The sequence below is a fragment of the Lepidochelys kempii genome, chromosome 1 (assembly GCF_965140265.1).
Source record: "Lepidochelys kempii isolate rLepKem1 chromosome 1, rLepKem1.hap2, whole genome shotgun sequence".
Classification (NCBI taxonomy): domain Eukaryota; kingdom Metazoa; phylum Chordata; order Testudines; family Cheloniidae; genus Lepidochelys; species Lepidochelys kempii.
Genome location: NC_133256.1, coordinates 288,988,725 through 289,225,678, shown reverse-complemented (window position 1 = coordinate 289,225,678; position 236,954 = coordinate 288,988,725). Strand labels below are relative to the sequence as shown.

The 236,954-nt window shown below is 42.9% G+C and overlaps 2 protein-coding genes across 6 annotated transcripts; one reads left to right on the top strand and one right to left on the bottom strand.

Moving 5' to 3' along the window:
• The first annotated feature begins 7,784 nt into the window (after window positions 1-7,784).
• On the top strand, window positions 7,785-180,716 carry RASSF3 (Ras association domain family member 3). 3 transcript variants are annotated; one of them, XM_073327884.1, is made up of 6 exons: window positions 7,785-8,830; window positions 71,335-71,456; window positions 169,058-169,165; window positions 173,134-173,401; window positions 175,653-175,768; window positions 177,862-180,716. In XM_073327884.1, exons 1-6 carry the CDS (start codon window positions 8,476-8,478, stop codon window positions 178,009-178,011), a joined length of 1,119 nt encoding a protein of 372 aa, XP_073183985.1. In that variant the 5' UTR covers window positions 7,785-8,475; the 3' UTR covers window positions 178,012-180,716. The 3 variants fall into 3 exon arrangements, with proteins under 3 accessions (XP_073183985.1, XP_073183986.1, XP_073183987.1); XM_073327885.1 differs by lacking the exon at window positions 7,785-8,830 and adding an exon at window positions 55,923-55,941; XM_073327886.1 differs by lacking the exons at window positions 7,785-8,830; window positions 71,335-71,456 and adding an exon at window positions 106,475-106,674 and having other exon boundaries at window positions 177,862-180,715.
• A 21,269-nt stretch (window positions 180,717-201,985) lies between these two features.
• On the bottom strand, window positions 201,986-232,760 carry GNS (glucosamine (N-acetyl)-6-sulfatase). 3 transcript variants are annotated; one of them, XM_073327880.1, is made up of 14 exons: window positions 232,496-232,759; window positions 230,409-230,468; window positions 229,514-229,720; window positions 228,941-229,006; window positions 228,393-228,491; window positions 222,387-222,554; window positions 216,918-217,000; window positions 214,670-214,788; window positions 213,973-214,076; window positions 213,651-213,752; window positions 211,013-211,120; window positions 209,777-209,887; window positions 207,290-207,474; window positions 201,986-206,031 (listed from the first exon to the last, which is right to left on the bottom strand). In XM_073327880.1, exons 1-14 carry the CDS (start codon window positions 232,646-232,648, stop codon window positions 205,959-205,961), a joined length of 1,638 nt encoding a protein of 545 aa, XP_073183981.1. In that variant the 5' UTR covers window positions 232,649-232,759; the 3' UTR covers window positions 201,986-205,958. The 3 variants fall into 3 exon arrangements, with proteins under 3 accessions (XP_073183981.1, XP_073183983.1, XP_073183984.1); XM_073327882.1 differs by having other exon boundaries at window positions 207,290-207,450; window positions 232,496-232,758; XM_073327883.1 differs by lacking the exon at window positions 228,941-229,006 and having other exon boundaries at window positions 232,496-232,760.
• Between the last annotated feature and the right edge of the window lie 4,194 nt (window positions 232,761-236,954).

Genomic DNA, 236,954 nt, shown 5'->3' with positions numbered 1-236,954 from the left:
TGAATCTTGCTAATTCCGTAGCAGAAGTTTTAAGAAAAAGGTCACTGTAGACACAGTATGTGGGACTTCATAAAATACCTACAGGGTATAATGCTACAGCATGGATTACAAAAGGCGGCAGGAGACACTTCACTCATAAACATTTTAAAAAGTTGAACAAGCCTTGAAAGGGAGTAAAAGTGAAACAAGGAACAAACAAGCTAGACAAACTGGTTTGGGTAAAATTAGAACCAGTCTCTAGCCAATTCTGAAACAGCTCGCTCTTTCATTTAAGTTTGACTGCTAAGTATTCCAATACATAATTTTCATGCATGTTTCCTACCTCTCACTTTCTGATTTTGATTATTTTTGATGGATGTATTAACTGTAATAGTTCCAAAAAAGACTAATCTCCAACCAACCAACCTGAGACTAATCGTTTAATTGAAGCAGAGAGGAAAGGTATCAACCCTTAGCCCTAGTGCTTTCCAAAAAGCATTATTGTATACAGAGGAGACTAGGGTAACAGAGGAGACTAGGGTCTGGTCTATGCAAAAAGGTTTACCACCACAGCTGTGCTGGTTAGGAGTGTGAAAAAATCACAACCTAACGAACATTGCTATGTGGGCAAAAGCCCTAGTGTAGATGCAGTTCTACCAGCAAAAAAATCCCTTTACCTATATAGCTTATTTCATGCATGGAACTCTTGCCCGTATAAGCTATATTTCCACTTCAAGAATTTGCCAGAGTAGCTATACTAGCAAAAAATCTAGTTTCAACAAGATCTAAGCATGCATGGAAGAACCTCTGCAGTACTGTAGCAAGGTCATGTAGCAACTGCTTTAGTTAAGGTTACAAAAGTTACTGTAAACCTCCTTTTTCAGTCATTCAAACTTTCTAAAAGCTTTGCGTCTTGAACTGAAGTTTTTCATGTTTAGTGCCAACACAAAGTTTATTTTGATTAACTGAAGCACACTTCAATCAAATCTGAGTTCTGTAGAGCTTAAAAAGCAAGTTTTCCTATTTAATAATAGTGCGACTTACTTGTATCACAAAAACAGATGAACTGTTACATGTGAAACTTTGTATGGCTATAGACCTTGCTCTGCAATGTACATGATTCACTACAGTTTAGAAATATGGGGTGAAAAAATTAGAGTTGTTGCTGTTTAAAATTTGCCCAGCTACTCATATTAAACACAGCTAAATTCTGAGTTATAATTTAGCTTACCAATAAAATCCCTAGTCCCTTACTTGCTAAAAACCAGTGTGGGCATTTTTTCAAAAGTTTAAAGGAATCCCAGAACTTGGAAAAGGGATCTCCCTCCTGGACTACTCCAGTATTCTCCACCAAACTACTTTTGCCCATGGCTTGGGGCACATTGGGACATTTTGCTATAAGGTAAAGCTTCACTGTGCAGGACACAGCTTTCTGAGCTATGAGTCCAAGACTGTGGCACAAACTTTCAAAAGAACTTATCAGAAACCTTAGCACCTTCCCCTCTAAGTGCCACTTCTTCCACCTTGTCTTCTCTAATAAACATGTACATTAAACAAACAAACTCTATCAAAATGAATTACTGCACTGCACAAAATTCTCTGGGGGAAGAGGTTGAGAGCGAGAGAACAAACTACATAAGACAGACCTTAGTCATGTTCAATGTACTACTGGATCGCGCTCACGTACTATGGGGATGAGGGCGGGTGGTATAAGGGTCTATTATGGTATAGTGGTAACTGGGCCATAGTTAAGATCACATTATAGTTTTAAGAGGAATTTTAAACTTGTATTTGTAAAAATCTCAAAAATGGCAAAAAATACAAACTTTGAGCATTTTGAAATTTTCATGGTGGTTTGATAAAAAGATGAATTGATACAGAAAGATTAAAAAATCATCCTTTCTGGTGATTTTATACACAAGATTGTCCCACTTTTCTTTGTACCCCTTTTGCAAGAAACCTAAAATACTATGCAATCTGTCTTTTGGGTACATTTTTGTTCCTTGTGTATTGATTCTCACGAAAGCTTATGCTCAAATAAATTTGTTAGTCTCTAAGATGCCACAAGTACTCCTTTTCTTTTTGCGAATACAGACTAACATGGCTGCTACTCTGAAACCTGACAGTAGTGTGTGTCTATAGAATATTTTATTTCTATTTAGTCATAACACAAGATATGTCAAATTTTAATTTGGTGACATTCGCTCTGGGAAGGAGAACTTTCCTGAGCTGGGAAAGAGGAGAGTAGGAGTTTGTATTGTCAATTTTAAGTGCTCTTGCAATTCACTACCCTTATGATTGACTACACCCACAAACCCCAACCTAGAAGACAGGGAAGAGGTGTTGAAACTCTTCCCCCTCGCCCTCTGCAAGCAGAGAATCTAGGTCTCTACTATGACAAACCCCAATCTTGTCCACTACATCACACAGTTTCCTTTCAGAGTGAGTAAACCAGATTTCCTTTTCCTCTCTGTAACTACTGTAAACCACACTCCTCTCCCAGAGCCAAGTATAGAATCCAGGATTCCTGATTGCCAATATTCTACTACTGACTGGTAAACAGTTGTGTAATCCATTGTTAGTGTGTGTCAATTCCTCTTCCAGTGGCTGTTCTATAACAGGACTAGTAATTACTGTATTTCTGTAGCTCAAAAAGTAAAGGCCTAAGCTAGGGATCTGAAGGTCAAAGAATTCAAATCCTGCTGCTGGACTATGTGAAGGCTGGCATGGTCACATGTGATTCATACAGTAAAAAGATGCCTTTAAAACAGGTTTGTACCTAAAAACTATGACAAACTGTAAATTATGGTATGGATCGCCAAAATGCATGTTTTGCATTTCACCTCTATCTCTCTCACTTTGCTTGTAGCCCATTGGTCAAAGTACGTGTTGTGTCCCCTCAGTGCCCAACCCAGGGAGGATGAGAGTCTGTAACAATTCTCATCATGAGAATGTGGCTTATCAGCACAAGCCATAAAGACTCATGCTTTTAGCTCTGAAAGTTGTTTCAATCACTGGTGTTGGCCACATGGCAGCCATCATACTTTCAGGTGTCCATAGTAGTATGTTTGAAGGTTGAGAGGAATGCTTCATACTGGCGGAGAAGGGGGAGAGCAACCGGCAGACCTCAGGGTATAATGCAGATGTGTGCATGCTGGAGCTGCTGCTGGCTGTATCCAGGTTCTGGAAGTCCACAACAGGCTGTGAAGTGTTTCAGTAAGTGAATGATTACACAGACTCCTTCTCAGAAGTTCCCTCCAGATGACAGGTTATATCAGGGGTGAGCAAACTACGGCCTGCGGGCCACAACCGGCCTGCCAGCCGTTTTAATCCGGCCCTCTAACTCCCACTGGTGACCAGGATGTGGGGCTTGCCCCACTCCAGCCGGGGAGCAGAGTTGGGGGCCGCTCCACGTGGCTCCCAGAAGCAGCCGCATGGCCCCCCCTCTGGGACTCCAGCCGGGGAGCAGGGTTGGGAGCCGAGCCATGCGGCTCCCGGAAGCAGTAGCATGGCCCCCCCTCCAGCTCCTATGTCATAGGGGCAGTTAGAGGCCTTCATCCTGCATGCTGCTCCCGCCTCAAGAGCCGCCCCTGCATCTCCCATTGGCTGGGAACCGCAGCCAATGGGAGCTGCAGGGGTGCTGTCTGTGGACGTGCAGAGGTACCAGACAGCACCACGCATAGAAGCCTCCTCCTGGGGCTCAGAGCTAAGAGTGCAGGGTCTGGGAGAGAGTTATGGTGCGGGAGGGGGCTCAGGGTTGGGATGCAGGGTCTGGGTGGGAGTTAGGGTGCGGGAGTGGGCTGGGGGTGCAGTCTCTCGGAGGGAGTTAGGGTGCAGGAGCAGGCTGGGGATGGGGGGGTCTGGCCAGGAGTTAGGGTGCGGGAGGGGGTTCAGGGCTGGGGCAGGGGTGCGGAGCACTTACCTGGAGTAGCTCCCATTTGGTGTGGGGTGTGCAGGTGCAGGGAGTTCAGGTGGCTCATATTTAGCTTGTGACCCCCAGATCCCTTTCTGCAGTACTCCTACCTAGGCAGTCATTTCCCATTTTTTGTGCGTGCAGCTGATTGTTCCTTCCTAAGTGGCGTACTTTGCATTTGTCCTTATTGTATTTCATCCTATTTACTTCAGACCGTTTCTCTAGTTTTTCCAGATCATTTTGAATTTTAAATTTTGAATTTGTAATGAAAGAGTGTCATGAAGCAGAGGCACAAGGAGGTAGAGTTAAAGTTGCAACATTCATTTTAACTGGCTTCTTGACTTTGAAGGGCTTAACTCTAATGCTGCTTCAAGTGCCTACGTAGGAGACGCTCAAAAATAAGGTGTTTCAGTCTCCACTGCTTCCTGCTCCGCTAGCTTGCAAAAGATTAAGCACAGACCTCATAAAAAAATACATATATTAAAAAATCTCAAACTTTGTGTAATGCTCTGTGATTGATGAACCCAGCCACCGTTGACCAAAGCTGCCAGAATGTAATTGTCCTTGACCAATATACTTAAATTGCATTTTTGTCCTGTAGTTTTCAAAGCATTTTAAAAAAAAAAGTAAAGAAGTGTTATTAGCATATTGCAGAGCACAATAAAAAAGAAGAGACATATGAAGCAATTTGCTGGAGATGCAAGCTGATCTAGGAGATAACTCATGGGTTTAGCACAACAGAAAGATGGGCTTTGTTTCCAGCTCTGCTACAAAATTCCTCTGTGACGGTGAGAAGTCCCTTAGGCTCCCTGAGGTACAAAGAGGTTATCTGTAAATAAGAGTAATATTTGACTCCCACCACACTCCCCAGCAGTTTCTGGGAAGCACAGAAAATTAAGAGTAGGAGTGTAAGTAATAAGACTAGAATTCAGAAATTCTTGGTGTCCAGCCCTGGGGAGGATATCCATTCTATTCAATATTAACAAACAGAATTGTTTAGTGACAGGGTTGCATCATAACACAGCTTTGTCAAACTTGGACATTAATGCAAAACTTTAACAGTGACTTCATATGCTTTTATATACATTGTATGACAGATTAGCATACTGTCTGTCTGACTGTCACACATTCCAAACATTTGGGAAGTTATTCTGAGTTAGCACTACTGAAGTTACTGTCAAGGTTTTGGATTAGACTGCAACTTTGACAGAGTTAAGATGTGAATTGTTTTTGGGTATCTGTTGGAGATTGAAGTGAAAGCTTTAAGGAGCATTAGAAGATGTTATCAACAGTGATCAGGCACTGTGAAGGTGGAAAGGAATGCATGAGTTTTCCCCCTTAACTTATCTCTTTGTATTTAATATTTTGGGTTGCTGGGGTGTGTCCCCTCCTGACACAACCTTACCGGTCACTAAATGTAGTTTTTGTTTGTTAATTGTCTAGTTTTTTTTTTTTTATAATGTGTTGGTGTATCTCAATGGATAGCTCCTCAGATTCAGGGAAATGAGGATCTGTACGTGCTGGGGAATCGCAGGGAGAAACAGTGATTATGAAGTTGCTTCTATGTCAACCTGACAGAAGAATATGAGAGGCTTATGCCTTAGTAATATCCTTGTGTGTGTAAGATTTTACCTTCATTTAAGTTACTGTAAGTAAACATGCAAAGAGCAATCCTCCAAGTTTAGCAGTGACAATATGACCCAGGGAATAGAAATTGTATGGCAGGCCATGAATGCTCACAAAATTGAGGCTGGGGGTGAGGGCTCCGGCGTGCAGCCAGAAATGAGGAGTTCAGGGTGCGGGTGGGGGCTCCGAGCTGGGGAGTGGGGTGTATCAGAGGGTAAGGGCTCCGGCTGGGGGTGTGGGCTCTGGGGTGGGTCTGGGGATAAGGAGTTTGTGGTGTAGGAGGGTGCGCAAGGCTGGGTCCGAGGGGTTTGGAGGGCAGGAGGGGGATCAGGGTTGGGGCAGGGGGCTGGGGTGTGGGAAGGGGCACAGGCTTCGGCTGGGGGGTGTGGGCTCTGGGGTGGGGCTGGGGTGCAGGAGGGTGCTCTGGGCTGGGATCGAGGGGTTCAGAAGGCAGGAGGGGGATCAAGACTGGGGCAGGGGGTTGGGGCAGGGGGAGAGGCTCAGGGGTGCAGGCTCTGGTTTGTGCTTACCTCAAGCGGCTCCCAGAAGCAGCGGCATGTCCAGGGGCAGATTTACCATGAAACACACAGTGCCCTGGCACAGGGCCAGGCACTCGGGCAGCTCAGCACAGGCGTACCCCCTCTGCGGGGGCTGCTCCATGGGATGGGGGCTATGGGAAACAGGAGAGGAGGGAGGGAGGCTCCCCTGCAGCTTCAGGGAACCAGGCGGGAGGTGCGGGTAGTGGGAGCGCTGCGAATGCAGGCCGGAGGATTCAGGAGAAGCACAGGGCAGCCGCTTCTCTCTGGCTGCGTGGCTGCCCCTGCTCCTCCTGAGTCCTCCAGCCCATGCTTGCAGGGCCGGATTCAGAAAGGGGGTGGGGCTTTAGGGGCTGCAGCCCTCGACTCTGGGGCCCACTAAGCCCTGGGCTGCAGCCCGTAAAGCCCTTGCGTTCCAGTCCTGCCTGGTGGAGGGTCGGGGTGGAGGCGGCTCTGAGAATCATGGCCAATGGGAGCTGCGGGAGGTGGTGCATGCGGGGCAAGCACAGGACCACACGGAGCCACCTGAACTTCCTCCACCTGCACCACCGCACCAAACGGGAGATGCCACAGGTAGGTGCTCCGCACCCCATCCCCCTGGCCAGATGCCCCATCCCCAGCCTGTTCCTGCACCTTAACTCCCTCCTAGACCCTGCACTCCCAATCCTGAGCCCCCTCCCGCACCCTACCTCCCACCCAGACCCTGCAGCCCCAGCCCGCTCCCACACCTTAACTCCCTCCTAGACCCTGCACTCCCAATCCTGAGCCCCCTCCCACACCCTACCTCCCACCCAGACCCTGCAGCCCCAGTCCGCTCCCACACCCTAACTCCCTCCTAGACCCTGCACTCCCAATCCTGAGCCCCCTCCCGCACCCTACCTCCCACCCAGACCCTGCAGCCCCAGTCCGCTCCCACACCTTAACTCCCTCCTAGACCCTGCACTCCCAATCCTGAGCCCCCTCCCGCACCCTACCTCCCATCCAGACCCTGCAGCCCCAGCCCGCTCCCACACCTTAACTCCCTCCTAGACCCTGCACTCCCAATCCTGAGCCCCCTCCCGCACCCTACCTCCCACCCAGACCCTGCAGCCCCAGTCCGCTCCCACACCCTAACTCCCTCCTAGACCCTGCACTCCCAATCCTGAGCCCCCTCCCGCACCCTACCTCCCACCCAGACCCTGCAGCCCCAGTCCGCTCCCACACCTTAACTCCCTCCTAGACCCTGCACTCCCAATCCTGAGCCCCCTCCCGCACCCTACCTCCCATCCAGACCCTGCAGCCCCAGCCCGCTCCCACACCTTAACTCCCTCCTAGACCCTGCACTCCCAATCCTGAGCCCCCTCCCACCCCCTACCTCCCACCCAGACCCTGCAGCCCCAGTCCGCTCCCACACCTTAACTCCCTCCTAGACCCTGCACCCCCGACCCTGAGCCCCAGAAGGAGAATGCAGGAAAAAAATGAAAAAAGAGGGCAGGGGGAAGGAAGATGAAGCTGAGCACAGGGCCGCACTAACTCTAAATCCACCACTGGGCATTTCCCTTCTCCTGCTTCTCCCTGAGGCACAGCCCGGCGGCACTGCACGCTGCCCCGTCCGCAGGCACCGCCCCGGCAGCTCCCATTGGCTTTGGCTCCCGGCCAATGGGAGCTGCAGGGGCGGTGCTTGGGGCGCGGGCAGCCTGCAGAGCGGAGGCCCCTGACTGCCCCTATGACGTAGGAGCCGGAGTGGGGGGGGGACCATGCAGCTGCTTCCAGGACCCTCCCGTGGCGCGGCCCCGGACCCTGCTCCCTGACTGCGGCGCCGGAGGGGGCAAGCCCCAGACCCCACCCCCCAGTGGGAGCCAGAGGGCCGGATTAAAGCGGCTGGCGGGCCGGATACGTCTCCAGGTCCCTTCCAGTCCTAGGCGTCTAGATGGTCACGTGCCATTTTTCTGGTCGGAGAGTCCTCGGCCCTCTCCTGCCCTCTGCACGGTGCCGTCTGTTCATTCCCCTTCCGAGGCTGAACAGCCCATCGCAGAGACTGACACGAGTAAACCGGGTCCCTGCCCTCCAGCTGCTCCGCTCCCACCAGCAGGGCCGGGCAGAGCAGGGAGGGGGGCTCTGTGACACCGGATCCGGCCGCCGTCTCCGAGCGCTGCCCTGGCTGTGGTGACACCTGATTCCCGGGGAGGAGGCAGCGTGGGACACGACCCCCCCACACACACACTCCCCTGGGCACTGGCAGAGGGGCCCTGTGACCCCAGTCCCGCCTCCCAGCCCAGGCGCTGGCAGAGGATGGACGGGGCTCGGCCCTGGTCTGCTCAGCGCCCGCCCTGGGCAGGTGCCGCCACAGGCTGCGCGGTGCCTCCTGCCTGGGCGGCTGCAGCCGGGCGAGCCCAGGCGGCGCGTCCTGCCTGAGGCGCCTCCCGAAGCTGCGGGCTGCGCATGGCGGCGGCGGCCCCCGAGCCCGGCGGGCTCCCGCGGGCGAAGAGGAGGAGGCTGCCGCGAGTGCCGGTGGTGAGGGCGCCCCGGGCGGCCGGGCCCCCCGCGCTGCCGGCCCTGGAGCTCTTCATGCCGCTGGGGGAGCAGCCGCCGCCGCAGCCCTGCGCGGGCAGAGCCGCAGCCCCGGGCCCGCTCTGCGGCCGCCGGCGACCCGGCCCGCAGCGCCCCCGCCACGTCCGGACCATCTTCGAGCCCGAGCCCGAAGGGCAGCGGCACCGCTTCAGGCTGCAGGAGGCGGTGAGGACCTGGTGCGACCTCTGCTGCCACTTCATCTTCTCCCAGAGCCTGCGGTGCGCGGGTGAGAGCCTCCCCCCCCTCCAGCGCTGGTGGCCTCCCTCGCCCTCTCCCCTGCCCTTGGCGTCTTCTCTCTTCCCCCTTCCCCCGTCTTGTCCTGCCTCCTCTTCTCCTTCTGCTTTTCTCACCCCCTCTTCTCCAGTGGTCTCAGCTTTCCTCCTTCCCCCCTTCTCCTCCTTTCTGTTCCCCTCCTTCCCCCGCCAGGGACAGGGCGATGTTGGGTTAGAGCCATGTTCAAACAAAACTCCATGGTCTAGGTCTGTACCTCGCCTTGCACAGGGCCTTTGAACATGGCTGGGTACCTGACATGAACCAGCTAAAGCTGACTGGGAACCTAGTTTGGTCACAGTTGTGCTTAAGCCAGGTGACAAGTTATGAAATAGGATTGTAAGGCATCTAATGACATGAGAAATATCTACAAGTATTTGCTGGTGTAAACACTTAGGAGGGCAAGAAGCTGCTTAGGGTGGTTACAAGGAAATACAGGGTGACTGAGTAATAGGGTGGAATTTAACAGAAACATTTAGGTTGTACATCAGGAAAAACTGGCTAATGTTGAGATCTGTTCCTGTGGAATAGTTACCCAAAGGGCGTGGTGGGAGCTTCATGACTTGGAACACTTAAAACTAGACTAGACAAAAAACTGAAAACACACAATAGGGAACAATTTTATATTGGCAGAGGAATGGATTATGATTTTCTAGATCTTGCCCAGCTCTGACTTCTGTATTACCCAGAACTGTTGTAGGTAGAATCATTGTAATTATTATAATTTTTCATATTCTAGAAATTAGAGAAGGAAAATGTATTAGGTCATCTAGTTCATCCCTCTGCCATCACAGGGTTGTCCTTGCAGCATGTTTTCCGGTAGCAGGGTTTTATTTTTTTATTATTTCTGATGTGGGGAAGAGGAAAGCCAACTATTGGGTTTTAAGTACAACCATTTTCTTGAGATCTCAACTAGTTTTAGTTACATCTCCATCATTTTCAGTCTCATTTTTATTTTGTCATTGCTCCAATAGCATACTTCATATATTTGTATAGGTGTGTTTTTGAAAGTTTGTACATGTAACAAAACCACTAGAAGGAAAACAATAGTTATGCTCTGTGAACTTGATTTTGTGTGTGAAGACTGGAAGGAGATCTGAGGTGGTTTTTAACTTGGTGCTCTGAAACTAATTTTATCTTGCTTAGTAGAGCCGTTTTGCAACCCAATTTTCAATCTATACTTCCTCCTTTTAGCAGAACACCATAGTACATACCTTAGATACAACAGATTTGTGATATAATTTATGGAAGTGTGTGCTATGGATCAAACTAACCTTCCCTGAAGCAGTCCTGAGATTCAGTCCAGACAAATGTGTTTTCTTCAGATCACTGACACCATGGACAGGTTTGCAAAAAGAAAAGGAGTACTTGTGGCACCTTAGAGACTAACCAATTTATTTGAGCATAAGCTTTCATGAGCTACAGCTCACTTCATCGGATGCAAACTGTGGAAAGTTTAGAAGATCTTATTATATACACACAAAGCATGAAAAAATACCTCCTCCCACCCCACTCTCCTGCTGGTAATAGCTTATCTAAAGTGATCACTCTCCTTACAATGTGTATGATAATCAAGGTGGGCCATTTCCAGCACAAATTCAGGTTTTCTCACACCCCCCCCCCACACACAAACTCACTCTCCTGCTGGTAATAGCTTATCCAAAGTGACCACTCTCCTTACATTGTGTATGATAATCAAGGTGGGCCATTTCCAGCACAAATCCAGGGTTTAACAAGAATGTCTGGGGGGGGGGGTAGGAAAAAACAAGGGGAAATAGGCTACCTTGCATAATGAGTGGCTTAGTCATTATGCAAGGTAGCCTATTTCCCCTTGTTTTTTCCTACCCCCCCCCCCGACATTCTTGTTAAACCCTGGATTTGTGCTGGAAATGGAGAGTAAGGAGAGTGGTCACTTTGGATAAGCTATTACCAGCAGGAGAGTGAGTTTGTGTGGGGCTGTGGGGGTGAGAAAACCTGGATTTGTGCTGGAAATGGCCCAACTTGATTATCATACACAGTGTAAGGAGAGTGATCACTTTAGATAAGCTATTACCAGCAGGAGAGTGGGGTGGGAGGAGGTATTGTTTCATGCTTTGTGTGTATATAATAAGATCTTCTAAACTTTCCACAGTATGCATCCGATGAAGTGAGCTGTAGCTCACAAAAGCTTATGCTCAGATAAATTGGTTAGTCTCTAAGATGCCACAAGTACTCCTTTTCTTTTTGCGAATACAGACTAACACGGCTGTTACTCTGAAACATGGACAGGTTTGTGGTACATCCTCGATCTGGTTTTCTGCAGTAAGTATCTTAAGTTCGTTGAAGAGATACCATCAGTCTGAAGCCTACTCAGTTTTACAAAATGAGTTAAAAGTAGCTTCAGATACTACACTTGCCCTTGCAGCCACCTGCTAATTTTTGTCATTTTAGGATCACATTTGTAATCTGATGTTAACACTGAAAATGCCTTTTTTCTGTTTATGTGTATTAAAATTAGGAATTGAGATGGGATAGGACACTGGTTCAGGTTTCTTCAGAGGGGTACTGATATGTATTTTTGCTGTTTACACAACAAACCTAATGTGAAGGAACCACATGGGCACAGTAGGATCCAAATAACTATACACAATATGTAAGGCCAAGCGCCCTAGCTACATATATACACTGCTGCTGTGGCTGGGTTGTGGTAGCTTCTGAAACACAAAAGACAAATGAGGGCTAGAGGGCCAGCAACCTCTTTGAAGGAGTACTACCCAATTCCTGCACATTATCTGTACAATGAAGAGTAGTCATATACTGTAGTCAACTCCCATACACTTGAGTTTTCATGTGTCCTCTATAGAGACAATATGCCATTAACTAGGTTTCTAATTTGTGCACTTTCACTAGCTAGTCTTCAGCTTCTCATAACTCATTTTAGACTAAGATGTCCTTTTCTTCTACCAGCTGAAATACTAACTAATTTTTCCATTCTTCAGTTCTTTCATTTTAATTACAAAACTGTAATATAAAGTACATACACACACCTCCTTGTTGTTATTTGTTATTTTAGGAAAATGTTCTGTTTAAAATTTTTAATTTAGTGCTTGTGAACAATGCTAGCTTAACATCCTTGCAGTCTGAAGTTTTCTTTTTGTCACATAACAGGAGTAGGATGAGCTGCTGCAGTGCAAGCTCCCCCACACTATCCTACCAATGTCGCTCTACCATGTTTGGTAAGGCCCACCTCTATGCTTGTGACTATACTAGCCTTTGTTTCTAAAATTTCACTTTATTGCTTACAGTACTGTAGTCCTAATGGTGGTAGGAACAGTGGGAGTTTTATTGCACACGGTGAGTTGCTTGCATTTTTACCATCATGCCATCTAATCCTGATCTGAGCAAGTCTAGACAATGTGAGAGCTACCTTGTCTAAACTACATCTCCCACTGTAATAGGGGTGCAATAGGGTTGGCAACATTGGGAAATTTTAGGGAAAAAGCCAGTGAAGACAAGGAAAAGGCTAATGAGAGGGTAGTTGCCTCCATATCCGTTCACTGCTTCTGCTTTAGCTGCTATTGTATCAACACCCCTATGCATCTTATTCAGTTTTAATACTTGTATACAGTATATTGAGGGGCAAAGTTCTCCTTGTATGATGCTTGCTGTGAGATCCATTCTTAGTGAAATAGTTCCAGTTCAAAAAACTGAAAGAGTTGTCATACTGTGCTACTGAGATTAACCTAGTGTAATCCTCAATGGACTGAAGTGTTAGACTGCATGAACCATAATCTCCTTTGCCTTCGATTAGCACCTGATATTTGAAACTCAGGGAAGGACAGAAAGATCAAAGGATAATTTTCTTATATAACATTCCATTCTGGTTGAAGAGATGGTAGTAAACTTGTATTGTTTTCTGTTAAGTGTAAGAGTTGCTTTAATTATTCTCCTTGGCGCTCCAGCTTTATGCAGTACGCTATTGGTTTGAATTAGACTATATATATAACTTGACTGTGTGTGAAAAACAATTTAGGTTTGGTATAATTATGAGAGGACCCATAATGTTTTTATATAAAAATTGACATTTTAAAAAAAATGTGGTATTTATTAGCTTATGTGATGGATCAAATATTCTGTTGCTAGCAGGAAAAAAACCCTTAAGATTTCAGCCTTGATAATATATCCTCCAGCGAAACTTTCCTTGCACAGACACAGCTTTCAGTGATTATATCTTCTCTAAAACTAGCTCCATCTTTATGACTTACAGTACTTCAAGCAGTTCTGTCAAATTGCGGTTTCAGTAGCACAGGAAATGGGCAGATAAATAATTTATAACCTCTACACGAATACATCTTTTTAAAAGCTGTAAACAATAGCTCAGATACACAGATATTTCAAGAAGCTGATACGTCACAGTTTTGTAATATTTTTCTTGTATTGAGGCAGTCCTTGGCTTTATTTTTTTCAGCATGCACTCAAACCAAAGCCCAAAATACTAGAAAATCCTGGAGAAAGGATGGGGGCTGGGAAAAGCAAGCACATGGTGAATGATTTTACGTCAAAACTGGAAAATGGTAATTACATACCATGGCCATCAGCATCATATTTTTTACAGCCTACCCTTCTGCAAATATTTAGAGGACTGAAACTAAACTAGATCCAATAGTAATGGTTTATATTTATCTATCATCCCTTCCATTTGAGGATCTTACAACACTTTCTAAACATTGGGCCAGGTCCTCACCTGCTATCAATTGTCATATATTCACTAACTTAAATACACTGATTTGAACCTGCTGAGGATCTGGACCATTAATGAGTTTGCCCATGCTATTATAATTCCCATTTTATTTATTGGGAAGCTGAGATAGAGAGGTTATTGTCTTCGGGAAAATCATCTCTGATAGAGCCAGAACAAAAATTCAGATCTCCTCACTCTTAAGATATGTCTATATTTACACAATATTTGGATGTGTAAGTCTCCCCTAGTGACATTCTAGAGGCAAGTTATCGCCACTCCTTTCCTCAGCTCCTCCTCATCTTCCTTCTTGTTGCCAGATTGAGTTGCATTTTGTAACTATCGTGGTGAAAATTAAATGAATCAGCAACAAGAAGTAGGGGGCACACAAAGAGACATCAGGGTTCTGATCTTTCACTCTACTCTAGTTCCCAAAAAACTGACTGACTATTTGTAGAGTATATATGTGAGTATTCCCAAGTATGAATTCCCCTCCATCAGCTGTGGTATTTGGAGAGGCAGGATAGTCTTGTGATTAAAGTACAGTAGTGAGACTGGGTCCAATTGTGCCAATGTAGACAGAGATATCTCTATCAGAGGGGTAGCCATGTTAGTCTGTATCCACAAACACAATGAGGAGTCTGGTGGCACCTTAAAGATGAACAGATTTATTTGGGCATAAGCTTTCGTGGGTAAAAACCCCCACTTCTTCAGATGCATGGAGTGAAAATTATTAGATACAGCATAAATATATTGGCACATGAAGAGAAGGGAGTTACCTTACCAGTACAGCTATGCCAGTACAGTAGTAGCAATGGTGGAAGTTGCAAGGTCCAGGCATTTTTACCACTGTATCATTGAATCCTGCAAGGGGAACTCACTTGTGTTATATTGCCACAATTCAACAATGAGATGTTCTGACAGCTGAAGCAGAGGGAGGACTGGCTGACTAGCAGGCTAGGTCTGATATTGCAATTCCAATAACCTATAAATGTTTCCATAGTTATACAGAATTTAGCAGTCAGAGGAATTCCTAAATGCTTTAAAACTCACTTTACCCACCACTAAAATGGTATGTACCCAGTGTGTTAAACAGTAGACCACACCATTACACGACATTTTAGAAAAGGAAGTGAAAAACAACAACATTATATTAAAACTCAGAATTTAGTTAATCACAATGTAGTTTACCTAAACAAAAACTAGACTAAGATGTCAGGACTAACAGCCTTACTTTTGCCAAAAATGTCTTGGGTTCTCTAATGGCCACAAGGGTTGTTGTATGTCTCATTTGAAAGTCAGCACCTCCAACACAGCAGCATCTCCCAGCTGGATCATTGGTATGCTACTGGGAAAGAAGTAACCATGTACCAAATCACCAAGATATTCCAGGATCACCAGAGGTGGTTGGGTTTTTTTTGTTTGGGGTTTTTTGTTTTCTTTTTTAAAGTTTTTTCCATCCATCCAACTTATGACCAGGATCAAATCTGTTTGGCTTGACAGTTCAGACAACATCAGAGTTTGAGGTGCTCTCACTGTAGACAAAGGAACATACAATTAAAGAGAATGTCAAAATAAAATTAACTCAGCAAGTTCTTTATGGCCATATCAAGACAATGCACTAAAATAGTGTGTGTGCACAGCCATGCATGTAGTACCAACTAAGAGAAAATGACCGCAAGATCTTTGTATCAGGGATTGTCTTTGTGTCTGTTGTATTTAGCACAATGGGGCCATGATCTTCATTGAGGCTTTTGGGCCCTACCACAGTACAAATAATAATACAGAATTACTACATTACCTGAAGGACTGTCAAGGACATGACCGGGATGGCAGGTCAGAACTCAGGGCTAATGGTCAGAGCCATGGGGTTAGCCAGGCCTGGAGTTTAGAGCAGAGCCAAGAATCAGGGCCACAGGATACCCCAGGGCATGGTCAAGAGCAGAACTGAGAGGGTCAGAACCATGATCAGAAGCCAAATACCTGAGCCAGAGACTTGGTCAGGAAGCAGAGCCAGGGGGTATCAAGGATGGAGAAGGGTAGGGTCTGACACAGGCATAAGAGCAGGTTGGGCAGGAGGAGGCACAGGAAGCAGGACCAAGCACTACTGTGGCTAGGAAACACATTGAGCAGTCAGCAAGTTGTGGCTGTTGCTGGGTTTAATAGTAGTTAGCTCCACCCCTCCATCAATCAGGAAGTGCAGTCAATTAGTCAGCCCCTGTAAAGATCAGCTGTGTCCAGTGTGTTGCTAGGAGACTGCCCCTGCTGCATCTGGCTCCCTCACAACTAAATACTAAGGAACCTGATGTTTTGTGGGGAATCATACAAAATCAGGGTTGGAAGGGACTTCAGGAGGTCATCTAGTCCAACCCCCTACCCAAAAGTCTTGTAACTTTTTGTTTTCAGACATCTGATACAGACTGAAACATATTTTTGAACAACTTGAATGAATAAGATCAGGATTGAAACCTACAATTCAAAGGAAAAAGTTCTTCAATTTCAGAAGCAAAGGGACAAGGTGCACATTATTCAATCAGCAAAGAAGCAGATTGTATTTCTTAGAATAAACTAAAACAACACTGATTGTATCTTTATCTGGAAGGACATCAGCCCAGAAAGACAAATCAAGTGTTATGAACTACTTCTGTTAACAAGGGACTTTGTGGTTGAGCCCTTGTTGCTGTTTTGGGTTACTTTTCAAGAGAAGTCTTTCATTTTTTAGGAGACCTAAGCTGCACACAGCCCTCCTAACCTTCCCATTCCTAATTTTCCAGATTAAGAAATAGACAGATACTCCAGATATGCATAATGCTGTTGTCTAATTTGACCTGTACGGACAAATTGGTTTGAGACTTGTGTGGTCTGGATTATTCAGATTGAAACTAACTTGATTTAATGAGTTATAATAAAATACAGTTTTTGTCTTTTTTTTTTAAAGATCCAAAATATTGAATGTAAGAATTCAATGAAGTAATAATCACTAATTGCTTGAGTTTTGCTATTGGCATCATAATTTAGTGTTATGTAGAAAATGTGGTGTTCTTGTATCATGTGACCTGTTCTGGCATTTGGGGAAAAAAATAGGTGTTTATATTGTTAGGTGGAAAAGACAGATTCTTAACTTTAGGCTGCCAGGAGTTGGAATATTGTTTGTGGGTTTGGAAGAACAACATTTTTTTTAATCTGGTTCATGGATTGTGTGATGGGTTTGGTCACAGAGACCCCCTTGGGACTGCCACCTGATGTGCTGAGACTACCTCTGAGCCCATTTTCCCTGCCAGCTTCAGTACTTTGTCTTGTTGAGCCAGACAGGCTAGCCTGCTGCAAACACAGACCCAGGTCTCAACCACATCCCCCAAAAGCTGCAGACTTAACTGAAAACAGCTTAAGAAGTTCTCCTGTCTTTAGCACCCAGACACCCAGCTCCCAATCGGATCCAAACCTCAAATAAATCCATTTTACTCTGTATAAAGCTTATACAGGGTAAACTCATAAATTGTCCACCCTCTGTAACACTGATAGAGAGAGATGCACAGCTGTTTACTCCCCCAGGAATTAATTGCTTACTCTGGGTTAATTAATAAACAAAAGTGATTTTATTAAGTATAACAAGTAGGATTTAAGTGGTTCCAAGTAATAACAGACAGAACTAAGTAAATTACCAAGCAAAATAAAACAAAAACATGCAAGTCTAAGCCTAATATAGTACGAAACGAAATGCAGGTAAATCTTACCCTCAGATGTATTCCAATAAGCTTCTTTCACAGACTAGACTCGTTTGTAGTCTGGGCCCAATCCTTTCCCCGGTACAGTCCTTGTTCCAGCTCAGGTGCTAGATAGGGGATTTCTCAAGACTGCAGCCCCTTTTTTTCTTTTCTACCCCCTTATATAGCTTTGGCACAAGGCAGGAATATTTTGTTTCTCTGGGACCCTGCCCCCCCTCCTAAATGGAAAAGCAGGTTTAAGATGGATTCCAGTACCAGGTGACATGGTCACATGTCCTGGGAGACTGCAAGCCTTCATTCTTCCTGGCCTGACTCACAGGAAGGTTTGCAAGTAAACAGAGCCATTTACAACTAGTTGTCCTAGTTGATAGGAGCCATCAAGATTCCAAAACACCATTAATGGCCCACACTTTGCATAATTACAATAGGACCTCAGAGTTTATATTTCATATTTCTAGTTTCAGATACAAGAATGGTACATTTATACAAATTGGATGACCCACACTCAGTAGATTATAAGCTTTGTAATAATACCTTATAAGAGACCTTTTGCATTAAGCATATTCCAGTTACATTATACTCACACTCATCAGCATATTGTCATAAAATCATATGGAGTGCAATGTCACAGAGTGGATGCATGCTTGTTGCAATGGGAGTAAAGTGAGTGATTTTGTATATACTAGCTCTACATTTCCTAGTGCACACATCTCTGGAATAGTTTTTCTTTTTCCCTTTCCTCAGTCTGGAGGTTGGCATTATTATTTATAATACACTGGTTCATTAAATCATAGAAAAATGTCACTGATTATTTTCAGGAAATTTATCCATGGTGATTAAATGTTTTTTGGGTTTTTTTTGGCCTTATTAACAGCATGGGTGTGTATTTCCATATGCTATATTTTGTGATTATTATAAGTATACTTTTAAAATATGCAAATCATTGCGTATCTGAACAAAGACAAGTTAGGGAACCTAACTGTCTATACAGAGGAGAGTCCCAACTTTAGGAAAAGATTAAATCAGATGATATTTAGAGGCGTCATCAGTTAAGAATAAGCCATTCCTTTTAAGCATTAAGTGATGAAGCAGTTCTGGGAACTGCCAGACACTCAGATCCAAGGGTTTGGGTCTGTGGTCACCTATGCAAATTGGTGAGGCTTTTTATCCAACATTTCCCAGAAAAGGGGGTGTGGAAGTGTTGGGAGGATTGTTCATTGTTCTTAAGATCCAAGGGTCTGGGTCTGTAGTCACCTAGGCAAATTGGTGAGGCTTTTTACCAAACCTTGTCCAGGAAGTGGGGAGCAAGGTTTTGGGAAGTATTTTGGGGGGAAGGACGCGTCCAAACAGCTCTTCCCCAGTAACCAGTATTAGTTTGGTGGTGGTAGCGGCCAGTCCAAGGATAACGGGTGTAATATTTTGTATCTTGGGGAAGTTTTGACCTAAGCTGGTAAAGATAAGCTTAGGAGGTTTTTCATGCAGGTCCCCACATCTGTACCCTAGAGTATGAAGTGAGCTGTAGCTCACGAAAGCTCATGCTCAAATAAATTGGTTAGTCTCTAAGGTGCCACAAGTACTCCTTTTCTTTTTGCGAATACAGACTAACACGGCTGTTACTCTGAAACCAGTTTAAAAGCTGGCACTTATGAAATGAAATCTAGTGCTTCTGAAGACCATACTCTGTATATGAAATTAAATATATACAAGACAAGTAATACTGGTAAAATCTTTGCTGGTATAGCTGCATCTACACTAATCCAGCACAGCTATGTTGGGGGGTGTGAAGAGGTCTGTTGCTTGACGAACATAGCTATGTTGGCAGAAGCCCTTAGGGTAGACGCAGCCTAAAAGATATGTCAAACTTGGGCTATATAGACTTTCTTGGGCCCTGATGCTGCAGAGATCTTTGCACAGCCAGACCCCTGCTCCCTTGGAGAACTCAATTGACTTCCATGCTGGCAGATCTGATTGCAGGATTGAGGCTCCATTTTGTAGTTCCTTTTATATTCTTTAGTTCTTTCCTTACTGCTTAGATTTGATTGTTACGTTATGCTGCATAAAGCGTATTGGGTTATAGTAGGGTGCTGGTTTGTCTTTTACAGTTGAAATGCCCCAAACAAGAATCTACTATTTGCATTTCTCTCTCTCTCATTCAGAGGATCTTCCATTTTCCACTTCTCATCACCAAAAGGATCCTTGTTCACTCAGTCTTCATTGGACATTAGAGGTCTGGCATAGTTTCTTTTGGAGCTCATTGGTGACATTGCATTTTTCCACCAGAAGGATGTGGTGGAGAAGGATGTGAAGAGCTCATTAATATCCTCATAGCACTTGCAGACCCTGCTATCCTGGGATAAAGGAGCCAAGTTTAATTTTTAACAGTATTTTATGATGATACTCAGAATATTCAATAGAAAGCTATTACTGAAGCATAACAAGCTCAGTGCAGATTAAAGGGATATAAGATTTAGATATTCTCCTTCAATATGTAGAATATGTATGTAACCAGAAGTCTTTTTGGTGTGTGGGAAAAAGAAAAACACCTAAATCAAACAGACAAACAAATAAAAACCCAGTGTGTATCAGGGTATTCTAAATGCCTCCTAATTAGCAACAAGGTTGAGGTCCTCTCCTGAAGAAGTGAAGGTAGATTGTGGAGAGGGAAAGCTTAAGTGTTTTTAACATGTTCCTCTCAAAAATATTTATTTTTTTCTCTTTGAAACAAATGTGTATAACATACTCTTGAATTTTATACAATAGCAATTTAGGCTCCAGGCGCGCTCTTAAAATGTTATTCTACAGAGTGAGAACTGAAACAGCCTCTGGATCAAACTAGAAAGGGTTGTTTAGTTTTTTCTTAGGTGAATTGTCTTACAAGATCCAGATTCTCCACATTAGAAATATCCCAAAAATGTTTTTTTGAAAATCAAATTGCATTGTGTATGGGTCATACTTGCATTCAGAATATTTTATTTTACTATTGTTACACAGCAATTCATGCTGCTCAATATTTAGTAGAGAAAGTGTTCTGCTACTTGGTCATTTGGCCTAATGGGCTCCAGGCCATTCAGCACTTAATTGTAGTGGATCCATCATTTCCCTTCTCCCCTTGTCAAGTTCTCTCCTCCCTCCTTTTCTCTTGGACAGTTTCTTCCTTCCCCTTGTTAATCTTTCTCCCTCCTAACTTGGCTACAGAAGCCACTTTTGCAGTGGTTCTCTCTCTCTCTGATTGTCCTAGGGCAGTAGTAAGCTTTATGGGAAGTAAGCTTTTCAGGACAGATGTATTTGTACAACATCTAGCACAACAGGGCCTCAATCCTGCTGACTGATAATGAAATTGAGGTGGGAGATCAGTGTGCTATCTCATTGGATGGACTTACCAGGATATTTAAGTGTAGGTTGGCAACGTCTCTCAGGAAGTAAATAATGACACTTTATTTGTCTGGATGGAGTTTTGGGCTGACAGTTTAGTTTTTCCTAGCTGGCTCTGAATATTGACAAACACCTTTTTGGTTTTGCTCATTAGTGTCTCAAAACTCCAAATGCAAGCTTCAAAAAAGGATACTTACAGTATTACACTAAGTAAAGTAGGTTCAAACTAATTTTGTCTTAAACTGACCAAATTAGAATGCAATAATATAAGAATGCTTCATGGTTAACACAGTAATATTTTCTGTTTTCTGTCTTTGACCCCGCTCCCTTTGTAGATAGCTCTGTGCAAGCTCCCAAAGAGAAATCTACTCATTTTGGCACAGAGTAAACCAAAGTCTACAGGCAAGGTGATCTATCATCCACTGAGTCTAATGCTATGTGTCAAATCATATTATAAGACTGCTCAATATCCCCTCTCCAGTCCTAGCCTTTGGCTTTATTTTCCTCTGTATTCTAGAATGGAACTGCTTACAAGAGTGACCTTTCTTGCTGACTGTCAAATCAAATACCAGTCACTTATTATTAATTATTATTACTATGACAACAGCACCTGATAGCTGGCTAAAATTAAGATTAATTTGCTGTTTCCATTATAACGCTCTCTTTTAATCCATTAACAGCTTTTCATGTTTAATTCATATTTAATTCGTACACACACACACACACACACACACACACACACAAGAGTACATGTACAACAAACTACCTTAAAGAATGTTAAAGTTGCAATGTGAAGCACCACATCATTTCCCAAGAATTAGCCCATTACCATCATACTTAACCACATCAACGTATGTATATCCTCTCTAACTTTCGTTTCAGCATTATCACTATTCTGGTTTGACATCTTCACATTCCAAACACCAAATAATACAAAATAAATCACATACTCCAAGTTACTTACCTTATAAAAAATGCAAGCAAACTTCTCCTGTATATTTACATTGTGAGTTATAAAAAAATCAGCTTTTATACTGTACAGTGCACAGTATAAACAAATAAAAACAGCCACAAATATTATTGAAATGTACGCAAAGACACTTGTTTTGCATGTATGTTCATAATATGTTATATAATGAAATAATAAATTAACTGGTTGAAGTTAAAGTTGTACTTTGCAGTGTGATTTTCTATCTTCAGAAAAGTCAGCAAGTAGCTCAGTGGAGTTAGGGGAGGGAGTAGCAGGGAGTAGAAAGGCTCCTGAAGGAATCCTTGGGGTGGGGGGAAAATCTAGAGTATTTATGACTCTCAAGCAGATGGCCTGAAGGTTTAATCCTGGAGGGAGTAGGTTAGGAGGGAAAGGAAGTAGAGAGGCTTGCCTTGAATCCCAGGCTGATATAGTCCCATTTTACAGAAGTGAACATTGGAAAAACAAAAGAGGTTAACTGACTCACGCAAACTCACCAAGGTTCATTAGAATTGGGACTAGAACTTGAGTTTCTGTTTGTCTGCCCTGGACTGAGTCCACCAGATCAGTGTTTCTCAACGACTGGTCCGTGGATTGGCGTCAGTCCCTGAGATCTCCCTGATACAGTTTAGGAAGGCATCAAGCTGGTCCCTGGTATCCAAAAGGTTGAGAAACACTGCACTAGATCACACTGCCAGAGTACTTGAAATCATTTTTGGTTTACTACAGTGGCAGGACTGGACATGGACACAGCTATATAGTATGAGACTCAATTCTTTGTTTAAGTCTTTATTTTAGAAGTGTTTTTCAGGCTATAATAATAAGTAATATATCTCAGGATATCTAAATAATATTTATTCCTTCCTCAACTTGAAAGATTTGTTATTTGACTGGGTTTATAGAGATCCTGTTGTATTAAACACTTTTGGCCGTATCATCCCCTCCCACAGAAGAAGGCGTACCTGAAAAACTCTAGGGTGTTGACCTGATGGCATTCCCAGTGCACAAGAGAGTCAAGGACATGGTACTATGGCTCTACAACTGCTGTGGGCCAGCTGCAGGGAGAACTGGTACATCCATGCTATTCACTGTTCTGCCATCCCCCAGGACAAAATGGCTCCTTTGGTCAGCATTAACATATCACATGCTAGAATTTCTATGGGTTAACAGAGAGGAAATGCACAGAGAAAGTTGCATAGGTTTATAAAAGAGAACAAAGCTGGTTAAGACCATCTTGCCCATTACATGCTTTCTGTATAGTTTTGGACCCAAAAAATGAAGGCAATATTTTGGCACTTTAACAACAGGTTACATCCTAATCCCAAAGCCCCATTCCTTGTGTAACTCCCACTGAAGTCAGTAGGAGCATTGTGTATGGAACAGCTGCAGGGTGTTCAGTGTTCAGTGATTTAAATACACCAAGTAATGCATCTTGGTGCACCAGCATGATTGTCAGGTGCAATGTTAATTTGGTTGGTTTTAGCACATTTTTATGTCTTTCACTTATAACTATAATTCATGTAATATTTTTATAAGGTTTCTGCCATTTTTCTCCTTTCCCTTCTTCGTCTTTGTTTTCTTTGTTTCAATGTGACATTTACATTTCTGGTATATAAATAATGAGAAATCTCAGTATTTCAGTGGTAAACATAGGGGCCAATACGTGTGAAAGACCTTTAATCTCACACCTACATAAAAGTACAAAAATAAAACAAAACAAAACAAAAAATCCCACCACTGGAGCTATGCCAGTTTATTCACAAAGGCATAAATTGTTAAATTGTATGACAACTTGTTTTATGTTACGGAGAGGCAGGGAGATACAGTAGATTTTCATTTGTAAACTCTTTTAAATGGAAGCAAGAGTCTGGAAGAGTCATGGATTACTGATTGCTGGTTAATATTTAATCCCGTCTGTGTGTGTGTGTGTCTGCTGAGAAAACCTTTTTTTTAAAAAAAAGCACAAAGATATAGCTACTTGCTAGGAGAACGTTTCTGTTAGGAGCGGGTGAACAGTGGAGGTGGAAATCTGAACCATCTGTGGTGGAATTTGCTGAACAAATATGCAGGAACTGTAGTTTTTATAGTCTTTATCTCAGTCTTTATTTTATAGCAACTGCATAGGCTTGACAGGCATAGGATTGTTACTGTTAAGAAATTATGCTCTGGCAAGGAATGTGTGTCACAATAGTTTGATGTTGCAACGTAAATATCATCCTGTAGTGCTGCAACATGAGATGACCAGTCAAGAAGAGGGTTTCTTATGTTGCATGGGTGGGAGGAGGGGACTTACAACTTCTCCATGGCTCAGCCAGAAGATCCATTGCTCTGGAACCCCATTCTTGGAACCTGACTTATTTCTATTGTTTCAGCTCAGGTGAATAGATCCAGCAAAGCTATTCAGTAGGTAAGTGGGGAAGCTTGTCGTTGTGGTAGATGGCTACAACACTTGTAGCCAATATTATAATAATAATAATTAATAAACTATCTAAAGATTTATTAACTAGAGAAAGGAAATAAGTTATTTACAAGGCTGAAACAGGTAAACATACACGCACAAATGAGTTACAGTCTTCAAAAGTTTCAAAAGGTAATAGAAGCTTCTGTAATAAGCAAACTCTATGGGTATCTCTGTATAGCAACTAGACACCTGTGGCTGGCCTGTGCCAGCCAACTCGGGCTCATGGGTCTTGGGCTGCGGGGCTATTTCATTGGTGTGTTGTGTTGACTTGGCTCGGACTGGAGCCCGCACTCTGGGACTCTCCCATCTTCCAGGGTCCTAGAGTCTGGGCTCCAGCCCAAGCCTAGATGTCTACACAGCAGTGAAACAGCCCTGCAGTAGGTCTCCTTTTCATGGGGCGGGGGCAGCCAAGTATTTTGTCCTCTGTTCGACAATGGTTCATCTGGTGTTAATGGGCCTTCTTTTGTTGGCCGGCACACTCATTAATGCTTCTCTCCTGTCTGGTGATTTACAGTTACAGAGCAAACACTCAGATATTACCATATAACACGGAATACAGATATTATAAGTGAGATTAATGCATGCAGCAATTTACAAGCATTCCTTAAAGTCTAAACACTAAGTACATTTTTATAACTCTGCCTATTTTAACAATACTGAGATACAGATGGGCCAGGCTGGTTCCAGCTATGTATTTGTCAATGTTCAGTTGAGACTGAGGGGCCTTGGCATGAGCTGGCACCTGGTCTACCAGCATTACAGGTCTCTCTCCGTCTCGTCTGTTGAAGTTGTGCTCTGGATAAATAGTGAAAAGGTAAGGGCCTACTTGAATTGCAGGATGATTGTCAAATAATTGTGGCTGAGCTGTGGACAAGACATGGAAAATCCCGGAAAAGTAATAATGGACCTTTATTAATTGAGGTAATCTGGAAAAGCTAGCTGTGTGTGGGGCTGACAATGGGAGCCCAGGCTGCATCTGGGGCTGACAGCAGGAGCCCCGGCCACACGTGGGGCTGACTGTTAAAATGTAACATACTTGCATCTGAATTCAGCATCAAAATTGCGGTGGAAGCGTAATATTGCGTGATCCGCAATATCACGAATTAAGTAGGGCCTTATGAAAGAGTGATTGGAGAAAGGGGGCTGGACTCAGGATCTTCTGCTCCCCAGATGGATGCCCCAACTAATGGATGACGTTCCATTGTAGCTCTCTCTCTGTCTCTCTGGCCCAATCACTCTTTCTTATTTATCCAGAATAGAATAGTTTCAACAGGAGAGACCGAGGGAGCCCCACATCCGAATATGTCATAGGTCAGTGGTTAGAACTCCAATTCCAATCCTTTCTCCCCCTCTTCCAGGGAAGAGGGAATTGAAGCTGGGACTCCACCATCACTTCCTCCTTCTGGAACAAGGCAAGCACCTAACTCATTCCCATGAGAAACTGTGCAAGTGTTAAACCAGGAGAGGGGTTCCCATTTGTGCATTGGTGACAGAACTAGGCAGCACCCTACAGCTTGGATTTAGGCACCTGTCACTGAGAAAGGGGTGGGGCTTAGCAAACACTGTCTCCCATTGGGTAGCTTAGACAGGGAATCACCTAGCATGCCAGCTTTTGTGGATCACTTTCTTTGGTGCCTGTCTCTGCACATTCATTATATAGGGCGCCTACATGCTAACTTGGCTTCTTGGAACACAATATTGTTCCTGTGATTTCCAAGATACCTAAAAGTTAGGTGCCATGATGCTCTGCGTTGATATGCCTAAATTCCTTTGTGGATTCCACCTTCTGATTCTGAAGCCAGAAGGAATCATTATCTAGTCTGACTTCTGTGTAATACAGGCTCTGGAGTGTTGCCCGCTAGTTCCTTCATAGTGCCCAAAACTTATGGCCAAAATAGAGCATATCTTATAGAAACAGAGATCCAATCTTGATTTAAAGTCTTCAAGTAATGGAGAGTCTACCACATTACTTGTTCCAATGGTTAAATACTGACGGTTAAAAAACTGAACCTTATTTCAGGTTGAATTTTGCAGGTTAACCTGTTTGTTCTTCTTTGAGTGCTAGTCCCTATGTGTATTCCCCACATGGGTACACATGCCTTCCATGTGTCTGAGACCGGAGATATGTAGCAAGTAGTGTCCATTGGTCTGCACCTGTGCAGTTGTCCTGCTCATGCTCTGAAATTAGGGCATAAATGGCTGTGCAGGCCAATGCTTCTCCAGTTCCTTCTTACCTCCACATGGCCTGGGAATCCTCTGTGTCCATTACTATCCTACTCTGCTTCTGAATTTGTAAATATATAGTGTAAGTAGTTTTTAGTAAGATTAGACCTACTATTTATAATTTTAGTACGTTTAGTATTTTTTATAGCTAGTATAGTTGTATAGTTCCTCCCCTTCTTGGGGAGCTTCTCCCCATAGAGGAGGACTATGCCCAGAGTCCCAAGGTTTAAGAACTGTATCTTCTGCCCTTGCTCCTTCTCCATGAGTTACAAACACCAGTGCTGCTGTTACTTCCTTGGGGAGGCTCACATCTCTGTCAAATGCAACATCTGCTGCTCCTTCCCTTCCTGAACCCAGGGACGATGAGAGTGCCATGTGCAGAACCACCTCCCGGAGAAGGCCATGAGACCCTTATCAGATCCAGACCAGGGAGACCCTCCTGTACAATAGCCTCAGATGGTTAGCAGCACCCTTCCAAGCATCAGTTCCAGAGCAGAGGCCAAAACTGTTAAGCCTAATAAACCCTCTCTCGAGAGGAGGGAAAATGAACATAGGCACCAAGACAGATCCCTGTCCAGATCTGCCTCTAAGAAAAAGGATCCCTCCCTGTCTTGCTCCAAGCCGGGTGAGTACTTGCAAATGGGTTCTAAAGATTTAGGTCCACATAAATCTTCCATCCAAGAAGGGAAGTTATTGGTACCAGCTCCAGCTTCACCTCATAGACCGAAAGATCAGCACCTGCTTGTTCAAACTGGGAGCTCCACTGGGAGATTCCCATTCTACACCTCTGGTATATTCCATTTGGGATCCTATAAGTGCCAGAACATTGGAAGCACCGGATCTGCTGCCTCCAACCTCCGAGTCTCCTTGAACTCTGGGAAGGACTGAAACCTTTACCTCCCTGGAGTATATTTTTGCTTTACCCTACTGGCAATCTTCTCTTCTATCAGGACTGGTCTTCCTCAGAGGTATTTCAGCACCAGCAGAAACCATCTTGAGGAGAAGAGGATTCTCCCTTACACATCCACTAGCCAGAGCATTCTCCCTCCAGTACCGCTGGCACCGCTATTAGGCTAGGAACCTACCTTTCCATTGGATGACTCCAATATTCCTGACAAGCTTTTCCCTCTGAGGGAGACAAGCCCAGGCAGAACTATTGGAGGTCTTGGAATGAACCCCTCCTGGTTACGACCAGTCAGTCCTTCATTCTGGCCTTTCCTGGGGTCCTTGGGATCCAAACATTAGATGCCCCAGAGCCATACAAGAATTGCACTGGTTCTCTTCTCCCATGAAATACCATCCAGCTCCGTTAGAGTCCATGGAGGAGGAAGTCGAACTAGACAAAGGCCTGTCCTTTGTCTGGTAAACACATTTGAGCATCACATTTTCTTCATATTTGTGTGGTCTCTTGGGCAGTTCCCGTACACACGCCACGCAAAAATATTAATGACCAATGTGGTGGTAGTTTGCCAATGAAACCATACATGACCCGTGTCACATAAACAGTCTGACATAAATGAATCGGGGTACACTGAACTGCTCAGGTCGGCCAATGGGCTGTTCTTACATAACATTGTGGTGTGGGAGCTTGGGTGAAGCCAACCAACTGACTGTGCTGTGATTTTGGCAATTAATTGGTCTTTAACTATTCATGGTAAATAGGCCCAATGGCCTGTGATGGGATGTTAGATGGGGTGGGATCTGAGTTACTACAGAGAATTCTTTCCTGGGTATCTGGCTGGTGAATCTTGCCCACATGCTCAGGGTTCAGCTGATCGCCATATTTGGGGTCGGGAAGGAATTTTCCTCCAGGGCAGATTGGAAGAGGCCCTGGGGGTTTTTCACCTTCCTCTGTAGCATGGGGCACGGGTCACTTGCTGGAGGATTCTCTGCACCTTGAAGTCTTTAAACCATGATTTGAGGACTTCAATAGCTCAGATATAGGTGAGAGGTTTATCGCAGGAGTGGGTGGGTGAGATTCGGTGGCCTGCATTGTGCAGGAGGTCAGACTAGATGATCATAATGGTCCCTTCTGACCTTAATATCTATGAATCTATGAATCCTCATCACTAGATGAGGCAATTAATCCATAATCCCCTTCTCTGCCTGATTACCAATGGCAATACCAGGAGCTTTTGCAGAGGGTGGCAGCTGAGCTCCTGATCCCTCTCAAGGAGGCCTGTGACACCCAGCATAGTCTCTTGGACATCCTGTGACACTCTGGTCCTTGTAGGGTGTTCCTCACAGCGACGGAGGCCATTTTTAACCTGTTAGGAATGTATGGCATACCCCTGCTTCCTTGTGCCCCTACCTTGATAAAGACTGAAAAATGCTATTTTGTGCCATTTAAAGGGGCATTCCTATTTACCCACCCTATACCCAACTCTTTGGTAGTGCAGGCAGCTTCAGAGAGGTCCAGGTAACAACAACCCAGGATGACTCCAAATGATAAGGGCACTAAATACCTTGATCTTGCGGGGAGAAAAGTATTGTCATCAACCAGCTTCCAATTCAGGCACTGTTAGCAAAATATGCTCTCTCACATTATTCCAATTTCTGGAATTCAGAGACAAAGTTCTCCAGGAAGACAGGGTTCTCATCAACAAGGGCTGGTTGATGCCTAAAACATCACTCCAGGTGGCAGTAGATGCAGCTGATACTGCATCTAAGGCCATAGCCACAGCCATAGTCATGAAGCACAAATCATAGCTTCACTTTTGGGGTTCCCCAGGGAGGTCCAGAATGCCATCAAGGACCTGCCTTTTGATGAGTCTAATCTCTTCAATGAGAGGATTGACAAGTCACTTCATTCTCTCAAGGACTCAGAGACTACCCTCAGCTCCCTGGTCATTTATACCTGAGCCCTGAAGATAAAACACCACACGCAAACTTATAGGCCCAGACCTTAAATGTTCATGTTGAGAGGCTCTCCACACTATCTTCAATCAGAGCAGAAAAGTCTCCACCAGAAAGTGCTATCTAGCTAAATGGAGGCTGTGATGCATGGCTAGAAAGGGTTAAACTTCCTGCAAAATAAATAACCCTCAAAAGACATGTAGGGAGATAATGTTTATGTTTTTGTATTTTTACATACGTATGAGTACGGTCGATAATGTAATCAACAGACCCTGTCTATTCAGTATTCTGATATCATTTAAATGAATTGTAAACATGGCATATCTAGGTATTCATCTCTCTTTGAAATGTTTCAGAGTAGCAGGTGTTAGTCTGTATCTGCAAAAAGAACAAGAGTACTTGTGGCACCTTAGAGACTAACCAATTTATTTGAGCATAAGCTTTCGTGAGCTACAGCTCACTTCATCGGATGCATACTGTGGAAAGTACAGCAGATCTTTGTATACACACAAACCATGAAAAAATGGGTGTTTACCACTACAAAAGGTTTTCTCTCCCCCCACCCCACTCTCCTGCTGGTAATAGCTTATCTAAAGTGATCACTCTCCTTACAATGTGTATGATAATCAAGGTGGGCCATTTCCAGCACAAATCCAGGGTTTAACAAGAACGTTGGGGGGGGGGGGTAGGAAAAAACAAGGGGAAATAGGTTACCTTGCATAATGACTTAGCCACTCCCAGTCTCTATTCAAGCCTAAGTTAATTGTATCCAATTTGCAAATGAATTCCAATTCAACAGTCTCTTGCTGGAGTCTGGATTTGAAGTTTTTCTGTTGTAATATCGCAACTTTCATGTCTGTAATCGCGTGACCAGAGAGATTGAAGTGTTCTCCAACTGATTTATGAATGTTATAATTCTTGACATCTGATTTGTGTCCATTTATTCTTTTACGTAGAGACTGTCCAGTTTGACCAATGCAAATGGCAGAGGGGCATTGCTGGCACATGATGGCATATATATCACATTGGTGGATGTGCAGGTGAACGAGCCTCTGATAGTGTGGCTGATGTTATTAGGCCCTGGTTCCCTCAACCCACCCAGCAATATTGTTAACCTATCCAACTATACTCTTAGCCAGGCAGAAGCAGCTGTCCTATCTCGGGGCCTCTCCTTCTGCCCTTCCACCCCCACGAACATGATACAGTTCTGTGGTGACCTAGAATCCTATTTTCGACATCTCCGACTCAAGGAATATTTCCAACACACCTCTGAACAACATACTAATCCACAGAGACCTCCCTACCAACACTACAAAAAGAAGGATTCTAGGTGGACTCCTCCTGAAGGTCGAGACAGCAGACTGGACTTCTACATAGAGTGCTTCTGCCGACGTGCACAGGCTGAAATTGTGGAAAAGCAGCATCGCTTGCCCCACAACCTCAGCCGTGCAGAACATAATGCCATCCACAGCCTCAGAAACAACTCTGACATCATAATCAAAAAGGCTGACAAAGGAGGTGCTGTTGTCATCATGAATAGGTCGGAATATGAACAAGAGGCTGCTCGGCAGCTCTCCAACACCACTTTCTACAAGCCTATGATCCCACTGAGAGTTACCAAAAGAAACTACAGCATTTGCTCAAGAAACTCCCTGAAAAAGCACAAGATCAAATCTGCACAGACACACCCCTGGAACCCCGACCTGGGATATTCTGTCTACTACCCAAGATCTGTAAACCTGGAAATCCTGGGCGCCTCATCATCTCAGGCATTGGCACGCTGACATCAGGATTGTCTGGCTATGTAGACTCCCTCCTCAGGCCCTACGCTACCAGCACTCCCAGCTATCTTCGAGACACCACTGACTTTCTGAGGAAACTACAATCCATCAGTGATCTTCCTGATAACACCATCCTGGCCACTATGGATGTAGAAGCCCTCCACACCAACATTCCACACAAAGATGGACTACAAGCCATCAAGAACAGTATCCCCGATAATGTCACGGCTAACCTGGTGGCTGAACTTCGTGACTTTGTCCTTACCCATAACTATTTTACATTTGGGGACAATGTATACCTTCAAATCAGCGGCACTGCCATGGATACCCGCATGGCCCCACAGTATGCCAACATTTTTATGGTTGACTTAGAACAATGCTTCCTCAGCTCTTGTCCCTAACGCCCCTACTCTACTTGCGCTATATTGATGACATCTTCATCATCTGGACCCATGGAAAAGAAGCACTTGAGGAATTCCACCGTGATTTCAACAATTTCCATCCCACCATCAACCTCGGCCTGGTCCAGTCCACACAAGAGATCCACTTCCTGGACACTACAGTGCTAACGAACGATGGTCACAAACACCACCCTATACCGGAAACCTACTGACTGCTATTCCTACCTACATGCCTCCAGCTTTCACCCGGACCACACCACACGATCCATTGTCTACAGCCAAGCTCTGCGATTCAACCGCATTTACTCCAACCCCTCAGACAGAGACAAACACCTACAAGAGCTCTATCAAGCCTTCTTACAACTACAGTGCCCACCTGCGGAAACGAAGAAACAGATTGATAGAGCCAGAAGAGTTCCCAGAAGTCACCTACTACAGGACAGGCCTAACAAAGAAAATAACAGAACGCCACTAGCCGTCACCTTCAGCCCCCAACTAAAACCCCTCCAACGCATTATCAAGGATCTACAACCTATCCTGAAGGATGACCCAACACTCTCACAAATCTTGGGAGACGGGCCAGTCCTTGCCTACAGACAGCCCCCCAACCTGAAGCAAATACTCACCAGCAACCACATACCACACAACAGAACCACTAACCCAGGAACCTATCCTTGCAACAAAGCCCGTTGCCAACTGTGCCCACATATCTATTCGGGGACACCATCACAGGGCCTAATAACATCAGCCACGCTATCAGAGGCTCGTTCACCTGCACATCCACCAATGTGATATATATGCCATCATGTGCCAGCAATGCCCCTCTGCCATGTACGTTGGTCAAACTGGACAGTCTCTACGTAAAAGAATAAATGGACACAAATCAGATGTCAAGAATTATAACATTCATAAACCAGAGAGAACACTTCAATCTCTCTGGTCACACGATTACAGACATGAAAGTTGCGATATTACAACAGAAAAACTTCAAATCCAGACTCCAGCGAGAGACTGTTGAATTGGAATTCTTTTGCAAATTGGATACAATTATCTTAGGCTTGAATAGAGACTGGGAGTGGCTAAGTCATTATGCAAGGTAACCTATTTCCCCTTGTTTTTTCCTACCCCCCCCCAGACATTCTTGTTAAACCCTGGATTTGTGCTGGAAATGGCCCACCTTGATTATCATACACATTGTAAGGAGAGTGATCACTTTAGATAAGCTATTACCAGCAGGAGAGTGGGGTGGGGGGAGATAAAACCTTTTGTAGTGGTAAACACCCATTTTTTCATGGTTTGTGTGTATACAAAGATCTGCTGTACTTTCCACAGTATGCATCCGATGAAGTGAGCTGTAGCTCACGAAAGCTTATGCTCAAATAAATTGGTTAGTCTCTAAGGTGCCACAGGTACTCCTTTTTTTTTTGCGAATGCACACTAACAGGGCTGTTATTCTGAAACATAAAGAGAAGGTGGAAGTTGCCATGCAAACTGTAAGAGGCTAATTAATTAAGATGAGCTATTATCAGCAGGAGGAAAAAACTTTTGTAATGATAATCAAGATGGCCCATTTAGACTGTGAATGGGGGAAGAACAAGCAAATGGCCTTATGTAAATTAGTATAGCTAAGTACTGGTGGTGGACCTCCTTCAAAGTAATCCTAATTACCTTTTGTTCCCCAAGGAACTCTCAACTTGTCAAAGAGGACATGAAATTGTATAAAAGATCCTTGGGTCCTAATTCTGTAATCTCAGATCTGCTTAGACCTTGTCAGGGGAAGTTTGAGTCTCAAGACTGAGGTCCCAGTTATGCTGGTTCGCCCTGAATATGAGATTTGGACACTGGACTATGACCTATGAACTGAATTCTAAAGGAACTCTTTGCAACTACAAAGCTCACCATCTATGCTATGAATCTGAACCTCAATTAGTTGTCTATATGTATAATGATCTTTTAACCATACTCTCTCTCTCTTGTTTTTTAATAAATTTTTGTTTAGTTAATAAGAATTGGCTGTGGCGTGTATTTGGGTAAGATCTGAAACATTCATTAACCTGGGAAGTAATATGTCTGATCCTTTGGGGATTGGTAGAATCTTTTCTTTTACATGATGAAATAAGATTTACAGAAAATTTCAGCATATTTGACGTGGGTACCTGGATGGAGGCCTGAGGCTGGATCACTTTAAGGGTTGGATCATTGCAAAACCTAAACCTAATTTCCCCCATACTAATTTTCCCCTACTGTTACTCACACCTTCTTGTCAACTGTTTGAAATGGGCCACTCTCATTACCACTACAAAAGTTATTTTTCCTCCCTTGGTATCCTACTGTTAATTGAATTGTGTCATTAGACTGACCTCACACTTGGTAAGGCAACTCCCATCTTTTCATGTGTTTATATCTGCTCCTGTAATTTCTACTCCATGCATCTGATGAAGTGGGTTCTAGCCCATGAAAGCTTATGTCCAAGTAAATTTTTTAGTCTCTAAGGTGCCACAAGGACTCCTCGTTGTTTTTGCTGATACAGACTAACACGGCTACCACTCTGAAACCTTTAAGGGAACTGTGTTGTTTGGACTTCTGAGTAACCAGTAAGGTAATAAAGAAGTTGTTTTATGCTGGCTTGGTAAATCTAAGTATTGGAATATCCACCAGCTTTATGGGGATTGCCTGCCACATTCTTTGTAGTTCACCCTAATTGAGTGACCACAGCTGGCTCCCCACGAGGACCCCGGTCACAGAGGCATTTATTTACCTGAACACAATAGAAAGAGTTTTCACCAGAATCACCAGGTATTCCTGCTATTTTAGATTATCTCATATTCCTCAAGATGTCAAAACTTCTATTATCTTCTTCTGAGTCCACCTGGCAACAGTCAGTGCCTTCCACCCTCCAATGGAAGGCCATTTTATCTTTACTCATAAAATCACACTTTGTTTCCTGAAAAGTCTTATTAGGACCTTTCCCCCATTGGTGAAACTTATGCTGCAATGGGACCTAAATCTGGTTCTCTCGATTCTTACCAGACCACCGTTCAAACCATTGGCCACATGCTCCATGTTGTACCTGTCCATGAAGGTTGCCTTCATAGTAGCTATCAGACTGGCCAGACAATTGAGTGAACTGGAAGCACCCATGGCTGACCCACTCTACATCATATTTCATAAAGAAAAACTTGTCCTTCACCTCCACCCAAAATTCATCTCTAAGATAATTTCTGAGTTTTATGTGTACCAACCTATCATTTACTGGTATTCTTTCAAAACCTCATGCTTCCGAATCCAGTGAGGAAAAGAGACTGCACTCCCTTGATGTCAGACAGGTCTTGGCCTTTTAACTGCAAAGAACAAAAATGGTTTGGAAAACACAAGCCTCTTTTTCAGAGCTTTTTCACAAGGACAAGCATTATCTGTCCCTAGACTTTCTAAGTGCTTTTCCGGATGCATCATTCTTTATCAGTGTCACTTGTTCTTCGCCCTCCGCTCCGCAATGAGGAGAGGACCCACTCTACAAGAGCACAAACAACCTCATCTGCATCTCTTTGTGAAGTACTGATGTTGGACATTTGTAAGAGCTTCCTGGAGCTCCAGTTACACCTTTCTGAAGCAGGATGCCATAGTCCAAGACTCTGCTGCAGATGCAGTTTTGGGGAGAGCAGTATTATAGACATCCATACCAGCTACAGCCTCACACCCTCCTCCTGTTTGAATATCCATGTGTGGAATACACCTAGGGACCAGCACTCAAAGAAGAATGAGAGGTTACTTACTCATAACTGTAGAGGTTCTCTGTGACGTGTGGTCCCTATCTGTATTCTACTACCCATCCTCCTTCCCCTCTGCTTTGGATCTTATCTGATTTGTGGTAGAAGAAAGAACTGGAGAGATGTCGGCCCATGCTGTTATTTATGCCCTCTGTTCAGAGCACAAGGAGGGCAATTGTACAGGTGAGGACTAACAGACACTACTCGCTACAAATTTCCATTCTCAGGTGTATGGTGTGGAATACAGAAAGAGACCACAAATCTCAAAGATCCTGCAGGTACAGATAAGTAACCTTCATTTATGAATCTAACTACAGAACACTAAGAATTAAAATCATTAAGATTTGTTTAGCAACTATAATTGCTATCTGACAGACTGGACAATATCTGCCATAAGTAATATATGTTTTATTAAGATATTGAAGATATTAAGATATTGAAAATTGTAAAATGTAAAACTTCTCAGTTGTCGTTCTTATCAGCAAAGCCATTTTACCACTTCATTGAGATGATATGTTTTGATTTTTTTATACTGAATTTTTAAAATCACTAGTAAAACACTAGTACTTCCAAAGTAGCTATTGTTATACCAATAAAATAAAAACCAGCAGGATCTTGTTAAAGGGGAAAAGGCAAAATGTCACATTTATTGTGAATACAGAAAGAATCATAGTAAGCAGTTAGTTATAGCTATAACATTCTATTCAATCTCATATTTATTCACACATTCATTCATACACACACACACAGGTTCTGCAAGGTTGTTACCAGCCTGAGAGTTGCTCATGCCAAGCCACTGGGCAGGTGGCCTGGACATGAGGAGGGAGCAGGGCCTTGTCAGATGCCCATCTGATGCTCCTGGAAGTTGGTTTGCAGAATCAGACCCCAAAGTTCTCACTTTCTAGAGTCCATTTTTATAGGAATTTCTTCCTATGCCAGTCTATGGGAATTGCTTCATCATGCTGTTGCTGGATCAATCAGCAGATAGCACATTTGTGATGGCTCCGTGCTGCCAGATGTTATCTTGTTCTTTGGTTCTTCCATTCTTGAGGCTGTTGGGTGGATTCCAGTCTGTCCTCCGGGGGTCCTCTGGTTATTTCCACTTGACACCTTCTTCAGCCAATGGACACTGGATTCTTAGGCTGGCACCTCCCTGATCATTCAGTTATTATCCACACCAAGCATCCATCCACATACATCCTCTATCTCTATTTTAATCACAATTGTTAATACAACAAAAGGGCGGAGAGTCTCTGGGTGCTGTTTCTGTTGTTACAGAGTGTTGCTTTGAGTCTCTCTCTGTGTGAGTTGTTGTTGTTACAAAGAATTGCTTTGAGAACAGACCCTGTCTTTAGAATGTACTAACACAATTAGCAGCTTGCAAGTTTCACACAGAGAGGGAGAGAAACAGTACCAAAAATCAAGAGACCTCTTAATTAGTAATACCCTGGAATTTAAACTGTGGGGAATCAAACTCATTTTTGATTTTAATACAGAACTTCTTTAATATGATCCAACATAATCCCCCTTTTGACACTAAGATTTATAATCGTCAGTGTCACTTTCTATGTAGCCTATTCAAGAGAAGGTACTGTGAGGCAATTTGAGTTTTTGATTCCAGTTCATCCCACATACATGATCCTAGTGATGTATCTTTACTACAAGGTTCTGGGGTAACAGGCAAGGTGAAGCACACCTACTTTTGAGGAGTCCATTTGGTACAACCTCTAGTGTCCAGTAGCTTCCCTCCTTCCCGAGCCCACTGGCTCAAGGTCCAGGGTAGCCAGAAGGATCCCATGTGTAATATGGGGAGTGGGCTAACCTTCAATACCTTTGCCTCCAGGGACTGTTGGTGTGCAATTTTGACAACAATTTCTCCCATTAACAAGTCTGGTTTTACAATACTGGAAACATATTGCCTCCATTCATATTGATAAGTGTCAAACAATGATCTCTTTCTTAACGCTTAATATTTCCCAATATGACCCAGAACATTTCGTGTTCCAAAGTAGCTAGGGCAAGTATCTGCATTTCAGTGCATCCCATAGCTATGGCTGTGTAGTTTCCTATTTCTAAATTTTTTCCTATGCATAAGCCACGCGGTAGTATTAAGCCATTGCCAAAGATTCCATCGGGCTTTTAGGTTACCCAGGCCAATTTGGACCAAGTCTACACTGGCATGTACTTGTTTTTGTATCAGGCTGTCCTGTAGCTGGGACAGAGAGCTTAATTTATTTTTAATTACCTGCAGGTCTGCAGTATTTTTTTTTTAAACACACAACAGTGCTAGCAACAAGACAAGACAAAACATAGAACACAAAACACAATTTCTGTTGCGACAGTAGATTCATGATATTGGGTTGCTCTTCAACTGGCATCAGCTTTTCCTGATTTTCTGAAAGACAAAAGAACATGTTTCTACCCCTTTTGGGGTGGCAGATTATTGCTTAAAATATTTCTTTTACAAATACCCTTGCTGATTGCAGGCAAAACAGAGGAATTACCCCCATATTTTCCTGTTTTTTTCTATAGGCAGGCCAGGTTTCAATGGCTTTTATCTATTAAGGGTTATGGGGAAATTATCCCACTGTTTAGTCATTAAATCCCTGAGGTGGGGTACCTCAGTTTCCTTTCTTATACAGCAGACCAAGTTTATAATGTTTTTCCTGCTGTGTTAAGCTTTAAGTTTATTTACCGGTAATAGCTGAGAAGCATTATTACCGTACGACTTTAAAGGGTTTTTCCAAAAATCATACACACTATACGTAGTTACAGGGGTACTTATCATCATTAAATTTATTAAAATTATCTTGTTATCCCATGCCTTTTATTTAGACAATTTGTTTGCTGATCAGGTGTGTCCTTTATCTGCAGCTCCTTTGTGCTGCTAGTTCTTTCCTTCCTTTATCATTTAGACAGGTTTCAGAGTAGCAGCCGTGTTAGTCTGTATTCGCAAAAAGAAAAGGAGGACTTGTGGCACCTTAGAGACTAACCAATTTATTAGAGCATAAGCTTTCGTGAGCTACAGCTCACTTCCTCAGATGCATATCGTGGAGACTGCAGCAGGCTTTATATATACACAGAGAATATGAAACAATACCTATTCCCACCCCACTGTCCTGCTGGTAATAGCTTATCTAAAGTGATTTCCAGCACAAATCCAGGTTTTCTCACCCTCCACCCCCCCACACAAATTCACTCTCCTGCTGGTGATAGCCCATCCAAAGTGACAACTCTTTACACAATGTGCATGACAATCAAGCTGGGCTATTTCCTGCATAAATCCAGGTTCTCACATCCCCCCACCCCCATACACACACAAACTCACTCTCCTGCTGGTAATAGCTCATCCAAACTGACCACTCTTAACCATGTCAAGGTTCCTCCCCCACTCTGAACTCTAGGGTACAGATGTGGGGACCTGCATGAACAACCTCCTAAGCTTATCTTTACCAGCTTAGGTCAAAACTTCCCCAAGGTACAAAATATTACCCCCGTTATCCTTGGAATGGCCGCTACCACCACCAAACTAATACTGGTTACTGGGGAAGAGCTGTTTGGACGCGTCCTTCCCCCCAAAATACTTCCCAAAACCTTGCACCCTACTTCCTGGACAAGGTTTGGTAAAAAGCCTCACCAATTCGCCTAGGTGACTACAGACCCAGACCCTTGGATCTTAAGAACAATGAACAATCCTCCCAACACTTGCACTCCCCCTTTCCTGGGAAATGTTGGATAAAAAGCCTCACCAATTTGCATAGGTGACCACAGACCCAAACCCTTGGATCTGAGAACAATGAAAAAGCATTCAGTGTTTTACAAGAAGACTTTTAATAAAAAATAGAAGTAAATAGAAATAAAGAAATCCCCCCTGTAAAATCAGGATGGTAGATATCTTACAGGGTAATTAGATTCAAAAACATAGAGAACCCCTCTAGGCAAAACCTTAAGTTACAAAAAAGATACACAGACAGAAATAGTTATTCTATTCAGCACAATTCTTTTCTCAGCCATTTAAAGAAATCATAATCTAACACATACCTAGCTAGATTACTTACTAAAAGTTCTAAGGCTCCATTCCTGTTCTGTCCCTGGCCAAGACGACTACAGACAGACACACAAACCCTTTGTTTCTCTCCCTCCTCCCAGCTTTTGAAAGTATCTTGTCTCCTCATTGGTCATTTTGGTCAGGTGCCAGCGAGGTTACCTTTAGCTTCTTAACCCTTTACAGGTGAGAGGAGCTTTCCCCTGGCCAGGAGGGATTTCAAAGGGGTTTACCCTTCCCTTTATATTTATGACACGCCCCCCAAATCTCAGCTAGGGTGAAACACTGGCTGGGATTTCTTCCTGGAGCTCTAGGAAAACAGAGTTAATAAGACACATGCATCTCTAAATATACTACCAAGTACATAAAGACTAACAATATTTTTCACATCTCAAGGACGATTTTAACCAGTTGATTCTGGGAAACTTTCACGGGAGAGTGCATCAGCCACTTTGTTAGAAGCTCCTGAGATGTGTTGGATGTCGAAATCAAAATCTTGGAGAGCTAAACTCCACCGAAGAAGTTTTCTGTTAGTTTCTTTGACGGTGTGAAGCCACTTTAGTGCAGCATGGTCGGTTTGCAGGTGGAAACGCCGTCCCCAAACATATGGGCGTAGCTTTTCCAGAGCGTAGACAATGGCATAACATTCTTTTTCAGTGACTGACCAGTTGCTTTCCCTCTCAGACAGTTTTTTGCTGAGAAACACTACAGGGTGGAATTCTTGATCAGGTCCTTTCTGCATTAAAACTGCTCCCACACCACGCTCGGATGCATCTGTGGTTACTAGGAACGGTTTGTCAAAGTCTGGGGCCCTTAGTACAGGGTCAGACATGAGTGTCGCTTTAAGCTTGTTAAAGGCCTTCTGACACCTTCCGGTCCACTGAACAGCATTTGGCTGTTTCTTTTTGGTTAGGTCTGTCAGTGGGGCAGCGATTTGGCTGTAGTGCGGTACAAATCGTCTGTAATAACCGGCCAAGCCTAAGAAGGATTGAACCTGTTTCTTTGACTTTGGGACAGGCCACTTTTGGATAGCATCCACTTTGGCCTGTAGGGGGCTGATAGTTCCTTGACCCACCTGGTGTCCAAGGTAAGTCACTCTGTTTAGGCCTATTTGACACTTCTTAGCCTTAACAGTTAGTCCTGCCTCCCTTATGCGCTCAAGGACTTTTTGTAGATGTTCCAGGTGGTCTGCCCAGGAATCCGAAAATATGGCCACATCGTCAAGGTAGGCGACTGCATATTCTCCTAATCCCGCTAGGAGACCATCTACAAGTCTTTGGAAAGTGGCGGGTGCATTTCGCAGCCCGAAAGGGAGTACATTAAATTCATACAGCCCGAGATGTGTGATGAAGGCTGACCTTTCCTTGGCAGATTCATCTAGCGGTACCTGCCAGTACCCCTTGGTTAAGTCCAAGGTAGAGATGAACTGGGCCCTTCCCAGTTTCTCTAATAGTTCATCTGTGCGTGGCATGGGATAGTTGTCTGGGCGAGTTACAGCATTTAGCTTACGGTAGTCCACGCAAAAACGTATTTCCCCATCTGGTTTGGGAACTAGAACCACTGGAGATGCCCATGCACTTTCAGAGGGGCGGATTACACCCATCTGTAACATATCCTGGATCTCCCGTTCTATAGCAGTTTTAGCTTGAGGAGACACCCGGTAAGGGTGGACCCTAATTGGGTGAGCATTACCTGTGTCAATGGAGTGGTATGCCCGTTCAGTCAGTCCTGGGGTGGCTGAGAACGTTGGCGCGTAGCTAGTGCACAGCTCCTGGATCTGCTGTCGCTGCATACGCCCAAGGGTCATGGAGAGGTTCACCTCTTCCACACCACCAGCACATTTCCCTTCGTAGTAAACACCTTCAGGCCACTCAGCGTCGTCTCCTCCCTGGGCTGTAAACTGACAAACCTTTAATTCTCTGGAATAAAAGGGCTTTAGAGAATTAATATGGTACACCTTAGGCTTTCGGTTGGAGGTGGGGAATGCTATGAGATAATTAACAGCTCCCAGGCGCTCCTGGACCACGAATGGCCCTTCCCACGATGCTTCCATTTTATGGGCCTGGAGCGCCTTTAAGACCATGACCTGGTCTCCTACTTTGAAGGAACGCTCTCTGGCATGTTTATCATACCAGGCTTTTTGCTCTTTTTGAGCATCCTGTAAGTTTTCTCTAGCAAGGGCTAAAGAGGTTCGGAGGGTGTTTTGTAGGTTGGTTACAAAGTCCAGAATGTTAGTTCCTGGAGAAGGTGTAAATCCCTCCCATTGCTGCTTCACCAACTGCAATGGCCCCTTAACCTCACGGCCATATACAAGTTCAAATGGGGAAAACCCTAAACTGGGATGTGGTACAGCTCTGTAGGCAAAGAGCAACTGCTGCAATACTAGGTCCCAATCATTGGAGTGCTCATTTACGAATTTACGTATCATGGCCCCCAAAGTTCCATTAAACTTCTCCACCATGCCATTTGTTTGATGATGGTAAGGAGTGGCAACCAAGTGATTTACCCCATGAGCTTCCCAAAGGTTTTTCATAGTTCCTGCCAGGAAATTAGTCCCTGCATCTGTGAGGATGTCGGAGGGCCAACCTACCCTGGCAAAAATGTCTGCTAGTGCCTGGCACACACTTTTAGCCCTGGTGTTGCTTAGAGCTACTGCTTCCGGCCATCGGGTGGCAAAATCCATGAAAGTCAGTATGTACTGCTTTCCTCTGGGTGTCTTTTTCGGAAAAGGACCCAGAATATCCACAGCTACTCGCTGAAATGGAACTTCAATGATGGGGAGTGGCTGGAGAGGAGCTTTGACCTGGTCTTGGGGTTTTCCCACTCTTTGGCACACCTCACAAGACTGGACATAGGTAGAAACATCCTTGCCCATTCCCTCCCAGTGGAATGACCCCCCCAAACGGTCTTTGGTCCTGTTCACCCCAGCATGGCCACTAGGGTGATCATGGGCTAAGCTCAAGAGCTTGGCCCGGTATTTAGTTGGAACTACCAACTGTCTCTGAGGATGCCAGTCTTCCTGGTGTCCACCAGAAAGAGTTTCCTTGTATAAAAGTCCTCTTTCTACAACAAACCTGGATCGATTAGAAGAGCTGAGAGGCGGTGGGTTGCTCCGTGCCGCCGTCCAAGCTCTCTGGAGGCTTTCATCTGCTTCCTGTTCGGTCTGGAACTGTTCCCTTGATGCTGGAGACATCAGTTCCTCATGGGATTGTGGACCTAGGCTTGGTCCCTCTGGAAGCGATATAGGGGATGGAGCTGTTTCTGTTGACTGTGAACCGCTCTCCGCTGGTGCACTATGTTGGGATTCAGGCTCCGGCTGAGCCTCTTGTGTAGGGTTATCGGCTGCTGCCAGTTCAGGTTCGGTGGGGCCCTCTGGTGTTGAGGTTGCAAGTACTGGATTCAGTGCTGACACGGGGTCTGGTGTTGGTTGTTCGGCTGGTTCCGGTTCTGGGACTGGTTCCGTCTGGGTCTCTGGGACTGGATCCACTACTGCTGTTGCAGACATTGGCCTGGGGTCCAGGTCCATCACCTCTGACTGGGTCCTGATAGAAGTTTCCGGAATAGAGCTAGGCCTCACGGCTTGTTTAGCCTGGTTGCGGGTGACCATTCCCACCCTCTTGGCCTGCTTCACATGATTGGCCAAGTCTTCCCCCAACAGCATGGGGATGGGATAATCATCATAGACTGCAAAAGTCCACATTCCTGACCAGCCCTTGTACTGGACAGGCAACTTGGCTGTAGGCAAATTGAAAGAGTTGGACTTGAAGGGTTGAATCGTCACTTGGATCACTGGGTTGATTAAATTGGGGTCCACTAAGGAAGCATGGATAGCTGACACTTGTGCTCCGGTGTCCCTCCACGCGGTGACCTTCTTCCCGCCCACACTCACAGTTTCCCTCCGCTCCAAGGGTATCTGGGAGGTATCTGGGCCTGTGGACCTCTGGTGTGATTCCGGTGCAATGAACTGTAATCTGTTGGGGTTCTTGGGGCAGTTGGCCTTTACATGCCCCAGCTCGTTACACTTAAAACATCGTCCAGCTGACGGGTCACTGGGACGAGGAGGGTTGCTGGAGAACGGGGTGGTGGGACGATAAGGGGTCTGGAGGGTTCTTTGGGAGGTAGGTGGGGCTTTGGGCGGCCCCCGGTAATAGGGTGTGGTCTGGGGTGGTCCCTTCTGGTCTCCGCTCCAACTGCGACCAGTTTTCTTCTTCTCTGCCACCTCCACCCATCTGGCTCCAATCTCTCCTGCCTCGATTACAGTTTTGGGTTTCCCATCTAGGATGTATCTTTCTATTTCCTCAGGAACACCCTCTAAGAAGAGTGGTCAGTTTGGATGAGCTATTACCAGCAGGAGAGTGAGTTTGTGTGTGTATGGGGGTGGGGGGATGTGAGAACCTGGATTTATGCAGGAAATAGCCCAGCTTGATTGTCATGCACATTGTGTAAAGAGTTGTCACTTTGGATGGGCTATCACCAGCAGGAGAGTGAATTTGTGTGGGGGGGTGGAGGGTGAGAAAACCTGGATTTGTGCTGGAAATCACTTTAGATAAGCTATTACCAGCAGGACAGTGGGGTGGGAATAGGTATTGTTTCATATTCTCTGTGTATATATAAAGCCTGCTGCAGTCTCCACGATATGCATCTGAGGAAGTGAGCTGTAGCTCACGAAAGCTTATGCTCTAATAAATTGGTTAGTCTCTAAGGTGCCACAAGTCCTCCTTTTCTTTTATCATTTAGGTAATTTGCATTTTCACAGACACTTCCTGCTTTTCGATTTAAAGCCATCAGCAGCTCAGAGACTCTATCTTAAAAGGGACACATACTAACAAAAATAATATTAATGTTTTAATTTTTTTAGATGAACAAATATTCCTGTCTTCTGAGCCCCCTGCTAGCACTAACAGTAAAGCCCTTACGTTGAAGTATTAGTTTTAAAACACTGATTTCTAAAAAAAACAATGAGGAGTCCTCGTGGCACCTTAGAGGCTAACAAATTTATTTGGGCATAAGCTTTCGTGGGCTAAAACCTACTTCATCAGATGCATGGAGTGGAACATACTGTAGGGAGGAATAAATACACACCCCACTTGGTAAGACAACTCCCATCTTTTCATATGCTCCCATCTTTTCATATGGTTTTTAGATTCAATTTTCAGTGACATAATTATTGATTATTCATTTATCCAGTAATTGGCAAATCCTGTTTATTTAACTCAAAATTATTTCATCTGATGCGAGAAACAAGTTATCTAATGGGTCTTTAACTCTGGTCCTTGCATTTTCTGAACTGGTGACCCATTTGTGCTAAAACTGTCACTTTGTTACTAGATGCCTGATGGCACGCATGTGTGTAACTAGAACAATAGACAGCTCTCTCAGCTGGAGTCCTGGCTCCTCCACTTTAATTGACACTGACTGAAGAATTGTGACAGATCTGGTATAAATGGAAATGTTTGTTTTGTTTTCAGAGTCATATTGACCAAAGGAAATGCAATCTATCTAGCTTGTGTCTGAGAAAGAGCAGTATGTTAAAATGCCTGATGTATAAAATGGGGTTAAATATTTGACATATTTTAGCCTATAGGAGTACAACATGAGCTCTATTTACTGAAGTTTTGTGAACTTAAAACACTTGCTTACTGTATTTTAAAATTTTATCTGAAAGGATCTGTGTTCAATAATTTAGTTAGTGTTGATTTTCAATATGCTGTAACATTCGGGCTTAGCAGAAAAAAATCAAATAGGATATGAGGAGCTGAATTGGAAGATGTAACATAACTGGAGGAAAACATACCAAAATTTGGAAATGTAAATGTTCATACAGTTTAAAAAATACATGCGAGAACACATGCTGTGTGTTTGTATATTAGTGCATGGGTGCATATATTAGTATATTGTATCTCTGGCTATATTTAAATTCATGTCTTGTTTGAAAGCACATAGCAGTGAGATGCCACATAAAAACCTTAGAAAACTAGATAGTAGTAAACAAATAGACTCTTAAATGACTTTGACTCTGCTTTACAATGCCTTTATACTGTTGGGTTTTTTAAAAACTAGTGTTCTTCTATAGAAATCTCTTTTTAAATGCAGAGAAGCTTCATAAAATAATTTTACAAGAAACCATGCATATGACACGGTTTAGAGGAAAATCCTTTTGTCTCAAAAAGAGCTCTTGCAATGATAATTATTATACAGTTGTCTGACATTAGTTTCAGTTTGCAAGCTAGTCAAGGCAGCTAGAGGGCAACAAGGGATTTTAAAAAGCCTTTCCATGGAATACATTTTATTTTTTTGAAATTATTGAAAAGACAGCACTAGGTTAGGATTCTTCATCAGCCCTGAAGCATTATTATTTCTTTAGCCAAAGCATCTATTAATATAGCTGCTGCTTCTTGTTTTAAAGAGGAAGGTCTAAAGGAAATCCAACTGAATGACTGAGAGGGAGGGGATTTAGGACTAACAGGTGGTCTCGAGACATACTGGCTGAGCCTCAGTTCACATCTAACATATTATGTGTGGGTATTCATGGGCTTTCGTTTCTCATCCTGTCTGCATATTTCCGTTGTTCTTGATGTAACTACAGAGTACTTTAGCTATGGCAATAAGAAATGATTTTAGCAAAACCATCAGAAGGATAGCACAGTTTTTTTACTGGTTCCCAAAATCACTGAGCAGCTCAAGAAGAAGGAAATTCAAGCTTCTCTGGAAGTCTGCTGGTAAGTGCTGCTGTGATTAAGACAATTATCTTTTCTTTCTTTTTCTCTGCTAAGAAGAGAAACTAAAGATGAAAGTATGTTTACTTTATTGAGAAAACTTTTCCAAAATAGTATTCTTTGCTCTTTGGCATCCCGTACAAGGTCCATATGGACACAACTGTTGAAATTATTTGGAGGTACATATAGTGTATTGGTCAGGATTGCTCAGATGCAGGATACTACTACAGCTTTATCATTCAATCTTATTAACTTTCTTTTCTATAATATTTGGTTTTCCTTTTTATGGGGTTAGGTTTAATTCTTTGTCTCTCTCACATATGTGTACTTATGCGCTCTGAGTCAGGAACTTCTGTCTCAAAGATCGATCAATCAGTTCTTTTAAATTTTAACATCCATTCATTTAGTGCTAAAATGTCAGAATGCTAGATGAAGAGAGAATTTGCTGAGGACCTTGAACTACTATGTCAAACTAGCTGGTCTTACAAAATGGGAAGCAAGTTAGAAGAGGACTTGGGTTTGGTAATGAGATACAGTCTTTAATTTCTGTTTACCGCTTGTAATCCAGCCCAGCTCAGCAGTGACTGAATGTCATTGCATCTGAAGACTATTTAGTGCTCTATGTCAAATGAGTCAGTGGTTTCAATCCACTTACTAGTGGAAAAGAATCCATGACTCTCAACACCCCATTCAGCAATAAATAGAATCTTTAGCTTTAAAGGCCAAGGACTGCCCTGTCCCATAGAGATGGTCCCTTAAGGTCAGGGTCGAGGCATGTTGCTTGGGCAGTTTGCAGAAGCAGACACTTTTGTTGCTTTAGCTGCTGCACTTGTTCTGTTAATAATAGTGGACTTCATTCTACAAAGCACAAGCACTTTTGACAGGCACTAAGTTGATGTAAAATGGTGAGCCAGTTAGTTTTGAAGGTCTTCTAGTCTGAAAACCAAATTTTAACTTGTATGGGATGGTCTCTTTGATCAACATTATAGCTGAAAAATGCAGTGTTTTAATTCAAGTGATGTATTTGTGAATCTGAACAAGTTGGACCATCTGAAATTTACCACTGAAACACTGTTGTGGAACATGACTAAATGGCAGATTGACATCCTCCTCTGTGAAAGAATCCACACCCCTTAAACATCCAGGGTGAAATCCTGACTATCGAAGTTAATGGCAAAATTCCCACTGACTTCACTGAGGCCAGAATTTCAACCCTAGTCTTCCCTTCCTCTTAAAGTATTCAGTAGTACTAAATAATAATAATGTCACTCCCAGAATAATAATATTACTCCTGGAAGATAAGTTTAAACTTTACCCATGATGCTTTTTTATGTTAAATATTACTCTTGTGTACATCTACAAACCAAGTAAGACGGTAACAATAGACACATTACTGAAAACTTTAATTCAGTCAGGTCATGTATATGTCAAAATGATTATGCAGGTCTTTTTTTCTCAGTGCCACCGAAATGTAACATTGTCTACAGTTTGTGAGGAGGAAGGAGGAGGATTCTGAGGGCCAGGCACCTAAAACAATAAACTCCAGTGTATTTTTTTCTCTCCCTTCCCCCCTACATCCAGTAGTTTTATTGGAATAAGACTTAATTTTCTGCATTAATTTTTATATGTATTTTTATTACTTTGGCATTAAAGGTGCATATGCTGTCAGAAATGCCCTGGGTATCATTCTCCATCAGTTCCTTGTGCTGATGATCACAAGGCCTGTGGTGTTACTGGAAAGATGGCGCATGAAGAAATATTGGAGAAAGTTGTACCCTAACACAAAAGAATAAACAGTAAAATCAACACAATGTTTTTATAAGTGGTATTCCCTGATCCATTTTGTAGGACTCAGGCACATTTTAACACACCAGAGGTTGAAAAAACTTTTAAGGAGAACCTATCAGTTTCTGTTGCAAAGGCACTGATACAATTCATAACCCAATCTGGACATTAGAAATGTAATAAGAGTTGTACTAGAATTCCTGTTTCACAAGAGAAGGGAAATGTGGGCTCCACTGAAGTCTGAGCATTTTGCTGTTGACTTCAGTGGGGCCAGAATTTCATTCAGGGTTCCTTCCTCCACCCATGATCATCAAACTAGCCTTTGATGATCCCCAAACACTTTAAAAAAAAAACAATAACAAAAACCTCTTTATTTAGGAAGTTTTAACAAGTTTACAGATCCTTGCCATGTAAATATCAGAATCAAAACAATCATTACTACAGTTAGTTTTTCTTTAAAGAGACATTATACAATCTCCATATATACATATTTAACAGACCAACCAGTTCCTCCCCCTCCCCCACCCCCAGCCCAATCTAAGCTAGTGGCATTCCCACCCTGCTTCTAATATGGTACACTCACACTTGGGCCTGCTCCAAATCCCATTTATTTCCAGTTCCAATAGTTCCTTTGGGTTTGCCTTTATTGTTAACTTAAGCAAGAAGAAACAAGTTAATTGTGTCACATGATTACGGTCGGCCTTGATATTCAAAAGGCAGAAATTTGATAGTGTCACATGTAAAAAGATATATCAGGGTATAATTAGGTGTCTGCTCCTGATTCAGAGGCCCTGTAGATCAACCTGCCCTCAGCTGCTGACCTTGAAGAGAGAGAGGGAGAGGAGTACTATATGAAGTCATTTTGTTTAAAAAAATCAACTGTAAAAACATTTTGGAGATTTCAAATCTACTACCTATTGATCAGTGAAAATTCTCTATAGCTATCATACTAATTTTTTGCTTGGATGTTGGAGAAATCAAAATCAATGTACCATTTCTTGAGGAGGGCTCAGAAAGAGAGAAGCCTTTTTTAGGAAGAAATTGCCACAATTAGATTGATTGATTTGTTTCAAGAAAATGTTTGGTAAAGTCTGGAATAGAATCAGAGCTGATCTGCTGGTTTTAATTCTTAATCTTTACAGTTTACAGCACAAATCCTCTAGGCACTTGCTGCACAACTAAAACAATAGGTTCTAGGCACTGTTCACATCTATTGATTAACTGCTGCTGCTAATGCTTTAAGTGCACTTAGTTTATTCATCGATATAAAACATTTTAAAAGATGTTAGGCAAGGAGGATGCGCTGTTTAAGGTTATGGTTTCCTTTTTAAAATGCATTCTGTGTTTCTTTGTTTGAAATGTTTGAATTTTTCCTCACAATATCCTCATAGAATCTGTGTTTTGTGATGCAAATCACCTGACTGGAGGTTCTAGATACATATAGTGAGACCTGAAATGCATCAGGTTTCAGAATAGGATAATTGTCCACTGAAAAAGAAGCATTGGGACCTTGGTAGAGCTGGGTGTGGGAGGGGAAACTGGGGGGCTGAGTGCAAAGGGAGCTTGTGGAGAAGTTGGGTGCAGGTGAGATGAAGGAGAGCTCTGGGCCCCTCCTTAGGAAAATTGTGTCTGTGCCCCTGAATGCTGGCCACTGTCAGAGACAGGATAGTGGATTAGGGTCTACATATTTCTGATCTTGTATGGCAGTTCCTCTGGCGCTACGGAAGGGAAACAAAGTTTAGGCCTGTTTATAGGAACAGGGGCCCCAGTGCATGGCTTCATCTGGAAAACATATAAAATTACACCTAGGGGAATTTTGGCCAAAAAATTAAAAATTCTGTGCCAAAATTTTTAAAATTTTGCACGCAATATTTTAAAATTGTGCAAAATTCTGCACATTTTTATTCGTCAAAATAATGCAATATAATCATTTTCAATTCTTTTGATAATTTATTTAAACTACAGTACAATGAATGGAGGTGGGGAGCATTGGAGGAAATTCCCAAATCCCCTTTTTCTGATAATAATGTAGCTAGGTTGACCCTTTATTTATAGTTATTAGTCAACAAATATATGCAGCCATATGCTCAGTATTACATCATAGGCAACCGAAGAGCAAATAAGGGCTGGGGACTCAAACTTACTATTTATACTGGCTACTGACCATCTCCAGGTCCACAGAGCACATTTTGATAGGAACTTTTTTTAGTCCAAAAATTTAGACCAGTTCTAATCACTAAATACTATAAGCATTTATAAGGCCATACTGTCATTTACAGTAAGGCTCCTTTGCACACCTCATGCCTACCTCCAAATACCCTGAAGTCCTGCCTCTCCATACCGGGTGCACCGCAATAGCAAGCCAGAGGGACAGAATCTCTCTCATTCGCTAAACTCGTATGCATGCCCAGCCCTGCTTCCTCCTCCTACAGCAACTGATGTCTCCCCACATACGCATGCACTCTCCCCCACTCCCATGCGGATTTATGTCTCTGCCAGCCGCTCCAAGCTGCTGGGGAGGAGAGACCACTCTTGCATCTTCCCTTTTCTTCCCCATAGAAGTCATTTTTCTGCAGGGAAGCAAAGAAATCTGCAGACAACATGAATTCTGTGCCCACATGGTGGCGCAGAATTCCCCCAGAAGTATAAAAGACAACAGTTTATGTGGTGGGGGTGGGTGGGAATTGAATCCCACTTGTACTGAAACTATTATAAAATGTTCAAACAGGGGCACACATATCAGTGAGATTTATACAGCTCTGTTTCTAACCCAAATTGAGTCTTGTAAGAATTTTATTCTAAGCTTTCAACTAAAGGGAATGCTTAAAGATTAGCAGTTCTGTGTACATCTGAAAAAGTTTTCAGTGAGAAGAAAATGAGAAGTCATTAGCAGATCTCTAAACTAGCCAGATCTTTCTCACAGTCAGCAGCAAAATGTTACACTTTACCTCCAGCAGGAATTTGCGTATGATTTTTTGGCCTATGTGTTGCAATTTTGAGGCCTCCTCTAAAGCACATTGAAATCAGTGAGAGTATTTTCATTGATTTCAATAGATTTTGGGTCAGGTCATTGGAACCCAATCGAATAAATCTGTGTTAAAGGTACAGACATGTAAGAATACATGTTCTGCACAATAAACTGAAACAAGTATAGAAACATTATGACATCCTTTTAAATGAATATACCATAAAAATACATTTATGAAGGTTTAAACTTCTATACAAACTAAAGTTAAAATAATATGAAAACTGACCAGATAAAAGGAAAGCCTGTTTTTAACTACCTATCCAAAATGTTTAATTGACCAACAGAGCCCTGATACCTAATGAGTGCACAGAGCTACTAAAAGAATATAATTTTGGTGTGATAAGAATATGCATTTTTTCTGTGTTTACTTTATAGTTATTTGTGAATTAAAGCTTTTATCCTAATACTGCACCCGTGCTTATATGGAGTAGCACTGCCTCCGCAAATAGTCCTATTGTCTTAAACTGGGCTACTCCATTTGAGTAAAGGTAGCAGAATCTGACCTACTGTTTGTAAGAATACATAGCTGGGAAACAGAGAAATAAACGGTGTCACTAGATTACTCTATTCTTATCAAAACAAAGTGTTGCATTCAAATTATTTTCCCTTGTAGGGAACAAATTTAGAATACCGTAGAACCTCAGAGAAGTACAAACACCTCAGGAATGGAGTTTGTTCATAACTCTGAAATATTCATAATTCTGAACATGGTTCTTCCAAAAGTTTACAGCTGAACACTGACTTAATACAGCTTTGAAACTTTATTAGGTAGAAGAAAAATGCGTCTTTTAACTATCTTAATTTAAATGAAACAAGCACAAAAATGGTTTCCTGAAGCTGTCAAATCTTTTTTTTAACTTTTCCTTTATTGTTTTAGTAGTTTATGTTTAACACAGTACTGTACTGTATATTTTTGTCTCTGCTGCTGCCTGCTGCGTACTTCCAGTTTCAAATGAGGTGTGTGGTTGACCGGTCAGTTCATAACTCTGGTCTTCATAATGCTTAGGTTCTATTGTAATTACTTTCTATAGATAATAATTTTTAAAAAGTGATAGGCTATGGTACACTTATTTAATTTAATTATGGTACACTATTTTAATTTTAATTACCTAGTGTTGAGATGCACATATAATTTCCATTTTGTTGTAGTAGTTATTTATTAATTATTATTAATATTATTATTTATTATTATGCAATGCTATAGATGTAAATGGTACTTCAACAGATTACAGACAAGTAAAAAACAGTGGCCATTCCCTTAGGACTTTACAGTCTAATTGCAAATGTATGAAATATGTCCATGTGCAATCTTTTCAGGTACACTTATTTGTCTGATTTTGAAAATTCAGCCCTACTGATCTGAATGCTCTTAATGTTCATTGAGTAACTTCCACATCTAATGATCAGATAAGTATACATAGACTGTTAGTGAAAACATACCATTTTAAGACTCTGATTACAGTAAGTGTATTCTTTAAGGTTCAGTTTCCTTTAAAAATATATTCTGCATTTGTTTTACATGTTTCTTTTTATTCAGAGCATGTCTGTAATTTGTTATATTGTGGTACAAATCCTTTGAGTGAGACTGCATTATTTGACTCCCAAAGTGCAATATCAAAGGGGAGAGAGAAATACAATCGTCTTTCAGTGTCACTGCTTTCCTTTTATTTCCTCTTCCCTTTGCTATCTCTGTACTGGGTTAGTTTTCTCCTGCTATATTTTCTAGGGAAAAGTTATTTTGTTTTGTGCCCACACTTCTAATCTTTTTAAATTACTTTGCATAATTTCTCTGGACTGATTAGTATTCATAACTTCTCGCAGTTTAATACCATCAGCAAATTTCATTAATGGGGTTTTTTACTCCTGCTTTCAGATAATTTAAATAAGATGTTTAATAAGACTAGACAACACCAGTCCCCATGGTATACTTGTAGATATCTTTTTTCCCTTTCCCCACTAAATAAAAAAACCTCCAATTTTTTGGCAAGATTTATTCCTTATATGTCTTGTAACAATTTGGATGGAATAGGAAGCCAAGAAAGGTGCAGCTGTAGTATTAAACAAAGCACTTCCCTCATCAACGCTCAGTTTGGCCATGTGCTTCAGGGTGCAAAATGAGGAGTGGCCATCACAGGTTATCTGGAGAAGCAGCTGTGGAGCAGTGGTGTATGTAAAGTAGTAGTAATTAGTTTACTAGATAGGCGTGACTTACCAAATAAACTGATGGAGTGTTAGTGTGAGAATGATTATGCCGATAAATATGTTAAGCCTCCAAGCCCAGTGTGAATTCACATTTCTAGTAGTGTGTGCAGACTCAGACTGAGCTACTTGCTTATGCAATTAATACGTAGTGCTGTACCTTCTCTCCTGAGAAACTAGAGGCCTGAGGGCATATAAAACATTACAGTATGGAGCACTATCGCAATGCTGGTCAGGTTGAGGTGGGGTGGGGTGGGGTGTGGGGACCTGGTCTTTCTAGTCTGTCTATTCCCTTCTGTTGCCCCCTCTGTTCCTCAACCACCCACCAACTCTGCTGCCTGCATAGTGGAAGTTCTCAGTGAAACTTTAGGATATGTCTGCACTGCAATTAAAAATCCGTTCCTGGCCCATGCCAGCTAACTTGGGCAAAGGGGCTTGTGCTAATGGGCTGTTTAAATGCGGTGTAGACTTTCAGCCTGGATCCCAGGCTTTAGGACCCTGAGAGGGTGGAGGGTCCCAGAGCTGGGGCTGCAGCCCAAGCCCGAAACGTCTACACCACAATTAAACAGCCCCTTAGCCCAAGCCCTGCAATCATGAGTCAGCAGGCACGGGCCAGCTGTGGGTGTCTAATTGCAATGTAGACATACCCTAATAAGGGGCCTGATCTGATTAGATTCCCGGTGCATTACATGAGGAGTCTAGTGAGTGATCACTAATGGGATCTGTACTTCTAAGCTCCTTCACCATCATATTTTAAATATAACATACATATTTCATCACCTATTTTACGTGCATATTTACCTTCCTATGTGGATCATTTGGCACTTCACCTCCTTTGGCTTGACTCAACTCTTGGCCCCCACCCACATTTGAATCCTAAGAGGAAACAGGATCCAGGATTTATTTAGCAGGGAAGTCCCAGGATTTAGCTTTCATGAAGACTAGTCTTCCAGTTAAGTGGTTTATTCTGCGCCTATTAGAATGTAAGTCCTATTTTAGCATTTAAATCCATCACCTTAAGGGGTATTAATTGTCCCCCAGTAGAAACTATCCTTTCTTATGTTCAAACTGAATTTCCTGGCTGTACAGGATAGCTGTATCATAGTTCTATTCAAAGCTATGTTAAGCACTGTTCTATAAATCATCTAGAAAGGGCATAATCACTTCTATAACTCAGTGAATTGAAAATGTTGCCTCTGCAATGTTATTAATTCAAGTAAGAAACAACAGACTCTACTGGGAATTAACTCAAGTTTCCTTTGAATTACAAATAACTAAAACTCAGCTTCCCCTTTCATGTCATTTCATTTTGGATAATTTTGTTTTAAATTAAAGAACAAATGAAAGAAGAGTACAAATTTGTTAACTTTATGCCTGCCATTTTGGTACTCAGCACTAGAGGGCACTAGAGTAAATAATTTTTGAAACCAGTTTAATTTGCACTGCTGTAATTTTCACACGCAACAATTAACTGCTGGAAGAAATTTGCTTAGAGTGTCAATTTTTTCCACTTTATTATTTTTAAATGTAACAAAGAGAAAATATTAGTGCACAGGTAATTCCAGAAAGACAATTATTAGAGACAGTAGATCTAGGCAAATATTGCAAACCATTTTCTCTGGTTTTATTTTTAATTTTTAAACAAATTTGCATCTGCTATCTTCTACCATATTTTGTGTTTACCTCTGCAGAAATTTATTCAACTATGTTTTATTAACACAGATGTTTGCTGAAAGTGAATGTAAAGCTTGTTGACTCTACTACTCTTAGAAGTATGCATTTAAATGCATTTTCTGAAAGTACCCACACAAAAATACCCTTGTTATCAGTACAAAACTTATCCAATAAGGAAACAGGAAAAATTACTATAGGATTTAAGGAGTCAATCACAACTATGAACATAGAGATTGAATTTCAAAAAGCAAGCAATAGAATAAATTACTTCTATAAAGGATTTTACCAAATAATTTTAAATAATAAAAAAATTTGAGAAAACCATGATCTGTTCACAAAGGTATCACAAACATTACAAGAGGCAAAATTTGTGTAATACATTATTTGTTATTAATTATTCATACATTTTTAATAGATTAAAAATGCAAATATTAATGTTGTCATCTCTCAATTTAATTTCAAATCTTGTGTTTCTCTCAAAGGCCCAGCTCTGGGATTCAAGTGCTGAAATTTAGCTTTCATTTTTTAAAAAAAGTAAGTTGATAGCCTTTGTGGTAGCTTGAAAACTTGACCCAAGTGCACCCTAAAGGGTTAGAAGTCAGAAGAGAAATAAAATGAACCCCATTTTTTTTAATCTTATGATTTTAAAACCAATTTTGTGATATTTTGAGGTCTGACTTATGATTTTTTAATTCTTAGGGTTGGCAATATGGAAGTCTAAGATAAAATATATGTAGTCTTTTGTATCCTTGCCACAAATAACTACTAGTTGAGAAAAAAAAGATTACAGAGATGCTGACTTCATTGTCATTCGGTTTTCACTAAAACAAGTCCATGTATTATAATAATTTGTGTAATGGTCTTACATGGCCATGAGCTTTCCCATTGTCTGTAGATCCCATCTCTTAAATAATATTTATGAAGATCTAAGCTTTTCCTGAATCAAGCAGCAGGAGTATGCAAATTTTAGCAATAATAACCTCTAGGTCAAGCATTTCCTTGCAGTTAATGATCAGTTTGGTTGGAGTTGTGGACCCTTGAGTTTTACCTTAGGATTGTAACTCAGCCACTCATTAGCTGCTAGAAAATGCTCAGCTCTAGCAATACTTCATAAACAGCATGAAAATATAAATACTGGTCACAGGGTGGCTGGCTGCTGTAACTGAAGTAGGTCCCTGTGCCAGAGCAGGTGCTCCCAGTCGGTCTGCACCTGGTCTATAAAGGATCTGAGGGAGTCTAAGAGCTGGAAGGGAACAGAGTTGGATGTGAGAAAGAGAGTGAGGCGGGAAGCTGCAGGAAGCAGAACTGCCAAAATCCCCTGTGAGAGGAGGCAGGGAGAGCCCCAGATGAGTGAGTTGAGGACCTGTTTTGTTATGTTGGACAATGAAACTGCCTAAAAGACTGTGGGAATGGCAGAGAGTCATCTGGAGAGAAGCCCTGTCTTATCACAATGCTTTTTTTAAAAAAAAGTAATTACTTTTTGTGTGTGTTAATTTTTTTTTAAGTTGAGCTGTAGGTTGCCATAGATATTGGGGGTTTGTTTTAAGCTTTAGGAACTGTAATAAACAATGGGTAAAAATTGTTCTTACAATTATGCAAAATAAGTGTGTTCTTGTAAAGGGAAAGCAATTTTTAAACATACAGGGTCAAATCCTTCAGGCCTCAATTCAGCAAGGTTCTTAAATCCACGCACAACTTTTAAGTGCATGAGCAGGTCTACTGAAACACGTGCCTAAAAGGTGTTGTGCATGTACTTAAATACCTTGCTGAACCAGGGCTCAGTTCTTTCTCAGGCGCAATTCCCATTCTGCAACATATTTAAGACTGATCACTAGACTGCATTTGTAGTTCATTTAGTTACAATATAATATCGCAATGTTTAGAGCTGCCTAATAATTCCTAGAATCCTATACAAATAAATGAGCATAAGGAAGAGATATTACTCATATTACGGTAAATCAGACGATAAAAAAAAATCCTAGAAACTGTTATTCAGGTGAGATTGAACTTAATAGTCTAACTTTAGGTCTATTATTTTGGTTCTTTTGTGGTGGATCTCTGCTCCAGTTGTGCCAACCTGTAGCACAGAGAATAAATCTTACAGTTTCCTACTTCAGAAATATAGGCCTTTACCAATTGAAGTAATGAAGAAATATGCTGTCATTAGTAGTAGCAGCTGAAATGTAAAATCTTAGTCTTCCTGCTACAAGATGGTCACAAGCTTGAGCCAGTCTGTCATTCCATCTGAAATAGTAGTGATGTACCAGCCAATATGTAGGCAAAACCAATTATTAGTACAGTGGCTATACAAAATATATTGCGCCACAGATTCTTAAAAATATCACTACATTTCTGTGTGTTCCACCTGTGTATAGTAGGCAAGTGCTCCTGCATTATGAAAGCATCCTCGGAACAAAAACAAAGCATAGATGCTGAGTAGTGATTGGACATCTAACAAAGTGAATACGAGGTAGGATCAGAGGCTAAAATAGGGAAAGAACAAGTTAAAAATTACTTAGATGTGTTCAAGTCACCAGTGCCTAATGAAATACTCCATAGAATATTCAAGGAGCTGACTGAGGAGATAGCTGAGCCATTTGTGATTATTTTCAAAATGTCATGGAAGATGGGAGAAATTCCAGAGGACTGGAACAGGGCAAAGATAGTGCCAATCTATGAAAAGGGGAATAAGGACAACCCGGGGAATTACAGACCAGTCATCTTTATTTTGGTACCTGGAAAGATAATGGAGCAAATAATTAATTAAGCAATCAAGTTGCAAACACCTAGAAGATAATAAGGTGATAAGTAACAGTAAGCAAGGATTTGTCAAGAACAAATCACGTCAAACCAACCTTATAGTTTTCTTTGACAGGGTAACAAGCCTTGGGGATGGGGGGAAATGGTAGATGTGTTATATCTTGATTTAACTAAGCTTTTGATACTGTCTCGCATGACCTCATAAACTAGGAAAATACAACCTAGATGGAGCTACTATAAGGTGGGGGCATAAGTGGTTGGAAAACCATTCCCAGAGAATAGTTATCAGTGGTTCACAGTCAAGCTGGAAGGGCATATCAAGTAGGGTCCCACAGGGACCAGTTCTGGGTCTGGTTCTATTCAATATCTTCATCCGTGATTTAGATAATGGCACAGAGAGTACACTTATAAAGTTTGCAGACGATACCAAGCTGGGAGGGGCGGCTAGTCCTTTGGAGGATAGGATTAAAATTCATAATGATCTGGAAAAGCTGGAGAAATGATCATTGTAAAATTGGCAGAGCTGCAGTTTAGTACCAGATCGACTGTTGGCCTCCCTTGCCTTGTGGCGTGCCTGCTGCAGTTCCTTTGCTTTCATGCAGTATTGCTGCTGATCCCTGTTGTACCCCTTCGCCTGCATCCCCATGCACTCTGCTCATCGATTGTCCACATTTCTACATCTGTGCCATAGCGCTATCTGCACAGCCTCTTTTCCCTGCAGGCCCAAGAAATCAAATACCTCTTGTCTGCTATAGGCAGGAGCATGTCGGAAGCATGTAGCCAGCATGATCGGTTGGGTAGCTGCACGCAAGGGAACGCTTCTGTGTGTGCTTACCAAGCTGGGCAGTCAGGAAAATGCATTTTAAAAACATGCAGGTTTTTAAAGGCGGGGTGGGGTTGGCTAAATGGCTTCCAGTCTCTGACCCCTGGCCAGTGGAGTTGACAATTGTGACTAGAATGGTCATTGTTAGGGATTGTGGCACAGCTGCTGGAGAACTGTTAGGGTTGACATAGGTAACGCAATGCGTATACTCACACTGTCGGTTGACCAAGGCTCAACACAATTCAGGGAGGTTGTGATGTTGCACCTCATAATGCTTTATAGAAATATACTTATGAGTGTAAATATGACATAACTGGAATATGTTTTATGCTAGATATGCCATGTAACATATCTTTGCAAAAGTTATGTTCTTCTGCATGTATTCATCCTATTTGTATGCATGTATCATTTTTACATCTGAAGTTATGAGTGTTGGTTTTATGCCTGTATTTAAAGTGTTTGCTGTAGAAAGCACCTAAGGCAGATTTGGTCAACATAGTGTGAGGGGATTATTCAGGTAATTGGGAGTACTTGGCTAACAATGGACCTTGATAGATGCCAATCCACATCTGAGCTTTCCTGGGAAGTCCTGTAGAGAACTGAGTCATGCATGGACATGTGACTTGCCCATATGACTGCAAGACTTCATCTTGTAGCTGGATTCTGCAAAGGAGAGCAGAAGGGGTTTCCGCCCACAAGAGAGAGTCTATTTAAGCCCCTGGAAACCCCTCCACTGTGTATTCAGCTGGCTCAAGAGTAGCCTCTCAATCCCAAAGAGAAGCCTGAAAGAAGCTGGAACAAAGGACAGTAACTACAGGGGTGTGAGTGATTGCTGGACCCAGACTAGAAAGAGGCTAGTCTGTCAAAGAAGCTTATGGGAACATCTCTGAGGGTGAGATTTACCTGCATTTAGTTTCCTACTGTATTAGGCTTAGACTTGCATGTTTTATTTTATTTTGTTTGGTAATTTACTTTGTTCTGTCTGTCTTTACTTGGAACCACTTAAATCCTACTTTTTATATTTAATAAAATCACTTTTTACTTATTAATTAACCCAGAGTAAGTATTAATACCTGAGGGGTGGGGGGGCAAACAGCTGTGCATATCTCTCCATCAGTGTTATAGAGCAGTGGTCTCCAAACTGGGATACGTGCACCCCATGGGGTGCGCAAGATGATCCTAGGAGGTGCGCGGCAGTAGGAGCGCCACCAGACAGCACTCCGCCGTTGTTTTTTCTTCAGCGGCAGCTCTGCACGTCCACGGCTGGTGTTCCCCTCCGGCACCCCACCTGCGGTAAGTCTTCCGTTCTTCTTCCGTTGGTGGCGCGTCGGCGGAAGGTTTTCCGGTCTTCTTACGTCGCTTGTAGCAGGTCTTCCGGTCTTCTTCCGTTGGCGGCGTGTCTGCGGCAGGTCTTCTGGTCTTCACCCTGGGGGTGTGCGAGCCAAAAAGTTTGGAGACCACTGTTATAGAGGGCAAATAATTTATGAGTTTACCTTGTATAAGCTTTATACAGAGTAAAACAGATTTATTTGGGGTTTGGACCCCATTTGGAGCTGGGTATCTGGGATGTGGAGACAGGAGCACTTCTTAATCTGTTTTCAGTTAAGCCTGCAGCTTGCGGGGAACGTGGTTCAGACCTGGGTCTGTGTTTGCAGCAGGCTAGCGTGTCTGGCTTGAACAAGGCAAGGTACTGAAGTCCCAAGCTGCCAGGGAAAACAGGCTCAGAGTTAGTCCCAGCACATCAGGTGGACGTCCCAAGCGGGTTTCTGTGACCCAGCCCATCACAGAGGTGATGTTACTGTATCGCCATAATGGAGCCTTTACATCAACCAGAGACAAATGTGAGTGTAGATTCACATACAACTAGGGTAATGCTAGGTGACTTATGTTGACCCAGCTTTGTAGCCTAGACCAGGCCTAAGTCATAGATTTATAGAAAAATCTTTATTTTCTAATTTCTATTAAGGAGAAAAATATAAGAAGGAATAAAACATTGTTATATATATATCCCTTTCCCCTCATAAGTACAGATTAAGGCAAAAAATTTTAAACATCACACGTCTGTGTTCAAGTTATTTTCAAATGCAAACACTTCCACCTTGTCCCATCCCCCCACTTCTATCATGAACAATATTGTTAGAATGGATAATTTGGCTCACTGTAGTTTTTCAGTACTACACTTGATTTTAGTAAACTGGACCATATCTGAGAAGCCAATCAGAATTCAACATGAGGTGTAACATATTACATCCTGGCTCCTATGAATGTCAACAAGGTTACAACTCTTTAAGTTGATTATAGTTTGGCTCTTGTTGCGAAACCATTTATCTGCAGTTGTACCCCTTTGATTTTTTAGCTTGAAATTTAGTTTTATACAGCAAATACACGGCTTGTCAGTCTACAGTGTAACCAGTAAAAAGCTTTTGCAGGAGACAGGCATAATGATGGATTAGTGTTTTAGTTTTACATTAATTAAAAATAGTAATGATCAAAATTATATTTGGCAGCTGTATAAAAGAAAAAGATTATTTTATCAAAAATTATTAAAAACTGCACTTTGTCCTTTTATACTATTAATATGTACTATCAAATAGCAATTTTTTCATTTGCAGTTACATCCTTCACTTTTCTGTTTGAAGCTCAGTGGATTTATATATATTTTCTTATTACTTATAAGCCCACAGTGTCCTTTTATGAGACCCTATATCATAACTACATACTTTCTTGATCAACTTTTTTTATCTGCTACAGAGCAAAGATTATATTTTTAAAATACAATAGATCAGCTGTTCCATTTTTTATTCTTATTCTACAATAATGAATAAGCTTATTGCATCTTTTTTGTTTTGGCCACTGGAGCTTATTTATTTGCATGCCAGACAGGAAAGAGACGAAGGTCAGTTGTGTGGCATCCCATGCTCTGATCTGCATTGCAAATGAGGAAAAGCAGATGATATGCCTGGCATGTTGGCCAAAGTTTTCAAACCTAGGCATCTAAATAATCACTTGATTTCTCAGAGGTGCTGAACAGCCTAAACATCACTTGAAGTCAATATGGATTCTGAATGTTCAACACCTCTGAAAACCTGCCCGTTTCTAGGTGTCTAAATACGGATTTTGTTGACTAACTTTATGTATCCAGATAGTAAACTGTTACTTATTTATTGCTTATATATATATTTCCACTAGTATTTTTAAGTGGATTGGAACAGTTATAGAAAGAGAGAAGAGCTGTGTACTTTCCAGCAGAGCATTAGTTGCTTGAAAGATAAGAAACCTAGGGTATGTCTACACTGCAATTAGACACCCACGGCTGGCCCATGCCAGTTGACTTGGGCTCGCAGGACTCAGGCTAAGGGGCTGTTTAATTGCAGTATAGACTATCTGGATCGGGCTGCAGTCCAAGCTCTGGGACCCTCCCACCTCGCAGGGTCCTAGAGCCTGGGCTCCAAGCTGAGCCCTAATGTGTACACCACAATTAAACAGCCCCTTATCCTGAGCCCAGCAAGCCCAAATCAGCTGGCACAGACCAGCTGTGGGTTTTTAACTGCACTGTAAAGATACCCCCACTGCCAGATCCTCTGATCTGGTACATCTCCTTTGTGCCATTCAGTGGCACAAAGGTGCTGTGAAGCTGGCTTAACAGCCTTCCTGGAGATTCTTCCAGTTGTCTTAGCTAGTTTCCTGGCAAATTTCCCTTAGAACCTAGCTAAGCCAACTTCATACTCCCTTTATTCCTCTGGAATGGCTATGTGGGATCTCTCTCCAGATGACAAAGGCCTCATGGCCTTTGAAGTGAGCTTGAAGACAGAAGGGAGTGGCCATATTACTGCAGACAATCCTTGGCTGGCAGAATGACCTTTGAGGGTTATTGTAGATGGGCACAATTTGCAGCAGTTGGGAGAATGTTCTATGTTCTGCTACAGATTGAGCTAACCCTGGGCCAGCTCCAGAGTTGGTAGTGTACGTAGTGGCAGTGCACCTAAAAATTTTCAAGCTTATGGAAATGCGTCTATGAATACTGCAGGGCATCTGGGAGTTTTGGGAGCAGATACGGGTGGTGGGTAAAGCCAGGGAGGCTCCATCGTCTTCACTATAGATTTCTAGGTTTAAGTCCACATAGAAATTAATGTTACTCCCACATTTGTAACTTCTCCTCTGTGGCTTCTTCTCCCACCTTAGACAAGCAGGAAGGCTGGCCTCCCTACTGAGACTTTGGGAGTCACCAGATGGTGCTATTACAGATAATCTCAGAAGTTCTCTTTAATTGAATATATAAGTAGATAGATCCTGGAAGAAATACGGTTAATTGTGATGCAGTTCTCTTTAGGCTAGACACTTTTGCTCATTGCCTGAGTGTCTCTTTGACTTGAATAAATTTTTAGGTGCACTGCCACTACTTACAGGATATTTAGGCTGGGAGCATAAAGATACTGCACATCAGGAATAAATCCATTGAGCAAAGGAAATTATAGAGAAGTAGAACCAGCATAACAGCAGAACTGGGCTGTAAACAACCTATATTTAGCAATTACTTGAAACCCAAGTAATCCAATTTGTTTTCTAATTTTCCCGTGACTTCTAATGAACCTGGTGAATATAACATGGCACCAGCCCCAGTTTGGAAACAAAAATAGAATGTAAGCATCTGAGACTTATTCAGTAATGTAAACATAACCAAAACAAATCCAAACACTTAAGTCAAGTATACGTTAAGTACAAATTCAAATGTAGGACATTAATAGTAAAGGCACTATATAATATTATATATATATATATACTATATATATTCGCGATGTGACGGAGAGACTGCCGAGACTCATCAAGCCCTCGGATCGCTACCCCTTCCTGCTTCTCCACGTGGGCACCAATGATACTGCCAAGAATGACCTTGAGCGGATCACTGCGGACTATGTGGCTCTAGGAAGAAGGATAAAGGAGTTGGAGGCGCAAGTGGTGTTCTCGTCCATCCTCCCCGTGGAAGGAAAAGGCCTAGGTAGGGACCGTCGAATCGTGGAAGTCAACGAATGGCTACGCAGGTGGTGTCGGAGAGAAGGCTTTGGTTTCTTTGACCATGGGATGGTGTTCCATGAAGGAGGAGTGCTGGGCAGAGACGGGCTCCATCTTACGAAGAGAGGGAAGAGCATCTTTGCCAGCAGGCTGGCTAACCTAGTGAGGAGGGCTTTAAACTAGGTTCACCGGGGGAAAGAGACCAAAGCCCTGAGGTAAGTGGGAAAGCGGGATACCGGGAGGAAGCACAGGCAGGAATGTCTGTGAGGGGAGGGCTCCTGCCTCATACTGGGAATGAGGGGCGATCAACAGGTTATCTCAAGTGCTTATATACAAATGCACAAAGCCTTGGAAACAAGCAGGGAGAACTGGAGGTCCTGGTGATGTCAAGGAACTATGACGTGATCGGAATAACAGAGACTTGGTGGGATAACTCACATGACTGGAGTACTGTCATGGATGGTTATAAACTGTTCAGGAAGGACAGGCAGGGCAGAAAAGGTAGGGGAGTAGCACTGTATGTAAGGGAGCAGTATGACTGCTCAGAGCTCCGGTACAAAACTGCAGAAAAACCTGAGTGTCTCTGGATTAAGTTTAGAAGTGTGTGCAACAAGAGTGATGTAGTGGTAGGAGTCTGCTATAGACCACCGGACCAGGGGGATGAGGTAGATGAGGCTTTCTTCCGGCAGCTCACGGAAGCTACTAGATCGCATGCCCTGATTCTCATGGGTGACTTTAATTTTCCTGATATCTGCTGGGAGAGCAATACAGCGGTGCATAGACAATCCAGGAAGTTTTTGGAAAGCGTAGGGGACAATTTCCTGGCGCAAGTGCTAGAGGAGCCAACTAGGGGGGGCGCTTTTCTTGACCTGCTGCTCACAAACCAGGTAGAAATAGTGGGGGAAGCAAAAGTGGATGGGAATCTGGGAGGCAGTGACCATGAGTTGGTTGAGTTCAGGATCCTGACGCAGGGAAGAAAGGTAAGCAGCAGGATACGGACCCTGGACTTCAGGAAAGCAGACTTCGACTCCCTCAGGGAACGGATGGCCAGGATCCCCTGGGGGACTAACTTGAAGGGGAAAGGAGTCCAGGAGAGCTGGCTGTATTTCAAGGAATCCCTGTTGAGGTTACAGGGACAAACCATCCCGATGAGTCGAAAGAATAGTAAATATGGCAGGCGACCAGCTTGGCTTAATGGTGAAATCCTAGCGGATCTTAAACATAAAAAAGAAGCTTACAAGAAGTGGAAGGTTGGACTTATGACCAGGGAAGAGTATAAAAATATTGCTCGGGCATGTAGGAATGATATCAGGAGGGCCAAATCGCACCTGGAGCTGCAGCTAGCCAGAGATGTCAAGAGTAACAAGAAGGGTTTCTTCAGGTATGTTGGCAACAAGAAGAAAGCCAAGGAATGTGTGGGCCCCTTACTGAATGAGGGAGGCAACCTAGTGACAGAGGATGTGGAAAAAGCTAATGTACTCAATGCTTTTTTTGCCTCTGTTTTCACTAACAAGGTCAGCTCCCAGACTGCTGCGCTGGGCATCACAAAATGGGGAAGAGATGGCCAGCCCTCTGTGGAGATAGAGGTGGTTAGGGACTATTTAGAAAAGCTGGACGTGCACAAGTCCATGGGGCCGGACGAGTTGCATCCGAGAGTGCTGAAGGAATTGGCGGCTGTGATTGCAGAGCCATTGGCCATTATCTTTGAAAACTCGTGGCGAACCGGGGAAGTCCCAGATGACTGGAAAAAGGCTAATGTAGTGCCAATCTTTAAAAAAGGGAAGAAGGAGGATCCTGGGAACTACAGGCCAGTCAGCCTCACCTCAGTCCCTGGAAAAATCATGGAGCAGGTCCTCAAAGAATCAATCCTGAAGCACTTGCATGAGAGGAAAGTGATCAGGAACAGCCAGCATGGATTCACCAAGGGAAGGTCATGCCTGACTAATCTAATCGCCTTTTATGATGAGATTACTGGTTCTGTGGATGAAGGGAAAGCAGTGGATGTATTGTTTCTAGACTTTAGCAAAGCTTTTGACACGGTCTCCCACAGTATTCTTGTCAGCAAGTTAAGGAAGTATGGGCTGGATGAATGCACTATAAGGTGGGTAGAAAGCTGGCTAGATTGTTGGGCTCAACGGGTAGTGATCAATGGCTCCATGTCTAGTTGGCAGCCGGTATCAAGTGGAGTGCCCCAAGGGTCGGTCCTGGGGCCGGTTTTGTTCAATATCTTCATAAATGATCTGGAGGATGGTGTGGATTGCACTCTCAGCAAATTTGCGGATGATACTAAACTGGGAGGAGTGGTAGATACGCTGGAGGGGAGGGATAGGATACAGAAGGACCTAGACAAATTGGAGGATTGGGCCAAAAGAAATCTGATGAGGTTCAATAAGGATAAGTGCAGGGTCCTGCACTTAGGACGGAAGAACCCAATGCACAGCTACAGACTAGGGACCGAATGGCTAGGCAGCAGTTCTGCGGAAAAGGACCTAGGGGTGACAGTGGACAAGAAGCTGGATATGAGTCAGCAGTGTGCCCTTGTTGCCAAGAAGGCCAATGGCATTTTGGGATGTATAAGTAGGGGCATAGCGAGCAGATCGAGGGACGTGATCGTTCCCCTCTATTCGACATTGGTGAGGCCTCATCTGGAGTACTGTGTCCAGTTTTGGGCCCCACACTACAAGAAGGATGTGGATAAATTGGAGAGAGTCCAGCGAAGGGCAACAAAAATGATTAGGGGACTGGAACACATGAGTTATGAGGAGAGGCTGAGGGAGCTGGGATTGTTTAGCCTGCAGAAGAGAAGAATGAGGGGGGATTTGATAGCTGCTTTCAACTACCTGAAAGGGGGTTCCAAAGAGGATGGCTCTAGACTGTTCTCAATGGTAGCAGATGACAGAACAAGGAGTAATGGTCTCAAGTTGCAGTGGAGGAGATTTAGGTTGGATATTAGGAAAAACTTTTTCACTATGAGGGTGGTGAAACACTGGAATGCGTTACCTAGGGAGGTGGTAGAATCTCCTTCCTTAGAGGTTTTTAAGGTCAGGCTTGACAAAGCCCTGGCTGGGATGATTTAACTGGGAATTGGTCCTGCTTCGAGCAGGGGGTTGGACTAGATGACCTTCTGGGGTCCCTTCCAACCCTGATATTCTATGATTCTATGATTCTATGATAAATACAGTCTAAATCAAAAAGAGTCATTGCCACATGGAAATTACATTGGTTTCTCCTTCCTTCTGTGACCTGTTGCCTGAAAATAGACTTTTGAATAAAAATATGAAGTATTTTCCAGGACGCTCTAAAAGTATACTTCTCTTGCAGCAACTGTAGTAGTCATCTTTCTCGTGATGCTGGGAAGCAAACCACAATCAATCAAGTAACATAGGTTGTACTGGCTAACTTCCTAATCTTATGGAGTAGTAGAACTACACACCATAGCTTCCTTGAAATAAAGACTTATTCTGAAGGATTTATTTCAGTTAAAAAAGATCCAAGCATACGTCTGTTTTCTCTGTACTCTTTGTTTTGGTTGCACACAATCTATAGTATGCATATTCATTTGAAAGTCAAATTTGCCCAGGTCATCATAGGAATTAGTGTTCTCATTTACAAGGGCCAGAAAAAAGACCACATCAGAATGTAGGGACTTGTACTCTTGAGCACCATATTTCTTCCTTGCTCCTGTCTGAGTCAATGAAGCTCAATTACCAAGGTCTGTTTGTTGTAGCATCTGCTCAGCTGCCTGCTGGTTCAGTTGCTTGTCTGTTTCTGCACAACGCTGCAGAGAATCGGTTATGGGAACTGCTATTTACAAGCTATCAAGCAAAATCAAGTTTCAAGTGAAGAAAACACAAGCATCAGGTAGGGACTATGCACCTAAATGACTGCTTGGGACTCTCACAGTTTACCACAAAAACAAAATACAAGTGGTCTCAATTTCACATAATTTTAGAATTTATTGAATTGCTTTTTTCTTCAACTTTAGGCTGCTGAATAAGGCAACTTGAATCTAATGCTGTAGTGAAATTCTAAGTAACATAAAATGTTAGATTTTGCCTCAGCAATTGACAACACAATTTTTGAAAGATATTTGTATATTTAATAAATATTTACACATTTACATTTGCATTTTTAATTTATAACACCAGTGAGATAAGTATAGCTAACAGTTTTCAGTATACGTATACCTCACTTTTACAATAGGTTTATTTCAGAAGACAGACTTAATATCCTTACTGACAGGTTTCAGAGTAACAGCCGTGTTAGTCTGTATTCGCAAAAAGAAAAGGAGTACTTGTGGCACCTTAGAGACTAACCAATTTATTTGAGCATGAGCTTTCGTGAGCTACAGCTCACTTCATCGGATGCATACCGTGGAAACTGCAGCAGACTTTATATACACACAGAGAATATGAAACAATACCTCCTCCCACCCCACTGTCCTGCTGGTAATAGTCTCTAAGGTGCCACAAGTACTCCTTTTCTTTTTGCGAATATCCTTACTGATTCATTTGAGCAGGTTCTTTTTTTAAAAAAAGTCAGTGAATGTTTTTGTTAGCAGTACTTGTTAAAGATTTTGATTTCTTCCAGGACAACAGACATTTCAGATGCCATCAGAAAAGAGTACCAGATTCTGATAAATTTCCAAGCAGAAATCCATTGATAATCTAGCAAAATACTGATCTTAGAAGCACAGATAATTTTTTCTGAAGTTCAGATATTTTGGGAGTGGGAGTAGTAACTTTCAGTAAAAGATCACCCAATAAGTAAATTCCCTTTTGTTTGATAATACCTGTACCTCTGTTGTACATTGTACTCTTATTTGTGGAATAGTTTAAAAAAAAACTGAACTGCATCGGTAAAATGTTATAGTAGAGATAATCTTTTCTTTTCCAGTCTCACTCATTAAACTTACATTCAGTCTGTTAAAATCTAGTTTATGACAGAAAGCTTTAATTGGATTTACAGAGATGAAGCTTTTATGTTTTCTGCAATTATGTCTCTAGGAGGCAGGAGGAAGTTATGGGCCTGTCTTATAAATGACATTAAAGATACACAGATTGAAATGAATTATAAATAAGAAACAAAATAGCATTGAAAGAGAATGTTTCCTAATTTCATTAGTTAATCCTGTCTTAGAATACTATTTAACCAACACACTGTTCCTTAATATGATTTGTCAAAATGATTGTGTATATAATGGGAACATGCTCCATACACACACACAGACGACATAAAAATATTATTAAGGTTGCAAAGTCAAGTACTCAAAAGTTAGGAATGCCAATGCTACCTTAATTTGACCCCCTCTCACACCTTGTGTATATGCATTATGAGACCGTCTTTAATAACATGATCACATACTGTTTTTCCATCATAGGATCCCTGCCTCAGTCAGTGTACTGAATGGACCATACTCACTAACTGAGCATCTATTTAATGTATTATTTTATTCTTGTTATTCATGAGTGTGTGCTTTAGGACTGATTGACTGAATAGTACTTAGACCCTACTCTGAATATAGAATTATTAACCTCCTCATGGGCTTTTTTATGGTGCTCATCACTGTAGTATCTGAGGTCTTCATCGACATTAACGATTTTGTTTTCACAATGCACCTGTGCAGTGAGGGGTAGTATCTAATATTACAGATGGGGAACTGAAGCACAAAGTGTTCAAGGTCAAAAGCGTCCATATATTTTGGTTGCCCAATTTGAGACACATGGGACTTGATTTTTCAGAGGACTTAGCATTATATAGCACTTTATATGTTCAAAGCACATCTATTGATTTCAGATGCAGCTTTGAATGTCTAGCACAGATCCAGGTTTTCAAATTGTACATCCAGAAAATGAGGAACACACAATTAGTTGATGTTTGGTTGAAGTGCCTTGCCCAGCATCACACAGGAACTCTGTGGCAGAGGTATGGATAGAATCTAATTCTCCAGGGCATCATTCGGCTGCCCTAACCATGAACTATCCTTTCTCTTCCTTTAGTCTCTTGCCTTATTGATTACACACCCTGCCAAATGAAAACACAAATTCCATCATGTAGACACCCACATGGATCATCAGCAGGGTTTGAACTTTTAGATCCACTACATAGACCTCTTGCTAATTGAGCTAATGGAGAAACTGACAGCAATAGAAAGGGATAAGACACACACACTTTGCTAGTGGGCTTCACAAATATCTGCTGACAGCTGAGGAATGATGAGACTCAGGAATGTCCTTCCCTGATCCCAGTCTCTTTTCCCAACCAGTCTTCCATCACTACCACCTTGGCTCCCAGGCTTGCCCCCAGACTCCTTGCCCCAGTATCTCCCCACTAGGTTATCATCTCAGTCTCTCCATCTCCCCAAAAAAACTTGCTTAGGCTCCTCATGCCAGTCTTCCCTACCCCACAGCTCCCTGTTCCAGTGTCCTTGCTAATCTGGTCCCAGTCTCTGTGCCCCCACCTAACTCCTTATTTAATGATGATACGGCCCACAACAAATGGGCAGTTTCAGGGAAAGTCCTGCTTGGTCCCTGTAGCCCTAAGCTGGATCATGCTCATTGCAGATGGACTCTTTGGAGAATTTGGCTGCCTAACTCTAACAAGTCTTTACTAAACACATGAACTAAGATTCAAAGTCTTATAACTTTGCCAAATCTGGATTTGTATTCACATGAACAGGAAAAGGCACAACCCTTTCACCAGAGCAAAGCCCCTACCAAATTTCAAACCTTTGCTCCAAAGGATAGAGATACTAAAGTTTTCAACTAAATGGTTATACATTTTTGTTTTTTAACATTCCTAACCTCATGCTCAGAAATGGCTGAACCATTTTAGCTGAAATTTTTTGAAAAAACTCAACTTAAAGTAGACAACCCAGCATGAAAAATTTGTCTGAATGGTTAAAGTTTGGGAAAACTATAAGCAATTTAAAACAAGGTCTTAAAATGGAAAGTGTTGTGAAAACTTAACTATAGTTGGCACTACCAGCGCTGCAGGTTTTTGATAGATATGAAAACAGCAAATCTAGCAATGTTTCTGAGCAAGCCAGCAGTTGCTTTAAAAATGGCATAAAAATAAATATTTATAGGTTTGAGGGTAGAAAATTGAAACCTGATGAGCCTTTTGTCAAAATAGAATTATGTTCTACATACCTATTGTTATTGATTTAAATATCCAGTGGTCATCACAGCTGATCTTTGTGAGCCGGGAAGTGAGGTTTATACATCACTCCTGAATGCAGGTTTCTGATGGTAATACTTTACCAGAGTACCTTTGACTTGATGTGTGTTTGTTATCCAGCTGTCAGTGTGCATTAATTTATTCCTAAAGGGCACTGAAGCTGGGGTCATCTACCACATTTTATCTGAACTTTTGATCTGAAAAATGCTAAGTGTTGTTATGTCCATTTAACAGACTGGTAAATTGAGTTTAAATGACTTGCCCAAGATCATACAGCAAGTCAGTGGCAATCCTAGGAAAATCATGCAGGAAACTTGACAAAATCCCCTGTTCTGCTTTGGACAATATTTCCTCTCTGGTATTTAAATGATAATAGTTAATAATACCTAGCACATACCATTTGTAGACCTCAGTTCTCTTTAAAAAGGTGGATTACTATTATTAGCCACATTTTACAGATGGGGAAACTGAAATTCAGAGAATTAATTAATTTGCCTGACGTCACACAGGAAATCAGTGTTGAGATCTGGTTTCTGTTGCTGATTCTAACCCCCAGTCTCATCTCCTGTCCACAAGACCACACTGCCTCTCACAGGTATACAAGATAGATCATGAAATTCATAAGTTGTCTAAACATAAACTGTTTAAACAGCTTAGGAATTTCACTTTGTAGCTTACTTTGTGGGAGGGATTTAAAAAAAATTGTAGCATACGTTACATTAAAGATGTGCTATTTTGGAAAGAGATCCATTTGCATTCAGGCTTGACTAAGCCCTGGCTGGGATGATTTAACTGGGAATTGGTCCTGCTTCGAGCAGGGGGTTGGACTAGATGACCTTCTGGGGTCCCTTCCAACCCTGATATTCTATGATTCTATGATTCAGACTCTAATTTGCATTAAAATAATTTATGTTACTCAAAGCAACAGGAAGTTCTTCTCTAAATATCTCTTCTTTATATATATGTTTCAGATTGCAGATATACATGTCACTCTCACTGTCGAGATCTGGTGCATCTGGACTGTCAGCAGAATGGAAAATTAATGGAATATGTCTCCATATATGACGAGTTAGATCAAACCAACAATGGTCAGGTAATATGTTTTGCATTTGCAGAATTGCTACTTTCCATCTGTCAGTTACATAATAAAGAACCTTCTTCCTGTTCCACCCATCTATTCAAGATCAAAATGTACTTCTGTTGGTAATTCAGTAGCTGACACTTTCCTGCTAAGTCAATACAGAATAAATGTACCAGAAGTTCTGTGCTGCTGGAGGTATTATATTTTGGATAAGAAATAAGGCCAAGGGCGTGACCATTTGTGATAAAGATCCTACTCAAGTTTTGTTGCAAGAGAGTAAGGGTTTTAATCCTTCTGTTGTGATCAAATTCCAGTTTGGGTAATTTCATATTTGCTTACGTAGATTCTTCTCAAGTTTTAAATAGACACAGTGTGCTTTTTCCTTTCTTTTCCATAACGATTGTGTTACGTTACTGCTTGCTTTCCACCCCGAGGATGGCCTTATATTAATGTTTTTCTTTTTACTTGTGGTGTACTTCAAAATAGTACCAACAGAGTTTTTCTCCTCACCTGAAAAGGCAAGGAGTTTACACCCTATGACTAATGCACTCTACTGCATGCATTCACACTCCCTGTCAGTCTGCTCTATAGCTAGGGCAGATAGCACCACCTATTATTAAGGTTACCCGACACTTCCCATGGTAAGACCCTATTTTCAATTGTTTATAGCTTTCCCAAACTTTAACTGTTCAGGCTGAAATTTTCCATGCCAGGTCATTGCCTCAGTTTAAATTATTATTTTAATTTTTTTTTTTATTTCAGCCAAAACAGTTCAGCTGTTTCCAAAAACAAGGCTAGGGGAAAATACATTGTTTTGCCCTTATTACATTCTGGTGACTTTTTTTTAAAGCTCTAGTGCCCCCAAGCTTTGGGAAAGGGACTTGAAATTTGGCAGGGAGTAGTCTTTGTGTCAGGGATGTGCTTTTTACCATCCCCATGAAAATCGACCCAAATTTGGCCAAGTTAAAAGCCAAGTGGCATAAGCTTTGAAAAATGGCATTTCGTACATGCTTAGCAGAGACTTCTTAGATTTTGGCAGCTAGATGCCCTAAATAGTCCATCCCCACTGGGCATGCTCCAGCCAGGAGCTGAGCAGGACTCCTACAATTGTAGCTCTGGGCTACTGCAGGCCATGCTAGGTCCAGGCATCTGACCTGAGCGCAAGGAGCCTGTCTCTCTTGTGTTCTCAAGGACTTCCTGCTGATGGAAGAGGAAGCAGATAAATCAAATGCAGAGGGGACTAGGACTTATGAGTGATCAAGGGAGTAGATCGGGACAAGGAACCTTGGGGCAGGGGGCTAGGCCTGGAGCCTGGGGCTGGAGAGAGAGAGGAAAACTGGGACTGGGAGTTGGGGGGAGATTGGTCTAGTTGCGTCAGGAGACTTGGACTGGGATTGGAAGTCAGGAAGAGACTGGGATTGCTTCTTCCTCAGGTTAATTTGCTTTCTCGATTGGCTTGGTTACTTTGTTTACCTTAGATGCAAATATACTTTTGTTTTCTTTTGCTTGTGATCAAACCATGCTGTTTTTCTTATCTGCCTGCTAGCTTGATCCATGCAGATAGGTGAATGCACATTCCTTTGAATAGGGCAGACTTGCTTATTAGCTGTCTCCACAACATTTTTAAGACCGTATTTCCAGCATACATACATAACTCTTTATACACAAACCATACATACATCATGCAATGATCTTCATTACCAGCATGTCATTGTTTTTTCATATGATATCTTACAAGACGCTGTTTGGCTAAATATTCTGACAACAATGTGTTGGGTGCGCCCTTTGCTAGTTGGCATAAAGGAGCTCTTAGGATCGCAGAGGGGAGAGGATAGAAGGGCCAAACTGGGAGGAACAGGCAGAAAAGTCTGTTCCCACTATAACAGTCATATCCAGAACCCAAGATTCCTGAGTCTCACCATGCCTCTGTTGTAAGCAAATATCTGTGAAACCCACTGGCAAAGGGTCCCATCCCTTTCTAGTGCTGGTACACATAAGGTATGTCTACAGTGCAGGAAGAGATATAGGACAGCAAGTTTCTGACTGACTTAGGCTCATGGGGCTTGCACTACAAAAAGGACTAAAAGCAGCAATGTAGATGTTCGGGCTGCAGCCTGGGATCTGAGACCCACCCCCCTCACCATATTTCAGAGCCCAGGCTCCAGCCTAAGCCCAAACATCTGCACTGCTATTTTTAGCCTCATAGTATGAGCCTCATGAGCTCCTGTCAGTCGACCCGAGCTCTGAGATTTACTGTTTCAAGTCTTTTTTTGCAGTGTACACATACCCATAGAGGATGACAACCTACTACTGTTATCTATCACTCTCTTAGGCCAAGTGACAGAGGTCTGTGATGGATGAAAAGGTTCCAACCCTGCTGATGACCCATGCTGGTGTCTATATGATGCCACAAGATGGAACTTCTAGTTTTTTCAGATTCCTTTTTTAAAAACTAAGGAAATTATACACACAAAATTATACTAAGAGAACATTACTAAGATTGCTAAGTCAAGCATGCAAAAGTTAAGAAATGCTTGCTTTTGCATCCTTAATTCCACCCCCTTGTGTGTATGCATTATGATATCTTTAATTACATGATCACATTTTTCCAGAGAATTCTGGCTCATTCACTGTACAGGGTGGACCGAGCTCTGGGGGTAAACCAGGTTGTGTAATGAAGAAGGCTTTTGTCTGTAGGACCCCGGCTTCATTTGTTTCAGAAGTTGGCAGGTATGTACTGAATGAGGCAGGAGACTACAGGAAGAAAAAGGGTGGCCTCAGGGTTAAGGTAGCTGAATGCTGCCCTGGAAAATTAGATTCTATGGCTGCTTTTTCCATGGATTTCTTATGTGATGTGAGTCAAGTACTTTAAGCCAGAATTTTCATAAGTGGTCACTAATTCCTAATTTTCTGGATGCCAGACTCTAAACCTTGGGGTCTGATTTGCAGAGCTACTGAAAACTCAGAGCTACAACTGAAGTTAATAGCAGCTGTACATATAAAGTGTTTGAACATATAAACTGCTATATAATGCTAAGTACTCTAAAAAAATCAGGTCCTAGGTGCCTCAATTTGGACACCTTTGACCTTAATATCTCTGTGCCTTAGTTCCCTCATCTGTAAAATGAGATAACACCCCTTAACCTCAGAGGTGTGTTGTGAAAATAAATTCATTAATGTGTGTGAAGCACACAGATACTATGGTGATGAGCACCATGGAAAAGCCCATTAGGAAATGAATAATTTTGTTTTCACAGCAGAGTGTGAATAGTGTGCTGTAAATAAGGCCTGGAATCACCTGTTGAACAAGGTGAAAACAAGATATTGAATAGCTGCTCATTGAGTGAGTACTGTCCTTTCGGGTCACTGAAATGAGTCCCGTGTAAAAAATAGCAAGTGATTATATAATTAATGCATCATAATGTGTATGTATAAGGGGGCCAAATTAAGGTTATAGAGGCAACCTTAATTCCGGGAATTTTTAACTTTTTCAGTGATTGACATTGTATTGAAATAATGTTCTTTCAACATAGTTTTGTTCTCTGTGTGTAATACATATATATACACACACACAAAAACTAACTAAGGGATATATTTGATGCTTGTATGTTACGCTCCTTCTTAATAGAAATTATGTGACTAGGAGAACATATGCCTAAAGTGTCTTACAGTTGGGGAAATGGCTGCTGTGGTAAGAAACCACAGTCTGATGAGAAAATTAAAGCATTTGCACTTGCAGCCCTAAGAAATGGAAAGCAGTCAAATTCAAGAGAATACATAGAGTGCGATTTAAAATGGGAGGTGAAACAGTTATTATGACAATGAATTCCCCATTAGAACAACATAGGCAGGGTCTGTCCCAAACAACAGATTTCACAGAAACGAGACAATCCCCAGGGGCTCACTGAAAGAGGCCTCCCTTGGATAGCTGAAAGAAAATTGGGCAGGGAGAGAGAACACCCCAAGGAGATTTGGATGGGAGTAACTCAGTCAGGGTTGGTGATTTGAAGAAGTCCTGGCAGAAAAACACTATGTAAATAGACATGCTTGTGTCATTTGTAATTTGTAAATTATTTCTTTTCTTTCTGTTTGGACTGAAGTCACGGGGTCTGCTCACCACTAGTGCACTTCCTCCTAGTTGCTCTGGTGATTAGCTGATGCTAAGTCTGACACCTCCTTTCCACCTCTTGCCACATGTCCTGCCTTCTTTTCCTAGCTTTCAGTGAGGCAAGTCACGTGTCCTCCCCTTCCAGGGTATCAAAGTCTCTTCCAAACAGGCTCAGGCAGTCTTCCTATTTGCTGCACAGCTGGTGCCACTTCCCCAGTGGCTGGCAGGGGAACCTGGGCCCATCCTCTACTCCTGGTTCCAGCTCACCGCTCGTGCACCTCCTCCTGGTCACTCTGGAGATTACATAAGGCACCTGATTCCCCTTAGCTATGGCCTGTCTGGTTAACTTACCCCCTTCTTAGCTTACATTAACCTCTTCAGGGCAAGCATGGGGTGAACACCTGACCACAATTGGGTCATACAAGGCATCACCATTTTGGACTCAATTGGCACAATGGGTGGAATTGAGACAGGTGGGGAGATGTTGTGCTGGGGGTTGGGTGAAATCTCATTGAAGCTGTTTGGTGCGATGGCCACCCTTCATTCAGCATAAATATAAGAAGCAGGTAAGCGCCTTTTTGGAGTAAGATACCTGAAACCGTAGGAGACACCATTCAAAACACAGGGTACATACAAAACCAGTCAGAAGCCAAGCTCAGAGGCGGATTAAGATTTATTGGGGCCCTGAGCACAAAGAACATTTGGACCCCCCTTGCAATGGGGCCGTGCCCCATACTCCTCTTCCTCAGTTTTCAGAATGGAGAGAGGTAAATAGTGGTGTCTCCCAGGGGTCTGTTCTGGGACTAGTCCTAGTCAACATATTCATAAATGATCTGGAAGAAGGGGTAAACAGTGAGGTGGCAAAATTTGCAGATAATACAAAATTACTAAAGATAGTTAAAACCCAGACAGACTGTGAAGAGCTACAAAAGGATCTCTCAAAACTGGGTGACTGGGCAGCAAAATGGCAGATGAAATTTAATGTTGATAAATGCAAAGTAATGCACATTGGAAAGCATAATCCCAAATATACATATAAAATGATGGGGTCTAAATTAGCTGTTACCACTCAAGAAAGAGATCTTGGAATCATTGTGGATAGTTCTCTGAAAACATCCACTCAATGTACAGCGGCAGTCAAAAAAGCAGACAGAATACTGGGAATAATTAAGAAGGGGATAGAAAATAGGACAGAAGATATCATGTTGCCTCTATATAAATCCATGGTACGCCCACATCTTGAATACTGTGTGCAGATGTGGTTGCCCCATCTCAAAAAAGATATATTGGAATTGGCAAAGGTTCAGAAAAGGGCAACAAAAATTATTAGGGGTATGGAATGGCTTCCATAAGAGGAGAGATTAATAAGACTGGGACTTTTCAGCTTGGAAAAGAGATGGCTAAGGGGAGATATGATTGAGGTCTATAAAATCATGACTGGTGTAGAGAAAGTAGATAAGGAAGTGTTGTTTGCTACTTCTCATAACACAAGAACTAGGGGTCACCAAATGAAATTAATAGGCAGCAGGTTTAAAACAAATAAAAGGAAATATTTCTTCACACAATGCACAGTCAACCTGTGGAACTCCTTGCCAGAGTGTGTTGTGAAGGCCAAGACCATAACAGGGTTCAAAAAAGAACTAGATAAATTCATGGAGGATAGGTCCATCAATGGCCAGGATGGGCAGGAATGGTGTCCCTAGCCTCTGTTTGCCAGAAGCTGGGAATGAGCGACAGAGGATGGATCACGTGATGATTATTTGTTCTGTTCATTCCCTCTGGGGCACTTGGCACTGGCCACTGTCAGAAGACAGGATACTGGGCTAGATAGACCTTTGGTCCGACCCAGTAGGGCCATTCTTATGTTCTTATATTATGTTCCCAAGGCCCCACCCTCTGGCCAGGCCAGAAGCCGGAGCTGAGCAGTGGTAAGAGCCACTCAGGGAGCTTGCGTTGCTGTGGGCCATCTTGGACATTCCACCTGCTGTGGGCAGTGCACCCCAGGAGGTGGGGACATAAGGTAGGGGCTGCTCTCAGGCACCCCAGCCCCCTGCCCAGGGCAGGTGGAGGGTCTAGGGCTCCCCACAGCAACCCAGCCTCCTTGGGTGGCTCCTACTACTGTCCGGCTCTGGCTTCTGACCTGGCCTGGGGGCCAGGCCTCAGGGAGAAGAGGAGGAGCAGGGGGCAGGCCACTGAGGGGGAAGAGGAGGGGTAAGGGGTGCGGCCACAATTTCAGCACTGGTGGCCTCCGCTACTTCTACACAGGTTCTGGCGCTCCTATGGAAGCCCCCAAATTGGCTGGGCTTGCGTTAATCTACCACTGGCCCCTGAGCAGGAGATGATGGAATGTTTTATACTTTGCTGCTCCTTTAATGTCAACATTTGGAATCTGTTGGCCTCAACACTGAGAGTTTCACTGTTGCGTGGGCAGGCTGATGGACAATTGGCTTTTGGACTTTTTCAGACACCAGAGGATTCAGCATCTACCTTGCAAAGGAAGGCAGAACAGACTTTTGCCATGTAGTTTCTTTGAGCCCCAGGCAGTTGCTAACACAGTAGTTTTGTGTTACCTATAGCAAAGCTGTTCAGCCAGTTTTCAGGCACAGGATGACTCACCTGAAATTCTAGTTCAGACTATTCTTACAGTCATTCAGTTGCTAGCAATGGCGGAGAGAAAACAGATGAATTTGGCAAAATGGCAGCTGGCACAAAACCTTGTGGCATCAAAATGACCTTTTCATTCTAAGGACAAAGTGTCTGGCATGGGGAGGGTTCCAGTGTTTTCTTTTGTAGCTGTGTATTGTCCCCATTGTGACTGTGGTTTGTGGGGTTTATTTTGAAGTTTTTATGTAATACACATGAACAAAGACAGAGGCAGAACTGTCGGTCCAAAGTGGCGGGGCTGGGATCATTTCCTTTTGGCTTGTTGGTGAGTCACATGCCACTCACTTACCTTAATGTTTTCCTTTTTGACGGATGGTATAGAACAGCTGGGTGCCTGCTCCATTCTAGCCAGATAAATAATGCAGGGATAGGAAGGCCCATGAAATATTCAGCACCTGACATTCCCCCAGAGCTCACAGCAGCTCCTTCCCGCACGGTATTTTAAGTTGAACATTCCAGTCACCCTTTCTTCCCTCTTTATGCAGAGATGGGCCTGCCAAGTCCAGCTCCTGGTCTGGGGTCGGGGTCTGATGTTGGTTATGCTTCATTTTGGGTCAGGCCCGAAAGGTCAAAATCTCAGTCCTGTTAAAAGCAATGGCAAAGCCCCTGTGAAGTTCAGAGGGACCAGGATTTGACACTGCTTGTGTGCCTTTGTTCAGACCTGGCCGCTGGGATGATACCCTCTTCTCAGACTTCACCAGCTGAATCTTGGGAGATTCCTCCTCCTAAGCCTCTTGACATTGTCTGACCAGTACTGGCCTTTGCTTGATTGCTGGGTTATACCCCTCTCCATTACAATCTCCTCAGCTTGTCTTGGAATAAGCAAAGGGATTTGCTCTGGGCAATGGGCCGCATTGCATTACAGCTAGTCACAATTATTCCATCAAAACTTTTTTTTAGACAAAAAATGGCCATTTTAATGTTCTGGGGTTTGGGAGGTTTTTTTAAACAGAATCTTTTTTTTTTTTTTTTAACCTAAAACTGAAAAGTGTTCCATTTTCGGTAATTTTTTTCAGTTTTCAAAAATCAAAAAATGTTCCTGCAGACCAAAATGTTTTCACTTTTCAATCGAAACCTGGAAAGATTTTGCAATTTTTTTTTCATTTATTTAAAAAAAAAAATGTCTGGAAAATACTTACCATTTTCTGACCAGCTCTTCAGTCTGCCCAGCTAGTGGGGTAAAATCACTCCAGCAATATCTTCATTGCAAAAAAATGTATTTTTGCATTGAGATAACTAACCTGAGATAGCGTTCTTGCAATAAAATCCTAGTGGAGACAAAGCACTGTAGATTTTACCTCCATGTCTCTGTAGCTAGTAGAGGTCAGCCCCCTAGGTGTGAGGCTTTGTGTTGACTTTGACTAGCTACATCAAGGTAGAAACTACCTGTGCCTTGTCTCCACTGCGATTTCATATCAAGATAGAGATATCAATATATTTATTATTATTTATTGTATGTATTCTCATAGCACCCAGGAGCCCTAGTCATGGATCAAGATTCTGTCATGCTTGGCACTGTACAAACAGAACAAAAAGATAGTTCCTGCCCCCATGAGCTTACAATCTAAGTATAAGACAAGAGACAACAGATAAATACAGACGGAGAGAAGAGCACAAAAGTAGTAAAAACAACTCTTTGCCATTGAAGACCTAGCTTATGACAAGGACTGTCTTTTGGGTGCTGTCTCTCTGGGAGACACTGCTACTTTTTGTGTACAGAGGAAAGTTGCATCACTTTAACTTAAATCGAGTGTTAAACCAGTTTAGTTAAACTGGTGCAAACTTCTCCGTGGACAGTCTGATTTTAGTTTGAGCACCCTATTTTGGTTTAATTTCAACTTGTTCCCAGGCAACTTAAACTAAACTGAAAAAGCCACTTCAGATTGTGTTTTTATTGCAAAGAAATTGTGGCTTTACACAGACGTGGTGAATTCGAGATTTCTATCTCGATGTAAAATCTTAGTGGGAACAAGGCACTGTAGTTTACACCTCAGTGCAGTTAGATGAGGTCACCCAATATCCCCCAACTGGGGTTTAGCCCTACTAGCTACATCAAGGTCAGAACTATTTGTGCCTTCTCTCCATTCAATTTTATATTGAGTTAGTGATCCTGATATCAAAACATATCATTTTTGCAGTAAACACATATCCTTAAACTGAAATAAGAGCAGCCACGCAGGAGTTTGCACTGGTTTAACTAAATCAGTTTAAATTCACCCCTTCAGTTAAACCAGGGCAACTTTTACATGTAGACAGACCCCACGATTATTATATTGCCTTACATTTAATGCCATCAAAGAATTAATCAAAAACAGCAATATATTGACAAGGCAACACATGCAGGGTTAGGGTTACTGCAAGGCCAAGGGTTACAGTTAGGCAAATATTCAAAGAAACATGAGATAGACAAATCAAGACCATAGGCTCTTCCATAGGCTGTCGCTTAATAAATTGATGATCTAACCTCTCCATCAAAGGGCATCTCCAGTTGTCTTATCCTCTTGCACCACTTTCATACCAGTAAAAAGAAAGGGAGTACTTGTGGCATCTTAGAGACCAACAAATTTATCTGAGCATAAGCTTTTGTGAGCTACATCGGATCCGATGAAGTGAGCTGTAGCTCACGAAAGCTTATGCTCAGATAAACTTGTTAGTCTCTAAGGTGCCACAAGTACTCCTTTTCTTTTTGCAAATAAAGACTAACACGGCTGCTACTCTGAAACCTTTTATATCAGTATAACTCCTTTTGACTAGCAGTGGAATTAGACTGGGGGCCAGAGGCCAAAGTCCTGCAGCCACATCGCAGGGCCCAAGCCTGAAGCCCCGTGGGCTGGGGATGAAGAGATGGCCAGAGATGGCGGTGGGGGCCAGGAGTGATGGGAAGGAGGGATTGTGAGCTTGGGGCCCTGCGGCTGGGGGACAGAGCCCGCCACCACGCGGCCAAAGCCTGGGGTAGCAAGGGGCGCCGGGACAATTGGAGAAAGGGGGTGTGAACTCAGAGCCAACACCTGCTGCCACACGGCATAGGGGCCCGAGCCCGAAGCCCTGTGGCTGGATTCCAGGGCCTGAGCCTAAAGCCCTGTGGCCAGATCCTGGGCTCTGAGCCCAAAGCCCTATGGCCAAATCCTGGGCCAAATCACAGCTGAAGCCCGGTGCTGGAAGAGATAGCAGCGGTCAGGGACTATGGGAGGGAGGTGTCAGCCCGTGGTCAGAGAAGGCAGTGCGGGCCAGGGGTAATTTGAACACAATAAATATTTAATGTAAAATGCCATCTGTGCTTCTGTGGCATAAGTTTTTTTGCTAACTCAAAGTTGTTAATTTGCCTGCAAAATGCAACTGTAGAGCTAACAGCACCTACATCATATTTAAACCCCTCTTACGCAAGTAATATAGGTTTGTGAAATTCTATAAGTGGGAGGTGGTGCCTTGTAATTTGAAAAAACTATTGCTGGACTTGCTGCAGTGAAGAGTTAAAGCAGAAATGATTCTTTAAATCTTTGCTGTCTATGTTTGTGCAAATTATATAATAGTATACATGCACACATAACCGGGGTAGCCCTACTTTGCCTGAGGAGGGGGAACACTGCAACTTGCTAGGGTGCAAAGAGATGCAGTTATGATAATTTGCATTGTGTGGATTAGATTGCAGTTTTATTATTATTTCTTGTCTTTAATATGCGTTTTCAAAGTGCAAACAAGGACAGCAATGGTTGGGGCAGCACTGGAGACAATTTTTTGTTGGGATGTGTTCAGACAAGTGGGTTTTAGTTGCCTGGAAAAAGAGTTGTGGTGAAAGCTGGAAGGCTGATATTTTGCTGTTATATGATTGAATGTCTTTTTAAATGTGTCAGATGCCCAGTTGTTTGGGGATAGGCATCTGTAGCGGGGTCGTATTGGAAAACCCGGGAAGTGGGCAGGCGCAAGCCCTCCCACTGCTAAAGGCCCCTCCCCCAGCCTAGCGGGAGGGACCACTGGACCCAGGGACCAACTGATTACGGGGGACAACTAATGAAAAACAGGTACATTTGAGATAGGCATGCGCCAGGTTCTCCCTCACGCCGCAAAAGGGGCAGGCCTCAGGTGTAGGGGTGAACCGCGCCAGATGCATGCCCGTGCTCACTGCTCCATGAAGGAGCCACCAACTAATGTCCCCGGCGGGCCATGGGACCAAAATGGAATAAAGGCTGGCCCGCCGGGGCTCCTCGCCCTCTCTAGGTGGAAGCCAGTCCCGCCATTTGGTGTCGGGGCGGGACACGAGGGTGAGGAAATGTAACATATGGAGCACGAGCGTGTACAGATGGTGTCTGGGCGCGGTTCAAAACCGGACTGGCTGCAGGATACACAGCTGGCTCGGAGTGTGGGAGCGGGGAGGCTGGAGGGCCAGGCGGAACAGGGGGCCAAGAAAAATGTCCGGAGGGCCAGAGGTGAGCAGGGAGTGCCCTCTCGCAGGGCTCGCCGCAGTAAAGCGAGAGAATCGGGTGACAAGGCGGCCTTCACCCCCTGGAGTACGCGCCTAGGGGTCGGAAGGGTGGAAAGCCCCATGTGTCGTAGTCCAGGAGGTCTCCGACTCTGGTGGTTTCTGCCAGGACCACCCTCCGACACACCGAGGGAGACTCTGCTACCTGCACATGGAGATTGTGTAGCAGGGGCTCCGTTAGGAGGTCCGCTCCCTCGGTGGCCACAAATGACCTTGTCGCCAAAAAAAGCTTCCAGGTCCGGAGGAGGTCCTGGTAGAAGACCGGCAGCTCGGAGAGGTCTTGCAGAAGGCCTCTCGGGTGGAGAAAAAAGAGCTGCCAGTCATATCAGAGCCCTCGGAGGCAGCGGAGGAAGGCGTGCGCCAACGTGCTCCATGCCGGACTACCTGCACTGTAAAGGAGCCTCTGCAGGGCCTGGAGGCGGAAGAGATGGACCTGGCTGCGCAAGCAAACCAGGCCTTGTCCTCCCTCCTCCAGGGGAAGACTCAGAGCCCCTGCAGAGACCCAGTGCAGCCCCAGCCAGAAGAACTCCAGAGCCATCCTCTGGAGCCTGGCCAGGATCCTCGGGGCCGGGCTCAGGGTGTTGAGTCGGTGCCAGAGCACAGACAGGACCAGTTGGTTCAGCACCAGCGCCCTCCCTCGCAGGGAGAGACACCGGAACAGTCCTGTCCATCTCCGCAACCGCTCACCCACCCTGGCCTCCAAATCCTGCCAGTTCTCCAGCGGAGAAGGATGCGTGGCGGATAGATAAACACCAAGATAGAGCAGCGGACCCACGCTCCACTGGATGGCTTGAAGCGCGGGTGGGAGGGAGCTCGCCTGCCACCCGTCCCCAACCACCAGGCCAGAGCTCTTGACCCAGTTGACCCGGGCGGAGGAGGCCGCCGAGTAAACGGCCTGGCAGGCCTCCACCCGCACCAGGTCGTGCGGGTCCTGGACCACGAGGAGCATGTCGTCGGCGTACGCTGACAGGACCAGCCGCAGCTCCAGCTCCCAAAGCGCCAACCCCGTCAACCTCCTGTGGAGGAGACAGAGGAAGGGCTCGATCGCCAGAGTATACAGCTGGCCCGAGAGGGAGCACCCGTGCCATACTCCCCGCCCGATGCTGACTGGCTCGGTCAGGGTCCAGTTGAGCCTAACCAGACACTCCATGTCGGTGTACAGCACCTGGAGAAAACCCACAAACTGGGATGTCTCAGAACACGCGATAGAACTCCCCTGTCAGCCCGTCCATGCCCGGAGATTTATTAGTGGGCATGCAACGGAGGGCTTCCGAGAGCTCGGCCAAAGAGAGAGGTAGCTCCAGCCGGTCCAGGTCACCCGCGCTGACTGTCGGGAGTTCAGTCCAGAGTACCCTGCGGGCATGGGCATCGGCATCGGTCGGATCCGGGGAGAAAAGATTAGCGTAGAAGGCCCTGGCCCTTCCACACATCTCCTCCGGATCCGTGAGGGGGGTCCCGTCCTCCACCAGGAGGCAGGTGATGTGCTTTTTGGGCCCCCTCCTTTTCTCCAGGGCGTAGAAGAAGTGGGAGCCATGATCCATCTTCCGAAGGAGGCGGATGCGGGATTGAACAAAAGCGCCCCGGGCTCGATGGTCCTCCAGGGCCTGGAGCTCCTCCCGCTTCTCCCGGTATGCTGTGCAGAGAGGTGGATCCTCGGGGCTGGAGGCGAGACACCTCTCTAGCTCTAAAACCTCCCACTCCAACTGCCCTATCACCGCATCCCTCCGCCAGGTGGCGCCCCGAGTGTAGTCGCGGCAGAAGAGCCATGCGCGCGCCTTCCCCACATCCCACCACCGCCTCGCCGAGGGAAAGTCATGCCACTGCCCCCTCCAGGCCAGCCAACTCCCGGAAGGACACCACGAAGCCCAAGTCCTCCAGCAAGCTGTTAATAAAATACCAATAGGCCGGCCCCGGCCTCTCCAGACTGAGAGAGGCTGTCACGGTCACCAAGTGGTGATCCGAGAACGGAGCCGGCCGGATGCTGGAGGCGTAGGCTCGTGCCAGATGGAGACGCGAGATATAAATGCGTCTGGGAGTGGCGCAATCGATCCCCCTCCACCCGGACATAAGTAAAGGTAATATCGTCCTGGAGGTGGTCGCGCCAGAGGTCCACCAGGGAGTGATGATCCACGATCTCCCTGAGGACGCCCGCGGCTGCCTGGGATGTCTCGACTCCTGAGCAGTCCTGGTCCTCGAGGGTGGTGTTGAAGTCCCCGCCCAGGACCAGGCACTCGTGAGGATCCAGGGTTCCGAGGAAGGCTGACGCCTGCTGATAGAAGCGCAGTCGTTCTGGGCCCGTGTTTGGGGCGTAAACATTGACCAGGTTTAATCTCAGCCCCTCCACGCAGGCTCGGACGTGCAACAGGTGACCCGGAACGACCTCAGGCCGTAGCTCGGGGGAGAACAGGGTGGCCACCCCAGCCAAACGGGCGCCGAGGTGGCTAAAGTAAACTTCGTCCCCCCACTCCAGCCGCCAGCTAGCCTCGACAGCTGGAGCCGTGTGGGTCTCCTGCAGGAAGATCACAGAGTACCCCCCCCCCCCCCGAAGGAAGGAGAGCGCCTGGCTCCTGCGGAGACCCACGCTACAGCCCCTGGTGTTCAGCATGGCAAAGATGGTATCTTTCATAGGGAGGGCTGGGGTGAATCCTCACGGGCAGGGGAATCGACGGCTTCCAGCGGGCCCCGCAACAACCCATGTTCAACCCCAAAGGTCATCAGGGAGTTGTGGAACTTACGGGCCCGCCAGTAGGCCACGAGACCCTGCCTCCCAGTCTCTCTCCCCTCCCCAAAAAGGCCCTTCACGGCCCGGAGGATGCGATGGAAGTCCCCCCAGCGCTGGAGGGCGAGCTGCACCTTGCCCTTTGAGCCACGGGTGTCCAGCAGGAAATGGCGCAGCTCTTCCCTCAGCGCAGAGGGGGACGCGGCAGCCAACCCACTGCTGTCCTCCGGTAAGGCCCCTAAAAGATCTTCGCGGCCTGCAGAGACGGGCAAGCATGGAGCGGAACCCCGGTGCAGTTGCGCTGGGCAGCCCGTCCCCATCCCTGGCACAGGAGGGGGTGGCGGAGGGAATAGTGCAGCCATGATGTTAGGAAGAGGGGACACGAAAACCGCCCCCTGAGAATTGTCCGTAGACAGAGGAAACGAGACAACCTTGGGGGCGGCAATAACATGGGCGGTGGCAGGGAAGGGGGCGAGCGACTCATTGGGGACGGAAATAGGATCGGGGGCGGGGTGGGGACTGGGCCAGGGGCAAGGACAGAAGAAGGGGCAGGAGTAGGGACAAGAGCTAATATTGGGACTGGGGCAGGAAAGGGACCGGGAGCAGCAGTAGGAACAGGAGCAGGGACACTGATGGGTTCACGGTCCCCGGCAACCGGGCTATCGGGGTGCGGCTCCTCTCGGCCGGGAGTGGGGGACAACGGGACCGAGGTCAGAGAGGGGCCTGCACTGACGCTGGGCACGGGAGCTGTGAGAAACACGTCACCCACAGCCACGGCGTCAGGAACTACGGAAACTTCAGTGGGGCCCCCCTCCAGAGGGGAAGCCAACCGCTCCATCCAGGTGGTAGAGGGCACGCCCACAGGCTCGGGGCCCGACTGCTCGGCATTGGCCGTCACCTAAAGGGGCTCAACGGCCTCAGATGAGGTGCCATCCGCGGCCGGACAAATAGGGAGAGCCAGGAGGCTACAGTTGGGAGTGAGGGGCAGGGAGAAGGAGGAGGGGGCAGTGGAACAGAGCCGCCTCCCAGATCGAGGCCCGCTGACTGGGGGTCGTCCTCCCCCTGGGTGACTGGGGTCAGACCCAGGGCCTCAATCTCCTCTAATATGGAGGTAAATCCAGTCCCCGCGGCCCCAGAGTCCTCCGCGTCAGGAGCCGGGGCAGTAATAGCCCTGCTATCGACAACAGCAGGGGGCACAGGTGGCAAAGGGGCCAGGGGAACTCCTACAGAGGCCTCCTCGGGAGGGGACTCAACAAGGGGGGGCGGTGACACCTCTGTCTGCTGCCATGGCTGCTATAGCCAGCGTCTCCTGCTGAGCTCCATCCGGAGGCGCGGCAGAAGATGTAACAGCGTCAGCCCCCCGCAGCATTTTTTGCAGGGCCTCCTCTCCCTCCTCGTCGGAGGGGAGGGATCGAGCCCACGATTTACGGGTGCCGCGCTTCCCCCAGACGAGCACCCAGCCCTCCCAAGTGGAGGTGGAGGGCCAGTCAGCAGGGGCAGGGCCAGGGGGCAAGGGTGATTGTTTTGGGGCTCGGGGCAGCAATGGCGGGACAATGGGAGGAAAGGAAACCTCCCCCTGGGGCGGGCCCTCTCCCTCTGCCGACAGAGGTCTTGCTGCCCTCTCCTCCACAGGAGGAGGGGCAGCAGCAGTGGCAGCCGGGCTGCCAGGGTCACCAGTGGTGACAGGGCCGGTGCTCTCCCGGGTGTCGGGGGTCCTGGACGCTCCTCCGGGCCGGGCCAGGGGGCAGTCCCTCCGGACGTGCCCCGTCGCCCGGCGGAGAAAGCACCGGGCCTCCCCTGTTGAATAATGGACCCAGTAATGGGCCCCCTGATAGGGCACCAAGAAGGACCCCTCGAGCGCCACCCCGCCACACGTCACCGGTGGCACTTGAATCTGTGCCTGCCGGCGGAAGGACAGAACATGGCGGAGGGCAGGGTCCTTGCAGCGCAGTGGGAGAGGGCTGATGATTGAGATGGGTTTCCCCAGGGTGGAGAGGGCAGGCAACGTTGCGCAGGAAGGGTGGGATGGAGGTCAATACCACCCGTACGCCCAAGTCCTCCAGGAGTTCTAGGGCAACGAACACGCCCCCCACCGCCATGCCCTTCTCTACCGCCTCTTGAGTGGCGGCCTCTGATGCTAGGAAGAACACAACCTTACCATACATCTTGGAGGCCGCCACGATGGCCGTGGGCCCTACCACCCTCACCAATGCCTGCACCTACGTTTCAACGTGGGGTGACGCGGACACCAGGAGGCAGCGAACGTCATGCTTCCTGGTCAGCGAGGGGAATGGGCCCCAGCCACCAGGAATGGTACCGGAGACGGCAGTCGGGGCAGATGGCGCGGCGGCATACGGGGGGGCGGTGGCCACCTGGGCATACGCTCTGGGGGCTCGGGATGGAGCGCCCCCAGAGCTGGTGGAGGGAACGGCTGGGGAGGAAGGGGCCATGGCAGATGTCGGGGCCGTGGCAGGGAGAGCAGCCCCGCCAATGGGAGGTTTTGTTTTCCGGGCGGGGCCTTTGCCCTTTTTATTCCCCTGGCCCTTTTTGCCGGTGGAAGGGGCAGCCATGGCAGCGGCGGAGTCTAGGCTAGTGGTGGCTGAGAGGGTAGCCGCTGGGGTGGGCAAGGGAGAAACTACGGGAGCAGTAGGGGCAGGGGTAGGGTCCTCCTCCATAGTGGAAAGAGGCAGGAGGAGGCCCCAAATCGGGGGTGGGACAATGGACAGCTGCTCTTCCCCACTAGACGACAGGCAGGGGAGGAAGGTCCAGGAAACAGGGTATTGGGAATAGGTGAGACAGGGCTAACCACTCCTCCCTGCTAGACTGTATGCAGGAAGGAGGATACCAGCGTGAGCTGGGGGCGGGGAACTGTAGAGGGGCACCAGTGGAAGGGAAGAAGCAACCACTCCTCCCCGCTAGGCTGCAGGCAGGGGAGGAGGGTGCTAACAACAGAAGGACACGGGGACAACAAAGGAGAGGGGAACAATCATGGGCGCAGGGCGGGGCGCTGGCTTCTCCGGCTGCACTCGGACGGGGAAGGACTACAATTGCATCAGGGGTGGTGCAGTGATCAGGATAAACCATTTAAAAGGGTGGTAAGAAGGGGGGGCACAAGTGCTTCAAAAGGGACATGGGCACACCAAACTGCGAGCTTCCCAGATGAACACACTGTTCCAAAATGAGTGATATTTTTTTTTAAATTCTAGAATAATTACTCTACTTTGGAAGTGTGCTAATTACTCTGGAATAAAAGTGACTTTTATTCTGGAGTAGTGTGTATCCATCTAGGGAGAATATTCCAGAGCTATTCTGGAACAGCTATGTCAGACAATCTCCCTATGAAGACAAGCCCTGAAGTATTAAAAAAGTAGCAAGTAGAATTGGTCAAAAGAATTATCAAGATTTTTAATGAAAATTTCATCTTTTTTTTAAAATTTAAATAGAATGTACTTGAAACTTTATTCATTTATTTTTTGCCAGTTCTAATGTCAGTGTTCATCTATTGATCTATTTGCAGCTGTTGGAACCTGCAGAAAGAGATAGTCACTGCTGACTATTGACTCAGTGCAGCAGTGGCCATATCTAAAGTCCTTCAAAGTCAATCAGATTCTTCCTATTGACTTCTGTGGGCTTTGGATCAAGCCCTTGATGTGGCCCAGTAATGCCACTCTGGTTATAAGAAAGGTGAGGAATAGCTTTTTATATCTTAGCCTACCAAAGTTATGGAAAAACAAATAACCACATATGGATATAAACGCATGTATTTGTGTAATAAAAATGTGTATTAGTAAAATTTCTGTAAAATTATATTAGGTAGTATTAATGCCCTAGCTATTAATGACACATCTATTGGAAGGTGTACTGTCACTGTCTTTTAAAAGCAATGGCAATGATGTCATGTTGTTTGAAGTTTTTGGGTGAAGCCACTGTGTTTACCCAAGATAAATAAGTTGCAGACTCTCCCTGGAGAAAACATAAAACCAGATTCTGGGAGTCTTGAGCTCATCAGGAAGAAGCTCAGCTCCTCATGGGCTTGGGAGTCATAATTACCTTATGTGGTGTCATGTTTTGGTCTTGATTGTCATTCAGTCTCTTTCCAGAGTAACAGCCGTGTTAGTCTGTATTCGCAAAAAGAAAAGGAGTACTTGTGGCACCTTAAAGACTAACCAATTTATTTGAGCATAAGCTTTCGTGAGCTACAGCTCACTTCATTGGATAGCTCACGAAAACTTATGCTCAAATAAATTGGTTAGTCTCTAAGGTGCCACAAGTACTGTATTCATTCAGTCTCTTGTATACCTCCATTGCTTGATGTAGGTTCAAGTAGAGACTTTTCATCTCCTAATTCTTGTGACTATGATCTTCCACTACCCTGCAAGTTCCTTGGAGCACTTGGGGCTACAGAACCTGTCATAAGACAAAAGGCTGCAGCTTTCAAAAGCAGTGTGACAGCAATTCTAAGGAATATTTTCCTGCAAGCATCACTGTTCTGAATTTTTTTGTTTTTAATGCCAGCCAGTATTTAAAAACTGATATGCTGATTCACAGATGCCATTACTTGGGTTCTCTAGTTTTCATTTATCATGTGAATATTGTATCCATTCCATCAAACAAAATCCAGCATTGTCACCTAACCTTCTTCATGATCTACATATTCGTATTATGGCTGTGATATCTTTAATCAGATCTTCTGGGTTCTGCGTTCTGGGTTTGGATGACTTTTTCACAGTAGTCCTTCTATTTATTAAGCCACGATATTTACATCTTGTTTGGTATGCTGATTAGAAAATGAATTCAGGCATAGTCGGCCAGAACAAAAGGGGCAAATTGCCCTGCTGGGAGCTTGTACTCAATGTGACACATCCACCAAGCAAATGAAATTAATTGGCTTGAAATCTCCCTCTTATTAAAGGTATTTCCCATAGGTATCACTACAAACATTTCATATATAATCCCCCAGACATTCTTCAACTAGACCATCATGGAAAAGACCAACTGTGCAGACTTTATCTTCGTATTGTGTGCATGTATGGTGGGGTGCAGCTGCCTCTACAGAACTATCCTGTTCTGACAGGGACAGGCCCTCCATAGGGCCAGGAGTTAGTTAGAGGGATGGAGTAAGGTGGGGTCATGAAGGGAGGAGGTATCGGAATGGGGATGCACATTGCTCTGTCCTTAAGACTTATGGAGAATCTGGAGGAAAGTGTGTGCATCGTAAGTCTGTATCAGCTTCTCTGTGAACCTCCTCTGCATCTGTAAATCTCTCTTGGGTGAGTTCTGGGGAAGCTGCTGGCTTGGGAGTCCCTGAAGCCATGCTGCTTGGCAGCCAGAAAGTGCTCCGGGAAGAGTGCAGAAGTACTGGACATTTGTGTGTCTCCCTCCTGTGGATACTGCAGGGGGCTGCATGACAGGAGGCAAAAACAGCCTAACCCTCCCTTCAGTTTGTTGGGAGAACTTTAATGAGAGGACCCCACGAACCCTTCCAGAACATCAGTAGTAGCCCTATAAGCCAGTGAAGAACTGCAGGGGGAAAGACCTGTGATGTCTGATCCTGTAGACAGGTTTCAGAGTAGCAGCCGTGTTTGTCTGTATTCGCAAAAAGAAAAGGAGTACTCGTGGCACCTTAGAGACTAACCAATTTATTTGAGCACAAGCTTTCGTGAGCTACAGCTCACTTCATCAAATAAATTTGTTAGTCTCTAAGGTGCCACAAGTACTCCTTTTCTTGATCCTGCAGAGAGGCATTACTCTTGTTTTAAGATATATTGCCTGCAGATGTGCTGAAGTGAGTATGGTCAGCAGAAGTACTTGCTATACCTTTGGAAAAAGTGTAGCCTGTGCTCCCCTTAGTATTGACCTGTTTTTGCCTGCCAGCACGCTGGATGTGTGTGGAGTCATGGCCATGCCCCTTCTAAGGCTTTGTCTTCACAGACACACAGATATTTTTAACATTGAGATAACTAATGCACAATAGTTATCTGGCAAATCCGAAGTGGTGATAAGTTACTTGTAGTTTTTACTGTGAGATAGCTAGGTGATGTCAACTATATACCCCCAACCCAGGGCTGACCCTGCCTAGTTTACGTCATGATAAAAACATAGTGGAGACAAGCCACTTTATTTTTAAAGTGGGATAGGTTAATTATCCTTTAGTAAAAACACACTTTCTGTCAGTGAAAATATAGCCTTACAGTATGTCTACACTGTAGCTGGGAACAGGCATCCTAGCCCGAGTAGCCAGACTCATGCTAGCTCTGCTCAAGATAGGTGCTAAAAAGGTGAGGACTTGGCAGCATGGGTAGTGGGTAATGTAAAATGCATTCCATCACTTGCAGTCAAATGACTGACTTCTGAGTTGGGAGTGCGGGGAGAGGACTCTTGTTACCCCTATTCCACCTCCCAGAATGTGGCTTTCAGCACCGCTCCTTCATAAAGTAGTGTTTCTCATTAACACTATCCACCTTTTTTTTCCCCTCCTCAACCTCTTTCTACTTGCCTCCCCGATCATTATCTTTTTTATAGGATTCCTCTGCCTACAAATATAACTAATCAGAAAGATCATATGATTATTAAGAAGCAATTTGTTGGAAGTGGAATGATGTAGGGATTAGAGCAGGGATCTCAAACTCAAATGACCACAAGGACCACATGAGAACTAGTACATTGGCCGAGGGCCACACCACTGACCCCTGCTGCCCTGGTCCTGCCCCCACTCTGCCCCTTCTGTGAGGCCCCACCCCTGCTCCGCCTCTTCCCACCCCTTCCCTGCCCCCATTCCAATCCCTTCCCTGAAATCTCTGCCCCAACTCCGCCCCCTCCCTGCCCCCAGGGAGTACAGGGTGCGTCAGGAGGCTCAGGGCAGGGGGTCGGGGTGCAGCAGGGGGCTCAGGGCAGGGGGTTGGGGTGCAGCAGGGGTGTGGGGTGTGGCAGGTGCCTCAGGGCAGGGGGTCGGGGTGCAGTAGAGGTTCAGGGGGCGGATCCAGCCTGCCACGCACTGGGCTGCCTGCCTGCCCTGCCCCTGCGTGGCTCTGGGCAGCAGCCGGGACCTGGGGGAGGGGTGGGAGGAACAGCGGTCTGTGTATTGCCCTGGCCACTCCTCCAGGTACCTCCCCCAAAGCTCCCATTGGCCGGGAATGGGGAACCGCCAGAGCTTGCCCTTCCCCTGGTGTGCACCGGGCCAGAGCTGCTCTCGGTAAATGCTCGGGGGGCAGGGGGGTTGCGGGGAGCTGGCGGGCTGCAGAAAATAACCCCGTGGGCCGTGTGTTTGAGACCCCTGGATTAGAGCATGATACTAGGAGTTGAGAGACCAGGCTTGTAGGCCTAGTTCTACCACTGATTTACTGTGTGGCCTTCAGAAGTCACTTAGGCCACAATTTTCTGAAGCACCCATTAATTTTGAGTGCCTCCATTTTTTGGGTGCTCAACCTGAGACAGCTTGGGTCTGATTCCCCTTCCTCCTCCCCAAGTCCTGCTTCAACATGTCTCGGGTTAGGCACACAGAATTAGCAGACATTTCAAAAATGGTGGTAATTACCTCTGTTTGTTTCCTATATAGAAAGTGGGGATAGCAATACGTACTATCTACCTACCTCACAGTAGTATTGTGAAGATTAACTATTCTTTATAAAGCATTTGGTACAATTTTCATAGTATGTTTAATACTGAAGATATACAATACTATAAAAATGGTTAGTGGTATATTCTGAAATTTATTTCTTAATCTATGCCATAAGTATGCTTTTACTGTATTGGAAATCTAGATATGCGTAAGATTCACTCAAGAACTGCTGTAGAATGATTTATCTTGGAAGAGGCTTTGATTGTATCTGTTAAAGAAACATTTTATTTTGGAGGAGGAAATTCTTGAGCGTAAGGTATTACAAATAGGGCAATTTCCAGTGAGTATCAATTCTGGGGTGTCTTTGACCCTGTCCTTTGTGAGTGGTGATATTGCAATAGCTAATTATGTCTGAGGTTAGGATCAGCAGAAATAACTGACAGAAATAATCCCTAGTGTCTCTGGAAGACACAAGTGAATTAGAAGCACCTGAAACTCACGCTTCAAACTGAGCATATAGTTACACTAGACTTTGTACATGTCACTTAATGAGGTTGAAATCCTGACTCCATTGATGCCTGTGGCAAAACTCCCATTGATGTCAGTAGGTTCAGCATTTCACCTGGAGACGGTAAGCATTTATTAATTATAATTTGACTTTTAATGCTCCTCTGTTAATAACTTCATTTCCTCTTTAAACTGTGCTTGCCTGCTGCAGATTAGAATACTTTAGTCCCAGAGCACTGATGGGCTGAGGGGAAGGAACCTGTCCCCTCCCTCCTCAGCCAGAAGGTTGGCTTGGTTGGCACAAGACCTCTTATGTCAGGAATGTAAGCCTGCACCCCACCCGTCCCAAAACCTTTGTAACTTTAAGAATAACTGACATCTACCCGTTACACTATGTGCTAGAGCAGCATTTCACAGAGAGTCCATTAGGCTATGTTATAGCAAAAGCTACAAGAGTTATATTTCCTGGTCATTCTACACTCTTCCGTGCACTTTCATTTCTTTTAAGGCACCTGTGTTTTTTGGCTACAATAAGCAGGGGGGAAGCTAAATTTTGCCAACTCCCTTCTAGTTTTGGCAGTTTCACTCTAGTTACTTCCAGGAATTATGTCCCTGTCACAGATAGGCTGTCAGTGCCAGATTTGGGAAAACCCTCCTTCTTGTTTTGATTAGGAAATGGATTCTTTTCAAAAGCATTCCCCTCCCTCACTCTCCCATATTTTCACCATGGTCGGAGATGGCTGCATCCAAAATGCGAAGTGTGCTGAAAATAAATTTGATAAGTGCCCTGCAGAATCTGCTGTCAAGGATGCTATAGACAGTTCAATATTTGCTCCACTCCCATCTGTCTGTTTCACTTTGGCAGAGTCTGATACCTGGTGGCTCAGGCATTTGCAGTCTCTTGTCAGTGTTACACTGAAAGAGGATGTGGCTCTTAGAATGTTACACGTGAAGAATTAGAACCAAAGAATACACAGCCATTGGCCCCTGAAGCTATTTTAAAAGGACCCTGTAAAGATGGTTTTTAGGCAGATGATATTGTAAATGCACCACACTCCCAACAAGAAGATGGAGTGAATACATTTCCCACGAAGGAAAAGTACCTGCCACATGGATTGTATATGCTGTTGGTCCTGGAGAGGAGGAGCTAGCAGCTGAGCATCTTTGGAAAAGCAGGCCTATGAAGAGATTAGCTAATGCAGGCTCAAGACCATCTTTAGTGACAGGACCACTGAAGAAAACGGCCTGAGAATGAGCTGGAGACTTTTTCTGGTCACCTTCAAAAGGGAGTTCGGTGACTTCAAAAGCTGGGGCCATAAGTAAGTAAGGAAGCTCCCCTCCACCTACTGGGCCCTGGATGCAGTTCATCAGGACTACATGCAAGTGAAGGCAGCTCTTCTAAACCATGTTGTAGCCAGAGGCTGCCCTAAGAAGAGGTACTCGGGCAAGAGAGAAGGCCACATCAGGAACTTGTCCATACAGAATGCACACAGAGGGACGCTTTGGAATGAGGATGGAAGTAAGACTCTGTGTAAGACCTACAGCCCTACTAAAGCTGCAACAAGGTCTAAATATTTTCATTAAAATTGTGTAGGGTTTGCTAAGAAATTCAGTTTTCATGTAAAAACTGAGCTTTCAAGGGGTGACAAATTATTTTTAGAGGACTCAAGTCCAAACACAAACAAGATGGCTTTGTGTAAATAGCTGAGCATGCAGTATTCTTTTTTCTTTAGATACTTCACAGCAGTATTGCAAGGCCAAATGAATGTTTCATGAAATACTCTGAAGGTCTCAAATGGACATGCACATGATAATCATTTATTGATTGCTTAATATCCGGGACATACAACTTGCCCCAATAACATTCTAGGAGAGTTGGAACTTAAGTCCAACCACAAAAGAAGAAAAAACTTTTAAGCCAAAATCATGGAGGTGGGGATGGGTGGGTTTTGTTTTTTCTGAGGACTGACTCATGATTTTTTGAATGTTTGGGATTGGTAATACTGCTATCATTAACACATGATGGTAGCCAGCAGGGTAGGGCTCCATTCAGCTGGTACATGGTACTGGTACCTCTCAAGTTGCTATCTTGTTTGCTGGAATCTCACTTACTTTTTTAAAATTAAGCCTTTAGCTCTGTGGTTGTAAAGAAAACTTTTAAACTGTGAACCAAGTGTGATGGATGCAGAGATGTCAGCAGAAAGCCTGGTTTTATACTGGCAATGAGAGTGCCAGGAACTGGAGAAGAAAGTACGTTAAATCAAACAGTGTGGAAATATAGTAGCAAGATTTACCACTGCAAATCTTGCTACTGCAGTGGTACAAGTAGTAAAGAAAATGTCTTTGGCATCTTTGCTCATTAAATTTCATTTTGTGCTATGGCGATGTCTACTTTCACAGTGACAAGGTGGATGAGGTCATCTCTCTTATTGGACCAATTTATGTTGGTGAAAGACAAGCTTTCAAACTTCACAGAGCTCTTCAAAGTAACTAACAAAGCCCTTAAAAATGGTTGGAAAAGCTCTTTCCCAGAAGAGGTATAAACAAGCTAAAATCACTTACTCAAGCATTTATTAGCACTCTACATTTTGATCTTGAGCTATGTAAATTCACAGTGATTCAAACCATCTGCACTCTAGAACAATTAAAAACCTTCAGACCTCCTATGAGTTTCCTTCCTCTGATTATAACTTATGTGGTGTAGTAAAACACAGAGGTAAACAGCTAGTTAGTGCAGACTTTTGTGCCTATTTAATTTTATAGTGCAATTCACATACAACAATTCCCCCTTTAAAGGCAGTTAGCTTTCATCTGGAAAACATAACTTTTTTTTTTATACTGAAATGTTAGTTTATATGGCTTTGAAACAATTTGAGTTAGAAGTGCCTGCTCTCACTCATTCAGACTTCAAAAAAAATTGTCCTTTGGGGTATAATATTTTCCACACTTGATCTTAGCTGAACAGTGAATTTTTAAAAAAAGTTTGAGGAAAATCTATCCAGCCATTTTGGATATGCAGTGCTGAAATAGAAACTGTCCATTGTATGTTTAAAAGAAAAAAAGCACACACCCCCTCCCCCCCGCTTTTTTTTTTTTGACACAGAACTCAAACATTTGAATTCTGAAACTCGTGAATGTAAATAGTACTTCTTTTGGAGTTTCTCCATGAACACATTTGGATAAAGATTCTTACAAGCAATTTGAAAATTCCCTTCTGAGTGTGCTCATCTTGCAACTAAGGTTTTTATTGTTAGCAGAGCCTAAGTCCTAGCCTCCTTTGGGATATCCAATGAACATTCTCACTTCCTCACCAACTGCTTCCAAGCTGCAGCTGAAATTGTTTCGGTGAGATGTCTACAGACATCTCAAGCTTCAAAACAATCAAAACAAAAAAAAAAAACCCACTGGTTGGACATCCAGAACTAGAAACTATTGTGGTGTGAAAACATTGGGACCTCTCCACAGATCTTCCTATAAGCTGCAAATTCTGAGCTTTTACTTTAAATACTGTTTATCTTAATTGCCAACGTACATGCACATCACAATGTAAACATATATGGTACTGTTCTGTTACCCCAGCCTTAAAAAAACAAAAACAAAAAAACCCCTGTCTCCACCTAAGTTCCCTGAAAGCTGCGCCGCCCCACAGCAGCCTATTTAGCGCCATGCAGGCGCTCAGAGAACCCGCCTGGGGACCTGCTGTGGCCCAGGGAGGGGCGCTACACCCCTAGCCCCAAACTAGCCTGACCCTGAATCTGCTGGGGCGCCTGGACCTGCCACGGCCAGGACACCCCTTCCCCGGCCCGAAGCCAGCCCTGGCCTGGATGCTGGGGGAGGAGGGCCTATCCTGGCAACCCAGCCCTGGAGCTGCCATGGCGGGGAGAGGTGCCTTTTCCACCCCGAGCCCAGGTGCTACTGTGGGGGAGAGCTGCAGGGGAGTCCTCTCTCCCTGCCATAGCCCCAGAGCCCCATCCTGTACTGCAACTCCCCCATCCCTCACCCTCTACCCCAGTTTTGAGCCCCTCATCCCCGGCCCCACCCAGAGCCCTCACACCCCTGCACTCCAACCTTCTGCCCCAGCCCGGAGCCCCCTCCCACACTCCGAACCCCTAGGCCCCATCCCCACCACATGGATTTTGTTATGTGCACCAATATGGAGGTGATGTGATGTGTGACACAACAAAATTCATTCCACACATGGGTGGGAAAAATTGGTCTCCAGCCAACTATAACCAGAGTAAAGTTATACATTCTCTGTACTCCAACCCATTCTCATCAATGAGGTGTGACCTTCAAAGCATAATACAGATATGGATCATATAAATATTAACATTAATAAGACCATGCTTTCTGTTTTAAAACATGGGAATTATATGTGAAACAAATAAAACTTTAAGGTGTTTTTTTCAATTTTAAAATTATAGGCAGGGAATGCAATACAAGGCACCTAACTCAGACATGTTGCAAATTCTGTAAATCTAACAGTATAGAGCTAACAATTAAACAATTAGTTATTCCTTTGAAAAAGCATATGTGAAAACAATGATGTTTAGGTTGCAAAGACATGCAGTCAAAAATTAGGAAACACCAGATTTACATATGCCAGTGCAACCTTAAATTGACCCCTTGGCTGTACCTATAGACTGAATGAGGCGGGGCCCTGTGGAAAACAGAATGTGATCATGTAATTAAAAACTAAATCATGATGGGCTGATTCTGAATTAAAGACGCACAAGCAACTGGAAATCTAGCATTTCCTAGTTTTTGACTGATTGTCACTGAAATCTGTATTCTTTTTTGATGTAAGCTTTTGTACATAATTTCCAGGAGAGGGGAGGTGCGCCTTTTCAGGGAAAGGTGAATTCTGTTGCATCATCACAAGGTCTGAACTCTTGAAACTTCAGCACAGCTACACCACTGTAGGTAGCAGTAGGAGAAGGCTGTTATCCCGGTGTGGGGGAGAAGCTGCTAGCACCATGTGCTCTGTCTAGGAGGTAGTCCAGAGTAACTCATCCTAGCCCCTCCACCCCCCCAATAGTGGGGCGGGCTCTTGACCTATGTAATTTGTGAAAATGTTGAGTTTTTCTTGTTCTCTGTTCTTGCTGCAGTGCCTATTGCTATGTGGAAAGTAAAGGAGAATCAGAGCTGTACAAAAGCAGGAAGCCTCCTTACATCAGTGCCTGACCAGAGCTAAAGCCATTACACTGCTGGACAACTCATTAATGTAAAGACATTTTCCCTTTCTTCCCTGCTCTTTTCTGCTGTCTAGGGATGAGTCTAGGCTAAGAAAATTGGAGTTCATAATTCCCCACCAATGGCGCTCCACCAATGAATACTGTAGACAAGACTCAGGAGAAAACGGGTAATCTAGTACAAGGGAACTCTTACAGCAATCTCAGACATTCCTGTCAGCTTTTTAAAAAGATGAACATCATCAGTAATGTATGAGTAGGTCAAAACTTGGGATTTGGGTATGCCCCCTGCCATCAGTTCAAAGCCAGGAAATTGATCTTAAATCCATTAAAATGTGGGTTCAAGACACTGTATGCATCACTCTTTAATTTATTTTAATATATTTCCATTTTCTTTCTTTGCTTTTTCCTATGTCCATGTTTCCTTCTGTGTCTTGATACATCTTTTGTCAGCACTTTCTTTCTTCCTAAAACTTTCTGTTTAACATGTTACCTATCTGATATGGTTTTTCTTTGGCCTAATACTTCCTTTGTGTATTTGGCCTAATACTTCCTTTGTGTATTTGTTCATTGTATTTACACCATTTTGACCCTCCTTAGTCCACTCCACTTCTACCCTCATCTTCTTTGGATAGAGGCAGTAGCACTCACCATCCAAATGTGGTGGGATGAGAACACTTTTGTATGGTGAACAGGAGATGGAATAAATTTGTAGATGTTGGCTTCCAAATATGCCGTGAGTTGGTGAGCCCTGGCTAAAGCAAAATTAGAATTAGGGCACAATTTTCAAAGATACCCAAGTCTCAGTGAAAGTCCTGAACATTCTGCCCTTATAGCTGTGCTGTAGAAGTACAGCAAACTATCATTAATTTGTGTTAGCAACTAGGAAACTGAATTTTGTAAATGAACAACATAAAAAATGCATCATAAGGAATATCCTACTCCACCTAGGTACAGGAGGTATTCTCAGTAGAGGATTATCAGGAGGACCTCCACAGGATAACTTTCAACACAACATTACAGAGATACAGAGTTGTTGATGACAATGTCAGGATAGTGACAGTATCATTTCCTTCTGAGGATGCGATTCTGTTTCATAAATTGGTTGAGAGGATGACCTCAAACTTTTTTTTTTTTTTAAAGATGGTGGTAAAGGATGAGTGGGAAGTTAGGTCCAATCAAAAGTTATACACCCTTCTCTTGTCACTGTGTTAATCAACAGTTTCCAATACTGTTTATTAAAATAATACTCTAAGTTCCAAGCTGCAGTGTGGATGACCCCTAGAAAGTTTCCACTGCACTGCTAAGCAAGTTTGTAATAAAATAGAAAAAATGACACATCTAAAGTGTAACAAGAGAATCTCTTTTTCTTTGCCTTAGAGATTACACTGCTGATTTGATTGCCTGACTGGAAGGTCCCACCTCTCATTTATTTATTTATTTACTGGCTTCAGGAGAGATTCTGGGAATCAAATTGTAATTATAGTATATTAGGAGTGGCATTTTCCTGGTATTCATAAGCATGCAAGCTTCTACAGTTGTGGTGTCTGTACTTAAAACAGAAGGTCTGGTTCATTTTTATTGCTCCAAATACTCTTGCCTACTGTTAGCAATTAGAAAAAGTGTAAAAAGCAGAATAACTTTTGTTTGTTTTTAAGTACACATTATTATAGAATAAATTTCCTTAAAGTTGTATTTTCTCATACATTGTTACATTCTCTACCATTGTTATAGTTTAATCATAGAATATTAGGGTTGGAAGAGACCTCAGGAGATCTAGTCCAATCCCCTGCTTAAAGCAGGACCAACACCAACTAAATAATCCCAGCCAGGGCTTTGTCAAGCTGGGCCTTAAAAGCCTCTAAGGACGGAGATTCCGTCACCTCCCTAGGTAACCCATTCCAGTGCTTCACCAGCCTACTAGTGAAATAGTTTTTCCTAATATTCAACCTAGACCTCCCCCACTGCAACTTGAGACCATTGCTTCTTGTTCTGTCATCTGCCACCACTGAGAACAGCCTAGCTCTAGCCTCTTTGGAACCCCCCTTCAGGTAGTTGAAGGCTGCTATCAAATCCCCCCTCACTCTTCTCTTCTGCAGACTAAATAACCCCAGTTCCCTCAGCTTCTCCTCGTAAGTCATGTGCCCCAGCCCATTAATCATTTTTGTTATCCTCTGCTGGACTCTCTCCAATTTGTCCACATCCCTTCTATAGTGGGGGGACTAAAACTGGACACAATACTCCAGGTGTGGCCTCACCAGTGCCGAATAGAGGGGAATAATCACTTCCCTCGATCTGCAGGCAATGCTCCTACTAATACAGCCCAATATGCCGTTGGCCTTCTTGGCAACAAAGGCACATTGCTGACTCATATCCAGCTTCTCGTCCACTGTAATCCCCAGGTCCTTCCTAAGTGCAGGACTCTGCATTTGTCCTTGTTGAACCTCATCAGATTTCTTTTGGCCCAATCCTCCAATTTGTCTAGGTCACTCGGGACCCTATCCCTACCTTCCAGCATATCTACCTCTCCCCCCAGTTTAGTGTCATCTGCGAACTTGCTGAGGATGCAATTCATCCCATCATCCAGATCATTAATGAAGATGTTGAACAAAACCGGCCCCAGGACTGACCCCTGGGGCACTCCGCTTGATACCAGCTGCCAACTAGACATCGAGCTGTTGATCACTACCCGTTAAGCCCAACAGTCTAGCCAGCTTTCTATCTACTTTACAGTCCATTCGTCCAATCCATACTTCTTTAACTTGCTAGCAAGAATACTGTGGGAGACCGTATCAAAAGCTTTGCTAAAGTCAAGATATATCACATCCACCGCTTTCCCCATATCCAGAGAGCCAGCTATCTCATCATAGAAGGCAATCAGGTTGGTCAGGCATGACATGCCCTTGGTGAATCCATGTTGACTGTTCCTGATCACCTTCCTCTCCTCCAAGTGCTTCAAAATGGATTCCTTGAGGACCTGCTCCATGATTTTGCTGGGGACTGAAGTGAGGCTGACACAGGCATGCTATAGGGCCACCAGAAGTGGTCCGATGCTACTCCCCCTCACAGGCCCTGGAATAGATATTGTGCAGGAGAGTTGGGGAGGGAGTGGGCCTATAGGACATTGCAATATGGAGATTATGGGCTGTGACATAGCTTTCGGGAGATTGCCAGGGGATGTTTTGGACCTTTGAGCAGCCCAGAATCTAAGGATGCAGCACAAGAGCAGACTTATTATCTTCAATGTCAAAGTCATGTACATGCTTAAAACTCTGCTGTCCTTCTGATTGTTTTGTTTAGCTAGAGGCTCAGTCATTCTTAAACGCTGTAGGACCCTCTAAGCCCACTTCTCACCCCATCTTTTACTTCCTTGCTTTCAAGGGCCCAGTACCTTTCCCATACTCCAGCTTTGAGCAAGAGAAAGGACTGGCGCTTGTTTATGACACAGAAAGCAAGAGCAAACACAACACAGTTATTGCTGGAACTGATGTAAACACCACAGTTTATCAGTGATGAATAAAATACTTTAATACAAGCAAACAAAAAATGTTTACATAATGAAGTCACTAGACTCTAAGAACACTTCACCTTTATTAAATTAGACATCTGACTTCATGAATTGATGTTTGACAATTCAGAGTCCTTGCCAGGTTAGTCAAAATGTTCACCTTTGTTTTCCTGTTTTAAGGAAAACCTCAGCTTTACCTGTGCAGCTCTTATGAAGCTGAACCTGGTGTTGCATTTCAATAAAGTGAACTTTAAAATCCTTGATGAAAGTATAAGACTGCAGGTTAGCTCTACCTATAATGGAAAATATGCATCTTTTTCTTTGTATAAGATACATGCAGCTATATTATACGAAGTTCATCTTTTCCTACAGTTGCTTTATGTTAATGATTATTCATGAGAACATTGTTTCAGAACACTGTATGCTTGTTACTGTTTCTGGTCATAGGTGTATTATTTGGTTCTCAAACTTTTTAACTGATTTTGACCCTAGAAAGTCAGTAGTTTAAAAACCTATTTTAAAATTAGATTTCTATAGACACTATGCTTTTTTAAATAATGTTGTTCACAAGTCATCTTACGTGGGCATCTGTAGTATTATTTGGATTAAATTCTGTTTTAATTTTTTTAAATGTGTTCTCTATTGTCCTCTTGCCGGTTGCTCAAATGATCACAACAATGGATTGCCAGACTTATTTCTCAGCAGATTTAGTTTCTTTCTTTCTATGACTAATTGACAGCCAATGCACTCTAGAATATGACCCAATAATTACATTATGATTTGCTATTGTTCAGGAGAAAATATATGGTTAGTAAAGACAGTTCATTAAGCAAACAGTTAGAAACTAGCAGGAGTTCTGTTTGATTACATGGGCTGTGACACTTATTCCATCTGACCTTGGGAATCACTTGACCATCTAGCACTTCTGCCATAGAAAAATATGCTATGTTTGAACTGAGCTTTCCAAGATAAAAAGAAAGGAGTACTTGTGGCACCTTAGAGACTAACCAATTTATTTGAGCATGAGCTTTCGTGAGCTACAGCTCACTTCATCGGATGCATACCATGGAAACTGCAGAAGACATTATATACACACAGAGACCATGAAACAATACTTCCTCCCACCCCACTGTCCTGCTGGTAATAGCTTATCTAAAGTGATCATCAAGGTGGGCCATTTCCTGCACAAATCCAGGCTTTCTCATTCCCCCACCCCCATACACACACAAACTCACTCTCCTGCTGGTAATAGCTCATCCAAAGTGACCACTCTCCCTACAATGTGCATGGTAATCAAGGTGGGCCATTTCCTGCACAAATCCAGGCTCTCTCATTCCCCCACCCCCATACACACACAAACTCACTCTCCTGCTGGTAATAGCTCATCCAAAGTGACCACTCTCCCTACAATGTGCATGGTAATCAAGGTGGGCCATTTCCTGCACAAATCCAGGCTTTCTCACTCCCTCCCCCTCCCCCGACCCCCCCCCCGAACACACACACAAACTCACTCTCCTGCTGGCAATAGCTCATCCAAACTGACCACTCTCCAAGTTTAAATCCAAGTTTAACCAGAACGTCTGGGGGGGGAGGGTAGGAAAAAACAAGGGGAAATAGCATAATGACTTAGCCACTCCCAGTGACTTGCATAATGACTTAGCCACTCCCAGTCTCTATTTAAGCCTAAATTAGTAGTATCCAATTTGTAAATGAATTCCAATTCAACAGTTTCTCGCTGGAGTCTGGATTTGAAGTTTTTTTGTTGTAAGAAAGTGACCTTCATGTCTGTGATTGCGTGACCAGAGAGATTGAAGTGTTCTCCGACTGGTTTATGAATGTTATAATTCTTGACATCTGATTTGTGTCCATTTATTCTTTTACGTAGAGACTGTCCAGTTTGACCAATGTAAATGGCAGAGGGGCATTGCTGGCACATGATGGCATATATCACATTGGTGGATGTGCAGGTGAACGAGCCTCTGATAGTGTGGCTGATGTTATTAGGCCCTGTGATGGTGTCCTGAATAGATATGTGGGCACAGTTGGCAACGGGCTTTGTTGCAAGGATAGGTTCCTGGGTTAGTGGTTCTGTTGTGTGGTATGTGGTTGCTGGTGAGTATTTGCTTCAGGTTGCGGGGCTGTCTGTAGGCAAGGACTGGCCTGTCTCCCAAGATTTGTGAGAGTGTTGGGTCATCCTTCAGGATAGGTTGTAGATCCTTAATAATGCGTTGGAGGGGTTTTAGTTGGGGGCTGAAGGCGACGGCTAGTGGCGTTCTGTTATTTTCTTTGTTAGGCCTGTCCTGTAGTAGGTGACTTCTGGGAACTCCTCTGGCTCTATCAATCTGTTTCTTCACTTCCGCAGGTGGGTATTGTAGTTGTAAGAAAGCTTGACAGAGATCTTGTAGGTGTTTGTCTCTGTCTGAGGGGTTGGAGCAAATGCGGTTGTATCGCAGAGCTTGGCTGTAGACGATGGATCGTGTGGTGTGGTCAGGGTGAAAGCTGGAGGCATGCAGGTAGGAATAGCGGTCAGTAGGTTTCCGGTATAGGGTGGTGTTTATGTGACCATTGTTTATTAGCACCGTAGTGTCCAGGAAGTGGATCTCTTGTGTGGACTGGACCAGGCTGAGGTTGATGGTGGGATGGAAATTGTTGAAATCATGGTGGAATTCCTCAAGGGCTTCTTTTCCTTGGGTCCAGAGGATGAAGATGTCATCAATATAGCGCAAGTAGAGTAGGGGCTTTAGGGGACAAGAGCTGAGGAAGCGTTGTTCTAAATCAGCCATAAAAATGTTGGCATACTGTGGGGCCATGCGGGTACCCATAGCAGTGCCGCTGATCTGAAGGTATACATTGTCCCCAAATGTAAAATAGTTATACATGCTACGAGGGGCCACGGCAATGGTTCCCTCAACCCACCCAGCAATATTGTTAACCTATCCAACTGTACTCTCAGCCCAGCAGAAGCAGCTATCCTATCTCGGGGCCTCTCCTTCTGCCCCTCCACCCCCACGAACATGATACAGTTTGTTCGTGCAAAGATCCCAAAACTCTAAGTTAATTGACATTTATATTGTGCCAATAGCATGCCCGACACTTTAAAGATGTGTGAAGACAGACACCCTACCCCCATCTGAGCGTTGATGTATGCACAGACTTGCCCCAAAATAGCTAAATCAGTTTTAATTCACACCTTTTGTTACCACAGTGTCAGTCTGGGGGTGGACATTCTTCTTGGGCAATAACAGTGTTTGATTTTGCTTAAATTGGAAAATTGCTTTAAACTAAATTGATGTAAAATGGACAAGCTACATAAGAACGGCCATACTGCCTCAGACCAATGGCCTATCTCGCCCAATATGCTGGCTTTAGACAGGTTTCAGAGTAGCAGCTGTGTAAGTCTGTATCCGCAAAAAGAACAGTGGTCAATGCCAGATGCTTCAAAGGGAATAAACAGAACCGGGCAATAATTGAGGGAGCCATCCCATCATCTAGTCCCACAGCATCTGGTAGTCAGAGGCTTTGGGTTTGCAGTTTTGTTATAACCCTGTTGGTCCCTGGCTATTAGAGAGACAGAAACATAAGCCACTTCTGTTTCCCAAGAAGAGTATCTGTACACCCAGACTTCGCCCGAAATAACAAGAAGTGGGAGTTAAAATGGTTTTTGTTGCCCTGGTGCTAGTTTGAGAGCAGAGCAGCTCTTAGACAGGGGCAGGGTCTCTGTCTTCGCTTTTCCTGCTCAAGTGCCTGGCTGGCAGCTTATTGGCACAGCGTAAGTAATCAACGCTCTGAAGTTGTGGGGTTTTGAGCCATCAAACTGGCCCTCCCACTACGCTGGCTTCTTCCTTCCGCGTTACCGCTCCCACTCTCACCCCGGGCGGCCAGGTGTCCATAACAAAGGCTTGCGCGGGCGCTGGATGTGGAGTTCGTCGCAGAGAAACGAACTGCTCAGGGCAGGCTCTGCAGGAGACGATGCCTCCGCCCAGCTCACCTGCTGTTCGGGGACTAAAGTCCATCCCAGCCCCAGGTGAGCCGGAAGAGGCGCCGGGGGGGTTCCGGGCTGTTTGCATTGCACCACCCGGCCCCTCCTGCGAGGCGGGGGCGCTGCCGGCCGCCAGGCCAGTCCCTGCTGCCGGGGGAGGAGGCAGGGGCGAGGGCGGCGCCGTAGCCGGAGCTCCCCTTTGGGCTGCGCTGCCCCGTGTGAACTTGTGCTGCAGGGAGGCTGGGCAGGCGGGTGCCGGCTGCGGCAGCCGCCTCAGCTGTTGCGCCCGCGTCCCGGAGGCCTCGGGAGGGAGAGCAGCGGGCCCCCATGCGGCGGCAGGGAAGGGGGTCTCCGCCTGCGGGCCCCTGCCACAGCAGCGGCGGCCGCTGACGCTGCCCTGGGCTAGCAGCATGAGCAGCGGCTACAGCAGCCTGGAGGAGGAGGAGTCCGAGGAGTTCTTCACCGCCCGCACCTCCTTCTTCGGGAGGCCCCCGGCCAAAGCCAGGCCCGATCTGCAAGTGAGTGCAACGTCCCCGGGCCGGGGCAGCCCCGGCCGCTCCCCCCGGCGGGCGGGCAGCGTGTGCAGCCGGGCTGGCCCAGATCCTCGGGCTGTGCCCTGGCTCGCCCCGCTCCCGGCTGCCGCCCGCCTCCGGCCAGCCGCTCGCCAGGCACTGATCCCACCCGGCTGCCTCATTTCAGGCCTCCACGTGTCCCGGGCCCGGCTGTGAGGCAGCCGCAGAAGTTGCCGATGTCTTTTCCACCCCAGCGGAGCTCCTTCCCCCTGTGGGGACAGGGAATATTTGCCCTTGGTCCTCACTGGGACCCCCCTGATTTAGAAAATGCTCTGTAGGGGAGCTGTGGAATAAGCTCCTCCGTGTAAAGGCTGGGATAGTGCATGCACAGCCTGATCCGCATCGCCCTGGTCAGGGCCAGGGTCCGACCCCGCTGTCCGGTCCTGCCCTGTTAGTAATTGTTGCATGGATGCAGTGGAACAGTCACTAAACCTGAATAGGTTTCAGAATAGCAGCCGTGTTAGTCTGTATTCGCAAAAAGAAAAGGAGGACTTGTGGCACTTTAGAGACTAACAAATTTATTTGAGCATGAGCTTTCGTGAGCTACAGCTGACTGCATCCGATGAAGTGAGCTGTAGCTCACAAAAGCTTATGCTCAAATAAATCTGAATAGGCGTTAACCCAGCTCCAGGATTGCCTGGTAGCCGACAAGAGTGGGTGACATATTCCAGGCACCGAGATCAGGAGCATCTGTCTCCTTATTCCGCCTTAGGTGGTAATGAGCCATCCTCCTCTCTAGAGGTAACACTGATACCTCCTCTGCACCCTTCCAAACCCAACCCCTTCCCTCCCAGTAAACCCTCTACCCCTCTGGATTAAGATGGATATAAAATACTGAAATAAAGGTTTTCAAATATTCTGTTACAGATAAGCCATGATCAGTAATTTGAAACAGTATGCACATGGGATCTCAACGGTTAATGTATTAAATGTGTTGCAGTTCTCTTTTTAATCTGATCTGTTAGACTAAGGTGTGACTTGACAACTTGTTTTCTTTAGTGTTAGTGCTGGAGGCATGTTCTATAAATGGCAGTATGGCAGATTTTTCTTCTGTATATTGAATTGAAATGAAATAAAAATAGATTATGTGTACTGACTTCAATGCTTTAGATGTCCCAAAGTGCATTACAGACACTTCAGATACTGATGCTGGGATAGCAATGTGGCATCATTAAGTGCTCTGCAACAATTCACACAGCCTGGATATGAAATAATGCTTACTGAGAGAGGATCTGGCCAACATTCCTTTACTCCACTTGGGGAAATGTCTTGGAATCTTTAATATCCAATACATGTAGGGAAAGGACACAAGTTTTAATAGTGCCGCAGACCCTAATAGTGCTCAACAAGTATAACGCTGGATATGTTTGTTAAAACTGGGACTTGAGCTCTCTGGTCTGGTTTAGAAGTAAGAGTGCTACCGAGAGGGAGCACACTGACACTAGATTAATAATTAATTTAATTTAACAAATATTTTGATTAGGAGTTTACATTTTTTTTTTGGATACTTTTGTGTTTTACTTTTTGTGACAGGCAACCAGATACCAGGCTAATGGACAATCTTATACAAACTTAGATAAACTCAAAATTCTTCAGTGTGAAAACAAAGTTATGGAGCCTGGGTGTTGAGATAAAAATCACAATTTCCTGGTAGTGAGTAATCATGCTCTCAGTTTTCTGTTTCCAGCTTTCCTTTTAGTTGTAGTGTGGCTCTGTACTTTTATTTGTTTTGAGCCCGGCAAGCATGAGTTGAATTGAGGTAAGGACCATTTCAGCCTTTTGACGGGGAGAGAGGGATATGAGAAATGTAACATGTCTTGTTCAGTAATACAAGATAAACTCAGAACTGAAACAGATTCTTATTTTTTTTTTAAACTCTCCTAAAGGGTCAGTACTGGCGTATTATCAAATAGATATTTCATTAACTAGGTGTACCTTAGTCTTATGAGTTCAAAATACTGCAAGTTTGGAGGTTTGAAAATGAAGCAGCAGCAACCCACCTCTACCAGTACCAGGATTCAATTAAAAAATGTTCAATAGATGCAGTGTCCCACAAAAGATGCAAAATAGGGGTCCAGCATTCCATAGTAAACTTTGTTCCTCTTTTTTTGATTGTCTTTAATCAGGGGATTCAGCCCTCCCTCATTAGTCTTTCTGCTTCCCAAAGCCTGAGTTGGCTTTTCTAGAGATGCAGAAAGAAAAGGAGTACTCGTGGCACCTTAGAGACTAACAAAGAGATGGTTCTTCTTGTCTTTGGAAACTGATGAGCCATTGTTTCTTTGTGTGTCTTTTCTTAGTGGAGCTCTGCTTCCATCCCCCCTCCCCCCCCCCTTTTTTTTTTTTTTTTTTTTTAAATGTTCCCTTTTAAGCCTGGGCTACACCCACTACAGAGTTAGGTTGACGTAAGGCAGCTTACATCGACGTAACTCTGTAGGTGTCTACACTAAAATATAGCTCCCACCAATGTAATTCACCCACTGCACCAACTTAATAACTCTAGCTCCACGAGAGTTAGGTCGAAGTAGTTAAGTCGATGCAGTCTGAATGTAGATACTGCATTGCTTATATCAAATGTTGTGGCTTTTCCAAAGCCATCCCACAATGCCCCACACTGACCATTAAATCAGTGGAGGCACTCCTGGTGCGGGCGTGCACCATCGACACGAGGAGCAGAGTGTGGACATGCAAAAGTGGTTTAATTACTGCGTTGGCTGTATGTTGATATAATTTAGATCAACTTAATTTTGTAGTGTAGTTTTGGCTTTTGTTTTTATTTCTTTTCACTTTCTTACTACTCCTTCTTACCACTGTTCATCTTCCTCTCCTGTGTTGTTAGCAGTTGTAGGCCTTGTGTCTGCAAGCTATGTCCAGGCAAAACTCTGCTCATATGAGTCTTCCCATTGAAGACTATTCACGTGAGTAAGGCTAGACAGTGTTTGCCCTTGTGTCTAACATTAAAGCTCTTACCAGCAATAAATGTTTCACCTAGTAGCACTTCTAGTGTCTAATCCAGAAATGATGCTTGATAGTGAAACAACACGTTGTCACAGAGTACAAACAGTGAGACTTTGATATTGGGCAGCCTGAAATAGAATTCAGCTATATCCGTGACTCTGCAGTCCCAGAAATACTCAGCTAAATATTTCTACTCACAAAGCTTATGCTTATTATCAGTTGCATTGGTCCTCCTTTTTTGTTTAACCGAACATAGATTTCAATGGTCATGTGACTACTGAAAGATTCTTTTCCCTGGAAGGGAAGCTGTCATAATAAGGCTCTTTGTGTATATATGAGGATGTTACTTTGGTTTGGGTTTGAGGCGTAGTCAAAAAGGCATGGTAAATCCCCTGATAGCTAGCGGGCAGCTACAAGTTGCTGTTCCTATGTCTCTTTTCAAATGCACAGGCTGTAATTTTGCAGTTCTTTCTCCCCCCCACCCCCGCATAAGACTAACCAGTGGTACTCATATTTAAATGTAATCAATTTAAATGCTCCATCTTAACTTTGTTTTACACCTCTCTGTACACACCCACCCAAAAGAAAGAGTGAAAACTTTTAGCTTACAGCTTTGCATGCAGAGAGACATATTGTACTGGCTTGCAGGCTTCTTTTGTCTGTCTAAAGAAATCAGCACTCACGTTGGATCTTTAGGTCATGTTTAAGTTGCTAAGGGGGCAGGGAGAAAGGAATTGGAAGCAAAGATCAGTTAATCTGTATAATTAGTGGACTATTGAATTTTTGTCCTGCAGTTAATAGGCTGCCCACCATAACAACAGGAATTAAGTTGCATAACAAGAGGAATTAAATGAAACCACTTCTGGGATAGAAGTTTAAAAATCTCATAATGGCCCCTCTTTATATCTTTATAAAGTGCAATGTCTTCAGTGGAGTTCTTTAAAAACAACGTAACAGGTTATTATGTCTCCCTTTTTTTCCTTTTCCCACCTTAAAAAAAATCTAAATGGAACTACTGAAATTGAAATAATGTGAGATGAAACCCTATTTGTTGCATCACATTGCTGTCGCTGAGTTTGAGCACTGTCTCTTCAGGGCAGGGATCTTGTCTTCATAGCTGTCTGTCAAGTGTCTATTGTGCTGTTGGTACTCTATAAATAAGAAGCATTTTCCCTTTCATGTAGTACAGATTGCAATTAATGGTCCTACTATATGACACGAAGCAATTAAAGGGGCACTCTTGGAGGTGGTAGATCCCAACTTGAATGCCATGTCCATGTCATTATTCACATGTATGGCTTTTTTTTCTTCCCAAAACTAAAGCTTTAATGCTTTTCTTTTAGAATAAATACTTTTTCCAAATTCCGTCAGCCTACCATTGTAACACTGCATGCTGGAAGAACACAAAGTTTTGATATAAAGTCAAATGAAATCACTACTAAGCTTCCAAGGGGTTGTTATGCAAACATAGTAGCTTTTACAGGATTTCTAAGTAAATTAAAGTATTTAATAGTCAAACTAATTATCTCAATTTTTCAAATTAAATCAGTCATCTTATCAAAAGGGAAATTAAGCTGGGAAGAAAATATGTTTTCATGGTTAGGGTAGGGTACTCAAAATGCAGCTTGCTTTGTGCCACATTGTGGCCCATGGAAGGGGATATCACGGTACTTTTTTCTGTGCTTTCTCATATCGTCTGTGGTACCAGTAACACAGAGACAGAAAGAACTGTGGAGGGACTAGACTATATAAATATCGAGGAGGGCCTGGACTACTGTAGCTCCTTGTATCACTGTTATATGTTTTCTAGATGAAATGGGAAGAACTGTAGAAAGTTGGGTTCAGCCATTGAGACTATTAGTATGTGAAGTTATTCAGGTGTGTAAGTCTCCGCAATATCAGGTCTTGTAACTTTATATGATCTAGTCTGTGTGGGTCTTCCATTCCCTGTGCAATGTTTCTCAAACTTTTGAAAGTTGAGCCCCTTCTTCAGGAAAGCACAATCATGTCTGCAAACCTATCAGGTGGTGTTAGAGGCCTACGGATCTTCATTTATACATCTTTCTATGCCTTCCCAGCTAGTCCTGTGCATTCCCCCATTTTGGGAAATTCTGATGTAGCTCTTCATTAGACTTCCTTGCTTTTCTTCCAGGCTTTGATAACTGGGGAAATAGTTAAGTGTTGGTATTTAAAGTATCCTCACTGGAATCCAATGTAGCACTACATTGAAATGCCTGGGACAGTTCATATCTCCGAGCTATTGTTTCAGACTTTCTCCATACTAATGCAGACAGCCATGCATTTGGTTACAACTTGCTTGACATTTTGAAGGTTTTCTCATTGCACTTTTCACCCACTTCATAGGGCCTCGTGAAGTGTGCACGTGGGTGTTTTCCATTTCTTTCCATCAGTCTTAGATATTCTTCCCCCGCGAATCCTCATTCCCTACGTCCTGTCTTAGTCTTTCTTGTCCCACTTCTCCATTCTAGATCTTGGTTCCCTCCCTCCCTTTTCCTCTTACAGGTACAGGGCCTTCATGGCCTCTCTTGCCCTTCCCAAGAGTCAAATTGTGGTTTCTTCCTCTGCATTGTCTACATTATGAATCTGATGCTGGCTTTATACTTTAATGTCCACAATTAGTCTGAATTTCACGTCAGTTGGCCATTGTGACCCTTTCTACAGAATCCCATGGAGTTTCCTCTCAGTAACATTCAGTGGAGAAAACATCTCCCCTGATGATAAGAACAAATGAGGATTCTATTTTTAGATTTTCTTTTTACCCTGAAAGGTTAGACTTTTTTGACAAGCAGTCATGAAGTTTACTGGATATTTTTAGTTTTACTTTTAATAATGTGGCTTATTCTCTTTATAATTCCTTTGGCAGTCAGTGGATATTATGCTATAAAACTTCTTTCTTACAGCTAAAAAAACTGAAAGTCAAGAGAGACCTTTTAACTCTGTAGTGATGAACATAGTACAAAACCCAGGACAAAAATCAGTTGCTGTCCATACTGCTCTTGTTTTAGCCAAGAGGAGACCGTGCGCTCCATCCACATACTTTCTCTCCATACCCATGCTGGGAAAGGAGATGCTAAAAGGTCTGAGAGCTTTTTTTATGTATATAGGTGAAAATTGACTCTGACTGCCAACATCACTAATGGAGCAAACCTTTTTGAGGTTCATGTTTGTATCTCTTGTTTGTATCTTTTTTTGTTACTGTCATTGGGCAGACTGGTGTGGAGTTTAGGTGCATGTTGCTTGCCTTAGACAGAGCCACCAGCAAAACCGGCAGGTGCTTGGGGCAGCACATTTCTAGGGGCGGCGTTCTGGTGCCGGCCCTGCCGCCCCTAGAAATGTGCCCCAGCTCGCCTCCGCCCACTCCCCTGAGCGAGCCACCGCTGCTCTGCTTCTCCCCCCGCCCCGGCTTGTCGCGCGCGAAACAGGTGTTCCGCACGGCAAGCCTGGGAGGGAGGGAGGAGAAGTGGAGCGGCAGCGTGCTCGCGGGAGGCGGAGGTGAGCTGGGGATGGGAGCAGTTCCTCTACCCCCCCCCCATTACTTCCTGCAGGGCCCTTCCCCCTGGCTCACCTCTGCTCTGCCTGCTCCCCTGAACGCGCTGCCTCTCCCTCGCCTGAGAGGGAGGGGGAGAAGCGGAGCGGCGGTGAGCTAGGGTGGCAGGTTGTGGTGGGGAGCCGCAGGAAGCAATGTGTGGGAGGCAATGCGGCATGCCCGGGGGAGGAGGTCGGGCTGGGGATTTGGGGAAGGAGTTGGGAAGGGGCGGAGTTGGGGAGGAGCCAGGGGCGGGGGGGCACGAAAAAAAGCAGGGGCAGCCAAAAATTTTTTTGCTTGTGGCTGCAAAAATCCTAGAGCCGGCCCTGGCCTTAGAGCAAGGTTGATGTGCTTTTAGCATTAAATCTTTACCCACCCATGCATTTGTAACAATCTCAGAAGCTCACAGAGTACTTTTCAATCAAAATGTCTTAACATGTACATTAGGTGTCTTTTTTTGTACATAGCAGAATTATTGCAAGTGGCTTACTATAAGCTGAGCATGATCACAGTTGGGGTCTGATATTCATGGGATTGTATTTTGGGGGCTTATCTCATGTCAGTACCTGAATTCCAGAAATGAGGTAGAAGTTCCTAACTTGTGTCCTAAATATTTTGCTTGCTGGTAGGAGATGAGTGTAATGTCCCTAAGGTGGTTTGAGTTACTGGAACATCTAACCTGTGCTGTTACACTCGGCAAATCAAATTAAAGGTGTCCTAGCTTACGTGCAGTGACATTGTAGATAGAAGAACAGGGCACGGAGAAAGGATAGTGTGCAAATGGGGTGACTAAAATGTTATCCCTTTACTTTGTTTCCTTCTACCATATCAATGCACGTAGGCCCTTCTCCTGAAATCTGATCTGTTTGAGCAAACCCTTGCAGAGCCTCACTCGTGTGCTATAGGATTTGTTAGAAATTTCAGGCTGGTGATAGTCATGTACGCCAAACATGCACTGACACGTCTTGTTCAGTTACAGAAGACCTTTGATTTAATAGATCTAAGTGTTGAAGTACAGTAACTAGACGCGTTGTGCTGAAGAGTTCATAAGTCGTCAGAAGTGTACAGTATATCTCTATGGTTAGACATATAGATTTCAGTATTCCACTATAATTTTGCCAGGTGGTAACATATGGTTAAGGTTCAGAAATGTCCTCTAGACTTCGTTTTCTAGTCTAAAAGACTCCAAGTGTCCAGCCATCAGTAGGAGTGTTGGGTGTGTCCCTCTGAGTACACCTATTGTAGACGGAATGAGTAGGCCACAGGGGCATCTGAATTAGTGAAAACAAAGTAAATAGTAACTACTAATAACTGCTTAATGGGGAAGAGGGGAACCCTGTCCTCCTAATCTTCTTTTCTGCTGTACACGTCTCTGTATAAACAGTATCAGGGCAGCCAGAGGTAGGAAGAGATGCAGATGCTCACTGATGGCTGGAGTTTGACACACACACAGATGCAGAGAGACACAGAGATGCACACAATATTCTGTGTGTGTGTGTGTGTGTGTATGAGAAAAGGAAAGTTGAAACGGATACTACTTGGAAAAGTATCTTGTCACAATGTGCAAAAACCATTAACGCCGGTATGGATTAACAGTTCTGGGTAAACCTATTAGAAGAAGATTTGAAGTGAGGCAATAGATGTGTAATGCAGCACAGACTCGTAGCAATATCCTTAGGAGCAAATCTAAGCAATTTAAGTGTCATAAAGGTATAATTGAGGTGGACAAATCCCGTTGCCTTACATCCAAGAATCTGGACTAAATTCTACTTTCATATATAGAAAAGTAAATCTGGAATGACATCTGTGGGATTGCATAGGGTGTAAGTAAGGGCAGAATTTGTCCCTCATTTTATATGCTCAATTTCTATTTGAGGGTAAAAATGGTAGAATTTGTGCAGCAAATTTGAAATAAGAACATTTGCAGAGCAATATCCATGTAGCTATAATTTTCCTCCTTTAAGGCTCCAGTTCAGCAAAGAGCATAAGCCCTTGCTTAAGTCCAGTTGACTTGAATGGAACTATAAACACACGCTTCAAGTTAAGCATGTACTTCACTCAGGCCTAAATTCAGCAAAGCACTGTTCTGTTGCTGTTGTAGTTAGTGCAACGTTGTCAAGAGGCATACATACATATAGATGCACACACAAATTTCCTACCACATGGTAGGTTTTAGTTGCTTTGGGACAAGTGACATCGCATGTGTTTTCTTTTATTCCCCCTGGGAAGAGTCGAGAATTGCTTTTCTGTAAGGTTGACAAAATGCAGCAGATGGTTTTGAAGAGTGTCCTGTACAACCTTGTATTTGGATAAGTTAAACAGTCATGTGCTTTTTGTAGCAAACCTCACATAGTGTGCAGGAGAGGAATCTGGGAGCCTGCATATAAACAGTTTGCTGCAGTCAGAGTAAAAGCAATAAGAGTTCCTCCATGTCTAGTTCAGAAGAAATGGCAAGTGTAAAATATCCCCACCCATGTGGGAGTATTTTACAGTTACCGTGTGTGGGGGGGGAGGGGTTGTTTTTGTTTTTTAAATCAAGGTCATTGCCCTTTGCTTCAAGGTTGCACTTACAATAGGGTTGATGTACTTACGGTGTGTTAGCATGTTATCTGTTTCATATTTATTGGGGTTTTATTAACAGACATTGTTAGGCTTGGTGTAGTTTGATCAAAATTTTCTGAAAAAGTAATTTGGCCATTTTTAACTTAAAGTTGGGGAGAGGGGAAGTCTGAGGATTTCAAAGACTGGTCTTGCTCTCTTTTCCCCTGTTTCCTAGACAGCTTTGAAAATTCCACTCTGTGTAACTGTTGAAAATGACATTTGGTAACACATTAGCCTTTCTTAAAATGAAATAATTCCTCTTCAAAAAGGTGTATAACAATAAAAGTAAATGTTCTAAAACCAATTGGATGTATGTTTTTATATGAGGTACAGAGCATGTGTAATAACTGCTTTTCCATCATGTTTTTCTGTGGGTTTTTGTTTGTTTGTTTTTTTTGTTTTGTTTTTTGGTCCTCCTCATTAGTTACTAAGTTTTAAGTAGTGCTGGCTGAAAATTTTCCATTGAAACTCTTTCCCAACAGGAAATTAGGCTTTCACCAAATGAAACTTTTTAAAAAAAATTCTGCTTTCCAGAAAAAATTTTGGCTTTTTTTTAAAAAGACAAACAAACATGAAAATAAACAATTTTGTCTGTAAATCAAAAAATTTGTATTCAGAAATAGCACTGTGGTACCGCATGAGAGTTGTGGTTTGGGTGACTCATGCCCTCATTCTATTTTATGGGTCAGATTCCCCACCTGGACTACATCTCCCATGATGGAACAGCAAGCAGGGAGATGGTGGTGCATCATGAGAGATGTAGCCTGGCCAGGGAGCTCAGCCCATACAGGAGAATGGGGGCATGAGGCACTGTGGCAGCAATTCCAAATAGAAATTCTTGGTTTTCATTCAAAAACTCAGAGTTTTTGACACTTTGTCCCAAAAAAGGAAAAAGTCAAATATTTTCTGTGGAAATTTTATATGAAAATGATTTTTTTTTTCATTTTTGTCTGAATTTTCGTGACTAAATTTTTTTTTATTTAGTGCTTGTTTCAATACAGTACTAATAATTACTCTCTGTTGTCTACAACTACTGTGGTTACTCCTGTTTATTAAGGCGTTGTATTGATCTAATTGTAGGTGTACTGTATTTCTGTGTGTGTGTACACTCTCCCCTTGCCATCTAGGTTCTTAAGTCATGACCCTCACTGGGGTATTTTAGTGGCCATGTCACTCCAAATATCAGGCAAAATCCTGGGATGCCCCCGGCCCACCTCCTTGGTGGATTGATTCTACTAAAGTGCTAGTGAAAACTGATGACCAGATCCTGCTCCCATGTAAGTTAATGATAAATTGGCCATAGACGTACATGGCAACAGGATTAGGCATTGAGTTAAAAAATTCAGGATTTAGTTTTTTGTTTTTAGTGGAAAAAGTGGGGGCTTTAAGTTTTTTATGTTATGTTAAGCTATCTTTGCAATATTCATACCAAGTTGTTAGGTAGTAACCTTTATTACAGCGCATGTCCTCTTATTACCTTTTTTTGTAACACGTGCACTGGACTACAGCTCACCACTTTAGAAAAGCATTTCAAGGAAAACAGTAGTATTTTTCATACTGTTTAACTACATTCTGAAGGATGATGTTAATCAGAGAGCAGAATTTATCTAAAACCCATACAGACTTGGTGGGATTATTTATTACTTTCATATACTCACGTATAAAGAAGTTAAGAAAATGGAAAGCTCTCTGCTTGTTGAACTAATCCCATCTAATTGCAAACATCAACCTTCAAATTCTTTCTGTGGCATATCTGGCAAATTCTATGTAAATTAATAGTAAGTGGCTGTGTTAATGATTTCAACATGACGTGATCATGCAACCTATGTATTCTGCGGTGCAATATAAGAGTAAAAATATGGTATGTATTACGTGACCTGTATTGGGTCATTAACTGCACGCACAGTGATTGCAGTGAATGGGATTGTGCGTGGTATAATACTATAGAGTGACTTAGTATAAGTGTTGATGCAAGACTTACTTGAAATAGATGTTACTTGGGCCACTGATGACAATGGGATTTTACATCGTTGAATTTTTGTGCACATAAATAAGAATACGTGAATGCTGACTTTTACCATTTCTGAAGCAGGTGATTAATTTGATTGCAACCCTGGTTAGCAGCAGGAGCAGAGTTAACTTGTAACAGCTCCCTTATTGAGCTGGTAAGTTAGGAACAGGAAGAAAAAGTATGGGGAATGGCAGAGTCCATCTTAGATATATACCAGCCACAGAGGGTGCCTCAATTGAAATAAAGGTTAAAAAGGGGTATTGCACTCTATATTTTTGGAGTGTGGGAGGTGTGACATACTGGATCACAATCCAGACTAGTTGTGGGCTGTGTCACCCCTACATTGTAACCTGGGGTGCCCTTTACATTGCCTTGGTGCTATAGCTTCCAACCTGGACTGCTCACAAGAGCCTCCAGTTTATAAGTCACTCTCAGATATGTCTGTGTATGCTGCAGCCAGCTACACATTGGCTCTCACCAACCTTGGTTATACTGCACAGTGACCCCAACACCCGCCCCCCCAGTCCTGGATCTTCTGGAAATTTATGTGCTCTACTGCCCAGGACAGTACACATTAAGTCCATTATTCATTTAAGGGAATAATATGCCAGTTTATTATTTTAAACCCACACACTTCAGCCTGAATGCACTGGATTAGATAAAACAGTAAAACAAGTTTATTAACTACAGAGAGAGAGAGAGATTTTAAGTGAGTACAAGTAATGAGGCATCAAAGTCAGAAATGATTACAAGAAAAATAAAGTTAAAACATTTACTAGTGCCTAACTTAACAAACTATATTAGATTCAAAGAAAGTTTTTTTCACCACATGCTCCAGCAGATTACTGACCAGTCTTACAGGTCAGGACTACCGTACCCTCCCCCCGGGTCCTGTATCATCTTAGGTGTATTGCCAGATGCAGACAGGGAGAGAGGAGGGTGTCTTAGGGTATCTGCCCCTTTTTTTTTATGGTCTTGTTCCCCCTTTTGAGAATTATTTTCAGCTGGCAGCAAAGTGACAGGCAGTCTGATGAAGAAAGGAAACTCTCTACTGTTTTTCTTTGCTAAGATGTAGATTTTTGTCCCTGCCCACTTCCTTGCCAAAGAATGGCCATTTAGCAGGTAATGGTGCATCAGCCTTGTTGACACCTGGCTGAGGCATCGGTTTGCCCTTTATCTCTGAGGAACTAGTTTAGCCATACCCAAATAAATGTGGGGGGAACATACTTCAGTCATGATTTCACCTTATATTCATAACTTTACATATAATGTTGCTATGTGCATTTTGCCATCACATTATTGCTCAGCAAGTTGAGTATTTAAATGATACTTCACAAGGCATACCTTGTGCAGACATCATTACAATAGTGTGTAGGGTGTGAAGACCAAGGTATATTCTGTAACAGGATCCTTGTTTCAAAGTGGCCAATAGGACATTGTGTCAGCCCTTGAGAACAAAATGGCAGGATGACATGAGGGGCCCAATAAGGGTCACTCTGGAGACTGGGAGGGAGTTTGTGATTGAAGTCTCTTTGCTACCTTAAGAAAGACAGACTGAAAAAAAGAAGGAAAGGGGACTACAGCCCTCTTGCTACAATGACTGACTTTAAAAGGGAAGTTCTTATCATTTATTATTTGTGTTACTATAGTGCCTATGAGCCGAGTCATGGGCCAGGACCCTATTCTGCTAGGTGATGTGTACACACAGCACAAAAGGAGGAGAGTTCCACACTTGCAGCACTACAGCCTCCGATCCCTATACACAGTTATTGGCATTGGAAATATTCCAGGAGTTCAGTCGTAGGGGGCGTTATCAGTACAAATAATCTTACACTGCAAGTAATCAGGGCCCCATGTATTGTACTGCACAGAATTTATCCTTTTGCCACATGATTTGTGAAGCAGAACATAAGGCCTTTTTTTAAAATGAAAGGTTTCTCAGCTGTAACCTATTCTTCCCATTTATCATTGGCATTCCACCCATTCATGATTGCATTTGCATGTACAGCAATTGCTTACATGGAAAAGTAACATTATGAAAGCTTTGTTGAATTAATGTATTTTTAGCTGTCTTTCAGTGCAGTTTAGTAGCCAGAACCATGAAGGGCTAGTACCATATATCTAGCCAGCTCTTAAAGCACCAGTAAGTGCTCGAAGGACAACAGTCTGAGTTAAATACAGTATTTCGTCACTACATTATTCTGCTGTCCTCATTTAAACTCAGGTTCTATTTAATGGCCTTGCCCTTCTTAAATTCCTTTTTTTGCTCTTTACGTTGTGTTTATCTCATGTTGGTGCCTGACAGAGGCTCCACAAGTGTCATGATGCAATGTGCTGTTTCTCTCCACTGTCTGCTCCTTCCTCAAGGCCTCTGTTTTCGAGATGCAGGATGGAGAACTTCTGATATGCTCATTAAGGTGTGGGAGCAAAATCACTATCCACTTCTGATTTCAGTCTGAGCCCAGTTTGTGTTGCTACATGTCAGGTTTATCTGCAATTCTGTTATAAACACCTTCTTTAGAGATTCTGTATCTCTGCTGTAAAGATTTGCTCTGGGCTTTAACTTGTCTGACATGTTCTCAGCCTGGGAAATTTGTTTTTATAAAATTTGAAAAACAGTATTAGGATGTTCAGCCAATCGTGTGATCTGATTGGCTGAATGTTCTTTCATCCGTTATTATGAAAGAGGTATTTTACCATTAAAAATAAATAAATAAAGGTCTGTGGGAGTTAAAACTACCTAATGTTCAGGTCCTAATTCAAATATAAAGAAGTAAAGAAAGTAGAAAAATAGTTCATTTTTACAGTACCCATAGTTTTATATGGCTGTAACTACAGCATTGTTCTACAGACCAATCTCAGTAAAGAATGTTATCAAAGGTAAAAACACAGTATGAATGCTCCCATGCTAGTTCATGGCATTGTGCATTTTGATTTTGCGGTGGTGGCATGAGTTAGATATGGGTCTAGGACCTCAGCCTGGACTTATTTGTCTTAATTCTGAATTCTCTGGCTCTTGTGACTTAAATTCAGACAGCTAATATATTTAAAGTTATTTTTTTATTTAATATGATGGTGGTTCAATAGCGTTTTAAATCCAGGCAAACTGGCTCCCAGACTGGGCTAGCACACTCTTGAGCTTGGTCACAAGGTGCAAGAGATCATCTGGACAAATGGTTAAATATTTGGGGAAAACAATACTTGTATGTAGGTAGTAATTAGATGTGACATGACCCAGGTAGCTGCTAATGCAGCATACCCTACAAGGAATTTCCCTAGAGCTTAATAAACCAATAAGCCATGATAAAATGTGCATTAATAGCAACATAGACGAAATGATGGACATATTATAAATACTGAGAGACAGAGTTATTGATTCTCAGCCTCTCAAAAATGTGGGCTAGAAAGAGCTTGACTATGAAACTGTTACTGTTTGGAAACTCCATTACAGCCAAGCTGTAAGAGATCCAATTGACCACACAGCAGATCTGGTAATACAATACTGCCTGTGAATACTTTCCTTCCAAAAACACATAAGAATCATAAGATATTAGTCCTGTGTTTTGTCACAATACTTCCTGGATAGCTTTCTCCAAAATCAATGGGTGAATTTGTGAGCTGTTTATAATAATGTTCAATAGCAGTGAAATCTATTGGCAGTGCTTTTTGCTGGCTTGTTCCCACGGGAAAACATTTGGTTTATTCTTAACTGCTATTACTGCATGACTTAATTGCAAAAAGTAAGCACAAAATTCTCCTGTTCAACACTGCAGCATCTATTGAGTTGAGTTCTAGGAAAGCACTTACATCATCTTTCCGTGTGCCATCTTGCAAATTGTTCTGCCACTTCTACAACTATAATGACAGGTTTATCTAAGAGCTTTAATTAAATGATTGGAAGAGGAGTTTTAGTTGGTCAGGTGTCTCTGATGTTGTTGTTCCATTGCTGCTCACAAGCATAGAAAGCAGCATGCCATGTCTTAAAATAAACATTAGAGGGCTAACTATGATATAAAGTGTTCTAGTGGAATGAAGATTATGAAATGCCTTTGTTAGCATCTTTTTAGTAGCTTTTTCTGTTTTCAGCACACATCTGTCTAGTCCATTGAATGATGCAGTATTTTACAGTAGGAATACCAGAGGAATTTGGTGGCTGGTGTTTTGTGTTAAGTGTAGGGTTGATATATTCTGCCTAAGTTGGCAGCTGCTTTTGATGCAGTTACAAGCTCACATGATACAAGTCTTATCTCAAGATGGGGAAACATGATTGTTTATACTGTGTTGAAAGGCTGATTGTTGTATGAAGTGAAACATCAAAGTGGTTTCCAAATGTAATATCAAGTTCTGAACTTTAAAACTCACAACTGGTTAAAAAAATTCTTCAAAGCATATTTGTTTTTAATGAAGAAATAAATATATGCTCCCCACTCTTAGAGCTGAGCTCATAAAGTTCTAATTGTCACTAGGATATGAAGACCTAGCTTTTGAATTGTGAAAATAATAAATCCACAGCTAGACAGGTGTGTGGCTCAAGAATAAGATGATAAAATAACATGTTCCATGAAAATAGCATGGTATCTAGTTACCAGAAGTGCAACAGAGAGCCTAGTGGTTTTTCTTAAACAAAGTTGATGGGAGACCTGGAAAGACTTTTTTTCTCTTTGTAATTACAGCTCAAAATAGCTTCATAGGGGCTATGTTTAATGCGCTTATACTCTATCGTTGGTTTCAAATTTAAATTGGGGGCTCTAGTAGAGTGTTTAGTTTTAGCCTTGTCTCACTTATCAACATCAAAGCACTATCACAAAATGGAATAGAAGTTGTCCTTTCTCACAATTGGCCCAGTAATGGGATGTTGAGTTGTGTGAAGCAAACAAAAGACAAGACATAGCTGTATTTCCTTGCAGTCATCATTTCTGGTAGTGCTCACACATACTAGATGATGATGATGTGCTGGATGCTTTCCAAACAGAAAGGGAGGAGTGGTCTCTGCCCGAAGCAGCTCACAATCTAAAACCAGACAGAGGGTTGTGGAGACAATAGTTGAAGCTGTGTGTGATTAACGTTGTCCAAAGAGAGACTGTAAAGTGAAAAGGGGAAAAGGCCAAGGACCGAGCCTAAGGGTTGCCCCCAGATACTGTGAGAAAGGAGGAACCACCAAGAGAGATGCTGAAGGCAGAGTGAGAGAGGCAAGAGAAAAAACTCAGTGAAGATGTCAACAAAGGAGATGATCAACAATGTCAAAAGCAGCAGACAGATAAAGGATAATGAGGATGGAACAGAGATCCATGCTACAGTGTGTACTAGGAGATGGGGGGAGAGATGAAGATGAGTGATGGACGGTGATATTACAGCATCAGAAATCTGGTAAGTACAAAGCTTTGGTGCATTCAAGAGTATTTTCTTAGTTTGGAAATGTAATGTTAATGTTAATTATAACTGATCTATTAATTGTTTTAAGGCTTTGACTTAATTGTGCAGTGAGTGAGTACAGCCCCAGTGTGGACACAGGAGCTTGTGTTACTTTGCAGTGTGACTGCTCTCACTCAAACTAGGCTAGTTTGAGAAGAGTAACTTGGGTGCAGGTAACTCCAGTAAACTCTGCAGTCAAGACATGCACTTAGACAAGCTTCTTCACTTAATGTTTCGCAGTAATGTTACAGATAACCATAAGGTGGCATTGTCACTTGTCCCATGAATATTATTAATTTATTTTTGCTCTTCTTCCTGTATTTCATTGATTAGACATTAAGATTAACTAAACTGGAAAAAATTATATACATATAAGACAAGAATACTAGTTATATGCTGAGCAGGACCATAATAACCTAAATCTAACTTATACTTGCTACTTCATGATATAAAAAAATTGCTTTATTCTATATTTATCTTTTATAAGTCTTTCTTCTGTGGCTTCAAAATTGCAATCTAATTGTAGTCCTTAAATATATGTTAGATGCAAGATTTTAGAAGCCATTTTGGTTTTTCATTTAGGGAACAATGAAAGAGTGGCTTCAACTTCACTTAAACTTAGTAACACTTTGTTTAAAAAAAAAAAAAAAAAAAAAAGTCCTGCCAAATCAGAAACTACATCTTGCACTCTTTGCCTGACTTGGATACTATAGTTATTCAAAAGTATTTCAAAATTTCTATTTCAGTAATGTATTTGCTAATAAACATTTAGTACTAAAGTCTTTGATTTACCTTTAAAACCCTGCAGGTGGTGGTGGGTTTTTTGGGGGGACGGGAGGTAGCGGGAGATGGGTGGAGAAAATATGTTGCATACGTGTTGAAAGGACTGCATATTACATCATTGTAGTTTCACATAACAAAATGTTAACATCTGAAGCCATCTGTCTGTAATTATTATTGCATTCATAGATTTGTGCCTTAGTCAAGTTATAAAATGATAAAGTAAGGCTTGAAAAACAGTGCTGTCTTCCCAAGGGTGAAGATGGATAACTCTGCCACCTACCCTACTGTAGAGACTACTGACCTAAGTGGTCTCAATGTTTACTGCTGTTTTTTTTAGAATTCTGTGAATTCAACAATTAAACCGACAAAAGTCTCAGTTCAGTTTCATTCTGCTGTTGCTCTGTAAGGATATAGAGCAGAAGTATCTTTCACTATGGCCAATAGGCTTAATCTTCATTGGTAGCTGGTGTTGGTTACATTTTTTTCAAGCCCTGTAAGAGAGTATTGGATTAATTGGTACAGTACATTAGTTGCTAATAGGCTGATGTAGAAGTTACTACAGTCACAACTGATTAATTTAGATTTGTATCCAAAGGTGTTAGTGTGCCACCAGTGTAATTTGTTTTGTCCTCTTTATTTGTTAATCTGCATAAAAATTGACTGTCAAGTGATTTGCATTAACTAGATCTAACCGTGTACTCTTTTACTACTTTCAAAGCACAATGGAAGTCAAACACATTAATCCTGCTTCAGACCCATAAGAAAATATTTTGACCAAATATTTATTTATTTATTTATTTATTTATTTATGGAAGGAAATTAAAACTTGTGGAAAAAATGTTCATTTCCTTTGAGTTTTTTAAAGGTTTCAAACAAATTAATGGGGAAAAAAAGCTGTTTAGTTTTCTTTTTTGGTATCTCTTCCCTTATTCCCCACCATCTCTCTCTTCCCCTTTTTTCCTCCCATCGGACCAGGGAAGCAAACGTTGGAGAAAACCAAAATATTTTCATTTTGTATTGCATTGAACATTATTATTTAATTGTAAAATCAAAAATTTCAATATGTTGGAGTGAAACAATTTTTGTTTTGTTTTGCCCAGTATATTTCAGGAAAAATACTGACCAATTTGTCTATGTATTTTTTTTATTATTATTTTTATCAAGGTCAGAACTATTAATATCAGCCCTTCTCTTGAAAGGGAGAAGACAAAAAATAGGACAAGACTCAGCTGAGTAAGGCACTGCTCATGACCAGGATTGTGGAGAATGGTTTAGTTTGAACCAATACTATATCTGGAATAGCTTAATTTTATAAAGTGTAAAATGATCTGCTCTTTTATGAGGATTAAAGCTAGTTTCTACCTTGATAACATTTAAACAGCAACTGCAGAGGAGAAAAGTTTTTTGTTTTGTGTTTGCCTCCCTCCCCCACTTCCCTTTTTGCCCTGACAAGTCTCTGAAACTGACTCTAGTAGGCCTATGTAAAAATACCTCAAACCTGCAGGTTGGTAACAAGGGACCCAATAATGATGAGAGGCTTAGAGCCTTCATCTCTTAATTGACTTCACCAAGGGCTTGTCTACACTTGCAGTGCTGCACCACTGTAGCATTAGTGAAGATGCTATGAACACTGATGGGAGGGGGAGGGCTTCTCCCATTGGCATACGTACTCTACTTCCCTGAGAAGCAGTAGCTGTGTCAACCGGAGAAGCCCTCCCCTTAACATAGCGCTGTCTACACCAGGGGTTAGGTTGGTATAACGCCATCGCTCAGGGATGTGGAAAATCCAACATAGTTTTACTGATATAAGTCTGTACTGACATAAGTGGTCTCAATAACTTGCAGGATGAGATTCGTTGTTAGCAACACCTTACTTGGGATAAATAAGGTATGCAGAGAAGGTGGATCTGTGAAATGGGTTTAAATGTCTTGATGTTTATAAAATGCAGTGTGGTTCTGCTTATTTGAATGCTTAAAGCCTTTTGTCTTCGCCTTGCTGAGAGATTGGCTCTGTGCTGTGCAGACAAGTCAGGGAAGAGCAGGTCAGTGTATTACTTTTTGTCATCTTTTCCCTGCACATGTTTTGGGTGTGTGTGTGGGAGATTGTACTTGTTGAGATATCTGTTGGACTGGCTTTGAAGTTGGTGCCATCACTTCCACCTTCGATATTTGTGCATATCTTTTTAGGCCTCTTTCATGGCTGTGCTTCCTTAAGAGGTCATAAAACATTACAGTGTAATTGCTTTTTAGAAAACATTAATTTTTAGAAAACATTAATTAATTTACAACAGACCTTTGTTAAGCAATTGTATTGGTAAACGTGAGTATTTGGGTAATTGTAGTTGCTCCTTTTATCAGACAATGATTGGTTAAAGCTGGAGCCAAGCTGCTTGAGAAAGACGAAGTCTTCGGTATGCTCAGGCTGTACTCCTACAAATATCTTGTTTGAGACCAAACATATAAGCCAGGAAATAGTGTGGAAGTGAGCAGGTGATTGAAGTCTGATATATTGCCGCTTTTAACAGACACATGCACACTTTTCTTTGTCGCTGCGTTGATGTAGAAAAGTGCATCATTTTATTTTGGGCCAGGCAAACAGTCATGGAGCACTGAGTGGAAGCTGGTCCATTCTGCCACCCTTTTTAGTTTTTTAGATTCTCTGCTAATGACCGTCTGAATTCTGGGAAAGCGTCCAAGTCTTTTACGCAGTCTGAAGTGCTTATCTCCTGAGATTTTTATTCTGTGCAAGAGAATACACAGATCTACTTAGAAAATGCCCACACTATCACAGTTATATGTCTAAGTAATCTGTCTCTCCCCCGCTACAGAGGGTGTGCAGTTACAATTCTCCTTGCTTTTTCTCCTTCTGGAAGCCTTTGGTTTTTCAGTTATTGCTCTTTTTTCCTTTTGTGGAGAAGCTGTTTCTGTTTTTTCATTTAGTAGTGTTGTGTGTTGACTGTGCATTACTCACAATTCAGGTGAACTCTGTCCTTTTATATTGTCTCTGGAGGAAAAAAATAATATAGCCAATGAGCAAAAGGAACTGCTATTTTTGTGTTTGTGTTTTGCTGTGCACTTACCCTTTAAATTATAATTTGAGTGGCTGCGAGGGATAAGACTGCACAAATATTTTTATTTTAGTAAAATAGTATCAAGAATAAACATAATCTGTACTAAATGTAGTCAATTAAAATAATGTTTAAAAAATATTTGTCTTGAAAGTCCCAAGCTCGCGCTCTCTCTGTCTGCAGAATGCAAACACCATTCAGTTCTTTAGGACAAACTGCCCTATATCAGTGCACTCTCACTGATACTGGAAGTCTCGTGCAGTGGTTTTCAAACTTTTTTTCTGATGAATGACCCAGTTGAAGAAAATTGTTGATGCCCGTGACCCAACAGAGCTGCGGATGAGGGTTTGGAGTGTGGGAGGGGCTCAGGTCTGGGGCAGAGGGTTGTGGTGAGGGCTGCGGGATGGGACTGGGAATGAGGGGTTCCGGGTGTCGGGGGGGGGGCTCTGGGCTGGGGCAAGGGGTTGGGGTGCAGGAGGAGGTCTGGGCTGGGGGCGCAGGCTCTGGGCTGGGTATGAAGGGTTGGGGTGCAGGAGGGGGCTCTGGGTTGCGGGGGCTCAGGGCTGGGGCAGGGAGTGGGGGTACAGGAGGGGATAGGGCTCTGGGTGCAGGCTCTGGGGCGGGACTGGGAATGAGGGGTTTGGGGTGCAGGGAAGGGGCTTAGGGCTTGGGCAGGGGATTGGGGCACAGGATTACCTCGGGTGGCTTCCGGTCAGTGGTGCAGCGGGGGTGCTAAGGCAGGCTTCCTGCCTGTCCTGGCAACATGGACCGTGCTGTGTCCTGGAAGCAGCCAGCAGAAGGTCCAGCTCCTAAGTGGAGGGTTGCAAGCAGCTCTGCGCGGCTCTCACCCAAAGGCACCGCTCTCTCCTCCCTCCCCCCGGCTCCCATTGGCTTGGTTTCTGGCCAATGGGAGTGCAGAGCTGGTGCTCGGGGCAGGGGCAGTGCGTGGAGCCCCGTGGCCCCCCAGCCTAGGAGCCAGACCTGCTGCTGGCCGCTTCCGGGGCACAGCGCGGTGTCGGAAGAGGTAGGGACTAGCCTGCCTTAGCCAGGCAGCACCACTGATGGGACTTTTAACAGCCTAGTTGGCAATGCTGACCAGAGCCGCTGCAACCCAGTGCCTTAAATTCCATGACCCAGTACTGGGTCACGACCTGCAGTTTGAAAACCACTGGTCTAGTGCACAGTAAGCTTCTTGTTTTGCATATTCACACAGTTAACTGCTGTATTGGCAATTCTTATTGTAGACAGACCTAATAGCCTTTTCAATTATTTTATTCTTATTAGGAGCAGTCATTCCACTTTACAACTCATAAAAATATGAGGTGAAGTCTGTAAATGTCTTTGAAAAGTGAGGAATGGTCTGACAATTCCCCACCCTCCCTAAAATTCCATAAGTTTATTGGAGTGCAGAGGATCACTTTCCAATGCCACATACTTGGTCTTCTTTTCCCCCCTAAAAAGATCTTGAATTTCAATATCTGCTTTTCCAGACAGAGGCTGTACAGGACTCCCTCTCAAGTGCTACTCTTTATTTGGCCAGAAAGCTTTCTGTTTAGCCTTTTTAGGCTTTAGAGTATGAAGCATTATTCTTCACCCAAAGACTGAGCAGATGGAGAGCCTTCAGGATGTCCTGCCATAGGAAGGAATAGTTAGTGGAGTAAAGGGGAAGACAAAATGTGCATCTAAGAGTTACAAACTCTGAAGGACATAGTTTTCATTTTAAAGCAGGCATCCCAATATTAAACTTGTCTTCTCCCTCTTGGAACTGACTGTTGCACCCATTCCTCAGTATTGTTCTATGTCTTCTCTCTTCCTCTTCCCCCATGATAAATGTTTTGTACAATATTGGAGATGTTTCCTGATGGACACTGTAGCATAGTAATGGCTCCCGGATGCAAACAGTGTGGCAGGCTTCTAACGAATTTTCTGGAGCAGCCTCAAAAGTTACTAACCTTTAATATTAAAAAAGAATGACAATAGTTTGTTAAAATCTGTGTGTAGGGGAAAAATGGAACTTCTGGCAGGAACCTAGAGGGCTTTTTACCAGGCAAAGTACTTCTATGTGAAGCACACCTTGGCATTTCTTTGTTATGAGAATAGATTTGACCTCTTCTTCCTCTTATCTCATTAACATGTTTGCTGTGAAAAGGGAAGGGAAGAGAATGTTTTTGCTACTTGCAGAGAGAGAAGGGATGAAGTCTCTGTAGGGGACTAGGATATCGTTCTTGAGAACTCTTTTAAAAAACACAATTAACCTGAAAACTCGCCATTTGGTGCAATCTGGTGTTACAAAAAATCAACAAAATTTGTTCTTTAAAAGTGTATTTCTGAGCCATGGACAGAAGTCACATGACAGGGATTACTTATCAGTATCCAGAGCAGGGGATGTGATATTTCTTTCTTCCCATGCTACTCTTACCATTTTCAACATGAACGCGGGGCTACTGGGAATCCTTTGTAACTGCTGGATATCCTGCAACCCATTGCAAAATGATGATTTTCGATCTGAGCCTGATGGTGCACATGACACTACATATGTTCCCAGTATCAAATTGATTATATGAATTTCACATGTTTAATACACATTTTCATTTGCTCTTCCCGTGAGGAACGTAACAACCTTAAGGAGCTGTGAGGGGAAGCATGAGTATTTCTCGTTCCCAGGCTTCAAATACTGTATATGTTTTTTTCTTTTTGTAGTTAATACACCATAAAGCAGCAATATAGTATTTAAATAAGACTAGGAAAGTCTCTGATCTAACTAAATTTCTATTTCCTTTTTCTCCCCCACAAACCCCAATCTTTGTTTTACATAGGGAACATAGTCTTATTACCAAAGCTGATCAATTGCATGAAATACCCCTTGGCTTAATATGCTGCATGAAAGAGTGTAATGTTAAGATCATAATAAAGGTCTAAACAAGGCTGAGGCTTTGTTTTCAATTTTGTGGGCACCCTGTCACAAGCATTCTGTGATTTTAAATGTTAAAGAAAAGACTTTAAGTCTTAGCTTTAAAATTCTTGACACTTGTAATCATATTACAATTGTTTAAGCAGATACTATATTTTTGTTATTTTTCTTCCTGTGGGAAAAGGTGAAAGATTTTTGGTGTTTAAAAGAACCTGATCATTTTATGAGCACCACAAGTTCAGCAGAAGTCCGTGAGAGCTCATGTGCGTGGCACCCTTGAAAATTAGGTCCCAGGTTGCTTGTTCAAATTCCAAAAAAGCCTTCTCTGCATTCTGACCTAGTGAGCTGATAAATTTTTTATTTAAATTAAAGGTAATTTGAGTGTAACAAACAATATTTGAGGCCTATAGACGTCTAATTTAAAACTCTGTGTAACTTGTTTTTTAACAAACATATTTACAGTGCTAAGAAGTCTCTAGCTATTAGGCACTTTTTAAAACAATGAAGTCAAAACAAGTTTAATAATGGAAGTGCTGCTTGAATATGACAGTAGGAGCAATCTTGCTTTTGACCTTTAAATTACGCACATAGAGTTCAAATCGGTGACACTTGGCAACCTCCAGTTGGAGAATATGAATGGCTATATGCATTCCAAATGGTTTGTTTGGTTGGGTGTGATGTCTGAGTGATGGCTTCTCCCTGATGCTGGTTTTAGAGAACATTAGAATTCAGTTAATGTGTGCAAACATTGGAGGAGATCTACTTTTCATTTCCCCTTTAATGTGCAATTCCAGATCCCTTAACTCTATGATAACTATATATGAATAAGAGCTTAATTTCTGTGCCCTGGTGCCCACCAATCCAGATAGATGGGTAGCGCCTCCTTTATTAGTCAGGCCAAGTGAGAACCAATATTCTTTCAAGTCTTGGCTCCCCCTGGTCAAACAAAGCTCTCTTGCTTTTTCTGCCTCCAGTTTTCTTCCTACCTCTTGCTAGAGCAAAGCAGCAGAGGAAGCTTCTGCCCTTTTGGTAATCTGTCTAGGTTTAGTCAGATGTGTCTCTTTCCCCACCCTGCCGGTACTCTTTTCACAGCATAAGCAGGAACCCCAAAGAAAAGAAGTTGCAGTGTTTTGCAGCCACTATAGCCAGCTCCTTCTGTGCAATCTGAGAATGCCTCAGGCCTGTCCAAAGAGGCATGGCTGTTGGTGGGAAATCAAAGGACAAGCTTCAGCTAATCCAGACTGCACAACACTAGGGAAGCCTCCAAGCAAGGGCAGAGCCTTCTATTGAGAAATCTTTTGAATTCCAAACAGCTGGAGGTTGTGAAGTGGGTTTCCAGGACTTCTCCTACTCTGCACAGCAAACCAAGAGGCTGGGCTAAAGAAAAACACTTGCTCCTGGGATAATATCTTGGATTATCCAAATTTACAGCACAGTCCAATGGGAATCTTTTTAAGATTCCTCTCCTCCAGAAAGCTCCCTCGCCTGGATCTGGAGTCCATGGGGCCCCCTTTTCTTATGGCGTTACTTTACTTGAAAACAGTTTTGTTTGACATAATTGCAGTATTGCCAGTTCTCACAAATGTATCGCCATCACATGATTCCCCACGCTCTTGTGCGATGGCTTGAAGAGCTCCTGGCCTTACTTGATAAGGCAGCAGGTGGCTGCCCTCCCTTCCCTCCCACTTACAGTAGCTACCTGATTTCTCTCTTCCTGTTCCAGCAGCCACCTACTGTCCCTGTCTTTGGCTCCATCATGTATCCGATTCCCTGTCACCTAACCTCCCCTATGATTGGTGTCAGATCTCTTGAACTCCTCGTGCTCCTCCACCCACTTTTTTCCCACCCCTTCCCACCTAGTTGCAGCTCTCGCTACTATCCAGCACGTACTTATTACAAAGCCCCTTCCCCATCCCACTCTGTTATCTTCTCCTTAGAGCTATGCTTCCCTGATCCTTTCCTTTTCCTTCCACAGACCTGGCCTGGGCAAGTACCTGCAACTCAGATCCTTAATTCCATCCCCTCCCGCCACCTCAGCCATACCTACTCCCTGCTTCAGAGTTTCTGCTTCCCTGATCCCTCCTGTCAGTCTTGACCACTCCGTGGCCCTGACAGGTACCTGCTTCCTGGCTCTTTCCCTCCCCAATCTGGGCTCCCCGGCAGGAACCTGCTGCCCTGAGCCTTTGCTGGGCCCTGCAGCCACTTGCTTCCCCAACCAGCTAGAGCTTCTCCTCCCCCCCTCCCCTCAATTCCATCAGCTTCACACTGCCCCATCTCCCAACCTGCTTCTGCTCCCCACCTTGCCTTGGAAGTCTGTGTGATGGGGGCTGGTCTTGAGTCCCCTCTCCCCTCTGCAGGCTTCTGAGGGCGAGTGTCTGGCTCAGGTCCAAGGAGATTACTGACCTGCCCCCACAGTCCACGCATCCAGTGGGGTTCTGCTGTCATCAGCATCAGAGGAAGGACCCCTTCTCTCTTGCTGGGCTGGCACAGCCAGTTTCCATACTTAACCAGCTGAGCTCTAAAGGCTGGGGATTCTCTCTGGGATAGCCTGTATATGTGTGTGTGAATCCCCTGATACCGAAAAAAGGCTTTCCCAGGGCCCTGTCCATCAAAGGGATGGGGGTGGGAGTTGGTATTCCATTGTTTTCCTCTGCATCCCTCCACTCCTGACTGAGGGCTTCCTGCAGACAAGCAGCAAGATCTGGGGCAGTAGTAGGGTCCACAAAAATCTAGGGGGCACTAACTGAGTGTTTGGGGGGAAGGAGGTGGCAGTAACAACTGACTTTGAGGGCAGTGAAGTTTTGTGCAGCTCCATGTGTGATTTTTCTTGTCCGTGAGAGTCTCTAATGTCCCACTCAAGCAGTGGTGGTGAGATTAGTGACTTTTTCACGCTGTTAAGAAATCTCATATGTGGAGCTGCACAGACTTTGGCAGCTATGGGGACAGGTGGCTGCCACAGCCTCGGAGAGTGAGAACTAGGGAGTGGGACCTGCAGGCACCTGCTCCAAAATTTTGGAAAGGCCAGAGCTCTTTGCATTATTTTGAGAGGGGCCAAGATCTTCTTAGACCTGCAATAAATAAGCAAGAGCTAGCAATACTGTACTTGTCACACACACGCGATTGGAGTAGGCCGGGGAGTTCAAAACTCTGACTAAAGATCATGATTTAACTTTTTAAAGAATAATGATTTTTAGGCTAATCTTGTGATTTTGGGGGGGGGGGTGTCTGACTCTTGGTTTCTGAAGTCTTGGGGTTGCTGATACTGCAGTTCTGTCTAATTCAGTGGTTCTCAAACTTTTGTATTGGTGACCCCTTTCACACACCAAGCCTCTGAGTGCAACCCCGCACCTCCCCATAAATTTAAACCCACATTTTTTTTATATTTAACACTATTATAAATGCTGGAGGCAAAGTGGGGTCGTGATCCTCTGAGGGGTCACAACCCCCAGTTTGAGAACCCGTGCTCTAGCTAGTACGACTCCAGTAGTGCCTGAGTCTAAATACGCTATTTCTCGGTCATGCTGACAACTGTGCCAGATACCCCAACCTTTTTCCTAGGGCTCACCTTGAGTGAGGCTGACTCATGGCAGCTCAGCTGCATTGCTGCCTATGTGGACAGAGTTCAATGTTAGAGCAAACAAGGCAGGTTAGAGATGTGCAGTTTTCATTTCTACAGATTTGTTTGCCTTTGGCTACCAGACCTGTAAGTCACATTTCCACCTCAGTCCAATCCACTGGCTAAGAGGATGAGGAAATGTATTCCCTACAACTCAAAGCAGAATTCTCTGTATCTTCCATGAGAGCACTGTCAGAGGAATGATGTGTCCTATTCTGTCTCCGGAATAGTCTGTTTTAAAATAGATCTTTGCTGCAAGATGCAACAGGTGGTGGGGCCCTCTGGCTTTCACCCAAGCTGAATTCTCATTCCCAGGGTACTTCAAGCAGATTTCTCCCTTACTCCCTCTACTGGGGAAGGCATTGCAAAAAGGTTAAAAGGACCAAGTGAAGGTTGGCTTGATTTTTATTTTTGCAGGCCTAATGGAAAAGTCTTAGCACCATCAAATTAATTTGTCCATTGTACAAGTTAGTTGTTTGCCTCTACCAACATCCAGAACAGCTTTATCTATTGTTCTGGCTGTTGTGCACATGTGTAATAAGGGTTTTTGGACAAAGTTCTATTTATTTTATCCAAAAAAGAAGAAAATGCAATCGTTGATTATAGAATCTGGACTATTTTCTCTCACTGGTGTTACTATAAGGATTGCCGCTAAAAAAAAACCTGACCTTCATCAGCATTTCGCATCCTGCAATGTGTGTCTAATGAGGGATTAGCCTCTAGTTACCTCAGAAGCCAGGTTTGGTCCTCACTTCCATAAGGAACATTTCTCAAGGATCTCATCAAACGCCCGATCCCTCTTGGGCACTCACCAGACTGCGGTGAGGGAACCATCTGCTTTAAGACTCCACAATATGAACAGAATGCAGGCAGTGTCCCTTTCTTAGGGACACCAGGCATACTCTCAGGGTGCTGATCCTCAATCTAGCCCTGTCTCCTGAGAGCTGAAACCTTGTGATCCAGCTGTCCCACCCCTAGACAACTACTGACATCCCAGAGTTCCCTGTAGCTTAAGCACACCCTCTCACAAAACACTGGCCATGTGCAGACTGTGGGTCCACAGTTTACCTCTTTAGGAGCGTGTGATAGGTGAAACATATAAAATGTATGCAGAGAGACCTTACATAGGAGTCTAAAAACAACCACTTCTTGCCTTTTATGAAATGAGAAATATACAGATCTAGTTTTTAAAAAAAAAAAAAACAAATAAAAAACCCCCCTACACACACTTCCCTGCTTTGGTTTCCTCACCACTTTGAACATTCTTGTACTGGGGTCAGGGTTCTCTGTGTGTGTCAGGAACCTCCTGCTGCTGCTAATAGCTTGACTTCTGAACAATGAAGCCTCTCTCCCTAGGGCAGCTTGCTTATTCTGATCTTGGTTGGTCCTGCAGCTAAACTCCTTCTCCCCCGCCCCCAGTTAGGAAAGCATGCCTGGCTCTTTCCATCCTGCCCAAAACTCTGAGGCTTCTCCTCAATGCACCCGGTCTCTGTGATTTGTAAAGGCTAGCATCAACAGCTTGGTTTCATTGTGTGGTGTTTTGAGAATTTTCAACTGTCTGAAAGGCAGCTCCCTGCAGACAAATAGGAGGAAGTAGCTTCTCCCAGGCATGTGTTAATCCATTGTCCTCACGTGCTTCTATGTGAATAGGTGGTGGATGAGTTCTGCGAACCCCTCCTTTGTACTTCCTCTGGGAGGATCATGCTTACAGCCTTATCAGCACCATCAGATTCCATGATCCAGCAATTTCATAACAACTTCATTATATCAATCAGAATTCATAAGTTGTACAGTCATCACACCACCATTGGGAACTACCTGTTGGTTTCCACGCAATAATTTTTCATTTGTTTAGGATGGTGTCCTACTCTGTTGTTAAGCTTCCACATAGATCACTAGTGCCTCCCTGAGACCTGACTGCAGTGTTGAACTCTTGACTAGGTGACCTGTCTATACACGCTCTCTTTTCCCCCCGCCCCTGAAAGTGGCCTTTCTTTTAGCCATCGCTGTAGCTAGGAAGGTGACAGCATTTGGTTTTTTTCTTTTCTGAAATTTCCTCCTCTTTGATTTTTTTTTTTTTTTCCATTGGGATAAGGTCATTTTATGCCCCTGGCTTAACTTTTGTGCAGAATTTCCCCATTTTGTTTAAATCAGAAGATAACATTACCTAGCTTCTTTTCCAATGTTCCTGTAGAAAGAGAAACTATTTAGTCTGTATTGGAGAGTTACTGACATTTGCCTGTTTTTAATGGCAGATTTTAGGAAATTTGAATCTTTGTGCTCTTTGAAGAGTGCAAACAAGCTTCTTCTCATTTTGTCCTGGTGAAATAAATTCATTCTCATGTTGCAGAGGCTTACAGGATTGCAGATTTCTATTGCCCTGTCATAATTAAAGCCAAATGTATTACTTTCACATCTGGCTCTGAGATTGAAAGGGGAGATGCCTTAAGTGAAGATGTGTGCTGGGCTGTCATTTTGAACATGTAGGCTTTCTTTGAGAACTTGACCATCTCTCTTCCCCAGAAACTTCTTTGAATTGTCCTGGCAATTATCCACGAAGATGCTAACATTAATGTTGGTTGTTTTGTGGCATCTTTGTCCTTCTGTGGGCTCCCTTTCCACTGAATATGTTGCATATTTTGCAGGGGAATCTTCACTTGAAAGTAATCTGTTAACCTGGACTCTTTCCTCTTTTTTTTATGTATATAGTTAGGGCCCTACCAAATTCATGGCTATGATAAAAGCATCCTGGACCATGAAATCTGGTCTCTCCCCATGAAATCAAGTCTTGTGTGCTTTTACCCTATACTATACAGATTTCATGGGGGAGACCAGCATTTCTTAAATTGGGGTCCTGACTCCAAAAGGGAGTTGCGGGGGTCACAGTTATTTTAGGAGGGGTTGCAGTATTACCATCCTTACTTCTGCACTGCTGCTGGCGGGGTGCTGCCTTCAGAGCTCGGTACCCGGCCAACAGCTGCTGCTCTCCAGCTACCCAGCTCTGAAGGCAGTGCAGAAGTAAGGTGGCAATACCATACCATGCCACACTGAGTTCTGTGATGTTGCTGGCGGCAGCTCTGCCTTCAGAGCTGGGCTCTGAACGCAGCGCCGCTGCCAGCAGCAGCACAGAAGTAAGGGTAGCAGTACCGTAACCCCTCCCCTACAATAACCTTGTGATCCCCCCCCCATAGCTCCTTTACGGGCCAGGACCCCTAAAATTACAACACTGTGACATTTCAGATTTAAATAGCTGAAATCAGAAATTTATGATTTTTAAAATCCTGTGACACTGAAATTGACCAAAATGGACCGTGAATTTGGTAGGGCCCTATTTATAATATGCTGATCACATCTGTCTCCAGTGGTGGCAAAAGGGGAGAATTTTTACATGCTAATTTCTTTCTGTGCCCCATTTCTGTTAATTCAGATACTGTGACCTAGCAATTGCTTAGTGCCAACTGGAATTGCTTATTTATGAGCATAAATTCAATCTCGGTGTATTATCGAAAACTGGTGGGATGATCTGCACAACTGGCATGTTAAAATTAATGGTTATAATCTATTTAGGAAGGATCAAGTGTGCAAAAGGGGAGGAGGGGGAGTGGCACTCTGTCAAAAGTGGCATTACCTGTTTCCAAGTCTCTGATAACCAGGATGAAAGTGATTTTGAATACACATTGGCCAGTGTCCTAACAGATAAAGCACAAGATGGTATCTGCTACAGACTTTCAAATCACACTAGGGAATGGGATGACCACATCTTTACCCACCTATGTACAATGTGTATGGAAAAAGAACTGTGTGATTGTGGGGGACTTCTTTTAAAGTAGGATACTTTGGAGGTCTCATCCTGCCAGTACTAAAACTCCCTTGGAACTTCTAAACATTATAGGTGACAATTTCCTAACTCCCAAAAGTGTTGCAGCGAACATGAGAATTGTGTCTAAGAACTTGTTCTAATAGATCAGAGGAACTGATCACTACTAAAAAAGTTGTTGGTAGCTAGTTTAGGTATAAGTGATCATGACTTGATCACATTTATAATGTGCAAGCAGAATAAAGTCCAGACTTAGTACTTTAACAGGGTCAATATGAAAAAGCTGAAAACAATTATGAGCCAAATCAGCTGGAGGAAGAACTTAATCAGAAAAATATGAAAGATGATTGTGACTCACTTAAGAACACCTCATTAGATGCCCCAAAAGCCACAATCAAGGCAGAAGATTGTGTTGATTTAAAAAAACCAACCTGGTTTAAAAGGGAAGTGAAGGCAACTGTAAAGTGTGTGTGTGTGTGTATATGTATATATGTGTAATATATATAGAAAGAAAGAAAGTGGAATTTGATAGTAATGAATATAAATCAGAAGTTAAGAATTCTAAAATTGATAAGGGAAGCCAAAGGACACCAGGAGAAGTCTATGACCAGCAGAGGTAAGGACAATAGGGAGGAGTTTTTAACATATATTAGGAACAAAAAGAACTCTAAGACTGGTATTGGTCTATTACTTGATGGAAATGGTAGAATTATCAGTAATAATGCAGAAAAGGCAGAAGTGTTCAGTAAATATTTCTGTTCTGTATTTGGTGGAAAAAACAGACGATGCAATCTCATCATATGGTGATAACACTCTTTCCGTTCCACCAATATGTCTGGAGGATTTACAGAAGCTACTAAAGACAGACATTTTTAAATTATCAGGTCTAAATAACTTGCTTCCAGGAATTTTAAAAGATCTGGCTGAGGAGCTTGCTGGACCATTAATGTTGATTTTTCAATAAGTCTTAGAGCACTGGGGAAGTTCCAGAAGCTGGCAGTTAGTTAATGTTGTGTCAGTTTTTAAAAAGGATAAACAGGATGACTCAGGTAATTACAGGCCTGTCAGTTTGTCATTAATCCCGGGCAAGATAATGGAGTCGCTGATACAGGACTTGATTAATAAAGAACTAAAGGAGGGTACAGTAATTAATGCAAATCAGCGTGGGTTTATGGAAAATAGATTGTGTCAAACTGTGATTTTATTTTATTTTTTTGGTGAGATTACAAGTTTGATAAAAGTAATAGTGTTGATGTAATATATTTAGACTTCTGTAAGGTATTTGACTTGGTGCTGCAGGATATTTTGATTAAAAAAACTAGAATGATATAAAATTAACATGGCGCACATTAAATGGATTAAAAACTGGCTGGTAAGTCTCAAAATGTAATCATAAACAGCAAAAAGAATCAAGAGGTTCTTCTTTGAGTGATTGCTCATGTCCATTTAATTTAGGTGTGTGTGCTCGCCACATGCACCGGTGCTGGAAGTTTTCCCTCAGCAGTATCCGTAGAGGACCGCCTCTGGCGCCCCCTGGAGTGGCACACACATGCCGCAGTATATAGGGTGCCACCAGTTCTGCCCACCTCAGTTCCTTCTTGCCGCCAGTGACGGTGCTGGAACTGTTGCTGCTTCAGTTAGTGCTGTAGCTGCTTGTTCATATGAACTAGTTATCTTTTGTATTATACGGTGTATATAGTTTTTATTAGTGTTTATAAATCCCTTAGCTATAGTTAGAGACTTCATAGGTCCTGAACAGGACTTTGCCTCTGGACGGGGCATGCCCTGTGGTTGCTGCAAGAGGCCCATGCCCATTAGGCAATCCACACGGCAGTTGTCTGTGTTGCTTGGGCGAAGGACATATTAGTGAGAAGTGCAAATTTGCAAGTCCTTCAAGCCAAAGACGAAGAAGGAGCTTGATATTAGTTTAAGAGCACTCCTTATGGAATCAGCCCTGACCTCGGCACTGGAGCAATGCTCCGATTCGGCACAGAGTATCGTGACCTCTGTGCGCAGCAACCCATGGGGACTGTCCACTGATCGCCACCGGTCCCCATCTGTGGCTCTGCCCAAGAAGGTGAGACAAGGCTGGTCTCCAGCCTCCCACAAGGGAAACGATAAGACTGAGTGTGAGCAAGGTCCCATGCCGGGCAACTCTTCACCCACGTCGGGATCTTGGGCCCAAGCTCCAGGGGAGCGATGTAGCCCAACCTACTCCCCACCAGCTACCCCAGATAGCGGCAGAGGCCTGCATCAGCTCTGGGTGCCGTTCATGCCAGAGGCCCTGCAGGCAGCACAGGAGATCATGTCCCTCGTGGTGCCACCCACACCGGCTCCCACAGTTCCCTGGTCACGGGGTAAGCCCACGTTCAGACCGCTTTGGTTCCCACCTCAGTGGCACCGTTCCCCGTCGCAGGGGATGTCCCTCCAGCACTCACTCTCCTGTAGCCGCCACACATCTGACTGCAATAGGCAGATGCAGCACAGCCCTATTTGGTTCCCGGACCTTGGGCACAGGCAGAGAGGCTCGAGGCGCTGCTCACCGGCCACCGGGCGCAGACCTTTGGAGGCATGCGCCCACCTGCAGGAGTACCGGTCCCGGCACCTGGTATCTCCGAGACTGTGGTACCGCTTCAGGGACCCATTTTGAGTGATCGACTGTACCATTCCTCAGACCGTCACTGATTCACTAGGAAGGCATCACCGCATGCAGGCGCTTCCTGGCACCAAGCCCACTCCAACTCCTGGTCCCACTCCTCATCCTGGTATTGCTTTTTAATCCCAAGCTGTCACGGATCCATCGAGTGCCACCAGTCCCTAAGACCCTGCTCCAGATCGGACTCCAGGCAGAGTGACCGGCACCGGTCAGGACAGAGCCACCATTCCGCTCCGTCCTGGTCACCTGGAAGTGACCGCTCGGGATCCAGCCCTGGTTTGGAGCAAAGCTCCTTGATGGCAGGACAAGCTCCGGTATTGGCGGTGCTGGTTACATTGTCGGCACCGAAGCCGGCCCCATGGCCTCGGGCACGGTGGCTGGTGCTGTGGTACCATGGAACCCATGGGAGTTCACCCAGTCCTCCCAGGCTGCCTGCTCGGTGTCCGGAGCCTCGGAGAGACTAGCTGCCTTTCTCTCCTGCCCTCCTCCAGTGCACGAAGCCTCAGGCGCAAGGGCCCTGCAAGTCCGAGAAGGAGCAGGGGAGCAAGCCACTGGGCCATCAATGGTTGTGGAGGACCCTATGGCACCAGCATCAGCCTCGTTTGGTGACGACGAGGAAATCACGGGGCCCCCTCCCCTGGTTCCTTCAGATGACGCTAATGTGCACCAGGAACTACTGAAGAGGGTCGCTGCCAACCTGGGTCTTCAGGTGGAGGAGCTGGAGGAGCCCTCAGACTCTTTCTTCGATGTCCTCTGTTCCACAGCACTGGCCAGGGTGGCTCTGCCCTTTCATGATGGGGTCTCTAAGATCACTAATGCCCTATAGCAAGCCCTCTCCTCCCTGCCACCCATCTCCAAGGGCTGAGCGCAAGTACTTTGTGCCATCCAAAGGCCACGAATACCTGTACACCCACCCTGCTCCCAACTCCCTAGTGGTGGAAGTGGTTAATCACAGAGAGTGACAGTCAGCCCAGGGCTAACCCTGAGAACAAAGACTCCAAGAGACTAGACTTGTTTGGGCTTAAGGTTTATTCGTCCTCTAGCCTCCAGTTGAGGGTGGTCAATCATCAGGCCCTCCTAGGATGCTATGATTTTAACATGTGGCAAGCCAGGGCCAAGTTTGAGGGCTTTCTTCCTGAGGCTTCTAGGAAAGAGTTCCAGGCTGTCATGGAGGAGGGCACGACTATGGCCAGGGCAACACTCCAGACGTCGTCAGATGCGGTGGACACTGCCACCTGAACCATGGCCTTGGCTATCACCATGTGCCATGCGTCCTGGTTGCTCCTCTCTGGCTTCTCCACAGAGGCTCAGCAGTTGATGCAAGACCTTCCCTTCGATGGGCAAGCCCTGCTTGCGGAGCAGATGGACAGTAAGCTCCATGGTCTAAAGGACTCCCGCATGACCCTTAAAACGCTGGCCCTGTATGTTCCCGGCCCTGCCCGCAAGCGGTTTAAGCCACAGTAGCCTCAAGGCAGGGGAGCCATCCTCGCCAGGAGCCTCCCCATAAGAAATCCAGAGGCTACAAGTGGCGTCCTAGCCAACAGCCTTTGCAGGCCTCTCAGTCAAGCTTGACCCTCAATAAGCAGGCAGGCAAGCACCCGTTTTGAGGGTACACCCAAGGGTGACATACCAAACTGTTCCCAGGATCCCTCTCTCCCTTATTTTTGCCAACCACCTTTCTCCTTTCCTCCCTGTGTGGGCATCTATAACATCGGACCGATGGGTCCTCAGAATGGTGGTGCGGGGTTACAACCTTCAGTTGCTTTCTACCCCTCCACACCTCCTCTCCCCGTCCCTCTTCAGGGACCCTTTCACAAGAGTCTCCTCGCACAGGAGGTAGAGGGGTTACTGCAGCTAGGTATGGTGGAGATCGTTCCTCCAGAGTTCAGGAACAAGGGGTTCTGTTCCCACTACTTTTTAATCCCAAAGGCCAAGGGCAGTCTATGATGTATCCTGGACCTGCGAGACTTGAACCGCCTCCTAGCAAAGCTGAAGTTCTGCATGGTCTCCCTGGCCTCCATCATCCCCTCTCTGGATCCAGGAGACTTGTATGCTGCCCTCGATCTGAAAGATGCGTACTTGCACGTCTCTAGCTTTGAGGGACACAGACACTTCCTCCGGTTTACAGTAGCTCCCAACAACTATCAGTTTGCAATCCTCCCTTTTGGCCTAGCGACAGCACTGCGGGTATTTACCAAGCGCATGGTGGTGGTGGCTGCCTACCTCAGACATTGGGGTGTCGAGATCTATCCATACCTCGACGACTGGCTAGTCAAAGACAGAGCCAAGTCCCAGGTCGAAAGGGATGTCGCAATGCTGTTAGCCACCTGCCATCGCCTTGGCCTGTTGGTGAATGACAAAAAATCCACATTCGTTCTGGTACAGAGGATCAAGTTCATCGGAGCAGTGCTTGACTCGACCAGCACCAGGGCATTCTTGCCGCTGGAGAGATTCAGGGCATTGATGGACCTCATTGCAGAAGTCTCCACATTTCCCCTGACCACAGCCAGGGTTTGTCTGCGCCTACTCGGTCACATGGCACCATGTTCATATTGGGTGCTCCACACCAGGCTCCAAATGCAGCAATGGCTGGCAACGGTCTACTCCCAGTCCAGGGACCACCTGGATAATGTTGTCACCATCCCCGCGACAGTACTTACCTCGCTGCGATGGTGGACCGACCCCAGAAAAGTCCTGGAAGGAGTTCCCTTCATCAGTACTCCTCACTCAGTTGAGTTGGTTTTGGACACCTCGGACCTTGGCTGGGGGGCACGCCTCAGCACCCTCCAGACCCAAGGTATGTGGCTCCCAGGGGAATCAATGCTACACATAAACGTCAAAGAGCTCAGGGAGATGCGCAGAGCATGCACAGTCTACCTCACCTGTCGGGCAGAGCGGTCAGAGTCCTCACAGACAGCACAGCCTCGATGTTCTACATCAACAGACCAGGCAGAGCACGATCCTCAGCCCTCTGCCAAGAGGCACTCCGTCTTTGGGACTTCTGCATCGACCATAGAATCCATCTAGAAGCATGTCACTTTCCGGAACAAATTAGCAGATCACCTAAGCAGGGACTTCTCTCACCATGAGTGGGTGGTCCACCCGGAGGTAGCCGGCATGATCTTCCAGAGGTGGGGAACTCTCCATGTGGATTTGTTCACCACCAGGCAGAACAGGAGGTGCCACAGATTTTGCTCCAGAAGGGATCTGGGTAAGGGCTCCCTCTCCGACGCATTAATGTTGTGTGGCTGAACCCAGATGAATGGGTCTGTTCGGAAAGGGTCCAGAAGGTCCTCCTCAAGAGTAGAAAGCCCTCGACTAGGCAGACCTACCTGCCAAAGTGGACAAGGTTCTCCCACTGGGCGGCCAAACGGGGCATCTTCCCTTTGCATTCTTTGGTGCAATTGATCTTGGACTACCTGCTTCATTTAAGGAGCCAGGGCCTGGCACACTCCTCTATCAGGGTGCATCTGGCAGTCATTTTGGCCTTTCATTCACCAATCCAGGGGAAGATGGTGTTCTCCCATGACACGATGTTCAGGTTCCTTAGAAGCCTCGAGAGACTCTTTCCTCAAGTCCCGTGCCTGGCCCCTCAGTGGGATCTCAACTTGGTTCTGTCCAGGCTCATGGGCCCACCCTTTAAGCCTTTGGCCTCGTGCTCCCTGTCTCACTTATCATGGAAGGTAGCTTTCCTGGTGGAGGTGACATCGGCAAGGCGAATCTCTGAGCTGCAAGTCCTGACCTCAGAACCACCGTACTTGGTCTTCTATGAGGACATGGTCCATCTCTGGCCCCACCCGGCCTTCCTTCCCAAAGTGGTGCCATTTTCCATATGAGCCAGGACATCTTCCTTCCAGTCTTCTGCCCTAAGCCCCATGAGACTAGTGAAGAGAGGTGCCTTCAAGCTTTGGACATAAGAAGGGCTCTGGCTTTCTACCTATATTAGACAAAGCCTTTCTGTAAGTCAACTCAGCTTTTCATCTCTACAGCTGATAGGATGAAGGGCCTCCCAGTGTCCATGCAGAGGATTTCTAAGTGGATCACCTCTTGCTTTCGGATCTGCTACGAGTTGGTGGGAGTCTCTCCACCGCCAATTGTCAGAGCCCACTTGACCAGACCGCAGGCATCTTCGGTGGCCTTCCTGGCACCCTTCCTGATCCAGGACATCTGTCGAGCTGCAATGTGGTCCTCGGTGCACACATTCATGGCTCACTATGCCGTCAGTCAACAGGCCAGGGACGATGCTGGGTTCAGCAGAGCTGTGTTGCAGTTTGCACATCCGTAAACTCCTACCCACCTCCAAGGGGTACTGCTGTTGAATGGACCTAAGTCACCTAAGTTGAATGGACATGAGCAATCACTTGAAGAAGAAAAGACAGTTACCTTTTACGTAACTGGTGTTCCTCAAGATGTGTTGCTCATGTTCATTCCACAACCCACCTTCCTTCCCTACTGTTGGAGTTTCCGGCAAGAAGGAACTGAGGGTGGGGGAACTGGTGGCGCTGTATATACTGTGGCATATGCGTGCCACTGCAGGGGGAGCTGGAGCTGGTCCCCTACGGATATTGCTGAGGGAAAAACTTCCGGCACAGGTGCATGTGGCAAGCGCACAAACCTAAGCTGAATGGACATGAGCAGTCACTGTCTTGTCTATTTCCAGTGCAGTCTCACAGGGATCTTGGCCTTATGAAGAGGACAGGCCACTGATTCAGAGTGATCTAGATCGCTTGGTAAACTGGGCGCAAGCAAACAATATGTTTTAATACGGCTAAATGTAAATGTGTACATCTATGAACAAAGAATTTAGGCTCTACTTACAGAAAAGGAGACTATATCCTGAGAAGCAGTGACTCTGAAAAAGATTTGAAGATCGTCGTGGATAATCAACTGAACATTAGCTCCCAATGCAATGCTATGGCCAAAAGAGGTAATGTGATCCAGGGACACACAAACAGGAAATCTTGAGTAGGAGTAGAGTTATTTTACCTCTGTATTTTGGCACTGGTGGGACCACTGCTGGAAGACTGTGTCCAGTTCTGGTGCCCACAATTCAAGAAGGATCTTGATCATTTAGAGAGCGTTCCGAGAAGAGCCACAAGAATTGTTAAAGGATTAGAAAACGTGCCTTACCATGATAAACCCAAGGAGCTCAGTCTATTTAGCTTATCAAAGAGAAGGTTAAGGGCTGACTTGATTACAGTACCGAAGTATCTATATGGGGAACAAATATTTAATCATTGGCTCTTCAGTCTAGCAGAGAAAGGTATAACATGATCCAATGGCTGGAAGCTGATGCTAGACAAATCAGACTGGAAATAGGGTATAAATTTTTAATGGTGAGAGTAATTAACCATTGGAATAATTTATCAAGGCTTGTGGTGGATTCTCCATTGCTAACCATTTTTGAATCAAGATTGGTTGTTTTTCTAAAAAATATGCTGTAAGAATTATTTTGGGGAAGTTCTATGGCCTGTGTTATTCAGGAAGTCAGATTAGATGATCTCTTGGTCTCTTCTGGCCATAGTATCTATGAATCTATGGTTCAAAATGAGTGTCTACTCACCAGTCTGAACCAAATGCTAATGAAGGATTGAAGTTTTCACAGAGAGAGAGAAGTACCAGGAAGAAGTAAACAACGGGGAGCAGGGACACCCTATCTTGAGGTGCACATCAAAGGTTTGTTCTAGTATATGTTAAGGAACAAAGGAGACACCCTGTCATCCTTCACCTAGGAAGTAAACGGACAGTGAGTTTGCTTCACGAAAGAGGGATCTCAGCCAGGCTTAGCTGAAAACGTTGGAAAGAACTTTGAATGAGAGAAGGTTCTTTAGCCAGGAAGATAACTTGTTAGTTAAATTTAGTCTCTAGAAAGCATGTTATGATTTTGTTTTCTATATAACCATTTTCCCCTCCCCACTTGGGAACAGTGGTCCTGCTTAATCTGTGAGCGTTCAGTGGAACAGAGTCAGAGCACTTCAGAGGGTTGGAGGATTCAAGAGTTGGTGTGTGCCTATTGTTAACCTGCACAGAGAGAGCAAGGCCTGGAAGGCTGGGTTTGTGTTTCCACAGGCTTATGGTTTCAGGGAGCTGTTCCATGGCAGGCACAGACATAACTTCCTCACACTAAGGACAGTTGGTGGTGAGGTGCCCCACAACCTTAGGCACCCTGAAAAGCATCACAGGTACCCTCTGTTTAGTTCAGAGTCCTGTTTTGTAAGTAAGACTGTAGTTGTAATGATGAGTGCAGAATTTAAAGTATTGCTCTAGAAACTCAATTTGCAGAGGCAGAAAAGGGAACAGAGCCTAGCTAAACAGATGATGTTAAAATCTAGAAGGATTTTGTTAGTTTCTGTTCTTTCTGATTGAATGGATAAGGAGGCACTCATTATCCACTTGCAGTGGTGGAAATAGAGCAAAGAAACACTCGTATGAGATAAGTGTCATGTTTTCCAGGCCAACTGCACCTCTGACCCCTCTTGGTCTTTTCAAGCACAACCCCAAACAGCTCTTGGGCCTCAAGCATTCATCTCTCTAATGGGGTGGAATTATGCAATTATCCCACTCTGACTGCACCCTTGGCTTCAGTCCCCTGTTATCAACTGTGATTTAACTCAGCAAGCCTGACTTGGGTTCAGTACCTGCTGTTTGTGTCCTTCCGGTAACTATGACAGTGGTGTCCAGTGATCAAAGAGACTTCTTAAAGCACAGTGGTATTTATTTAGAACAAACGTATTTTTAAAAAAATAGATCTTAAAACCAATAAAGTCCATACTCATATCTGCCTCTCCCATAGGCTTACCATTGTGTGGATCTTGGGGGCTTACCATTGTGTGGATCTTGCTTCAGACTCCCTCCACCAAGCATCTCTTTGGGTACATGTCAATAAAAGACCCATGACTAGCTTAGGTCAGCAGACTTGGGCTCATGGGACACCGACTGCGGGGCTAAAAACAGCAGTGTAAATGTTTGGGCTAGGGCTGGAGCCCAGGTTCTGAGACACCACGAGGGGGATGGGTTGCAGAGCCCAGCTCCAGCTCTAGCCCAAACATCTACACTTCAATTTTTAGGACCATATGGCTGAGTCAGTTGACCTGGGCTCTGAAATTTGTTGCTATGGGTTTTTTATTACAGTATACATGTACCCTTTGTGTCAGACTCAGGGATGCCAGGCATCCGGTTTTCAGCTGGCATGCCCGGTTGAAAAGGTACCCTGGCGATGCTGGTCAGCACCGCTTACCAAGCCGTTAAAAGTCTGGTTGGCCGCAGCGGGGCTGACAGGCTGAGGTGCAAGAAGGGGTTCGGGGGGCAGGCTCTGGGCGGCCAAGCTGGGGCAGGGGTTGGGGCGTGGTAGGGGGGTTGGGGTGTGGGTTCAAGGTGGCACTCACCTCAGGCAGCTCCTGGGAAGCGGCAACATGTCCCACCAGCTCCTAGGGCAGGGGTGGCCAGGGAAGCGCCGCATGCATCCCTGCCTTGAGCACTGGTTCTGTACCTTCCATTGGTGGGGAACCATGACCAATGGGAGCTGCGGGGGCGGTGCCTGTGGATGGGGGCAGCGCGTGGAGCCTCCCTGGCCACCCCTGTGCCTAGGAGACGGAGGGACATGTCACCACTTCTGGGAGTTGCCTGAGGTGAGTGCCACCTGGAGCCTGTACCCTAATCCCGAGCCCCGGCCTCACCCCCACCTCCCATCTGGAGCCCCCTCCCACACCTCAAGTCCCTCAGCCCTATCCCAGAGCCTGCACCTCCTCCCGTACCCCTCACCTCTTCCCATACCCCAGCCCCTTGCCCCCAGCCCAGTGAAAATGAGCAAGGGTGAGGGGAGAGTGAGCAACAGAGGGAAGGGGGATAGAGTGAGCGTGGGACGGGGCCTTGGAGAAGGGGCAGGGGTGGGGTGTGGCCTCAGGTGGGGCAAGGATATTCAGTTTTCTGCAAATAGAAAGTTCGCTCTGGACAGCTCCTGATAATTAACCTACCCCCACCCCTCCTTCTGAGTAGGGCTTTTTAACTGTTTAGTTCCCTTTGATCTTGTTCCCAGCATGGCAAAACAGCTGTGTCACTTCAGGCTAGAGCCTGGAAGTATACCACTGTCCTGTAATTGCCCTCTCCCTCAATGTTTGCTGGGAGATTTTCTTATCTGTAGCTATTATGATGTTTTTCCAAGAGCTCTCTATTAAGCCAGATGAATATATTTGTACAGGAAAATCTTATAACCCATTGTACAACAGCTTCATCTTGCTGGTCATAGACATCATGTATAAAATTATTACGTCTCCGTATTCTTAAATTATTACATAGCAGCTCCATGTCAGTCACAGAGGGCGTTGTCCTGATTTTACTGATAGAAGACTGAGGTACAGAGAGAAGAAAAGTCAGAAGAATCCAAAAATTAATGGTGCCCAGTTTGAGACACCTAGAATCTGATATTTTCAGAGTACTTAGCATGATATAGTATTTCATCTGTTCAAAGCACCGCTCCCATTGATTTTGGTTGTAGCTGTGAGTTGCTCAGAACTTCAGCAAATCAGACTGTAGTGTCCCAAGTTAGGCACATAGAAAATGAGGAACACCCAATTAGTGATCACAGGTGAAAAGCTCTGGTTTAAGTGTCTTGCCCAGCATCACAGAGAAACTCTATGGAAGAGGCAGGGATAGAATCCAGTTTTCAAGGGCAGAATTCAGCTGCCTTAACCAGGAGACCAGTGTTTCTCTTTCTGTAATCCTCTGCCTCATCCACTACACCCCAGCCAACGTCTGCCACAAATGAAGCAAGGGTCCTATGGACAACATCTCATCCGTTTTCCCTGTCCCCACTGGCTGCCAGTCCCAGTCTCCCTTCCTATCTTCTGCTGCATAGGTCTGGCTTGTATTCACTGAGCCTTGTTTTGTACAGAATTCAAGTGAACTTAACAGTATTTTATGTAGTTAATAAAGAAACCAACTGTGTGCAAAGTCAAAGTTTTGAATTATTTTAGATATTACAGCTATTCTATTTTTTAATTTGGCAGGGATGGTGGAAGAACAGTCCTTGGGTAAGCCATACTGGTATCAAATGCATACGTGAACTTTGTAGGCACAGTTCCTGGTTGAGAACATAACACAGACTCCATTGTGCTGTCACATAGCAAAGCCAATAAACGTGGATGAGTTCTTAAGAGACAAAGATTGGATTTTCATGCACATGTATTTGACAATGAGGAAAGTGAGAAAAAAGTGACAGCTAAATTTATGTTGTTCTTAAATAGACTGTTTTCAATTTCCTGTGTCAGTTTCTACCTTAAAATTTTGTAAGTTAACTTCAGACTTTGAGGTATGCTATACTTTTCTCTAGAAACATGCTTAACCAACAGTCGTCTCCCCACATGCTCATTTCTAGTAAAACTATTGCCAGTAGTTTAAGTAGCGTGGAAACTTGTGCCTTACAATAACACATGCTACCCCATACATTATCTCTCTCCCCCTTAAAAGATTTAATTGATGATTGCTAGATTAAAATCATCATTCTTTAAGATCCCAAGTATACTCAGAGTAAAATCCTAATGGGCTTTTGTTCTTGGTTAAAGTGGGGAAATGCAAATGTTGAGTCCCCCTTATTCAGCTGTGAAAAGAGAAAAATGGAGGAGGGTCTCTTAAGCAATTAGATTGTTCTTGTTTCTAAAAAGGAGGCTTAGTATTAAGACTTTATAGGTTTGCTTAGTTTCAGAGGTAGCTCTGTGTTCTATGTTACTCCTAAATCCAAATGAAGAAGGCTGTCACCTCCTGGCTCCCTTCACTACCATCAGTTACTAGTTTTTAATCTTGTTAGACTGGATTTGTCTGACATTTTTGTATTCCAGAGGCAAAGACAGATCTATCTAGTTAAGCGGTAAACATCAGTGGTCCTAACTAGTGCTAGGAAAACCAATGTGAAAAGGTGAGTTACACTGCTACTTATTGTGGTTTGGATAATCTTGTTCAGTAACATTCCCTTAAGCAGACAAATGTAAGCTCTTAAGCACAGTCTTAAATTGCAAAACAAAACAAGTTTCAGAGTAGCAGCCGTGTTAGTCTGTATCCGCAGAAAGAACAGGAAGACTTGTGGCACCTTAGAGACTAACCAGTTTATTTGAGCATAAGCTTTCGTGAGCTACAGCCCACTTCATCGGATGCATAGAATGGAACATATAGTAAGGAGAGAGAGAGAGAGAGAGAGAGATGGAAGTTACCATACAAACTGTGAGAGGCTAATTAGTTAAGATGAACTACTATCAGCAGGAGAAAAGAACTTTTGTAGTGATAAAACAAAACAAGTTCTCGAGACTTTATGGGTTAGAGATAATGCAACTAAGTTGTGTGATTGATTTTAAAATAGCTCGTTAAATTTAGAGGGGCCAGTGGATTTTCAAAATATTCCCTGTAATCTTCAGGAGTAGTTTGCAAGGATGTTTCCAATTCCTGAAGGAATAGGAGCCCTGTATATGAATAACTACTGGCTAAAAGAAGCGCATTTGATAACCAGAGCAGATGGGCTAATTCCATGACACCACAAATGCCTAAAACGCCTCTGCCTTTGTGGAACAAGTAATCCCATACTCACAAGATGACTACTGTTACAGTTGCTCTGTGAAACTTTGCACTGTTGCTGAATCAGCTCTTTCTCCATTTTTACCATCACAGTAGTTAGCAAACTCGGTGACAGTTATCCTAGGAAACCTGAACGAATTAAAATTGTAGTATGATTCTTTGGACAGTGGTGCACCTATCTATTTGTACAAAGATGAAGTTTTAGAGAAGATATTTCAAGCAGACTTCTAAAATGAAATCAGATGCAGATGGTTTGAATGGACAGGACTGGGAAAGAAGAACAAATAGTGATTACTAATCATCCCCAAGTTCCCGCATTAGAAAAGTGACAGTATTATTATCCAGTTGTGACTATGATTAGTTCATTATCTTAACAAGATTGCATCTGTGATGGGAAAAATAGCTGATGCACTTCATATCTAATAGAACTGGTAGGCAAATAGTATGAAGCTACTTAAGAAAAAATTAGTCTTACTTTACCTTCTCAGTATGTTGCCATTAACCTCAAGACGTGGCCCTTTTTGACTAATGTATTCTGATTGGATACGATGAATCTTGCTGCAGTTTGGTAGTACTGTGATATTTTCCAGACCTGCTGATGCTGTAGTATGTATGCTTGGCTAGAAAAGTACTGTTTGGTTGCCTTTAGACTTGTTAATTATACTGCGAATGTAAAATATAATTAGTGATTTGTTAGTAAATCACTTTATAGCTTGAGCGTGAGAGATGTATATAATATTTTACTGAAGCAAAAGCTGGCATAGTTTGCATCTTAAAAATATATTACCTACAGCACTATCTCTTTTTTTAAAATGACTTACTCTGTGTAATTAGCTTGGTTAGACTAGCCTTGTTCTTCTGAAAATAATTAGATACCACAGCCAGCTGCAGCTGGCTTGTTCCCAGCTTCACATCATAACATACATTTGATTTGAGAACATGTAACTAGTGAGGAACTCCTTTAAATCCTCCTATATCTGCACATCTGTGGTATTTGTACATTCTCTTGGCTAAAAGCTATACCCTTTTTCTGTACCTGACTGTGGGCCAGATTCTGCCTCCTTACTCACATTGAGTAGTCCCTTTATCGCAGGGATCGCCAACCTTTGGCATACTACCCGCCAGGGTAAGCCCCCTAGCGGGCCAGGCCAGTTTGTTTACCTGCTGCGTCCGCAGGTTTGGCCAATAGCAGCTCCCATGGGCTGCAGTTTGCAGCTCCAGGCTAATGGGGGCCGCAGGAAGCGGCGGCCAGCATATCCCTCGGCCCACGCCGCTTCCCGCAGCCCCCATTGTCCTGGAATGGTGAACCGTGGCCAGTGGGACCTGCGATTGGCCGAACCTGCGGATGCCTCAGGTAAACAAACCAGCCCGGCCCGCCGGGGAGCTTACCCTGGCGGGCTGTGTGCCAAAGGTTGCCGATCCCTGCTTTACCACATGAATAGTTCTGTTGATTTCAAGGGGACTAACTAAACATAAGTGAAGGCCCGATTTCTGCCACCTTCTAAGACAGGGGATCTCAAACTGGGGGTCATGACCCTTTGGAGGGTCGCAAGGTTATTACGTGGGGGTTGCAAGCTGTCAGCTTCCACCCTAAACCCTGCTTTGTCTCCAGCATTTATAATAGTGTTATAAATTAAAAACACATTTTTTATATTGGGGGGGGGGCTCGCACTCATAGGTTTGCTGTGTGAAAGGGGTCACCAATACAAAAGTTTGAGAACCACTGTTCTAAGAGCAGCTATTTGTTTTAAACCAAAACTTGCCTTCCTTATTGTGAACAGACCTGAGATTTTTATCTTTATAATTGTAATGTAATTACATGCTGAGTAATGAAACAGAAACTATAGTAAACATGGTATGTATGCTAGACCATGCATGCTCCACCCTGGATCGGCAAATCCTCACCCAGGGTAGGAAAGAGTCCACCAGAATGTGCTACTGCACTAATTGGCAGCACTTCTTAGAACAGGCCCATCACCACAACTCTGTGGACACAGTGAGCATCTCACTTGTCCTGGACTATCTCCTCACTCTCAATACATCGGACTTAGCTCTCAAGTCTATTTGGGTACTCTTGGCAGCACTTAGTGCCTTCCTCCCACCAGTGGAGGGCACCTGTCTTTACGCACCCCATGACTGCGCTTCATGAAAGGCCTGCTCAACACTTTTTTCCACCAGTTGTGAAGCCAACATCTCCATGGGACCTTAACTTCATTGTCTCTGCCCTCACGAGACCACCCTTCGAACTCATGACAACATGCTCCATAGAATAACAGAACTGAAAGGGATCTCAAGAGGTCATCTAGTCCAGTCCCATGCACCCAAGGCAGGACTAAGTATTATCTAGACCCACCTCCCTCTGGAAGGGACATTCCTGGTTGCCATCACCTTGGCCAGATGAGTCAGTGAGCTCGCTGCCATGATGACAGATCCTCCCTTCATGGTATTTCACAAGGAGAAGGTCTCCTTAAGACTACATCCCAAATTCATTCCTAAGGCGGTGTCCGAATTCCAACTCAATCAATCCATCCACTTACTTTGTTCCATCTGAAGCCACATGCCTCCCCTACTGACAGAGCCCTGTACTCTCTCAACATTCACTGTGCCCTGGTGTTCTACTTGTACAGGACTAGACCCTTTAGGAGTTCGCTGAGACTCTTCATCACCATTGCAGAGAGATTAAAGGGACTAGCCATCTGTTCCCAAAGATCTCTAAATGGGTCTCAGGGTGCATGCTGGCATAAACGCTCCAATCTACTCCCTCCCAGGGCTATGACAGCACTTTTTACAGAAGTGCAAGCTGCCTCCTCAGCCTCTCTAGCTGATGTCCCATGGCAGGACATCTGCAAGGCTGTGATGTGGCATTCTATCCACGCGTTTATGGTGCACTACACCATAACACACACAGCAGCAGTGGACACGGATGTGGGCCACGCTGTATTAGACGGCTATGTCATTAGCATCCTCCCACCCACCTCTTCACTGGTTATGACTTGTAAGTCACCCACCTGTGGGGAATACACATAGGGACCATCACTTGAAGAAGAGGAGGATACTCACCTGTAACTTGAGGTTCTTGGAGATGTATGGTCTTTCTCAGTGTTCTACTACCCACCCTCCTTCCCTGCTGCTTCAGACTCTATTCTACAGTGGTAAGAGGGGAAACTGGAGTGGTGTCAACCCAGACTGCCCTTTATACCATCGGCCAGGAGAACGAGGAGATGCACTACACATGTGCAGGTCAAGAGATACTGACTGGAAACACCTCTGGACTCAGGTACAAGGTGTGCATGCGCACCCACATGTGGAATACAGAGAGGGACCACACATCTCGAAGAACCTCCAGTTACAGGTGAGTAACTTCCTCCTCTTCCACCAAGAACATTACATGTAAATAAATTCTAGCCCTGTAGATAGACCAGTCACAATGTTTTGTGTACAAAACCAAACACACAACTTGAATTACGGGAGTTCAGTGGTTTAGAAATCTGAACTCTTCCATCTTCTCTCTAACTCTTTAATGTGGCTCCATTTTTCTTTTTTTCTGTAAATCATGATGGTAGTTGTGGGTTGTGTGGGGTTGGTTTTTTTTAATTTTTTTATTTTATTTTTACTCAGGACTTTATATAGCATTGGGGGGATTTTTTTTCAGGAAGTTACCCTGTTTTTAAATAAGTAAACAAAGTTTTTCAATTAGGTGTTAAACTTAGGGTGCATGTGTGCACCTATGCAGTTTTATTGTGTCTGTAAAATGATTGCTCTTGTATTAAAATTAGGTAGCTATTTGTATCAAGCACATTCCTTTTCTCTCTAAGTATGTTGGCTAAATATCAAAATGCTTCTTTTGTGAAATGGCTTCACACGGGCATAGATCTTAGGATATCTGACAAAATAGCAGAAAGTAAAGTGTCAGACAATATTTGTGAGGCTTTTAAAGTAATTGACTATGTTTCTGCTTTTTTGTTAATTTGCAGCCTTTAAGCTTTTTAAAGGTGCTATTACTGTTGGGTAATTCCCATGCTAGTCACAGTCCAAGCCTACACAGCCTTTAGTATTATAACTTCTGCGATTGCCTATCAAAAGTCTAGGCTAGAATCTGACTCTAGATTGGACTACCTTACCTCTTTAATATTGGTCGGTCTAGTTCTAGTCACTTTCAAAATGTGAGAAAGTTTGCATTTTGCATAGACTCGCTTCTCTTCACATACAAACTGTAGGAACCATTATGGGTTTCTCATGTCTTGATGGGCTTCATAATTGAATTACCTTAAACATAAGTTGGGTTTAAGGAAAGGTGGAGTAGCAGCTACACTTCCTTGTGACTTTAGTTTCCTGTGCATACAAATGGGGAAATTGCTGTTTGGAATGAAGAGAGAATAACTTTTTGAACTTTGTTATAAAATCAACACATTCTTCCATGTGCCAGTTTAAGAACAAAGCAACTAATCTTTTGTTTCCTGGTGGCCTTTCTCCAGCCCAGCAGAATAAATTGCTTTTGGACTCTAGCCATTGAATCAGGTTGTGAGTAAGCTACTCTTTTCATCCTCTGTAATTTTAGCAGCAGTCTTTTGGCCTTCCTTCATTAAAGAGAAAAATGCAGTACTTGGGGGAAAAAGTCGGCAATGTTTAGGTGCCATGAAATATTAAACTGAATTTTCTTCTGCTCATCTCGGGCTATCTAGGTGAAGGTAATGATCCTATGGACGTCTTGTCAATTTTCCAGTGTTGATGATTGCACAAATATCAATCTTCTTAATAAAACAGGTTCTGATGTCTAAGACTGTTCATGAGAGAGTGAGTGAAGAATTTATATTGCTTTCACACAGTCAGCACACTGCTAACATTGAGCTAATGGTGGTGTAAAGTGCTTTGAATTACCTAACATAAAAACAAATAGAAAAGGAGGACTTGTGGCACCTTAGAGACTAACCAATTTATTTGAGCATGAGCTTTTGTGAGCTACAGCTCACTTCATCGGATGCATTCAGTGGAGGGAGCTGTAGCTCATGAAAGCTTATGCTCAAATAAATTGGTTAGTCTTTCTTTTTGCGAATACAGACTAACACGGCTGCTACTCTGAAACCATAAAAACAAATGTAACTCCTAGACACAGTCTCAACTGCAAAGGCTTCTCTTTTGTTTCTGCTGCATCAAGCTTGGGTGCTTGTTTTGAAGAGAGTGGCCATTGCGGGGTCCAAAGATTTTAAATATTTCTGTAGTAGTTCAGTAGATCAGTTATTTTACAGGGCCTATTGAGACAATTAACATTGCTGTAAAAGTACTTTGTGAAGACTGTTTTCTGAAAGACAGTTATTCTAATGAAAAATAGCTGCAAAAGAGAAAAAACTTCAGAAAGGAAGGGAGCTTGAAGTTCAGATTAGTTCTTAACTTTACTGCCTTAAAAAGACATCTCAGAAGGTATGTAAGTTGGCTGTAAACTTATACCAGACTGAAGCTAGACATGCCTGTCTGCTGTGGTCAGATTAAAAATATGAAGGAAAAGTTTTGTGTTTTGGGGGGACAGAGACATGTATACTTTTTTAAGGAGGTCATCATTGTAAAAATTGTTTAATGCTTTAGGAGTGATCATTTTATAATGTAAACTGCTTGTCCTTTATTTAAAAAAAGGGCAAAATAAAGCTGAGACTTTATTTTTGAAAATAGATAGCTGGCTGCACTTGTTCAAAAAGAATGGGGGCTTTTTTCTTTTAGTTATGACTGTGACGGGTTTGGGCCCTTTCGGGTGTCACCTGATGTGCTGGGGTGCCACGAAGTCATCCTATTCTGTCAGCCTGGATCCCCTTTACGTGGCCTTGCTGGGTTAGGCTCACAAGCCTCTTCTAGCCAAGCACGGCCACACCCAGCTGCAGAGAGAGACAGAGATCCACTCTAGAAAGATTGAGCCTTAGGGGCTCACCCCAATACTCTGGTGCCCACTCCCTTTAAGGGGTACAAACCCAAAGGTTTTATGAAATCCGACCCCCCTCCCTCAATGTGGAGGGAGATATGCACAACTTCTTGCCCCCTTCTCCCCCCCCCCCGTTAGAAATTACATAAACTGGGTTATATTATAAACAAGCAATAAGTTTATTAACTACAAAAGGTGAATTTTAAATGAATATAAGAGGTAACAGACAGAACAAAGCAGATTACTGACCAAATAAAGCTAAATACACAAGCTAAGATCAATATACTTAAGGAACAGGTTACAAAATGTAATTTCTTACCCTAAATGTTATTTTAGGCAGGTTGCAAAGTTTCTGTGGTTCAGAGTTCCAGTTATATCTCTTTTCAGACTGGATCCTTGTCTTAGTCTGGACTCCCTACCTCCCCCACACTGCCTTCCCTGCAGGTGGCTTTAGCAGTCTTTTCTCTTGGGCACCCTGGCCATGGAGAGGAGTCCCGTTTGCCTTCCCCCCCATCCTTAAATAGGATTTACATAAGGCGGGAATCCTTTGTTTCTCAAACTTGACTCCCCTTCCCTTCCAGTGGAAAGTTACAAGAAGTTTCAGGTAATGTTTAGTATCCGGTAACAAGACCACCTGACTCTGTAGTGTCACAGCGTCCATGAGTCAGCGGCAGTATGGAGCACCCGCAGGAAGGCCAAGCCTTTTCACGGTCCATTGTCCTCACTGATGGGTCATCAGCTCTGTCGGGCTTTTCCGTTGTTGTACCTGAAGTGTTAGCAGGGGTGTCACTCCAAAGTAGCATAGTTGAAATACAGATACATAGTCAATATTCTTAATTTGAGATACAGAAATGATACAGGCATACAAATTGGATAATCACATTCAGTGAATTATAATCTTTCCAATGATATCTTACAAGATGTATCTTGCATAAAGTATATGTTATGTCATATTCATATCATAAGCATATTTTCATAAAAATATGGAGTGAAACGTCACAATGACTTCATAAAAATGTTCAGCACATGAATGTGGTCTACATGAGTTGCACACACACATTGACCAAAAGAGATCCCATAATTTCTCAGAAGCATTCAGAGAGCTAACACTTCCCCCCTGAGGAATTTACCTAGCGGACTGTAATTGCTTCAGAGGACTCTGTCTTTTAAATGCTACTGTTTTATATTAAAGCTATGGCCTGCTTGCACTGGGGAAACTACCTACTGAGTCTAATACCATTTCATGGGAGTTGTAGTGTTAGACAAGGCTCCAGAGACCAGAAACATTTTCACTGTGTGATTTTAAATTTGCTTTAAAACAAGTCTAATCAAAACAGTAACTTTAAAAAAAAACATTTTGTCTGGCAGAACCTGGTCTACCTTCTAACTCTCCCCGGTTCTAATACCAAATCTGGTGTTAGAGCCAAGGTGTAGGGAATTCTTTTTTAACCTGGTCCTTGTAGACATAGTCTGTATCTAGGTGGAATAAAGAATTAATGAGTTAATCTTTCAACTACTCCAACCCAGGTTCAGATTCTGGGTTTGATTACAGGTGAAATGGAATTTGATTTCATCCTAATTCTCTGTTGGTGCAAATTGTAAAACTCCAGCTCAGCCAGTGGCTCCTTACCCCCTAGGGAATTCTAGACTATGAATGTTGGGATGGATTTTTAGTTTTCCTTCTGAATCCGCTGTGCTTATGGGTATTAACCGAGCCCCTGACATTATTTAGTGCTGTTAATAACTGAATAGTTCAATTTTGTCAGTGCTTAACCGTCTTTCAAGATCCACTGATTAGCTTTACACTGTATCTCAGGGTATGTCTACACTGCACAGTTGTCGCCAAAACTTGTGTCTTTTGTGGGTACTTAAAAAAGTAGTGTAGTGTAGTATAGACAAGCCCCCATATAAGCTTGTTTGTTAAGTACTGTTACACCATATAACCTTATCAGTTAAAATCCAGACCTATTGAGTAGGGTGAGGAGAGGGTGCTAATCCATTTCACTACATTAAGCCACTTGTATTTGGATAGCCAAATGTCTAACTTACACTTTTCCTGTGCAGGGTATTTGACAGTGGCTGATTATTTTCTGTTCTTGCAGGTTTATAAATCTAGTTTGATTAAAATCTGTGCAAGACCTAAACAGCTGTGAAATGTTAATTCAAAAACCATACAATGTATTACTTTAAAAATGTGTCAGAATGGCCTGTAACCTGCTATGCCTTTTGATAGAAAATCTAGGGCCACGGCTTCAAATGCTGTTCTTCATACAGTTTAGTTTTGGACTCTAAACAAATAACTGCTGTTTAACAATTGGCATGCAACCCAGTTTTAAAGTACAGCCATATAGGGTATGACAGAATTTGTGCTAAGGGGTTTTCAGAGTGAGGTCATGATAAACTTAAATGAAACTTGAGCTGCTGCTGTACTGTCACTAGCAAATACAATTAATCTTTCTAACAAATACACTCATACGGTGAAATGAATACTGTATTTATATTGCCTCTGGTTTGTGGAGAGGAATATTTAAAGGAGTAAACTGTAAGGATTTTTTGGCTTGTTCTGTGCTTCTTAAAATATACAACTAATTTAAACATTTTAGGAATTTGTTCTGCTAGCAGGTTGTCACAGTTCAGGTTATGTCTTAGTTTTCCCTATGACAGGGCTTTGACAATACGCCGGTAAACACACAAACTGGTGGTTTTTCTCTTTTTAAATAATGTAAAGTGACAAATACTCTCTAGAATGTCTGTACATTTTTTAAAGCATTTCTGAAAGAATAAAAAAAAGTTACACCTCTGCTTAGCAATATAATCCCACAAAATCCTGAATTTGAGTATTTAATGATGTGAGTCTCTTACCTTTTTTCAGAACCCTTTTATAGTGGCCAAACAGCACAAACACCTGAAGTGTTGCAGTGTTAACAGGCTGTGGTGTAGAATGCTTTTGAAATCATATGGTCTTCTAAAACTACTATTCAGCATAAGAGGAGGCATCTCTGCCCAGCAAAATGATGGGTTTACATAAACTGCTTTCTATTCCTAGGGCAATGGAATAGGAGGCAGACACCACAAGCAGCACTGACTGCAAAAAGAAAACTCAATCGGTAGAGTCAGTTACCTCCACCCCATCATCTTTCTCCTTCCCAAGAAATGTCTCCTTCCCAACTCCAGAAAGTGCCCTCTGTGGATCATAGATAGATCATGGGCTTGGGCATGAGTAGATCTTGGAACTGCTTTGCTCACAGTTCTTCGGCTAACACCTCTAGTCTCTTCTGTCTCCTCCCTGTCTCTGGTTTGGAGGTTGTATCTGTCAATTAACAGATAGATACAGCCGGTCTCTCCACCTGATGATCCACAGATGGGTTGCCAAATGAAGTCTGAGGGCATTTTCTGAGGACAGCGTGGCATTTCTTGGGTAGGGGAAAGGTGGTGTTGAGTTCCTTTGTTTCCCAGGAACATCAGTATATGGAGGAAACAACATATTTACTTTAAAAGTAATTCAAGTCAGTGATTTTTAAATTTTATACATCTCTCTGGTGGTGGTAGAATGTGCATTCATTTTATTTAAGCTGGCCGTTCATTTTATTGAGGTCCGTGCATAAGAAATCAGGATATGTTTCTACCCCTCGTTCCTCTTCCCCTTCCCCAGAAAAAAAGCCCCCAACAAACACTGACTTTTCCATGTTCATCCTGGTACTAATAAAAAGAAAAGGAGTACTTTTGGCACCTTAAAGACTAACCAATTTATTTGAACATAAGCTTTCGTGAGCTACAGCTCACTTCATCGGATGCATACTGTGGAAAGTACAGAAGATCTTTTTATCCACACAAACCATGAAAAAATAGGTGTTTACCACTACAAAAGGTTTTCTTTCCCCCCCCCCCCCCACTCTCCTGCTGGTAATAGCTTATCTAAAGTGATCACTCCCCTTGGGAAAGAAAACCTTTTGTAGTGGTAAATACCCATTTTTTCATGGTTTGTGTGTATAGAAAGATCTTCTGTACTTTCCACAGTATGCATCCGATGAAGTGAGCTGTAGCTCACGAAAGCTTATGCTCAAATAAATTGGTTAGTCTCTAAGGTGACACAAGTACTCCTTTTCTTTTTGCGAATACAGACTAACACGGCTGTTACTCTGAAACCTGGTACTAATGAAGTCCCTTTTCTAATGGAGACGTGCTGTAGTCAGTAGGTATTAAGTTTGTTTATTTTTCATTGTATTCTTCACAGGTATACATGTCTTGGTCTCTGGTGTGGAAGAGTGGATGGATTTTATACTCATAGGTTAAACTTTAACCCCTCTATCTTGAACCACGTGTTCAAGGTCACATGTTATAGCGTAATCCAAGATCATGGAGTCTTCATGATATGACAGGATCAAGTGTTGCTTTGTGTTTGGGGTGAGCGTGGGTCTGAGGACAGGAGGGGGTAGAGTGCTGGCATTGTTTAAAAGTTGGCTTTAGCTCCCAAGGCTATTTGGTTCTTTGAATTTCTTAAGAAAATACTTTATTCCCTTTTTGGCTCAAGTACAGTTTCCCTCCATTATGTCTCCCTTCTTCTATCAAGCCTTTGTGATGTGTTCTGTTTAGTGGAGCTTGCTTTTCCTATATTAGAGCTCTCACTTAAGGTCACTGCTTCACTGGAAAAGTTGGTTTCCCTTGTGGATGCAAGTAGAAAAGTAGAATTCTGTTTGGAATGTGATCTAGAACTCATTAGATCAAGTCCTGGATTGTTGGTTTTTTTTTCAATTTAGCGTGAGGGTGTCTAGCTGTTTGGGTATAGCAACAAGATGCTCACCTAAGACCAAAGCTTGGACTTCATGTGACACAGATGGGGAGGGGGTTGGAATCACATTTTGTTCTGCAGCTCACTTGAACAGTTACTTGCATGATGTTAATACTATTCATGTGCACTTGTATCATGTTAGCATCTAGAGGCTGAATCCCCACTCTGGCACTTTGAGTGCAGAAGGTGGGGGCCTGCAAAGATTTTCAAAATTAATACTTGCCACTTCAGGCTTGTATTGCACTCCCAAGGTTACAGTTTTTCTCTGACCTTGGCATGGTAAACGCTGCCACCACCCAAATGCCAAAGACCCCCTTGAACTCAGGAAGGAACACTTGGGAATTCCTCCCTGTGGGGTACCCTTGAGCCCTTTCACCCTCCTCCATGGAAGAGCTAAGAAAGAAAACAAAGGAAATTAGCAGTTGCCACCAACTAATTTAAACAACATATGCACAAACCTCTTAAGACACCAAAAATCCAATTCTGTTCTTAAAAAAGTACCTTTTATTAAAAACAAGAAGGAAGAAAATTCATCTGGAACTGAGGCTTTTTCTAGGTTTTTAAAGGAGCAATTCCAAAAATTAAGCACCCAAAATAGCTTTTTGGGGGGGTTCAGCTTAAAGGTTACAATCAAACAAAAGCATCTGGGGTTAGCACAGAGGAGATCCGCAAGCCAAAATAAAGAAATAAACCTGATCGCGTCTGTCTAAACATTCCCTGTCCCAGTGATTCCTTCTAGGTATGAAAGATAATTTTTCATAACTGGTTCAAACCTTGCACAGCATTCCTGTTTATAGCATCGCTGCTTCGTTTCCCTGCAGCCCAGAGAGAACAACAGAGAGACAAAGGGAAAGCTTTTTTCCCATTTTAAAAAGTTTTAGCCTTCCCATTGGCTCTTTTGGTCAGGTGCTCTTTTGGTCAGGTTTTTCTTTACCTTGGGACTTTTTAACCCTTCGCAGGTAAAGCAAGCAGCCACCAAGAGGTACTTTACAGCTAACTGGCTGGCTGGGTGTCCATAAAAGAGGGGAAAAGGAAGTGTTATTTTCCCCGTTTTGTAGATAGGGAACTGAAGCATGGAGAGGTGGTGACTTGTGAAAGGTCATGCAGGAAGTCTGTGGGAGAGCTGGGAACTGAACCTAGTTCTCCGGTATCTTAATCACAGCCCAGCTGTTCTCCCTGATGGAAACAAATGCACACTCGTCCCCCATCTCCTGCCTGCTACTATTGCTTAGAAACTTGTGTTTGAGACTCAAAGGAGTTCTTATACTTAGTTTGAAGGTTTGTTGCCAAATTTAATGGAAGTTCTGGGCACCAGAGATGTGTGCTTATTTCATAGACTACTGAAAATATTTCTTGAATTTCATAGCAAATTAACAGCTTGCCCTGGGCTGAGAGGCTGGTGGTGTGTATCTGAAGAAATTATACATAGGCTCCCTAGAATTGCACTGGATATTGTTTTTATCACCATTCATAATTGCCCTCAAGACGAGAAAACAACAAATGTGAGGCACAGGAATGGAAACAGGCCCAGAACACTGAGCAGCAAAACACATTTTCTCAGTTGACCTGGGAGCAGCAGATGATGATGACATGGCCTGCAGCTGTTAATGAGAACTTCATTCCCATGTTCTGGCATGCAGTTGGTGATAGTATGATGCCACACCTCATATAGTTCCTGTGTTTTGGTCAAAATACAATTATACAAAAATACTGTAAAACTAACCCGCTCACCTGTCTAGCATTGGGTGAAGAAGAGCTTATGGCCTCTGCTAGGATGGCTTGACGTGGTTGTGTTTCACTTCTGCGCTCATGACACATACTGTGAGTGGGACAGACCATTGGACGCAATCACTGGGACTAACTACTGAAGCAACTATTTGCAAAATCTGTATTAACTGATGAAAATATGAAATTTATATAGATCTGTTCCCGTGATGTATGCTGTGTTAGATGCACAGTATGCATATATCAGTTGTACCTGTGTAATACATGAAATGCATTGTGAGGTATGCGTCTGATACTATTTGTACACTTGTAATGCACCTGCTCCAAGGAGCTGTGCCAGAACTTACAGAACAGGTGCTCAGGTCACAGACAAAGCAACAGTTGGGAGTAGTACTCTTATCTATTTGGGGATTAACTGAACCAGTTTACGCAAACCGGTCTGTCCTCTCACTGGCCAGTGAGAACTGTTGCAGGAACAAATGGAGTGAGACTTGCTTAGCTGCAACACATAATCTGCAATAGTTTTTTCCCTCCTGTTAGTGTAGCTAAAGCAATAGAGGAGGAATGAGTTCCTTGCCAGCACTCCCAGTCTCAGAAAGAATGTTTTTCATAGTATCAGCCACATAGTCATTGCAGAGAAGAGTTTACTGGCCTCTTGATCATGTCCCCCATAATCCATGTGAACAGCATGGTACTTAGTTGCTTCCATTGTTAATTTTCTGTACATGCTATGTTGGATGCATACAAGGTTTCCAAACTGTAATGGATATTTATTTCCTTATATGTCAGTGGAGTTGTACTGATGTAACTGAAAACGGACTTACATTGAATCAAAGTATAATAGGCAGAGGACCCTTTCTGTAAGGTAAAGCAGGATTCTCAGCCTGTGGGTTGTGACCCAAAATTGCATCGAAAGGTTACGGGGCTGGCTGGACTCAGCTCCTTGCTCTGGGCTTCATGACCTGGTGCATGGGGTCACAGCACTGCTCCAGGTTTGGCCTCACTGCTGCTCTGTCCTGATGATGGGGGGGCATCTGGGCCAAATTTCAGTGACCGGTATTGCGATCCCAGAGGTTGCAGTGCCCAGATCAGGGAGCCAAGCCCAGCTAGCCCGTGGGACAGCAGCCAGGAGGGGGTGTCATGTTCTCTAGTAAGTACTGGCCCCTGATGTATCCCCCGCTTTGCAGCTGAGCAGCGCCTGTGGGGGAGCATCGGCTCTGGGGCAATCTCAGGAAGTCTCTGGATTGTGACAGGCCATCAGGGTTTACAGATGGATCCGCTGAGAACCCCTGAGGTAAAGAATACAGAAGGCAAGGAGAGGATTGTGGGAAGCTGAAGAAAATGTTTAGCAGCTCTCACCAAATACTTCTTTTCCTTGATCTTAGCCTGGGCACACTGGCCAAAAGAAGATTACTTCTGCTACTGTAGCTTTGTCTAGCCAAACTTTGGATCAGAGAACATGATAAAGATTAATTATGTACTGCAGGTGATTTGGCTCTGTGGGTATTGGGAAGAAATGACATGGTATCTTACCAGCAGATTTTGGATGTTGGATGTTTGAATTAAATATAACTAAAGATCAAAATCCACGGGTGCGACAGATATCCAGGAGTAGATAGATGTGTTAACACTTAGCTGGAGATTCCTAATCAGAATGACTGACTCCTTGATCACAGTAGACTTGATTGCACTAGCATTCCTTACAACTTTCATGTGGTATTTCTTCATTTGTTGCCTCTCAGTTGCAGTTGTGCAGGATTTTCCCCCTCTCTTGTATAACCTTTGCTGATTAGACAATTTGTGGTGTTAGATTGCTTGTGAAGGAATTTTTTTGTTGGTTTGAAGTGCATCCCTCACTGCACAAACAGTTGCAGTGTTTGAGCTCTGGTTATGTAATTTGTTATCATTTGAATCTAATGCTTTTTATGCTTCAAGTTCCCAGACCTGGGTTTCCTGGGATAATGGACTTGAAGTGGAGACATAACTTTTTTTGGCTGAAAACAAAATATTTTCCACAGTTTCATCAGTTTCGTTGCTGTTAACTGACCTGAAACTAACATAGGCTGCAGAACACTGATTGAAGTAAATTGGGAGTCTTTCCATTGAATTTAAGGAGAGTTGGATCATGCTCATAGAGACCTCAAAGTTCAGATCCTTATTGCTTTGCTGTTTTTTCCCCGACACCACTTTTTTTGTATACAATTTGCAGTTTGGGGTTAATCTGCATACTGTTTATATGCTCCATTAACAGTTCAGATGCACATGGTGGCAAACTCAATGATTACTTTATATTTCTAACTGTTATGTAATGATGCATCTTATGCCTTTCCATAAGGCCCTGCGTACTCTCCAGCAAGCTGGACTAAAATCTGCGCAAGGCTCCCTGGTTTTCTTTGGTACTTTGGTGAAAGAAACTGGAATTTCTGAGGCATGTTCAAAATAGAGGGTCTTATTGAATTAAATATATGAGTGAGTAATTTCACCACTACAATATTCATTGCTATTTTCATATGAAAGTCTTGTTCTTCTCTAAATAAAACACACAATCTAAAATGGCTTAATGGGCTTTCCTATTCATTGTCTCATTGATTTCCATACCAAATTTGCTCAGATTGCAGGTAGACAATTTTTTTTCAGCTGTCAGCCCTGTAGACTTACCCTTTGTTGTTAAAGGCAGGTTGGGTTCTTTTCATTATCTCCACTAATAGCCGTTCTGCAGGCCAAATTATGCCCTCCATGATCTGTGTAGCCCTGTCATGGAAACAGGAAGCTGGTTTTGGAACCAGATAAATGGGTTGAGGCTTTTGACACTGGGAAAAGGCAGATTAATCTTTTCTTTCCCTCCTGTTCCCTGTTGTTTTCTCCTCCGGACAGTAGTTGTGGATGGTGATACAAGCTTCCCCACCACAGCAATCCTTGACACTGGTCAGCTCCCTCCTTCCCCATCCATGACTGCATGCAACAAAAATGGGCAAATACATTAGCTAGAACAGGGGTGGGCAAACTTTTTGGCCCGAGGGCCACATCTGGGTATGGAAATTGTATGGCGGGCCATGAATGCACACAAAATTGGGGGTTGGGGTGTGGGAGTGGGTGAGGGCTCCGGTTGGGGGTGTAGGCTCTGGAATGGGGCCAGAAATGAGGAGTTCAGGGTGTGGGAGGAGACTCCGAGCTGGGGCAGGAGGTTGGGGTGGGAGGGGGAGGGCTCCAGCTGTGGGCGTGGGCTCTGGGGTGGGACTGAGGGGTTGGGGGTGCAGGAGGGTGCTCCGGGCTGGGACTGAGGAGTTTGGAGGGCGGGAGAGGGATTGGGGTGGGGCAGCGGGGGGGGGGGGTCAGAGGTGCAGGTTCTGGGGGGCGCTTACCTCAAGCAATTCCTAGAAGAAGCAGCATGTCCTCTCTCCAGCTCCTAAACGGAGGCGCAGCCAGGCGGCTCTGCGCACTGCTCCATCCACAGGTGCCACCTCTGCAACTCCCATTGGCTGTGGGGTTCCCGGCCAATGGTTGTTGCGGGGGTGGCACTTGGGGCAGGGTTAGCGTCCAGAGCCCCCTGACTGCCCCTATGTGTAGAAGTTGGAGAGGGGACATGCCGCTGCATCCGGGAGCCATGCAGAGCAGGGCAAGCCCCAGACTCAGCTCCCTGGCTGGAGCGGGGCAAGCCCCAGACCCTGCTCCCCAGGGGGAGCTCAATGGCAGGATTAAAATGTCTGGAGGGCCGGATGCAGGCCCCGGGCCATAGTTTGCCCACCCCTGAGTAGAAGTATCTGCTAAACAATCAGCAGTAAAATAATTATACATTTTGATTTTCAAATGGCATTATTAGGGTTCAGAATTTCCACTATCGAGATGAATGGGGCGGTTCAGATCTCTCAAAGCTAATGTTTCAGGCTGTCTGCCCCTCAGGAATATGGATCGGAATCAGTGCCCATTTGGAAGAACATGTTCACAACTATAAAGGCTAAAAACTTTTAAAATTGAAGTTTAGATTCTTGAGCACAATTCTGTGGCAGGTGCTTGCTCCATAAATTCTGTGGCCAAATAATTACAGAATACACTGTTCCCTACTTATAACATGTCTTTTGTAATGGGATTAAAATTGAGGGTGCAGTAGTTGCCTCAAAATATTTTTTTTACATTTAAAACAAAAAACATAATGTTTGGAATGCTGGTGTTTTCAGATTCTTATTATTTGCTACACATGTGATATCGCTACAATCTTTTATATTTAATCATTTCTAAACATTAAAATTCTTCCAACAAATTTGTTCTTATTTTAAAGAAAAAATTACTTATTTTTTAGTTTTAGCACAAAGGGAACCCTTCGCAAAACTAGAGAAGCCCCTAAAGGAGTAAGGGAATAAAAAGCATTATATTAAAGTGCTAAGTATTACTGTACTTACTGCTCTCTGGGAACAGGTTACAGGAGGGGAAAAAATGATGATCAAGATTCTTAATTTCTCTAGTGAGAGGGGGGAGTCTTGATTCTGAAAACTTCCCAGGTGGTTTGGTCCTGCTTGTAGTGGAGTTGATCACTATGCCAGAATATTGTAACTTCAGGATAAAAATGCTGTAATTAAGGAACTAATGGCATTCTTCTCATAAAAGCTGTAATGTTCATATCTAAGGTAGGTGGTATCCTTATTTTACAAAGGGGGAAACTAAGGCAGAAAGTGTCTTATCCAAGACCCCAAAGGAAGTTAGTGTTTGAGCCAGGATCAGAGTTTGGGAGTTCCTTGTTTCCAATCCTTTGCTCAGACCACATCTCTTTTTTAGCTGTAGGGAGGATGGCGGAGGCATGTCTCTTTATTCATGTATATAGTAAAAAAATCAAAGAATCTAAAACTCTCAGCTTTGTATAAGCTTTCTGGCAGGCAAAAATGTATAGCTCTGCATCACACAATGTTGTCACAGGGTTCAGTTCTGGCAAACTGAAATGCCTGCCAGCTGTGCTGGGAAGTCTCAAAGAGATTATGTTCTAGGAGTGGCTTTTGAGGTCAGGAAAATCCTTTTCTTAGGCCAAACTCCTCCAGGGTCCATTTGGATGGGTAGTCTAAAATACTGACCCTGGACCATTGTGCACATGGTGCATGAGTATTCCTGTGTTCAGAGGTACCCAGAAGTTTCCAAGTCAATGTACTCCTCTCCTAAGAGAGGTCTAAAATCTTTAAAGTTGAGAGCTGAATCAGTTTCATACTATATATGGTGTTTGTGCAAGTGATAGAAATCTGAGTGTATTTATAACACTGGTTTGCCGCAGTAATGTGGACTGGGAACAAATGCTTTTTTGGATAATAGCCAGTGCTTAAGATTGATTTTACATGCCCCTGTAAAATCAGTATATAGCTTGTAAAAGACAACAGTTGAAAAAGTGATAGGGGCTTCTTAAAAAAACAAAAACAAAAAACCACTTGAATTTGGAGAAACAGTATATGCCTAGAGGCATATTTGTGATGTGTCATATAAGCAGGATGATAGACTATTATAAGTTGATAAATGCTTTCACCTTTGGAATGCTGAGATGCCCATATTCCAATACTTATAAATTCTTGATTTTACTTATTTATCAGGTACTGGATTTCTTATATATTTTTCTGCTTTGTGCAGAGAGTTTCTTTTAATTACATATGCCTTAAATGTAATACTGTACAAATGTTGTGATTGGAAAATATTACTAGCATTGAAATGAAAAAATCTAAGCATGAAATGAGTTGAGCTGTTTTGCATACTGCTCATAAATATTTGAACAAAAATAGTTGGCAAAAAATGACACACGTGTTTTTGGGTGTGTCAGTTTAACTGTTTATGATCCGCACAGCAGCTTTTTTTGACATACCTCATTGCTAGAACTTTGTATTACTACATGGATAACTGCTGTATATGGAGCCTGTATAAGGTAATGATTGATTGCACTGTTTGCTCAGAGCCTAGAACGTAAATTAACTTGTTGTTTTTTCTGCATTTGTTTTGTTCTAGGATGTTCAGAAAGAGAGAGAGACCCACACGTATCTCAGTAAAGAAGAAATTAAAGAGAAGATTCAAAACTATAATTCATCTGTTACTGACAAATTAAAGATGACTTTGGTAAGAGTCACATAGAACTCCTGTAGTTTATAATTGAATAGCTGAGTGTAACTCATATAGTGCATTATTTGTCACTTTGTCTTTAGCATTTTTCGTGTGAAACTATGGCATAATGACTTTGTAGTGTACTACAGGAGACCGGCCGTTTTTTAGCCCTGAAATGTATGTAAGCCACTTTCACCCCTCAGATGTTTGGGGTTAAAGGATAATAAGGGTAGAAACCACAAACTTGTACATGGTATTGTGAAAAGTTAACAGGTTTAAAATACTCTCAACTGTCAATAAATAAATGGATTCCTTCCGTCAGAAACCCTCAATTATACCAGTACAACCAGCACAGGGAGAATATGGCTGTTTATTTTTATCAGACTGTCTATAAGTATGTCTTCTATAAAACTACATTACCATGGCACCCAAATATGTTAAATCAAGCAAAAATAACTCTTTTAGTTATGACACTTTTTACATTAATTTCAGAAAGTTTGATTTCTGGGGATGGTTTTAAGAAGTAGGTTTTCAATGTGATAAGAATATAAATAAAAATTTTACATAATGAAGTTAAGATGCACACTGATCTTCTATAGTAGTTCTAGGATTGTCTATTAATAAAATCGACATTTACCTGGCTAAAATGTTATAACTCAATCTATATATAAACTGTCAGATCCTTTTATGTTCCATTAGATGTACTGTACATCCAAACTTAGAAGTTCTGTTACATTCCAAATTACTTTAGATATGCAAGCGTTATCTACTAAACTGATTTTTGTTATGTATTTTCATATGGTTTGGAATTAATACTTGTAAAATCATGTTGCCGAAAGTCCTGTAACACAGTAATATTTGACTAATCATTTGTTTTCAGAACTAATTATAGTAAGAAACTTTCCACGTTGGTTAGGTTAAAATAAGCATTTAGCCTGAGATATTCAAAGGACTAAGTCTGTTAGGCACCCAATTCCCACTGAATTGCAATAGAATTTGGGCACCTAACCCCCTTTGACAATCACAGCTTTAAGCATTGCACAGCTGTGTGTGACCTTGTGTTATGTATGTGTGCAAAATTATATTGTAGAGCGTGCTTTTAATATAAAGTGTATGCAAATGTATCTGACATATATAATATTACAAACAGAAACTCTGTTAAAACATTATTCAGGTTGCAAAGTCTAGCGCCCAGAAGCTAGGAAATGCCAGAATTTCAGCTCTCTTGTGCATATGCATTATGCAGTCTTGAATGAGCAGGTATTCAATATTTTGTTGTCTCGTTTGGCCCCCCAAGCCTTATTTACTGCACAGTATATTCAGAGCAGGGTTTGAACAGAATTATTAATTTCCTCACAGGCTTTTCTGCGGCACTTATCAGTATAGTATTATGTTTCACTAATATTAATGAAGGTATTTTTCACAACTCCCCCATGAGGTGAGGGACTAGTATTACCCCATTTTATAGATGAGGAACTGAGGCACAGAGAGATCACAAGTACCTACTAATTTTGGGTGCCCCATTTGAGACACCTTGAACTCGACTTTTCAGAATACTTAGTATTATTTAGCACTTCACATATTCAAAGCACAGCTTCCACTGGCTTCCATTGCAACTGTGAGAGCTTAGCACTTCTGCAAATCTGACCCCAGGGTCTCAAGTCAGACCCCTAGAAAATGAAGAACACACAATTAGTGAAAAGTTTTTGGCTTACATGACATGGCTAGCATCCCATAGGAACTCTGCGGCAGAAGCAGGAATAGAATCCAATGCTCCAGGGCAGCATTCAACTACCTTAACCCTTGCTTCATTTACTACACACCTTCCAGCTTCTGCAACAAATGAGGTAGGAGACCTTTAGACAACAGCTTCCTTTACCACGCAACCCGGACTTATTCCCACAGCCAGTCCTTCAGGGGTCCTGTGGAAAAAACAGTATATGATTAGGTAATTAAAGACTGTAACATAATGCATATGCACAAGGGGGCTGATTTAAGGATGTACAGCAACTTCTGGCATTTCCTAATTTTTGAGTGCTTGACTTTGCTACCTTAATACAGTAACTCCTCACTTAACGTCCTCCTGCTTAATGTTGTTTCAAAGTTACGTCGCTACTCAATTAGGGAACGTGCCTGTTTAAAGTTGTGCAATGCTCCCTTATTATGTTGTTTGGCTGCCTGCTCTGTCCACTGCTTGTAGGATTCTGTGGAAGAGCACCGACTTTACAAGGGAGCATTGCACAAGTTCCTCTTCTCTGCCTCCTCCCGCTACCTCCCAGTGCTTCCACCACTGCCAAACAGCTGTTTGGCGGTGCTTACGACTTTCCAGGGTGGGGGCAGGAGTGGGGATGCGGCGTGCTCCGGAGAGGAGGTGGCATAGGAAGAGGTGGGCCTGGAGTGGAGCAGGGACGGGAAGAGGTGGGTCTTGAGCATCCCCCGGCAAAGTCAGCGCCTGTTCTTCTCCAGGGAAGCTGCTGCTGCAATGGTGCTTCCTAGCGTCCTTGCCTGCAGCGGGCTGTGCCTGTGTGAGGTAAGCCAGGGACACTTCCCAACCACAGTACAGTACTGTACAGTATATAAAGCCATTTGTCTGCCCCCAAAAAATTTCCTTGGAACCTAACTCCCCACACTTACATTAAATCTTATGCGGAAATTGGATTAGTTTAATGTTGTTTCACTGAAAGTTGCATTTTTCAGGAACATAACTACAACATTAAGTGTGTGTGTTCCTAGGTTTTTTTAAAAAAGCAAACAGAAAAAACAAATTCCACCATGTTGACATGGGTCATTAGCATGGTTGGAACGTTTAGATACACACACCCACGCACCCACCCCTGCTACTTGAGATAATGGAGTAACTGCTAGCAGTAGTAGGATGTCATCCTCTGAGGACCAGCATGCGGAGCAGGGGGGAAGGGAGAACAGATAGATGGATGTGCTTTCCCAGTGGGTTCGGCAAGTTATAAGCTACTGAAAACAGGGTCTTGTAATGGGAAATGTTGGGTAACCTTAATATTAGGTATTGCTACCAACTCTGCCTATTTTAAATTTTAAAAAGTGTGTGAATATGTTTGGGGGGGAGTTCATGACTATACTAGTTTGATAATCTCAAGATTTATTCTCTCTAGTTTAGATTTTGTTTCTTATGGAAGTATACCATAGAACAAGTCAAATAGGTGGAAGAGGGATAGGTAAAAAGGAGATGCTTTGGTTTTATTCTCCTTTCATACAAAGTCTTTCAGTGGCATTTTTTCTCAAAACTGTTAAGTTTTTTCCTTTGTGCTTTTTAAAAAAAAAGTTTATATTTAAAAGTTAATGAAACCATTGAACAAGTTTTTATTTTTAAAATTTTTTATAAATTTTCTAACATCTGAGTTATGAACTGTAAAGGTTAATTTGTGAAGTCACAGTTTGAATTACAAGATCTCACATGCTTCCTGACTAATATGAATAATAAATTTATAATATAAAATAACAAACCAGTATCTTGCAAACTTATCTCAATTTTTTCCCCAACTAACCACAGTGTGAGCTCAAAACATGGATTAATTGTTTTTATACAGTAGTGGGATCTCCACTTTGTAACCTGCTAAAGCAGAGCTCTGGCAGCTTGTTGGGAATACCAGTTCTCTCTTGGCAGTGTTTCCCCATTTCCACCATTAGTTGGTAGCCTGGTGATGCAGCTGCTTAATTTTTCTACCAAAACTGAAAATTTACCATTAGCTTTCATACGATTATTTGCTTGATGCCTATCTAGATCTCTTAGAATTCAACTGTAATTCCAAAAACTAAAGTGAATTTTGTGGCATGGAGGAATAAGGGAATGTGTCTGGCTCTTATAAAAATTATTTGCCTCATGTATTATGACAGCACATTTTAAAGAGTGCACTGCAATCTGTATTTTATTGCTATTGATGCTGTCATAATAAATAGGTCACTATTTATTAATTTTATAAAATGTTGTGCTTGTCTTCCTGCTGCAGAACTCAAATGGGACTTACACTGGCTTCATCAAAGTTCAGATGGAACTATGCAGACCTATTACTATACAGACTGCTGTGAATCCAGGAGAGCATGCTCACAATAACAACGAGACTTCATTTTACTTGCCCCCAGGCTATGTGAATAAGCTTCATATAAGCAGCATTAACACTGTTCGTGAAGTTATTGAGGCCTTGCTCAAAAAATTTGTAGTGTTTGACAACCCTGCCAAGTTTGCACTTTATAAACGCTGTCACAAGGAAGATCAAGGTATAATTTAGATTTGTTGTCTTTTGATGTTGGAATGGGGAAAGGGTTGGGAGGTGTGTACTATAGCTATGTCTGAGATAAGCAGGATGGGAGGGAGCAGATACGGCAGAGGTGATGGTAATGATCTCATTTTATAAATGCAGGTTACAGGTTCTTATTTTGTACTCTGTGAGAGATAGTGTGTGTGTGGGGGATGTCTTTTCTGGTTGTGGGAGCAGGAGTGCCTTGTGATCAGATTGGCTATTTTTCAGGTATTTGGAGAGTAAGATGAGAAAGCATTATTATCTGATGAGTGAGGCCCTGGAGTTTGTTCCTTTGTAGAGCCATCTTGGTTTAGGCAATGGATGGTAAGATGTTTTGGGAATAAGGACATAAGGGGATAAGAATATATAAAGGGAACGGTATTTGTTGTTTTATAATTATACTTATGGGGAATGAGGATTTGCTGGAATGGATGATAATATGGTGGGAGTGTAAGTCTCTTGGGTAGGTGATGTGTGGGAGTAGGACTTTGCAGTTTGTCTCATAGAAGGGAGTCGGGAACCACTCTGAGGTGGTTTCATTCCTATCTAGGAGGATCCAGAGAGTGATTTTGGGTGACCACTAATCTCCTCAAAGATGCTTTTCATTGCGAACGTGAGGTTGCTAAGGTGGGTAGTAGAGACATGAGTTAATGGTGGCTGCAATGTACGGGCAGTTGTAGATTTCCATCATGATGGATCCCGGTGGTGGAGTGGAATGGATTGACTCAATATCTTCTAGAAATTGGGACTTGGATGAGATGTACTTGGTAGCTGGCTGAGATTTATGACAAGACTGAGATAATGTTTAATGAATTGGAGGAAGCAAGCGGAAGAATTGGATAGTTATATGAACTTATTCTTTTAAAATACTGTTTTAGCTGAATAGCTAATGCTCCAAAAATGAATAGGCATCTATATACTGTCACCTACAGTCTACAATGTGGCTCAATGTCAAGATAGAAAATATTAATTTCTTATGTTTTTTGACTTATGCTTAGTGATATTGGAAAACAGGTAGCAGTAGAGTTTCAAAGGTAACATTCCCCTAGAATGTAACAGGTGTTTTTTTAATCTGTTAATGTGCTTGATGTGATTCTCTCCTGGGTTCAGAGTAACAGCCGTGTTAGTCTGTATTCGCAAAAAGAAAAGGAGTACTTGTGGCACCTTAGAGACTAACCAATTTATGAAGTGAGCTGTAGCTCACGAAAGCTTATGCTCAAATAAATTGGTTAGTCTCTAAGGTGCCACAAGTACTCCTTTTCTTTCTCCTGGGTTAGTTAATCTGTACGCAGAGGAATCTCTCCTTGCACTAAATGCTGTTAAAAGCTAAGAGTGCATGTACATCAGGAAGTGCCAAATAAAAATAAAAAATAGATACTCAAGGAGCATTTTCATTTTGTCAGCTTCTTGCTCTCACACTTGGAATCCAGCTGCTTGAACTGACAATGACAGCAGCCAGCTGAAATATGACACTTCTGGCCAGCAGGCATTCTATCTAAACAGGCAGTGTTGTCTTGTAGACAGTGTGCATGTCTCAAGGGGTGTGTGTGGAACCTTCACTGAAGCCTTTTCTTTAGAAGTTCTAATGGCAGTGGCTTGCCCCAGCAAGGACGGGACCTAAAATACAAAATGCCAGATGCTCCAATTCTACCGCTTGTAAATAGGGCCCCCATGTCATACAGACATGGAAGTGGAGGGAAGGCCTTTGCTTCCCTCCACAAGATTGAAGCCCTGTGTTTCTCCTCCTGTCACTGAATGGGTGGGGGTGGGAAATACCTGTAGCCACATTGTGCCCTTGGACACCATACATAGAATAGTGATGTGGAAGGAAGTCAGCAAATTACCAGCTAATTTCCCAGGTTTAAAACTTTTGTTTCAGTTCTTGTTATGTGCTATTATGCTGCTGTTTTTTTGCTGTTTTCTTGTTTCTTTTGACTATGCATTAAAATAAATATGAACGTTGGCTAAGAGCCAGCTCATTCAGTTTGGAGTCTCAGTTATTGCACTCTATTATGCACAACACATTCTGCTCAGCCTTCCCAGCAACGGCTGTTTGTACAAAAATATCCCCAGCAGCGCAAAGGTTTTGTAGCAACAAGTGTATGTTTTGGGGTAGAGATTGGATTGTTTGCTTTTTAAAGATTTTGCTCCCTAGCACGCTTTCTATTAATAGTTGAAATCTTTTATTTGTAAAAGTGAATAATAATTGTAACATTCTCCTTTTGCAGTTTATACATGCAAGCTCTCAGACAGAGAACATCCCCTCTATATGCGTTTGGTGGCAGGCCCCAGCACAGAAACACTCAGTTTTGTTCTGCGTGAACATGAAACTGGAGAGGTTATGGTAAGTTACATCAGTGTTTTTTTGGTTTAGCTTCACTGATATGTTAAATACACTCATTCTCTGTCTCCCAAGTGTCTTTGCATGATGATTCATTTGAGTGTCTATGTAACTATACACAAAATTGTGAAATACTGACCAAAAGTCGCTATGCAGGTTATTTCACACATGGAATATTAAAGCAGTGAGTTCTGCTGTGCAGCTAGAAACAGGTGTTAATTTTAACACACACACACCCCAGCTCCCCCCTTTCACATGGGGTACACCTTTCTGAACAATTCCCCTTGCGCTGAATTTTTCCATTCTTGGGCTCTGTTCAAAGCTGAATACATACTTTTGGAGGGAACATGGGGGAAGGTTAAGCAACATCTCTTAATGTTTTGAGTTCCACAATGGTGAGAAAAACTTCCCATTTTTAAAACACACACTCCCGCTCCCCCAATACTAAAAAGTTACTGAAATTTGAAATTAAATAGTACTCAAAGTACATCCCGAACCAACCAAGTTTTAAAATAACTGATTGGATAATAAAAGTATATAATTATGATGACTGAGTACTGAAGTTAGTGTGTAAATCACTAAAAATCACTTGTGAGCATATTTGGATATCTCACATTTTTAGCAGCATTTAATCAACTCCTTCCCCCCCCCCCCCTTTGTGACATCACAATGTACATTTTCCCTGCCTAACCTGGCCAGGGGGTTGGCTGGTGCTCTTAAGCTGCTACTGGAATAGTTTGCATTACAGTGATTTGTAAATATTTCACTGGAACAAAATCTCCTCCACCCTCACCCCCAAAGCAGATCCCACTGGGAATCAATACTTGGAAATGATTAGGGTTGAGTGTATCTCTCATCACATGAATAGACCCAGTGAAGTTAGTGGAGCTGCACAAATGAGTGTAGTTACAGAGGACTGGGCCCTATGGTTCTTTTTTTTTTCCATTGTCAAGCTGAAATCACCACAGTGCAAACCAATGTGCTGCTGCCTTGTTAACCAGACAGCTCCAGCAACAGCAAAGGTTGGAATTCTTCCCTCCCAATCCTTTTACCTTAGTCAGGTGTGAAGTTCAAAGCCTACTTGGGACCATGTCAATACAAATATTATTAAGTATCAGACCATTTAAAAAAAGAGATGAAAATGAAGTGCAAAAACTATGTCAGTGCAACATTTTTAAAGTTGCAAGTTGTAAATTAAAATAGTCAATAACCGTGAAATTTAATGTAAATACAGCAACATTAACTGCTACTCTGCACATTCTGTATAGTTTATAATATATTACCATTTGTCAAAATGGTATGCTACAAGAAAAACAGGGATCGAAGTTTATACATCCGTGTAATGTGGCCAAGTTGATGTTTCTGTAGGAAACTTAACTTTATATTTCCTTAACTGTGGAAATTGTGCTAACTTGGCTTTTGTACACCATATAGTAGGAGTAGTCAATTATTTTTTTCTCAAGGTCCACGTTTCTTGGGCAGGGTGTAGTCTGGGTCCAGACTCCAGAAAACATAATTAAAAAAAAAACAATAATAAGTAAATAAAAAGATTCCGGGATTAATTCAGAAGTCTCCAGCGATCTGGATTTGGCCCATGGTCTGCCTATTGATTACCCCTGCCAAATAGTAACACTATTATTAGGATGTAGATGAAATTACTTAGTTCCAATTTTCATTCATTGACTTTGTTAGGATTAAGTGGCTACCATCAAATTAAAACTCAGTCTTGTGTCTGGAAATGTATTGTATTAATGTACTAATTGTTACAGGTAATGCTGTAAAAGAGTGTAGAGAAATGTTTTTCTGTTTTTTTCCCCCATTGTGTTTATTTTGTGGATTTGCAAACACTTCATGTGTAGTTAGATGCCCCATTGTTTCTCACAGAAGAGAGAAGAGAAACGTTTCAAAAAGAAAAAATGTTTGCAAAAACCACAGAAATTAGCAGGAGGACTTCCAGCCTAGTATGAAACTATTTTTTGCTCTTTTCTTGATGCAGAATAGATTCTGAGTTGACAGTGTCCCTTTAAAAATACAATATGAGTAACTTGTGTATTTCCTGTTCACTACATCAGGCTTTCCCATTTTTTTTCCCCCAGTGGGAAGCCTTTAGCCTTCCTGAACTGCAGAACTTCTTGCGTATACTGGACAAAGAGGAAGATGAGCAACTACAGATCTTAAAGAGGCGTTACGCAGCCTACAAAGACAAACTTGAAGAAGCCCTTGATGGAGTGTGGAAACCAGGTTAAAGTGGGGCCAAAGAACACTCAGGAAAAATGCCCTGGAGCATGCCAAACCTAACCGTACAGAACAGCAGCAAAGAGTAGTTTTCTTTATTCAGAAGACTGGTTTGTGAAGCGAGGGTTACCTGTACTTTTCTATACATTTAGACCCATAAATCAGGGCACTTAGTGTCTTGCACCCATAAGTAAGGAATTCTGCATGTTTGTACATCAACTTGCAACCCCCTATTGTGCCTTCAAGGGCTTTCCAGGTTACCTTTGTGTAAGCTCTAAATCTGTTATCTAGGATGCTAACAAATAAGAATTTTTTGACCACTTTTTATTATTTGCTTTAATATTAATGATAGCTTTAAAAGTAAGGAAGTGCAAATTGATCATTTTAAAAATTAATAAAACAGCTTAGCCATGTATGATCAAAAACAGATTGGAGCATTATGTTTGAGACTAAATAGATTTGCACTACCTTTCTGTTTTCAAATATTTACTGTGTAATTTGTGAGAAAACAGTTATAGGTGGAAGGGATGTAAAACCTTTGAGGTTCTGTGAAATTGTGGAAGATTTTAAAGTAGTCTTACTGGAGAAAGTAAAGAGCAAGTTGAAAAGAAAGCAAGAGCAGAGGAAGTGACTATAACAGCTGATGGAAGATTGATGTAAAGTGGAAATACTAATATAGAAGAAGAAATGGAATTTTATTTTTCCTAGTGAGTAGTTGTAAAAGAATAAAGTTTTAGGATGTTCTAATATTATGAATAAGTTTTTAGAATTGTGTACATTCTCACTAGAATAGAAATGAGGATAATTTATACAAGGACTGGGAGGGAAGGAAGGAAGGAGGTTACATATTAGTGGAAATTAAACTGCCTACATTGGAGAAGCTAGTTCCTAAACATGTGAAAGCATATATGGTTTGAGATGTGCAACAAATATAATGAGCTGTTATCTGCTTAAATTTTGAAATGTGGGTAGTGAGTATATCTCATTTTTATAAGGAACACCCACCTAATCGGTCACTGAATGTCTAAATTAGAAATATAGATGCAGGTACATTGGTCTAACTGAAATCAGATCTTTCAGCTGAGGTCCAAAGAGACATTTTTTAGGATGGACAATTTCAAATTGTCCAATCTTATGAAGACATGAAAGCTTCCTCCACTAGTGTGTTTATTTAAAGGCTCAGTAAGGCAAAGAGAAGTAGAATTTCTTGTCTGTATTTCCAAGGAAGCAGAGAATTAGAATATATTGGTCATGTTGTAGATGAATCGCTTAATAACTCCAGTTTTGGTAATTTAAATTTTTTTCTAATTATATTATTTTAAAAAAATGGTCCAACAGCTAATTACCAAATTCTGTACACTGCTGATTTACTTGATTAAGAGTAGGAAAAAAATGTAGCAAAAGAAAATTTTGTACTTTACTGTAACTGTCATTGTTATTCTTTCAGAAATATTTATCGAAAGAAGCACGTTCAAAGATACCAAAGAAATGGGTGTGCAATAAAAGTATGAAGAAGGTTTGAATAACTGACAAGTTTTAGTCATAACCACATGGTGGGGAAAAGTCAGGATTTATGCTAGTAAAGAAATGGATAAATAGTGCTGGCGATTCAAGAACAGCAATTGTTTCTCTTACTGTAAAAATGTTCATTGTAAATTCCCAAGGAATAGTTGACACTTTGGTGACACCTAGTGGATACTCTGTGAAACTCCAAGATGTTTCTGTTCTTTATATGAATTTGACATCATTGTGCCTTTGTTTCCTTTATTTAGTAATGGACACCTCCTTTTTTTTCTTTTGGCAAAATATTTTTTTGCAGATGCAGCAAGACAATCATATGTTTTAAAGTGTTAAGAGAACTTAAAAAGTAGGACTAACTATAAAAATATATATGGTATATCTTGTTTGTTTTTATTTTATTTCACATGTAACATTGTAGGGCATGTGGGACGTTTATCATCGAAGTGAGACACTTTATCATAATGGTTCAGGGAGTACTTTTACATTTTGTTAACATTGTTTTTCTATAAATACTACATCATATGGATGGATATTCGATTAACATCCACTTAATTTATGTAGTGTTAACCATAACAATGTAATCATTAGATAATAGTTAACGTTGAACCATTTGTTCTTCAGATTTCAACACTGTTTGAGTCTGTAGTTTATAGATATGTGAATCTTTTTTACTTGAACTAAATTATCTGTCTTTAAAGTGGGCATCTTCATTTGCTTTAGCCAAAACCTCAATCAGTGTCTTATGCACTACAAGTTTTAATTTGGGGAAAAAAAAAAACTTACTGTATTTTAATTTTGTCGTAGTCCACAGTTAATTGTTGTTAAGACTGTTTTGTTTTATTTTTTTACACACTGGTTACTACAACAGCTTTAATTTAAAAGAAATGGTCAAATCTGGCTCATTTTTTTCTTTTTAATTTTATTATCAAATGATCAAGCTGTCAAACCTTTGTTGCAGAACTGTTTTGTATTAATTATGTGATGGTACCAGAATTATGATTAAATGACCTGGGGACAATGCAGGGAAACCTTTAAAATTTATGTCTTTAAAAAAAAGTTATACTATTTATAATTTTGACAAGTTTAATTTTTATTTTTATAGGGAAGTTTTTATTCCCCTTGATGTTGTTATTGAATGGCAAATGATAGTTCCATTATTAAAGTTGAAGTTGGCAGTACTTTATCATTTGTGTGGTGTTTTACCTTGCTAATATTGTATTACCTGAAGTTCATGTTGTGTTCATTTAATGCTCAATAAGACCTCTTTATAAGGAAGCTACTTGGCAAAATATAGCCTCCTTTTAAGCACAAATTAAGATTTATTACTCATGGGGGAATTCTGTGCCAAAAAATAAACAATTCTGTTCCAAAACATTAAAATTCTGCAAACAATATTTTACAATTTTGCAAATTTTATTTGTCAAAATAACAGTACACAATCACGCCAGTTTCAATTATTTTGGTAATTTATTTCAAAATACTTGTCAGTAAGTATGTCTGTAACAATACAGACACACACACACAAATTCCCCCAGGAGTAGAGAGTTAAAGAAACCCCTATGACAACCCAGTTCCTGTTTCTCTGTCCCGTCCCCCCACCCCACCAGAGCCCAGGCAAGGGTCCAGACATCTACAACCCCTCCTCCCCTAGAGCCCAACCATGGGGCCCCCCCTTGCCAGATACCCGCAACCCCTCCCCCCAGAGCCCAGCGTAGGGCCCTCTATTGCCCAGATACCCACACCCCTTTCTCCCTAGAGCCCAGTCATAGGGCCCCCCAGCCTAGACACCCACCCCCCCTCTGCCCCTCAGAGCTCAGGGATCCAGAGGGAAAAACAGCCTGATGCTCAGTCCCGTGCTTGGGTGGAGTTTCCTGTGCACCACTGCCTCCTTCCTTCAGGGCATGCTGGGAACTGAAGCTGCCAGGAACCCTCTAGCTCTCTCCCCTTTCCCCTGGCCATGTCTTCTATGGGGGAGCTGAGTGATACTGGGTCCAGCAGCCCCTAGTGGCAGCCAGCAGCACTGTAGCCCATTTCTGTGGGGGGAAAGGAAATTCTGCATGCACAACATTAATTTCTGCAAAACTCTGCATTGCACAGTGGTGCAGAATTCCCCAAGGCATAATTTATGAGACAAGAAATATTTACTTTGGTATATATATGCACACCATCAGTAGAAAGTTATTTTTTATTTTGGCTCCTAGTTTGATTAACAATATAAGCACTCCAAGTGGCTTAGTGGACCGAGTATTGGATTAGGATTCTGGAGACTTGGGTTCTGTTCCCACCTCTCTACTGTCATCCTGGCTGACACTGGCCAAGTCACTTTTCTGTTCCTTTGTTTTCTTATCTGTAAGATGGAGGTTACAAGGAACAGGGAGGTGAAGTGTAAAGCACTGTGAGATCTAATGATGAAAAACGCTACTTAAAAGCTAGCTGCTATTTATTTATAAAACAAAAGAAAAATTCCTTGACTCCTAAGAAGAACCTTGTTAAGAAAAGGCTTATTTCAGTACATTATTTTCTAGCACCAGCATTTGGATTAAGGGTGCTTTGAATTTGTAAGGGACACGTTCAACTGAAAGGTGGCCCAAAATTTAGGTTTTGGAAGAACATGATTCTACGAAACATGAAATCAGAAGAAATGTTTTCATGGATTGTTTTCTTAAAAAATTCCAGTGGAAAGTTTTTAACAAATTAAACACTTTCTTTGGTAATGGTTGTACTTTAAACATTATAACATTGAGATTTTGTCACTGTCCAAATTGATGATAAAATGGAAAAAGTAAACAAACAGCAAAAACAACAAGGGATTGGAGTATTTAAAATTATCTGGTTTTAATATTCTGTTAGTATCATGATTAAAGAAACTGACATTTTAAATCCTGTTTTTAAACAGTGTACCTCTTAAACCGTTAAAGGACATAAAAGTTAAATTATTTAAAAATCTGTTGCCCTTTAAAATTTATTAAACCTTAAATGCTAATTTGCTGTTTTTAATTTTTATGACAAAATACTAGTCAAACTTTTAAATTATAGATGAGAGAACCATTGAAAAAGTGTAAAGGATGGATTATTAAAGCCTGGGTGGTTTGATTTTAAATCAGTGATTTAAAGCACCAATTTTAATCATGACTTAAATCAGCAAGGAGAAAACCTTAATTTAAATATTTGATTTTAGCCTTATTTTGCATTTGTACTTTTTAGTTATTTTTCCTAAAGATAAGTTCATTTTCACTGGTTGGTATAACTATTAAAAAATGTTGATTTGAAACCAAATAGGGCCTTTGTACTTAATTTTGTACATCTTATTGCTAAACAGGAGGACACTTATCTATATACATTTAAATAATTATATAGCACAAAATAAATCTATTCCAATTCTTAATTTTTAAATGTTTTATGTTAGAGAATTGTGAGTGACATGTTTCTTGTTTACTAGTGTGACAAAGTTCCTCCTCTACCTTGGTGGGTGTTGCGCTTATTGGCGGATTTGCTCGCCTTGGAGCTTCATGGCAGCCCTCAGTTTGGCCGTTTTTGTGAACCCACGGTCCAGGTCAACTCCTCCTGTGTCTGACCAGGAGTTGGGAGGTTTGGGGGGAAGCCGGCCTGCCCTCTACTCTGGGTTCCAGCCCAGGGCCTTGTGGAATGCAGCTGTCTAGAGTGCCTCCTGGAACAGCTGTGCGAAAGCTACAACTCCCTGGGCTACTTCTCCATGGCCTCCTCCCAACACCTTCTTTATCCTCACCATAGGACGTTCCTCCTAGTGTCTGATAATGCTTGTACTCCTCAGTCCTCCAACGGTATGCGTTCTCACTCTCAGCTCCTAGCACCTCTTGTTCCCAGCTCCTTACATGCGCACCACAAACTGAAGTGAGCTCCTTTTTAAACCCAGGTGCCCTGATTAGCCTGCCTTAATTGATTCTAGCAGCTTCTTGATTGGCTGCAGGTGTTCTAATCAGCCTGTCTGTCTTAATTGTCTCCAAAAGGTTCCTGATTGTTCTGGAACCTTCCCTGTTACCTTACCCAGGGAAAAGGGACCTACTTAACCTGGGGCTAATGTATCTGCTTTCTATTACTCTCCTGTAGCCATCCGGCCCAACCCTGTCGCACTAGATAATGTTTGTTTACTCGTGATGTGTGTCAAGATGCATTTGGACAGAAATGGGAATTCAATTACATGTACAAAAAATTGAGCTAATAAAACTACATTAAATGTGCTGGATACATAAGAAAAAAATTTTACGTAAACACGTTTTGCATTTAAAACTACCTGATTTATTAAACAAAGGAACTATTAAGTATAGTTAGTGAATTGACAGACTGATTCTGGTCACCAGGGGCCAGATTTTCAAAGGTTTTTAGGTCTCTAAAGATGCAGATGGGTGCCCAATGGAATTTTCAAAAGTGTTTAAGCAGGCTCATGAATTCATAGAGTTTAAGGCCAGAAGGGACCATCGGATCATCTAGTCTGACTTCCTGTATTTCTCAGGTCCTTAATTATCACCAAGTTACCCCATATTGAGCCCAATAACTTGTTTGACTAAAGCATAACTTCCAGAAAGGCTGGTAGTCTTGATTTGAAAGACATCAAAGATGGAGAATCCACCACTTGCCATGATAATTTGTTCCAGTGATTACTCAAGCTCACTCTTGAAAATTTGTGTCTAACTTGAATTTATCTGACTTCAGTTTCCAGTTATTGGTTCTTGTTATGCCTTTCTCCTCTAGATTAAAGAGCCTTTTAGTATCTGGTATTTTCTCCCTGTGAAGGTACATATACACTGTAATCAAGTCACTACATGTTTAGGTGCTTAAGGAGTAACTCATTCTGTTCTCTAGTTAGATTTGGTTATCTTAATAGATCCCCCCGACCAGTACATCATGGGTTTGCAGTTAGCACTCTGAACCTTATCCATTCAAGATCCTGCAGTTCTGAGTTATCAATAATGCTCAAACTCTAAATGTAGAGTGCCATGCCCACCTCTTTACCCACTCTGTCCTTCCTAAACAGGTTATAACCAGAGATTTTGCATTCCAATCATCCCACCAGGTTTCAGTAATGCCGACTATATAACATTTTTTCTCATCCATGAAAAAGTCCAATTCCTCTTGCTTGCTACCTAGACTCCTAGTATTGATATGTAAGCATTAGGAAAAATTTCCTCCATTTGAAATTAGTGGGAGTTAGCTGCCTAACCTTCATTTGAAAATCCCACTAGTCAATTATCTGCATCTTTTGGTGCCTAAATATTGTTGAAAATCTCGCTCCATGAACTTCAAGTTTTTTTAGAACTAGCAAATCATATCCTCTCCCACCTGTTTTTTATTCATAGATTGGAAAAGAAAAACAAAAGTTTTTCTGCTCTTTCAACTCCCAGTTTCTCAACTTTGAATTAACAAGTCCAAATGACAAAAATACTCTCTGCATTTGCTAGCTAAACTGAAACCAAATGTAATTAAGGGAAAAGCTTTTCTGCACAAACAGAAACTGAAAGTACGGACATTTGGAAATATGTAAATGTCAACCTTTGTGCCACTGTAAAGACTGAAAATAATGTAGAGGCTGAATGTAATATGACATATTTATAAAACTTGATTTGACCTCAAAAGTTAAGATGTTTTTTCCCCGATTCTGAATGTAAATAACAAAGGAGAACCCTTTAACTCAATTGGCAGAGGTAACTTTCTTGCTGCCATTTCAAACATTATTGGTATTTACCTTTTGCTGTCGCCTATTGATCCAGAGCCATTCATGTAGGTCCTCGTTTATTTTTACTTTTAAGTTCAGTAATGTGTATGTTTGCTGAGAAGTAATTTAACTTTCTTCTTCAAGGACTGTCCCTGTGGGTGCTCCACTTTAGGCGTCTTGGCACCCTGCACTTCTAATCGGAGCCCACTCCAAGCGGTTACCACAGGTGCGCGGCCAACCGTTCCTCAGTTCCTTCTCTACCACCTTTGGCTTCAGTCAGAATGACAGCAGTCCCCTTAACAACTCTAGATATTCCTCTTATTTCAGCCCAATCAATCGCCACATCTGTCGTCATGCAGAGGGCTTCCTGGGTCTATCTCACTGGCTTCCCCAGGGAAGTTCAGGCTACCATAGAGGACTTACCTTTCAAAGACCAAAAATTGTTCGCAGAGAGCACAGATGTATCCTTACACACCTTGAAGGATACATGCAACGTTAAAGACACTGGGAATATATGTCCCTGCGAACAAAAAGAAACAGGGCATGTTCTATAACCAGCGATTCCAGACTGCCGCATACAGCCAGCCTCAAAGAAATTATGACCAACACCGCAAGCAGCACCAGACGAGATGCCGACTAATACAAGAACAGTCGTATACATCTCAACCATACACTTCCAGGCAAATGTTTTGAAGTGTTGGTCGAGAACACGAGAGCCCCACATTCTCCAATTCCAGAGTCACTTTTAATTTCCAGCTCATTTAGGGACCGCCTCACAACTTTTTACCCCATTTGGAGAACCATCACCTCAGACAAGTGGATTCTGGAAATTCTACAGATGGGCTATTCCATCCCCTTTGTCTCCATTCCACCTACCCACCCTCTTCCCCATCCCTCTTCAGGGACCCATGTCACGAGCACCTGCTACAGCAGGAAATAAATCATTTTCTGCAATTAGGAGCTGTGGAACCTGTACCAGCTCATACAGGATTTTATTCACATTACTTCCTTACTCAGAAGAAAACAGGTGGATGGAGGCCCATTCTGGACTTGCACAAACTAAACAAGTTCATGGGAACACAGCGCTTCAAGATGGTTAACCCTAGCAAACACAGTTTCAGCATTGGAGAAAGGAGATTGTCTCTTGGCCCTCGACCTACAGGATTCTCACTTTCACGTCACTATCCACCGGAGGTTCCTCTGATTCACTGTTCATTACCTGGACTACCAGTTCAGGGTGCTCCCCTTCAGCCTATCCGCAGCCCCAAGGGTATTTTCCAAAGTTCTCAGCGTTGCAGGAGCACACCTTCACAGGCAGGGTGTGATAATCTTTCCCTACCTAGACAACTGCCTATTCAAAGCACCAGCATACCAGGAGGCAGCTGACACCACTCACACCACTTTAACCCTGTTTACAAACCTAAGGTTACAAATCAACCTTCAGAAATACATCCTAACTCCAACCCAACAACTGGACTTTATAGGGGCACACCTTGACTGTATCACGGCATCAGCACGGCTACTCCAACAATGGTTTATTACCTTAACAAACCTAATTACAACAGTATGACAGCCCACAAACATCCACCAGAATGTGCCTACAACTTCTAGGGCACATGTCAGCTACAACATTTGTTGTGAAACATACCAGGCTTCATATGAGATGTCTACAAACCTGGCTATGCACTGTCTATATTCCTCACAGACACTCCATCAACAGATGTCTTACAATGCCCAACAGAGTGAAACACTCGCTCACATGGTGGACAAAACAAACATACGTTTGCTCAGGTGTCCCCTTCCAACGGGAACCCCCATCGGTAACTATCACCACGGATGCTTCTCTGGTGGGATGGGGGGGCACGCTTGTCCAAAAACACCATCCAGGGCTGCTGGTCCCTCACGGAGTCTAATCTCCACATAAATCTACTGGAGCTACGAGCAGTCCGAAACACCTGCCACCACTTTCTCCCCCTTATGAGCAACAAAACTGTCTAGATTCTCATGGACAACTTGGTGACTGTGTTTTATATAAATCACCAAGGAGGGGCCTGATCTTACCTGCTCTGTAGAGAAGCAGTTCACCTCTGGCAATGCAGCATATCCAACAATATGTACATATCACGGCATCCTACCTACCTGCAAGCCAGAATGCTACAGCAGATGACCTAAGCAGGAACTTCTCACAAATGCATGATTGGGAGCTGGACCCAGGAATACTGCAAATTATATTCAAACAATGGGGATTTTCCTCAATGACCCACAATGCCAAATGCCCACAATACTGTTCCCAAGCTGGACTGGGGAACAACTCTGGGAGACGCCTTCCTTATCAAATGGGAAGCCCCGCTCCTGTATGCCTTCCCCCCACAATCCCCTTACTGAGCCTTCACAAGATCAGGAAAGACAAATCCAGAGTCATCCTAATTGCACCAACATGGCCCAGACAAACATGGTTCCCATACCTGGACCAGATGGCTGTGAGACCACCATGAACCCTTTCCCCGGTGTCTCATCTGCTGACACAGGATGCAGGATGCCGCAGTCACCCCAACATTCCAATACTCCATCTCAAGGCTTGGATAATCCATGAATGACAGAACTTGAAACACGCTGTTTCAAGGAAGTGCAGGACATTCTACCAAACTGCCGACGACTGTCCACACACAAAACATAAGCGCACAAGTGGAAACGATTCTCCATCTGGTGCCAGGACAAGCAAATTACTCCACAATTGGCCCCACTACGCACAATCCTCGATTACATATTGACCTCTCAAAAAATCGGGCCTTTCCACTAGTTCACTCACAGTGCACTTATCAGCTATCACTACCTTTCATGCTAAGGTGGACAGACTCACTGTCTTCACCCATTTGCTGTCCAAGCACTTTCACAAGGATATAGAGAACACTTACCCACACTAAGGGACCCGACCCCTATGTAGAACCTTGTTCTCCGTGCCCTCATGAGCAAACCCATTGAACGGCTAGCGACCTGGTCATTCTTTCACTTATCCATGAAAGTTGCCTTTTTAGTAGTGATCACATGAACAAGAAGGGTGGGAGAGTTGGGTGCTCTAATGGCACACCCGCCTTATATCACATTCCTCAAGGGCAAAGTAGTCCTACGACCACATCCTAAATTCATACCCAAGGTCACCTCCTCCTTCCATCTCAACTAACCCATTTAATTACCTGTATTCTTCCCCAAGCCACACGCCAACAACAGGGAGGCATCCCTACACATGCTGGATATCCGCAGAGCGCTGGCGTTCTACACAGAGAGAACAAAAACGTTCAGAAAAACATCCAGACTATTCGTATCCACAACAGAATGGTCACAAAGTCAAACCATTTCCAAACAGAGACTTTCTAAATGGATCTCTAACTGTACCCAATTATGTTACCAAAAATACAACGTGCAAGCTCCTTCCGGACTTTGCACACACTCCACTAGAGCTATGTCCACATTGATAGCCTTTCTCAAAGATGTACCCATCACTGATATTTGTAAAACAGCTACCTGGGCATCACCCCATACTTTCACCAAATACTATGCCCTAGAATAGCAGTCAGCTGCACATGCTCACTTCGGACTCTCTGTGCTCTCCACTGTAAATAAATGAACTCCGAAGCCCCTCCTCTCCACTGAGGGGCACTGCTTTACAGCCACCTAAAATGGAGCACCCACCTTGTGCAGTAACTGAAGTTCTTCAAGATGGTTGTCCCTGTGGGTGCTCCACTACTCCTCTTCCTCTCCTGTACTTCAGACTTTCACGTCGATCCTCTGGTGTAGAGAAGGAACTGGGGAATGGTTGGCTGTGCACACGGAGCGGTGGGAGGCGGCTGCCGTGCACAGCCAACTGGGGCACTGCTCCTGCAAATCTCCAATTAGAAGCACAGGGCACCAAGACACCTCAAGCGGAGCACTCACAGGGACAACCATCTAGAAGAACCTCAGTTACTGCACAAGGTGAGTAACCTTCTCTTCAATACATTTTCTATATTCATGTTGTAGCAGCAAATAAAGCACATTAGTTGGTCTCATGTACAAGAAAATGTGCCACAAATGTGTTTCTCAGCTGAAATTAGACAAGAGAAACATTGCTAAAAAGTGTGTTTAAATCAATACAGTATAAACCAGTACAGTATTAATGTTTTACTAGGTTGAGAGCTGGTGACAGTGAGGCTAATGACTGACCTGATCCTACTTGGATAAAGCGCCCATCAAAACCAATGAAAGTTTTGCCCACCCAAATACTCCAGGAGAAGGCCCCAAATAGCTGCACGTAGGGTATCTTTTAATCAGGGCCCTGCGTACCCTTAAGTTTTTTCCTAAGGTCAGATGTCTTCAGAGTTTCATGTTAACCAGACCATTCATCGCCCAGTTTTTTTCTTCAAAACATCAGACTAGGCAAGAAGCTGCCTTCCATACCTTGAATCATAGAATATCAGGGTTGGAAGAGATCTCAGGAGGTCATCTAGTCCAACCCCCTGCTCAAAGCAGGACCAATCCCCAACTCAGTCATCCCAGCCAGGGCTTTGTCAAGCCTGACCTTAAAAACTTCTAAGGAAGGAGATTCCACCACCTCTTCCAGTGTTTTACCACCCTCCTAGTGAAAAAGTTTTTCCTAATATCCAACCTAAACCTCCCCCATTGCAACTTGAGACTATTGCTCCTCATTCTGTCATCTGCTACCACTGAGAACAGTCTAGATCCCCTTTCAGGTAGTTGAAAGCAGCTATCAAATCCCCCCTCGTTCTTCTCTTCCGCAGAATAAACAATCCCAGTTCCCTCAGCCTCTCCTCATAAGTCATGTGTTCCAGTCCCCTAATAATTTTTGTTGCCCTCCGCTGGACTCTTTCCAATTTTTCCACATCCTTCTTGTAGTGTGGGTCCCAAAATTGGACACAGTACTCCAGATGAGGCCTCACCAATGTCGAATAGAGGGGGAACGATCATGTCCCTCGATCGGCTGGCAATGCCCCTACTTATACATCCCAAAATGCCATTGACCTTCTTGGCAACACCGGCACACAACAAGAACCACCACTGTCCTTCTATTTGGACAGAACCAAACCATTCAAAAAGTCTCCCAGACTGCAGTTTTAATAGCAGACAGATCCAAAGGATCCACAGTCATCACCCAAAGGCTTTAAAGATGGCTCTCTGGCTGTATCATTTCATGTTACAACTCTGCCACCATTCAACCTTCTTCTAGAGTATTAGGCCATTCTACAATGTCTCAATGTACTTGTATGGCGTGACTCAAGAATATTCCGGTGACCGAGATTTGCAAACCAGCAACTTGGGCTTCAGAACATACTTTTTTCAAGCCCTGTGTCATGGTGCATTCCTCTAGATCAGATGCTGTGGTGAGCAATGCAGTTCTGTCTTCAGTATTAGACTACATTCTGAAGCTCCCTCCTTCCTTTGGGGATACTGCTCAAGAGTTATCACAGGAACACTACTGAAAGAAAAAGGACAGGCTACTCACCTTGTGCAGTAATGAGTTCTGTGAGATGTTTTGTCCCTATAGGTGCTACACTACCCACCCTCCTTCCCCTCCACTTTGGAGTGCCCTCTGCAGGACTTTATGATGGAGAGAAAACTGGAGGCGGTTTGCTCGCGCACCCCTATATATCATCATTACAGAGCATGAGGATGGGCTGAACAGGTACTGCTACAGCAAATCTCTGACCCAAGGTGCATGCACAATGAACTGGAACATGCATCTTGAAGAATGTGTTACTGCACAAGGTGAGTGCTTAGAACGTTGACAATTTTATAAGCAAGGTTACCTTCCCGTACTAGCCCAGCCATTGCAATCTACCTGAAAATGCAGATACCCTGCTTTTCTTTGTCAACCCCACATTCTGCTAGCTGATTACAACTGTAGAACCCTTATGAGCTGGGACAGATTGTATGTGCTTCACTGATGCTTTCCTTAATGTTAACTGACAGGACCACATTACCCTGGCAAATCCAGGCAGTCCAGCTCTGTGTTTGTGCTTGTTCTCCCCTGATCCAGCAGAGACCTGAAATAAATCTTAAATATGTTTTCCTGAGTAACCTACACTTTGTCAAACTCAGATTTCAGTACAAGATCCCTTATAAAAATAATTCATTCTTTCTGTCTCTGCTCTATTAAGCTCCTTGTTAAGGTATAGGGTTTCTTACCTTTATGCTGGAGAGAATAATTTGTGTTTGGGGAGGAGGAAGGGAACAAATAATGCCAGGTTCTTCACTCCAATGGTATATTTTATCTGACTTACAGAATCACTTCTGAACTAGTCTTTTTTCTTTTTTTTTTTAAGGTAATCTTTACATTGGCACTGTGGATGGGAAGCTGTAGATGATCTGTGGTGACCAATTTCATTTCATTACTCAGTAGAGCAGGAAGTGTTTGAATGTGGTGAGTGATCTTTTTTTTTCCCAATGAGATAATCAAGACTGACTCATTTGTATAACAATGCTGAATAAGGGGCAGAAATACTGTTTTAATTGCTGTTAATGTTTTCTGAGTTTTACATGCAAAGTTATTAAAGACTGATAACACTACGTAGTTTCTTGTAGACTCAGATCTGGAGTATTTCTAGTTGTTGTTTGTTTGAAATCCATATGATGACTGAAACAAGAGTGGTTCTTGATTTCGAAAGGAGAGAACTGCAATAGAACCTCAAAGACATGAACACCAGAGTTACGGATTGACTGGTCAACAGGACACCATGTGAAACTGGAAGTAATCAATCAGGCATTAGCAGAGACACCCCCCCCCCCCCAAAAAAAAAAAAAAAAGCAAATAATGTACCGTGCTTGAATTGCATCTTAAAGGTAGGTGCATCTGGGGTCTCTGTCTCCACCCCACCCCCACGCACAGGGCAGCCACCTACAGCTAGGAGGTGAAGACACTGGTGTTGCCAGCCTGAGGGGGACAAGCTTGTAAACTCAGTCCAGCCCAGGGAAGGAAGCTGCTGCTGAAGCCTGGCCTGGAGTCTCAGTGTTGGATCTGGAGCTCGAACTGTGCTTTGTTCAGAGTTCCAAACATTTCAGAGTTACAGACAACTTCCATTCCCATCTACACCAATAATTGAACCACTGTAGACAATAACTGTTATTTACACTGGTTGCTCCTTGAACGAGTGCTGAAAACTGTTTTAACTATTAGTGTACAGAGGACTAAAAAAATTTCTGCACTGTTAAAATGTCTGCAGAGGGTGAGGCCTTGTCTCTATTTTGCTGTAAGTGCAGAGTTAAATGATGCAGTGGTAAAACACTTTTTCCTGAGCTACATTAGTGCTTCCAACATTACTTACATTAGTGGAGCTGCACTGGTGCTAAACCCATGTGAAAGGTCACTGAGATGCATCCTCACTGACAGCAACTGGTCAGTTTCTTAGACACCCATCTTCCACCTCCAGAATGCCCCTCTGAGCTTTGGAGGAAGTTTGGAAAAATGTGGTACTGGAGCTATTCAACTTCTCTCCTAAAAGAAAATTCTCAGAAAATCGCAGTACTATTCTAAGAAAATTAGCCTTATGAATATAGTTTCTTGCTCCCAGTTTTTAGCCCAATGTGTTAATGACTCATAGGCATGTAGTGCTTAAAATGATTCAGTAAGAAGTATTTGAGGGAGACCAAGATGCTAAATGAGGAGAAAGTAATTTCATATGTTTCTTTTAATTGAAAACTAACATTTTGTGACATTAATTATAAAACATTTGGCATTCCATGCCATGATTTTTAGTGTCTAGCAAAGTTATGAATTTACACTCCCAGGCTCGTTTTTTGAAGTTGTTGTGCAGGTTTCCTTTGAGGATGAGTACTGAGGTCAGGTATGGAGAGAGAATTTTGTGAAAAGTGTTCCCTCACGGCTCAGAAACCCAGCGAGGGGAGAGAGTTTTGGAGTCCAGGTTCCAGCACAAGTGGGAACATATGTACTGCTATTTTTAGCCCTGCAGCTGAAGCCCTGCAAGCACAGGTCAGCTGACCCAGGCTCTGAAATGTGGTGCTGTGAATTTTTCTTTGCAGTGTAGATACACCCTCTGAGTGCTTCTCTCTTTCCCCAAAAGAAGTAGGTCCAATAAAACATATTCCTTCACTCACCCTGTCTCTTTAGTAGCCTGGGACCAACAGGGATACAAGACTGCAAATATTGTGTTTTTACTTTCTGTCACATATTGAATGTTTTAGAATAGTTTCACTTTCAGAAAACGGACTGATGGGATGAGTGAAAGTGGATAGTTTCATTTAAAAGCTAGATCAGGAACACTTTCTGACTTTGACGTTGTCCGTTGCATTTGATCATTGGGTATTTTTGTTAATCAAGTGTAGATGGAATTCCTTTTAGGTTCTTGGACTAGAAATATCGTGTAACAGGACCATTTATTTCCTAATTCAAGTAGAAAATGGGGACCTCACAGATATGAGGTGAGATGCTCTCCTTAGCCATTTGTAGGGGTGATTAAATATATTTAAAGCATCATTTGGTGCTGGTGGTACTCTGAACTACCACCTGGAAGAAATGGGTTTGATTTCTAGTTTTGGTCTCTTGCTTGTTTGACTGGTTTGAACTAAGCAAGCTGTAGAGACAATATGCTCAGCTCCGGAGGTGATGAACATGCTGCATTGCTCTGTAGCTTCCTCCCTGGCCATATGGAAGTAATGTTAATGAACTTTCAACGGAGTCTCATCCAGTCTTCCTTGGCTGTAAGGATGTGAGAACTTGATGACTGGTAATTTAAATCAGAGGAATATTAGGGTGCAGTGAATCCACAGAGCTTTTTAGGGTGTGAAGATTCCTGTTAGAGATTGGAAATCAAGTGATGGAATTTAATAGTCCTTAAATCATCAGTGCTGCAGTCCTATAGTATCGTGTAGTCTCCTCCTTATTTAAATGCTGACAAAGGGCTTGGCAGCACACAAGAGATAAACATAAAAGCAGCCCCTGCCTTGTGGAGTTTACAGTTAAAACAATCTAAATTTGTCATACAGATCATTTAGTAAAGGAAGCTTGCTTAAATTATCTGGGGTATTTTGAAGTGAAATGTCAAATCTTTATTTGCCATGACAAGCAGGTGTGATGCTGTTTCCTGATTTGCCTGGCTTGAGGGAGAGGCTTCAAGCAGCTTGACAAAGCAGGATATGCCTCAGAGTGAGTTCTGATTCGGGGCTTTACTGCCAAACTTTTTCCTCTGACTTGTAGAGGAAGCAGAGAGGCTTCTCTCTCACTTCATGAGGGCTGTGATCAGCCAGGTATACAACCCTGGGGATTCATTGAAATAAACAGTGAACAGAGCAGTCTGTTCCTTTACAGTGTTGCAAGCTTGTCTTTTATATTAAGATGGCGGTACTATGTATAAGGTCTGCTTTTAATTAAACTGTTAAAACAACTGCTGGCGATTTTCTGTTAGTCATTGAATCCAGATTTCTTTTAAAATATCTAGCTAAGTCCTTTCATTTTTTAATGACTTGTTTTGGTTAAGGTCATAGAAACTAACCATCTTGGATGTCTGCTGGCCTATGACCCTGTAACAAGAATAGCCAGAACTCTGCTCAGTGGCCTGTACATGGCACATGCATGGTCTCCAAATGAAGACTACATATTAATCTCAGAAACCAGCACATGCAGAATTATACCATATGTAAAACCTCAATTTTCCCTCCTGGAATTAAAACATTGCAAATCAGGTTAGCCTGTTGATTTGTTGATTTAATTTCTAGTCCCAAACATAATTTTCCAATGCTTTCGCTGAAACTATCCATTTAAAAATGATAGTATTGGAAATGTTTAAAATTAACTTTTTTGAAGGCCAATGCTTGAGGTTTAGTTAATTTTGAAATGGAAGTATGCTTTAAGTGGAGGTGGAAAGCCACTCCACCCAGTATAAAGTTTTTCTAGATACTTGCTCATATACGGCTACTGTACTTTGGTTCCTAATTTCATCAAACCTTATTGCAATTGTCCTGGTTAAATAATCCTTCCTTATAAACATTTGCACATCTGGACTTCCTAAAGTTGCCCTCAGAAAGTGAGAACATTTGTGTGATTACCGTTATTAGCCAAATACCCCATTCTTCAAATTAAGATAAGTTTAATTTACCATGGTTTTCCATTTTTTAAAAAGTTTGTGTGTGTGTGCGCGTGCACGTGTGTGTCTTGAATTTTGGTCATCTCATACAACATCAGAGCTAATTTTAACATGATAGAGCAGAGTTCTCATTTTACAAAGAATGTGTTGAGTTCTGCAAGTAGTTTTCCCTGCCTGGAGCCACTATATGGTGCTGCTCTGAGGAACAGATTTAAGTTATGTAAATTGTATGCAATTAGCATTGTGATGGATAGCCAATAAATAGTATCCCCTTTGTTCAAACAGATTTGCTGCTTCTGGTGAAGCCCCTTCCGCTACATTTTGAAAATCCTCTTGTGTGAATTGTACAGCAACTGATATACTAAGAACATAATAACGGCCATACTGGGTCAGACCAAAGGTCCATCCAGCCCAGTATCCTGACTACCAACAGTGGCCAATGCCAGGTGCCCCTGAAGGAGTGAACCTAAATGATCTAGTGATCTTTCTCCTGCCATCCATCTCCACCCTCTGACAAACAGAGGCTAGGGACACCATTCCTTACCCATCCTGGCTAATAGCCATTAATGGACTTAACCTCCATGTATTTATCAAGTTCTCTTTTAAACCCTGTTATAGTCCTAGCCTTCACAACTTCCTCAGACAAGGAGTTCCACAGGTTGACTGTGTGCTGAGTGAAGAAGAACTTCCTTTTATTTGTTTTAAACCTGCTACCCATTAATTTCATTTGGTGGCCCCTAGTTCTTATATTATGGGAACAGGTAAATAACTTTTCCTTATTCACTTTCTCCACACCACTCATGATTTTATATACCTCTATCATATCCCCCCTTAGTCTCCTCTTTTCCAAGCTGAAAAGTCCTAGCCTCTTTAATCTCTCCTCATATTGGACCCATTCCAAACCCCTAATCATTTTAGTTGCCCTTTTCTGAACCTTTTCTAATGCCAGTGTATCTTTTTTGAGATGAGGGGACCACATCTGTACGCAATATTCAAGATGTGGGTGTACCATGGATTTATATAAGGGCAATAAGATATTCTCTGTCTTATTCTCTCTCCCTTTTTTTAATGATTTCTAACATCCCGTTTGCTTTTTTGACTGCCGCTGCACATTGCGTGGACGTCTTCAGAGAACTATCCATGATGACTCCAAAATCTTTCTCCTGATTAGTTGTCGCTAAATTAGCCCCCATCATATTGTATGTATAATTGGGGTTATTATTTCCAATGTGCATTACTTTACATTTATCCATATTAAATTTAGTTTGACATTTTGTTGCCCAATCACTTAATTTTGTGAGATCTTTTTGAAGTTCTTCACTGTCTGTTTTAGTCTTAACTATCTTGAGCAGTTTAGTAGCATCTGCAAACTTTGCCACCTCGCTGTTTACCCCTTTCTCCAGATCATTTATGAATAGATTGAATAGGATTGGTCCTAGGACTGACCCTTGGGGAACACCACTAGTTACCCCTCTCCATTCTGAAAATTTTCCATTTATTCCTACCCTTTGTTCCCTGTCTTTTAACCAGTTCTCAATCCATGAAAGGATCTTCCCTCTTATCCCATGACAACTTAATTTACATAAGAGCCTTTGGTGAGGGACCTTGTCAAAGGCTTTCTGAAAATCTAAGTACACTATTTCCACTGGATCCCCCTTATCCACATGTTTGTTGACCCCCTCAAAGAACTCTAATAGATTAGTAAGACATGATCTCCCTTTACAGAAACCATGTTGACTTTTGTGCAACAATTTATGATGTTCTATGTGTCTGACAATTTTATTCTTTACTATTGTTTCAACTAATTTGCCCGGTACTGACGTTAGACTTACCGGTCTGTAATTGCCAGGATCACCTCTAGAGCCCTTCTTAAATATTGGTGTTACATTAGCTATCTTCCAGTCATTGGGTACAGTAGCTGATTTAAAGGACAGATTACAAACCATAGTTAATAGTTCTGCAATTTCACATTTGAGTTCTTTCAGAACTCTTGAGTGAATGCCATCTGGTCCCAATGACTTGTTACTGTTCAGTTTCTCAATTAATTCCAAAACCTCCTCTAGTGTCACTTCAATCTGTACTGTGTCCCTCAATGACTGTTGTACCTAAACGGATATAAAAATATGAATTCACTTTTTTTGGCAGCTATTGGCTGAGTGGATTTAGTGCTGGTCTGAAGCCTACCTGGCTATCCAGGTAACAGCAGACTATCAAAGAGAGGCACATACAGACTGGGAATATCTACTTCTTGCTTTCCTAGTTTCTTTTGCTCCTTTTCTGAATGCTTTAGGACTTTGTCCCTGAAGAAATTTATTGCAAAGGTGAATTAAATCTGACATTGTGTAATAGTAGCATTGCAGTAGCGTGTTCAAACCTCAGGCCTGACCTAAACTTAAAACTACTTCTGGAGAACTGTTAGTTCGGGCTATTATCTTTTGTTTTAAATGGTCTTTGCTGTGCTGCTGTAAGTTCTACCAGCAAAGAAGTGATGTTGGCAGTGTCTTTCTTGGCCAGGGAATTGATATAAGTGGTGTTGGCAAAAGCACTGTTGGTATAAGCTGTGTGTGACCTAGGAAGGTGCACCACTCCAGAAGCAAGCCCTTAGTGTAGACAAGATATCATAGACCACGACCCCATTGTCTGAGTTGCCATACAAACATTGTCCCCACCCGAAAGCTCTTATAGTCTAAGTATGCTACCTCCTGCATTTTGATTACTTCTATTCTAAGGCAATTGAAGAAGCCTTAAACTATGATGCCCAGCTGGCATTTTGCTATTGGAGCACCGTTATTTGTCTGCATGTACAGAGTCAGTGCTAAGACTTCATCTTTCTCCCACAGAGTAAAATTATCACCCTGCAGTTGGCTGAGATTAAGTAAATTGCTTAGGGAAATTTCAGCTCCTCATTTCTTTCGTAGTACTTGATACATAATTTTGATTCGGATCGGTAAGTGATTTCAACTCTGCTTTAGCAAGTCCGCATTGTGACAGATGGCCAAAAAGGGTTAAGCAGCTCGCAGGCTAAATGACCCAGGTTCAACCTTTAGAGACATGTTGGGAACTATGTAAATGGTAATTAGGGCAATTCCATGTTAGATGGGCTAGAACTTTGAAATGCAAACCTGTATTGTTAGAGAATTAAAGGTGATACTAATAGTATCTTTACTTCTGTCTTGTTAGATATTAGCCATGTAAACAGTTCCTGTTTATTACTATAGCTATTGATTCAATGATCAAAAGGGAATATTCAACATTTAGATGAATCTTGAGTGAAATGTCATTGTCTATGTCTCTTTAAAATTTTTGATAAACTGCTTAATGGATAAATTTCCTTATGTTAATCCATGTAGTAATTACTGGTGATGTTTAGGAAATAGAAGGATACTTTCAAAAGCCTATTGTTCACCCAGGACTGTATAGATAAGAGGCTGCCAGAAAATACTATAAAAAGACTCTTGAGACCTGATCCTTTCATCTCAGATCTGCTTAATGCTTTATGCAGGGTAAGCTTGAGATATCCAGTCCCACCTGGATATGAACATTGGACTACAACCTATGGATTAATTGTGAAACAACTCTTTGCAACTACAAAGCTCACCGTCCCTACTATGAAGCTAATCTCAAAACTATATTCTTGTGCATGATCTTTTAACCAATATATATATATATATTTTTAATAAATTTTAGTTTTGTTAGTAAGAATTAGCTGTAAGCGTGTATTTGGGTAAGATTTGAAATATTCATTAACTTGGGAGGTAATGTGTCCAATCCTTTGGGATTGGTAGAACTTTCTTATATGCTTAATAAGATTTTCAGTAATCATCATATGTGATTTGTGAGTCTAGGTGGAAGCCCAAGGCTGGGTTGCTAAAGGGAACTGTGTTTTCTGGGGATCCAGAAAGGTATTATAGAAGCTGTTCTGTGCTGGCTTGGTAAATCTAAGTATTGGAATACCCATCAGCTTTGGGGATTGTCTGTCCCATTCTTTGTAGTTTGCCCTAATTGAGTAACCTCAGTGTGGCTCCCCTGGGACCCCAGTCTAAGTCCTTTTTGCCAGTTTATAATAAGCCCCACTAATGCTCACCCTTTCCTGAGATGCTAAAGCAGTGACTGTATTTCAGGAGTTACCAACCTGTTACTTACCATAGAGCTATCAGACATCCGGCTGTGGCAGAAACAGTTGAGTGAAAGTTATCAGTGTGCTTTAGCTGTTGGTTTATTTGCATCTGCCCACAACAGTAAAGTTATCTGGCAAGTGCCAGATCTGCACTGTTACATCTGTACCTACATCATCCCCTTATAGTAATACCAATTTTCCTTTAATGGACCATGTTCTGAAATAACCAATGCCGTCTTACATTTTTACAAGTTCTGCCAGTATCACTCTATAGCATCTTTCTACATAAACATGACTTATTCTTAGAAATTAATGACCAAGGAGAAACTGTAGAGAGTTTTCATGACCCTGATGGTAGCATGACATGGCCATTAGAGATGTCTTTGAGCACAATGGGGAAATAGAGGTAATACAGAACAGCCATTTCTTGCGGTGCTAAACTAATACCTAACTGTCTAGTTTTGTATGATTCCAATATACCTAACTCATGTACATGGAAAGAAAAACAATGGTGTTTCTTCAAACTACTTAAAAGCATTTTCAGAAACACAGCTCTTCTGCATACTACTTTAATATTGGAATTTTCCTCTAACATTGTACAAGTATTTCAGCTAGAACTTAGATCAGGTAATGCTCCATTTTGGCTCTGGTAGCAGAGGGATTATACTGATGATTAAGCAATTATCCACTTTAAATTAAGGTTGAAATCCAGTAATAAGGGATTGTGTAAGCTGTGAAGTTGCACAGGCAGATGTAGAAGTTAAGCTTTCCTCAGATTGCTTGAATATAGGCTAATCTCCACAGGGCCTAGACATCCATGATACTTAGAGGTTACTTTGAGTATACATTTCATGTTCTTCTCACCAACTACTTATGTTTTGGGTGTGCATTTGCCCTCTAAGAGTGTGGGGAAAGTTAGAACTCTATTCTGCACTAAGGGCTTGTAGTAACTTTATTCCCTAGTAGCCTGCTGCACACTAGAAGTTCCTTAGTGTGCTTTGACATACTCCCCATTTCAAAGAAGGGTAGATCAAAGTGTGCTAGGAATTTTAGTGTACGGCAGTAGGGTCCACACAGATACTGGTATCAGGCTGGGGTGGGGTATATTTACACCCCAGCTTGCCACACATTGTTTGTGTAGACAAGACCTTTGCTTAGTAAATAGGCAAGCCACAAGGAATCTTCTAAAGCTGGCAATCTTGGGTATCAACTATTTTCACAGAAAAGCTAACACTTAGGTATGACAACTGGCCTATGCTCTAGATACCTTACTAGGTCCTTAGCCAGACAGAAGTATAAATGCACCTATAAGCTAGTTATACTAGTTGACCTAAAGTAGTTTAGAAACAGGTATAATTAAAGTGAATATAACACTGTATACAACTACCTCTGGCCACTTGTTTTATGTTAACTTAAGCTAAATTGGTATTAACACTCTTACTTTGGTGACAGCTAAGGTGGTATTAAGAGACACTACCATGTTTTTCAGGTTTTGAGTGGGGGTGATAAGCTAAAGGAAAAAGACACTCCTCCATTCTTTGCTACCTTCAACTGGCAATGGCATTTCAATACTTCACTTCCCTTTCTAGGTACTGAAAAGCAATACAGCATTAAGAGATCAAAAGTAATGATATTTTAAAGACTTTTTTTGGTCTGTCTTGATTTTTGATCTCTCCTGAATCTACTGGGTAAAATTGATTCTAGCTCCTGCTGCTGAAGTTCAACTCCCACCCCAGTCTCTTTCCCAGCAATTTAATCCTGTCTCCCAATCCCTATGCACCCCACCCCATCCTCACCTCTGTGCCTCCTGGGATTCTTCAGCCCCCCATTCCTGGCCTGGGAGTTGCAGGGGGAGGATCAGATGTGCCATCTTGTCTGTGTCTTATAGGAGGGGCAGTAGGAGTGGACCTGCTGTGATAATGGTGAGCAGATGGGTGAGACTGCTGGCTTCAAGCATGGCTCTATGTTACCAAGGGGCTGGATCTTCTTATGTCATCACAAGATGAGCTCCAGCACTTTCTAAAGAGTTGGCAATAGTAGCAATATGTACCTCAACTTCCAGTTCACTTAAGAACTTTAACAGCAATGTTAACAGATTAGTTCTCCCTATGTTAAAATCAGTAAGGCACTTCAACAAGTCTGTGTGTCCAACCTAGGGTTTTGCAACAATTCAACATCAGTTTCTAAGCAGATTTGGATGAATGCGAACATTCCCTGCAGGAGTAAGTCAGTCACTTTGTCTTAATGCTGGAGCTTTTAAGTAGGCCTGCAGTTGCTCCTGGTAGATGGAGAATTAGGTTCAGACATGGTCTCTATCAGGAAGACCTAAGAGAAAGAACTGCAAGGTATACTTTTCTTAAGTGATTAAAGATTTCATTAAGTCCAAAAGCAATAGTCTTAAGTAGTATTTAATGTCTCAATTTAGGCCTTGTAAGGTGGATAGATACCAGAGCACTGGGCCCTAGAATGTTATAAACTAGGCAGTAGATTTCTAGAACTTTTGACACACAACTGCCTCCCTTGAAGATGTTCACAATTTCAGTTCACCATAAAAGGTATGAGAGAGATTCATAGTAGACAATTTTTATTTTCAAAAAGGTGCAGCAGTGAACAGGGTCCTTTGAAGGGCACTTTCTAAACAAAATAGTTATGGTACAATAGAGAGCAGAAATTAGTAAATCCACAGTGAAGTAGTCAGATACTACAAAAAAGGAACAAGTTAGGAATACATATAAAGTTGCACATTAAAAAATAATTTAACAGCCATCTTCATTGATTCAGCAGTATTACAACCAAATGTCTGTATTTGCCTTAGTCTATCAATTTAAACAGATTTAGACTTTACCAAGTTATCGTAGTCTTTAAGAGACTACTGCCCATACTATAGATTATTTAAGATCAGCACTCTAGGGAACAACAATCTGTGAAAGCAACTTTTACTCCCTGACATGCAAGAAGTCAATTCCAAAGCCCCTAAGCACTTATCAGATATCTTCACTCATGCTAAAGTGACAATACTTTCAGTTAAGTGACTAAGGATATTTGTGTTAATAGACGCAACAGTTTTGCTTCTGCTGCAATAAAGGAATTTGTGTTAATGTTTTGCAGAAAAACGTATCTGCTTAATCAGATTAGAATATCATGAGAAGCAACAGTTTACATTTAAAAATGACCTATAATCACATTTTATATGAAAGACTAGTACTTAGTAAGGCTTCTATTCATTTTCAACAATTAAATGGCTCAAGTAATAAGGTGCAAGTGGACACAGCCATGTTCAAACATAGGAAGGCTCAATTTTTGAACCAGTTGTGTTCTGGAATTTGGTCTAGCTGTAATTTAAAGTTCCTTCATAACATGTTATTTCAGTTATCAAGAAAAAGTGAATATTGACCATTTAGGAGTGTGAAAATATCCATAGGATTTATTGCATCCTGTGAAAAAAATACTGAACAGTTAAATCAGAGCAAAAAACAGGGTAGCAGTTGATTGTTACTGTTCTTCCTTCAGCTGTGTGCCTTTAATATTCAACTAAGCTTAAAATGCACTTCCAGTGCAGGTTTCTTCAGAAGTGTTTGTATTTTTGCTAAGTCCCAACAGGAGTGATGAGTAGAATGTGGTGATGTGAAGGTTTTCTGTGGTAAATCACATTATTTGTTAACTGGCAGACTTCAGATGTGGATGTGGTAGACTCATGGTAAGTTGAGAAAAAGGCAACATAAGGGGACAAGTCTGGCAGCAACTGAAATGAATGACCAGTATGTTTTCTGCATGAAAATACTAAGAATGTGTTAAGTTAGGGCAAAATTCTTCCTGCTAATCAGCCTTATTGGATATTCTATACCAGTTCTATACAATCAATTTCCATGTCAATGAATTGTAGAGGTAGAATATGCAAAATACATAGTTATTAAAGACTAAAATTCTTCCTGCTAACCAAGTATGCCATACCAGGAAATGTGGTTATATCAGATTATACTTTTGGTTATGATTATATAGTAGCTTTTTCTACAAAAAGAGAAATGTCTACTTAAAAAAACCACACACCAGTGTTGCAGACAATGACCACCATTGCACTGCTGACACTTAGTAAATATATACACTGGAACTTCAATTCTATGACCAGCTAGAATACTTCAGACAGAGATGCTCAAAGTTTAATGCATACATCGCTGATTGAAGACTTACCTCACCAGACCCTTCACAACCTACAATTAAGTACAGCCACCAGCAAACTTAACTAAAAAGCAGAACACAAATCTTAGTGTAGTAGTGTCAGACAAATATATTGTTAAATGAGCGTTTAGATCACTTTTGGCTTGGCCAAAGAATACAAGCAAAAACTGTTACAGGACCTAACACATGGTTAAGGAAAAAGGTAAGATGCCAGGGAACACACTGATTAGGAAGGAGTGGTGTTTGTAGAAGAGACCAGAGGCTCAAAGACATTGAAGTGGGATAAGATGTTTTAGTGAATGGAGGAGAAAAGAAGTTGAAAAATCATAATTATGGTAGATAAAGAAGACTGAATATTTCAAAGGATCCAAGTAATTTAATGGAAGAAGACTTAAAGTAGTGGGGTGTTGTAATATGCATTCAGAGAAACACCCTCTCAGTATGTTCCCTTAGTTTTAGAGTCCCTTTCGGCAGCTGTTAGTTTTCCCCAGGTATCTCTAATTCCTCTGGATCAACAATAAATATGTTCTGATTTGGGAGGCAAAATTTAATCTGTTCACCATATGATTATGGATGGAATCAAGTTTACCTCCTGTTGGAAGTCACACAAGGAAGAAGGATGAAGAGTAGCTGGTCAAGTCTGTCAGTACTGAAGTAAAATGTAGTCAATACCATGTTCATAAGTGCTGCTTTTACCAGATTCAAGAAGCTGTGAAATGGGATGTACTTTTTGGTTTCTGAAATTAGATCTATTCTTACGATTCAGCTGTCTGAAAAAACTTACTTGGCTTCATGTATTTGACAATGCACCAATTCAGGAAGTACCTACTCTTCTGACTTAAGGATACTGTTTTCTAAATGGATAAGTAGATATATTAAAAACAGAAACAGTAAATAGTAACAGCTTAAAATAAGGAGAGCTTTAATTTGACAATGAAAAAATATTTAAGGGTAAGCTACAGTTCAACTACCTTCAAGCAGGATGATTTTCTTATAGGATCCTGTGAGATCAAGATGATAATTCAGTAGGTTTCTAGCAGTTGGTTTGGTAATGCAGTTCTATGGAGATTAATTTAGTAAGCTTGCTGGGATTTTGAACTTAGAAAATCACTTAAGTTTAGAAAGGCAATCGATATTTTGAAAATGCAAACATTACTTCAATATTCATATGGAATAAATAAGGGTGAAAATAGTGTTATCAGTCAGTTGAAGACAGACAACTACCTCCTCACCCAAATACCAAAGCCGTAACATACCAGAATCCTTTGGCATAAAGGGCATAATGGAGGTAGTTTTCAGCATAGCAGCAGCTCTCTGGCAGAGGCAAATCAAACTGACCTAAGTTGTCATCCTACCATGATTTCTGCTAAGCAAGGATTTATGGATTTTTATCTTTCAGGAAGCAAAGCCAATTTAAGTGTATGCATCAGGTCAATCTGAAATGTTTCATTATTCACAAGATACTTGAGAAGGCTGAAGATGACATGCACATGACAACTATTGTGGTGCCCATTTCTTTGTTTTCTGATGTTTACTCCTGTTCAGATTAGTGAAGCAGAGCTGGTTCATCATGATCAACATACAGGCACTCAGTTTTATTCCAACATTTCAGATTCGTTTTAACACATTAATAAAGCCTATTTCAAAATAAGTTAAATTAAAACTTAAAAGTAGTTACCTCTGTATCTAATAATGTTCTGAATTGGAAACAGTCTGAAAGAGTATCCTTGTGTCTGAAAGCTGCTTAAGCAGACCTGTGAGATGGAGATTATTAAGTACAGTGCTTTGAAGTCTGCAAGATGGACAGTTTCCAGTCAGATCTCTTAACTCTCTGATTTATACTCTCCCATGCCATACTATGGTAGTTTGCTCAAGCTTAACTTAATACAGGTGTTCAACACTCCTCTTAAACATTTAGCTTTTAGGAAAGTTTGTACAAGAGTGAATGAAGATGGGTGAAGATTTCTGTGCAATATGACCTGCCCTGGGTTAACATGATTCAGTTTATAAACTTGGTCTTTATTCATACAAAAACAAAATAAATCCAAGTCAGATTTATAGGTCACAGGTCAACACTATACCTCTGATATGAAAAAGTATTTGAAAGACAAGGTATATGAGCAAGAACAGATTAGCCATGTCTGACTGTTCAGAATTACAGGTCCGCTGTAAAATATACACAGGGCACAAAGCAGCCCTCTAAAGACTAGGGATTCTGCCCTTCCCCACCACTAAAAGTTTTAACGAAGCCAGTTGATTGAGTATTCCAGATGTAATTATTGTAGGTTAGATACAGACAGACCTGCTGGAGTCCCTCTGAAGAAATGAGCACAGGAAGCCAACTGAAGAGGCTGATAAATGCTGTTACAGAGACTGTGTGGAAAGTCTGTGAGCCCAAATACCATGACTGAACATTAGGCGTGGGTCGAATCTGTACCTAAGAGTAGGGAGAAGGTCTGTGTGAGCTACATTTAGACTAAGGATTACCAGCAACATAATAGGTTAACATATAGTACTAAACCAGAGTTCATTGGAATGGCTGCCTCCCTCAGCAGTGCACAATAGGGAACTAGTTTTCCTCTACCACAACAGTGCTACAGCATTTCAATTTGGTCACAAACAAATACTACAGAAGTTGACAAAAGTCAGTGTAGCGGCACTTCTAGCTAACAGTGTAGATGTTGCAGCTAAATACAACACTAGGGTGTATCTGCAGAAGCACTACATATGAATAAAGGAAAAAGGGTGTCCAGGAGCTGCATTGTCAATATTCTGCAGTATTTACAGCAGCAAAATGTTTTGGCAGTTTAGCACGTAAATGCAAGCCTATTATAAAGGCTAACAGCCTCTTAAGTGCTGTAAAAATTCTCAAAAAGTGGTTTCTGAACTCAAAACAAAGCAGCAACCTTCTAACTGCACAGATTGTTTTGCTGCATGATACAAGCTCCGTTTTCCTGGCAGTTTGACAGTTTTGAATATTCAAGACTTTAATCCAAAGTAGAAGTGAGATAAGGCTACCAAATACTTTAGTTGGAAAGTTCCTGTGTGGAGCACACACTTAAAGCTTTTAATAATCTGCAAGTGATTATTTCCTTATTTAACCCATTGTTCCTTTGATTAGTCAGCACAGCTGAAGAGCTAGACAGGCAGCATTCTTTTCAAACCAACAGTGACTGAAAGTTACCAGGAAAGGGGTGTTTAATGACACCATTACTGAAGATACATTTGATAGGTCCATAGTTTCTCATATCTTACAGCCACCAGGTACAGTTAATTGATATAAATTTAGCCTTTATAGTCCTAAATTTACATTTTAAATGAATTGATACTAAATTAGAAGTCTAGATGGAGTTTCCTGGATGAAAAATGCAATAGTAGGTCTGAGACAAAACATTCAGCTTTAGAATTTAGTTTGTCCTATACCCACCTTCCTTTCCATTAATACAATCTCCTCTTCAGACCAAGTGTCTACACTGCCTGACAATTTCCAAGGATTTAAGTTTAAAAGCATTTATGGCACCATCCAGCTACTAACCTTTAGAGAGAAGGGAAGTCCCTAATTCCAACAAAAGGGGAAAAAGTAAAACTTTTGAGTCTCTTGTCAAGGGAACTGATTTTGTAAGACACATTCCTAAACTGCTACACAATTGTGAATGATTACAAAATTAAAAGCTGAAATAGTCGAAAAAGGTTACCCTGGGTCAAAGACGCCTGGTGTGCGACAAGTTGCTCCTGAGCAAGACTGTAACATCATTAGGCGATAGTTCATCTTCTCTAAAATTTCTTGATCTATTGTTTTAGCAATGTTAGTAAGCTGGTGTGGGTCTGCAGTCAAGTTGTAGACTTCCACAAACACCTGTTTAAGTGGAAGAAACAGTTCCTGTACTTTTATTAAATGTCACTATTACAACAGAATACTTAGTACACAATCAGTGAGGAAACGTATGTGGTAGAGCGACAACTTATTTTCTACTGTTCATAGAGGTTTCTGGTTTTGAGTTTTATTTCTACTTTGGCTTTGTTCATAGAATCATAGAATACCAGGGTTGGAAGGGACCTCAGGAGGTCATCTAGTCCAACCCCCTGCTCAAAGCAGGACCAATCCCCAGTTTTTGCCCCAGATCCCAAATGGCCCCCTCAAGGATTGAACTCACAACCCTGGGTTTAGCAGGCCAAAGGGTTATGTATTCGATTTATATCTTCAGTTAGCATGTAGTGGACACTACAGGCTAAGTGCTTACCAGACAGCCATGAAATAGACCCTTCCTTGAGGGGCTCACAATTTCAGGACAGACTTGAGGGGGCAGTGGCAAATTAAAAGAAGGCAAATATTAAGGAGTGAATTATTTGCATGTCAAACGTTAGGAATGTCATCTTATGAACGGATCCTAAGATAAGCACATGTAGGTAAGAACTTTCATTAACCAGAACTATATGTGTGGAGTCTTAAACTCCCACAGAGCACATCTTTTTACCCATCCAACACTGCATATAACAGAATTGGACATAAGTGTATTATATAAACTCCAACTAAAGCAGTAAAACCTTTGTATGGTCTGCTTAGTGTCACAATATTTATGTTTTTTTTTTAAGAGTTTATGGGGCAGACTGGTGATGGGTTAGCATGCAGTGACAAGACACTGATTCAAAATATATCTATGACCATTCTGTGGGGCAGTAAAGGTCAGACATGGCACAAGAATTCAACTAAAGCATGCATGCAATTAAATCAGCAGATTAGCTTTGATGTCTGCCTTTAGGAAGGGCAGAGCACTCACACAGCTCCCCTATCAGGGAGGAAGGGCTTGATCATGGTTGTCAGAGACTGGGAACAGGGAAGGGATTTAAGAGAAGAGCTGGGACTTTGGGTTCACTGTTTACACTCCTTGGTGGCACCACACACAGAGTAACTTCCCTGGGATGCTTTGAAAGAGACTGTTCATGAAGCTAACATACTACTAATGAATTTTGCTTCTAAATGGAGGAAAAGTCTGTGTCCTATTGACAAAGAGCCTCTTAGACCAATTGCCCTAAAACTTTCTGAAGAGCTGGCCTTGTCATTTTCAGGCCAGGCAGCTGCATTCCTCCAAAGTAAACAGCAATCAGCCTATTAGACTGCAGCTTGCTTAGTCTCTCCTCTGTGGTCATGGCCTGAGTTAGCTGTAGAAATGTGATCTCCCCATCAGCGGGCTTTACACCATTCGGAAGTGCTCACACAGATTTTATATGCTACACTTTTCCACTCAGCCCCCTTGATCTCCTTAGGGAGATATGTACTTTATCCCTCTCTCAGCCTTTGTCTAGTGGGATCTCTTGGAAGTAGGAGCAGATCATTCCCAGATCAATGGTGATGCACAAAGCTCATTGAGGGTCCCCTGTAGTGCATGAATAGGAGTCCAAATTTGGCATTGCAGTGAGCACAAAGATGGCAGTTTGTTAGGGATTGGTAATGCATTGCAGGGTTCCCAATTCTCCTTGGCAGTCCTAACGAGGCAGTTTGAAAACATGACTTGGGACAAATACTGTTACAACCTTATTTATCATGTGACTACATGCTGCCCCATACCAACTGCCCCCCAACTATTAACACTTAGCAGTTTACCTCAGCAACTGAGCAATTTAAGACTAAACTGCCTAGTCTTCTGCTGAACTGAAATGGCTTGATGATTGAATCTATTATAAGGGAAAGGTGAAATTTTTGCTGTTTTGCTGGCAAGGCCACACACTTGCACTGCTTGAGAACTTGCTAGGAATGTGCAGTAAGCTCTGAAATACGTGGCTAGCCACCAGTTTAGTTTATGATCTACAATAAAGTTGTCTGTCATTTAGATATGGAGGACCAAATTCAGCCCTGCTGCAACTCCTACTTAAGCTCCACTTACACCAAAGGTGAATTTGGCCCTAGATAATTTAACCCATTTCCCCCTCATGATCATGCAGTATGTTTTGGTTAACTATTTCCACCAACAGTTAAAAAAACTGACTGTTTAGCCTACGAGCGAAGCCACAGTCTCATTTTCAGAGTAGTTTATGCCAACCTTGAGAGTAGATAAACTTTGCAGACAGACATCAATGGAGTTACACTATAATAGATGCTAATTATTCTCAAATAGTGAGAACTGCAAGAGAATTGAACATTCAACACAGTGTGCCATTAAAGTAAATGAGACAGAAAGTATTACCTCCCGGTCATCAAATTCACAGTACTGCAGATCCCACAAAGCTGACAGCGTCCTCACACAAGCATATGTATTGTTATACGCATCTTCACACACACAGTCTGGAAAACAATGCTGTAAAGAAACAGAGGTTAAACAGAAAAAGGAGAGTGAACATTCTTTTTTACTTCATGTGGTGAAACTGAAAGCAACAGTTCCCTCCCCAGAACTTGTACCTGCTGAAGCCAGCTGCATGTAGTTCATGGACACTAGACAGAATACTGAAAACTAAACGTTAAAAATCCCAAGTAGAGATTTATGGAACAAAAATACCATTTTTTCTAAAAATCTGAAAGTGTCACTGTGTCAGAGAAGTTTTTAAAATGGGAGATAGTTTCTTTGTATTATTTTTCTGGTGAATACATACAGTAGCCCAGGAAATGAAAACAGTGCTCAATACCCAAAACAGGCTACTTAAACACAGTGGGAACAGTTCCCTAAAATAGAACGTTATGGTAGGGTCTATTTACTGTAAGCATTAGTATGACAGAATTACAGAACACAGCTAGTGTATTGCAGAATGTAGCCACCTACTTACTGGCTTCAAATCAATATTTGATTGTGTGATGAGGCCATCAGAATTGCAGATGTAAGAGATCATGGCCCTATGTTGCAGCCACCATCTTTCCAATGGGATTCTTGGGGCACTAGTTATTTTAAAATCAAACAGGCAGATGTCCAGCCACTCAAAAACATTCTATTCTGAACCAGGCATGTTGCACTCAGAACAGGCATAGCTCCTACTGACATACAGAGCAAGATATAGTAAAAACCCTATTTTAACATTGGGTACTGAGGAGTTCATAAAACCAAAAAGTTCATAAAATTGATCTTGAAGTTACAATTACTGTGCATACGTTGCAGTATGGTATACTGCATTGCCTTCTTGTCCTTCAACCCACTGCAAAGTAATTTCCAATGTTTAAAAGGTACATCAAAGAACAAGTTGATATCCCTTTTAATGTGATTTTCCCCCCCACTCCCTGTCCAGAAAAATGGTTTGCAAAACTGGTTGTTTGTAAGCCTCTAGTGTTTGTAAAATTGAGGTTCAACTGACCCAGGAAATAAATCCAGATCTCCCATATCACTAGAAGACAATTTCTAGGCTACTAACAGGCCTGACTCTGTACTGAGGTTTTAGTTTAAGCGATTCAAGGAAACATTTACAAATAATTCATGCTTAAGTTCAGTTCTGCTTACAGTAACACCAGGTCCCAGAGCAGGGCAGGTAGGATCACTGCTGTTATGTCCTTCTCCTTGGTACTCAATTAAGACATCTGATCTCCAGGTCACATTTTTGTCTCCTCTCTAAAACAGGAAGTTTAATTGTTAGTTCTTCTGATAATGCCATAAGTAAAAATCATGCATGCCTGAGATAAATTACTCTGTAACCAGCAAGGAGTACGTAAATGCACATCCAGTGGCACCAATACAAAAGCATAACGAAGCTTGGTGAAAGTGCACTGTGTAACAACAACTGGAAGCCACATTAGGGATCCAGTCCCAAAAACTGATAAGTTGGTTTAGGACATGAGTATTTTGTTTCATTTGAAGAGAGTGCTAATGACAGTTCATATACAAGCTAGCACTAAACTGAAGGATGAGGATCGTCATGAAGTACAAGCCATGTTGCCAAATACCAGTAAATTATAACCCAAAGTCTCTAGAAAAAGTTTTATAATATAGCCTCTTCCTTTGGGGCGGTATCACCAGATTAAGAACTACACAAGACAATCAGAAATACTTGTATAAAAGGGCACACTCAACTGGAAAGCCAGTCTATTTCAAAAAGAGAGCTGAAAATTTTAAATCCCTCCCACGTTTGCAGTTTTAGAATCATTTTAAAAAGGCATGAAAAACCTATACAGAGGTGAGCAGATTATAGAAGAGAAACAAAACTACACAAAAGTACCATCACAAATGCACACCATAAATGGACAGAAGTCCAACACCCACAATCTTCATTATTTGTAACAGCCCGTAGAACTAAGTCAGACATGTTTCAGAGTAACAGCCGTGTTAGTCTGTATTCGCAAAAAGAAAAGGAGTACTTGTGGCACCTTAGAGACTAACCAATTTATTTGAGCATGAGCTTTTGTGAGCTACAGCTCACTTCATCGGATGCATGCCGTGGAAACTGCAGCAGACTTTATTTATACACAGAGAATATGAAAAAATACCTCCTCCCACCCCACTGTCCTGCTGGTAATAGCTTATCTAAAGTGATCATCAGGTGGGCCATTTCCAGCACAAATCCAGGTTTTCTCACCCTCCACCCCCCCCCCCCCCCCACAAATTAGATTTAAGTTGATGATGTCCCTTTAAGGTTTGCTAGTGAAACCTTATACCACAAAAGTGCATTGGTTCTAAATCATGACTCATTGCAATTTCTTGAAGGCTACCTCCAATTTATAGACCAAGTATAAACAGTAAAGTGATTAGCTACAAGAAGCTTCATTTAAAATAGGTTTCTGCTCACCTTTAGGAAAGGTTAGTTTTATTTCCCTCCCTCTCCCCCCAGTCAGTGGGAAAAAGACTACGAATATCCCACTTATTAGGATTTAAATAAATATCAAGTGGGCATAATTTTGTCTTGGTCACATATGCAGGTCTTAGAGTGTTGGATCATATTAAAGAAGTTCTGTATTAAAATCACAAATGAGTTTGATTCCCCATAATTAGTAATACCCTGAAATTTAAACTAAGGTCTCTTGGTTTTTGGTACTGTTTCTCTCCCTCTCTTAGTGAAACTTGCAAGCTGCTAATTGTGTTAGTCCATCCTAAGACAGTCTGTTCTCAAAGCAATACTTTGTAACAGAAACAGCAAACAGACTCCCCGCCCTTTTGTTGCATTTATCTCGCTTTTTTGTTAACCACTGTGATTAAAGTGGAGATTGCGGATGTATGTGGATGGATGCTTGGTGTGGATAATAAATGAATGATCAGGGAGGTGCCAGCCTCCGAGTTCAGTATGGATCGGCTGAAGAATGCGCAGAGTGAAGACAACCAGAGGACCCCTCTGGAGGGCAGACTGGAATCCACCCAACAGCCTCAAGGATGGGAGAACTGAAAAACAAGATAACATCTGGCAGCACAGAGCCGTCAGGAATGTGCCATCTACTGATTGATTCAGCAACAGCATGATGAAGCAATTCCCATAGACTGGCATAGGAATACATTCCTATAAAAATGGACTCTAGAAACGGAGAACTTTGGGGTCTGATTCTGCAAACCAACTTCTAGGAGCATCAGATGTGCCTCTGACAAGGCCCTGCTCCCTCCTTGTGTCCAGGCCACCTGGCCAGTGGCTTGGCATGAGCAACTGTAAGGCTGGTAACTATGATAACCTTGCAGAACGTGGTGTGCAAGTGAATAAATATGAAATTGAATGGAATGTTACAGCTATAACTAACTGCTTACTAGGATTCTTTCTGTATTCACAATAAATGTGGCATTTTGCCTTTTCCTCTTTAATAAGATCCTGCTAGTTTTTACTTTATTGGTAACAACAACAAGAGCATTTCAGAATTGAAGAGCCAAGTAGTACAACGATCAAAACAAGAGTCATTCATTACCAGTAGTGCAACTAGTCAAAGAAAAAGCTTTCCTTAAAAAAAGGTATCCTCCCTGAGAGGGAGTTTCAGAGTTTATTGGAATGTATAAGCAATGAAATTTTTATTAAGCCAGAAGGGCTCTGTATGAAAATACCATGAGGGAGAAGAGATTTGGAATGCGCATCTTCCTAATTCATTTTAGGAAACTTTATTCACTCTGAAGAATAATCTGTACAAGAGTAATCTGCAAATTGCTTGGTTATTAATCCTGTCTGAACTCTTACCAGAAGTGGCAACAGTGACATCCCATCCATCTGTGTCTTGTTTAAGTCAAACCCTGCGATATCCAAAATAGTGGGACCCAAATCAATGTTTGCAACGAGCATCTGGATGGTGGCGGGAAACAAAGTGTTACTGACTCACAAAAAGATTAATGTTCTTAAAAACTGTCAAGTTTTAGTGTCTGTCTGAACAAGAAAGTGAGGTCCCTTTATACTACAGAACACTAATGTGTTGCTAGACCCCTTTACAACATATATGCCAGACACTGATTACTGTGACAGAATATGGAGACCTGTATTACTGCACCTTCACTTATAATCCTACCTTGTTTGTCTGGTTTGGTTTGATGCCTGGTCCTCGAACTAGCAATGGAACTTTAATGTCAAACTCATAGAGCTGCCGTTTGTCTATTGGCAAAGAAAACTGTCCTAGAAAACATTAAGAATGAGACACCATTTAATTGTGGTTTAATTTATAAAAAACAGGGCCTCACATGGCTCAGGATCTGGCCTTTGATGAACAATGACTTGTTTAAATGTCCCCTTTACCTTGATCTTACATACACAGACCCTCAGACCATATTCACCCAGATTTCCTTTATTTCAGTCTATTACTGTAGTCAGATTCTGATGCTGTACAAGTTGGGCTACTTGTAAAACTTCAAATCTACATACAAGACAGAGGGCAGCTCTAACACTGAGAAAGGAAAGAGGTGCTATAATGAAATTCACCAGTAAAAATAACTTGGTGTGTCAGAGCAGGAATGAAGGAAAGGTCTATATTTACACACATCATTACATTTTAGGCACAGAACACCACTTTATAAAATACTCTGAAGATGGATGGCACTGTAGGTTTGCAGTCAATTAGTTTATCTCCATAGCACCAGAGGAATACAATTATTGTCTTCATTTCACAGATGAGTAAATAGGGGCAGAAGTTAAGTAACTAAGATTTCACCAAAAGTTTGCAGCAGAATTGCAAAGGATGCAGCAGAATTGCAAAGGATAAGTATACATACCAGTATGGAAGCCATTGTCTGAGGTATAAAAGATGTAAGTATTATCTAGCTCTCCAAGCAATTCCAGTTTCTTCACCAGTTTCTCTATCAGATCATCTACTGACAGTAGTGTTTGCCATCTGTATGGGAGCAAAAATTGTTCCATTTAAAGTGTATAGTACTAGTTGTAAATGGGCATTCATATTAGGCATGATATGCCTACGGTGCATAACAGAAGTCCAAATTGATTTGTAGCCTACCACCACACACTCTGGAAACAAGCCAAACATATAGCGAGCTCCAGCCATTCTAAAAGAGACACAGATCTTCTGTTTTGTCTTATTCTGCTTTTGTTGGTTTTACTCTGTAGTGCCTGAAAGGTCAAAAAGCAGATTGCATTTAATCTTATCTAGAAGTAGCCACAGACCATTTCTGAAGTAATGCAAACCAGCATGTTAGCGTCAGAGTGTTCTCCTGCAAGGTCACCATTTTATAAAAGCAGAACTGAAGTGTTTTTAAAAAGTATATCATGTTTTAAATGGTTTCTATATTAAGTGATCTCTTCTGTGCACAAAAGAGAGTAGCAAGGTCTATCCATTTCTTTATATTGCTCCTGCAATGCCAGGATCCATTATTCTGACACTACTAGCCATCTTCTCAGCAAGCATACCTCATGATAGAAAAGTGATGTTTGGTTGAATCTCCACAAAGTGCTTAGATTCATTACTGGTTAACCAGTCAGATTTTATTATTGGGTTCTGAGGTCTCCCAGCATGCACTCAGGGTTTGATTTAAGATTTAATTGCATTATTTTACCAGCATGCTTTATAAAGCAATGACCTGAAAACCAGCCCAGAGTTTTCCTTCTCCAAGATAGCAAGCTTTACCCTGTCAACATGTCCAAAATTGAGTTCTACTATTTAAAGTTTTGTAACCTTTTTCATTAGAAGTTAGCCTTACAGCAAAGATCAAGAATAAAGAGGAGACTAAAAAGCTTACTTAAACTTACACACAGTAGCTAGCTATGCCTTCATATTGTACACTTCTTAGCTGCTGTTACCATCTATAATGGATCACAAGTAGTAACTGAAAAGTGCCCTAAAATATCACATCTCCCTCTATAGAGAGGGACTGCCCAAGGATCCTATAAGGTTAACCACTAGACAGATCAGCTCTGAAAACAGGTAAATTGCTGTGTTAATTACCAGTAAGTTTAAAGTAAGGTTGTACTCTGATTCTTTGCCAGTGAATAGTGGAAGAATTCTGAATTCTTCTGAGACAGAGGGGGAACTGTGGAAAGGCACTGGAGGACTATCAGCATTTAGCCCTCATCATCCCAGCAAATTGTACCAGTTACCAGCCCAAGTGAAAGAAGAACCCGGGATCTAACTCACAGTCTCAGCTATGCCAGGTAGCCCCAGTTGAAAGCACCATGAAACGTGTGTGAGAGATGTGTAGGTATGGGAACAATACCGAGAGGACAGCTAGAGTTAACTCTGCAGAGTAGATATATGCATAGTATACCCAGGGGGCAGTTCTGCCAAGTAAGATACTCTCTTCCACCATCACCTTTAGTAAAAAGTTCTTCTAATTGTTCATTTTTTACTTAGCACTACAGAGCCAGTACAGCTAAAAAGAACCTGGTTCCTAAGTTTCAATCATTTACACTTGTCTAAAAACTTACTGCACTCAATGGGACTGCTCAAGTGCAAACTCAGAACCTTTATTGACAGTAATATACAAAGAGGACAGAACAGACTCAGATCCAAGGTTAGCTGGCCGGGGGAGCTAGACGTTAAGATATTTTCTAACTTGTTAACTAAGCACATTTGATATGAAAGTCATGGAGATAATGAATTCCCACAGTGTCTTTAAAACAAACAAACAAAAAAAAACACAGATCAGATCATATTTGTCTACTCATTTTGAGAATGTGAATGCATTTTACGGTCTCGTGCACTAAAGTTCAAAGAAACAGTAAAGAGACAGAGCAAGACTTCCTAGATCTCTATATGTTGAATGACAGTAGCAGTTAGATACAAGAGATTTGTATGTTTAGCAGACTACTTATGAGTCTGACTACCAAAAAAGGGGTGGGGACATGACTCTACAGGCAGCATCCAGAGAACTATTGCAGGTAATTTAATTCTTATGATTAGACCTGTTACACATTTTAAAATTTGTTCATTTTTGTTTTCCTCAGAATAGCCTCTGGGGCTATTAGTCTTGCCAGGAAACCTATTAAATGGCCTCAAGCAGCAGTTCCTACCTTTTTCTAAAAGCATCATCTAGAAACTGTATTGAAGAATTAGTCATTGGAGTCTTTGCTTGCCTGATTAGCCAATGCTTGTCCTAAAAGAGAACACATTGAGATTAGTTCAGAAACAAAATAAAATGAGCTTTTTTGTTAAGTGCTAAACCTTCACTGAATTGTTAATTGCAACAGTAATAGTTTGAGTGAAGTATTTGCATTACAATAAAGTATTTACATTAGAATAGCAGAGTAACTAGTCACTTTAATAATAGAACTGTAGAACTGGAAGGGACCTCAGAGGTCATCTAGTCCAGTCCCCTGGACTATGTATTATCTAGACCGGGGTGGGCAAACTTTCTGGCACGAGGGCCACATCTGGGTGGGGAAATTGCATGCAGGGCCATGAATGTAGGACTAGAGCAGGGAGTTGGGGAGCAGAGTGCAGGAGGGGGCTCAGGGAAAGGGGATGGGGGTTCAGGGCAGGGGGATGGGGTGCAGGCTCTGGCCTGGCACCACTAACCTTGAATGGCTCCGGGGTGGCAGTGGCACACAGAGGGGCTATGACAGGCTGCCTGCCTGCTCTGGTCCCGCACCACTCCGAAAAGCGGCTGGCACCATGTCCCTATAGCCTCTGGGGAAAGGTGGGGGCAGAGGGCTCTGTGCACTACCCTTGCCTGCGGGTACCTCCCCCGAAGCTCCCATTGGCCACAGTTCCCTGTTCCCAGCTAATAGGAGCTGCGTGGGGCAGTGCCTGCAGGCGAAGGCAGCGTGCAGAGCCCTCTGCCAACTGCTCCCCCAGGGGCCGCAGGGACTTGGTGCTAGCTGCTTCCAGGAGTGGTGCAGGACCAGGGCAGGCAGGAATCCTGCCTTAGCCCCGCAGTGCCAATGGGGTTGCAATCTTGTGGGCCGGATCTGGTCCGCGGGCCATAATTTGCCCACCCCTGATCTAGACCATCTCTGACAGGTGTTTGTCCAACCTGCTCTTAAAAATCCCCAATGATGAAGATCCCACAACCTTCCTAGGCAATTTATTCCAGTGCTTAACCACTCTGACAGGTAGGAAGTTTTTCCTAATGTCCAACCTAAACTGCCCTTGCTACAAATTAAGCACATTGCTTCTTGTCCTATCCTCAGAGGTTAAGAGCAACAATTTTTCATCCTCCTCCTTGTAACAACCTTTTATGTACTTTAAAACGGTTATGTCCCCTCTCAGTCTTCTCTACTCCGGACTAAACAAACCCAATTTTTCAATCTTCCCTCATAGGTCGTTTTCTAGACCTTTAATCATTTTTGTTGCTCTTCTCCGGACTTTCTCCAATTTATCCACATCTTTCCTGAAATATGGCATGCAGAACTGGAAACAAAGGTGAAAACCAAAACAAAGTCATTAAGCACCTCTGCCATTTCCACATTTTCTGTTATTGTCTTTCCCGCCCCTCATTGAGTTCAAGTACAGGTGGGAGTTAGACTCAATTTTCCTCTGAGATCATAAAAAGAAAAAAAAAAAGAGTACTAGTGGCACCTTAGAGACTAACCAATTTATTTGAGCATAAGCTTTCGTGAGCTACAGCTCACGAAAGCTTATGCTCAAATAAATTGGTTAGTCTCTAAGGTGCCACTAGTACTCTCTCTTTTTGCGAATACAGACAGAACACAGCTGCTACTCTGAAACCTCTTAGATCATGTATCTTGAGAATTATGACAGCAGGACTGTGTAAGTTTCTGCTCAGTTTGAAAGGGACCCCATAGGGTATGTTCACATGGCATCTAGAATTGAGCCTCCCAGCTTGAGCCCACTGACCTCTGGTAGCAGGGCTTGCAGTAGCATGCGAAGAACAGCTGTGCAGACATTGTGTCTTAGAATGGAGCTTGGGCTCTCAAGCCAAAACCATCCCCAGGCTATTTTTAGCACTAGCACAAGACTGAGGCTCATTACCAGATGCAGTGTAGACATACCCACAGGGAACAGGAAGTGCCTAGGAATCACTTTAGTGGCTTAAGAAATAGGACTGTGAAAGGAACTCTGCCTGGAGAAAGCTGGGAAGGATAGCTGTTGCCTGGGGAAGACTCCCTAGACTGAGACCAGTGATGATTCTCTACCTGACAAGGAACCAGGAAGGAGTCCTGCAGGGGTGTAGCAGAGAACTGCTAGAAGAGGCCTAAGAGATTAACAACATAAGAAACAGCCTTAGGACAGTGGAGCAGAGTATTTTTGGGCTTAGAACAGATTGCTGCTAAGGCCTTTTGACACTACCTAGAGAGGTGATGCAGAAACCCCCTGCACTAAAGAAAAAAAGACTACTGAGCCCCTGCAACAGGAACAGCAGTCAGACCCTGGTACAAGGAGAGGCAAGTCCAGGCACTTAGGGCAGGAGACTATCAGGGCCCTGCCAGAGAGTGAAAGGATTTTATAGCTTTTCATTTGGACTTTTAACCCCAGAAGGCGGCCTCTTGCGTTGACCAAAAGGTCAAATCATCCTCCCAGCCTGACCATTTTCAGAGGGGAGAAACTGAGGCAGCAATCATGCACCTGACTAGGACAGGTAAGCCACACATTCAAGCAGCCAGAAACTCCAGTCAGAATTGTGCTAGTTGCCACACACACAGAAATTTAGACCTGAAAAGCTTGCTCTCTGAAACAAATACTAATGAAAAGTGAAAGAAAGGGACAAAAATCAAGTGTATACAAGTTACATAAATTTTCACTTTCAGTTTTAACGTGTAAAGCAACCAAGATCAGCAGAGTTGATTACTTGTTATCCCAAGCACCAGCCTGGATTTGGCTTGAGTGGGGTCTTCTCAGTGGTAGAACTTCAGCTTTGCAATTTCTTCCCCTAGACTCAATCTGTTAGAACTGAGGCTGTTAGAACTCCTAAATCCTTCCTATGAGTCATGTAATTATGACCATTTCGAGTCCCCATTTCTCTATTTTTGCACAGACTGGGGAGGGATTGGTGTTTGAGCATGGGGGCAGAGCTAATGAATCCAATTCGTAACAGAGTTCAATTACATGCAGCACCCATGTGCCTTTTTGGCAACTGTTCTGTTTCTGTTATTCAAATTAAAACACCTAAATGCTTGAGATTTGCCTAGGCAAGAAAGCTGATTTAGGATAATTAAGAACAAATACCCAGCCTGCAATTACAGACTTGACCAAGAGAACTAAAGATTTATTGAGGAGCTGAAAGTCTTCCTCTTGTCCTGCAGTACTCTGCTCTCCCTAGTCTTACCCTTCCAACCTATTTATGAATTTAGGCCTCATTTACAAGATTATTACTGAATTTAACTCATCTTAGATTAACCAATAGTGAAGGTGAGGGGGTGGGGGGAGTCCACAAGGCCTCATTACAACATCCTGTTGCAAATTAAAGGAATAATCTTGTCTATTACGGTTCTGTCAACAAACATTTGACTGTTGAGGACCATATGCAGCTGTTTCATTTCAGTCTCTAGCTGGGACTAGGGATATGTCTACACTACAGCCTATGTTGGCAAAACTTATGTCTCTCAGGGGTGTGAGTATTCCCCTCCCTGAGCAACATAAGTTACACTGGCATAAACGCTCATGTGCACAGTACTAGGTCAGTGGGAGAACTTCTCCCGCTAGTATAGCTTATGCCGCTCACAGAAGTGGGTTTTTTATGCTGACGGGAGAGCTCTCTCCCATCGGCATAGCGTCTTCACCAGGCACACTGCTGCGGCTCAGCTGTACCACTACAGCACTGTACGTATAGACAAGGCCTAACACTTCCTCCCTCCCCTGTTGTGGAATCCTCAATATCTATGGACTGAGTAAGTGCTGTAAGCATCCAGTATTAAGCAAATCTCTGCGGCTGTCCTTATGCATTGGACGGCTATGCAGTCAAGTGCAGAGGTTTTTGCCTTTGTTCCACATTAAAGGGCAACTCCCGCACTATTAGCCAATCAGCACTGTTTTTTTTAGCTGGTTGCTGACCAAATAACCACTTCTAGCTCGCTATTTTTAGAGCGCCCAACCACTGCAGTACCTAAACCCCAGATAGAACGAAGGATTCTTTATGGAAAAAAGGTGGTTCTGCTCCATACTGCCTGGTTTGGTGGCTTCTGCTAAACAACAATGGCCATCTTCCCTCTTTCTATTCACGCCCCCATCATTATCAAAGGGTTTGCAAAAAGCTGGGCTGTACATCATGCTCTGAACACCAAGCTTGGAGTCATTCTAACCCCTTCTAGTAAACAGTGAGGAAGTTTGAGATTCCATATTGCCCACTAAGGGTCTTCAAGATTTGGACCAGGATTTTGAACCAAATCACAGTTCAATGTATATCTCGGCCCAAAAAAGCCTCAAGAAGGCAACAGGTCTTACTAGCTGCGGTTTGTATGGCCTTCTCCTTCAGCTAGAGGTAGGACAAACTGCAAACATCTAGTATGGAGCTGACCATGTGAATTACTGTGGCTGGCTTTTCAGATAAGAATGGCTACTATCTCCTAGCTAAAGTGAAAGTATCTTGTCCAACTCATTATCCATGTGTTTTATAAACAGATACTAATTCAGCGAGTCTGACCCAAGACTGCAAACCACCTTGATAACTGAAAGGCAAATAGTCAAGATCACGTCATTGCTCAGTTACTTCCTTCGAGAGCTTTTCTTTTACCACTGGTTTAAATTTGACTCTACCAAGACAACTGCTTCTCACATTAACCTCATATGCTGACACCTGGATGGTGCCACCATGTCTACTGAAGAGACAATAAAACAATGTCAACAGCATTTGGTGGCAGTGGGACCTATGATTCATGACTTAACCAAGAGGTCTTCTAATTAGTTTGGTAAAATTGATTACTGGTAATGTTTTCCATTAAAAAAGGAGTGATCTGAGTCTCTTTGGTAGAGACAGTAATGCTCATCAACACCCATCTCCATTGGGCACTTGACAGAGCAACTTAAGGCATTTCCCTCTTCATTCTGTGTGAAACCTATTTAAGGTGGCACTCTAGCTGAACAACTTGGCAAGTTATGGAAGCACATCATTAGAGCTTATGCACATGAGTGCAAGACATTCTGGAAGAATAAAGTTCTTAATGGATTGGAAGCTGAAGGTAAAACTTCAATAAAGTTAGTAACAAATCATAATTTCTATCCTACTGAAGAATCGTTTAGTTCTTGAATCTTAAAATACAAGTGTGTAGCGACAGGTGTTTATTATTGAAGGCCCGGATAGCCAGTCTCCTATCACTAATAGGGTTAGCAAAAATCAAGTTTTTTAAATGATTGTGATCTTAATCTCAGATTTCCACATCAGATGTTTCACAGAAGAGTTGAAAGATTAAGATCACAATCCTTTAAAAATCTGATGCTGGCATCAGATGAGCAGCAGAACAACGTTAACCCATTCTTCACACCACTTAAACTTCATAGTGTTACACATGTAACTCAGACCCACTGTTTAATTATTTCCACCAATTAATGTAGTAATCTGTTTGGATTCTTGCAAATCCTCTTACCTTTCCATGAATGTTAAAATTGCCATTTCTTGGTGCACTGACATTCTGGAAGCTCTTTTTATATTGAGGGGCAGGTATCCAGGGAGAGTGTGGTGCTGGAGTGGAGATCATCATGAAGAAGGGTTCAAAGTTAGATTTATATTCCAAGAAATCCAAGGACATGTTAGCCTGCACACACAAAATTAGTTGTTTAAAAGCTCTCCAACACTAGTGATAACAAACCCTAATGTTAAGCTGTGAACTGTCCAAAATAGTTAAGACTAGAAGTGTATGAATACAAAAAGCACTTGTAGACTATTTTACAATCTCGTTGATTGAACTTTTACAACTGTTTGAAGTAGAACTTGTGGTAAATCAATCCCAAATGTTACGAGTTATTTATAAATCCTATTTCAACATAAGATGTCTTTTGTCCCTCACACCTCTAATTGCCACTATGCCTCAGACCTTCATGTCATTCAGAGCTGGAAAGCTTCATGTAAAGAAGGACTCTGATCTCTTATCTCACTCAGTCCTTATGTTGACAGAGCTCCCTTTCAAATTCTGCCTTCACTGACAGTTTTATTCATACTGTCAAGTACAATTCCATTTCATGCCCTTCCTAAATCTTTCTACATTTCAGGGGATATAGGATCCAGACCCTAAATGTTAGATGGGAATTTGGCAGTTTGTTCTCCTCAGGAGGCAGTCGCTCTGCTGGTCAATGTTTCATTCCCTGCTCTACTGCTGCCAACTTATTTGTTACATCCATCCTCCAATCTTGTGCCAGTTTGATGATGATCCACTTTTTTTTTTGGTAAAAGGTGATTAGGGAAGAGGCACCAACAGGGTATAGCTTTAAGCTTCATTCACACTTGTGCTGCTCCATTTGATCTCCCTCACCAAGCCACTCATTTTCAAGTCGTGTCTTGAATACTTATTGTTCACCTTAGCCTACACATGACAGCAAGTCTCACTTACTATTCCTTTCAGCCCATTACTGTAGCTTTCCCTTTGCCAATCATTAGAACTAATCTTAGTATGTGCACAGTTACCACTTACATCTCAGTTCTTCCCTTTTCTAGTCTCATGTTTTTCCTTTTCTGCCTGATGAGTCATCCAGGTCTGGTGTGCTCTCTATTCTACTTCTGAAGCAATGGACTCTAAGAACGCTACATAAATAGATTGTCTACTGCCCATTTGTGAGAAGCTATTAAAATCAATTATGGATTTTGTGGCTCACTGGTAATAAACCTATATCCCCACAAATAGAGCCTTCCTGACCTTTAAGTAACTTAGAATAAGATTAATGGCCTGCAGGACCAATGAGAGACCAACTCCCACCAAAGAGGCAAATATTGCAGCTATTGACAGAAGACTGGTAGTCTAGTGCTATATGTGATCACACTAAATTCTCATCTTCCACGCAGTTCAGGACATGTCAATACATCCTCTGAAGTCTGTGTAGTCGAGTGCTGTCTTTTGTCAGTCCAGAGTCCCCACTGTTTAATGGCCAAAAGCAACAAGCCAGCAGGCACCAACACACAAGCCTTTTTCAGGATCACTAATAGAGACAAGTTAATTTGAAATATTTAACATTAAATCACATAGCGTCACTACCTGTGCGAGAGAACCCTCCTCGACTGCTATACATTCTCAGGGACAGTTCTCTGTTGATACCGTTGTAAAATACTCTATCCACTTTTAGTCTCTTTGGTATTTCTAAATTGCCTATCACCTTGGAGAACGAAGTACAGGTAGGAACTGAAGCATCAGTCAAATGAAAAAGTCCCATTCAGTTACATCACATGAAGGCAGATAACTAAGTATTTTACAACCGTATCGACAGAGAACTGTCCTGAGAATGTATAGCAGGGCAGGAGGGTTCTCTTTGCATAGATAGTTAGTGATGCTATGATTAAATAGGCATCACAGAAACTTGGTGGAATGATGACAATTCATCAGTGGGACACAGGAATACCACAGTATGAAATATATAGGAATGAAAGAGTAGGTTATGCTGGTGGGGGAGTGGCACTACATGTGAAAGAAAGCACAGAGTCAAATATAATAAACTTAAATGAATCAAACTGTATCTCAGAATCTCCATGGACACAAATTCCATGCTTGAATAATAAGAGTATAGCAGGAGAAATATAGTAGTGACCAGGATGGTGATTGTCATTGTGAAATGCTCAGATAGACTGGAGAGGCTATAAACATAGAAAACTCAATAATAATGGATGATTTCAACTGTATCCAGTCAATATGGGGATGTCAACCCTCAGGATGGGATGCAGAGAAAGTTTCTAGACACCATTAATGACTGCTTCTTGGAGCAGCTAGTCCTGGAACCCACAAAGGGAGAGGCAATTCTTGATTTAGCCCTAAGTGGAACACAGGGTCTGGTCAAAGAGGTGAAAATAACAGAACCGCTCAGTAATAGGTGTCCATAATATAATTAAATTTAATATCCGGGGGGCAGGGGCAGGGGGAAGAGGAGAAATAGCAAAGAAACCCACCACAGTAGTATTTAACTTCAGAAAGGGGAACTACAAAATGAGGAAGCTAGTTAAATGGAAATTAAAACCATGACAAGAGTAAAATGTCTGCATGGAAAGTTTTTAAAAATGTCATAACAGAGGCTCAAATTAAATGTATACCCCAAATTAAAAAAAGAAAAAATAGTACAAGAACCAAAATGTCACCATGGCTAAACAGAATAAAAAGTAGCTAGATACAAAAAGGCATGCTTTAAAAAACTGGAAGTCAAATCCCAATGATGAAAATAGAAAGGAGTATAAACTCTGGCAAGTCAAGTATAATCTGGTATGCCAAAAAATGTGAGGAGAAAACCAGCAAAAGACAAACTAACAGCAAAATGTTTTTTCTAAGTATAGCAGAACCTCAAAGACACGAATACCAGAGTTACGGACTGACTGGTCCACCAGATACCATGTGAAACCGGAAGTAACCAGTCAGACATCAGCAGAGATGAATAAAAAAGAGCAAGTACTGTACTGTGCCTGTATTGCATCTTAATGGTAGGCACATCTGGGCGGCTGCCCCCACCCCCACCTCCGGACAGCCACCTACAGCAAGATGCTGGAGCTGCCAGGCCAAGGCAGCTGGAGACTGCAGAGCAGGGGCAATGCTTGGGTATGTGCAGCTTTCACCCTCCCCCCACCCCTCCCGGAGGGGGACATGGTTTTTACCTCCCCCTCCCCAGCCAGGAGGGGGATGCATTGTTTTTACCCCCACTCTCCCAGCTGGGAGGGGGCCACACTGTTATCTCTCTCTCACACACACACACACACACACACCCCCACCCACCCTCCCCCTGCCCAGAGAGGGACAAGCTTGCAAACTCATGCCAGGGCTGACTAGGTTGCTCAGCTGCTGCTGACTCCTATCTCGGAGTGTCAGCTGCTGGATCTGGAGCCTGAACTGCGCTTTGTTCAGAGCTACAAACATTTCAGAGTTACGGACAACCTCCATTCCTGAGGAGTCTGTAATTCTGAGGTTCTACTGTACATCAAAAGCAGGAAGCCTGCCAAACAGTCGGTGGGGCCACTGGATGATCAAAGTGCTAAAGGAGCACTCAAAGACGACAAGGCTATTACAGAAAAGCTGAATGAATTATTTGCATCTGTCTTCACTGTAGAGGATATAAGGGAGATTCCCACAACTGAGTCATTCTTTTTAGGTGACAAATCTGAGGAACTGTCCCAGATGGCTTTGGATCAAATTGATACATTAAACCATAATAAGTCACCAGGACCAGATGGTATTTACCCAAGAGTTCTGAAGGAACTCAAATATGGAATTGCAGAACTACTAATTGTGGTATGTAACTTTTTTTATCACTTAAATCAACCTCTGTACTAAATGCCTGGAGGATAGCCAATGTGATGCCAATTTTTAAAAAAGGCTCCAGAGGCAATCCTGGCAATATCAGGATGGAAAGCCTAGTTTCAGTACCAAGCAAATGGTTGAAACTACGAAAAGGAACAGAATTATCAGACACATATGAACACAATTTGTTGGGGGAAGAGTCAACACGGCTTTTGTAAAGGGAAATCATGCCTTACCAATCTCTTAGAATTCTTTGAGGGAATCAACAAGCATGTGGACAAGGGTAAATCAGCAAAACAGCCTTTCAGAAAGCCTTTGACAAGGTCTCTCACCAAAGGCTCTTAAGCAAACCAAGCAGTCATGGGATAAGAGGGAAGGTCCTCTCAAGGATCAGTAACTGGTTAAAAGAAAGGAAATAGGATAGGAATAAGTAGTCAGTTTTCAGAATGGAGAGAAGTAAATAGCAGTCTCTCTCAGAGATCTGTACTGGGACCAGTGCTGTTCAACATATTCATAAATGATCTGGAAAAAGGGATAAACAGTGAGGTGTCAAAGACTGCAGATGATACAAAATTACTCGTAAAATCCAAATCAGATTGCAAAGTTACAGAGATTTCACAAAACTGGCAACAAAATTGCAGATGAAATTCAGTGTTGATAAATGAGAAGTAACACACTGGAAAACAATCCCAGCTACACATACAAAATGATTCAGTCTAAATTAGATGTTACCACTCAAGAAAGACCTTGGAGTCGTTTTCAGAGAACTATCCACAATATGAAAAGGAGTACTTATGGCACCTTAGAGACTAACCAATTTATTTGCTCAAATAAATTGGTTAGTCTCTAAGGTGCCACAAGTACTCCTTTTCTTTTTGCGAATACAGACTAACACGGCTGTTACTCTGAAACCTATCCACAATATCTGCTCAGTGCAGCAGCAGCCGCCAAAAATCTAACAATGTTAGGATCCATTAGGAAAAGGACAGATAATCAGATAGTAAATATCATAATGCCCCTATATACATCCATGGTATACCCACACTTTGAATACTCCATGCAGTTCTGCTCACCCCATCTCAAAAAAGATATTAAAAAACGGAGAAGGTACAGAGAAGGGCAGCAAAAATGATTAAAGGTATTGGACAGCGTCCCTATGAGAGATTAAAAAGACTGGGACTGTTATACTTGGAAAAGAAATTACTAAAGGGGGCTACGATAGAGGTCTATAAAATCATAAATGGTATGGAGAAAATGAATAAGGAAGTATTGTTTACCCCTTCATACAACACAAGACCCAGGGGTCACCCATCAAATTAATAGGCAGAAGGTTTAAAACAAAAAAGTAAAGTACTTCTTCACACAACGCACAGTCAACCTGTGGAACTTGTTGCCAGGGGATGTTGTGAAGGCCAAAAGTATAACTGGGGCAAAAAAAAAGCATTAGATAAGTTCATGGAGAACAGGTTCATCAATGGCTATTAGCCAAGATGGTCAGGGATGCAACTCCATGCTCTGGGTGTCCCAAAACCTCTGACTGCCAGATGCTGGGACTATATAACAGGAGACAGATCACTTGATCGCTGCTTCAAAGGGAATGAACAGAACAGGGCATCTGGAATTGGCCACTGTCTGAAGAAGGGATACTGGGCCAGATGGACCATTGATTTCACCCAGGATGGCCATTCTTAAGTTCCTATCTTAATAAAAGTCTCTTGAAATCATGTATCTAGATATACTGTAACATCTAAAAAACAAATGAGCGTGATGTTAAAACTCAGTTACAACAACAGTTTGCTGAAGTGAAGCACATCCTCTTAGGTCTTAAGCCAAATTGCCATTTCACAGGTTGGTAGCCTGAAGTACTTGTTCTAACTGGAAGTCTGTGACCTACCAATCAGCAACGTTTTGGTCAAGCACCCTGAACTACCACTGAAGTCAGTGTTCACCTCCAAATCCGGCCCTTGGCTAACAGCTATCTAACAATTTCATTTTCCCATATTTGCATATACATGTTTGCCCTCTAAAGAGAGCTGGAATCTTGCTTCACTGGTTATGTGTGAAGTAATGACAACACCAACATTAGGCAATATCCATTCAGTAACAGAGCCAAGCATAAAGTAGTGTTTCGTCACAAATAGAACAGTAATGCAGCTGTTGTGATGTTCTTACCAGTACATCTGTCAGGTAATCTGCACTGTAGTTCTCACCATGCCTTCGTGCTTTTCCATTTATTGAAAGAGTATAATTATAGTACTTTGAATTTTTTTCCTATGAGAGAAGAAAAAGGTATCACTTATATAAAAAGACAAGAATCTACTATTTCATTGACCACTTTAAATAAACTAAGTTGTCAGCAAGTATTTGTCAAGCATGATTTTATCAAACAATTTGTCCTATTTAAGTATTTGTAATATGTGTTCTGCAAAAGGCCTACAAGCTTCGCCTTTTGTAAAACCAAAGTGATTCTACACTATAATAATTGCAAGTTTTTCTTTGTTGAAATTAGGTTTTCAGATACTTCTCTTCATTAGAAATAACTCCTCATTAACATCAACAGCCTCCATACAAAGCTGAGAAAATGCAAGGAAGGGAATTTCCTCTTTTAGTTAACAGAAGCATGCAAAAAGCAGATCAGTTCTTATAATTCAGCACAATTAAGCTAGATTTACTTTTGTAAAGTACCTACAACTAGGTATTTAATAGGAGCTGTCACATACCAAAGCATACCAAAAACTCCATCCAGGAGGAACATGGCCTATTCCCCCTGCATCTTCTGCTCCATACTGAAAAAAAAAAAAAAAAAAAAAAGTGACCCAGCACAGTCTCAGACGTTTAGGGGGATTTGTTTTCCTCCACAGCAGCCAGAAATGCAAAGGCCCAGTTCTAATCTGATGAACACACACTGACCATGTGGTGCCTATGGTGGGGGAAAACCCAGCATGTGCACTAACCAAAGAAGTCCAGCTGTCCCACATCCCTTCCCCAAATATAATCCTCAAATTCTAGTACTCCTGAAGTAGAGGACTAACCTACTGACTCTCTCAAGACTACCTGTTAAATGGATGCTGATACTTTGACAAAACTAAGTTGAGAAAAGTTACATTGCATGTCTTATTTCCTCTATTTCTTTAACAGTTCTGAGAAGGACCTTTTCATCTAAAAACAGTAGTATTTTAAATATTTTGGGGGTTTATTTTATCTACAAAAATAAGGATTAAGACTTTATTTCACAAAGTTACTTTCAGTACAGGCAATTCACCTGTGTCACAGCAAATATGAGTAAGATATACCTCATTCAAATACTTCCCAGCAAAGAATGTTTGATAGCCACACATAGACTTGAGGACTGCTGGGAAGGTATATGGCTCCTGTATCTTCTGCCATGATTTGCTGCTGCAGTTTCCCTCCAGAGTGTTATTGACAACATGATGATTATGTGGGTACTTTCCTGTTAAGATGCTAGCTCTGCTAGGACAGCACAATGCACTGGGGACATACTAGAACACAGAATGAAAAAATAGAAATTGTAAATTGAATCTGGGGGAGGGGGGGAGAGGGAAATCTAGCTTTTAGCCAATAGCAAGAGACATTAAAAGATATGCTGATGAGTCACTCACATCATAGATCAGATTACTCCCATTTATTTAGGCATGTAGAACTACAACCCAAATATTTTTATCAATTAGAGGTTGCATATGGGATTGGGTTTATATTTTCTTTAGAGTTTGCAATTTAGAAAATACATGTTATACACACAAGCAGGAAGCATCAGTTATTTGAGAATGAACAGTTTATTTAAATACTAATTATTGTAACAATTCCAGTAAACTGGAAGAATGGGGAACCATTAGTCAATTTTCAAATCTGTACAAAACCAAATTTTTGAAAATTTCCTTATTAGTTTCTAGCCAAAACTTTCATTTCCTAAAAATATTCATCAAATTAAGTGTTCTGAAATGTTCCATCCCAGGCACAGAAAGTGATCTTGGGTCCAAGTCACAATTTACCACAGGAATTAATCTGCCCCCCTGTATTCGCCATATTTAAAAAATTGAAACTAAACCTACTTCAGAGCCAAGTCACAGATTAAGTTTCTTATACCATTACAACCATAGGTATTTAAATTAAAATAGCTTAAATAAATACATGCCACTGAAGGTTACAGAAGTCAATGTCACCACTTACTGCATTTGAGAAGCTTATCCCCATCTCTGCAATAAGGGCACTGGTCTTCTTTAGTGGTATCTGTAACAGGTAGTAATTAGTACAATCAGCTAAAAATATCTGGATACTGAGATGCTAGTGTGCTATCTAAAGTGGCAACCTTAAGTTGATTTCATGGGAGGTATTTATAGAGTACCAATCACCACAGTATTTAGGCATAGGCTAGACCAAACCAATGCCTCCATTTCTTTGCAGTGAAACTTCAAACGCTACATCTAAAATGCAAGGCTAAATTTATTATCAAAATTCTTAGTTTATTTTTTGCAAGTTTTGACAGAATTCGCCTTTTAAGTAATTACATTCTACCTAACGTTTCTTCATTCAAATGGATCAATTAGACATCATTTTCTAGCCAGAAAATGGTGTTTTGTTTTTTTTAAATGCCACTTTTCATCCTGGAGCCAAACTGCTACAATCTCATAGTGTGAATTGATTCCTCATATATAGTTAATGAAACGATCTTTCAGAATGGTCATTAAAACTAAGTAGCCCAGCCATAAGATTTACTTTCCCACCCTCACTGGAATGAAATCCCTAATATTTTACTCTATCAAAAACAGGTACTCACCCTGGGCAAGTAGAATTTAAAGACTACAATAAAATGAGCCTTTTGGGATCTTTGAAAGAAAAGGTGCTCTAAGTAAGTAACATTCATTGTTTTATTTGTGGAATTTGCCAAGTCATTTCTGTTTTAATGTCGATTCCTTCAATGGACATCCTGAAGCACTCAACATCCCAAGTGAAGAACTACATACAGATAGGCTAATTAAGTGATCCTGGCGTGATAAACACTATGCATATAGCAAACCATGCGTGTGTTGATGCTGGTCAGTTTAAAACAGTCAACTGCAAATCGTAAAACATCTTAGATTGATGAAGACCTGTTACTTCAGGTTGTGAGGAAAAGGGAACACATATATGAGAGAGAGCAAGTTAAAACTAATGAATCCATGCGTGTCTCATGCCACAGCCAGGCTTACAGAACACTGTCAGTCTTGGTGGATGAGGGAGAGGGAAATGATTTTCTTCACTGCCCAACTAGTATGAAGAGCAAAAAACAGGAAGGATAAAATATGAGAAGAGGGGGATTTTTTAGAGTGTTTAATCTAAAGCACTGTGAGCAAGAATTTTCTCATTCTCTCTCTCTTTAATATAGATAACTAAGTGTGAAGTTCTGAATGTACTAGTTCTCTTGCCAGAAGGCATATTATGTATTCTTTTTACCTCATGTTCTTGCGAACCGTGGAGGACTTGCTCCCCAAAATGCAGTATGTTGCCTTTCTGATAACAGTGTCTCAATATTTGCCCTATAAATTAAACCCCTATGTTACAGCTGAGTGAACCATACCTAACTAAGTCACGCTTGCAATAACGCAATGAAGCAGGGTCACAGAAAGGCACCGGCAGACGTTTCCATTTACACGCCACCCTAGCGGACTCTCTGGACTTTCTAGAGGAGGGCTGACACTCAGCTTAGCTAATAAAGCAGCGCACAAGCCAAATACCACCCGTTCTGTCAGGGACGCTGCACTAACGACAAGCCCCCGGTCAGCCAGCGCACACGTTTTCCTTGCGTGAGAGGCGACATCTCGCCCCCAGCCCAGACACACACCGGAGGGGAGTTGCACGACAGCCTCAGAACACCTGTTATGCAGCCAGATACCCCCCACCCCCCGCAAAATGGCCTGAGTTCAAAGCGCTTTTCCCGCTCCCAAGATGCGGGGGGCCCGCTGCCAAGGCGGCGATGAGCGGCCCTGGGTGCAGCAGAGACCCTCCCTGCCCTCCAGCTAGGTAACGGCAAGGGGGGCGTCTGCCCCACCGAGCCCCCGCCCCTCACCCCCAGCCGGGTCAGGCCAGGAGCAAACGCTGCCGCGCCCAGCGGGCCCGAGCGCGGGGCTGCCTGCGCCAGAGGCGGGCGGCACGGCAGGACCACCCCTGGGCAGGGAGCAGAGCCCCCCACGGGGACACAGCGCCTCCCCCCCAGGCCCAGCAGTGGGGCCGGGCCCCCAGGGCGCACCACGTCGCGGGCGGTAGGGAGAGCAGGTTACCATGCCGCCGAGGCAGACATCCTGGTCATCGGCGAGGATCAGCACCACGCTGGGCTTCCGCGCCCCGCTGGTCCCGGCCGCCTGCGCGCAGCCCCAGTCGCGGCTCAGCACCAGCAGCGCAGCCAGCGCCAGCGCCCGCACCGCGGGAGACATCGTGCAGGACCCGGGCGCGGCGCGGTGACCTCCGAGCCGGCGCTACCGCAGACGAGCGCAGACCGAAACCGACTCGGGCGGCGCCCCGCCCCCGGCATATGACCAGGGAGCGCAGCAGGCGCTGTCACGTGACCCCCCGGCTTCAGCCGCGGCCTTGGCGTCCTCAGCCTCGGCCCCGCCCCCTCAGACCGTCCACGCCCACTCCCCAGGCTGGACCACTTCGCCTCCCTCAACCTGCCTCGCCCCCGCCTCGCTCCTACGTTCCCGCAGCCAGCCCCGCCCCCGCCCCCGCCTCACTCCTACCGGACGGCGCCACTCCTACACCCCGTCAGCCAGCCGCACCCCCGCCTCACTCCCGGCCCCTCAACCTGCCATGCCCTCTCCCACCTCACACCCTCCCCCTCAAACTGGCCTACGGTGCCTCACTCACAGCCCCGGACGACACACCCACCTGCCTCCCTCCCTCCCACACACCCACCCACCCACACCTCACTGCCCCCCTCATAGGTGACATCCAGGCGCAGCGTGTGGCCCGGGTTTCCTGACGTGCTCTCTCGGACCTACGGTGTCCAGATGTCTTCATTTTATAGGGACAGTCCCAATATTTGGGGCTTTGTCTTATGTATCTGCCTGTTACCCCCATCCCTGTCTTGATTTTTCACACTTGCTATCTGGTCATCCTACTGGGACCTGGCGCTGGCCTGGGGCTTGGGACTCTGTTAGGCAGGCCTGTCAAGCCCCCACATTTGGTGTCACCCTGCTGGGAGGCAGCCAGCTGAGGACGGAGGTCCAGCCTGTGCACAGGGCCAGTGACTGCCCACAGCAGCACTATGGTTGGCATTGTTGGTACTCCACACTTCAGGCCATACAGCCACTGGTGCGTGCTGGGTAAAGCTAGCAACTGGCCTGTGCTGAGCCTGTGGGTCTTTTTCACAAGGCACCATGACCACATGCCTGCTTGGGGTGCTGGGATTTCTCTCCCTGGCCCCAGGTATTCACCTTGGGGCTCATTGTCAGATGTGCTGAGCTCCCACAGTTCCAATTAAAGTGAATAGCAGCTGTGGGTGTTCACCTCCTCTTTAAAATCTTCCTGCCTGAGTGCCTGGCTCAGGGTTTTATACTGCTGCCCATCACTGCAGTATCTGGAACCTTCCACTTAAAAACAATAACAATAGCAAAGTCCTTAATGGACATCATGGAACCTCTGGCTTTTCTCTTTTGAGGGTAAAAAAAAATCTGTTTGTGGTAGGATTATTATTTTTACTATTTGCTTTGGTTAATTGATTTTTGTTTCTTGGTTTTGGTCTTATTTGTTTTTGTTGTTTTTAATTTTGTTTGTTATATTACCAAAAGGTGTCCTTTAAAAAAAACACAGCTCCACTAAATGAACTTCTAACATCATGATATTTACAAGGTTTGTGCTTGTTATTCTGTTCTACTCTGGTTTTTATTTTGCTCTCATCACAGAAGTACCTGAACACTTTCCACTAATGCATTAAGCAATATAACTAACATCTGTCACATGTGATACACAATGTAGTGTTTTGTCTTGGTAGCTCTTTTTTTATTTTAAGGTGTACATGCTGCTGCAAAATTCCTTTTGGTAACAGGTAATGCTAACAACCCTCCTTTCAAAGATGATCCAGAGGGTTATGATATGTCAACAATTGCTTATCCTCCCTGAGGAATTCTAAATAGGATGCCATGTGAGATTCCCGCAGATAAAATTAGGTCTTATGATCATAGATATTGTTTGAGTGGGAGGATGACATTTTCTATTTGGGAGTCCACTAAATGCAAGTGAGTTGAAAGGGCTGTTAATGATATCTAGTGATAGTGTTTTTTCAAAGTGAAGGTGGAAAAGTGGACGAAAATAGCTCCTAATACTGCCCCAACTAAAGGAAGAGATAAGGTGCGTGAGGTAATATCTTTTATTGGACCAACTGCTGTTGGTGAAAGAGATAAGCTTTGTGTAGCTCTAAAGCTTGTCTCTTTCACCAACTTGAAGTTGGTCCAATAATATTACTCCCCCATCTTGTCTCTCTAATATCTTGGGACCAAGACTGCTACAATAGCACTACAAATAACCCATCGAAGGAAGTCATTGGCAAAAATCCAATTGACTTCAATGGGAGCTGGCACAGGTTCAAAGACGAAGGGCATGTCTACATGCAGAAATCTAACAGCATAATTATACTGGTATCCTGGTATACCAGGATATTTATACCATTATAGATATACGAGTATAATTCTTCTTGTAGACACTCTTATTTCAGAATAAACATAACTAAGGCTACGATTATGTCATGGAGGTCATGGAAGTCACAGAATCTAAATTGCAGAGACCTGCATTACATTTTCCACTTCAGCCCCGGGGCAGTGGGGCTGGAGCTGTCAGCCAGTGGGGACCCTGGAGCTCTCAGCCGCCGTAGGTGGCAGGGCCACTCCCAACTCTCAACCTCTGGCTCTAGAGCTCCGAGCCACAGCAAGAGGCCCCTGCAGCTCCCAGTTGCTGTGGGTGGTGAGAGGACCCCGGAGCTCTGAGCCACTATAGGCAGTGGGGAGATCCTGGTGCTCTCAGCCACTGTGGGAGTGGGAGGACCCTGGATCTCCAAACCACTATGGGTGCCTGGCGAACCCCGGAGCCACAGCAGCAGTGGTTGCTCGACCTCCCTCCCCATTTTGTCAGGGTTTTTTTAGTAAAAGTCAAAGGTCACCGGTTTCCATGAATTTTTGTTTATTTCCCGTGACCTGTCTGTGACTTTTACTAAAAATAACCCTGACAAAATCTTAAACTTAACCATAACTATAGTAGTCTAAATATATTGGTATACTTTATGTCATTAAATTTTCCCTTCTCTGGTCTGCCTTTGAGATAACTGATAACACTGAAGAAAGAAGTACATGAGAGATTCAGCAATGCACATTACAGTGAAGATATAACAAAGGTGGGAGACTTAATAGAGAGACCTTCATTAATCATTTGATATGGATAGATACAGAGCTCACAGATGATGTCTGTGACAGACAGCTTAGGACATTTTTGGGTTGCTGCACAGTATGTTGTAATTAATACATTAAACAGAACATAAAAACCATTTGGAAAAATACTGCATGGAGTGGGTGCTGTTGTGAACAGCTGAGGCAAATGCGCTGTGGATGATCTCTGGTCATAAAAGACAGTTTCTTGCATTGTTTTCTATTACTGTATTAGGCTTGGGATAGGTTGCTATTACAGTTGCTCCCCCCTGGGGACAACTGTACAGTAGAACAGGTCGTCTTCAGCAACTTTTGTTTTCTTTTGAAAATAAAATTGCCATGGTAACTGTGAAAAACAATAACCTTGATGAATGACTCGGCAGAGTTGAGGACTGGATGAAATTCAGGTGCAGTCTTGTGAGTCTGCAGCTTCTGAACTGAGAAAATTATACAGGAGTCTAGCCAAGAAATACACTACACAGAGAATTTTGAAAGTGAGGTTGTTAGTACTACACTGAAGTCCGGTGTAGCAGAGCTAGTGAAGAGAATCACAATTTCTATTATAACAAAACTAAATATTACTTATTGTTATTATGTTCAAAAGGCCAATGCCATCTGTGCAGCTGGCTACTGATGAGTAAGGGAAAGAGAGAGTAGTGGACATGGCTTGCTTTTCCTCTCATATCTGGCTCAGGTACAGTAGCACAAACGTATACACCTGGCAGGCTGTTCAAAAAAGAAAGGTAATCAGGTGCTAGGTTGTCATGTCGTGTCAACGGCGAAAAGATCACAGAAACAATTGATTCCTTCTAATATTAGCAAAGAACTGTATTAGAATAAAGAAATCAGTGTACTCTCTAACACTACTTACTCACTCTGACAGGTTTCAGAGTAGCAGCCGTAAAAAGAAAAGGTGTACTTGTGGCACCTTAGAGACTAACCAATTTATTTGAGCATAAGCTTTCGTGAGCTACAGCTCACTTCATCGGATGCTGTAGCTCACGAAAGTTTATGCTCAAATAAATTTGTTAGTCTCTAAGGTGCCACAAGTACTCCTTTTCTTTTTACTCACTCTGCATTTTCTCTCCAACCAGGTCATTCATTCCTGGGAGACTTTAGCTGCTCAGCCAGTACTGAAAGTTAGTGTGGTTTTTCTCCTGGTGCTTCATGATGAGTTTCCACAGCAGACCCAAATAACATTTCGCTGGGCCCCGAGCAAATTCATAACAGGGCCCCCACCCCATCCCACACAGCTAGATACATAGGTACAAACCTACTCTCACCGGGTTTATATAAATAACATTTAATCAAACTCAAATATCCATAA

Bases quoted from the DNA above. Each gene is read 5' to 3' on its own strand.
- RASSF3 (XM_073327884.1), top strand. From the start codon at position 8,476: ATGGCGGCGGCGGCCCCCGAGCCCGGCGGGCTCCCGCGGGCGAAGAGG. The intron at 8,831-71,334 runs GTGAGAGCCTCC...TATATGTTTCAG, and splicing joins CCAGAGCCTGCGGTGCGCGG to ATTGCAGATATACATGTCAC. The intron at 169,166-173,133 runs GTAAGAGTCACA...TTCCTGCTGCAG, and splicing joins ACAAATTAAAGATGACTTTG to AACTCAAATGGGACTTACAC.
- GNS (XM_073327880.1), bottom strand. From the start codon at position 232,648: ATGTCTCCCGCGGTGCGGGCGCTGGCGCTGGCTGCGCTGCTGGTGCTG. The intron at 214,077-214,669 runs GTATGTATACTT...AATGTTTTCTAG, and splicing joins AGACAATGGCTTCCATACTG to GACAGTTTTCTTTGCCAATA. The intron at 211,121-213,650 runs GTAAGAGTTCAG...TTCCTGTTTTAG, and splicing joins TGTCACTGTTGCCACTTCTG to AGAGGAGACAAAAATGTGAC.